Raw genomic sequence first — 252,251 nt, 5'->3', positions numbered from 1 at the left:
TCTCTCTGGCCATTGAGGAACCTCACTGGTGTTTGCTCTCTGAACTTTCCTGCTTCCTGGAGGCCCTGCAGTCACGCTGAGGATGTAAGGAGAAGAGCCTGACGAAGAAGAGCTGGTGGTCTTGAAAGAGCCTGTGCTACCCTGAAGCCACGTTCGTCATGGTTTCCGTCACTAACAAATATGTCTTGATACAGATTACACGGGGCAGTCCATCTGTCCTGCCTCCAGCAGGGGGCGCTTGGGTGGTTCCACATTTTCAGCTGCTACATTGGTGCCAACATCCTTTCTGATCTGGGATGCTATTCCATCAAGTGGCTTCCAGTGAGGAATTCTGAGACCAGAAGGTGTGTGTGGTTCTCCAGTGAGGAGAACATCATGCAGGGGGCACTGGGGGGCAAGCCCAAACCCAACCCTCAACCAGATAGTGCAGCATTCATGCTATGGAGTCCGTGGTAGACTCAGGCCCTCTCCAGCTTTTCTGGGAGGGGCAAAGTAGTCTCCCTCAGCTGTGTGCCTCCAAGGGTCCTGTGGGCTCAACTTTGTGGGGCCAGGCAGGCGTGGAAGGTCCGCCCTGATCCTGCAGAGTGTGATGTCAGGGCACATGGATGCCCTGACACCACAGGCCCCTCATGGGGGGCTTCAGCAGCTCTGCGCAAGGCTCCGAGTTCAGTCACAAATGCTAACTCCACCAGACCTTCTCCATGTCCTTAGAGTGAGGTGGTGAGAAGCTGCCATGAGGGTTTGAGGGGGTGCCTTCAACAGGAAGTGGGTGCTTTGTCCCTGGTGCCTGGACCTTGGGCTACTGGAGCAGAAGACAGGAGGGATGGGGTGAAGTGGAGCCAGGAGGATGGCGCCACCCTGCTCCAGCTCCCAACAGCTGAGAGTTACAGGAATAGGTGTCCAGAGGGCCACAGGGTGCTGCAGGGGTGGGAAGGAAGTGACGTGGTGCCCAGCTGGAGAGAGTGCTGGCTGAACCTCAGAGTCATTGCTCAGGAGAGCTAGAGGGACATGAGGCCTCTGGGGTGCAGCACGCTGGGCCCTGACCTGTCTACACCAAGGCCAGGAGTCTTAGCTGGATTAGGATACAAGCTTGCTAAGGAGCAGGAAGAGAGCAACATCCTTTCACAGGCGTTTTAGAACAGAGCCCCTTACTCAGCACCAGAGGAGAAGTGGAAGGGGGAGCCAGCCCCAAATCTCCCCTAAAACCAATTCCACATTTTAATGGGAAGAAAGAGGAGTGAACACCTTTTCTTGCTTACCAGGCTTAACCCCCCATGGACAGCCCTTAGTACCTGCTGTCCCTTCTGCCTGCAATACTGCCCTTATAGGCCACATGGCCCACTGCCACACTTGCCTTCTTGGCTCAAGAAACATTAACCACTTTTTATATCAGCATAGGTGAGACTATGCTGCTGAAACCAACAGCCTCTGGTTCAGTCAGCTCGGGAAGCTCTAACAAATACCACAGAATGGGTAGTTTAAACAATAGAGATTTATATCACACAGTCCTGGAGGTGAGAACTAAGTGCTGGCTGATTTGTTTTCTGTTAGGGGCTCTCTTAGTGGCTTGCAGGTGGCCGCCTTCTTGCTGTGTCCTCACGTGGCCTTGGAGCGTGTCCAGAGAGAGGGAGAGAGTGCTTTCTGATGTCTCTTCCTAGGACACTCGTCCTATGGGGTCAGAACCACAACGTTAAGACCTCGTTTTACCCTAGTTCAGTTCAGTCGCTCAGTCGTGTCCAACTCTTTGTGACCCCATGAAGCACAACACGCCAGGCCTCCCTGTCCATCCCAACTGCTGGAGTCTACCCAAACCCATGTCCATTGAGTCAGTGATGCCATCCAACCATCTCATCCTCTGTCAGCCCCTTCTCCTCCTGCCCTCAATCTTTCCCAACATCAGGGTCTTTTCAAATAAGTCAGCTCTTCACATCAGGTGGCCAAAGTACTGGAGTTTCAGCTTCAACATCAGTCCTTCCAATGAACACCCAGGACTGACTCCTTTAGGATGGACTGGTTGGATATCCTTGCAGTCCAAGGGACTCTCAAGAGTCTTCTCCAACACCACAGTTCAAAAGCATCAGTTCTTCAGTGCTCAGCTTTCTTTATAGTCCAACTCACATCCATACATGACTACTAGAAAAACCATAGTCTTGACTAGACAGACTTTTGTTGGCAAAGTAATGTCTCTGCTTTTTAATATGCTGTCTAGGTTGGTCATAACTTTCTTTCCAAGGAGTAAGTGTCTTTTAATTTCATGGCTGAAATCACCATCTGCAGTGATTTTGGAGCCCCCAAAAATAAAGTAAGCCACTGTTTCCACTGTTTCCCCATCTATTTGCCATGAAGTGATGGGACAAGATGCCATGATCTTAGTTTTCTGAATGTTGAGCTTTAAGCCAACTTTTTCACTCTCCTCTTTCACTTTCATCAAGAGGCTCTATAGTTCTTCATTTTCTGCCATAAGGGTGATGTCATCTGCATATCTGAGGTTATTGATTTCTCCCGGCAGTCTTGATTCCAGCTTGTGCTTCCTCCAGCCCAGCATTTCTCATGATGTACTCTGCATATAAGTTAAATAAGCAGGGTGACAATATACAGCCTTGACATACTCCTTTTCCTATTTGGAACAAGTTTGTTGTCCCATGTCCAGTTCTAACCATTGCTTCGTGACCTGCATACAGATTTTTCAAGAGGCAGGTCAGGTGGTCTGGTATTCCCATCTCTTGAAGAATTTTCCACAGTTCATTGTGATCCACACAGTCAAAGGCTTTGGCATAGTCAATAAAGCAGAAATAGATGTTTTTCTGGAACTCTCTTGCTTTTTTTGATGATCCAGTGGATGTTGCCAATTTGATCTCTGGTTCCTCTGCTTTTTCTAAATCCAGCTTGAACATCTGGAAGTTCACGGTTCACGTATTGCTGAAACCTGGCTTGGAGAATTTTGAGTATCACTTTACTAGCATGTGAGATGAGTGCAATTATATTGTTTTACCTAAGCACTTCCTTAAAGGCCCACCTCTGACACATAACCACAGTGGGAATTAGGGCTTCAGTATATGAATTGAAGAGAATAAACACTCAGTTCATAACAACCCCCTAAGTCTCAGGGGCTCAAACAGCATCATTTACTCCTTGCTCAGATGTGTGTCCAGTTCAATCAGCAGGGGCTCTGCTCAGCGGAGTTGTCAGGTCCTCACCTAGTGGAGCAGCCCTATCCAACTTCCACCTCCACAATCTCCAGAAACAAGAAGGGACACTGGAGCCTCTTTCACCAGCAGTGGAGGGGACACATCTCACTTCTGTGTAGGACATGTCAACCAGACTGACCTCAGGGCCCAGCAGGGTGACTCTCCGGGGTGAGCAGAAGGAGAGGGAGCAGGTACAGACAAGAGTCCCACCAGGGCTACCATGTCATCCTGCATCAGCTCTTTAACATTTGGTGCTGACGAGATCCACGGTTTTCAGTCGCTGTGACAGCTACTTTATCAGAGAAACGCCAGCCAGCCCTAAAGACTGGAGCAGCACCAGAAGTAGCTGTGAAGAATCAGGCTGTGATGACCCAAGGGAGACTTCATTCCCCATCAGTTGGGGGAAAAAAACAAAACAAAACTGTGCCTCATATTGATTCCTCAACAATTTGGTTAGCTGTGTGTCACATTTATGCACTGCTGGATAGTGAGTCATCCCAAAACTCGGTGGCTGTAAACCGCAGCCGCCAAGTTGTCATCTCTCTTAGTGCTGTGGGTTTTTGCAGACGTGCCTCCCCCACTGCTGCAGTTAGCAGAATCCAGGCCTGAGATCTCCTAGATGTGTTCACTCACTCAGTTTAGTTGACCCTAGTTGTTTGGGACCTCAGTTGGGACTCTGGGTAGAAACACCGCACATAGCCTGAGTATTCTTTAGGGGTGGGGGCTGGGATTCAAGGGTAGTTGTCCCAGAAGTGGGAAGTGGGGGGCTGTTGGTTTCCTATGGCCTGGGCCCAGACTATTGCCAAGCAGTCCTGAGGCAGGAGATAGATGGGCTCCAGGATAGGTATTTATAACTGGCCTCCTATTCACACCTCCTGGGGTGAGAAGAAGTTGAGTTCCGGGTAGAATATTCATAACCAGCCCCCTGTTTACATTTGCTGAAGCAAGAGACAAATGGGCTCCAGGATGACATATTTATCACTGGATTCCTGCCTATATTTTGAGATCTATACCTCAATATAAAAACCAGCACAGGAATAGAGTAAATAACCAGACATTGGGCATTTTTATGGCAGGGATAGTGGGACTAAGCCCTCTTAAAAGATCAGGACATCATATATTTCCCATACTTGGGGCAAGGGAGACATTTCACAAACAGAAAGCCTCCTGGGGGTCAAAAGGAGGGGGCATCACCCCATAATATGTGATGCTAATATGTGGATCACATAAACCACTGGGCTGGAACCCATCTTGGAAAAAAAGTTGCACATATATCTTGGGGAGGGTCCTAGGATTGGTCAGGTGTGGAAAAAGAAACCAGATAATTGGTTAAAGGTAAACAAAACCCGGAAGAACTGTCCTATAGAAATGACTTAACCACCTCTTTTCTGTGCTCCTCCTCACTAACAGGAATGCCCACACACTTTCTCTCTGGGTGTGTGTCTCCGCCTTGCTTCTATTTTAACGAAACAGTTTCTCTACCTGCTCTCTCACTTGTTGTGCTATGTCTCTAAATAAACTTTTTGTCTGCATTTACAGTTCTTGCTTCACTGAGAAATGCAGTTTTCACCGGGGGCAAAGATCCAGGGAAAAATAGCTTCTAGCCTCTGGCCCTTGCTGGTCTGGTGGCTAGGATTCCTGGTTTTCATCCAGACTACCCAGGTTCAATTCTTGGGCGTGGAATTCAGATCTCACTTCGAGCCACCGTTCACTGCTACATGGCCGGGATCATCCTGACATTTAGATATGTTCACACTTCTTGAATTCAGTGCGCCAAGGAACTGTCCCTTCTACCCTTCTACCTCTCTCCATCCCCTTCCCCAGGCCAAAATCCCTGGCCCCACTTTCTCTCAGGCCCCATATCCAATCCTATAGCAGTCCTTTTGCTTCAACCTCAAAATTTAACTGGAACACACCCCATCTCCCTGCCTCCACAACCACTACTCTGGTTCCAGCCTCCTCCTCCTCTCACCTGGACCATTACAGTAGCATCCTCCTGGCCACCCCTTGGTCTGCCTTCCTCCCTTGCCTTCCTGCCAAGCCCCATCATCCGCCCCCAGGGTCAGTTCCCATATAACTACAAGAGGGTTACTTTGCTTTTTAAATTTTTAATTGTGGTAAAAGATGCAGAACATAAAGTTTACCCTCTAAACCATTTTTAAGTGTAAAGTTCAGTAGTGTGACGCACATTCGCATTGTTATGCTGCTGTCAACACCATCCATACCCAGAACTCTTCATCTTCCCAAACAGAAACTCTGTTCCCGTTAAACACCAACTCCCCCTTCGCCTCCCTCAACCCCTGGCACCCACAGTTCTCCTCTATGTCTTTATGAGTTTGACTACTCTAGGGACCCCACATAAGTTTAATCACACATTATTTGTCCTTTTGTGACTAGCTTATTTTGAAGTAGGAGGTAGATGGGTCTCCCGGCTGAGCAGCTGGAGTTTGTAAAGTAGAACAAATTGGAGCTTTGTTTGCCCTAGAAACTCTAGTAAAAGTGTTAGTAGCTCAGTCATGACTGACTCTTTGCAACCCCATGGACTGTAGCCCATCAAGCTCCTTGGTCCATGGAATTCTCTAGGCATGAATACTGGAGTGCATTGGCTTTCCCTTCTCCAGAGGACAAAGCTAATGGCAAGAGCTGGGCTCTGCTAAAGAGATAAGATGACCACATGAGGTCAAGAAAACCTCCCCGAGTGAATGTGCACCGGGAAGATCCTTGGGGGTTAAAAGAGAGGAGGCATTATCCCACAGTTCAGTTCAGTTCAGTCACTCAGTCATGTCCAACTTTTTGCGAGTCCATGAACCACAGCATGCCAGGCCTCCCTGTCCATCACCAACTCCCAGAGTCCACCCAAACCCATGTCCATTGAGTCAGTGATGCCATCCAACCATCTCATCCTCTGTCAGCCCCTTCTCCTCCTGCCCTCAATCTTTCCCAGCATCAGGGTCTTTTCAAATAAGTCAACTCTTCGCATCAGGTGGCCAAAGTACTGGAGTTTCAGCTTCAACATCAGTCCTTCCAATGAACACCCAGGACTGATCTCCTTTAGGATGGACTGGTTGGATCTCCTTGCAGTCCAAGGGACTCTCAAGAGTCTTCTCCAACACCACAGTTCAAAAGCATCAATTCTTCGGCGCTCAGCTTTCTTCACAGTCCAACTCTCACATCCATACATGACCACTGGAAAAACCATAGCCTTGACTAGATGGACCTTTGTTGACAAAGTAATGTCTCTGCCTTTTAATATGCTGTCTAGGTTGGTCATAATTTTCTTTCCAAGGAGTAAGCATCTTTTAATTTCATGGCTGAAGTCACCATCTGCAGTGATTTTGGAGCCCCCCAAAATTAAGTAAGCCACTGTTTCCCTATCTATCTGCCATGAAGTGATAGGATGCCATGATCTTAGTTTTTTGAATGTTGAGCTTTAAGCCAACTTTTTCACTCTCCTCTTTCACTTTCATCAAGAGGCTCTTTAGGTCTTCACTTTCTGCCATAAGGGTGGCGTCACCTGCATATCTGAGGTTATTGATATTTCTCCTGGCAATCTTCATTCCAGCTTGTGCTTCCTCCAGCCCAGCATTTCTCATGATGTACTCCACATATAAGTTGAATAAGCAGGGTGACAATATACAGCCTTGACATACTCCTTTTCCTATTTGGAACAAGTCTGTTCCATGTCCAGTTCTAACTGTTTCTTCCTGACCTGCATACAGGTTTCTCAAGAGGTAGGTCAGGTGGTCTGGCATTCCCATCTGTTGAAGAATTTTCCACAGTTTATTGTGATCCACACAGTCAAAGGCTTTGGCATAGTCAATAAAGCAGAAATAGATGTTTTTCTGGAACTCTCTTGCTTCTTCGATGATCCAGTGGATGTTGGCAATTTGATCTCTGGTTCCTCTGCCTTTTCTAAAACCAGCTTGAACATCTGGAAGTTCATGGTTCACGTATTGCTGAAGACTGGCTTGGAGAATTTTGAGCATTACTTTACTAACATGTGAGATGAGTGCAATAGTATGGTAGTTTGAGCATTCTTTGGCATTGCCTTTATTTGGGATTGGAATGAAAACTGACCTTTTCCAGTCCTGTGGCCACTGCTGAGTTTTCCAAATTTGCTGACATATTGAGTGCAGCACTTTCACAGCATCATCTTTGAGGATTTGAAATAGCTCAACTGGAATTCCATCACCTCCACTAGCTTTGTTCGTAGACCCACTTGACTTCACGTTCCAGGATGTCTGGCTCTAGGTGAGTGATCACACCATGGTGATTATCTGGGTCGTGAAGATCTTTTTTGTACAGTTCTGTGTATTCTTGCCACCTCTTCTTAATATCTTCTGCTTCTGTTAGGTTCATACCATTTATGTCCTTTATTGAGCCCATCTTTGCATGAAATGTTCCCTTGGTATCTCTAATTTTCTTGAACAGATCTCTAGTCTTTCCCATTCTATTGTTTTCCTCTATTTCTTTGCATTTATCACTGAGGAAGGCTTCCTTATCTCTCCTTGCTATTCTGGTCATAGCAAACACCTTCTTCCAACAACACAAAAGAAGACTCTACACATGGACATCACCAGATGGTCAACACCAAAATCAGATTGATTATATTCTTTGCAGCCAAAGATGGAGAAGCTCTACACAGTCTGCAAAAACAAGACCGGGAGCTGACTGTGGCTCAGATCATGAACTCCTTATTGCCAAATTCAGATTTAAATTGAAGAAAGTGGGGAAAACCACTAGACCATTCAGGTATGACCTAAATCAAATCCCTTATGACTATACAGTGGAAGTGAGAAATAGATTTAAGGGACTAGATTTGATAGACAGAGTGCCTGATGAACTATGGACGGAGGTTTGTGACACTGTACAGGAGACAGGAATCAAGGCCCTCTACAGGAAAAAGAAATGCAAAAAGGCAAAATGGCTGTCTGAGGAGGCCTTACAAACAGCTGTGAAAAGAAGAGAAGTGAAAAGCAAAGGAGAAAAGGAAAGATATCCTACAGTAGTAGGTGTTGTGAAACCTCCCTTTAGCCTTTGCGCGAGAATCCATCTTGGCAAAAAGATGTGCGTGCATAACAGGGAGGGTTCTAAGAAAGGTCAGATATGGGAAAAGAGTTGAGATAGTTGGTCAGAGGAGAACAAAGACTAGGAAAGACTGTCCTATATATTGATTTAACCACCTCTAACCACAGCCTTTGACTGTGGATCACAACAAACTGTGGAGAATTCTTCAAAAGATAAGAATACCAGACCACCTTACCTGCCTCCTGAGAAACCTGTATGCAGGTCAAGAGGCAACAGTTAGAACCAGACATGGAACAACGGACTGGTTCAAAACTGGGAAAGGAGTACATCAAGGCAGTATATTGTCACCCTGGCTTATTTAACTTCTATGCAGAGTACATCATGTGAAATGCTGGGCTGGATGAATCACAAGCTGGAATCAAGATTGGTGGGAGAAATAACAATGACCTCAGATATGCAGATGATATCATCCTAATGGCAGAAAGTGAAGAGGAACTAAAGAGCTTCTTGATGAAAGTGAAAGAGGAGAGTGAGAAAGCTGGCTTGAAACTCAACATTCAAAAAACTAGGTCATGGCATCTGGTCCCATCACTTCATGGAAAATAAATGGGGGAAAAATGGAAACAGTAGCAGGTTTTATTTACTTGGGCTTCAAAATTACTGTCGATGGTGACTGCAGTCATGAAATTAAAAGATGCTTGCTTCCTGAAAGAAAAGCTATGACAAACCTAGACAGCATATTAAAAAGCAGAGATATCATTTTGCGGACAAAGGTCCGTATTGATGGTTTAGTTGCTAAGTTGTGTCCACCTCTTGCAATTCCATGAACTGTAGCCCATCAGGCTCCTCTGTCCATGGGATTTTCCAGGCAAGAATATTAGAGTGGGTTACTATTTTCTTCTCCAGGGATCTTCCCTACCCAGGGATTGAACTCGGGTCTCCTGCACTGCAGGCAGATTCTTTATCCACTGAGCTACCAAAGCTATGGTTTTTCTAGTAGCCCTGTTAGAGTTGGACCATGAACCAAGGCTGAGCACTGAAGAATCGATGCTTTTGAACTGTGGTGCTGGAGAAGACTCTTGAGAGTCCCTAGGACAGCAAGGAGATCAAATCAGTCAATCTGAAAGGAAATCAACCCTGAATATTCATTGTAAGGACCGATGCTGAAGCGCCAATATTTTGGCCACCTGATGTGATGAACTGACTCATTGGAAAGACCCTGATGCTGGGAAAGATTGAGGGCAGGAGGAGAAGGGGACAGCAGAGGATGAGATGGTTGGGTGGCATCACTGACTCAATGGACATGAGTTTGAACAAATTCTGGGAGATAGTGAAGGACAGGGAAGCCTGGCATGCTGCAGTCCATGGGGTCTCCAAGAGTTGGATATTACTTAGTAACTCAACAACAATAACAGTTACAATGTTGGTCCCCCTGGCAGCCAACCTCCATCCTTCAGTAACTAGGAGCTTTCCAGAAGTTACCTGAATATAACAATATAAAATATTAAAAAAAAAAAAATCTTAGGAGCAAGAGACACCAAGCAGGACCAACCAAGCAGGACCCTGTGGGGCTCCTGGGCACATTTCTTGCTTAGAAGAAAATAGGCTTCATTCAGCCTCCATGACATTCTCTGCATTCCAAAGGGCAGATTCAAAGCATTGCTAATCAGGGAAGGGAGGGATTGTGGAGATAAGGGAGGACCAGTCAAGAACCAATGATCCTGGTTCCCTCTCAGTGGATATACACAATATGTATGAGCTGCTTTGCAGATACTGAAACCTCCACCAAGTGGGAGATGTTAACTCTATACTGCCCACAAGCACATAGACTTGTGGTTAAACTGGTTAGAACCAGAAGGTTAAGAATGCTGACTTCCAGTTGCGTCACTACCAACCAATCAGAAGAATGTCCATGAACTGATCCTGCTCTCCTCTTTGAACCATTACTGTAAGACTCTCTGTCCCCTCCAGATTGAGGCACACTTTTGAGGGCATTAGCTTGCTGTGGCCCCTTTTGCCTGGCAAAGTAATAAAGCTATTCTTTTCTACTTCACCCAAAACTCTGTTTCTGATATTCAGTTCAGTACCAGGATACAGAGGCTGAATTTTGGCTACACAACCACTTGGGAAATTTCAAAGGTTTTTAGAAACTCTGTGCGGGGAACCAGAATGAAAATCAAATATATATTTCTCATTATAAATTGTAATATCACTCTTAGCATAATGTCTTTAAGGTTCATTTATGCTGTAGCATGTGTCAGAACCTCCTCCTTTTTAGGGCTGGATAGTACTCCCATCTTAGGTATATGCCATATTTGCTTATCTGTTTATCCCTCAATGGACACTTGGGTTGGTTCCACCTTTTGGCTACAGTGAATAACACTGCTTTGAACAGCATTCAAAGTGTGCAAACATCTCTTTGAGATTCTTCATTCAATACTTCTGTGTGTTGTTGTTAAGTCACTAAGCTATGTCCGGCTCTTTGCCACCCCATGAACTGCAGTGTGCTAGTCTCCCCTGTCCTTCACCATCTCCCAGAGTTTGCTCAAACTCATATCTATTGAGTCAGTAGCCATCTCATCCTCTATTGTCCCCTTCTCCTCCTGCTTTCAATCTTTCCCATCATCAGGGTCTTTTCCAATGAGTCGGCTTTTGTGTGTGCAGGGGGTTATTTTTAAAACTTAAAAATCAGAGCAGATCTCCATTCTCCCCACCCTAGCTCATAATTCTCATACTGTCAGCTCTCAGCTAACCTGGCCTGCCTGACCCTATGTGATTGGCCTGTCACCACCTGACCTTCCCCTTCTGCTCAAAACAATCATCATCATTTAGTATCTCTCACAGTTTCAGGTGAGGCTTGGCGGGGTGGCTCTGTCTTGGATCTCTCTCTCTTTTTCTTTCTTTTTTAAAAAAATATTTATTTCACGGTGCCAGGTCTTAGTTGCAGCACATGGGATCTTCCATCTTTGTTGTGGCATTCAAACTTTTAGCTGTGGCATGTGGGATCTAGTTCCCTGACCAGGGATCAAACCTGGGCCCCCAGCATTGGGAGCATGGAGTCAAGACATTGAACCACCAGGGAAGTCCTTCTGGATCTCTCTTGAGGCTGCAGGCCTTCACCTGAAGTCTTAACTGGAGCCAGGAACTTCCTCATGGTGAGGCAGGAGATAGAAGGACTCCAGGTTAGACATTTACAACTGGCCTCCTGTTTGCATTTCATGGGGCATGACGAGGTGGGCTTCAGGCTGGATACGTAAAACTGTTAGCATTTCCTGAGACGAGACAGATGGGCTCCAGTTAAGACATTAACAATCAGCCTCCCGTTCCCCCTCCGAAATGGAAGTAACAATATAAACAGGGTAAATAGCCGGTCTTTGTCTTTTGTAAACCCTTTAAGGTAATAGTCATAGCAAGGAGAAAGAGGAGCAAAATCCTGTTTGAGATCTCTGCTCCCCCTTTTTGAGACAAGGGAGACACTACACATGCACAGAAAGACTCCTTGGGGGTCAAAAGTCAGGGGATAAGGCCAGGCCATAATGAATCTTGCTCCTTCCAGAAGCCTTTGCTTTGAGACCCATCTTGGCTGAGAGGCGTGTGCTCACCCAGGGAGGGTCCCAGTGTAGGTCAGGTAGTTGACCTGAAGGAAGACAAAAACCTGGAAGAACTGACCTATATAAATGACATCTGCCTCTTTACTCTGCTCCTCCTCACTAGGGAGGAGACCCACACCCTCTCTCTCTTTCATCTCTGCCTTGCTTCTATCTTAACCAAACAAACTGTTTCTCTATGTGCTCTCCCACTTGTTTCGCTATGTCTCAAATAATTAACTTTGTACCAACACTTACAGTTTTTGCCTCTGTGATAAAAGTTTTTTTTTTTTTTTTTTTTCCCACCAGGTTCAAAGAGCCAGGGAAAAATAGCTTCTAGCCTCTAGCCCTTGCTGGTCTGATGGCTAGGATTCCTGGTTTTCATTCAGGCTACCTGGGTTCAATTCCCAGGCAGGGAATTAAGATCTTGCTTCACACCACCACTTACTGCTGCCTTGCTGAGAGCAATGGCAAGCTGATGCGGGCTGTTGTCTGGGGTCCCAACACCTCAGCACACTCCTCAGCACTGCTTGCTCATCCTCATGACATGGTAGCTGTCTCCCCTAGAGAGAGTGATCCAAGAGAGAAAGGCAGAAACCACAATCCAGAAACCACAATCCCCCTTCATGATCCAAGCCCCAGAAGTCATCATGATTTCAGCCATGTTTCACCAGTCATAAAGATTGGTCTGATTTGCTGTGGAGGAGACTGCAACAGGAATGTGACCCGGGATGGTGCAAGCAGCTCTTTCACCCCTTTTCCCTTTGTTCATCCCTGCTTTCCTCAGACCTTAACCATGAACATGAGATCGCTAGACAATGTTTAAGCTAGTTTCCTGATTTTTGCTTTACTGGATGTACACCATGTTTTGCCTAACCTGTTGACTCCTTCCCTTAATTAAAAGGAGTAAGAATGAAGATTTATGTATTAATAATTAAAGAATGACTGACTCTCTACCTTATCTTGCCCTTGGTACATTTGCAGGCGGACCATGGGCAAGAGAACATCTAGTTGCAGGGGGACCATGTGAACAAGACAGTATCCAAAGGAAGACCAGAAATCAGCAGATCCTCACTCAATGGAAAAATGACTAAGAATCCGACCTCCTACATTAATGATTAACTGAAATCGTTTCCCCTTTATTCCTTTAAAGATTGTCATGGCTGAGCACGATCTTTGGAGTTGGTCTCCAGACAAGAGTTCACCTTCTCCCCAGATTGTCAGCTCTTCTGAATGAAATACCTTTCCTTTCTATTGACTCTTGGTCCTCAATTATTGACTTTTGAGCAGTGAGCAGGTGACCCTGAGTTCAGTAGCAATAGGAGGGCCACCTTGGAGGCTGGCGGGCTCCCCAGGCAGCCTCTGTCTAGCCTCTTACTCTTCACAACACTCAGCGCCCGCACTCAGATGTCTTTTGTTGCTCTTGGTGGAAGCTCCAGCAGGGCTCCTCTGCTCTCCCAGTGATAGCCTACCTCTTTTTTGGGCTTATCACAGGTGTTTAGGAGACATTTATTAAATAAATCAATGAGTAAATGAATGAATTGTGGCCCATATGCGAATGTGGAGGAGAATGTCCTTGCTCTTCCTCAGTGGTCAGGCCCTTCATGACCCGCCATACTCCTTCGCACGGTCAGCTCTAGCCAGGCAGGCTGCCCCTCGGCCCATGGGCACACTTCATTCCTCTTGCCTCAACCTGTGCGTGCCTCTTCTTTCAACTCATCTTTTTAGGCTCTAAGTGCATTTACAGAGCACCTGTTGTATGTCTGGCACTGTGACCAAGGTAGATGTGGCCCTGTCCTTGGGAACTGACATTCTAGTTGGGAGATGGGTAGCAGAAGGTGCCTGGGGGGCAGAATGGGGAGCCTATGGTGGTGCCCTGTGGTGAAATATTCCATGGCCTGGCCCACTGAAGGTCTGATCAGGAACTTGAATTTGTGCCAGTTGTACGCGTGGAACACAATGTTATTATGAATGAAATTGAGCAGCTCCTTAGGTGTTTCCTGTTTCTCTGATGATAGGAGTATTGACCTCTAGGGTTGATTTCTAGGAGTTCTTTATTAATTAGGGAGATGAGCCTTCTGTGAGCGGCCGATATTTCCCCATTTCTAGTCTGTTTTTTGACTTTGTAGACATGTTGGAGGGAAGGGCAGCCCTGAGATCAGGCGAGTGGCAAGTGCAGACACCATGTGGGGTGAACTCTCCCTGCCTGATTTTAACTTGTATTTACTTTCTGATCAGATAAAGCATACCAGGATTACAAAATTCTAAGACAGCAAAAGTCAGAAGTGAAAGCCACGGCGGTTGGGGGTGAGGGGCAGGGCCAGTGCATCCTGGACATTTAGGGACAGCTGGGGAGCAATGTCAAGTTTGCACCAGTAAGTCCACATAGGGTGATCTGTTTCCGTCTGCATATAAGACCCCCCCAGTGTTCAGCAGATGGAGGAAGGTCCCCAGGAGTCCTGCCCTCCCACCTTGGATGGCCCAACGTCTTACCCAAGTGCTCACATTTTTTTTTGGCTTGTGTCTGAATTCTCTTTATTACTCCGACAGTTCACACTACATGCAGCTATAATTTGTCATTATTCCATATCATACCGTTCTTTATCAATTTACCTTTTTTAGGAGAGGGTCATCAGAAGTTCTACTACACATATCACAGTAACATCGAGCAAAACTTACTTATTAAGCAATGGAAGTTAACATTGGTTGAATGCCTTAACAATGACCAAATCTGCCTGATTTTTTTCCCATGGAAAAACTGTCTTGTTTATTTGATTAAACAAAAATAAAATAAGCTCCAAGTACTCACTTTTGATTTGCATCATGCAGCATCTCAGTGGGGACAATGGGCAAGGAAGGAGACACTGCACCTGACCCCTGACTGGGCAAGGGAGTGCCCAGGGTCCACCCTTTGAGTGTCCACCGGCCACTCACAGGGTGGGATCTACTGCCCTTGCTTGCCTGGAGCACCCATCCCAAGGGGCACAGGATCCATCTGCCAGGGAGTGGAGCCCCCATAGCAAATCCTGCACTTAGGAGACCCTGTCCTTGTTGTACAGGGGCAAGGTCCAGAAATCTGCTGCTCTTGATCTCAGAGGGAGAGCAGTGAGCAGTCCTGAAGAGAGATCTTAGCTCCTTGTCCAGAGATTGAACCTGGCTAACCTGGGTGAAAACCAGGAACCCTAGCAATTTGACCACCAGGGGCTAGAGACTAGAAGCAAAGTGGCCCTGGTTCTTTCCCCTGTTTGAAAGCAAGCATGTTTCAAGGAGACAAAAACTGTAAAAAATAGGTACAAAGTATATTTTTAGAGACACATTACAATGTATGGGAGAGCACACAGTGCAGGAGCCTGCCGGCAAACGAACTGGTCAAGAACGCAATTACCAGAGTACCTGGGAAAAAGAAGACTCAGAAAGAGAAAGATGGGGTTGAGAGGGACGGAGTCCACTTATGTCTGACTCCGACAACTTTATTGAGGAATACCACGCCGATATATACGCTAACAGGAGTTACTAAGAATAGATCGAGGGTTTGCATACGTGCAGAGCTACAGATGTTTTAAATTCCCACACTTAAGATCAGTAAAGCATTAATTACCCTAGCGCCCAACATGATTAAGATCAATAGAACATTAGATAGAAAACAGGCTTCATCAATAGAACATTATCTAGATGGAAAACAGGTTTCGAGCATGATGAGTTTATCAGCACCAGAAAAACAGGCAAAAGGTCACCAGTGTGTTTTTTCCCTGAAGGAGACAAATGCCAGTCTATACTTTTATCAAGTAAGGGGTGGCAGGACAAAGAGAGACCCTTTGTTCTCTCTTAGGGCCGTAAGGGGCCTGTACGTTCAGGCCGGCTCCCTGCAACACAGGAGAACAGTTTAAGTCAGAAGCAGGGCAGAGATACACGAACCCAAAGAGAAAAGGTATGAGTGTCCTCTCCGTGAGTCAGAAATGAGGCAGAGAGAGAGGGTATGGGGATCCTGAAAGAGGAAGAGTGCAGCAAAGAGGTGACGTAAATCACCTACATAGGACAGTCCTTCCGGTCTCTGCATGCATGCTCAGTCGCTTCAGTCGTGTCCAACTCTGCAATCTCATGGACTGTAGCCCGCCAGGCTCCTCTGTCCATGAGATTCTACAGGCAAGAATGCTGGAGTAGTTTGCCACTTCCTTCTTCAAGGGATCTTCCAGACCCAGGGACCGAAGCCATGTCTTTTATGTCTCCTGCATTGGCAGGTGGGTTCTTTACCACTAGCACCACCTGGGAATGTTAATCACTTCATATAGGACAATCCTACCTTTGGCCAATTATCTTGTTCCTTTCTTCACACCTAACTGGGACTTGGATCCTCCCCAAGATGCCTTGTGCAACTTTCTTCTAAGCTGGATCCCACTACAGAGGTTTATGGGTACATGTCCACACTTATAATGGGGTAGAGCCCCTCCCTTTTCAACTCCCAAGAGCCCTTCCTGCACATGTGTAGAAGAGTCTTCCTTGACCTCAGGAGAGGGCACCTTATCTCTCTACTTCAGCGGAGCTCAGCTTTCACCACTAGTTTTGTCCTTGGAATGTCTGGGTGAGAACAACGCTTGAATTTTACTTCACTTGACAAGTACCAGGTGTCCAGCCCAGAGGCCCATCTATCTCCTACCTCATTCTGAGCCTCAGTTTCTGCATCTGTCCCTCGGTGGCAGTGGCATAGAATGCTGGCCACCCAGGAAGGAGCCGAGCCTGGGAGCCCCCCTTCCCCACTGTGTCCCCTGTCCGTCTAGACCCCAGGCTTATGGCACTGACATTACTTCTGAAACTGAGCAGCGTCCTGTGAGGCTCCCAGGTCCACGGAGAGCCTTTTGGTCTGCCACTTTTTGTAGATAAGACTATAGGCTTCTCTGAGTTCCAAAGGGGAGATCTGAACAGTTGTTAATCAGGGAGGAGCACTTGAGACAAGATTAAAGGGACCAGAGAAGCTCATCAAGGTTAGGAGCCCAGACCACCTGAGATCCTTCACACACCCTAATCTTGTCAGCAACTTAACCCTTTGAAACTTTGCAGAAGAAAGAATGCACGACTGTTCCTACCTTGATCCTACTACTATCAAGTATCTCTGCCTGACTATAAGAGCTCTCCCTATCCCCCAAGGAGGGTGGCACAGTTCTTGAGGCACTAGCCTACTGTGTTCCCTCTTTGCAAAGAAATAAAGCCACTCTTTCTTTCTCCTCCATAACTCTGTCTCTGTATTTCTGTTCAGCATGGGTACACAGAGAGTCAAGATTTTTACATCACTCTTAGAAAGGAACGGAGAGAAGTAAATGCTAGGAGCCATTGACTTTTGAAAAACACACAGGACTTTCCTGGTGGTCCAGAGGTTAAGTATCTGCCTGCCAACATAGGGGACACGGGTTCCATCCATGGTTCAAGAAGATTCCACATGCCAAGGGGCAACTAAGTCCATGCTCCACAACTATTGAGCCTGTGCTCCAGAGCCCAAGAGCTGCAAATTCTGAGCCCTAATGCCACAGCTACTGAAGCCTGCAAGCCCTAGAACAGTGCTCTGGCACAAGAGGAGCCACTGCAATGAGAAGCCTGTGTACCGCAACTAGAGAGTAGCCCCTGCTCACCATAATGAGAGAACGCCCTCTTGCAGCCAAAAATAAATAAATAAAAACATACAGTCTTAAAGTTGCCAGTTATGCTTTCTTTACTCAGAGACCTTAGTGAAGACTATAGGCTCTCAGCTCTGAGCAATTGTTCTGTGAATGAATAATGTTGCCTGCCATATCAGTAAACAAAAAGATGCTGTAGCCATCAGTCATTACCACTGCCCCTTACGGTGAGAACTGGGAACTCAGGATGCAGACAAATGAGCTGCCGCTCCCCCAAACCCTCAGCAACTGCAGCCACTCCCATCAATACCCAGTAAGGGGACTCAGAATGGGAAAGAAAAGGATCATGGCCATAGATAGCTATGGTGCATATAAAAGGGATGATTTCAATGAACCCAAACTCGTTCATCTTCCCATACAAAGAAAAGCGATAAATTCATCAACTTGAGATATCTGGTTTTCTTTACTAAACAGTAAACTTTTGATGTTTCAACTATCTGGTCTTCCTTGCAGAACTTCTATATATCCTGGCTCTTCCCTTACCTCTTTGGAGCAGTCCCTCAGAGCTATCTGAAAGGCTACCTCCCAGTATTGAAGTCCTTAGAAAAAGTTTGGCAGATAAAACAGAGCTCAGTTTTCAGTTGACTGTTTCAAAGTTAAGAAGGAACCAGGATACACAGGAATTTTGCTAAAAGAACAAAAAAAATCCACAAAGAAATTTAAAAAACCCATGCAGTTGAACATCGAAAGATTACTAATTACAAAAACAGACACTTCAAGTTAATGATCTTAGTGCTTTACTATCTTTGGGAAGATGCAAGAACGTGGGTTCATTGAAATTATTCCTTACATACACATCCCAACTGTCTGAGGCCAGCATCTTGTTTTTCTCCATCCTAAATCCCCCCCAAAGCGAGTGGTACAGAGGCAAATGGCTTAATAGTGGGTATCATTTACCTTTACTGGGATGGCAGGCAACATTTTTTGTCTGCAGAGTCATGACCCAGAAAGAATGATGCAGAGTAATGTGGGGGTCAGGCCAGTTCCCCTGGTGGGCAGGATGCCCTTCCCTCTGGGAGGACGGCGCCCTAGGACCTGGAGCAGGCCTGGACTTCCTCTATCACCCCCAGGTCATGTTATACAATCTTCCTGTCCAAAGTAGGTGCTGTCCCCCCCAGCTTAGGATAGGCCCTGCCTGGACTGCAAGGAGATCCAACCAGTCAATCCCAAAGGAAACCAGTCCTGAATCGTCATTGGAAGGACTGATGCTGAAGCTGAAACTCCAATACTCTGGCCACCTGATGCGAAGAACTGACTCTAGAAAAGACCCTGATGCTGGGAAAGATTGAAAGCCAGAGGAGAAGGGGCCGACAGAGGATGAGATGGTTGGATGGCGTCACTGATCTGATGGACTGAAGTTTGAGTAAGCTCTGGGAGTTGGTGATGGACAGGGAAGCCTGGCGTGCGGCAGTTCATGGGGTCGCAGAGTCCGACACGACTGAGCGACTGAACTGAACTGAAGCCCTCCAGTAAGCATCCTCCAGTTCCCTCATGGGAGAGGGGAACTCGGTGGTGGCGGGGCGGGGCGCGGTGCGGCGCGGCGCGCAGTAGCACCGCTGACTGTGTTGCGAATCTGGCCGGCCCGCCAGGCCAAGACAGGGCTGGACCAGGGCAGACCCAAGGTGGAGCCAGGCCTGGGAGGAGTGCGTGGGCTACAAACGAAGTTGAGTCAGAGTTGGGGTGAGGCTCGAGTGAGGGGAGGGGCTCAGGACTGCGCAGCGACGTAGCTAGCGCCGAGGGGGCGGAGCTAGAGTGGTGGCGGTGTTTAGAGTCGGGACTTGGCGGTGATTTAGCCCAGAGCAGCGGGGGCGGAGCTCAGTGAGGGGCGGAGCTGAGGGCACCTACTGTGGGCGGGAGAGAGGCGCAAGGCTTTTGGAGGCCCTGTAACTAAAGAGGACCGAGCGAGGGGCGGGGTTCAGCGTTGTGGTCGCGACCTAGTTAACGTCTGCAAGGGTGGGGCTCAGTGAGGGCAGGGTTTAGAGCCCTCGCGTTGACAGAGACTAGGCCCTGGATTCCCGGAAGGGCGGACGCAGTGAGGGGCGGGGCTAAGGGCTCAGCGGCGTCCGTAGCCCACGCGTTAGGAAGCTGGACTGCGGCGAAGGCTGGTGGTTTTAGACCCTGCGGCCGCGCCGCCGACGCCATGGGCGGGGCCTAGCGGGAAGGGGCGGGCTCAGTGAGGGCGGGGTTAGAGCTTAGCAGAGAGGATACCAGGGGCGGGGCCCACCGGGAAAAAGCGGGCCGGAGCGGGAGGCGCTCACCGGGGCCCACGGGCAACGCGCGGACAACCACACGGACTAACAGCGGCAGGGGGACGGATCGGGTCGGCCGAATGCACGGCGTGCCGCCGCCATGACAGGTGAGCGCGGTCCGGGGTCGTGCCTGCCATGCGGGGACAGGCAAGCGGCCACGGTGGCGCGTAGGGTCCTAATGTCCCGATACCACTCCTCGCTGTGACGGCGAGTGACCTTGCCCGTGACTGCGTGCCCTGTCGACAGGACGACGGCAGAGCGGCGCGCGGCCCAGGGCTGTGTTCTTTGGGGGGCGAGGCCAGGCTGGGTCTGGGAGGGTGCTTGGGGGGCGGGGGCTATGGACAAGCTCTGGAGAGTTCTGGTGGGCAAAGCCATGTCAGGCGCTGGAGGCTTCTGAGCGTTAGGGGCCGAGCCTTGGCGTGTTCTGTGCTGTGATGCCAGGTCAAGCCGTGGAAGGTTCTAGTGGACGGGGACCAGGTCTTGGGTGATTCCAGGAGGGCAGAGGCCAACGTATGTCTGCAGGTGGGGAGCTGCTGGGGTGAGGATCTGTGGCCTGGCAGTGGGAGGTGAAAGTAAAATTGGTGGTAAGGAATACTCTTTGGGGTTCTACTGAGCTTCGGAGATATAGAAACTCCTGATAAAAGGCTGTGTCTTCTATTAGGAGTCACCTGAGGAGACTGCCCTTCCTGGGCAGTGTGTGGTTCCTGTGGGACTCTGGTATCTCCCAGGCTGCACCCCTTGTCCAGGGACAGGCCCAAGGGAATCTTGCACACAGACTCTGTCTCCCAAGGCTTTGTGCTCTATCTGGACTGCCCCAGCCCCTCCAGCTTTTTTTTTTTTTTTTGCCCAGAATGCAGTCCCCAGCCCAGCCATCCTCCAAGAGCCTCTCTCGAATGGGGACCCACCCACCACCTTCCTGATCCTGAGCAGAGTGACCCTGCTCTGTGGACCTTTCCCTGTAGGAGAAGCTCCATGAGAGTAATAGGCTGGTGAGAGCACATGACAGTGTAATCAGGGAGTGTGGTGGCTTCCAGAAGCCATACCTTGTATCAGGGAATGCTTCTGAGGTAAAAGTCACCTAGGGTGACCCACAGGGTGTGGGAGGCCCCTGAAGTCCCTGTTCTCTCCCTAGCTGTCACTGGAGTCCCAGCCTAAGTCCCACATACAAGTAAGATTTCATGGGCAGGAACCTGGTGATTTCCAGGACACCAGTGTACCAGCCTAAGTCAGAAGAGACCCCCAGGTACTACTCACTCCCCTGTCGTCTCTCTGAACTGTTTTTATCTGTGGCTGCTATTTCTGAGTAAAGTTGATCCTCTGACCTAGGGTTTCAAATGTGACGGTTTCAAATATGTGGATTTTTTTTGATGCATACATACTACTGCCTGACCTGAGGTTAGCTGAATTCTCAGATGCAAAATTATGGATACGGAGGACTGACTGTAAAGCAATGTGTGGATTTTTGACTCCTCAGGGTCTGTCCCCCAGTCCCCTCACAGTTCAAAGGTCTATTGTACCTACTGTGCATCTGGCCCTGCAACAGGTGCTTCCTACTCAGGCCTGCTGTATGGGGAAATACGGAATATCTCTGTGTGAATGAGAAAACAAAGACTCAGCTTGGGCAGGTGCGCTAGACCACTGGGGCAGTCAGTGGCAGAGCCAGGACTAGACCTTGCCCAGGGCCACAAATCCCCCTTCTCCCTACTGTCTCTGTGTCCTGGGCTTCTAGAGATCTCTTCCCTCAGAGCCATTCACTTTGGGGATGGGGAACTAGGGCCCAGAGAGTACAGACCTGGGAGGCTATAGGTCCCAAGTTCCTGGCTTACTGTCTCCATGCACCAATAGCAACCTGTCTTGTTCTGGGGCCTTTATGAAGGGTCGCAGAGTGAGCGTGTGGAGCCTGATGCAGGGCCCAAACTGACCAAGTATCACTGTAGCAATTACTGTTGCTGCAGAACCAGCCCCTTCCTTGTGGTGTGCTGGGGAGTGGGTCGTCTCAGCTCCATGCCTGAGGCCAGGTTGGACACTGGGACAGGAGGGGATTCTGGGAGATTCAATTTGGGAGGGGAGGTTGAGGCCCAAGCATCTGGACTTCGATGGGGGTGGTGGTGGTTGGGAAACTCAGGAAAGTCGAGAGGAGGACGGTGAGTGTGAGTTAGCCAGGTGGAAACCATAGGAAGAGGTGTTCTTGTCCTTGGGAATCCGAGGCAGAATGATGCAGTTGGGCGTTGGTGTGCAGGGTTGGCTCAGGGGCTGGGAGACCTGGTGAGGGCAAGTGAGGCCAGCTCCCACAGGGCCTCCAGTGCCAGGACAGGCTAACAGGTTGGCCAGCCTAACCATGCTTGTGGTGCCAGGAGGGCAAGTTGATGGGGGAGGGGGACTTCCGTGGTCACACAGTGGATAAGAATCCCCCTGCCAGTGCAGGGGACACAGGTTTGATCTTTGGTCTGGGAGGATTCAACATGCCACAGAGCTTCTAAGCGCGTGCACCACAACTGATGAGGCTGTGCTCCGGAGCCCATGAGCCTCAACTCCTGAGCCCATGTGCCGCAGCCGCTGAAGTCCGCCTGCCCTAGAGCCCGCCCGCTGCACCTACTGAGCCTGTGTGCCTAGAGCCTGTGTTCTGCAACAAGAGAAGCCACTACAATGAAGAGTAGCCCCTGCTTGCCGCAACTAACGAGAGCCTGCATGCAGCAGTGAAGACCCAGCGCCCCCCAAAGAAAAAAGCGACGATGGGGGAGGTAGGGCTTAGCAAAGGTTGCTGGCGAAGGTCTGGTGAGTTTTTATGCCAGCGCATTCCTCTTCCTCCTTCCTTAAAAACTATCTGGGACTGTCACTTGGGACCAGACTGGTTTCCTTTCTTGTGCTTCGTCATGCCTGTGAATGGCCGCCCGGGTGTGGTTTGTGTGCACAGCTCACAAACAGCCACAGGAAGCATGGGGCACGGCAGAGCCCAGAGCTGCGGTCCCCAGGCTATGCCATTATGCCAAGTGACGCACAGCTCCAGGCAGTGGAGGCCCCCCTGGCTGGCAGCCTGCAGGAGGGGAGGAGCCGGTGCAGAAGAGCTGGTCACTGTCCGCTGACAGCCCTTGCCCTGAGGCTTGGACCTCTGTGCATTCGTTCCCACACTCTTAGTGAGTGCTCTGTGTGTGCCAGCCCTATGCACAGGTGCACACGCTGGCAGCACTGGGCAAGACAGCCCACGGCTCGGTCAGGAGCAGACAGGATGCAGCTAAATTGCATGATTATTTAGTAGATTGATCAGAGAGGCAGAAATGGGCCCCAACACTGTGCCTGGGTCCTGAACTCAATCCATCACTCTCCAGCTGATTGAGGTCTTAAGCAGGTACCTTATCTACTTATGGTGCCTCAGTTTCTCCTTCTGAAAATGAGGGTAGTGGTCATGCTCGTGTAGCAGAGCTGATGGAAGAATGATGATGCATAGAGCTCTCAGAATGCCCAAGCATGGGTCCCAGTCCGTGAACTATGGCCAATATTGTTAACTCTTTAATCAGAGAGGCTACAGGTGATGAAGCCTGGTGGCCAGGAGGGTCCTGCCACGTGGTGGTGACAAGTGTCTCTGCATCCCTGTCCATGACTTCTTTACCATGTTGGAGCTGCTGACAAGTCTGTCTTCAAAATATACTTCCAGAGACTGGGAGAATTAAAAGTTAGAAATTCTTATTCTAGGGGAAATAGACCATCCAGGAGGAGGTAGTATCAGGAGAGAGAGATGAGAAGGTAAACGGTCTATTGAGTTGGGCCCATGGAAGAAATCAGGAGGAGGCCCCACGTGTTCCAACTCAATGACCCTATTTTTTAAAAATCAACTTTATTGAGGTACTGTTTACTTATAGATACACTCATTTTTAGGGAAAAATTCTCTTAAGTTTTGACAAACCTATATACTCGTGGAACAACTGGCCCAGGCCAAATCAAGCTAGAATGTTTCTGTCACTCCAGAAAATCCTTCATGCTCCTTTCCAGTGAACACCACCCAATCCAAGAATTCATCTCCTTTCTGTGACTGTTGTTTTCATCTTTAAAATTCAACAGTGGAGGGTTTCCCTGGTTGCTTAGTCGTAAAGAATCTGCCTGTCAATGCAGGAGACATGGGTTTTATCCCAGATCTGGGAAGCTCCCACAAACTGCAGAGCGGCTCGGCCCTTGTGCCACAACTATTGAGCCCGGGAGCTGTAACAGCTGAGCTCCGCGCACCCTAAAGCCCATGCTCTGCAACAGGAGAAGTCATTGCAATGAGAAACGTGTGCGCCACAACTAGAGAGTTGCCCCTGCTTAGCACAACCGGAGGAAAGCCCGCACAGCAGTGAAGATCTAGCACAGCCAAAAATAAAATAGATAAAATTGTAAAAGAAAAAAAATTTCAGCAATGGACTTTCCAAATAGTATTTCTTATTAATTACTAGAATTTATTTTTGGAGCATTTTTAGTTTATAGACAATCGAGCAGATAGCACAGAGGGCTCCCCCCACCCCGTTTCCTCTGTTATTAATATCTTGCATTTGTATGGTTGTTACCTTAATAAGCCAATAGTGATACAGTATTATTAATTTCAGTTGTCACTAACTAAAGTTCATATTAATATGATGGTTCATTCCTTGTGTTGTATACTTGATGAGTTTTGAATAATTCAAGATGTCCTGTATCCACTATTACAGTATCATACAAGAAGTTTTACTGGGTTAAACATCTGTGCTCCATCTATTTATCCCTCCCTCTTCCATAACCCTTGGCAACCACTGATCTTTTTACTGTCTCCATTGTTTTGCATTTTCTAAAATATCATATACTTGGGATCATATAGTTTATAGCCTTTAAATTGGCTTCTTTAACCTTTAACAAAACTCATTTGTTTCCTCAATGTCTTTTTGTAACTTCGTAGGTCTTTTTATCACTGGGTTATATTCCATTGTAACTTATTAAACTGAACCACAGTTTAATATATTATCCACTTACCTTTATATGTATTTTGTTGTTCAGTCGCTAAGTTGTGGCCGACTGTTTGCAAGCTTGCTCAGGCTCCTCTGTCCTCAACTGTCTCCTGGAGTTTGCTCAGATTCATGTCCATTTATATGTATATGTGTGGTAAAATATACAGAACATAAAATTTACCATTTTAACCATTTCATTGGGATTAAATACATCCACAGTGCTGTGAAACTGTGCATTTCAAGAACTTTTTCATCATCACAAAGAGAAACTGTGTACTCATTAAACAATAACTCCACTTTCACCCCTACCTGCAGCTCCTGTTAATCACTATGGTACTTTCTGTCTTTAGAATTTGCTTATTCTAGATAGTTCATATAGTGGAATAATACATTTGTCCTTTTGTATGGGCTTCCCTGGTGGCTCAAATGGTAGAGTCTGCCTGCAATGCAGGAGACCTGGGTTCCATCCCTGGGTCAGGAAGATCCCCTGGAGAAGGAAATGGCAACCCACTCCGATATTCTTGCCTGGAAAATCCCATGGATGGAGGAGCCTTGTGGGTGACAGTTCATGGGGTCGCAAAGAGTCAGACACAACTGAGCAACTAACATAACACTTCACTTCACTTATCCTTTTGTGTCTAATTTATTTCACTTAGCATGTTGTTTTCATGGTTCAACCATGTTTTTGAACCCATGTATTAGAATTCCGTTCCTTCTTATGGTTGTATAGTATTTTGTTGTATGTATACCAAATTTTTCTATCTGTTCATCTGTCTGTGGACACGGGTTGTTTTTACCTTTTGGCTTTGTGAATAAATGCTACTCTGAACTTAACGTGCACATATCTGTTTGAGTCTCTGTTTTGAGTTCTTTTCAGTGTATACCCAGAAATGGAATTGCGGATGTATTTGATTAACTATTTGAGGAACAGCCATAATGTTTTCCATTGTAGCTGCACCATTTTACCTGCCCACCAGGAGTGCATGAGAGTTCCAGTTTCTCCTCATCCTCATATTCATGTTCCCTCTGTCCATATGAGTATGCCAGAGAAGGCAATGGCACCCCACTCCAGTACTCTTGCCTGGAAAATCCCATGGACGGAGGAGCCTGGTAGGCTGCAGTCCATGGGGTCGCTAAGAGTCGGACATGGCTGAGCGACTTCACTTTCATTTTTCATTTTCATGCATTGGAGAAGAAAATGGCAACCCACTCCAGTATTCTTGCCTGGAGAATCCCAGGGACGGAGGAGCCTGGTGGGCTGCCGTCTATGGGGTCACACAGAGTTTGACATGACGTAAGTGACTTAGCAGTAGCAGTAGCGAGTATGAAATGGTATCTCATTGTATTTTGACTTGCTTTTCGCTAATGACTGGTGATGTTGAGCATCTTTTCATGTACTTAGCAGTCATTTGTCCGCCTTTGGAGAAATACCTGTTCAGGTATTTTGCTCATCATTGTATTGGTTATTTTGTAGGATTTTTTGTTGTTGTTGAGTTGTAGGAGTTCTTTTTATATTCTCTGTCTTTCTATATATATTAATCCCTAATCAGATATATGCTTTGCAAATATTTTCTCCCATTCTATGGATTGTCTTTTCACTCTTTTTTTAACTCAAAATAGGGTTAATTTCTGGACTTTCTAGTCTATTACGTTGGTCTATATGTCAGTACCACAGTTTTGATTCCTGTAGCTTTGTAGTAAATTTTGAAATGAGAAAGTGTGAATCATCCACTTTGTTCTTTTTTCAGGATTGTTTTGACTGTACGAGTCCCTTGACATCCCATATGAATTTTAAGATTAAAAAAAGACAAAGATTTATTGCAGTTTAGATAGGGGTTACATTGAATTCCTGGATCACTTTGGGTAATATTGTCATCTTCACAATATTAAGTCTTCCAACCGGTGGACATGGACTGTCTTTCCATTTATTTGTATCTTTTAGCATTTCTTTGAGTAGTGTTTTGTAGATCAGTGTACAAGTCTTCCATCTCCTTGGTTAAATTTATTTCTAAGTGTTTTATTCCTTTTTTAAGAGTTCAACTTTTTATTGAATGTGTTACTGAAGAGGTTTAGTCAAAAAGACCAAAGCCCATGTCATCATTAGACTTTTCAGATTCTTATTTCTTTGCCTCTGCTTTCTTCTCCTCAGCTAGGGCAGCAGTGGGGAAGAGGATGGGACCTACTGCCGGTGCAGCGCCAGCTGCTCGGAGCAGATCCACCAGCCACCCATGTGGCAGATGAGGCTCCTGATATTGACACTGGCCAAAGCCTTTGCAAACAAGCCTGGCCAGAAAGAGTCAACATTTATACAGGCTGCTTTAAGGAGGGCACTGATTTTGTTGTTGTTGTTGGCTGCACTGGGTCTTCATGGCTGCATTCGGGCTTTCTCGATATGATGTTGTTTAGTTGCTAAGTCATGTCCAACTCTTTTCGACCTCATGGACTGTAGCATGCCAAGCTCCCCTGTCCTCCATTCTCTCCCAGAGATTGCTCAAATTCACGTGCATTGAGTCAATGATGCTCTCTAACCATCTCATCCTCTGCCAGCCCCTTCTCCTTTGCCTTCAATCTTTCCCAGCATCAGTACCTTTTCCAAGGATCAGCTCTTTGCGTCAGGTGGGCAAAGTATTGAAACTTCAGCGTCAGTCCTTCCAATGAACTTTCAGGGTTTATTTCCTTTAGGATTGACTGGTTTGATCTCCTTGCAGTCCAAGGAACTCTCAAGAGTCTTCTCCAGTACCAAATTCGAAAGCATCAGGTCAACACTCAGCCTTCTTTATGGTCCAATTCTCACATCCATACGTGACTCCTGGGAAAACCATAGCTTTGACTAGGCGGACCTTTGTTGGCAAATGATGTCTCTGCTTTTTAATATGCTATCTAGGTTTCTCACAGCTTTTCTTCCAGGGAGCAAGCATTTTTAAATTTCATGGCTGCAGTCACCATCCATGGTGATTTTAGAGCCCAAGAAAATTAAATCTGTCACTGCTTCCCCTTCTGTTTGCTGTGAAGTGATGGACCAGGATACCATGGTCTTAGTTTTTTGAATGTTGAGTTTCAAGCCAGCTTTTTCACTCTCCTCTTTCACCCTCATCAAGAGGCTCTTTAGTTCCTCTTCACTGTCTGCCACTAGTGTGGTATTATCTTCATATCTGAGGTTGTTGATATTTCTCCAGCCAACCTTGATTCCAGCTTGTGATTCATCCAGCCCAGCATTTTACATGATGTACTCTGCATTTAAGGTAAATAATTTTTTAAGTTAAATAAGGGAGACAATATACAGCCTTGTCGCACTCCTTTCCCAGTTGTAAACCAGTCAGTTGTTCCATGTCCTGTTTTAATTGTTGCTTTTTAACCCACATACAGGTTTCTCAGGAGACAGATAAAGTGGTCTGATATTCCCATTTCTTTTACGAATTTTCCACAGTGTGTTGTGATCCACACAGTCAAATACTTTGGGATAGTCAATGAAGCAGAAGTAGATGTTTTTTCTGGAATTCCCTTGCTTTCTCTGTGAGCCAGTGAATGTTGACAATTTGATCTCTGATTCCTCTGTTTTTTTCTAAACCCAGCTTGTACATCTGGAAGTTCTCCGTTCACATACTGCTGAAGCCTAGCTTTAAGGATTTTGAGCATAACCATGCTAGCATGTGAAATGAGCGCAGTAGTACAGTAGATTACATGTTCTTTGGCCTTGCTCTTCTTTCGGACTGAATTGAAAACTGACCTTTTCCAGTTCCATGGTCACTGCTGAGTTTTCCAAATTTGCTGACATATTGAATGTAGCACTTTAGAATCCTTTAAGATTTGAAATAACTCAGCTGGACTTCTGTCACCTCCACTAGCTTTGTTTGTAGTAATGCTTCTTTTTTTTTTTTTACAACGTTTCCTCTGACAGGTTACAAGACAGACACCCAGTTTGCCTGAGTTTTAGAAGGTTATTTCCTTTGCTCCACTTGAATGACCAATAAAGACATAAGTCCAATTGGCAAAGTGAAAGGGGGTGTGTAGTAATGCTTCTTAAGGCCCACTTGACTTCACACTCCACAATGTCTGGCTCTACATGAGTGACCATACCATCCTGATTATCTGGGTCATTAAAACCTTTTTTGTATAGTTCTTCTGTGTATTCTTGCCACTTCTTAATCTCTTCTGCTTCTCTTAGGTCCTTATACCGTTCCTGTCCCTTATGTCCATCTTTGCATGAAATGCTCCCTTGATATCTCCAGTTTTCTTGAAGAAATCTCTAGTCTTCCCATTCTATTTGTTTTCCTCTATTACTTTGCACTGTTCATTTAAGAAGGCCTTCTTATCTCTCCTTGCTGTTCTCCGGAACCCTGCATTCAGTTGGGTACATCTTTTCCTTTTTCCCTTGCATTTCGCTTCTCTTCTTTCCTCAGCTATCTGTAAGGTCTCCTCAGACAACCACTTTGCCTTCTTGCGTTTCTTTTCTCGATACATATTTTCTCAACGCTTTTATTTCTGACACTTTCGGTTACCAAATGTGTGTGGGGTTTTTCTCTGTCAAGCAGTTTTCCAGTTCTCTGGTGGACACCAACTGGGGGTCCTATAAATTTAACTTAGTTCTTACACCATCTGTCTGGAGAGTGTCAGATCCCACAGGTTCACTTTAGGCTCAGTCCCACAAGATTGCCCCTACTTGAAATGCCAGTCGCTAGTCCAGGCTACCCCCTGTGCTTCTAACTGATGGCTATAAATCAGAGTTCCCCTGACTGTCATTTGCTAGAGCAGTTCACAGAACTCAGGAAAATACTTCCTGTTCACAGTTTGTTACACAGGATATTTCAAGGATACAAGTGAACATCCAGGTGGAAGAAATGCATAGGGCAAAACATGTGAGAAGGGGCATGGAGCTTCCATGCTCCTCCCAGGCACCTCCATGTGTTTAGTAACTGGGAGGTGCTCCAAACCCCACTTTGGTAGGGGGGAAGGTTATGGAGGCTTCCTTAGGTGGCTTCTCTGGTGTCTCAGCTGGCAAAGAATCTGCCTTTAATGCGGGAGACCTGGGTTCAATCCCTGGGTTGGAAAGATCCCCTGGAGAAGGGAAAGGCTACCCACTCCAGTATCCTGGCCTAGAAAATTCTATGGACTGCATAGTCCATGGGGTTGCAAAGAGTCGGACATGACTGAGTGAATATATATTTCTTACTGTAAATCACAGTATCACAAATCTGTTCTGTCAATCTGTGTCTTTTGATTAGAGAGTTTAATCGATTTACATTTAATTACTGACAAGGGACCACTTGTTTCTACCTGTTTGCTGTTTGTTTTCTGTATGTCTTGTAGCTTTTTTGTCCTTCATTTCTTCCATTACTTCCTTTTGTGTTGATTTCTGTAGTAACACATTTTGATGTTCTTTTGTGTATATTCAATGGACATTTTCTTTGTGGTTACCATGGGGGTTATGTTTAATATGGTAAAGTTACAGCTATCTAATTTCAATTGATGTCAGCTTAACTTCAGTCACATACAGAGACTCCTCCTATACGGCTCTGCCTGCCCATGCACCAACCCCCCATCCCCTGGGTCCCCCAGGAAGCAGGACAAGCTGCCTCACATGGGCAAGGTGGTGCACTTGTTCAGGTAGCTAGGGCCGCAGGGACTTGGGACCTTTCCTCAGAGATTCTTTGCCATCTGCCCACCAACTTCTCCCCATCCACTCCCTGCCTTTAAAGGCTTGTCATTCTAAGGGACATTCTTAATGGGAAAGATAGTGTAACAGTGATGTTTGAATGATGATTCGGAAAGAAAAAAACAAAAGGAAAAGCATTTCCCAGCCTCCTGGGTAGCAGGCATGTTGGTCTGCTGTTTGTGGCAGCTTCCCAAGGCCTTGCGGATACTGTGTCTGGTGTCTATGCCAGCTCAAAGTGGCCAGGCCACTCTAAACCCTGAGCTCCTGTCTGTCTATCTCCTGTCCCCATGACAACAGTGGCTGTAGGAGCTTTGGAGTTGGGCCTTCTCTGTGCTGCTGTGTCCTTCCTCAGGCCTGGCTATTTCCAGAGAGCACTGGGGGACTCCACAGACAGCAGACTCTTCACCCTTCTGAGTTTTTTTGTGATAAGCTCTCAGGCATAGAAGAGAGGAGGAGCCAGACGCTCTGCTCTGCTTTTGAGTACTCTGTACCTTTATCACTGCACCCACCCACCCCACTGTTTTGCAAGGGGATTGGCATGACATGGGGGAATCCTGGGCTGTGCATGAGTCGGGATGTCAGCAGTTGTCCAGATGCTTACAGCTGGTACACCTCTTTTTTTTTTTTTTTTTTAGCTGGTACACCTCTTGGTGGGCACGGGGTCTTCCTGTGGAGCTCCTGCCATGGCTGTGTCACGGTGTGTGGGACTCGACACTCCCTCCTTGGGCTGTGCTGGCTCATGTCCTTCTCTGTTCTCTGCTTCTGTTTCAGAGCAAACCTACTGTGATCGCCTAGTGCAGGACACTCCTTTCCTCACTGGCCTCGGACGCCTGAGCGAGCAGCAGGTGGACAGGATTATCCTCCAGCTAAACCGCTACTATCCCCAGATCCTCAGCAACAAGGACGCAGAAAAGGTGCCAAGGAACCTGAGGCTGCTCTCCCATTCCTTCCTCTCTGGGCTGGGAGAAGGGGGGCGGTGGGGCGGGACAGCTTGGAGGTGAAAACCTATCTCCTTGGGGTGACCTTGGGCCTAGAACATCAGCTTTTTGAGCTTTAGTCTCTTTAGATGTCATCAGAACTTCTAGCCCCTTTCAGAAATGCTGGAGGATCACAGGGGATGTGTGACAACATGAGACAGACCTGGGAGGGGGAACAGGGGAGTACCAGGGTGGGAGAGGAGCAGGGATACCAGATTCACTCTACCGAGTGCTGTAGAACTCTTCACTCAGCATCTTCCAAAAGTTCAAAATGGGCAATCATTTTGGGTGTGATCTGGCCCGTCCTGTTCGGGGACATTGGATGAGGGTGGGTGCTCCTTGTGCACCCCACCCACCTCTCTGGCTCCCTTGTAGCACTGGGGGTTGGTGCCAGAGACTGGGGCCCTGGGGCACATGACCTGCCTCCCAGATGGGTGACAGAGCGAGCCCTTCTCCTCTTGGGGCACCCGTGCAGGGCTCTCTGGAGGGCTGAGGCCTCTCCAGGGGACAGAGCTAGAATCCACCCCGCACCCTGCTACTGGCTCAGATGCTTGTTGAGTTATAAAAGTACAGTAAGTTAAAAAGTAGGGGCTCAAATTTCTGTCTTGTAATTAAAAGTCTAATATGCATTCATTATTTTTAAAAAAACTTGAAAAGCTTCAGATGTTTACATGAGAAAAAGGAGACTCCTGCACACACACCCGCACGGTTCCTTTCCTCGGAGATACCGGTGGTTTCTGCTGCACGCCTGCCTTTGCTTTGCAGTTTCTGTACTTGTGGTTCAACGCTAGTTCCTTGTAGAGTGGTCCATCACCACCAGGTGGCAGCACCCGCCATCGCCTCCACGTTCTGGGGGTCAGTGCAAGTACCCTGTCCACTGACCTTTACAGCCACCTATGTTTCAGTCAGCCACATCGAAAAAGCCACCTCTTTTTTCTGCTTAACCCTTGATATTTTGTAAAACTTGAATCACATTCCTGTAGACTATGAACTACTAGAAGTTATCATTTATGCCATTACCTTGAAGGTTTCCTATAATGATCATACTGTGTGTGTTTATTATTTCCTTTTTCACACGTGGGAAAACCAAGTTAGCAAGCTGCTAAGTTTCCACACTTATGGACATTATGGTGGCATAATGTCACCACCATCTTTCTTGGTGACCTGTCTAGGCCTCCAATGGGAGTGCAAGGATTAGTGGCCGTGTAGCACAATCTTGGGCACTGCATGGGAGTGGTTGAGTCTTTGGTAGCAATTGCTACCTCCCCATGGGTGTTCCAGCCACCAAGGCGGAATCACAGCCATTGAGGAGGTTGGGGCTGGGGCTGAGTCCAGGGTCCTCCAGCCTGATCTCGTCTTGTGCCCCTTCCTCCTCCAGTTCCGGAACCCCAAGGTGTCTCTGCGAGTGCGTCTCTGCGACCTCTTGGGCCACCTGCAGCGGAGCGGTGAGCGGGATTGCCAGGAGTTCTACCGGGCCCTGTATATCCACGCCCAGCCACTGCACAGCTGTTTGCCTAGCCGGCACGCCCTGCGTAAGTGCGTGTCCCAGCTCTCTGGCCTTGGCATCTCCTTGCTCAGCCCTTCGCCAGAGACAACCGTCTGGTTGTGTCTTATGTGACCCTCAGAGAGCATAGAGAGAGTATTTCAGACAACACAGATCTCTCTGTCTCCAAGCTCCCTGTCTGTCTCTCCATGTCTCTCTGTGTGTCCATCTCCATCTCTCTGTCTTCCTTTTGCTTCTGCTGTTTCTTACACGAAAGTATCTGGTGCATGTAGTCCTCCCCGTTCCTCTATAATCGAATGAACCTGGGAATCCTTACCCTTCTGATCAGAATTAGCTCACAGCTGTAGGCTACACCAGCCTTGAATGAACTGCCTCCCACGACAGAGGTTGTATATACTTTCACCCAGGTAGATCCTCAGGGTGTGGGTGTTTCTGTACAACAGTCTCTGGCACATATGGCTGGTCCAGGACAAGGTGTTTTGGTCTAGAAGTGCCAGCCCATGGCCCAGGAAGCCTTAGAGGGATCCTCTGAGCTGCCAGGATGGGTACAGGGAAGCCACGGGTACGGATGGCATCTCAGCCTTGAAGCCTCTGCACCCAGGTCCCCAGGGTGAGTGGCTACTGTCCCTCAATCCTCACATGAAAGGCTGGAGGCCGTGAGGGGAGAGGTGGCTCCCCTCAGGCCACTCAGCTGGACTGGGGGCCCCAAGGACAGGCAGGCAGGACTGGGCCCTGAGCTGCGGCATGGAACGGTCCTATCACCCCAGCTGTCAGGACCACACAGCCCTGCCTGAAGTCAGGGACCTTCCAGGGTGCCCTCAGGGTTATCAAGGAGCTGGTTGATTGGGGACCCCCAGAGAGGTCTGGGGAAAGAGAAAGAGCGCCCTGCCCTCACTCAGCATCATCAGACTTTGCACAGGCAGGTGTTTGCACTGTTGGGTGCCTTGTGGTTGCCAGGGAACAGTGAAATCCCCATCCCATGGTCCTCAAGTTCCCATAAGTGGACAAAAGGAGAAGAGCCCCAAACTGTGCAGGGGTCCTTTCCTGGTGCTGACTGCCCGCCTCCCCCCCCGACCCGCCCCGGCTCCCCATCCCCGGCCCCAGACACAGCTTGGAGGACTCAGCCTCCGCACAACCCAGGGGGCCTGGGTGGTCTGCAGGGAGGGGCCGTGGTGGCCTCCTTGGTTTCTCGATGGCAGGCGACCACCTTACTCTCCAGCCCCACTATGACTAACCATGCCCTGTGATTTTGTTTCCAGAGAACTCAGATTGCACAGAGCTAGACTCGGGCACCGCAAGCCGTGAGCTCAGTGACAGGGGTAACCGCCTCCCACATCCCTTTTCTCTGTCCCCTGACCCAGGGCTCCACCTCTGTCTCGGGGGCTTCTCATTCCAAGTTGGGTTCCGTTCCTGACTGCCCATTGGACAGACCCCCTCAGGGTGCTCGCTAGGGGCATCCCTGCCTGGCTGACCCCAGCACAGGGTGTGAGCCTGTCCTCGAGGCCTCCGGACCCCTCCCCGCCCTTCAGGGCTCGTGGAGCTGCTCACGTGCATTTCTCCCCAGGACCTGTGGCTTTCCTGACCTGCCTCGGCCTGGCCGCAGGCCTGGCGCTCCTCATCTACTGCTGCCCTCCAGGTGGGTGCTGCCTGGCCAGCCCTCGGCCAGCCCTCTCCACATCCTGGGGCTGAGCCCTGCCAGATGGACGGAGGCCCACACCTGAGGCCCCTCCTTGTGACCCAGTGTGGCATGCCTGCCGTCGCTTTCCTGCCTTGCTGACCTTGTCCAGGTCCTGGGTGGGAGCAGCACCAGACAGACCCTCTTGGCATGGGAACCCCACATCACTCAGGTGTGGGCTGGTGATGCTGCGAGGATGAGAAGGTACCTTCTTGAGGAGTTCTGAGACCCCCTTGTCTTCCAGACCCCAAGGTGCTGCCAGGGGCCCGGCGTGTCTTGGGCTTCTCCCCTGTCATCATTGACAGGCACGTCAGCCGCTTCCTGCTGGCCTTTCTCACAGATGACCTGGGGGGCCTCTGACTGACCTCAGCCCGGCCCACCTGCGTGATTGCTCTCCAGGGGCTTGCTTCATTCCTAAGTGTTTATTTCTTGCTATTTATAATTTCTGTAATAAGCACTTTACTTTCATTGTACAGAGGTGTTCAACAATATTAAATGTTTGAGTCTCATCTCTTCTCCCAGGAGTGTTTTCTAGATGATTCCAATTCAAGAAATGACAGCGTCTGTAGCTAGGGTTGATCTTGTGGGTTCTTCACTTCCTGAGTCCAACCCAAGACCCAGGTCCTGCTGAGGCCGCCTTCCCGGACTCCTCGGGGCCTGGGTCTCACCCCTGCACGTGGACTACCCACCCCAGGTGTCCCCGGCCGTCCCCAGTGCGCACTTCCAGATACAGCCCTGCACGTGTCGTGTTCCCTCCTTCTGTGGCCTTCTTCCACTGCTGCTCTGCAGAACTCCCTACCTTGAACCCTTCTTGCCATCTCCTACCTGGAGCACTGTTGGTCCCCATACCTGCCCCCGCCCATCTCCGCTCTGTCCCAGTCCTCAGCCCCAGGTCTGGAGGATGGACAGGCAGGCCCTCTGGACTGCTCTGTTACCCTTCCTCGGCTCACAGGGCCACCAGGGCCAAAGGCAGAGCACCAAACCCTCTTGGATGTGTACACTCGCCCTTCTGTGTCCACAGGGACATTTCTATGACAAGATCCTGAGCCTGAGGCCAGGAGGTGAGATAGACGGTTGCAAGCTCCCTGGCTGAGGGGACAGGCCTTTGTCCCCAAGGCAATTACAGGGCTCGGCTCAGAACAAGGAGCCTGCGTGTGGCCAAACCCCAGGCCGTTAGGGGAGGGCCATGGAGGGGCACCAGCCAAATGCCTTGTGATGCTCTAGTGCTTGCATGTGTTACTGTGACTCCTCCCACAGCCCCAGAACGTGGGGGCTGCTGCCCTTGCTTTCCTGACGAAGAAGCTGAGACTGAAAGGGGAGGTCACTGAGCCAAGAAAGGAGGACCCGGCACTTGAGGGGCTCGACCACCATCTTCATTCCCTTCCTATGACATGTCCCAGGGAGATACCCCCCATCAGCCCTCTTGTCTCTGTCTAGTCACCAGAGCCAACACCCAGTTCCTGGGCCCTGTGAGGCTCCTCAGACCCCACTGTCCGGGAGATGGAGCCCCTCCCTCCTGGGGAAGCAGTGATCTTGACTTTGGGGGTCAGGGACACATATATGGTCAGAGCCTAGACAGGAACACAAAATCTTATCCCTGATCCCAGGTGGAGAGGAGGTTGAGAGACAAAAAGAGAGTCCACAGAAACTTCTCGGACTGTTAGAGATGAAAAGTGTAATCGTGCCATTTGAAGTCTTGGCCTCTGGCTCCTCACGCCCTCCCCTAACGGCCTGGGGGAGCCCCTTGTTGGCCACACATAGCCCCTTGTTCTCAGAGCCGAGCCCTGTAATTGCCTTGGGGAGATGGGCCTGTCTCCTCAGCCAGGGAGCTTGCACCCATCTGTCTCACCTCCTGGCCTCAGGCTCAGGATCTTGTCGTGGAAATGTCCCTGTGGACACAGAAGGGTGAGTGTACACATCCAAGAGGGCTTGGTGCTCTGCCCTGGGCCCTGGCAGTCCCCACCGCATGGCCCCTGTCCGCTGTGGGGCCCTGTCAGCGCCCTCATGGCCAGTGAGGGAGCCGAAGCTCAGCGCCCAGGACCACACGGCACCCGAGTGCCCTCGCCACGTGCGCGCGCACACGTGCACACAGACGTGAGAGGTGTGCGCAGTGCTCAGAGACACAGGTGCGCGTGCACAAGGCCTGGCCCCTGATGGGTTCCTCTCCCCGCTGCCTCCCTCTGTCATCTCCTTCCCCTCCAGCCTCTTTCTGGGGAAACAAGTATGTCAGCCCAAGAATCATCACGTGCTTGCATTTCCCTCCGGGGGTTTCCAGAGGTACAGCCGGCTGACGCCAGGAATGATGCTGCCGCTGGGCAGGCCCTCAAGAGGGGTTCCACGCCCACATCCCCCCCATCTCTCACAGCATGTGGGAGGGAAGCAAGACGGGAAGCAGAGGAATTAGCATCACAATGTGGTCTCTGGCCCTCGTTCAGTCAGCCTGTGGGTTCATTCACTCATTTGTATGCCCAGTCATTAAAGTGAGGGCCAGGGCCTGGGAGAGCCTGGCAGAGGAGCCCTCCCGCCCGCCCTGAAGCCCCGGACAGCACAGCTTACCGCTAGCTCATCCGTCTCTGCCCTGCCGGTCCTGGGGGGGTGGCTCCAGACTCTTGAGCCTTAGTTGACCCATCTATTCAAAGAGACAGGACCCCTCCTTGAGCATGGATATCCTGAGCTGGATAGTCTTGCTCTCTGACAGACGTGCTTGGGTAAAAGTGATATGTGCCCAGTGAAAGTGACAGGTAGAACTGGGTAAAGGGCACCGCTGGGTGAAGGCACTGGATGCCTGACCGTAGGTGATCGAGACATCCAGGTAAACGTCAATGAGGCCACTGTGTGTGGGGTGCAGGCAAAGCAGACACCAGACAAGCCAGTGCCTTGATCTCAGTCTTCCAGTCTCCTGAAATAAATGTTACTTATATACCCCCCTGATATATATCCTTTGTGATTAGCAGTCCTGAACTATTAAGTAGAAACACCTTTGAGGGGACATCCCAGAAACAGGCTGTGGAAGGGAAGGTCCTGGTGCTTAAGTACTTACCCGTGAGGCCCTGTGGCAGGGAAGCTCCTGGTACTTAAGTACTTACCCGTGAGGCCCTGTGGCAGGGAAGGTCCTGGCACTTAAGTACTTACCCGTGAGGCCCTGTGGCAGGGAAGGTCCTGGCACTTAAGTACTTACCCGTGAGGCCCTGTGGCAGGGAAGCTCCTGGTACTTAAGTACTTACCCGTGAGGCCCTGTGGCAGGGCTCCATCCCCTGAATGAGGGGCAGTCGGTGCTGCTCCCGGGTCTCAGGTGAGCTGGTGAGCTGCGGTAGTCCAGGGCACCGATTCCCTTGGCTCAAACTGGGCCACATCTTGCGAATGCTGACTTTCTCCTTTCAGCAATGACCCACCCAAGGCCTTGCCCTGGTGGTCCAAAGCAGCCCCCCGAGTTCAGGCTGTTCTTGAACCCCCTCTGTGGATCCCAGCCTCAATGGCCCCTCCTCCAACTGTGCCTGGACCTGGTGCCCACAGCCGAAGTCTGTGACAACAGCCCAGACACCAGCCAGGCCCCTCTCCATCTGCTTGCCCCTGGCTTGTGGCTGCCATACCATGACCACACTCCTAGGCTGGGACTGGGGGAGGTGGAACCATGGAGCATCCATGTCTAGGCACCGCGCCACTCCCCGTGAGGGCCCCCTGCCAACTACCTGCTCAGTCAGTAACCATGACCTGGAATGAATTAAGTCCATCAAGGTGTGAAAGAGGCCAAGGGTCACAGTCTTACTTGCTGGCCCCCTGGGACAGGCCCTTACCTTCTGTCCCCTGTCCCTACCTCCATAGCTCAACAACTGGAACTGCTCATGATCCATACCCACCCACCTTTGCACATGCTGTTCCCTCATCTGGAAGACTACTCACCACTCCCCCCACCTACTCAACCTTCAGATCTTTGGTAAAATGCCACCTCAACTGGGAAAGTCCCCCCAAACTCTGGTAAGAAGAGTAGTTCCTCATCTCCCACAGTACCTCAGCTACCTCAGTGCTGGGATGACTGTCCCATCTCCAGTCTGCCTGGGTGGGGAAGAGCTCCCAGGTGTTGGGAGGGGAGTGAGGGAGGATGTGAGGAGGGTGGGAGGGAAAGAAGTGACAGGGTCCTTCAGGAGGAGTGTGTCTGTGAAGGAGGTGTGTATGTGAAGAGCAGAGGTCCTGTGATTGAGGCAGTTAGGGTCCTAGATGCTCTCAGGGATATGGTTTCAGGCCCAGTGAAATAACAGGCTGTTGCCTGTGGAGCCGGAAATGCAACTGCAATTTGCACAATGCAGGGTTCCCCTCTGGGAGAAGGCACAAGATCTGGACAGGGGTGCTGACACTGCTGGAATCTGGGGTTGTTATTTTCAACCCGCCAGGTCAGCGCTCTGAGGACTATCTCAGAGTGCCCACACCACACACCAAAACCTCTGCGCAAACCCCAGACCTGACCAAGTTGCAGGTCAGGTCCTTGCTGGATGGGGCCTGGGGCCCCAATCTTGTAGACTGTGTGGGGGTTTGGGAGCATGGAGCAGGTGCTCTTCCTCAGCACTGGCTCAGTGGTAGCTGGCACCTCAATTCTTATCCCACTTGGAGGCAGGACTGAAGCCCCATATCCCCTCAGAGGGCATTGAGGCCTAAGGCAGGGTCTGGGCGGGGGGCACTGCTGCCATGGGGCATCTTCCCTGGGCCACACACAGACCCAGAAGCTTAGTTAAATTCGTTTCCGCTGAAATAAATACTCGAGAGAGAGAAGAAAAATGTTAGAACATTCTGCTCTTGGATTCTTAAAAGTAATGCAGTGAGAAAAGAGGAATTAAATTCCATTAAAGGCAGGTGGGAGAAAAGGTGCCTGAGAGAGAGGGAAGTGGGTAGGTGGGTGTGGCAGGTGTGGCAGGAAGGAACCACTCTATCCTGCAGCGGAAGTCCACCTTCTCACTCCCCTGGCCCCATCCCATCCCATCCTGGCCCACCTTCTCAGAGCTCCCTGCCTCACCCTGTCCTTCCTTCTCTCAGATCAAGTGGGCCTGGGCCTTGAAGGGTGGACATTGGGGGTGGAGAGTCAGGGGAGGAGAACCCCAAGGTGACCTGGGGATGACTCATCTATCCCTACCCCTATCTGTCATCTATCTATCATCTATCTGTCTGTCTTCCATCCATCTGTCCATCAATCTATAATCTTTTTGCCATCCATTCGTCATCTCTCTATATTGTACAGCAAGGAAGTTAAGCACAAAATCCTCCCAGCTCACTCAGTCGCCCCAATTCCTAGCTCTTCGTGACTTCCCCCTCCCCCGCACTGACCATCCTACAGTCCTTTAAGGCCAGCCCCAGCTCACGTGGCCTTGCGGCTCATGCACCACAGGCTTGTCCTTCCACAGGGCTCCCTCCTGGTCCTGGGTCCTGGAGCATCAGCCTTGAGAGCTCCCCCACTCTTGACTTCCCCGCGTGTGTCCCTCTGTGGAGTCTCCCAACTTGGCACATACATGTCCTTGCTTCTTACTCCTTGAGCCCCTTACTTACTCTCAGGGTCTCTGCTGTCCCCTGGGATGGCAGAGTGGGGGCCCCAGAAGGGGCGGCTGCACAGCAGGGCTTGGCTCTGACCGGCTCTCTGGGCCCCGTGTTTTTTTTTTTTTTGTCTATCCCTTGGCCACTGTAACACATGTGCAGAGCTTGGAACTTAAGGAGTGGATCTATTGTAGACATATACTAAGTACCTAGACTAAGTATGCCAGACACAGTGCTGAGCACAGGCTTTGAGTCGTTGCATCAAGTGGAAGGGCAGAGCAGATCAAATAGAAGTACAAGTGCGATTAGGGGTCCACCTCCTTCCCCAGCTCAGGCAGAGCTCCCTGAGCCTTCAGGCAGATGGTGAGCAGGACCCTCCTTCTCAGGCAACAGCCCCGATCATGGGCCAGATGATGTGGGGGTAGTCAGGGCTCAGATGAGGGCCCCAGAGGGACACTGTGGGCAGTGATGCAACCAATGACATCAAAGGCCGAGCAAACCCAAATGGCCCACTGTGACAGTGACCAGGAGCAGTGGTCAGGAGGGCCAGTGGGGAAGACTCAGGGCACAGCCCTGACCCTAGAGAACTGCAGCACAAGCCAAGGCCCTGAGACCCGAGTACATCCACAGTGAGGGTCGGGGGCGGGTCTGTTGACATGAGCCTGGGTGCTGGTGGGTGGGGAGATCAGGGGCTGTCAGGGGTACCTGTGGGGGAGCAGCTGGGGCAGAGGCTGTCAGGGGCTGAAAGCACATACCCACCCTCTGTCATGCGCTGTCCCCAATGCCCCTAGTGCCTGTAGAGGCCAGCCTGATTTGGTGACCTAGGACCCATCCAGCCACCTGGGGCTTACCCTCTCTGGTCAGGTCTGGGCAAATTTCCTGTCCTGACCAAAGGAGGAACTCAGCCATCTGCTGGCCATGTCCATGGTCCACACAGGCTGGCATCCCCCTGGTGTGGCTGTCAGGCAGCCCACACCACAGGCCACACTGCTTCAGGCTACCCCAGGGCTATGGTTCTGGGTAGCCTTCACTTGTGCAGAGCCCTGAACGGGGCTGGACCTGGGGGCACAGGCCCAGATACCACCCTGGATCCACCACGAGGGCCAGGTAGTGGGGCAGGTTCACAGCCAGGAGACTGACCCCTGCTGCTTCCTGGCAACGAGACAGCCGAAGTGCTCATGGTGACCAGCCGCAGAGGTTGGCCTCTCTGCCGCTTGGTCCCAGAGCTGTGCATCTGCCCTCCTCTGACCAGGTTGGCCCCAGGCTCATCGGCTCCTCTGGGAACATGTGTCCACCCACTGCCCACCTGCTGGTCTTGCTTCTTCAGGGATCTCATCCCATGTGTGAATCACCTTTAGTAGCCCTCTTTACGGGACATTCAGACACTCAGCAGAGCAGAGAGCTGGCTCTGGGGCCCCAGCTCTGCAGTCCCCAGCACTTCCAATCTTGCTTCCCTGTCCCTTTTCCCTGAGTTATTCATTTTAAAGCAAAGCTCAGATTAGATCATCTCACCCATAAGCACTCTTGTTTATCAATCACTCTGTGCTCATCTTTCAGCCCCACAGAAGACTCTGGGGTCATCTGAATGTCTGTTGGAGCTGCCCCAGGCTCAGAGTGGGGAGGGCAAGAGAAGTGATGGGGAAGGGGCCTTGGGAGCTCCTGGGGGCTGCATCCCCTCCCCGGGCTCCAGTTGCCTGGAGGGAGTTCTCAGGTATCCCACGGGGAGAGGCCCAGGCGAGGGCATTGCTGACTCGAGATGAGGGAATGGGGCCAGCAAGGGTCAGAAAGGAGAGGACAAGGGGGCTGAGAGTGAGGGCTCGGTGGTCACAGGGTGGACGGAGGGAGCTGGGGGTCCCAGCCAGGTGAGAGGTGGCTCCGTGAGCCCCCAGATACAGCACCTGGCCCTCAGTGGTGTCTCTGCAGGGTCGAGGCTGGCTTGGCATCAGCCCCACTCTCCTTGATCCAGTACTCTGGGTATAGAAGGGAGCTAGTTGGGCATGTAAACTGCAGGAAACGTGGGAGTGCTAGCACTCTTCACGAGGCTCTGGTCAGGGGTCATTGAGCTGACTGCCCCAAGGACATGCATGTGGGGGTGATGTCTGGAGATGCCAACAAAGGCTGCTCCTCCCATAGACCACAGGCTTGGAGGCAGGGAGAGAGGAGGGCTGTATAGGCTGGGGGTCTGAGGGGCACAGTGCAGCACCCAGGCCTGGGTGGCAGGGAGGGTGGTGCTGGGAGCCACACGAGGAGAAGAATCAGCTTTATTGGTTACTTATACATAGAAAAGTGGGGGCTCAGATCCCCAAGAAGGGGCTAAAGCCCTGCCCAGTTACTGCTGGTGGAAGGTGTGAGGTCTGGGTCAGTGGCCACGGTGGGGGACCCACAGGGTCACTGATGGTCTATAGTCCTGGGTCAGGAAGTGCAGAGATCACAGGTCACCCAGGGTGGGCAGCGCACAAGGCCAGGATGCTGCTGCACTGGCAGAGGGCAGGCATCGCCTCGTCTCTCTGGAAATGTCCCAAGATGGGGCCAGCCCCTTGATCCCTATCCTTGGGCCTGCTGCATGTCCACGCCAACGATGACCCTTGTTGAGGGCTCACCAGTTCCATCTTCTGGGCCTGGCCACTCCATGCTCCAGGAGGAGGAGCAGCTGAGGACGGGGCAGGCCCTGTGTGGCCAGAGTGGCCTGAGCACACGTGGCTTATTTGGATGCAGTCCAGCCAGGCCAGCCTGGGCTCTGGCGGTTTAGGGGAATCCCGTGCACAGGATGATGGGCCTCAAGGGCGAGGCACCTCCTGTGTCTAGGCAGCTGTGGCCAGGCACGATCCAGGGGCACCTGCAGAGAAGAGAGAGGAGAGGCATGGAGTCACCAAGGCCAGAGGAGCCTCCAGCTCTGTTCTGGTGACCCTGCCTCAGCGCGGTGTCTGCTAACCAGCCCATAAATGTCAGGGCTACTCTGACTCCAGAGTCAGCCCAATCCTGACCTGGGAGAGCCACAGTGTCCCCCCGTGGGACGCTGTCAGGGTTTAAAAGCCTGGCTCGGCACGCTCTGACAGGGCACCCTGAGAGCAGGGGCTGGTGGGTGGACATGTGCCGTGGGGACCTTGGGGCCTCCTCACTAGGCTGATGCTTGGGGAGACTCAAGACTGTGTTTGGGGCACACAGCAGGTGATTAATAAATGGCCCAGTTGTCATCCGATGAGTGAGGGAGCAGGCTGGCATCCAGAGGATTCCACGAGGGACAGACTGAATAACAATCTGGGGCCAGCAGCTGGGCAGTGAATCGATGCCAGGTGGGGCCAATAGTGATGGCGGGGGCAGGTGGAAGCCAGATACTCACAACAGGGCCACACAAAGGCCCTGCTCCCAGCAACCTGCTTCATCATCCACTTGGTCAATCTGGAAGGTTTCCTCCTATGTCCCTGACACACAGGTGTTTGCTGTGTAGAGACAGTCTCCTGTCCACTCTGCTGTGGAGGGTCTGTCTGTGGCACCCGCCTCGCCTCTGTGGCAGGCCTGAGGACTGCTGGGTCCAGGGCCCTGTGGACCTGTGTTGTGCGACCCTGGCCAGGACATGTGCCAGACCTGCCAGCCTTCTGTATCTGCCCTCGTGACAATCCGGGTTGCCTGCATCTGAGCCCCCACAACCTCCCTATAAAAGGGGCTTGTTGAGTGTGTTACGAGGCTCACTTGACTTCCTTGTGGCTTCTGCTCCCAAGTGGGGTCACCTTGGGCAGGCACTGGGTCTCTCTGAGCAAGGACAGTGGGCTGAGTATGGTGTAGGGGTGCACATGCCCGGGGCACCCACCCTGCAAGGTCTGGGCAAGGACAGATGCAGTCACGGGAGGTCTGCACAAAAGACCCTGAGTTTCCCACGCTGAGTCAGCAGCCCAGTGGGGTGAGCGGGTGGAATAGACCCTGCTGCGGATGGCCCTGCCAGCTCACCTGAGCCCCTACTGCCGGGGCGCCATGTCCATGGTGGGCTTCTGGACACCAAAGGCAGTGATGAAGATGTTGACCACGACGATGATGAAGACCAGACCAGTGGCCAGGTTGTTGAGGAAGTCCAGCTTGGCATGCTTGGCAGGGTTGTTGAGGTCATACCTAACTGTGAGAGGAGCAGGCACTGCCCAGGGCTGTGAGATATCATGGGGCCCTCTTCTACGCCCCCCCAACCCCAGAGAGAGACATGCCTGCTTTAAAACTGCCAAAAATGGGGCCTGGCTCAGGCAGTCTGGTATCTCTGGCTTGACTGCTGCAGCCCCGCTTGCTCTGTGAAAAGAAACTCAGAGGGGCCTGGCACCTCACCACGAAGTGGAAGGTGTGGAGGCCGGAGGCCCAGGCTTGGATTCTAAGGCACAATGTACTGCACACACATAGGCAAGCACCATTGTGAGCACTGGCGTGTGATAATGAAGCCGTTCCCACACGTACCCAAGGCTGTCCTTACACTCACTTTCTAGGCAAGGAAACAGAGGCCCAAGAGGTCACGTAACCTGCCTGAGGTCACACAGCCAGGCGGAGGCAGAGGGGAGCTCAAATTTTTGCTGCTTCTACACCTGACCCTCACCTGGGGGGCAGGACCATCACCCGATCCCTATGGACCACCTAAGGACTAGCGGGTACATAGTAGGTGCCCAATACACGTCAACAGCATGGTTATGATGTTTTCCTGTGTCCTCAGCTTGGCTGAGTGGAAGGATAGGGACATGAAGGGCCCTCTGGGGGCCACAGTGGGAGCTATTAATACATTTTGGACCACCTGGCTTAGTGAGGCAGGCTGGGGCTCCCGTGCGGCTCGTGAGGGCCTGCAAAACGTTCAGCCGGGTAAGTGACCCATCCCAGAGTGTGTGCAGGCAGAATCAGCTGACTGTAGGAGAGGGGTACCCCAGGGCCCTCCCACGGCTGCAGCCCCCTGCCCAGGCACGCACCGAGGAAGATGAGCAGCACGCCCACGCCAATCTGCAGCACGAGGGAGATGGAGATGAGGACCACCAGGGGGATGAAGAAGGCGAAGCCAGTGCCCTGCTCAATGACGGCCTTCAGCTGGGAGGCGTTGGCCATCAGCAGTGCGATGTCCAGCATGCTCTCGGCTGCGCTCTTCTTGTTGGCATAATGGTTCATGTTGATGGGGCGGTTCCTGCCCCAGCGGCTAGGCTGCAGGGAGCAGGGTGGTCAGGCCAGGCTCTGCAGCAGGGGGCTGCAGGCCCGGGCCCACCCTGGTGTCCCCTACTTTGAGCCTGGTCTCCTTCCTAGGTACTGGCAAGAAGGTGGGGGTAGATCAGGTCAGCAGATGAGGCTCGAAAGGGATGTGCTGCTTAACAGAACAATAGGCCCAGAGAAGAAGACTGTACAGCCCTGCAAGACCCACCCTAGGAATCAAGTCCTGGAAGAGAAAGGAAAGAAAACACAACCTCAGCGCACTCTGGTTTTAGACGGGAAAATGCTGCCAACCATCTGCCTGCCGTGGGTGGGGCCGCCTGGCAGCCTCCCCTGCGTGCCCCTGCCCGCCCTTCCCTTCAGGAGGTGACTGGTGCCAGGGCGGGAAGTGACGTGATAGCAGCTGGATCTCAGATTTCCACACACTCGCCCACATGTGAAATAAGCCTTCCTGGGATGGCTGATCCACCGAGGCCATCTCCCAGCTGTGCGGGCACACAGCAGGTGCTCAAGAGATGCCTCAGTATTCTAATCTACAGCTAAACTTAGCTTCTTCCTTACTTTTTTATTAAAAACAATTTTAAACCACTTTACTGAGTGAGATGTGAGTGACACGAACAACCTGAGGAGTTTGCAGCTAAGTATGCACCATGACACCATCACCACACCCAGGCCCCCACACATCGACCCCTCCAGAGTCTCCTCCTGCCCCGTTATTACTAGTATTTGTGATAAGAAACGTGAGATCACCCTTAGAGTGTCCTACTGGTCATGACGTGTGGCTCTCTAGAGCTTCTCCCGCCTTCATGTTTGTATTGATAAAATGCGAACATGAGTTCGGATACCTCCTCCCTCACTTTCCGCCTGAGAACATCCCGAGTCCTCAAGGCCAGGCCCCTGTCACTCCCAAGTGCCCTCCATGCCTCAAGGTCCCACCCCGAGCTGACTTTCTCTGCAGGCTAGGTTCTCTCCAGGGGCAGGAGCAGGGAGGGGAGTTAGGCAGGAGAAGGCTGGCCTCAGAAGCTGGAGGCCAGGCCACACAGACCGCTCCCCAAAGGGACTGGAGTTTGCCTCTGGGACAGCTGTTTCACTTGAAGGCAACTCTAAGCTGCCAGGCCTCCTCTTGGTAGCCAGCCCATCTGCCCTCTTCAAGCTGCCCCTGGCCAGGCCCCTCCCCAACCTCCCAGAACTAACCTGTACCCCTCAGCCTTGGCCCCTTGTCCACAGGCCTCCCTGAGCCTAGGCCTCCTGGGGCCATTCAGGAGATCTTATTTCTAGACTCATGAAAGATGCAGGGATGGGGGGTGGGGGTTCTGGGGAGGGCAAACCTCTACTTTCTGTAGTTAGAGAAAGCATGGAGATTACAGAACTATACATATCATGGAAATTACAGAAATACAGAAGTAAAACTACTTTTACATTATATCTTCTTTCTTAAATTGGAATATAACTGCTTTACAATTTTGTGTTAGCTTCTGCTCCAACAAAGTGAACAGCTGTATGTATACATACATCCCCTCCCTCTTGAACCTTCCTCCCAACCTCCCCATCCAGCCCTCTAGGTCATCACTACATTGTATCTTTTAGAGTTTAAATTTAATCTAGAAAAACAGGCCCAGGAGGGAGAGCATGGGAACAGAGACTCCCGCGTCCTGTGTTCCCTCAATGCCAGTTGTTCTTAAGCAGCAAATCCCCCTGGTTTAAAATTCTAGACCCAAGAGCTCGCTGGGAAAACCTTCTCTGTCCAACCCAGTGCCCTGGCCCTGCTCTCTGGGGAAGTCCATGTACAGCCTCTTTCTTTCTTCAAGTGGGGTCTCTCCTTTGCCTCCATACCAGGCCTACAACTGCACTCACAGCTGGGTGGGCCGCCCGCCTAGGCCAAGAATACCCAGGGCACATCACTCCTCCCCAGGGTCTGTGCCCCACCTCAAAAGCACCCAGGCTATCTCCCAGCTCTGCTCTTGAGAAGTGGCCCAGCTGGCCATGCTCCATCATGTATGTGCTCCACTGGGTGCAGGCATCCTGGAGGCCCTGGCCTGCTGGCCATGTGCCCATAAGTTTCATAAACCAGGAACACCAAAACATCTTCCCTTGAGGCCCCAGGGTGGCCTAGGCTCAGAGAAAAAGCCAGGTGCAGGTCTTCCAAGGAGCTTCCACCTTCTGGGGGCAGGGGAGCTATACATAAACAAATACACACATTCATGAGCATATACACGCCGTACACATGCATCTATACACACACATAGAGAAGCACAATATATATAAGCATGTACGTACACACTAACATGTATACATGCTACACATGTACACACATGTAGATATATGTACACATACATGTACACACATACACACAATGCACATGTGTGTGCGCATTAACAAACACACACGCGGCTAACTGTGGAGGCTTCTGGGCAGGAGGGAGAATTCCTCTTTCACTTGAACTCTCTTGAGCTGTATAAATATTTCACGCCTATGCAACCACACACGCATTCAAATACACAATGACGCCAGCAGCAGCAGAGCCCCACTGCCCTGCACGTTGGGTGCCCAGGGCACAGCCCGTCATCCTATTCACCCTTCAGCTCGGTGCTTTCCTCCTGGGAGTCCCTGTCTTCACAATCGCTTACCAGGGGTAAACTGAGGCTGTACGGGGAGGAAATGTGTCCAAAGTCAATAGGAAGTGAGGGCTGCACTGGGATTTGATCCCAGGTCCCAGGACTCAGAAGCTCTGAGAGCTGACACCACGGTCTCCTCCGGCCCTGCAGAGGGGGCTGGGGTCAGGGTCACCTGTGAGGCTGAGTGCTCAGAAGTCCCCAGCCCCCGCTGTGGTTGAGCACCCTAGGTGTGCAACAGGGCCATGGAGCAAACGTGCCAGGAGGTTCTGGGGGGTCTGGTCACTGTCTCAGGGCCCCTGGGAGCAAGTAAGGGCCTCAACCCATATGCCCTTCCTGGCCAGGACATTTCCTGCCCACAGAGCCATATGCTTCCTATTCAACCCATGCAGTGATAAGGAGCACTGGCCAGAGGCTGCAGGCCAGACGGCTGGTGGGGAGGGGGCTCTGGACAAGCCCTAGCTGACTACAGGCTTGCAGTGTAGCCTCGACAACATGTTCCCTTCACTGGGCCTCAGTTTTCCCATCTGTACACCCCCGGCCACAGTCTGGGAAGTTCTACCACCCACCAAGTATACTAACAGTAAGAAAGAGCACTGTTCTCCCATTCTACAGAGTGGAAGACTAAAGTTCAAGGGGGCTTACTCAGGGCCACCATGAGGGAGGGGCAGATAAGAATTTGAATCCAGCTTGTCCACCTTGAAGCTAAGGGCCATCCATGACACGGCACAGCCTCATGTCCACACTGGGGAGGGGGCCCGGGGAGCTTTATGTGGTAGGGCCTTGGGTGGGGGGTGGATTTCAGGGTTGATTCACTTTCCTCATGTCTGTCCTTGGTATCCCAGGCTTTCTGGGGAGGGGCTTTGAGCTGTGGGGAGAGCTCTGGGCCCGAGAGGTGACCACTGTACAGATGAATCCCAGGGAAGGTGCTATCCTGAGGAGGTCACCCAAGCTGGGGGGAAGTCAGAGCCCATCCTGCACAGGTGTGGAGCTTCACCTCCCCACCACCCAGCTGCCAGGAGTCACACTTGGGACCCTCCCACTGAGACCTCTGCCCATGACTTGGGCAGTGCAGGGAACAAACGCCCAGTTTAATGTGTCCCTGGGACCAAGAGGAATTCGCTGAAACCCCAGTGGCATCTCAGAAGCTGAGTGAGCTTAGGGTTGCCAATTTTTTTCTTTTTTCTAAAAGTCAGGAAGGAGCCTGCAGGGAAGGAGCTGGTTTTGGCAGGGGTGCCCCCAAGGCTGGCCCCTCGAGCCCACTTTCTGTGGACAGAGTGCCTCACCCCAGTCATTTGTATACAGGCAGCTCACAGGGACCCAGGCCACCTGGCCCAGGGTCACTGCACTGAGCAACCTCAGCTTGGACAGGGAGGCAAGTTGGAACAGAAGCGAGATTCAAAACAGGTCTGCGGTACTCAGAGTACCCAGTTTCAACACAGTGCATCCTCCAGTTCACCCTGGGCTTGGAGAGGCTGCCCATGGCCTCCAGCTGGGCCCACGAGGTCTGGCCCATCCTCAGCCTCTGTACACCCTCTGCTTCCTTGGGAGATGAGGGCAGGCCAGGGCCATGGCTGACTGAACCTCTGCACGACCTCAAGGTTTGGGTTATGGACTTCCTCCAATCCTGCCTGCCCCCAATTCTGCCACTGACTCCAAATCCCAGGTACAAGCACAGAACAAGATTCCCACATGGGAATTCCTGCACCCCTTCCCAGAGCCCAATTTCACATCTAAAGAATGAGAGACCAAGGCCCCCAAAATCTATGAGGCTCATCAGCTGCTCTGGGAAGAGGTGGGATGTGGATGTGGGCCTTCCCTTTATCTTCTCCACATCCTGCCACACCACAGACCAGCAGAGTGACAGGTCTGTGCTGTTTGCTCAGCTATAAGATGGGCAGGCGGGCATATGACGGGGAATGAATGAAACACTCAGAAGCCCAGTGGCTGGTTAGAACACAGCTGGTGCAGGGCAGGACTGGATGTTCTTCTTCCTTGCCACCCAGCCTCACCGCCTTGAAAGGCTGCCTCCCAAGTGAACTGTAACCATTTGTAATTAATTCTATGGTGAAAGTCCATAACAAGGAAGAGTGAGGACTAGCCCCAGAAACTGCAGGAGCTGAGTGAAGCCCAGCTCAGATGCTGGCCATTGCAGCCACTCCTGCATAGGGCCACTCCCCTTGGGCTCCGTGGGCAACAGTGGAAGTGGGGGCTCTGGAGTCCTCACTTCTGGGCTGGGACCTGAGAACCCACCAAGTAGGATCTGCTGGGGCTGAGTATGATCTGTCTGACCCATCAGTGTGGGGCAGAAGCTGCTACTGTGTCCACTGCCTGGGCTCAGCGTGAAGGCACCCACCCCAGGTCACACTAGCTCACTCCTGCACTGTCCCCACACCATCTGTGCCCAGCCAGCCTCGGGAGGTCTCTTGCTCCATGTCTGAGTTCCTGACAGGAAGTTTCCCAGGGTTGGGGTGGGTGGTCCTCGCAGCAGTTGAGCGGCGTTGGGCAGTCCTGCTTCCTGTGGGTTCACCACTGACCAGGAGTGACCGCGCGGCCACGTCAGGGTTGCCTTTTGGAACATGGCCAAGACCCCGCCAGCCTCGGGATCTGCCAGGAGAGCAGAAATGAGAAAAAGAGCAAACTTGGAACTTCCCTGGTGATCCCGTGATTAAGACTCCACAAGTCCAAGGCAGGGGGCACAGGCTCAATCCCTGATCAGGGAACTAAAATTCCACATGCCAGCTCAGCAAGGCCAAAAAAAGAGTTTAAGAGAAAAAGAGCAAACCTCTCCCAGCAGCTGAGGCTATGCAAGCAACCCTCCCTCCCAGGACTTGGTTTCCAAGCCCAAATGTTGCCCTACGAGCCTCACTGCACCCTGTCCTGCCACCGCCTTGCTGCGTCCTCAGCTGGATATAGCCCCAGAGTCTGCTGCAGTGTCCCAGGCAGCTGCCCCCTCAGATAAACCCTGGGCATGGCCACATTTATTTTCACAATATAACTAATGCTTCTTATTTCTTCTGCTGCCATCCAAAAGTGAGTTAATTGACTAAAGACACCAACTCACTCCAGCAGGGGCCCTGAGCAGACTGGCCTTGCATGGAGGCCATAGCACGTGGAGGGGGACATCTGTGGAGCTCCCTCACTGCCCTGGCCTGACAGCTCATCTGCCCTTGGATTATACATACAACTCTCCTCTGAGTCCAGTCACCCTGGGACGTGAGTGATTCTTCCCCACTCTACAGAAGAGGAAGCTGAGGTTCAGAGAGAGTCCGTACTTGCCCAAGGCCATGCAGCAGGGCATCTTGAGACCGATGGGGGCTCTGGGCTTGGGCTCCCAGTCAGTCTTCCTGCAGCCAGGGGCACGCTGAGGACATCGTGGTGACTCAGCCCACACATCCTGTCTGGGGGCTCTTGCTCAAGTGGGGACATATCTGAAGATCCTGGGATTTTCCTCTTCCCAGCAAGCCTTTCTACCCCTCCTCAAGCAGGACCTTGGGACTCAGATTCAGGCAGGGGCCACTGGGAGGGGAGGCTGTGGAAGAGCCAGGTGAGGTGCAGGGGGAGGGCCGTGCCTATGGCAGGATGGGGGGAGAGCGGACTGCACCTGGGAGAAGGTGCTGCCCTTCCTAAACCCTGCCGGGATGTCATCTTTGAAAGAGGATCTAGTTTGGCAGGCAGGAATGTGAATACTATGTGTCCAGTTTCCCCCAGCACTTCACACATTAGCCCATTTAGTCCTCACCACAAGCCTCTGAGGGCTTCCCTGGTGGCTCAGACAGTAAAGGATCTGCCTGCAGGGCAAGAGATGCAGGTTCAGTCCTTGGGTCGGGAAGATCCCCTGGAGAAGGGAATGGTCACCCACTCCAGTATGCTTGCCTGGAGTATCCCATGGACAGAGAAGCCTGACAGGCTACAGTCCAAGGGGTCACAAAGAGTCAGACACGACTGAGTGACTAACACTTTTACTTTCTTTCATAACCCTCTGTTGGAGGTGCTGCTCTCATCCCCTTTCACAAATAAGAAACTGAGACACACGTGATGTGCCTAAGAGCACAGTGAGGCAGGTCCTGAGGGTGGGAAGCGGAAGGCAGAGGCTGGAGAGAGAGCAGTGTTGGGTGGGCCTGGACCCCGGATTGGATAAGCAGAGCAGCTGTCAGTCCTGACTTTCTCTCCCAGAGCCTCCTTGCCTGTGACTGGAGCCCCCTGGAAGAATGTGTCCCCTCTCACATGAGTGTCCAGAGCCTCCATGGCCTCCGCAGCTGGCAAGGTCTGACCTCCTATACCCAACCCCGATGTACTTGGTGGTCCAGCCGCTGGGCCCTTCTCCCACTGTTCCCCCTGCCTGGGATGCCCTTCCACACATACTCACACCCCAGGGCTGAGTGCCAATGTCCCCATTGGTCAGGAAGTCTTCCCACCCACCTGTGCGTTCAGCACTCTGCCCATGGCTTCTCCGTGAGGACTGGTCTCCGCTCTCAGACTGAGTGGAACAGGGCTGAGGCTCCCGCAACTAGTCCCAAAGCCAATGGCAGTGACCCCTGAGCACAGGGATCCCTGCCTGCTGAGGGCCTGTTCCCCAGGCCAGGGCCTTGCTTGCCTCACATGTTTGCCCTCCACCCCCTTAACATGGCCTGTTACTATAACATCGCCTAGGACTGGTCACCCACACCTGAGCAGGGTCAGTCTTGGCCTTAGTCTGGTGTCCATGACTGAGAGGTCTCTGTCCCTGCCCCCATCCCCAGGGGGTCAGAAACTGAAAGAATGGCCAATGTCAACAAGTTACCAAAGGGTGGTGCTCAGGGCTGCGCCACAAACACAGGCCCTGGGGAAGTGCTGGTCCTGGGCAAGGCCGGTTACCAACCGCTACTCTGGCCCTGCTCCAACAGTGGGACGGGACCCCAGGGTGGGAGGGTACTGGATCTAAATGGGACCACTGCCAGGGCCTGTCCCCATGCTCACAGCGCTCCAAGGCCAGCAGGACGGACTGAGGCACAAGAACCCGCGGGGGGAGAGAGGGGAGGAGGCCACAGCGGCCCCAAGTTCCCCATCAGGGCATGCACAAGACTGTGCGGTCGCTGTGGACACCGTAAGTGACGTAACTGTCTGCCCGCTGCTGGCCTGGAGCCCAGAGGCCGGGATCCGTTCTGCGCCTACTCCCGGCACGCAGCGAACCGGAGCAGAGGCAGAGCTGGAGCGCTGTGTGCGAGCCTGGAAGGCAGGGGCCCGCGGAAAGCGGAGTGAAGGTGGCGCCCAGGCCCCACGGCTGCGCAGCTCCGTGTGGGCGCTACCTGCCCCGGGCCACCTACGGCAGCCTGCCAACCGCCTGCGCCCCAGCCCAACCTTCCAGAGTGGCTTGAGCCCCGGGTCATCCCTGGGCTCCCCGCCACCACGCTGGCAAGGGGGCGAGACGCAGGGGGCATGGCGACCACCCCGACCCTCACTGCGGACGCGGCGCGCAGCGGGTCGGCGCCCGTAGGTGCCTGGGAACCGCGGGCGCAGGGCTCAGAGAGGGCGGGCGTCGGCCAAGGTCGCACAGCGGCATGGAGGGAGGGGATGCTTACCGAGGCGTCTGGGGATCCGGGCGAGCTCGGGCGCAGGTCGCCGTTGAGCTCGTACTCTTCGGGGCGCGAGTCCATGGTGAGGCACTGGGTCAGCTTTGCTCCGGGTCTCAGCGTGGCCCGCGCCCCAGCCGCGCACACAGACCCCGCTGCGGGTCCGCCCACGGCCCGCCCCCTCGAGCTCGGCGCTCATAGTCGCCCTCAGACTCCGCCTACGGCCCGCCTTCCTCCGGCCCGCCTTCCTCCGGCCCGGCGCACGCAGCCGCCCTCAGACTCCGCCCCCAACCCCCTGGCGGAAGCCGGGGGGCGGGGCTTAGGCCACTCGGGACTTGCCCCGTGTGGACCGCTATGGCAGGGGGAACCCGCGCTGAGTTTCCGTTCTGTTAGGTCCCCGACTTCTCGTGTTCGTGGTAACACACGTCGCCTTCTGTGTTCCTGTCGTGGACACTTGTAATCCATAAAACGAGGGCAAGAACCGGCCTTTCCCTGGCCGCTTCGCTAACCGCCATGAAGGCTAGCGGGTGCTGCCGCGGGTGTGGTTTTGTGTTTCCCCGGATGACGCTCATCCCGGGGGCCCCGGTGCAGCTCTCGCCAACACGTCGCTCGCCCCGCACACGAAACCTGCGAGTCGCCTGGGTGTCACATCCTCTGAACTTTGGCCTTCTCTAGGAAAAGGGGACGTGAAGGCCTCCCACGCACTCAGAAGGGGGCAGAGAGCAGATCTTTGTGCCTGCCGCCGTTCATGGAGCAGCCTCTGTGTCTTCAGGCAGGGCCCCTTGTTTGGGGTGGCACCTTGTCTGTGCCGGTGCCAGCCGCTAGGGGTGGCAAAAGCATGTTGGTTCCTCCAGCCCTTGACTCTTTCAGTCCTTGTTTCCTGGGACGCAGGCCTCTCCCAGAAGCCAGGCGGGTGCAAAGAGGCCAAGCATTATCTCCCTGGCCTGGTAGGCGAAGGTCTGGGTCTCTGTGTTCTGCCCTGACCCTGACCTGGCTCCCAGGACCAACAGCTTTTTACTCCTCCCAGTTGCACTGCCCACCTCCACCCCCATTCCCGCCCCCACCTTCTGCCTTCTCTCATAGTGTCTGCTAAATTCTGTTAGCACAAGGCACTTGACCAAGGCCATGTGGGCGTGACCTTTCCCCTCCTGTTAAACCAGAGATCCGAGAGAGTAAGCAGCAGTGCCCAAGGTCGGGAGATAGTTACACTGGCCTAGAGCTCATTCATTCATCCTGTAACCAAAGTGCCTGCTTTATGCTAGGCGCTGTTCTAGGTGTTGTGGCCTGGAACAGGGTTATGGGGCAGATGGGAGGTGATAGGGGATAGCCTTGCGAAGCAGGGGTTACCCTCTCACTTGACATGGGAGGAAACTGAGGCATATCTGGGAAGAGACCGAGGAGGGCCATGCTCAGAACTGGGGGGATTGCGTGGATCTGTAAGCAGTGGACTTGTTGCTCTCTTGGCTGGTCTAGCCAGTGAGAAATGAAATAGGTCCTGCTGTGTCAGTAAACAAGGATGCCACGGTCATAAGTGATTGCAGCCCTCCAATGTGAGCTAGTGAGCCCTAAAGGAATTCAGGAAAGCAAAGAATACCTGCTATCTAGCAGCCAGCAGACTACAGCCATTTCCTATGGTGAGCCCTGAAGAAAGGAAGTTCAAGATGTGAAAACACACATAGCTCAGGTGCATGTGAAAGGAATGATTTCAGTGAGCACAGACTCTTGCGTCTTCCTATAAATAGAAAAAGGCTGATTTCCTTAACTTGGGATGTCTCATTTTCTTTAAATAACAATAATCTTCTGATGATCAGACTACCTGCCCTTTGTTGCAAAACTTGGCTCCTCCCCTCACCTCCTGGAACCAGTTCTCTCAGGGTTACTTGAGATGCTGTCTCCTGGGCTAGAAGTGCTAAAAATTTCCACTGAATAAATATAACTCTCAACTTTTAGGCTGTGAGTATTTTTTCAGTCAACACCAGCCAGCAGGTGGGCATCCATGAGCACTGTAACCTAGTGCCTGCCTCACCTGTGATTGCCCTCCACACCAAGACCTCCTTGTTTCCCCCTGCCTAATGCCTTACCCTTGCTGCTGCTGCTGCTGCTAAGTCGCTTCAGTCGTGTCCGACTCTGTGTGACCCCATAGACGGCAGCCCACCAGGCTCCGCCATCCCTGGAATTCTCCAAGCAAGAACACTGGAGTGGGTTGCCATTGCCTTCTCCAGTGCATGAAAGTGAAAAGTGAAAGTGAAGTCGCTCAGCCGTGTCCGACTCTTTGAGACCCCGTGGACTGCAGCCTACCAGGCTCCTCCGTCCATGGGATTTTCCAGGCAAGAATACTGGAGTGGGTTGCCATTGCCTTCTCTGACCCTTGCTGCTAGAAGTGGCTTTTTTTTTTTTAAACAATCATCTTTTTAAAAATTGGTTGATTGATTTAATTATTTTGACTGTGCTGGGTCTTAGTTGTTTCATGCAGGGTTTCTCTAGTTGCACCAAGTGAGAGCTACTCTAGTTGTGGTTCACAGGTTTCTCATTGCAATAGCTTTGTTACTGAGTCCAAGCTCACTCTGCCCACTGCATGTTAGGCCAATGAATCCAAGAGATAAGGTGTTGTTGAGACAAGGAATATGACTTTATTCTTATTCAGAAAGCTGGGAGACAGAGAAGATGGCAGACTAACGCCTCAAAATAACCATCTTGTTAGGATGCCAGGTTCTTTTATGAACCAGAGGTAGGGGGAGGTGAGGAAACAAAGTAAAAAGTCCACTTAATCTTGCAAGTATCTCCTAGAACAGCAAGCCTCAGGCAGAGTGATGTGTTAATTTCGTCCTTCTTGCCATCTACACAAGAACAGTGTTCTGAACAAAGGCACTTTAGTTTAATAGTCAGGCAGAGGGGTAGGATTCTCTGAGGCAGGCCATTATGTGTAATTATAATAATAAAAGCAACAGAAAGCAAGTCAAAGAAACCATTTCAACATGGAGTCAGAATTGACTTCTCCCTGCTCATTAGTTGTGGTGTGTGGGCTTAGCTGCCCCGTGGCATGTGCAGTCCTCCCAGGGGACAATGGAATCCTTGTCCCCTGCATTGGCAGTCATATTTCCAACCACTGGACCACCAGGGGAATCCCTAGAAGGAGTTTTGAAAGTGAAGCTGAAAGCATGGAAAATGCAAGTCACCTTGGAGATTTATCAGAAAAGGGAAACTTCCTCTAAATCTTGCTTCAGGCCTTCCTCCTGACATGCTGGCACGTCCACATCATTTGTGGTGATGGACAGGCTGGGGGCCGTGGGATGCCCACAGCCCTGGCTAAACCCAGCTGGATATTTTCTGACTGTACGATGTGACTGTATGATTTCCTCCTCTGTTCAGTGAGCTGTTTGGGCTTGATTCCTCAGGGCTCTGGCCATGGTGGGACCCTGGGGTCTAGGGTCTGTATGGGCTAGGCTGCCTGGGAACTTGTCCTGACCACAGCCCTAAAGTCCTGCAGCCACAGCTCAAACCCACAGGCCTCCATTTTGTGCAGGTGTGGGCAGGCCCTGCCCACTTGCAGCGCTGCTAAGGGCCCAGTGCATCTTAACGGGGCCTCAGTTCTGTCCACTCACAGCCCTCTGGTGAAGAAGGAACTGCTGTTGTCCCACTACTTCATAGCTGAGAAAACTGAGGTTCACAGAGAGGGCTATTGCCTCAGTCCTGGTTGACAAGGCCAACATGAGCGGGGACACAGCAGTGCCTGGGGCTCTGGTCAGACCCAGGCATGGTGACAAGTAGCAATTACTGTTATTCTCACATGACCCAAGTGTAACTAAACACAAGCAGCTGGAAATCCCTGCTGCAGCAGCAGCCTGGCTCCTGGAGAGGCTTGGGAGAGGGCAGCCAGGAGAGAGGGCCCTGAGGGTGCAGGGGAGGCTCCAGGTGCAGGGCTGGGGCAGGTGGGGGAGGTGGGAGGAGCGTGCTTGAGAGGGCTCTGTTCCTGCCTGTTTACTGGATGAGAGAGTTTCGGTGGGTGTCCCCAGGATCTCTTACGTGGGCCCCGTGGCAGCTCTGTGCTGAGGTTCATTATTCCCTCTCTCCAAAAGGAGGAAGCTAGGAGAGATCAGGGTTGAATAAATAATTGGGCATTTAGACTTGGGTTTGTAACCATGCTCCGTACTGACCACCAGAGACCCAGGCAGGCACTTCACCTTCCCTGAGTAGAGCTGATGGGGGCATGGTCAGTCCTTGGCAGGGTCTCATCCTCCAGATATGCTTGTCCTCAGGGAGGGACTTTCCCCAGTCTGCTTTGTCATCCTCAGCTGCCTGTGCTGTTTACCAGACTGTTCCCGGGACAGACCGAAAGGGGCGGTCCATACTTGGATGTCCTCACATCTACCTGGTTTCAGATTCTCTTGCTGGAGAGATCAGCATGGGTTCCAAGGTTGGTTCCCAGATTCTGACTGTGAGGCTTGGGTCCATGGGGAAGTGACCACTGGGGAATGTCCCAAGAGAGAAGGTGGGCTTGGGAGGGACAGGGCCAGTCGCTCTTCCACAGCAGAGACACACAGGAGAGGGGCTCATGTGGAGGCAATACACACGTGTAGACACACACGTCGCGTGATGTTTAGTTCACCTGCCCATTCTGATCTGTGTCACTGGAGGTGCATTTCCTGTCTGTAAAATGGGGATGCTCTGAAGATGCAGTGACCCAGCCCGGGTGAAGCCCAGACCAGCTCCCAGTAATGGGGATGATGACGGTCTTGACCTCACCCCCCTCCTCATGCTGCCCCCTTGAGAAGGTGCTGAAATCCTGCTGGCCAGTGATAGTCAAGAGCCACATCACCCAGAATAGGCCCCAGAGTCGAGTGGCTCTTAGGGTGGTGGCTTCACGCTCTGGGTGAGACAGAGACCAGATGCCCGGGCGGCTTCACTCCTCATCAGGAGGGATGGGGGTCTCATGTCTAGAAGGACCCGGGCCCCACTCCACCCAACACAGCACTTGGAGGAGGATGAATATTGCCTGCATCCCTGAATTACTGCGGGGAGAGCATGGCTGTGTCAGCTGGGATCTGGGAAGATGTGCATTCAGATAGATCAGGTGAATGGGAACCTTCACAAATGGCTGAATCCCTGGCCTCTTTCCATCTCTGAGGGGCAAGGAGACAGGGAGGGCATTTCCATGTACAGAGAGAGAGGAGTTTGGAAAGGTGCTGTGGCACGCATGAGGTGCCCCAGGCTCAGCGAGGCAGGCCTGTGCTCAATCCTGCTCTGGGAGGCTGGCTTTGCAACTGAAGCTCCTGGCTCTGCCAGGGCCCAGGCCAGCCCACACATGCCCACTACCAGGGAAAGCAGGAGGAGGGGGACCAGCTGGAGGTCAGCCTGGGGCAACTGGTGCTCCCTGGGAGCTGCTGGCCTGACTGCCTGCTACCCACTCGAGGGGAGCCTTGTCATGGCTATGGGGTAGGCCTAGGATTCTGCATTCCTATCAAGCACTTCCAGGCAGTACACTTCCCACCCGTTCGGTGCTCAGAGCCAGGCGGCAGGGCAGGGCTGCCACCCCATTTCCAGAAGGACAGAGGAGGGAGGCCAGGCATGTGAGGAGGTTCTGTGTTATCACCCTCATTTTAAGGACGGGGTGGCACTGGGCAAGGTCATGCATGGTAATGGACTAGGCAGCGTGAAATGTGCACCCAGGTGGGCATACGCACCACCTCACTCAGTCCTCCAGCAAGACGTGACATGCCTAAGGTCACACAGTTAGGCCCTCACCACCCAACCAAAGTGGGTTTCTCCCACGAGGGTGTCGCTGAGTTATGCTCATCGTATTCTGGAATATCACCAACAGGACAGTGCCTGGATGTTCTGTAGCCTTCACCAGAGTGTGAGAGGCAGGTTGGGTGACTTGGAGGCGCCCACCCAGTACCGTGGAGAGACAGCAGTGAGACGCAGCTTCCTCCATGGAGACTTGATCCGCCCATTTGTCCTGCCGTCTGTGTATTGGTCTCTCCCCAGTCCTGAGGGGGCTGACTCCGCTTGCCATCTATAGGAGTCTATGCCCAGCCGAGTCCTCATTCCCACAGCAGGTCAAAGGGGCAGGGATAATGGCCATCCCTGCTATTGTTTCTTCCCTTCTCTTTCAGTCACAGATGCCTGAGTTTTAGCTCAGCCAATGTTTTCCCAGAATACGGGTCTCTCCTGCACTTCTGAACTTCTCCTGCATTGAGGTATGGCTGTGTGGCTACATTCTGGCATTGGAAGAGGTGTGCAACATTAGGAAAGGGACGGAGGAATACCATTTCTTTCTTTTTTTTTTTTATTACTTCTACCTTCCTATTGGCTGAAATATGGATGTAATGACTGGAGCTCCAGTAGCTCTATTGGACCATAAGACTGGGAATGGGAGTCTCACACAGCAGAGCCAAAGGTAGAAGGAGCCTATGTCCCCTTGGAGCCCATGTCCCCTTGGAGCCCAGGCCTTCCCTAGCCTGCCCACCTCAATACTTCTTAAGTGTAAACAAACAAACAAACAAACAAAAAACTATCTTGTTTTAAGATACTGGAATTTTTTTCCCCCTGATACAGCTGACCTTAATCCTAGTTTTTATTTGTGTTATATTTTTCATTAATAAATAAGTTTTCCCCCCCCCCTTTAAACACAGGACATAAAACAGATTAAAACACTCACCCCTCCCCACAGTCCTATTTTGAAAAAGTAAATCAGGTTATATCCCTGACCAGATGAAGTCCCTCTGAATTCTTATGAAAATCCTCACTCCTGGGACCTATATAGCCAACACCCTTGCATCCTCCCCTCTCCTCACCCTCCTCATTGCCCTCTCTTTGTTCCTTGGACTCATCGCTGTGTCAGGACTTTGCATTCCCCATATTCCCCACCTGAAGATCCTGTTCCCAGGTCTCCACGTGTCCAGCTTCTTCATGACATCGGATTGTACTCCATCGGTTTGTTTACCATCTGTCTGCAGTAGCCTTGGCCTCCCTCAGCTTGTGCCCTGGATCAGCCCCTGAAAGCCCCATGCTTGTTTGTGTGTTAACTGTCTCCTCCCCCGACCAGACACAAAGCCCCAGGTGCTGCTGACACTCAGCCCACGCCTAGTGGCTGCTCCGGGCATGCCCTGGCCATGCCTACTTTGTCCAGGCTTCGGGAGTCCCTCAGCCTAGCCAGCTCAGCCCAGCCTGTGCTTTGCAAACCACTAATGATGGGGCTCCATATTCTTGGCTCTGACAGTGACCGCTGACTCAAACCATTAAGCTACTGGGCCACAGGTGAGTGTGGGAGTGAGGACAGGTGTCTGGAGCACTGGTGGGTTAGGTGGCTTGTGGTTTGGTCTAGTCTAGGTACCCCACTTCCTGTTCCGAAGGTTGATTGCTAGCCTTGCCCTGTCCAGGGAACCAGCTGGCCAGAAAGCCCAAACCCAGGCCATGACGAGGTCCTATGGACTGATGATGGCTCCTCCATGGTAAACTGGATCTCAAAGCTGCACACCATGTGCTGAGAGAAAAGTTGCTGAGGGACCGATGGGGCCTGTGTACATCCAGCCTGAAGACCACCCTGCCAATTCCTGCCTTCTCCTGCCAGGGTCAGTGTCCTCTTTATCCAAGCCTGGTGGCTGCCTCCTCTAGAAAACCCCAAGATGCCCCCGAGGGCATGCTTTCACACCCCCAGGTCTCTCCCACCGCCTTCCAAGACTCCTACCCATATTGAGGGTCTCAAGGCTCAGGCTGGGGCTGTCTCCTTTAGCACCCACAACTTCCCACAGGTTGTGGACAAGTGGAGACACCGCCACCAAGAGGTCAAGGGTAGAACTAGCAAACATTGCTGAGGGATGCTGGTCTGGGGCTTTGGTGCGAACTATCTCACTATGCACCCATTCAGCCTGCTTAAAAACTAAGGCTCCCAGAGCTGAGGTTTGAACCCAGGTCTCCTGAGCTCACCCCACCTGCCCCAGATGGGGACTGGGAGTTTCATGAAAACAGAGGTGAGTCTCACAGGAGCACTCAGCTGCCCCAGGCCCTTTCCTCTCTTCCCTGGAGAAGCGAGGCCCACCTCAGATTCTGGGCTGACCCATGGCTTCACTTTCCTTAGGGGTGCTGCTGCTGAGTTGCTTCAGTCGTGTCCGACTCTTTGCGACCCCATGGGTGGCAGCCCACCAGGCTCCCCTGTCCCTGGGATTCTCCAGGCAAGAATACTGGAGTGGGTTGCCATTTCCTTCTCCAGTGCATGAAAGTGAAAAGTGAAAGTGAAGTCGCTCAGTCGTGTCCGACTCTTAGCAACCCCATGGACTGCAGCCCACCAGGCTCCTCCGTCCATGGGATTTTCCAGGCAAGAGTACTGGAGTGGGTTGCCATTGCCTTCTCCGACTTTCCTTAGGGAGACCCCTGAAAATACCCTAGGAGCCACAGCAGGGTGGGGAATTTGAGCCTCCTGCTCTGAGGTGGGGAGGGGACAGTGGCCCCTGTGTCTGTGGACATCATGTGGTGCCATCCCCATAGGTGTCCTTGTTCTGACCCTGGTTGGACCAGCATCAGAACTGCCAAGGGACGCTGCTCGCTACCCACTCCCTGCATTTCTACCCAGGTCCTGGGGAAGCTGGTGTGGCTGCTCTGGGGACCCCACTCTGAGCCCCAGGGTGGGAATTTGAGTCAAGAGGATTTGAGGGTGCAGAGGGGAGGAGACCCCACTGCTGAGCACCAGCCTTGGCTCTGGCGCCTTTGCTCAGATGCTGCCCCCAATCACCCCTCAGCACACAGGGCATGTTTCTCCTTCTATGGAAAAGCTAAGACTCCTCAGGGTAACATGTTAGAAATGCCTGTACTGCAAAGGCACCATTTTACTTCACTTGCATAAATCCATGAAGGAAAGAGTCCTAAGGAGGGATCCTGCTCAGATTCCAGGGTCAGCCGGCACAGTCTTCATGTTGGCTGGATTCTTGATGCTCTGGCATCAGTCATTTCTCACAGTTGATGAGCAAATTCGGTCCAACAGATGGCAAGGTTGCCTTCATCTTGGTAAAGCCTATGCAGTCAAAAAGCAAGGGTTTCAGAGGACTTTGTTTGCTAAGAATAACTGCGGGGCAGCCAGGTGAGGGAGCAAGATGGTTTCACTTTAACTTGCCCTTTGCCCTCTGGCTGCTGCCTGCCCGCTGTAACGCCTGGGCTGTGCTTCTCCGTCGGACAGTGTTGGTCTCCACAGCCTCTTCTTTGAAGCTGCTTGTGAATTCCATTTGCTTGGCTAGCCTCTGGTTCTTTCCTTGCTTCCAGCCTAGGCTGGTTGGAAGAATTTGGAAGCTGAGATATTCCATTCACTTCCACAGCTGCCACCTCCCATCTAAGGGAGAGGGTATGAAGGTTTGGGGGGTGAATTGGCCTGCCCAGGAAAGGACCCTTGTCCCTTCAGGAGCAGGCTGGAGGCAGGTGTATCCTCCTGGTCCAACATGGAGTGGGATGGGGGCTGGGTAAACCCAGGGGCTGGTTCTGGGGTTACCATTGCTCGGGAGTCCAAACCACCAGACCATTGAGGCCTCCAGCTCCATATTCAAGGCATGCACAAGAGCCAGGCCCTGCAGGACCCTTTGTGGTCACTGGCCTCTTCTTGGGGCTGGCTGCCCATCTAGCCCATGGGTGTTGCCTGCACTGTGCAGAGGCTGAAATTTCCAGGGTGTCTCCCCCAAATGCCCTTCTCCTGTTGCTGGCTCTTCTGGTGTCCCAGCTGGCAGGACTTTTGCTGGGCAGAGGCCAGGGCAGGGTGCAACCAGCTCTCACTAAAGACATCTCGTAAGTTGATGGAAACCCATCTAGCACAAAGGGGCATTTACTGCACTGGATGGTATGTCTCCATCTGAATGCAGGGAGGACAGAAATAGCCTTTCACGGAGTGCCAGCAGGGCTGGGCTCTCCCGCTCTGAGGGTGTCAGTTTTCCAGCTCTTTCTCCAAGCTATGCAGCTTGTCCCTTTTTCATGTGAGTTACTCACCCTGTCCTGGACAGAGGACTCGCTGATCCCTCTCTTGCTAAAACTGTTAGAGAGAGAGGGAAAAAGGGGGAGAGAGTGAGGGGGGAGAGAGAGACTGGAAACATGAAAAAACAGGCTGAGTTTCTGCTGAGATGCTGTGTCTCAGTGGTTCTCCATGATGGGGCGTGACATGCATTAATGTCTTACCTGACACCCTCTCGGTAAGATGAGATTGGATGGTATCATGCTTCAGGAAGCAACTCTTGTGTTTCTGAAAATGGCTATCATTTCCATGACAGCTTTGCTTGTGTTTCTCCTTCTGCCTATAATGTTTCTCCAAAAATGCCCACTTAAGCAGCAGTTAAGTCTTATTTGACGCCTATACATAATTTTTTAAAAAAAATTCAGTGTGCTAAAGCCAATGCTAGTAATGTTTTGGAGAGGTTAGGAAGTAGCTCAGCTGCTACTTTATTGCTAAAAAATGCTATCATCTGACACAAGGTTGCCACAAACCTTCAATTTGTGAAAAATGCAGTATCTACAAAGCGCAATAAAGCAAAGCACAATAGGAGAAGTTATGAACTGTAATTTAAATTTCCAGCAGGAAAAAAATAAATAAATAAATTTCCAGCAGGGAAAACACACGATCATGCTATATTATATTCACTTGGTGGGATTTTCAGTCACTGTAAATGTTACTCATGAAGAACATATAGTAACAAAAAGAGTTTTTACAAAGTAACTTCAGAGGAAAGTCAGAATATAAAAATGTGCATTGCAATTATTACTAGTCACTGTGCATATGCAGAAGGCTGGGAGCAGAAACGCAGAGTGGCCTTAAGGAAAGGTTTTCTTTCTAAACATCCCAAAAGCTTGTTTTATACATACGCACATGCACATTTCTTTATATTAAAAACTTAAATAAATAACAACACATATACACCATAAAAATGTATATAAATAATAAAATGTTATACTTAATGAAATATACTATATAAATAATAAATATATATTGAATAAAATATATGATTAGATTAATATAATATTATGTTCATATCAGAAAATTTAGAAAATGAAGGTAAGGGGAAAAAAAGAAATTGATTATGTTACGCAGGAATAGCAGTTTTTCCTATTTTGATGTTGTGTAATCAGTCACAGCCACTGTGAACAGTAAGAGGTGCTGGAGGGGAAGGGTGTAAGTCTTGCTGTCATACCTGTGACTTGGCTAGGGCTCGGCTTCAGCTTCCAGTTTGGTCCAGGTCTGCTCCACATGTCTCCCATTCTCCTGGGACTGCCTGCTACTCAGATGAGAGTCTGAAATTCCCAGATTGGCAGGGAGAGCATGCAAGTCCTCTGAAGGTTTGGAATTGGAATCGGCTACTGATGCTGCTGCCAGAACAAGCCATTTGGCCAAGCCCAAGATCAACATGGTGGGAAAGTGTCCACTCACAATTCAAGGGGAGGTGTGTGGATACATGCCCATCTGTAATCCCAAATTACCCAGATGGGTATCCTTTCCTTCATTTTCTATGCTTTGTATAAAGACATGTTCTTTAGGGGGCTTCCCAGGTGGCGCTAGTCGTCAAGAACCCACTGGCCAATGCGGGGAACATAAAAGATGAGGGTTCTATCCCTGGGTTGGGAAGATACCCTGGAGAGGGTCATGGCAACCTACTCCAGTATTCTTGTCCGGAGAATCCCATGGACACAGGAGTCTGGTTCCTAGGCTGTCCATAGGGTCACAAAGAACCGGACACAACTGAAGCGACTTAGCACACACACATGTACTTTAGGACTTCCCTGGTGGTACAGGGAATGGGAATCTGCCTGCCAGTGCAGGGAACACGGGTTCGATCCCTGGTCCAGGAAGATTCCACGTGTCGCATAGCAGCTAGGCCTGTGTGCCACAACTATTGAGCCTGTGCTCTGCAACAAGAGAAGCCACTGCAATCAGAAGCCTGTGCACCGCAAAGAAGAGGAACCTCTCCTTGCCACAACTAGAGAAAGCCCACATGTAGCAATGAAAACCCAGTGCAATAAATAATAAAAGACACATTCTTTACACAGCAGAATCATTCTACCTATGTTTTGTCACTTAATTATAAGTACATCTTTCTATGTCATAAAATCATTCTGCAACATATGACTACCTACAATTCTATTTTCATATCACATTATGCCTTATTCAACATAATGGACATTATGTCCCCTCCCTTTTTTTCTGCTTCTAAAAGCAATACTTCAGTGACTATCCTCTCCTGGTACCTTAGTCTTTGTGTATATCCATGATTTTAAAAAATTGATTTTTTTAATTTGTGTTCTTGGCTCTGCTAGGTTTTGTTGCTGCCTGGGCTTTTCTCTAGTTGTGGGAGCAGGGGCTCCTCTCTAGTTGTGGCGTGTGAGCGTGGCAGTGGCTTCTCTTGTTGCGAAGCATGGGCTCTAGGGTTCAGGGGCTTCGATAGTTGCGGCATGTGGGCTCAGCCATTGCGGCTCCCGGGCCTTGGAGCGCAGGCTCAACAGTTGTGGGCATGCTCCGAGGCATGTGATGTCTTCCTGGATCAGGGATCGAATCCGTGTCTCCTGCATTAGCAGGCAGATTCTTTACCCCTGAGCCACCAGGGAAGCACTATCTATGACATCTTTAAAGAATCAATTTCTAAAGTAGATTTAGGGAGGGAGAGAGCTGACCTCAAGGTGGCCGCAATAATCTTTCCTTTCTTATTCACATCCTTCTATAGCTTCTTCTTACAGTAAATCAAGGCCAGACTATCTGGCCAATAAATTACAGCAGAGGTGATGGTGTGTGACTTCTGTGGCTGAGTCATAGAGGGCACTGTGGCTTCTGCCTTTCTCTCCTGGCTCAGAGCCACTCTGCAGAGTGACTCCTGAATTCTTGACCAACAGAAGCTATTGGAGACATTAACTGATTATTTTTTAAAGCCACGTACTTGTTTTAAAGTGATAGATAGTGTGAGTATTTTGATCGAGAGGCCCAATTCTGCTTTGTTATCGGATAAACCCCAGCATCTTGGTGGCTAACAGAGTATGGTTTATTTCCCACTCCCACACACCTAATGTGGGTAAGGGGACTCCCCTGCTTTTCAACCAAGTGGTACCCAGGGACCCAACATATTTCAGTCTAGTAGCAGATCACTGCCTCTCACATCCAGGTGGTGAGAATTAGTCAGGTGATCACACCCAGATGTATGGGGCCAAGAAAATAATTGAACAACTCTTGATGTTGAAGCTGAAACTCCAATACTTTGGCCACCTGATGTGAAGACCTGACTCATTTGAAAAAACCCTGATGATGGGAAAGATTGAAGGCAGGAGGAGAAGGGGACGACAAAGGATGAGATGGCTGGATGGCATCACCAACTCAATGGGCATGAGTTTGGGTAAACTCTGGGAGTTGGTGATGGACAGGGAGGCCTGGTGTGCTATGGTTCATGGGGTCGCAAAGAGTCGGACACGACTGAGCAACTGAACTGAACTGAACTGAACATTATCTCTGCCAATGAATCAAAAGAAACAAAATGTAGACTCAGAACTAAAGATCTATATATTGAAATCATGATTCACAATAAACAACAAATCCTGAAGGTGCTCAAATTTCCACAGTTGCTACATGACAAACACGTACAAACACAGTGACTCTTCCATACGACAATTTGACAATCTATACCAAGGGGCTTTAGAATATTTATATCCTCTGACCCAAATAGGGATTTCCCTGGTAACTCAGCTGGTAAAGAATCTGCCTGCAATATAGGAGATCCCAGTTCAATTCCTGGGTTGGAAAGATCCCCTGGAGAAGGGAATGGCTACCCACTCCAGTATTCTGGCCTGGAGAATTCCATGGACTGTATAGTCCATGAGGTCATAAAGAGTCGAACATGACTGAACGACTTTCACACTGACCCAAATAATTTTGCTGCTGGGACTCTATTCTAAAAATATGTTGTTTAATATGATAAAAATCATTATGAATAATTCACCTTAACACTATAAGAGGTAATGAAAAAATGTAGGCGACTGAAATGTATGCCAGGGAAACGATAATTTGTCACCCCCTCCATGATAGAATATCACATAACCACTACAAGAGATGCTTGCGGTGCAATTGTCATCGCTGACACTATACTGTTATGGGGAGAGGTTGCAAAATTAAATTATTTCAATGATACAAACACAGTTAGGGAGAAAACACTACATTATTTATAACCTACCTTATTTTATAACCAGAAAGAAGTTGAAAGAAGCAATTTAAAAAGCGTTGCTGGTCTTTCTGATCCCGAGTCAAAGGCACATCTATTGGCTTCACTCTCTCCTTCAGGTGACAGCTTCCCTAAGCTTCCCCAGGAGTGGATGCAGGAGAGGGTGCAGGCCAGGTAGGAGCAGGGACGCTTCAGAGCGTATCAGAATGCTGGTCCTGCATCCCCAGGGTTGGGGCTGGGATAACCCACCTGGGAACCACCCTCTTAGGCCAAAGTGAGAGCCCAGCCTAAGGCCAGGGACATCTCCCTCCTCACTGGCTCCAGAAGTTGGTGGCCTCCACAATGCTGATATCCTTCCATGAGGTCCATGTCCTCCCATTACGTCCATGATGCCCATGATGTCCCTGGCCTCCTTGCTGCCTATAGCTCCCATGGTATCTATGGTGTCTATAGCTCCATGGTATCTATGGCCCCCATGATGTCCATGACCCCCTGTGATGTACAAGGCCTCAGTGACTCTCATGGCCCCTGTAATGTTGATGATGTTCATGATATCCAAGGCCCTATGAGACCCCCAGACCCCCAGTGATACCAAGGGATCCCCCTCAAAGGTGGCCTCTGCTCCCAGCCCACCACTTGCTGAGTGCACTGTCCTTACAGACCTCTCAGGTCAGGCCCTGTGTGAGCTGGCTGGACAGAGGAGTGGGTGCAGAAGTTAGTCACCAGGGTTTGGGCTGGGGAGGGCAGAGGGAACCCAGGGGACCCACTCATCTCAAGGCTGGCCTCAGGCCTTGGTCTTACTTCTCTGAACTGTGCTAGAGCTGTCTCCCCAGGCCTGGGTGCTGAGGAACATCAACCTTTGATCCTGGTGAATGGTGTCCTGGAGGGAGGGGGACTGGTTTGCACACATCGCTCATAACAAGTCAAACTGTGGATACTATTATCCCATTTTATAGATGAGGAAACTGAGGCCCAGAGGATGGCAGAGCTAATGGGTGGAGGAGAGGACTTGAAAGCCTGGAGGTCAGGCCAGAGCTCTCTCACATGATTGCTGTGAGGGGGCAGCTCCCCCCTGGTGCAGGCCAGGGACACAGGATGGGTCACAAGGCTCAGGACTTGGTCACAATAGGGGCCATCACCAAAACTCAGGCTGCAGAGAGTTGCTGTGTCAGGCCCAGGGGCTGCCTCCTAGGGAGGTGCCTGAGAGCTGAAAGAGAGGAGAGGAGGAAGATTGGCAGGCTGTGGTGTGCCCAAAATCCCTTGAGACTCTTGGCCTTGGCTCAGGGCCTGCACGAGAACAAGGCAAATCCAGGCAACTGGAGGATTAAAAGTGCCAGGGAGGACATGAGTCCAATGCTGTGATGTGATGATCAGGAGCAGAGAAAAGCCCAGACCTGTGGGCACTTTGCAAAGTTCTGCACGTGATTGTCCATTTAGTTCTATCTCACAGGTGGGACCTGAGACAGAGGGGATGCTTGACTTAAGGTCACACAGCTGGTACAGCGGGAGGATGGGAGAGCCTTCTAACGTGGAACTCAGCTCTCAATCCATCAGGGTGCAGGAAGGGCACACAGTCACTGCCTCACCTCACTGCCTGCATTTATTGTCAAGGATGCTGAGAAAATGGAGATTTGAAAGTGCAGAGATGGACGGAAGCGAGAGGGAGCCGTAAGAAAGAAAGAGAGAAACATGGGAGTAGGAAGACAGAGAGAACCTGAGAGAAAGGAAGGGAGGAAGGAAAAGGCAGGGAGTGGGGGAAGGTGAGGCCACCTCTTGCCCCCACTGGCTCTTGTGCCTGGTTTGGTTGCCCCTTGAAGTCACTGCCCACCTCCCCCTGACTTGGCTCAGGTGCATGCTGGCTCTGATCTCCAGAGAGGGAGCCGGCCACTTAGTGACTGAGTGGGAAGGGGAGTCTAACGCAGTTATGGCCTGAGTGACTCTTGCAGCTGCTCCTGTGACATTCCTTGGCCTGGGGTCTGCCCTCTCCCCTGTGCCCTTGGATCCTAGTGCCCAGCTCCCGACTGGGGTGGCAGTTCCTCCTTCAATACAGCACATACCATCACTAAGGCCAGCAATGGTGGTGTCGCCCTGGGTCATCCCCTGAGACGGGTACGCCTCTGGCGTGAGGCCCAACTTCACAGCGGTCAGTAGTGGGTCCTAACAGCTGCCCTCCCTCCCTTGGGCTCTGGTTCAGCTGGCTGCTAACCCCTGAGCTGTGGTGAGGGGCAGGAAGCAATTACTGCCACTCGTCTACCTGTGGTATCCACCCTTGGCCCTGTGTATCTAAAAGACAATCGGACTGAGAATTTCAGAAGCTCTTTTCCTGTTTAAAAGCATCAGCCATAATTGCAAATGACAGCATTTATTTTTCTGCCTTTTTTCTTGTGTTGCCCAGCAATTGCTTCTAAAACACATGCTGATTAGAGTGGATTCAGGTAAGCGTTTCCTCCCCTCCACACTGGGCTCCCGACAGCCTAGCCAGGGATGGAAAGAGGCAGCAGGCTGAGAGGGGTTCCAGGAACCATGCAGGCCCGTGGTCATGGGAACACCAAAGTGGGTGAGATGCTCACTCTTCACCTCGAAATTGGGGCATCAGGTGAAACGATTAAGGCAGTGTGAGTTAGTTTTTAGGCAGCATCGCAAATTGTGCCACTAAATGTGTGCCTTCTCTTTTGGTCTGCTGTCTGACAGCAGCCAGAGAACTCCTAGCACTCACCACATCCTCAGAACTCATCCCTGGGAGTGGCTGTCACAGCTGGTTTATAAGTTAAGTTTTGTCTATCCACTAGGAATTTATGGGGTATCAATAATAGACATAGTTTTATCCCTCCCATCAGTAGATCAGACCCAAACAGCTGCTGCCTTGCTCAGAAGCTAGATGTTGTCTGGACAGTAACTCTGCGATGATCTTGGCCTTCTCCCTGGAGTTGTTCCCTCATGGTCACAACCGAACTCCCCACAGCTTCAGGTATCACATCTGTGTGCAGACCAGGGAGAAACAGGGAGAAGACCAACAGCCACAACTGTTCCCCGACCGGAGCAGAAGTTCTGCATTTCTCCAGCAGACTGCCCTTTAAATCTTAGGGTCACCCCTTACTGCAAGGGAGGCTCGGAAATATGCAACAGAACTGGCCCAGTCACCTGTCACCTGGACTGAAGATGCTGTCCCTGGGGCAGAGATTGCCACCCAGTATTCATTCTTTCCCTCTTGATTTTTTAACTGAACCCCCAAATTTTAACTGGATTACCCCCAAATAGATACCACCTCTTCCTGTCTTCTTAACAGCCAGATGAGACTGAGTTCCAAACCATCATCTCAACTCACTGGAGTTTTGTTCACAAGAAAGAAGGGAACCGTGGCTGTTCGGGAGGTGTCAGGGCAGTGAGTCCACTGCCCTCGTGTCTGCTCTGTGGAGTGAAATATCATTTCATAGCTTGCTCCTTGGCTGATTCATCACATGGAGCTGCTTCTCCTCTTCAGACAGAAACTTCTCACCATCTTCAGGCTTTCTCTTCTGCGTGGTTGGGTCTCCCTCTAAGAAGGGGCCCCCTGGGATATGGCATCCTGTGGGATGGACAGGGCTAGACAGGGTGAGACATGTTTTAGATTTTAGCAATGGATCATTACTCACATTGGAGAAGGAAATGGCAACCCACGTCAGTACTCTTGCCTGGGAAATCCCGTGAACGGATGAGCCTAGTGGGCTACAGTCCATGAGGTTGCAGAGTCGGACACGACTGAGTGACTTCACTTTCACTTTCACTTTATTACTCACATACACCAAGAAAGCACCATCTTGGAGGTCCAGACTGATGTGTTTCGAGGACTATACAGGCTGACCATCACGAATATCAAGTCTAGAACACTGCTATCCCCAAGAAAGCTTCCTCAGGCCCCTATGAAGTCAAGCCCTCTCTCTCCACTACAGTGGCTACCCCGTCCTCATCAGCTTTGCCTGTTCTGAATCAACAAATAAATGGATTAATTTATTACGTGTCTGGCTCCTTTCACTCACAAAATGTTTCTGAGATTCATCAGGGCTGTTCATGTATCAGCAGCCCATCCCTCTTCCCTCTTGAGCCCACCCCAATGTGGGGGCACCCAGCATGTTTTCACATTCACCTGCAGACAGTCATCAAGGTGGCCCTTGTTTGCAGCTGTTATGAATGAAACTACTCTTAGTGCAGTGTGTAAGGACTTGTGTAAGCATGTTTTCACTTCTCTTGGCCAAACAGAGAGGAATCTCTTGTGTATATTTATAAAAAACCACCAGACCATTTTCAAAGTGGCTGTACTATTTCTTAACAGCAAAACATGAGTCCCAGTTGCTCCCTGCCTCCCTAACACTGGTTATTTTCTATCTTTTAAATTTTTAGATGTTAAAATGATTGGTGGAGGTACTTCTTCAATGACACTTAGCACACTTTCAGGGGCCCAGCCATTCGTATATCATCTTTTGTGAAGTGTCTGTTAAAGTCTTTGGCACATTTAAAATTTTAGGTTATTCATCTTTTCAGCCTTGATTTTTAAAGGAGTTCTTTACACACTATGACCACATGTGATTTTTTCAAATACAGGTATTTTTTCCAAATCTATGTCTTGTCTATTATTTTCTTAGTCATGTCATTTGATAAGCAGAAGTTTTCAATAAAGTCCAATCTACCAGATTTTATTCAGATAAGTAAATTCAGATAAAACAATTTTATAGTTTTTGATTAGGTATTTTTTTTAGCATCCTGTCCTAGAGGCCCCTTTACCCCCAAGGTCAGCATACCAGTTCATTGCCTCTGAGCTCCAAATACCCTTGGACATTTTTCCTTCCTGGTGAGCAAAATGTCAGGCTCCCCTAGTTCAGAGCACTGGAAGGGTGGAAAGAGGATGGAGCTCTGATACCTGGGGGTCTGAGGTGCGGGATTCAGGATACTTGGTGCCCATGCACCCCAAAAGACATTCCTGTGACCTTGCAGCCCTACCCTGGTGGTTACCTTCCCAAGGCCTCTAGATTCAGATTCCCCACTCTCGGCCTCCAGCTCCTTTTTGATGCCCCGAATTTGCTACGCACCCAGGCCACTGGGCACAGCGCCTGTGCTGTGGTGGTTGCAGACCAGCCTGGCCCACACAGGCCAGCAGATTTCCCTGCCAATGAGTGGGTTCAGGCATGCCTTCTCCATTCGGGTCCAGCTCCCTCCAAGCTGACCTCCTCAAGTGCCCTCCCTCAGCCCTGGGGTTTCCTAGGACTTTCTTTTAGGTCTCATCAGTGCTTACTGATTGGGCCTATTAGACATCCTGTTCAGGTCACTGTGTGGTCCCTACCATCTGATTGGACACAGATTAATATAGTCACAGAGATACTCTCCAAGGTCTGTGATCAATGAGACATGAGATCCATCAGTATAGACACAGGTAATTGCTTTTTAACCACTTAATTATTTTTAAGTTTGCAGTTTAGCAGTGTTAAATGATTTCACCTTGTTGTACAAAAGATCTAGAACTTTTTCATCATTCCAAACAGAAACCATCCCCATTAAACACTAATTCTCCATTCTCTTTCCCCTAGTCCCTGGCACCCCACATTCCACTTTTTGCTTTTATAATTTGATAACTGTAGGTGTTTTATACAAGTGGAATTGTACAGTATGTGTCCTTTTATGACCAGCTTATTTCAGTTAGCACAATGTCCTCAAGGTTCAACTATGTGTCACGTGTCAAAATTTCCTTCTTTTTTAAACTGAATTGTATTACCAGTGTCCAGAGCAGGAAGGACTCTGGACCCAGGCTCAGATTCGGAGCTGGCAGTCCCTGAGTGCAGTGTGGCTGTGGGGGCCTCCCTGGGAGCCCGTCATCAGTCACTCTGCTTCTGGGGCGTCCGTGGAGCACGTCCAATCTGGCCTGCTTCTCCTCTGGCACTCAGAGGACTTTCCTGCCACCCAAACAGCAGATGGTCAGGAAATGAAGACTCACTCCAATATCAACCAGAGGAAAATCTAATTCAATTGGCAAAACATAGAGTCAGAAAAGCATGTGGCTTAACACATGTCATCTTGTTAGGTGGCGTTGGCTTTCAGAGACTAAGGACCCATGACCAACAGCTGGGCCGGGGCTGGGATAGGGCAGTGGAATTTCGTGGTTTTCTCTGTGTCAGCTTCCCTCCCAGGTTCACAGGCCTGGGTTCATTTCTACTCCACTCCCATCGTACATGTGTGACTGGGTTGGATCCTCAACTGGGATACCTGTAATCAGCCAAATGCTAATCAGGTACTTTATATGATGTGCCATTCAGGGCAAGTGCAACTGTGATGACACAAACCCCAAAATATCCGTTACTTAAGCAAGAAAGACACTCTTTCTTCTTACATAGAAGACGCCCTAAGGCAAGCAGGATGGGGCTGGTGGGGCAGTTCCATGCCATCAGAAGCCCAGGTTCCTCCTAATTTCCTGTCCTGCTGTTCTTAATATGTAGTCTCCACCTTGTGGCCCAAGATGGCTGCTTGAATTCCAGCCATTCTGCTTGCATCCAGCTAGCAGGAAGGAGAAAGAGAGAAATGCATCCTGCATTCTAAGGCTTTTTTTTTTTTTTTTTTTTTTGGCCACGCTGTGCAGCTTGCAGGATCTTAGTTCCCTGACCAGCAGTGAGAGCACCGAGTCCTAATTTCTGGACCACCAGGGAACTCTCTAAGACACTTCTTAGAAGTTTCTGCACACTTCCACTCACATCTACGGTCAGAACTTAGCCACGTGGCTATACCTAAATGGAAGGGAAGCAGGGAGATGTACCTCTGTTCCAGGCATCCATGTTCCTAACTGAAAGTTGAGGGTTTCTGTGATAGAGGAAGAGAATGGATGATGGAGAGTACTTAGCCATCTCTGTTACACACATCTAATTCTGATAAGTTCTAATCATTAAGTTTAAATCATTTATATGTATACATTTGTTGTTGTTAAGTAGGCTGATCACACCGTATGAAATTAAAAACAGTGTGTTGAAAACTCTTCCTCTCGCTCCTGCCCCCCTCTTGCTCCTGCACTATTTCTTTACTTTTCTATCAGGTGATGAGGCCTCCTGGCCAGCTCTTGGGGACTTGGATGCTCCATGGGCAATGGCTTCCACTCACAGGAGCAGTGAGAATTCTAACATCTCCCTCCCAGGGTTTCTTTTTTTTTTTTTTCCAGGGTTTCTTCAGCAATCAGGGGGTCCTGGGGTCCTGGCCTGTACTTTCCTATGGCATTAAGTCTGCGTAGTCTGTCCTTGCTGAGTTGGCCAGTGTTCAGCTGGTGTCTGTGTGACGAGGCGTCCTCACTAATGCTTGTTGAGTGAATAAATGAAGGGTCAGCTTGTCCCTGTAGCTCCATCTCCCAGGTGGCGCTAGTGGTAAAGAACACACTTGCAGATGCAGAGGACGCAAGAGATGCTGGTTTGATCCCTGCATCAGGAAGGTCCCCTGGAGGAGGGCATGGCAATTCGCTCCAGAACTCTTGCCTGGAAAATCCCATGGACAGAGGAGCCTGGCAGGTTACAGTCCATCTCAAAGAGTTGAACACGACTGAAGTGACTTAGCATGCAGCAGCTCCATCAGTAACTCCAGACCTTGGGCACTTACTGCACTTACCCAAGCCTCAGCTTCCACCCCTGTTAGAAAGGGAACTGACATCCTCACCTCACAGTGTAGCAGGCAGAGTACAAAGAGAGACGGCCAGGGGTCGGCTGTGTCTGGGATTGGGAAACAGCAATGTTTTCCTCTTTCTTTCTTCCCAGAGAAAGACGGTTGCCTTGAGAACAGATGGTGCTTTGTCAAATGTAACATCGATGTCCCTGGAGCCTGATTGCGCCTCCCTGCCGGAGTTGTGCACCCGGCCTGAATGGCCAAGCACCACCAGGGGGCGCAGCACACCAGAGTCTGAGAAGGGACCTGCTGTCCAGGAGACTGAGCCGAGAGAGAGGGCCCAGGCCTTGGCCTGAGGAGAGTGGGGAGTTTAGTCAAAGATTTTGTTGGGTACAGACACCTTAGGGGGAAAATGGATCAAATTCATCAAAATTAAACACTTTTGGAATCAAAGGACACCATCAAAGTAGTGAAAAGACCATCCACAGAATGGGAGAAAATACTGGCAAGCCACAGATCTCACAAAGATCCAGTATCCAGAATATGTAGAGATGTCATAAAAGTCAACCGCAAAAAGACAAACAACACAATTCAAGAACTGGTAAAGGCCTTGAAAAGACATTTCTCCCAAGAAGATATATAAATGGCCAATAAACACGTAAAAAGATGCTCAACATCACAACTGTTAATCAAAACCACCATGAGGTACCCCCTCACACCCACTGGGGTGGATAGAATAGAAAAACACAGAAATTAAGTGTTGGTGAGGATACAGAGAAATTGGAGCTCTCATACACTGCTAGTGGAAAAGTAAAATGAAATGGCCACTGTGGAAAACAGTTTGGTGGTTCCTCAAACAGTGAACATAGAATTACCTTATGATCCAGCAAGGCCACTTAGGTATATACAAAAACATGTACATGATTGTTCATAATGTACACGTTTGTTCATAATGGTCAAATTGTTCATAATGGTCAAAAAACAGAAATAACTCAAGTGTGCACGATTGGATGATGGATTAAACAAAATGGAGTGTATTCAAACAATGGAATATTAATTGGCTATAGGAGGGTGAAGTGGTGGTACATGCTACAATGTGAATGAACCTTGAAAACATGCTGAGTGCAGGAAGCCAGACACAACAGGTCACATATGTTATGATTCTATTCATATGAAATGTCCTGAATAGGCAGATTCAGAGTCAGACTCATGGCTGTCAGGGTGCGGGGGCCCTGAGTGGCAGCTGATTGCCTGTTGGGTACAGGATCTATTTTTGGTTTTCTTCTTTCCCAAATTTTATTAAAGAAAAAGCAACGGTGGTTGATTTCTAGAACATAGTCAAATTTCAGGGAGTTTTCCATTGAAAATGTAGCATTTGCTTCCATATATATGCCAGTCTGTACTAGGTAGGGGCGATGCTAGAATTCTAATTTTAGATGAACTTTCTAATATTCATCTTCCACCCAGGCTGTAGTCTGTCTTTGGATCAGCAGTAATCATCTGAACTGTCACTATGGCTGCATTAATTCTTGTCTGCAGCTCTCTGAGCTCTTCTATATGCACCAAGTGCAGAATTTGAGCAGCTTCATTAAGAACCTCAGCTCCTGTGTTAAAACCAAGGATACGCTTGTCTTAAGCAGCAGGCAAGCCCTCTTCTGTTGGGTTTGTGTTAGCAACTGCATGCCGTGTCAGGGTTCCTGGACCAAAATGTTAATTGCTTGAAGCACTGCCAGGTAATCACCATGGGTTGACTCTGAAAGGTAGCCTGGGCCAGGACACCAGCCCTAAAATTAGGATTATTTATGTCCAAATTGATCACGGTCTCTGCATTTTTAGTTGTGTTGTCAGTATTTTTTGCATTATCAGTTACCAAGTAGTTGTATTTTTCAGCATTATCTCCATATTCAAGTGTAACAGCTAAACCAAGGATCCAGTCAAGTGCTTCTTGTCCATCTAGACTCTTGAAAGAACAGTGAACATCTCTGAGATACTTTTCAAAGAACTTGGGCTGGTCACTGTCGTGGATTACCTCTGTCTTCAGTCTTACAGTGTCTGATTTTCTGGTCTTCAAGGCAAAAATCAAGTTTCTAAATTTTGTTTTTTCTGTTCAGTTGAAGAGGTAGGTTGTGGCAGAGAAAGGCCATCATGCTTCCTGCTTCAGCTGGGAGGGCCAGGTCTTCTTTTGTGATGATGAGAACATTCTGGATTTAGTGATGATGATTGCTTAAGTCTGTGAATGTGCTAACAACCCCTGAATTGTACAGTTTAAAAGGGGGATTTTTATGGCATGCAAATTATGTCTCAATTAAAAAAAAAAAGGTTTTCTTGGTCAGAGTGAAATGTAGTGGCTGAGTATTGGTCGTGTCTGTGCAGCTCTGGCCTCTCCCATCCTGCCCCCTGGGGGCAGGGGAGGCAGGCAACCCGGGGGGAGGGGGGCAGTTTCCAGACAATTTCAGCTTCCTGTCAAATTCATATCCTCATTCATTTCACCCTGTGATTCTGTGATTCTTTCTCTAGGGCACAGTTGGAAGATGTGACGGAAAACTGCAGTGTGGCAGACAGAAGCACAGCTGGGGACCAGGTTGTACGGGTGGGGTGGGGATATTCACTGTCCCTGGGGCCCTGCGTGGCTGTCCCAGGGCAGTTACAGCCCGGGAGCTTCAGGTCTGTGGTCCGTCTGGGCATCTTGAAGGCCATGTGCTCCCATCCTGGAGAGATGTCTGCAGAGCTGGCTGACACCCCTCAGGTCCTGGGGAGGGGCTTCCTGTACCAGCTGGGGGCTGGACCAGACGATGTTGAGTTTCTGTGTTATTCACAACATGCATACGTTTAAAAAAGAGCTCCAAAGTTACAAACAGTACCTCAGAGTAGACGAATTTGTTTAACTAACAAATAAACACTGTTTTACAATTGGCTTCCCTATTTACTCAGATGGTAAAGAATCTGTCTCCTGTGCAGGAGACCCCGGTTCATTCCCTGGGTTGGGAAGATCCCCTGGAGAAGAGGATGATGACCCACTCCAGTATTCTTGCCTGGAAAATCCCATGGACAGAGGAGCCTGTGGGCTACAGTCCATGGGGTCACAGAGAGTCGGACATGACTGAGCGACTTTTCACTTTCAGCTACTATCAGCTGTGAAGGAACCGCTGAAAGGCATCCTTGTCATGACTTCAGAATTTTGCCTAGTTGCCTGTGATGACATCTTACCTCTGGTACCTGCGGTGAGGTTAGGGTGAAATCAGACAGAGGCAGCACCTCCCCACCCTGAGAAACCCAGGTCAGCAGAGTGTTCATCACGAGCTGACCGTGAGTGCGTGCTGAACATCATGGTGTGCTTCTAAAAGTGCAGAGCCAAGAAAAGTGCCAGAATAGCGTAGGGTCTGGGAGCTCCAGGTGTTGCGGATGCAGGACAAGCTATCTTCGCCTCTATTATTATGGTCTCCATCCTGCAGGTCAACAAGGAGATCTCAGAGAGTTCAGCAGATCTGTCCAGGGTTTCCCAGCTGACCATATGGGGGCAACTTTCTAGTTTATCCTTAGCAGATTGTGATCCTGTCTTTTTGCCCATTCATCTTTCCTCCCTTCCCGCCCTCCTTTCTTCCACCTTCTCCCTTCCCTCCTTCTCTGTGTCCCTACCTTCTTCCCTCCTTCCCTTATTTCCATCCTCCAATCTTTTGAGCAGAGACTCCCGCGTTCATTCTCTCATCTGCCTGTCCTCCTCTCCTTGCAAGTGAGGAAAGCAAGGCTGGAGAGTGGCATCACCACCTGTTTAAGGCCACTGAACCTCCTGGCTGCCTCCACCTGTGTCTGCAGGGCCTCACGCCATTTGTGTTAAATCCTTGGGCAAGAAGGTGAGGGTGTGAGGCTGCAGGCTCGGTCCTCCCAGGGAAACTACTGACCCTGTCCTCGGGCCCCCGTGAATGAATGCTGGTGCTTTATGAACAGAGGTACCCGTGCAGCCCTGGGTCATGCTGGCCCTTCCCGAGGTGCCACTCTGAGAACACCCTGGACTCCAGTTAGCACTGCCCACCCACCCTTGCTCCATGTGGTATGGGGGGCACTGGCCTCTACCGCCAGAGTCAGGCATGGGCTGCAAGCAGGTGTGGGGACCCCAGGGTCAGGGGTCTGGCTGGCAGGGACCAGGCACGCACTAATGGATCAGCCTCCACCCCAGCCGTGGCACAGGCAAAGTGGGCCCTGGGAACGGAGATGCTGATCCAGCCCAGCATCATCTGGAGAAGGATGGAGAGCTCAGGGCATGCGCCCTCAGCTGCCTAGAGCTGCAGTGACCACTCTTCCTGTGCCTGGGCCTAGGCTGCCCACTGGAAGCACTGCAGATGTCTGCTCTGTCACCCTGACAGTGACCTTGTTGGTTGGCAGATAGGAAACTGAGGCCCAGGGAATGAGCTTATTGCAGCTCCCCCCAGCCTAAGCATCTCTCCCTCAGGCTGGTGTGGCCTAGGGTGGCCAAGGGTCTGGACTTGAGTCCAAGACACACTTCTGATGGCCACCATAGAGGCCTTCATCTTGAGGCTAAAGGCCTTGCTCCATACGGAGCCCAGAGGAGTGAGATGGGTCAGTTAGCACAGACTCATCTCCAACTAGCTCAGGCCCTGCTGGGGCGAGGGGGCTGCCAGAACCTGAGGAGCAGGGGCTCTGGGCTGTGATCTGAGTGCCTGTTGCAGAGAAGCAGATGCTCCGATGGTGGCCCCACATCAGGCAGGGCTGTGGGCCCCTCAGGGACCTCAACCCTCTGAGGAGGGGAATTCTGAGCCTAGGGTTGACAGAGGAGATGGAACTAGTCACCCAGAAGCTGAGCGAAGGTGGTCTGGAGGTCAGCAGGGCAGGGAGACATCAGCCTCTATGAGGACAGTTTGAAGGAAAGAAAGCAGGTTTGAACCCATGGGCAGAGGCTGAGCTCACAACTGACGGAAGACATGGAAATTAAATCCTCGGGGAGATACAGCATTTCTCCTAATGCAAAAGTCAATTAATGTGCTCTGTGGGCAAGCCTACAACACTGGTGGGAGTGTAAATTGGTTCAACCTCTCCTGAGAACAGCTTGCCAAAATCTGTCACAATTACGAACGCATGAACTTCTGACCGAGCAGCTGGTTCAGGGCTGGCCAAGCAGGTGAGTGCATGGTACAAGCTGTGGGTCAGCCATGACTGCCATTTGAAAATACTAGAAAAGCATTAAAACAAAAAATGGAATTCACTCAGATAGAAATACAAGTGAAAGTGAAAGTCGCTCAGCTGTGTCCGACTCTTTGCGACCCCATGGACTATAGAGTCCAAGGAATTCTCCAGGCCAGAATACTAGAGTGGGTAGCTGTTCCCTTCTCCAGGGGACCTTCCCAACCTGGGGATCAAACCCAGGTCTCCCACACTGCAGCCGGATTCTTCACCAGCTGAGTCACCAGGGAAGCCCAGATAGAAATAGCCACTGCTGACATCTGGTGTATTTTCTTTGAGATTATTCCTTTACTGGCTGTTTTTAACAATTGTTCTTTGAGCTTCCAGAATACATCAAGCTTTCTTGTGCCAGGAATCCAGTGTGGAGTGTATCAGTCCACATTGCTGCAGTAACAAATTATCACAAACTCCTTGGTTTAGGATAACGAAGGGTTACCCAGGCCTCCCCCTGGAACCTTGTCATTTCCAATCTTTTAGTATGTATAGTAACTCTGAGATAAACTACTCTAGGTCTGAAATCTTTGCTTTCCTCAGGGTAGATGCCAAAAGTGAATCAAAGTAAGAAATAAGTGTGAGGCTTTTCCAAGCTGCTTTCCTGAAAGGCTGGGACTGACGACTTGCTCACAGCTTGCCTGTCTGCTCCTCTCTGCCAGCACCGGGCCTTATTATTAAACCAGGACTGCTAATCTCCACATGAAGATGCCAGTTTGTTTTACTTGCCTTCTGACAGTTCCTGGTGAGAGAAAACTGTGATTCTATACATTCTGAAACTTTCTGTGCTTGTTGGCATGACTTTCATCCTCTTTTCTTTGGGGAATTTGGCTTTTTTCGGCTAATACTGAACCCGTATTGACTCGTGAATTTTTGTATATTAATGATAACTCTCCTTGCCCTTTATATCTGCTGTGAATCGTTTTCCTCAAGAGAATGGCTGCCTTTAGGTCTTGTTTCTTAATATTTAAAAATTTGGTCAATTTTATCTTTCCTTTTAAAATCTCTGATTTCTCCTCCCTGCCCTGCCCCCTTTTGCTCTTGTGTCTGGAAGGCCCTTCCACAACCCCAATACACACATGCAAACACACACATCTAATAAATGATCACTTAAAGCCCCCTCCAGCAAGAGACAGGGCCTCTTTTGACCCTGGAGGCCTGGTTCTATAGCCTGATCACCGCGTTCTCTTGGGCAGCTCCCTTTTCCTCTTTGAACCTTGGTGTCTCCTCCTGTTAAAAGCCCTACTTTGCCCTTGCTGGTGTCTGTGTTGGCCTCTGCCCCTCAGCTTCAGAACCAAGGCACCCTGCCCCCACCCCTCCCACCACTCACATCCTCACAGACAGACCAGAACCGTGTCAAGCCCCACGCAGCACACCATACCCCACCTCCTTACCCCATGGCATCTAGGGCTTGGCTCCTGCCTGGATGTCCCTGGGATGCTCATGTAGACATCGCCCCAGGGCCGGAGGCTGCCTGCGGTATCCTACTAATGCCAGTTATATTTCAGGTCTTTATTCAAAGTGGAGTATGATTCTGGTTGTTGGTGCCCAGTTATCTTGTAAAATGGCAATTCTGTCTCTAAGACCAATAAGTGTTGGAGTCACTGCTGTGGTTTATTGATCAGTGACTTCATTCCTGGATGTGTAGTTCACATGAAATCTTCTAGAAAAACATGTTGCAGCTCAATGGCCTCAGAGGTTGTGACCCATTCCCTTGGCACATGTGGAGGAGCCAAGATGGCAGAGGAGTAGGACGGGGAGACCACTTTCTCTCCTACAAATTCATCAAAAGAATAACTGAACGCAGAGCAAACTTCACAAAACTACTTCTGATCGCTAGCTGAGGTCATCAGGCGCCCAGAAAAGCAGCCCATTGTCTTCAAAAGGAGGTAGGACAAAATATAAAAGATAAACAGTGAGACAAAAGAGCTAAGGACGGAGATCCGTCCTGGGAAGGGAGTCTTAATACAGGACGTTTCCAGACACCGGGAAACCCTCGCACTGGCGGGCCTGGGGGAAGTCTTTGAATCTCGGAGGGCAACCTGACTGGGAGGGAAACAATAAATAAAACCCACAGATTACGAGCCTAAAAGCAACTCCCAGCAGAAAAGTATCCCAGACACCCGCATCCGCCACCAGCAAGTGGGGGCGGCAAGGAGAGGAGCGGCCGGCATTGCTTGGGGTAGGGTCCGGGCCTGAGTGCCCTGAGGACAATCGGAGGGAGCTTTTGTGAGTTGCCTTGGCAGGTGTGTGCCGAGTGTTGAGCCTAGGAGGGTGGCATTAATATTTAATGAGCACCTACTGTGTGCCAGGTTGTTTAGGACCCTCCCATTCACCCTTGCATGGTTTGATGAGGTGAGCCATTCAGCAGATGAGCAAATTGAAGCCACAAGTATAAGAAGAATGCATGGAGCTCCCTGGGGGTTGGTGTAGACATTCAAAGAGGAGCCATGCCTCCTTCCCCAAGGTCAAGGTCAGGGTGTAAGTGGGATGCTTCCTACTTATTTTGGAACAAGCCCTCTTCCCATATCCAGTCTTTGGACCTATGGGGGACATGTGCCAAGTCTGGCACATCAGAACATCCCAGCCCCATCCCCAGGTGTGGGTCAGGGATGAACACGTGACCTCTCAGCTAAGACATCCATCTCCAAGGCTTTTCCTAGAAGCTGTGGAGGGAAACGCTGGGAATGTCAATTTGGACCTACTGGTGGGCATGGGTGCCTCCTCCAGAAAGAGTCAGACTGTACATGAAGCCAACAGAGAAGGAAGCATAGCTGAAAGACAGGCAGTGCCTCCTCTTATGATGTGGTCATTTTCCAAAGTGTGCACTAGGCCTGGCCACCAGTGAATCCATCTGGGCAGCAGGATGAAGCAGAGGCAGTGGACAGTATGCAAGGCTGGCATGAGCCATCAGGACTAGAATTCGGGGCCTCACTGCGATGAGACCTCTCTAGAGGGCTCGACAGATGTTTGGTGATGATATATTATATCACCCAGACACCTCTTCATTCTGAATGAACAGGCATTCCCAGGGGCAGGTATTGAAATTTGAACTGGGTCTGCTGGAAAACCCCAAGTCAAGCAGGCCAAGTTTCCAGCCAGTGGAAAAAGCCTCTTCTGCATCACATGGAGAAGTATGTGGCTCCCCTGAGAGCTCCTGGGGGCTGACGGAGTCCACTGAATGTAAAAAGGAAACTCTGGGTGAATGAGACCCCTGTGAACCATGGTGGCACAGCCCACCTTGGCCACTGGTCAGAACCTGTCCTAGACGGCGGCCTGGCTCTGGTCTGAGGACTCCAGCCAAGGCCTTGTGGCACCTGGCTCTCTATGCTCTTTCTCTCTGCTCTGTCCACACGAGCCCACATGTCTGCCCTCCCTCCTTGCTAGGTCTGTGGTCCTAAGCAAAAGACATCAAACCTCCACATCCCCCTGGGGAAGTGGGGGTTCAATGGCTCTCTTGAATCATGGGCCATTTCTTTCCCCATGTCAGGTCCCACCAGCAAGGAGACAGATGGCAGGGTAGGAGGTGGTCAATGTCCAGGATGGCCACCATGTTTCAGGCCCACTGACCTTCTAGAACCTCTGGGGATTCATTTAGTGATTCTGTCACAACCCCAGGAACTGGGCGCCTGTGACTAACGAGGAAACTGGAGTTCAGAGACATTCATTAATGAATTGAAGTTCATGGCCAACAGATGGTGCCAGGATCTGAATCAGATCCAGGCTTCCAGACCCTTGCTGAATCAGTGCACCACCTTTTCCAAAGACATTGGCCACACATTAAGTGAAGCTGCCTCTTGTCCAAAGTGCAGAAAAACACACAAAAGCAAAACCACCTACTGCTGACATTTTGATATGTTCTCTTCTGGTTTTTCTCGAGTGCATTGTCACTTCAAATTATCTCTAATCACTTCCTGTCTCATTATAAAACTCCAAGAGCATTTAAATGGCTTCGTCATATTTGATTATGTCGGAATAACACAGTTTACTGAGCCATTTTCCAATGGCTGAAAATTTACATTATTCCTAATGCTAATTATAAACAACCCTTCAGTGAACATCTTTATGTGCCACTATCTGCATAGCTGGTCACTTCATTTGTATAAATTCCCCAAAAGGGAATTACTGACTTAAAGGGTATAAACATTTGCTTCCATTCTTGCTCCAACTATGAATTGCTTTCCAGGAAGCTTGTGCTAGCCTGCTCAGTGGATCCATTTGGGCAACAGGATAAGAGAGGCAGTGGGGCCATGGTAAGCAAGGGCTGGCATGAGCCATCAGGACTAATAGAACACAGCCCAGAATTTGGGGTCTTAACTGGGATTTGGTATCTCTAGAGGGCAGTAGGAAGAAGGCGATGGCACCCCACTCCAATACTCTTGCCTGGAAAATCCCATGGACGGAGGAGTCTGGTAGGCTGCAGTCCACAGGGTCATGAAGAGTCAGACATGACTGAGCGACCTCATTTTCACTTTTCACATTTATTCATTGGAGAAGGAAATGGTAACCCACTCCAGTGTTCTTGCCTGGAGAATCCCAGGGACTGGGGAGCCTGGTGGGCTGCCGTCTATGGGGTCGCACAGAGTTGGACACGACTGAAGTGACTTAGCAGCAGCAGCAGCAGAGGGCAGTAGATAGATGTGGCTGGGGTCAAGCTAGAATTGAGGGAGGGTCAGCTCAGTCGGTAAAGAATCTGACTGCAATGCAGGAGACCAGAATTTGATCCTGGGTCAGGAAGGTCCCCTGGACAAGGAAATGGTAATCCATTCCAGTATTCTCGCCTGGAAAATCCCAGGGACAGTGGAGCCTGACAGGCTCCAGTCCATGGGGTTGCACGTGTTGGACATGACTTAGTGACTAAACCACCACCTTTCACTCCTCAGCCTGCCCGTTAAGACAGATCCCTCAAGAGTTGAGAGCTGAGGAGAGAGCTGAGGCCGAGACTGGGCGGAGCATCCATTCAATCCTAGGGCTTAGATACCAGGTGTTGGCAGGCTGATTGAGCACACTGGGGACTCTGCTCCCACTGAAACCCAGACAGCCGTGCATACTCTGAGTATGGACAGAAGGAAGCTGTGGAGCTTGGACAGGTGGCCACCTCAGGGGATGCTCAGCCTCGGGGATCGGGAGTGTGGGAGGGGGCTCTTCTGTGCTCTGGCTGCTCCCTAGGAAGGGAATAGAGCCAGGTGACTGGCTCTGGGGACCAAAAGAAGTCTGATGGAGAGCAATGTATACTCCCTGTTCAGTGGATGGGGACAGGAGCTCCTTCCAATCTGCTGCTGCGAGCAGTTCCTCTGACAGTGCCTTCCTGAAGCCACTGGAGGCTGGGAGAGACGGAGCACAGACTCCCAGCCCCCGTACTGTATGGGGTGGAGCTGGAGGTGGGATGGGTCATGGGCGTGTGACAGAAGAGCCAGCAGAGTTAGAGCTCCAGGGGCCGCATGAACAGAGGTGTTAAGAGACGGTGTGAGAGAGCTGGCATGATGAGGCATGTACCAGCTTGCCGAAGACCAGCCCCTCGAACGAGCAAAGGTCAATGGGCAGGGACTGGCCACAAAGTTCTGAAAAGGCTAGAAGGCAGCAGTTGCAGGCTGAGAGGCAGCTCACAGTGAGGTGTGAGCTGGTTCACCTCCAGGTCTACTGCCTGCAGTCGACAAACTGAGGCAAGACTCTGCCTCTCTAGTGCTTCCGATCTGATAACAGGGCCCTCTCGGACAGTGTGGGGCAAGACAAGAGAATTCCTGCAAACTAAGCTCAGCACTGGGGATCATCATCATTATCATTATTTCAGCAGCATGACTTACTTTAGGCCCCACCACCCACTGGGTTCAGTTACTCAACCCTATTTTCGATGGCTATCAGGTACTCAGGCTATGGCAGAAAGTGAAGAGGAACTAAAGAGCCTCTTGATGAGGGTGAAAAAGAAGAGTGAAAAAGCTGGCTTAAAACTCAACATTCAAAAAATGAAGATCGTTTCATCCGGTCCCATCACTTCATGGCAAACAGATGGGGAAAAATGGAAACAGTGACAGACTTTATTTCCTTGGGCTCCAAAATTCCTGTGGATGGTGAATGAAGCCATGAGATTAGAAGATGCTTGCTTCTTGGAAGGAAAGCCATGGCAAACCTAGGGAATGTATAAAAAGCAAAGACATCATTTTGCCGACAAAGGTTCATATAGTCAAAGCCACGGTTTTTCCAGTAGTCAAGTACAGATGTGAGAGTTGGACCATAAAGAACACTGAACACAGGAGAACTGATGTTTTCAAACTGTGGTGCCGGAGAAGAAACTCTTGAGAGACCCTTGGGGCTTAAACCAGTCTATCCTAAAGGAAAGCAACCCTGAATATTCATTGGAAGGACTGAAGCTGAAACTCTAATACTTTGACCACCTGATGTGAAGAACTGACTCCTTAGAAAAGACCTGGATGCTGGGGAAGATTGACAGCAAAAGAGTAGAGGTCATCAACGAGGTACCATTACATGCCAGTCAGGATGGCTGCTATCCAAAAGTCTACAAGCAATAAATGCTGGAGAGGGTGTGGAGAAAAGGGAACCCTCTTACACTGTTGGTGGGAATGCAAACTAGTACAGCCACTATGGAGAACAGTGTGGAGATTCCTTAAAAAACTGGAAATAGAACTGCCATATGACCCAGCAATCCCACTCCTGGGTATACACACCAAGGAAACCAGATCTGAAAGAGACACATGCACCCCAATGTTCATCGCAGCACTGTTTATAATTGCCAGAACATGGAAACAACCTAGATGCCTGTCAGCAGACGAATGGATAAGAAAGCTGTGGTACATATACACCATGGAATATTACTCAGCCATTAAAAAGAATAGATTTGAATCAGTTCTAATGAGATGGATAAAACTGGAGTCCATTATATAGAGTGAAGTAAACCAAAAAAGTATACTAAAAGTAAGCCAAAAAAGTAAGCCAATACAGTATACTAACGCATATATATGGAATTTAGAAAGATGGTAATAACCCTATATGCAAGACAGAAAAAGAGACACAGATGTATAGAACAGACTTTTGGACTCTATGGGAGAAGGCGAGAGTGGGATGATCTGAGAGAACAGCATTGAAACATGTATATTATCACGTGTGAAACAGATCACCAGTCCAGGTTGGATGCATGAGACAAATGCTCGGGGCTGGTGCACTGGGATGACCCAGAGGGATGGGATGGGGAGGGAGGTGGGAGGGGGGTTCAGGATGGGGAACACATGTAAATCCATGGCTGATCATATCAATGTATGGCAAAAACCACTACAATATTGTAAAGCAATTAGCCTCCAACTAATAAAAATAAATGGAAAAAAAAAAAGAGTAGAGGTCAGCAGAGGATGAGATGGTTGGATGACATCACTGACTCAATGGACATGAGATTGAGCAAACTCGGGGAGATAGTGAAGGACAGGGAAGTCTGGCACACTGCAGTTCCTGGGGTCGCAAAAAGCCAAACATGACTTAGCGACTGAACAACAACAGTGTTACTTGAGACCCCTGGTTCAAATTCCTGGGGCTTTAGGAGAGATGAAAACATGGAAAATAGCCTGTGTTTTCTTCTGCCCATTTCCATATTTCATGATCCATGCAGGTCTCTAGAGCCATGCAGACCTTCTCTTTACAAACCGAAGTCAGTCCTGCTCTGAGACACTAGAAGAGGGCTCATTCAGTGGGTCTCAGGTGGGGGACCCAAGCATCATCCCTTTTGTGCGGCCAGGAGTTGTGCACACTCTGTTTACTTCCATCAAAGACTGAGAATGAAGGGCAGGCTGTGACCAAGGATGATGGTTAGGGTGAATGCACTGCCTCAGCTCCGGAATTTACCACAACTCCTGCCGAGGCTGAAGGCTGGTCTGAAGGTGTGCAGGGTCTGTGCCCACCTAGTAATTCCCCACTGAGACTGATCTGCACTCCCACAGCTCAGGCCACTGAATGGGTAGGAATGATCATTGAATGGTCTTAGCTGTTCTTCTTCAGACTCTTAACCATAAAATGGAAATAAACTGTTTCTAAAAGTTGAATCCAAAAAAAAAAAAAAAAGTGCCTGGGGTCAGGAACTAAGCTGTGCAGTTTGGGAATGGTCCCTGAGGGGAGACTGAGGGTTGACAACATCTCCCACACCTGGAGGCAGGCTCACTTCACAGCAGGGTCATGGGGAGAGGATTTCAAACACTTGCACAGTCAGGATATCTGAAGGCTAAAGCCGTGTTCTTTGGACTGAACCAACAAGGATGTATATATAACGTAGCATCTGGTATGAGCCAAGCTGAGTAAAGTTAAATAACTTTAAGTAACTCACTGCATAGGGGAAAAAAGTTTGAATCGTTATTCAGTTATTTGATGCAAGCCTGCTGAGCATCTCCTGAGTGGACAGCTGCACATGGAAAGATGTGCCTGCTACGGGTGGTGCAGTGGAAGTCATACTTGTTGTTATTCAGCTCCCAAGTCGTGTCCGACTCTCTGTGACCCCATGAACTGTAGTACACCAGGCTTCCCTGTGTACTTCCCTTCCCTTCTGGGAGTTAATGCTGGACAGGGAAGCCTGGAGGGCTGCAGTCCATGGGTCGCAAAGAGTTGGACATGACTGAGCGACTGAACTGAACTGAACTGAGGCTTCCCTGTCTTTCACTAGCTCCCCGAGTTTGCTCAAACTTATGTCCACTGAGTCAGTGATGCCATCTAACTATCTCATCCTCTGTCATCCCCTTCTCCTTCTGCCCTCAATCTTTCCCAGCATCAGGGTCTTTTCTAATGAGCTGGCTCTTTGCATCAGGTGGCCAAAGTATTGGAGCTTCAGCTACAGCATCAGTCCTTCCAATGAATATTCAGGGTTGATATCTTTTAGGATTGACTGGTTTGATCTCTTTGCAGTCCAAAGGACTCTCAAGAGTCTTCTCCAACTCCACAATTTGAAAGCATCAATTCTTCAGCGCTCAGCCTTCTTTATGGTCTAACTCTCACATCCATACATGACTATTGAAAAACCTCAAGGCTCCTGGGCAGTGGATTGGCCCCTGGGTGGCCAGTGGCAACAACGAGGCTGGGAGCAAAAAAAAAAAAAAAAAAAAATCTGCTTCATTGACAACACTAAAGCTTTTGACTGTGTGGATCACAACAAACTGTGGAAAATTTTTAAAGAGGTGGGAATACCCGACCACCTTATCTTCCTCCTGAGAAACCTGTATGCAGAACAAGAAGCAAGAGTTAGTACTGGAGGTGGAACAATGGATTGGTTCAAAATTGGGAAAGGAGTGTGGCAAGGCTGTATATTGTCACCCTGCTTATTTAATTTACATGCAGAGTACATCATACAAAATCCTGGGCTGGATGAATCACAAGCTGGAATCAAGATTGCTGGGAGAAATATCAACAACCTCAGATATGCAGATGGTACCACTTTAATGGCAGAAAGTAAAGAGGAACTCAAAATCCTCTTAATGAAGGTGAAAGAGGAGAGTGAAAAAGTCACACTTGGGTAACAACTTAAAAACCTCAAAGGGTTTTTATTTCTACTTTTTCTATCTCATAAAATTTTAATGAGCACATGTTCTTATTCTCTACAACAGAATAGTTTTAAAATTAATTAATTATATTTTTGGTTGCGCTGGGTCTTCATTGCTACCTGCAGGCTTTGAACGCTCACTCTTTAGTTGCAGTGAGTATGATGAACCTTCCCAGGCCAGGGATCGAACCTATGTCCCCTGCACTGGCAGGCAGATTCTTATCCACTGTTCCACCACAGAAGTCCTCTACAACAGAATATTATTTGACCACAGAAAGGAGTGACGTACTGATATATGCTGCAACACGGATGAAGTGAAACATTATGCTGAATGGAAGAAGCCAGTCACAAGGAACTGTCGTATGATTCCATTTCTATGTGATGGTGCAGTTATTTAGTTGCTAAGTCATGTCTGACTTTTTTGCGGCCCCATGGACTGTAGCCCATCAGGCTCCTCTGTCCATGGGATCTTCCAGGCAAGAACACTGCAGTGGGTTGCCATTTCTGTCTCCAAGGGATCTCCTGATCCAGGGATGGAACTTGTGTCTCTGGCAATTAGCAGACAGATTCTTTACTACTTGAGCCACCAGGAAAGCTCATATGCGATGTTATGAATTAGCAAATCTATAGAGATAGGAAGTAGATCACTGCTAGCCGGGGACTGAGAGAGGGGTAATGTGGAGTGACTGCTAATGGGCATGGGTTTCTTTTGGAGGTGATAAAAATGTTCTGTAATTAGACAGTGGTGATGGCCACACAACTCTGTGAACATAGTAAAAATCACTGACTTATACACTCTAAAAGAGTGAATTTCATGGTAACTAACTTATATCCCAATAAAGTTGTTATTTAAAAAATCAACATATATTTTCTAGTTTGGGAGTAAAAGAAATGTTATATCATCTTACTATAAAAGAAGAAAATGATGCATATAGACTTGCTTGGCCCCCACTGGATGGGAAGACTTCTCCAAGGAACCAGAGCCCCGGAGCCCCAGGCGCCCCATCATTTGCCCTCAGTCACAGGAGGCTCCAGGGCCTCGAAGCCCAAGCTGGGGAGTCCCATATGCCCTGACTCCATCTGCCTGTCCCAGCACCCTTCCTTCAGTCCCTGAGAAGTCTGCCCTTCCTCCATCCCCCCAACTCTGCTCTCCTGGCACAGTCCCCCCATTTGCCCCATCGCCTTATGGGATCTGGCTCTCCACTATTTCACCTGTGCCTGGGGTGGACCCCACATAGTCATCAAGTGAGGGACCACCTCCCCATGCAGTAGGCTGTGGGGGGCACTCAGGGAAGCGACCTGGCTGCACTGGGTCTGACCACTGGACTGACCCCAGGCTGTCTGAGCCCACTTAAAGGCAGGCCCACCCTCAAAAGTACCTCTTGACTGGGCTCCCTGGGGGCAAAGTCAGACCCTGACCTTCCTACCAGTGGGCTGTGCTGGGAACTGGTTGGAGCAGAGGCAGAGGGTAGGCCTTGTCTCCATTCCCCCCTACTTCTGTAAGCATTGTTGAACACCAGCTGTGTACTAACCATTATGTTCATCTCATGGATGAGCAAACTGCAACCTGTCCACTAGCTGCTTAGCTGTGTACTCATGGGTCACGGGTCAGCAGAGAGAGTGAGCTCCCTGTCACAAGAGTCAGGCAAGCAGGGCTGCCCCAACTACCCTTAAGGGCGCAGAGAGCAAGCACAGAGCACTCGGTCAGGGACAGGTTCTCTTCGATCCCCCAGCGTCTAGGTTGCCCCTTCGATGTGCGGGGATTCTTGCTGCCATATTATGTACATCTGCCAGGTGTGGGTGGGCAGCGGTATGCCAGTGATGACATGAATTGCCTGTCATCTCCTCCATCACCGGGCAGGCATGATGCCCACATGCCACCAGCATGTCCTAGGGAGCACGGAGGAAGCCAGACTGGCTTGCATGCGTCTGTCTGGAATATGCTTAGCTTCATTCCTTGATAGGCCTAGGCTCGTCCGTCATGGACAGGCTTGAAACGGATAGGCTTGTAACTCAGGATGTCTTCCAGGACTGATTGAATCTTAATGAAATCGGCAGCCTTTCCAAAAGGCGGACAAACTAGGATGGTCAAGCCGTTTCTGCGGGTAACAGATCTTTCGCGGCCAGCAGTCCGGTGGGGCATTCCAAAGATCCTCAGAGGCCAGCAGTGCCCTCTGGAGGGGGAACAAGAGGGCCGCAGCGGGCCTGCGCGGCCCCGGGGGTTGGCCTGCAGGTGGCCGCGCGCACCCGAGGACAGGTGGGCGTGCCAGGCCCCGCCCCGCCGCGCCGGCCGGGGGCGGGCAGCCGAATGCCCCGCCCTCCTCGCGCGCCGGGTCGGATCCCGTGCCGAGGCGCAGCCGCGCGGAGCCGGAGCAGCACGCGGGAGCGCGGCCCCGGAGCGGGCCGGCCAGAGGGAGTAGCGTCGCGACCTGGTGCCGAGGGTGACCCGGGCCTGGAGCGCGGACCCTGGCCCTGAGAGCTACCCAGACCGAGCGCGGATCCCGGCCCTAAGAGCGGCCTCGCCCGCCCCTGCTGCCGGGCCGCGGGCATGGACGGCGCCCGTTCGCCCTGTGAGTGCAGAGCCCCCCGCCCGCTGCCTTTGTGTGCGCGCCGCGTCGCCGCAGCCCCCTCCCCGCGCGCCCCTCCTGCGCCCCGGGCCGCGTCCTTTGTGGAGCCGCCGCCTGGCCAGTACCTCCTTCTTCCCCAATCTCCTTCACCCCTCCCCAGCCCAGGGTTGAGCAGGGCACGGCGCCCCCACTCCCCCAGCCCGGGCCTCCCGGTCCCATCTTCACCATCTCCACCTCCCAGGGACATCCCAATAGGCCCCTTTCCCCGGGTTGGGCGGGGCACAGGTGTGCTCTCCTCGGCCTCCCGGTCCCCTCTGCAGCCTCCCCCGATCCCCCCCTGAGACAGCCCTTCAGGGCTCCTCCGCGGCCCAGGCCTGAGCAGGGCACGGCCCCCTCCCACCCAACCCAGCCTCCGGGTCGGGTCTGCAGCCACTCCCCACGGACAGCTCGGCAGGTCTCCCCGCGGCCAGGGAGGGCAGGGTGCGGACTCCCGGGCGGTGCTGTTTCATCCCGCGGCCCGGGCAGGTGCGGCGAGGCCCGCACTCACACGGTCCTGTGTGTCCTTGCCCGCAGAGATGGACGACGATGGCGGCCGCCGAAACGCCGCGGGCGCACTGATGGAGGCCGGGCGCGGTGCGGGGCCGGCGGGGATGGCGGAGCCGGCGGCGGTGCCGCGGGTGCGGGCGGCGCGGCCGGGGCCCCAGCGCTTCCTGCGGCGCAGCGTGGTGGAGTCTGATCAGGAGGAGCCGCCGGGCCTGGAGGCTGCCGAGGCGCCGGGCGCGCAGCCCCCGCAGCCGCTGCAGCGCAGGGTGCTGCTGCTCTGCAAGACGCGCCGCCTCATCGCCGAGCGCGCCCGAGGTCGCCCGGCCGCCCCAGCGCCTGCCGCGCCTGCTGCGCCGCCGAGCAACCTTGCCGACCCCGGCCTGGAGCCGGCGGGAGCGCAGGAACCCGGCCCGGACCCCTCGCCCGCTCCCGTGCCCGCCCCCGACGGCGGTCCCCGTGAGGAGGTAGCGGCCACGAGGAAGGAGGACGCGGGGGCTCCCGAGGCCAGGCCGGAGCTCGGGCGCGCACGCCGGGAGGAGCCCGAGGAGGAGGAAGATGATGAGGACGACCTGAAGGCGGTGGCCACCTCCCTGGATGGCCGGTTCCTCAAGTTTGACATTGAGCTTGGCCGCGGCTCCTTCAAGACGGTCTATAAGGGGCTGGATACGGAGACCTGGGTGGAGGTAGCCTGGTGCGAGCTGCAGGTGAGGGATGCGCTGGCCGCAGGTGGGTGGTGGGTGAGTGCAGTTCCGGCATGGCGCCGTGCCTGGCTTAAGCCAACCCTGGCGGCCGCCGTCTGTCTGTCACCCTCTGTGTGGGTGGGTGATTGTGCTGGCGGTCTGTGCGGGGAAGGTTTGGGTGATGGAGGTCGGACCTCCCAGTGTGTGGTGTGTGAGTGTGGCACGATGTGAGCCCATGATGGAGAGTGGGCGCTTGGAGGGCGTGTCTAACACACCCGTGTCTAATAACACCGTGTGTGGTGGTGCTGCTCTTCTGGGCTGGGCTGACACAGGCGGGGGCTTGGCTAACTTGGTGTGGGTGCTTCGGAGCCCTGGGTCCAGGTGGTCACAGGGTGGTTTGGGGGACTCTCGGCTGCTCTTAAATGAACGGCTTCCTGTATCTTGCAGAGTGTAGATGCCCTAGTTGCGGATATCTGAGGGGCTTCCTTTGACCTGGGGTCTGTTTACAGTGAGCCCTGGGGGACAAAACCTGGAGCTGTTGTCACTAGTTAGTTCACGTAATGGATGTGTGAGAAGTCCTAAAGTCAAGTCATGCAAAATGCAGGTGGGGTTTGGTTTGGTTTGGTTTGGTTTTGGTTTTTGTGGATGTAAAGGCTCTGGACATGCATTTTTCATAACCTTGCCCTCCCGCTGGCTGTGTCAGCCCCAGCCCTAGAAGATTATATAAATGGTAATTCAAGCTGCCCTGGGCCAGTCCTGGAAGCTCGGGCCGCGCCTGTCACAGTGGGTGTTTATGGGCCCTCCCTTGTTTGGGGGAACAGCTGTCAGGCACTGGGCTGGCCTATGTGGGAGCTGGCCGTGCGGTGTAAGCCTACCTCAGCACCCTGTAAAGTTATAATAGCTGGGCCTGCCAGTCCTGACGCAGGCTGCCTGCCACACTGCAGGCAGCTTTCTTTTTGGCTCAGAAATGGGATTTGGTTGCTTTGTCCTCTGGGCCCCTGCAGGGTGGCCTGTGTGTGTGTGTGTATGTGTGAGCTGGCTAATGTGTCCAGTGTCCACCTGTCCTCAGCCTTTCTCCTGACACAAAGAGCTCTGGAGATACCCCTCCCCACAGCTCCTCGGTTCTTCTGTGGAAACACAGATTTTTCATGGTGAAGCCAGTGGTGTCCTATTGAGACCCTCAGGAGGGACCGAGAGCTCCTCTCCCTCATGGCTGCAGATTCTGGGCCCTGCTGAGGGCTAGCCTCAGTGGTCTGTGGTCTGGTGTGCTGGGATGGCACAGTCATGAGCTGGGCATCACTGCTGTGTGTGAACACACAGAAGAGAGGGGACCCAGAAAGGGAAGATGGGAGAGGAAAAAGGATTCCTGATTCTAGGGTGCAGTCATGTGCCTTCCCTCCCTCCCCTCTTACTCTTGCCAAGTGGCCTGGTGTGGTGCTCCAAGCACCCACTGGTGCTCTGCCATGGAATGCCTCTGCAGGGTAGAGGACAGGAGTGGGGGTGCTGCAGCAGGCAGGAGCTGAGTTAGACCTCAGCAGCAAAGCCCAGCTGATCTGGTTGAGGCGCTGCAGGCTCATGTGACCCTTGGAGGAGGTTGTTCATTCCCATTCCCTTTAAGGCAAGGCAAGCTGTTCTGCCTCTGGGTCCCTGAGCAGAGTGGCACCAGAGTGTAGCTATCCAGGGGGCCTTTCCTCCTGTCCTCTTGGTGGGAGTGGGAAGGTGGGAGATTTGGCTTCTACTCTGTCTGGTTTTGCTTCTTCTACAGTAATTATTGGGGGCCCCATGCCAGCCAGAAACCTGTTTCTGTATCTCCCCTAACATGAGGGCTGATGGTGCAGCATTTGGGTTCAGCCACCTTCTGCTGGGCGGGTCTGAAAGGGTTTTACACCAAATGGGGCTGGGACCCAGCTTAGGGCAGCAGCCAGGCGTCTGCTGTGTGTATTCTCCTCTTTACTAAACAGGAGGCTGCTGTCTCCCCCATTTGGCTGTCAAGCTCACACCAAGGTCACCTGTGAGGATCCAGATGATAGAAGGGATGGCAGCATCTTGGGAAGAGGCCACCAGCTGTCCTTAGGAGAGGAGAGAAGGGTGGAGGGCAGGGTGCCGAGTCAGTCCTCTTAGATCACCAAGCACCGGGGAGGGTGACAAGTGGCCTGCTGGCTTTGTGTGTGGGGAAGGGGCTTCTGAGTGCACAGGGTGGAGATGTTCATCTTCCACCCAGCACCCAGAATTCCCCGGCATCAGGGCTCCCAGTGGAGGGTGGGTTGCTGGGAGCATTGCCTTCAGTGCGGGGAGCTTTGCAGGATTCCTCCTGCTCTCCAATCCTCCCTTCCCCAGTCCCCATAGGCTCCTCAGCAGGCAGCCTTGGAATGCCCTGAAAATCAACCCTCAAAAGTCTGTTTCCTCCTCTCAACCTTGGGGTCGTGGGAGATGTTGGCACCTGGCTGCCTCCCCCAGAACTGAGACAGTGTCACCCGTTTGCTTTTTCCAGGGTTCCCTGCCAAGGGAAGGAAAGGCTACATTTTTGGACCTAATAAGTCTGGCTTGGAGGATGTAGGATCCCCATGACTTCCAGTTTCCTTCTAGAATTTAGTTCTGAAAGAGCTTTGCGGAAAGAGCAACGTGTGTTCACGTCACAGTGAAGGGCAGCGATGTGTTTCACCTCCTGAATTCTCCAGACGTTCAGAGCTCATACTGATTTCAGGGGGGAAGCCATTTTAAAGTATTACCTCCCCTTCTGTTTTATTTTGAATGAATGTGTATTTCTGGCACTAAGACATGTTACAGTGGCAACAGGGACCTAGCACCACTGACTTTAACTCACGTTTCCCACGACTGTGTGGCCAGCTCTGGCCCCTCCCAGACCCCATCCTGTCAGACGGTGCATGGGATAGCTGGAGCTTCTGGTTGACTCTGGGTTGCCATGGAAGGATAGGTGTGGATCCCTGACATGGTCCCGGGTGACCCAGGCACCCTCTTTCACCTGCTGATGCCTCCGAGCCATGGGTGGGGCCTTGGAGCAGAGAAAATGCAGCCACCCCAGATTCCGGCCAGTGTCCAGAAGCCTCGTGGGAGATGGCCTGTTGGCCTTTCTTGGACCACCTGCTTAAGCATCTTCCTCAAGAACTTGGAAGGAACCTTGGTTTTTGGCCCCCTCGGTCAGTGCTGCCCTCTCCCGTCCAGGCCCCTGCATCCAAGGGAGACAGGTCTCAGGTGCTATGTGCTCCCTCCTCCCCATGGAAAGCTGCTGTTACAGGGTTGGGCCCTGCCTCCGGGGGATTCCACCTGGAGCTAATGTTTCCTGCATTTGTGTCCTGGCCTGTGCCCAGTGCGGGAGACATTTTGCCTCATGGAGGTGTCAGCTCTTGACCTTTCTGGAGTACTTGCAGGGCCTTTGAGGGCCATGAGAGTCCTAAAGAGATACCACGGGGCCTGAGTCCCCATCAGCCAGGGACGGGTGCCTGGGTCCCTCAGGTGTCATCATGAAGCTGTCCTGCTGGTTGGTACTGCCCAGAGGTGACTGCACTCCCATGGGGTGGTGATGGCCTGGACTCCAGGCCCGGGAGTTGTGAGGACCACAGGACCTACTGACATCTCCTTCCTGTGGCCGTGGAGGATTCATGTGTTCCCAACCCACCCACTCCAGCCAGACCTCTGTCCCATTCACCTCCCTGCGCCCTGGATGTGGATGATGCCTCTAGGGGTCTGCTGGGTGCAGCCATTTGAGCGTGCTGTTCCCCTTACTGTCCTCAGAGGGTGACCAGGTCTTCCTGCCATTGGTGTGGCCTGGCACCTCTCCCGTGGCTGGACTGGGTGCTGACCTCACACACTGACCGTACAAGCGTACCATCGTCTTTTGTGGACAGACCTGGCATGTGCCCTGCCGTGCTGGGCAAGCTCAGGCCTGGGATTGAGAGGTGTCCCCTGTGGCCTCCATAGGAGACTCAGGTGCTGCCTCACCTGCTTTCAGAGGAGCCACAAGCAGCCGGATCCGGCGGACATGGGGAGTCAAGGGGATGTGCAGAGGAGATGGCGCTTGCTTGCTGTAGTGGGATGCTTGTGTGCTGTGGTTAGTCCCTCAGTTGTGGCTGACACCTTGTGACCCCATGGACTGTAAGGATCCTCTGTCCATGGGGGTTCTCCAGGCAAAAATACTGGGAAGCCATGCCCTTCTCTAGGTAATCTTCCCAGCCCAGGGATTGAACCCAGGTTTCCCTCACTGCAGGCAGATTCTTTACTGTCTGAGCCACCAGGAATGCTTAGAAAGGGCTCAGCTCAATTTGGTTGGCGGTCACTGTGCTTTTTAAATTCTTATTAAAAAAGAAATCTTTTAAGAGCTTAGTTTTGTTGCGGGAGGTGTAACTTGAAAGCAGCTGGGTGTCGGCCCTGAATTTGCTTTCTCAAAGGACGTCCCATGTACCACCTTGACCGCAGTTCTGGTCTGGTTGGTGAGAAGGGTGGGTGCCAGCTGCCTGAGAAGCCTGAGGAATGCACTGGGGAGGGGCCCACCAGTGCTGAAGTGTCCACATCCAGAACCCAGAGGGGCCTCCCCTGTCCCCAGGCTTTGTTGGGGGTGTGGTCAGAGTGTGGTCAGCAGTGATGGACCAGCAGCCTGAGCTGTGGGTCACCACTGTGGGCACAGGGGGCACTGTGGCTCATTCCCTGTTGGAAGAAGGTGCTTCTCTGGCCAAGTGTGTGTGTCCCAGGGTATTCTCAGGGCTCTGGCGTGTACCAGGCTGAGCGTTTCAGGCCTGAATTGCCCAATGACTTGGAGCCCAGGGGAGGGTCCTCAGACTGTCTAACTTGAGTGGAGGGGTAGTGGGCATTTCTCCACCCCCTGTGCCATTTCAGGTGGTAGCTGGGGTGTAGGTCTGAGGTGGGTGAAGCTTTGCTGATGGACTGTTAGCTGGAACAGGATGGTGGCAAGAGGAAGAATTGCTGAGAGGAGGGCAGGGAGTGGATGTTCAAGAGCGTTCCCAATGCTGGGTCTTGTGTTTGGGCTCAGCAGTGCAGGGTGGTGTGGCTTATTGGTTCAGCTGGCATTTTTTGAGCACGTGAACTGGTTCCAGCCCTGGGATATTACAGTGAACAGAAGCATCTTGGTGGGAGAGCCAGGTTATTTCAGAGGAGGGGGTGTTTGCGAGAAGCTTGCAGGAGGCAAGAGAGTGAGTCTGTGGAGAGACTGTCCTGCAGCCCTGGGCGGGCTGGCCTTGTTGGGTGCCTGCCACTCACCTTTCAGAATGGCTGACTCTAGCAGCCCTCTGCCTGGCTGTAGGCATCTTTTGGGGCTGGTGGCCTGGGTTGGAGCTGGATGATGCATAAGGTGACACCACAGAGCTCCAGGTCACCACTTTGAAGCAGGAGAACTTGACCCGGTCCTGCAGGGGTTTGGGCCATGGACTTGGATCTCCTTTGTGGTCTGCCTTGGCTGAGCAGTGAGATGGGTGCTGGCATCTGCCTGAGGTGGTGGGAAGGCAAGGTATACTGTGTGGTGTGTGAACCTACTCCGGGAGCAAGGTATCCTGCTGCATTTGGATCCCAGCCCCGCAGCTTCCTAGCAGGGAAGAGGGCACCTGCCTTTGTGAACCTTGGTTTGCCTCTTTGTGCAATGAGGGTGGTGCTAGCCAACCCTCCCGGCAAGAATACTGGAGCGGGTTGCCATTTCCTTCTTCAGGGGATCTTCCCGACCCAGGGATCGAACCCAGGTCTCCCGCATTGTAGGCAGATGCTTTACCGTCTGAGCTACCTTTGGCCCCACGCATGCTGGTCTGAACAGTTTTAAGAAGCTGAGCTTGATGTGGAGAGCAAGCTGTATCTGGAGGAGCAGGGAGGCCTGCCTGAGGCTGGAGGGCTGGTGCCTCTGCCTGAACACCTGGCTGCCTTATCATCTGAGCTGCAGATAAGGAGAGGGTGTGAACGGAGCAGCTGCAACCTCCCAGAAGCAGATTAGGATCTGCTTCTGGGCACAGACAGTCCAGGAGCTGTGTTTTGGGTGGAGAGGCTCCCTTGGTGAGGATGCAGAAGCCCAGTCTGTCTGAAGTTGGCAGCCTGAGTCAGCAGTGGGTTTTCCTCCTTCAAATAGTTTTCAAATCCAGATCTGCTCCTGAGAGACTTAAATTCTTAGATTTTCTGGAATACTTGATCACTGCCTTCAATTTATGTCAGCCTTCTCTAAGTAAATGTTAACGTTTTTAAAAAAGAATTGAATAAAAGAGGCAGTGTGGTATGGAGAAATAGATCACTGAAACAGAATAGAGAGCCCAGAAACAAATCCAAATAAATACATGACCTGACCTTCGATAAAGGAGCAAAGGCAACACAATGGAGAAAAATGGTCATTTCAACAAACAGTACTGGAACAACTGGACACCCACATGCAAAAAAAGGAATTTGGACTCAGACTCTATACCTTTCAAAAAAGTTAACTCACAATGGCTCATAGACTTAAATATAAAAACAGAACTATAAATCTCCTGGAAGATCACATAGAAGAAAACATAGGTGACATTGAGTTTGGCAATTACTTTTTAGATATAACACCAAAGATATGATCTGTGAGGGAAAAACTTTCTAAGTTCAACTTCATTAAAATGAAGAACTTCTGCTCTGCAGAGGCTTATAAGTGAATGAAAATACAAAATGCAGACTAGGAGGAAATCTTTGCCAAATGCATATCTGATAAAGGGCTGTTACCCGGAACCGGGGAGTCTTGCTTTGCAGGCAGATTCTTTACCATCTGAGCTACCAGGGAAGCCCCAGAATACACTGAGAACTCTTAACAATAAGAAATCAGACAACCAGATTAAAAAATGGGCCAGCTATCTTTTTTTGTGGGTCAGAGAAGGTGAACACAGACCCACGTTTTCCTCCTTGTTTCTGACTTTGGCTTCTAGAACAGAGGAAAGCTCCTGGAGGGAAAAGTAGGATAAAGACCTTAACAAACATCTCATCAAAGGAGGTATACTGATGGCAAATAACTATATGAACAGATACATCATATTTCACTGGGGGAAATGCAAATTAAAACAATGAGATGCCACTAAACAACTATTAGGATGGCCAAAATACAGAACACTGGCATCACCGAGTGGAACTAGTGGTAAAGAACCTGCCTGCCAATGCAGGAGATGTAAGAGACATGGGTTCAGTCCTTGGGTTGAGAAGACTGCCTGGAGGAGGGCATGGCAGCCCACTCCAGTATTCTTGCCTGGAGAATCCCATGGACAGAGGAGCCTGTGAGCTACAGTCCGTAGACTTAAGTGTCTTAGCACACGCATGCACGACATCACCAAATGCTAACAAGGATGTGGAGCAGGTGGAACACTCATTCATTGCTGGTGAGAATGCAAAATAGTACTGCCACATACTCTTACCATACGATTCAGCAACGATGCTCCTTGGTATTTACCCAAATAAGTTAAAAATTTATGTCTGCATTAAAACCAGCATGCAAATGTTTATAGCAGCTTTGTTCATAATTGCCAAAACTTGGAAGCAACCAGGATAGCTTTCAGTAGTTGAACAGATAAATTATAGTACATGCAGATAATGGAATATTATTCAGTGGTAAAAAGAAAGGAACTATCAAACAATGTAAAGATATGGAGGAATCTTTTTTTTTTAACCTATTTATTTTAATTGGAGGCTAATTACTCTACAATGTTGTGGTGGTTTTTGCCATACATTGACATGAATCAGCCACCGGTGTACACGTGTCCCCCATCCTGAACCCCCTTCCACCTCCCTCCCCATCCCATCCCTCTGGGCTGTCTCAACGCACCGGCTCTGAGCGCCTTGTTTCATGCATCAAACTTGGACTGGTCACCTGTTTCACATATGGTAATATACATGTTTCAATGCTATTCTCTCAAATCGACAGGGAGGAATCTTAAATGCATGTTAGTAAGTGGAACGATGTCAATTTGCAAAGACTGCATACTATACAATTCCAATTACATGGCCTTTTGGATAAGGCAAAGCTGTGGAGACAGTTAAAAAATCAGTGATTGCCAGGAGTTGGTGGGGAGGGAGTGATGAATAGGTAGAGTATGGAGGATTTTTAGGGCAGTGGGACTATTCTGTGTGATACTATAATGACGGATGTGTTAGTTGCTCAGTCATGTCCAACTCTTTGTGACCCCATGGACTATAGCCCACCAGGTTCCTCTGTCTATGGAATTCTGCAGGCTAGAATACTCGAGTGGGTTGCCATTTCCTTCTCCAGGGGATCTTCCCACCCCAGGGATTGAACCCAGGTCTCCTGCATTGCAGGCAGATTCTTTACTGCCTGAGCCGTCAGGGAAGCCCATAATGATGGATACATGTCATAATTTGTCCAGACCCATAGAATGAGCAGCACCAAGAGAGAACTGAAATATAAAGTATGGACTTTAGTTAACAATAATTTATCAATATTGACATAGCACTTATAACAAAGTACCACACCAAAGCAAGGTGTTAGTAATAGACAATACCGTGCAGGTATGAGGGAGTACAGGGGAACTCTGTTTTCTGCTCAGTCTTTTTTTAAACTGAGAACGTCTTAAAAAAATAGTTTATTAATTAAAAAACAAAGCAAAGCAGTGTAACAGCTACATTAAAGAAGTCTGCGGAAATGAAAAAACTCATAATTAAGTGATTATAATTATTATTTTTGCCTATTACCTTCAAGTTCTTGTTTCCCCATATATGGCTTTTATAAATACCATTATAGTCTCTAGGTGTCATTGCTTTTAAAGTTTATCTTTATGTTTCTCGAGTGTTTCTTAATCCTGTATATTGGTTTGCAAGGAGAGTCTGTGGTTTAGGGTCCATTCCTGTCTTTGTGCTTCCTGTTCTGGTCCTCTTGGAGGGGTTTTCCAGAAAGCCCGGCTCAGCTGTGCTCTGAAGGTGGGGAGCAGGCTGCAGCCTGGGCAGAGTGTCCCTGACCATGGCAAGGTGGTCTTGAATTGTGGGGCTCCCTAAGCATCTGCTTCCAGGAGCTTCTGTGCTCCCGGAGTGATCCTTATGCCTTCTGCACAAGTCAGGAGGGTCTAGACAGTGGACCCCCTCATGCCCCACCTCCCTGGGGACCAGGGATGGCCAGCTCCTGAGCTGGGATATTTCCCAGGTGCTCAGGAGTGGGGTCTTTTTGGTGGCTTTAGGAATTAAAGATGGCATGGCATGAACCCTGGCCAGGCACATGGGCAGAGGCGGCTGTGGAGGAAAGAGGGGTGCCAGATGAGGCCTGGTGGCCCCGAATTCTGGTGGTTTGCACAGAGCTGTCCTCACTTGGCTTTAGCGGGTGGGGGAGGGTGGGGTTCCCTGGCAGTAAGGTTTAGGCCTGACTATCAGCTGGCCATGAGCAGGATGTGGGCACAAAGGTAGGGAGGAAGCTGTGGTGTGGGGAGGACTTGAAATGGATGTGTAGACCCGTATGTGAGTTTATTAGATTCTCGGAGCCACTTTGAGAGGTCTTGGGACTCTGTTTTCGCAGATAAGGAGACTCAGGGGCGGTGTCACACTTCTAAGCTCACGCTGAGGGGCAGCAGCTGGTGGCATACTTCGGCCTCTCCCCGGGATTGTCATTTTCCATGTGTGTTCAGGGGCTTCCCTGGAAGCTCAGCTGGTAAAGAATCCACCTGCAATGCAGGAGACCCTGGTTCGATTCTTGGGTTGGGAAAATCCTCTGGAGAAGGGATAGCTACACTCTTCAGCATTCTTGGGCTTCCCTGGTGGCTCAGATGATAAAGCATCCGCCTGCAGTGCGGGAGACCTGGGTTCCATCCCTGGGTTGGGAAGATCCCCTGGAGGAGGGTGTGGCAACTCACTCCAGTATTCTTGCCTGGAGAATCTCCATGGACAGAGGGGCCTGGCAGGTTACAGTCCATGGGTTAGCAAAGAGTCGGACACGACTGAGCAGCTCCGCCTAGCATAGTGTGTGTTCAGAAGGTTGCTGGGGAAAGGGAGGTGTTACTAAATAGGCGTGGGGAATGCTGGGTCAAGAATGAATTGCTGTTGTGGGACTTCTCAGAGCCTTTAAAATACTCACTGTGTTTTAAGCTCTCAATGGGGCATGGGAGGCCTTGCACCCCTGCTACCTTTTCTTGGCTCTTTGAACATCTCGTGGGACTAGGATGGGCTCTGGGGAGCGTCCTGTTGGCTGACTGTTGGTCGAGGTGCGTATGTTCCCGTGGCATGTCTTGGCTCCATTTCAAACACCATTGGAGTTCCCATCTCACTCACTGGTGGTGCTGTTGGCCGCACTTGGATCTAAACATGGAAAGCTGGCCTTGCCCTTGAGACTTCCTACCTGTCTCAGGCCAGAAGCTGCCCTGGAAGGACCTGTCCTCCTTCTGATGTCCACCCCCACCACTCCCAGCTCCCAGGCCTCCTTTCCTGACTGTTTCTGTGCTTTCTCAGGAGTGGATAAACTGGGAAAAGTCTTAGCTATAAGCTAAGTGTGGCGAAGCAATGCAGACCTTTGATAATTCCCTGAATCTGAAATCTGGGGATGGACAGTCCAGGGCCTTAGAGACTCAGCAGTGTCAGCAGGGTACTTTCCTCAGCCTTGTTGAATTTGTCCCCTGTCTCATTGTCTCATGGTGGCAGAAAAGCTGCCATGGTTCCAGGTATCACAGCCATATTTGAAGACAGGAAGCAAGTACGTGGTTAGGTGGCAGTTAGGTAAGATGTCCATATTTTAATCCATAAAGGGAAATATTTGCCAGTAAGCTTCTTTGGTTTTTCTGGTTTACAGTGAGATAGTGTGGTCTCCCTTTGTTGTAAGGGCGTCTGGGAAAGGCTTGATGGTGTAGACGGGTCATGATTTGTTTCCTGGGATGGGGCACAGTGGGTTTTGTTGGTAGAAAGGTGTGGCAGGCAGTGGGCAGGTGCAGAGGGGTGCTTTCCTGTGTCTGTCTAGGTTTCTTTGGTTTCCTTGGTTTCCTCCCAGGGTCTGATTGGTGCTCGTGTTTGATGAGGCCCTCCTCCACCTGGGCCTGTCTTCTGGACAGAACAACCCACATACTCTTTTAGGTGCCTCCAGGGGCTGCTATGCCATACTCCTCCCACCTCTCACTGCCCGGAGTCTGTGGCTGGGATCTGGTGACCTGGGAGCTCTCTACGTGCTTCTTTCCTTTTTCTCTGAGCTTTACATTTCCCCACAAACTTTTTATTTTGAAAAACTTGGGCAGAAGAGTTGAAGTTATTAGTTGTTAACATTTTGGCATGTTAGCTTTGTACCTCTGCGCGTGTTTTATTTTGGCCCATATACACTTGCCCTGAAAACTTCAGCATGTGGCTCCTTACAGGAGTGAGGATATTTTCCTACAAAAGCACAGTTCAGTGTCCCACTCAGGTCTAACTCGGATGCTGTCAGCCACACATCTGATGTGGACTGTGCCTTCCTAATAGTTTTCCTGTTTGGATCCAGCATGCAGTCAAGAGTCACGCACTGCATCTGGTTGTTTTGTTAGTTTTCATCTAGAACGGTCCTCCCCCGCAGCAAGCTGGCACTGGGCCGCTCCGGTGTGTCGGGGTTGCGAGGATGGAGGGGGTTGTGGACAATGGATGGGGAAGCCACTGTGAGCTTTTAGGGGAACATTTCCAGCCACCTGATTTCTAGGAGGGTGATGGACATGACCATGCTGAAACCTAAAAAAGGAAAAACTGCCTCAAATGTCTTTCCTCTGACGTAGCAGTTTTTACTTTGGTACGTGCCCTTTTTGTCTCTTTTTTATGTTCTTGGGTATTTTGCAAAGTCATAATTGTAGCATTTGTACTAATGTGTGTGGTGATGGTGAATCACCGCATGCCTGCAGTTTCTACCTCCTTGAGGTTTGGTGAGAGCCCACCACAGGGATGAGTGGGTCTGCCAGTCTCCCTCTTCCCTCAGGGGTAAGTTCATGGTGGGCTCACCCCCTGCCCGGCCCACAGCTGGGCCCAGGGTTTTGCATGCCCCTCCCATCTCCAGATTGGGGCCAGACCTGTCAGGGTGCCTCCCCCTGCGCCGTGGGGGATGCAGCGTCTCTGCCCAGGTGCTGCTGTGGTCTCTGGGGCGCCCCACAAGGAGCTGGCTGTTGGGCTGTGTCTCAAGCCAGGAAGTTCTCTTGCTGCTCTGGCCAGCAGCAATCCACTGGCACCTGCCCCAACAAGTTCTGAGGCATTTCTTCTCTTTAATTAAAAGTTTCAAGTGGGAGAATAAATTTGGCTTTTTTGGAAGAAGCGTTGTAAGCTTGAAGGGTGGAGTAACGAGGACCAGGGGCAGGGCAGTGGTGAAGTCACCAGGTATATTCCTGGGTGTGATGAGGGCCCATGTGTGTTTGCATTTTAGAAATACTCTTATCATCCTGAAGTGTTTTGTGGCAATAGAAGTAATTGACTTAAGGGGACTGCAGGGTCATTTGATTAGCAGCAGTGCCAGGGTCCTCTGCCACTGTTGAAAGCCTCCCACACCGCCCCCCCCCCCCCCCCCCCCGCCATCCTCTCAGGTCTTTGAGACCATCCTGTGTTTCCAGTTGGAAGCAGATTCCCAAAGGTGTAGGTCTTGATGGCCCCAGCCACAGGCAGAGTGGGCTGGTTCTAGGGGACCCTGTGGAACAGTCTAGATGTCTGCACTGTCTCGGGCCCTGTGGACGCAGGTAGCACCCTGCCTCTCCCTGGCTGTGCACTGGACCTGTGACATATGAGAGTGATCTGCTGTAACGTTTGCTGGGGGATGGTTGGTCGGGCTCCTGATGTCTTGGGTGGGTCCTGGTTTTATCATGGGGTGATGGTGAGCGCTGAGACTCCTCTGTCAGCACAGGTGTGCTGTGAGTGATTTGGAGCCCCTCAGAGGGGGCTGGTTCCAGGGGATGGTAGAGAGTGTGAGGCAGGGGTGTCCCCAGGCACTGGGGACCCTGACTGTGAGTGGGCTTCTTGGCCAGTGGACCCACGTTCCCTATCTATACTGACTCCCGGGGTTTGGGGCCCAGCCTCAGGAGGGCTTGCCTGCCTCTGCCCATCTTGCTTAGTTGCCTTTGCAAGTTTGAGGTTAACATCCCCTGGACAGTACCCCTGGGGTACCTACAGAACTAGTGTGGGTTTTTAGGGCCCTTGGGTGGTCTGCCCTGGCTGGGATCTGGTTGTCGTGGCTGCAGGCCTGGCTCAGCCCGAGGGAGGTATGCACATGTGACTGCGTTTACTGTTTGTGAAAAGAAGGTTAAAAGGGGAACTGGGAAGTGAATAAACTCAGAGGAAGAGGACAGGGTGAGTTTAGGGAAAATGGTAAAACATGTTAAAAAAAAAAAACTATCAGAAATAAAATGAAACAACAGCAGATGAAAATAAACAGTGAAAGTTTTTAAAAAGAAAGGGATACACGATGCTGTTTGAAAGTAGAGGAAAACAAAAGGCTGAATGATGGAGGGGCATACGTTTATTCTCGTGGAAATAAAACTGCTGGAGCCCACATAGCCGGTCGGTGTGTTGTGAACCCCACCTGGCAGAGTAGACGCTTCCCCGTAGCCCTGGCCCCAGGGCCCCTTGCCCGGCTGCTGTCTTCCGGATCGCCTGCCTGCCCTAACATTTCCTGCACGTAGATCACACAGTGTGTGTTCAGCCTTTTGTCTGCTGCCCGTGCACGTGTCAGTAAGCCTTTGGGACTCAGCTCTGGCTGCACCAATCACAGTCAGTCTCTTTTCTGCTGTGTAGGTGTCCTCAGTCTGTGGACACACTCGGGTGGTTTCCAGTCTGGACTGTAATGGATTGGAGGGAGGCCGCAGAGGTGGAGGTGGGGGTCAGGGGCTGCCCTGTCCTTGTCCTCAGCAGCATGAGGCCCCTGCTTGCCCGGACTGTGGTAGATGCCCACTCATGCCCTTGCTCATGACTTCCTGGGAGTCCTGAGTCTGGAGAGCCCTTCTGTATTTCTTGCAGTGGGGTCAGCGTGGAGGCAGCCTGCCCTGGCCTCTGGGTCCAGACGGCAAGGACCCAGACCCCTGGTGGGCACGCTTGCTCCAGTTGGAGAGAGCAGCTGCCTGGCAGGAAACCCCACCCCTCTCGCCGCCCCGCCTTCTCACCTGCAGCTCCCCGTGTCCTGGGAAGCGTGGTGTTTGGCTCACGGCTGGCCTGCCTGAGATGTCCGTCAGCCTCTGTAAATATTTGATGACGGCGATGATAAAAAACAAAGCCCTGCTCTGTTCCTGGAGGGGAGCAAGACGGTGACTCTGGAACGTTCCGGCCCTGCTGACTGCTTCCTGGAGAGGTTTATAGATGCATATTTTGAGGCAGGCCCTTTGTGTCCTCAGTCTGGCAAGGCGGAGCGGAGGCAGTGTAGCCAACTTTCCACCTGGAGCCTGGCTGCGCCTCTCGTGAGTGCTGCTGGCCAGGCCGGGGCTCACAGTGGGATCTTGCCCTTCAGATGTGACCTGGGACAAATCCCTGGCCACAGGTCCTGGGGAGGAGCTCAGAGAAGCCAGGGGGACTCGGGTTTGTCATAGGCACCGGACCTTATAGCAGAGAGGTTAGTGGCTGGCCAGTACTGTTGGGCCCTGATGGGCTTAGCTGGAGTGTCACAGGTATATCACATACCTGCCTCCGTGGTCCTGCCCCGTGGTCCTGCCCCCATGGTCCTGTCCCCATAGCTCTGCCCCTGTGGTCCTGCTCCCACAGTCCTTCCCCTGTGACCTGGATGTGGCAGCAGCAGCGCCTGACTCTGGCTTCCCCATCACTGTCTGTTGCTTGTGCAGGCTGTGAGTGTGCTGAAGATGCCCCGTCAGGCCGTGCTGGCCTCCGTGTGCCAAACTAATAATATCGGTCGCCTTGGGTCTGTGTGCCCGAGTAGAGGCCTCCCTGTCCCGCGGGCGCTTCCGTGGGAATGACAGACCCTTTGAGGCAGCCTTGCTGAGGGGGAGCAGGCCTCCAGGGCTCTGGAGTCAGGGCCACGGCCCTAGCAGACAGCGAAGGCCCTCTCTGTGGGTGGGGCAGGAACTGCTAGTGGGCCTCTGTGCTCCCAGGGGTGGGGGCGGGTGTTCCAGATGGGTGTTTATGGCTGATGGCCTTTCAACGAAGGGTTTCTGCTGTGTTTTCTCTTTGGAAGAAGGAAGATATTATGGGCAGGGTGGGGGTAGGTATAGTTTGGTGGAGGTTGAATTAACGAGGGTTTCAAAGGACCTTGTCTCTGAGTATAATTATTAATGGTCATGATAAGAGCTATGGCAATTTCCTGAAAGCTCGCCGAGGACCTGTGTTAACGTGTGTGTTGATGTTTCTTACTGAGTCCCGGTTGCTGCCCCAGGAGGCTGGTTTATCCTCTGAGGCCCAGGAAGGCTGTGCTTGCTGAAGCTGTTCCTCCACCGGGCTGCCTTTGCCTGGGATTCCTGTCGGCCACTCAGAGTACTCTCAGTCCTGCTGCGGGGGCGAGGCTGGAGCCCCTGCTGCCCGGACCTGGAAGGGCAGTTCCTGGGGGCTGTGGGAAGGGGGCCAGCCAGTCTGACCCAAGCCGGGGTACAGGGCACTGTCGTGAGCCTTGAGCACGCTTTGCTGAACCTGGTTTGTGCCGTGAAGCTGGAGTGAGGGCCCCCGGGCCTGATGGGCTGGGTGTGGCCAGAGGAAGGTGTGGAGGCCAGGAGGGGGCACAGGTCTTGGCAGCGTGGCAGGTGGCCCCATGTGGGCAGTGAGAGATGGGATGTAGATGAAAGAGGTCCCACGTGGGGCTTCCTTCTTCATCTAGAGAGGGAAAAGATGAATTAAAAAGATGGCATTACCCCCGAGTGTCAGTTGTGAGACGGGGTGATGACTGGCTTGGGGAGAGATGTGTCTGGTGTGAGTGCTGTAGACAAGGGGCTCCGGTTAAGGAAACTCACTGGTGGTCTTCACCTGGTCAGTGGGCATGAGGGGCTGTTGCAGGCTTTTGCAGGGGTGATATGAAAACAGGGTTCAGGGACAAGGGCTTGACAGTTGCATGTGAGATGGTGGGAGCAGTAGAGGCACCGGGTGGCTGTGGCCACTTCCTGCGGATCTGTCCATGCAGGCAGCCTGCTGACTCATCACTGTTGGGGGCGGCAGAAAAAATGAAGGCTCCACCTGTGGCATGTGATGAGCTGCCTGTGGCCCCAGGAAGGGGTGGCTTCGCTCTCTGGGGAGGCATGTGCAGCCAGCCCGTGGGTTCTGAGGGGTCTATCCTAAAAGCTCCTGCCTGGGGCCTGGCTCTGGGCTGATGGCCCATGTACCCCCTCTACCTGTCACAGAGCTGCATATGTCCTGTGGCCAGAGAGTCGAGTGGACCTTACCTGCCAGATGGGACCTGCCAGGGCTGGGGTCTCCATGGCAGGGACAGGGAGTGCAGGAGAGGACACGGCCAGCTGTCCTGTGGCCATTCCCTTGACTCCCTCCTGGAGGGCTGTCCTGCTGCTCCCTACAGGCCAAGAGTAGATTCAGCCTGTAGGAGGCAAAGGAGTCAGTGAATAGTAGGAATCAAGGCTCTCTGGGGACATATGTTGGACTTGTGCTCAAATCAGAAAAGTGTTTGCATTTGTGGGAGATCCTGTTTTCCTCCCTCCATTCTGGTACAAATATTATTGTTTAGTGACCTCCCTCCCCAAAGTCTATATTTGCAGATCAGCTTTACCCATGACGGGAGGCATGAGGGCCAGGGTTGGCCAGATGCCTCCTTCCAGCTGACCAGCCCTTCTCTCCTGCCCCCTGCGGGCACTCTCTGTAGCCCACCATCTTTTTGCGATCTCATCTCTGTACTCCCCTCTCCCAAAAGCCCCCCTCCCCCATCTCTGTCCCCACCCCCTGCTTAACATGAGCTCTGTATCCATAGCAACAGTTGCTGCTGTGGAAGCCACTGCCTGCCTCCTCATCCCATGGGGAGGTATTTTTGGCACTGCAGAGAGATATTTATTTTATTTTTGGTTTGACTTTTCCTCTCTGAGTGAGCACTACACAGACAGAGCTGGGGGCAGTGTTCAAGGAGGCCTTTGCGCTGGGAGGGGCGCCGGGCTCAAGAGCCACCTTGTGTAGACACGGGCCCTTCCCCAGGGGATCCTGTAGACCCCATCAGAGATGATGGCTCCTTTCAGCAACCTCTGGGGACGTAGATCACGGGGTCACAGATTGTACTAGGGGTTTGGGGCAGTGACTCTGGACAGCAGGAGAAACCAGCGGGGTAAGCCTGGACTTGAGGAGTGGTCTGACTGAAGCCCCAAGGCCTTGGGCCTGAGCCGGTAGTCACAATAATAGCTCACTGGGAGCATGCAGGGCATTGGCCTTTTGGGCACCAGCCAGCCTAGCGCTGGCCCTGGAGCCTAACACTCTAAGTTCCTGTGATGCTGCCTGGGCTCCATTTTACAGGCTGGGGATACTGATGCCACCAGGGTGGTCTTCAGCACCTTGGCTAGACATCTCCTTCTGAGACATCTTCCTGTCCCCCCAAGGCTCACGGATGGCAAAATATCTGGGCTCAGCTTCTTCCCCTAGTGTGTGAAAGTGAAAGTCACTCGGTCGTGTCTGACTCTTTGTGACCCCATAGACTATATAGTCCGTGGAATTCTCCAGGCCAGAATATTGGAATGGGTAGCCGTTCCCTTCTCCAGGGAACCTTCCCAACACAGGAATCGAATCCAGGTCTCCCGCATTGCAGGCAGATTCTTTACCAATGGAGCTATCAGGGAAGCCCCTAGTGTGTGGGCCCCCCTAATTTCTTTGGGGGTTGGGACTGTAACCTTCTTTTGCTCTAGTCTTGGCCGCTGTGAGTAGAGGTGACCCTCACATATGGCACCTGCCCTGACACAGCTTTGCTCCTTACTGGGAGTGCCACTGGGCTGCCTGGGAGACCCCAGGGGCATGGGATCTGCCCTGTCTGGCCCAGGCACACCCTGGCATGTGGCTGGGGGCCGTGGATTCCCAATGTCCTTGACTGAGACATCAGGGGGGTTGGTGGCCAGATGGATGATGATGGAGTGGACAGGTCTTCCCATGAGCCAGTGCTGGGATTGATGTGTGCTGGGTTTGTCCTGGAGGGACTATCACTGAGGGTGGTCCACAATGCATCTGCTGCCATTGGTGGGGAGCTGTGGCCCCTCGGGGAGGGAGTCCAGTCCCCTCTCGAGGGTTTCCTTGTTGAGGAGGTGGCTGGGTGTGCTGCACCCTAGAGTGACTAAGAGCTGTTCCCTGATCCTCCACGTGGGCATGATGGCAGCTTGCAGGGGGCCGTGGCATTGCTCATGATGCCCATGCCTGGCCAGGTTTCCTGCAAGGGTCATGACAGGGCATCCAAATCAGAGTCAAGGGCACTGGTGCTGACTGAGGGCCAGGCAACCCAGTGGTTATTTTTGATATACGTCAGAAAATAGACTAATAAACCTCATTCCACCCCAAATTATTATCAGGAGGTTCCTATACTTTATCTTCTCAATCTCTCAGTTTTGGATAAGCTCCCAAGTACAGACCTGAGGGGTTAGACCTGCCCAGATCTCTGGAAGGGCCTTAGTTACCATCACTGACAGGCAATACCTGCCAGTTCCCCCCTAACCCCTGCAGAGGGTTGCATTTCCCATTGATCAATACACAGTAAGTGCTCAGTGCACACACGGGAGGATTGGACTGGTCCATCTGCCCCCCAGAGGAGACGGAGCTCAACAGGAAGAAGCATTCAGGGTTTGTGGGTTTTATAGAATCAGGAATTCTGTCTCCAATGAGTGTGTTTGGTGCAAACCCAAAGCCGTTTATAGAACAGATGCCAAAGGGAGCACTTGAAATAAACGCCATGGTAACCTCACCCTGGGGAGGAAAATAGCCTTGCAGCAAGCATTGCTGCTGCCCAGAACATGATCCGGGGATGTAACTGGCGAGTGTGTTTTGTGTTTAGTTTCATGAAGTTTAGCAGATTGCAGAGAATGGGGGAAACAGAAGGAAGGAAGAGAAAAGTTCCTGTGCCCTCCTCCCAGAGCTCAGCCCCCCACTCTCACTGGTCATTTTGTTCTCACCGTGTGAATTTTATTAAGTCCCCGCATGGTGCTTTTCACCCTTGGCTGTCTCACCACTTTCCTTGGTAGTTGGGGATTATAACTGCCCCGTAGACCACATGATCTGAGTCACTGCCGCCAGGCCTGTCCTGGGATGTCCGGTTATTTCTCAAAATTATAAATAACCATCCAGTGAAGAATTCCAGGCACACACACACACAGAGGCATTGTGGTTTTGGATGGTTTCCCTGTGGAGGCGCACGAGGCTGAGAGTCCCAGGTGGGTTCTGCAGGACTCACAGGCCTTGGATGCACTTTTGGGCTGCAGTGCCTGCTGGACTATGTGAGCAACTGCAAATGAAGTTTAAGTGTTAGCAGTATCTGTCACCCTCTTATGTTGTATTCTCTGAGAAATGTTGTAAATTCAGTAGAGGAAGTAGCTTTGTGTAGGGAAGAGACGCCTGACTCCTGTCTGCGGGCCGAGGGTAGGGACGTGCCCCCGCCTGTGTCCTTCTGTGTGTGTGCGTTCACACACGTGCAGCTGGGCTGCGCTCAGCACTTCCCCGGCGGCTCAGACGGTGGGTTGGGGGGCGTTGCTGAGGAGGAGCAGCTCAGAGGAGACAGCTGTGCCCGGCAGAGGGAACAAATGCTGCGTTGCTGGGAGCTGGGTGTCTGTCCGTGTGGCCTCTGGCAGTCTGAGGGTGCTGTGAGCATTGGGAGTCACCATTGCCCAGTGGCCTTGCACGTTGCGCGTTCCCCGCTCCCCCAGCTGCCCCCGGCTCCCTCCTGGGTCAAGGGTTGGAAGGGGGATGGCTGCAAAGAGTTACGAGATGACGGTGACCCTGGCAGAGGAGGCCGCAAGTGAGTGAGCTGACTGCGTCCCGTGGTTTACCTTGGCCGAGTATCTACACCTGTGTTAGGCGTGTCCTGTGCAGCCAGACCACACAAGCAGGTTCCCCGTGTCAGTAGCTGGGAAGCTGATGGGGCTGGCTCGTGTGGGCCACACAGTGCCCGAGCCCTGGCCCTGTCCTCGGGAGTCATGGGTACCTCGAGGCACAGCCGGGGGGAGCCCACACGGGCCTGAGGAGTGGTGTGCTGAAGGCCACTGAAGAACACTGACACTTTGCCCATGCCCTGGTCTCTGGAGGGAAGGGGAGTTGTGTTGTGGGAATGATGGGTTGGGTAGAGTCAGGGCTCTGACCACGTCGCAGGCTGGGCCAGGTGGCCGACGTGCTGATTGCTCCCGGCACTGTCCCTTATGGAGAGTGGCATTCCAGCGTCTCCCGGCCGTCTCTCTACATTGTGATGCCCCTGCCTGTGGATTTGAGGACAGCTGGGGGTGTGGGCAAGGTAGAGCTGTTTATGGTCACAGGGCCAGGGTTAGAAGACTCTGGAGTGAGTCTGGCTGGGATGGGGGGGGTGCAGGTGCCACATGGTCCTGGGGTCTGTGCCGATGGCTGTGGTCCCTGCCGCAGTGTGGGTGCTGCCTGGGGCAGGCCGTCTGGCAATGGGTGTGAGAGGGACTTGGTTATCTGCAGAGAGGCCCAGGGGAGGGGGAGCTGAAGGGTGAGCTGCAGGAACTCACCCTGTGCTTTGCTTTGCATTGGTCCTGGGTTCTTTCAAGTCTTCTCATCTGGAGTGATGTGTTCACCCCACTCTGAGGTCTGCCTGTCTTCTGCAGCCATGCTTCACCCGTGTTCATCCATGTTCCCAGGAGCCTGCACACACCTGGAGGGGGTGGGAGCCAGGTCGGCTGAGCATCATGTCCTGACCTGGTGCTTGCTGAGGTGTTGAGCTTCCGTGAACCTCAGCTTCCTCTTCTGTAAAATGGGGCAGCACCGACTTGCATGGCTTCTAGGGCTGAACAGCGAAGGCAGAGGTCTTGTCTTTAGGGTGACCGTAGTGAGCTCAGTCTGTGGCTGTCCAGCAGGGCATGGCTATTGGGAAGTGTTTGCTTGAGGGAGAGAGGTATGGAGGAGGTGGAGGTATTTCTTCACCCATTAGGGTGTTTGTGACAGGAGAGAGACTCCCCGACACTGGTTCTCCCGACCCTGAGTTCTCAGGGTATCAGACCTCAGAGTTTGCTCCTGGCCTCAGGAGTCGTTCCTAACTGTCCAAGGTGAGATATAACAGATGGAGGCAGAGCAGCCCCTGTGAGGTGCCAGGCCTGGCATCTGTAGGTCTCAATCGTGCAATGGGGAGGTGTCTTTACCATCTCCAGGGGAGGAAACCCTCCTGCAGAAGGGAGCCCCACTGAATACTAGCTCTGCTTTGGATTTGGGATGCTTTTCTATCTTGGGAAGATTGTACCATCATCACATGTCACAAAGATGGTTGTCCTTTGTAGGGATGCCCTGGGGAGACCTGGGTTGTATGGCTGCATAACTGAAGAGGGCAGGATGGAGGGTGACAAAGAGCAGGGTAATTGGGGTGGTGTGCTTATTTCACTTGTCATTTCCTTTTACTTTATTTTGTTGTGTTTTTGCAATTTTTGGTCATTATTTCATTACATACTTGTATAGCCACATAGTGGGAATTTTAACAACTGAGGTGTGGTTTCAGGTGTGTCTCCCTTGTTACTGGATGAACCAATGTTAGCTCTCTAGGCTTTGAGCTGTTTAGAGTTTGTACTTAAAAAGTTTCTCAAGCATTATTTCCTAAGTTTTTTAGTAGTCCAACTAGAGATTACAATAATGTATCCTTGATTATTAAAGCACCTTACCTGTCTCCTGAGAAACCTATATGTGGTCAAAAAGCAACAGTTAGAACCATACATGGAGTAACTGACTGATTTCAAATTGGGAAAGGAGTACAACAAGGTTGTATATTGTCACCCTGCTTATTTAGCATCTATGCAGAATATATCATGTGAAATGCTGGACTGGATGAAACATAGGAGGAATCAAGATTGTCAGGAGAAAATATCAACAGTCTCAGATATGCAGATGATACCACCTTAATGGCTGAAAGTGAAAAGAAACTAAAGAGCCTCTGGATGAAGGTGAAAGAGGAGAGTGAAAAAGCTGGCTTGAAACTCAACATTCAAAAAACTAAGATCATGGCATCCAGTCCCATTACTTTATGGCAAATAAAAGGGGAAAAAGTGGCAACATTGACAGACTTTATTTTCTTGTGCTCCAAAATAATTGTGGACAGTGCCTACAGCCATGAAATTAAAAGATACTTGCTCTTTGGAAGGAAAGTTATAACAAACCTAGACAGTGTATTGAAAAGCAGAGACATCACTTTTCCGACAAAGGTCTATGTAATCAAATCTATGGTTTTTCCATAAAGAACAGAAACTGTAAGAACCTAACAGAATCAGAAGAGATTAAGAAGAGGTATCAAGAATATACAGAAGAACCGTATCAAAATGGTCTTAATGACCTGGATAACCACAATGGTGTGGTTATTCACCTAGAGCCAGATATACTGGAGTATGAACTCAAGTGGGCCTTAGGAGGCATCACTACGAACAAAGGTAGTGGAGGTGATGGAATTCCAGCTGAGCTATTTAAAATCCTAAAAGATGATGCTGTAAAGTGCTGCACTCAATATGTCAGCAAATTTGGAAAACTCAGCAGTGGCTGCGGGACTGGAAAAGCTCAGTTTTCATTCCAATCTCAAAGAAGGGCAATGCCAAAGAATGTTCAAAGTACTGCACAGTTGTGCTCATTTCACATGCTAGCAAGATAATGCTCAAAATCCTTCAAGGTAGGCTTCAACAGTATGTGAACCAAGAACTTCCAGATGTAGAATCTGGATTTAGAAAAGGCAGAGAAAGCAGAGATCAAATTGCCAACATCTGTTGGATCATAGAGAAAGCAAGGGAATTCCAGAACATCTACTTCTGGTTCATTGACTATGCTAAAACCTTTGACTATGGATCACAGCAAACTATGGTAGTCTTAAAGAGATAGTAATACCAGACCACCTTACCTGTCTCCTGAGAAACCTGTATGCAGGTCAAGAAGCAACAGTTAGAACTATACAGGGAACAACTGACTGGTTCCAAATTGGGAAAGGAATACATCAAGGCTATATATTGTCACCCTGCTTATTTAACTTCTCATGCAAAATGCCTGGTGGATGAATCACAGGCTAGAATCAAGATTGTCAGGAGAAATATCAACAACCTCAGATATGAAGATGACACCACCCTTATGGCAGAAAGTGAAGAGGAACTAAAGAGCCTCTTGATGAAGGTGAAAGAGGAGAGTGGAAAAGCTGACTTAAAGCTCAGCATTCAAAAAACTAAGATCATGGCATCTAGTCCCATCACTTCAAGGCAAATAGATGGGGAAAAAATGGAAACAGTGATAAACTTTATTTTCTTGGGTGCCAAAATCATTGTGAACAGTGACTACAGCCATGAAATTAAAAGGTGTTTACTTCTTGGAAGAAAAGCTATGGCAAATCTAGACAGCATTAAAAAACAGACATCACTTTGCTGACAAAAGTTGGTATAGTCAAAGCTATGGTTTTTCCAGTAGTCATGTACAGAAATGAGAGTTGGACTATCAAGGCTGAGCACCAAAAGATTGATACTTTTGAACTGTGGTGCTGGAGAAGACTCTTGAGAGTCCCTTGGACAACAAGGAGATAAAACCAGTCAATCCTAAAGGAAATCAACCCTGAATATTCATTGGAAGAACTGTTGCTGGAGCTGAAGCTCCAATACTTTGGCCACCTGATGTGAAGAGCCAACTCATTAGAAAAGACCCTGATGCTGGAAAAGATTGAAGGCAGGAGGAGAACGGGACAACAGAGGATGAGATGGTTGGATGGCATCACTGACGCAATGGACATGAGTTTGAGCAGGCTCTGGGAGGTAGTGGAAGACAGGGAAGCCTGGCATGCTGCAGTCCGTAGGGTTGCAAAGAGTTGAACATGACTTAGTGACGGAACAACAACAATGAACTAGAACTTTGACCGCATCCTGGGCAAGGAAAGCAGGGGTCTTAGAGCATTGCACTGTACCCACCTCTGCCTGCCTTTGTGATATCGTGTCTAAAATTTTCCTGTGTGTTTGTTTTGTAGGAGTTTTAATTGGCCGCAGTGTGGCCTTGGGTGATTTTCCTTATATTTAACCTGATTAAGGTTTATAGTACTTATTGAATCTATGTTGGGATATCTTCTTTCAGTTTTAGAAAACTTTGGGCTGTTATTTTAGACACATTGCTTTTATTCCATTCTTTATGCCCTCTTGTTCCAGAACCCCTTTTATGAAAAAGTTGGGCCTTTTCACTGTGTTCTATGAGTTTTTAAAAATCCTCTTTCCTATATTGTCTATACATTTGTCTCCATGTTTTCAGTCTGTATATTTTGTACCCCCATCTTCTAGTTTTTCGATCCAGTCTTTAGCTGTGTCTAATCTGCTGTTAAACTTGTATATTGAGTTTCCATTTTCATTTCTTAGTTTTAGATTCCATCTGATTTCTATTCCATAGATTTTGGTTCCGATGAAATTATTGGTCTCTCTATCTATTTTCTTGACCATACTAGTCAGGATTTTAATGTCTGTGTCTAATAAGTAATATTTGAGTCCTCCTGGAGTTCATTGTCACTGTCTGGTTTCGGCTGTTGTCATTTTTCTTCCTCTCAATTTTCTATCATTTGGCCTTGTCTCCTAGTCTGTCTGGCCATTTCTGATGGCTGTGTTTAAAACTTATGGAGATATTTGAGGGAGGCTGTGGGTGATTTTGTCTTTCTGTAGAGAAGATTTGCTTTTGTTCCCAGAGGCAGTTAGAATAAGAGGAGATCGTATTAATCGAGTCTGGAATTAAGCTGATTCAAAGTTGAGCTTCAACCTTTGTGAGGGCTGCTCTGTTCCCTTTTATCCGTGTTCCTAGCACTTAGGCCTTCTGGGGACTAGACTGAAGCCTGGGTGTTCACTGAGGCCTCCCTCCCGCAGCAGACCCTTCATCCTGCTGACGCCCTGCCCAGCCCTTCAGTGTCTAGAGCATCAGTAGTAGTGCCGATGCTCCGAGGTAGAGCAGCACGGTCCTGGAGAAATTTATTGTGAACCATATATGTAATACATAGTTTAAAAGCCACTTTCAAAGTATAAAAAGAACAAGTAAAGTTAACATTAATAATACATTTTCCTTAACTTAATATATCAAAAATATCTCTTTTAACATGTATGGTTGACCTTTGAACAATGTGGGTTTGAACTGCATGGGCCCACTTACTATGTGGATCTTTTTTTTTTTCCCCAGTAAATACATGTGACAGTATTATATGATCCATGGTTGGTTCAATCTGTATATGCAGAACCTTGAATATGGAGGGCCAACTGTAAATTTGAATGTGGATTTTCAACTGTGTAGAGGGTCATTGACCATAACCCCCATATTGTTCAAGGATCAGCTTGTCATTAAAATAAGATGATTAACGAGACTTAAAAAATTACTTTAAAAAATGCTATGTCTTAGAAATCTAGCGTGTATCTTACATTTAGATTGCATCTCAGTTTGTACTAGCCGCATGTCAAGTATTCATAGCCACATGTGACTCATAGCTATAGTCTTAGGCCACACAACTCTAGAGGAGAATGTGGCTGAGTCTGAGGTTCCCTTCTCTTCAGAGGAGTCAGACCCAGAGCTTGTTGCCCATTTCACATATATTTGCCCCTTGCCTGCTATCTTGTTTTCACTGAGGCCCCAGGGCTCTTGCTAGCATCTCGAGGAGGAACCAAAGAGTTGGTTCACAGGACTGGGGCAGATGGGAGCCACTGGCCTTTCTTTCACCCCAGAGAGCCCTGAGCCTCTGTCTGTGGTCCTCTGTCTCCTTGATCTCATGCCTTGTCCATCTGTCAGTGCCTCCCTCCACCTTGCATTCTGGTGCATCACCTGACCCAGAGGGACATCCCCAGCTTCCTGATGTGCATCCTAGTATCTTGGTACAGAGGGGACACCACCTCTCCCCCGACCCCGCTTCCCCTCCACGCCCTGCACCCTGGTGCAGTGCCTGGCCCAGAGGGACGCCATGGATGTTCAGGCCTGGGAGCATGTCCACTCAGCAGACACTAACCTGAGGCCATCAATCTGCCACCAGGCCCGTGTGGTCATCTTAGCTCTGTTTGTTAGATTACTTGCACTGCCCAAGGCCTCTGGACAGCAGTGGAGTGAGTCTGGGCCACTTTTTTTGTGGGGTGGGGCTTAGAGGACTTGGCTGGATGGGACCTTCTGCAGTACGAAGCATTGGGCTTTCCTTCCTTTCTGCTTCTGTGAGCAGTCAAAGCTGCAGGTTTAGGTGTTCCTGGGCTTGGAGGTATGTGGGGGAGGGTCTGTTTTCTGGGGGAGTGTCCATAGCATTCAGCAGATTGATACAGAACCATGGACCCTACTGTTACAGTAGGGTGCCCTAGCCACAGGAAGATCCTTTATAGGACATGGGGCCAATGAGGAGGCCCCAAAGGAGTGACCTGTCAGCAGCGTGGCCCTGGCGTTGGGCAGCGTTTGCTGTCCTGTCCCACTTCTCACTCAGGCACTGTCCTTGGTGAGGTACTCACCTCGACTGACCTTTGTCCATGGTGCGTCCACATCTATCTTTAGGTGTCTCTGTGGGGACGTGGCCTGGGCTGGAGCCGGCCCTTCCTAGAAACCAGACACGTGGTGTGGTCAGGTACTGGGGGTGACTGCTCCCGAGCTTCTGCCTGCTGGGCCTTGGGGCCACCTCAGATGACTTCTCCTGCTTGAAGGGTAGAGGGGGAGCCAGGGCAGGAGCAGGGAGTGGCCAGTGGGATTGGCACGGGCCAGGAGCTAGCTCCCGTGCTCACTAACCTCCTATTTGCATTTCACACCACAATGGATGACCCATTGCTCTGGCCCAGCGTACCAGGGTTATTCCATTGCTCTGTTCTCTCTTGTTTGTCTGCTTCCAGGAGAGAACAGACCTGAGTTTGTGGCGCCACCTCCCTAAGACCTCCATCCTTTCCCTTTGTATGGAGAGGAATGAGGTGTGGTGAGACCACAACTGTATAGTTAAGACCCCATGGCTAGGCCAGGGGGGGCGAGCTAGGCCGTGGAGGGCTGACTCCCCACGACTTGCCAGGGAGACCTGCTCAAGGCCGCTGTGATAGGAGGAAGTGTGTCTTGGCTGTGACCATCTGTCATTATCTGGGACTGTCTGCAGGGCGGGTTCAGGTCTGTCTGTGGCCTGTGTGAGGCCTGAGGTCCCATGAAAGGTTTCACGGACTAGAGGGCTTGGGGTTGGATACTGCAAAGGGCCGGGTCCTGCTCAGCGAGCGCCTGCCCTTGAGGATGCCGGTGGGCTCTGTCTCTGATCAGGTGCTATCCGCAACCCCCTCCCTCCTCCCCGCAGCTTCTCTGCTCCCTGAGATGTTCCCCAGCCCCGGTCTGGTCCTCTTCCCCTGTTTGGCTCCTTCTCTCCACCTGTCCTTACCAAATAGTGACAGCTCCTGCCAGTTTCACTGTGGCCCTGTCTGTCCTGTGATGAGGAGGATGGGCCGGCCTGGGGTGGGGTGTAGCCTGCCCATGACCCAGAGCCTCGGGTGGGGCATGGTGCAGAGGCCTCCACCCCAGGAATGCCCAATATAAAGGGCCATCTCAAAACTGACCCACTGTGTTCATGCCCGGAATAAGGGCTTCCTAAAGGGTAGGAAGGGGCCATCTCCTGTACCCACCCCCACAACTGCCAGACCTCACCTCTAGCCCTGCCCAGAGTAAAAAGTGACAGTAGACCCCAGTGAGGGTCTGGGGATGGGCTTGGCACACTTTGCTATGTTTACAGAAATGGAGGCGGGCCTGGTGGGGCTACCAGCTGGTCCTGAAGAACTGGTCTGTGCTGGGCCTGTAACTGCTCCCTCACCCCATCTGCTGGCTGATTAGAACCAGAGGTGAAAGAACTGATGCTGGCTCGGCCTCAGTCGAGTGATAATTAAGATTCACCCATGGAGAATAGGGAGAAGGCAATAACAACCCACTCCAGTACTCTTGCCTGGAGAATCCCATGGACCGAGGAGCCTGGTAGGCTGCAGTCCATGGGGTCGCTAAGAGTCGGACACGACTGAGCGGCTTCACTTTCACTTTTCACTTTCATGCATTGGAGAAGGAAATGGCAGCCCACTCCAGTGCTCTTGCCTGGAGAATCCCAGAGATGGGGGAGCCTGGTGGGCTACCATCTATGGAGTCGCACAGAGTCGGACACGACTGAAGTGAGTTAGCAGCAGCAGCAGCATGGAGAATATGTGAAATGATAGGGAAAAGGCTCCACCCAGCTCAGTAAAAAATGCATGTTCAGTCACATTTGTTATTTGTTTGATCAACTATGCACTGCTGTTTCATAATAATAACTCAGTGCATAAGAAAAGTGTTTGGACCTGAAAGTTATATGACCATAGGAAATAAAAACCCTAAATTCCAATATGCATCATTTTGTGACAGAGAAGTGTGGTCAGGTGATCAATAAAGGCTTTTAGGAAAAACCTGTATTATATTAGGTCTGTGGAGTGAAAGTAAGAATCTGGACTATATTAGAGATGCTTTTACTTGTGTATTTTTATAATACAGCTAGGAGACTATGAAGTTCCATGGGAACCATTTCATAGAGCATTAAAATAATGACACTATTTCCAGTATGCTGCAGATGACGTCCTTTACAGCTCGTTAAACTTGGGACATAGTTGTATCCCAACTCGCATGTGGTGAGGACACCTAGTTTTACACAGTCCTCTGTAGGTGGCAGAAGGAGTGGGGTCTGGTGGGGCTGGCCACTGGTGGCTCTGCCTTTCGTGGGAAGGGCAGTGGCCTGGGTGGCCTTAAAAGAGCAAAGGCCCTTACAGACTCTAATTTTGAGTCATTTGTGTACCTAAACCTCCCTCCACCCTAAAGGAGATAGTATTGTTTATAAAAGCAATGAGAGGCTGGATGGTGATGTTCACATTTCCTTCTCAGCAATTATAAGCTTGTTGGCACCCATGACAGAGAAAGTGTGAGTGTTGGAGTGTCCAGCCCTCCCTGACCTGTCTGTCCACTGAGATTTTACTCTCAGCCTCAGTGCCCAGCGGGATCTTCCTTTTTCTGAGACTCCATGGACCCTTTACGTTGGGTCTGTACTTCCTGAGAAGCGGGGTTTCATCTTATGGTAGCAGTGGGAGGACTTTTCACTTCAGTAATGGTGTCTTTATTTTAGTTCAGTTTAGTTTATCTTGCATTTTTTCAGAAGCAAAGGAAAACTGTATTCTTTGATCAAAGAGTGGAAAGGTGCAAGCTCATGCCCTGGACTACACACTCTTTGATGCCTTTGTTTGGAAATGATTTAGAAAAAAAAGATACCTCCCTTTTTGTGAGTTCGTGTATTTTATTGCTTAGATGCAGCTGAAGAGAGCACTCGAGTTTAAAAGAAGTGAATACAGTAAGTATTAGAGGCAACAGGTCACAGCCCAATGTGTAACAGGTCACAGCCCAATGTGTGTGATGTTACTGTCTGTCCAGGCCTCTCCTTTGCTGCCCAGGTGGAGCGTAGCTCTTGAGAGAGGTCAGGACAGCCCCACCGAGCCACCTGCCTTGGGGCAGAGCCAGCACCTGGATGCTGTCCCTGCAGCCACCAGCCCCTGCGCTGGGTTGTGGACCGCAATCAGCCCACTCCTCTGAGACCTCACACCCTCATATAGGATGCTTCCTCCCGGAATCCCTGCCCTGCCAGTGCCCTGGGTAGGTGGGGGCGGCCTTCTCCCCAGGCCATTGGGGGTGACCTCTGGCTCACAGTGCCTCCAGCTGGCACACCCACATATCCCTTTGCTCTGGTCTTTGGGGCAGTGTAATTGCGTGTTTTTCTGTTGCCTGCCATCCCTGCCGTACCTGAGGTTGTCCACGGCTTTTCCTGCATGCCCAGAGCCTCAGTGACCATCGGTTAACTGAGCGAGGTGCAGGGATCCTCGCCTGAAGTAGGAGTCAGGGACAGAGCAGTGTCCTCTTCTCCACTGACGTCTCCATTCCCTGTGTACCCACTCCTCCCTGGACCCGAGGCCCTATGCCTTCTCTCTGTTTTATGGTGAGAGAGTGGCGAGGAATGGGCAGGCTCTGCAGCAGGTTGAGCCTGGGTCAGATCCTCTAGATGTGGGAAGGCTCTGCCCACCAGTGGTATCTAGGGCCTAGCATGTGCAGAGACTGCAGGGCCAGTGACCCCCACCCTTGGGCCCACTCTGTTCCTGGAGCCCCTGTCCTCAGGTGACTCCTTGTACATGGGACTGTTCTCAACAAAGACCCTCGAGACTTTGTTTTATGACCAGATGGGGTTGAAGAGAGGTCCAGATTGTCAGCCCTAGGACTCTGGCCGTTCTTGACACTCTCCCAGCTGCTCATGTCCCCTCTCTGTATTGTATGTGTGGATCCTGCCTTTCCCCTGGCTGGACTTAATGTGGCCAGGCAGCTCTGCTCCTCATGGGGTTGGTTGGCTTTGCATGGAGAAAGGAGATGGTAGCAGAATCCCCTGAGAACAGCCAGGGTGGCCCTGTGGGTCTGATGATTTCAGCCCTCACTCGTGTGATGCTGGGGGCGGGGGAGCTGGTGACCCCTCGGTGGCTGGGAGGGCCTATTAGATCCAGGGATTTCTTCCTCTGACCACCTTGGCCATCTCTTCTCCCTGCCCCTACTCAGAGGGTGCCATCTGTGACTGGCTGGACCTTTTTCCTATAGGAGAAAAGGGCCGGCATTGTCCCAGAATACATTTATCCTTTATCATCTGGTTGACTTTCACCATCCTTACCCAATAAATTATTTACCAATAATTTACCCACCACCAGGGATCTGGTGGGAGAGAGGCTGGTCTAAGAGACCTCACCTTCTTGATTGGTGGGGGTGAACTGTCCCGTAGCGATACTATGTGACCAGCCAGAGCTCACCTCCTCCTCAGACCTCCAGAACAACCTGACTCTGGCAGGATTTGGGGGCCTCAAAGGGATTATGTGCTTTCTTCCTACCCCGATTTATGACTTGAGCCCCCAGCACATCAGTGAATGAAATCACTCCACAAACAGTGATAATGCATCAGTCGCTGTGGTGGTCCTGCCTCCATGGAGTCACTGAGCTGATGGGGCCAGCCAGCAATGAACAAACTGAAAAAGGACCCCAGCCAGCTCTGAGAGAAGGGACGCTGGGCAGCATACTGCAGGCAGCTCTGGACAGTGCTCTGAGGACATGCCAGCTGACCTTTTAAATTATCGAGCACTGTGTCACCTAGTTAAAAATAGCCTAGTGGCTTAGAACAGAAAATAAGGTCGGCTCCCTCCCACTTCCACACCCAGTCCAGCTCCAAGAGGCGCTGTTGTTAAAGATCTGACTTTTGTGTTACACTTGAGTCTTGAATTTACCATGTTTAGCTGGCATCTGAAAATGAAAACTGTAGCATATGCCGGGCCCTTTCCTCTCCCTCTCAGTGTTGCTAGTTATTTATAACATGAACCTTTTGCTCTGCACTCAAATGAAATCTTTTGCTTTACTGTTGGTTGATGCTGAAATACTGGCAAAAACAATTTTTATTATAAGTAATAATATTATAAGTAATCCTGTGAGTTTGCTTTAGAATAAATGACTAGACCATTAGAAAGTCTGGTAACTGAAATGTAACTGAAATGTCATTGCCCAGATGGCTGCTGGGTCTGGGAGCGGCACAGTGGTGCACGCCGTGTCCTTTCTGGCTTCTGGGCATCGTGCAGCCAAGTAGGCACCCACTGTGGGCCAGTGGGGCTTCGCCAAGTTCCCTTTTGTGTTCTGTGTTTTGCAGAAACACTTCCAGTAGCTGTTTCACCTGGGGTGCTGTGAAGTAACCTTTGGGTTCTCAAATGTCTGAGAATAAGTCTTTGGGCCTCATGGTTTGATGTCCCTTTGGCGGGTGATAGAACTCCAGGTGTGAGTCGGCATTTTGAGGATGCTGCCAGTATTACCAGTGAGACTGGGTGCCTGTCTGGGTGTTCCTTGGGAGGTAGGACTTACTCTCAGTCCTTGGGAATCTGATTTCTTTCTGGAATGAGACTGGAGGTGGGTCGTTTTTCATTGATTCGGTGGCAGCGTTTGCTTTTATTCTAAATAGTTCTCCTTTTAGCTCAGGGAAATGCTATTCTGCTATCGTCCTCTTTCCTGATACCTGTTCTCTCCTCCTAGAACTCCTGTCCTGTGTTGTTAGGACTTCCAGCTGGTTCTTTTGTGTCTCTCGATGTTTTTCTTCTCTTTATCTATTTGGCTTTCTAATGCTTTCATTTTACTTTTTACATTTGAAAAATTGCAGTATAACTTACATATAATGAAACACAGATCTCAAGTGTATACATGATGAGCTTTGACATATGCGTGGGAAGGTGTAACCTTTGTCTTCAGTTACAGTGTAGAATGTTTCTGTCACGCCCTCATCCCCCCGCCCCACTACCCCCCATCCTTCTCTCCCCACCCCCCACCCCCGCCAGGTTCTCAGCTCCTGCATTTCCCCTCACCCAAGAGACAAGCCCTTTTTCTGGTTTCAACCCCGTGTGTGAGTTTTGCCTTCTTTAGAGTTCAGGGGGATAATAGGGGTAGAGCTGGGCTTCCCTGGGGGCTCAGTGGTAAAGAATCTACTTGCCAAAGCAGGAGACGCAGGTTCGATCCCTGGTCCGGGAAGATCCCTGGAAGAAGGAAATGGCAACCCATTCCAGTATTCTTGTGGGGGAAATCTCATGGACAGAGGAGCCTGATGGGCTATAGTTCGTAGGGTTGCAGAGTCGGACATGACTTAGCAACTGAACAGCAACAAAGTTGAAGGGGAGTGGCTGGATCTAGAGCAGGGGTGACCCTGCCAAGGGCTCTCTATCTGAGGCTTGTACCAGCTTGTATTTCCAGCAGCTGTGTGCCCAGAGAGCTCAGCTGCTCTCGGATGCCCAGTGGTTGGAATGATCCATCTTTTTATTTTAGCCCTTCTGGTGGGTGTGAAGTGGTATCTTGTGCTTTTAATTGACATTTTTCTGGTGACTCATGGTGCTTTACACATTTCCAAGTACTTATTGGCCTTTTCTGCATCTTTTGTGACTTTTCTGTTCATGTCTCTATTGTTGAGGTATGGGAGTTTTATCTATATTCTGGATGTAACTCCATGTCAAATGCACCTATTGAGAATATGTTGGTGACTTTCTAAAAGTATCGCTTTTGATGAGCAGAACATGTTTCCATGTTATTGTCTTGGTGAAATGATAACTTTTTTGTATTTACTGTTTCTTTGGGTTACCGAATATCTTATTCTTAAAATACAGAGCTTTAATTTGCAAAAGCTCTTCCTTGATTGTTCCTATTTAAATAAAAGCTGCTCTTATTTATTTGTGTCAGGCTCTTGGATTTTTATGAGGACATGAGCTAGATTTTGGGGGAAGTTGCTTTTGTGCCTGAATGGCTTGTTTTTCTAGACTCAGTCTTGGTGTGTCTCTGCTTTGTTGGTGATTATTCTGTCCAGTCCCACTTGTACCTGGACTGTCTGATGACGGTTTGTTGAGGTGGGCTTGGTGGGCAGGAGAATGCCTAGTGGGTACAGTGCCACTTGGGATAGAATTCCTTAACCAGCTAATCTCATCATGGGGTCTTTCAAAGGACCTGAGAGGTCTTGGGCTGTGTTTTTTTTTCAGCTCTGATTTCTTCATTGAAATGCATCCATTTCTGTCTTCCTAGATCGCCTCAAAAACTTGATGGTTTGTGTTCATTTGTATTTATGTTTCCTTCTGAGAGTTCTCCTGGTGGGAGGGTGAAGGGTGGGCTTTGTAGGCTGATTGGGCTGTGATGGAGGCGACATTGGGGCATATATTCAGGCTTGGGGAGAAGGCTGTCCTGGGGCCTCTAGGGGTAAGATTCACCCATAAGGTGAAGTCGAAAGCGGCAGAACTCTCGGGGTGTTCTGAGTGCTCTCTGGTGGGAATCCATTGGAGGGATTTAAGAAGGGAAGGGCCAGGATCTAGGCTGCAGAGAAGGGGTGAGACAGGTGGACGGGTTGGTGGTGGATTGGGATTGGGGTAATGCTAGAGCAGACGGATCAACGGCAAGGAAGGTGCTTGGTGTGTGGGGATGTGCTGAGGGAGTCCCTGTCTTCCTCCCAAGATGTGACTGGGCATACTTATGGGTGACACCCCAGAGGTGCCTCCCCGTACTGTGATGGTGGGGTTGTAGTTCCCTGTTTAACCTTAAGGTCCCAGCTCAGTGCTCAAGGTGTTCCCAGGCCCCAGGGGGTGTGTCTTCTCTGTCCTCTAGCATTGACGCAGATGTGGCTGGGACTCTGCTATTCTTCTCTGCCTCTCATGTCATTGTTTCCTTGTTTTCTGGTTGTCATCTGTTGTGGTTGTGGACATGTCCTCAAAGTTATGTGTAAATTAGAAGTAAACAGATGCTTCTTTCTTTTAATAATACTCAGTAAGTGGGTGTGGAGGGAGCAAGGTTTCAGAGGGGTTTTTTTTTTCTTTTTTTAATTTCGATATAGTTGCTTTAAAATGTTGTATTAGTTTCTACTGTACGATGAGGTGAACTGACTATATGAATGCATATATTCCCTCCGCCTTGGCCCCCCCGCCCCATCCCACCCATCTAGGTCACCCCCAAACCCCGAACTGAGCTCCCTGCACTATACAGTAGCTTCCCACTAGCAATATACATATCCATCTCAACCTCCCAATTCAACCCACTCCCACTTCCCCTCCACCCCCCAAGTCCACAAAGATTCTCTATTCCTGGCCTGCAGATAGGTTTGTCTGTCCTGTTTTGCTAGATTTCACATATATGTGTTAATATACAGTATTTGTTTTTCTCTTTCCAACATATATCACTCTGTATGGCAGATTCTAGGTCCATCCACATCTCTACAAATGACCCAGTTTTGTTCCTTTTTATGGCTGAGTAGTTTTCCATTGTATATATGTACCACATCGTCTTCTCTTTTTTCCTTGGCCACACCACGGGGAGTGTGGGATTTTAGTTCCCCAAGCAGGGATCGAACCCATGCCCCCTACACTGGAAGCATGGAATCCTAACCACTGGACTACCAGGGAATTCCCCTGGACCACATGTTCTATATCCATTGGTCTGTGATGGATGCTTAAGTTGCTTCCATGTCCTGGCTATTATAAATAGTGCTGCAGTGAACATTGGGGTGCCATGTGCCTTTTTAAATTATGGTTTTCTCAGGGTATATGCCCAGTAGTGGGGTTGCTGAATCATCTGGTAGTTCTATTTTCAGTTTTTTTAAGGAACCTCCATACTGCTCTCCATAGTGGTTGTATCAGTTTACATTTCCACTGCAAGAGGTTTCCCTTTTCTCCATACCCTTTCAAGCATTTATTGTTTGTAGATTTTCGATGAAGGCCATTCTGACAAGTGTGAGGGGACACTGCATTGTGATTTTGACCTGCACGTCTCTAAAAATTAGTGATGCTGACCATCTTTTCATATGCCTCTTGGCCATCTGTATGTTTTCTTTGGAGGAATGTCTGTTTAGGTCTTCCACCAGTTTTTTGATTGGGCTGTTTCTTTATGTCGAGCTGTGTGAGCTATTGGTATATTTTAGAAATTAGTCGCTTGTCAGTTGCTTCATTTACAAAATATTTTCTCCCATTCTGGGGATTGTCTTTTTGTCTTGTTTATGGTTTCCTTTGCTTTGCAAAAGCTTTTAAGTTTAATTAGGTCCTATTCGTCTATTTTTGTTTTTATTTTCATTAGTAAAGGAAGTGAGTCAAAAAGGGTGCTGCTGTGATTTACGTCAAAGAGTGTTCTTCCTGTGTTTTCCTCTAAGAGTTTTATAGTATCTGGGCTTAAGTTTAGGTCTTTTATCTATGTTGAGTTTATTTCTGTGTATGGTGTTAGGGAGTGTTCTAATTTCATCCATTTACATGTAGCTGTCCAGTTTTCCTAGCACCAGTTATTGAAGAGACTGTCTTTTCTTCATTGTGTATTCTTGCCTCTTTTGTCATAGATTAGGTGACCACAGGTGTGTGGGTTTTTCTCTGGGTTTTCTGTCCTGTTTCATTGATCTACATATCTGTTTTTGTGTCAGTATCATACTGTCTTGATGACTGGAGCTGTGTCGTATAGTTTGCAGTCAGGGAGCCTGATTTCTTCAGCTCTGTTTCTCTTAAGATTGCTTTGGCTCTTTGGGGTCTTTTGTATTTCCATATAAATTGTAAATTTTTTTGTTCTAATTCTGTGAAAAATACCATTGGTGATTTGATAGAGATTGCATTGAATCTAATGATTGCTTTGGGTAGTATAGTCATTTTCACAATATTGATTCTTCTAATCCAAGAGCATGGTATATCTCTCCATTTGTTTGTGTCATCTTTGATTTCTTTCATCAGTGTCATATCGATTTCTGAGTACAGGTTTTTACCTCCCTAGGTAGATTTATTCTTAGATATTTTATTCTTTTTGTTGCAGTGGTAAATGGGACTTTCTTTGATATTTCTTTCTCAACTTTTGTCATCAGAGTATAGTAATGCAAGAGGTTTCTGTACATTAATTTTGTATCCTGCAACTTTATCAAATGCATTGATTAGCTAAAGTAGTTTTCTACTGACTTCTTGAGGATTTTCTCTGTATAGTATCATGTCATTTACTTACAGTGTCAGTTTTACGTCTTCTCTTCCAATTTGAATTCCTTTTATTTCTTTTTCTTCATAGCTAGGACTTCCAAAACTATGTTGAATAATAGTGGTGAGAGTGGACATTCTTATTCAGTCTTATTTCTGATGTTAAGAGAAAATGCTTTTAGTTTTTCACCACTGAGAATATTTGCTGTTGGTTTGTGATATATGGCCTTTATTATGTTGAGGTAGGTTCCTGCTCTGTCCATTTTCTGGAGAGATTTTATCATGGATGGATATTGAATTTTGTTACAAGCTTTTTCTGTCTCTATTGAAATGATCATTTGGTTTTTATTCTTTAATTTGTTGATACGGGTTATTGCACTAATTGGTTTATGTGTATTGAAGAACCCTGGGATAAATCCCACTTGATCATAGTGTATGATCCTTTTTTGTGTGTTCTTGGATGCTGTTTTCTAGTATTTTGTTGAAAAGTTTTGCCTCTATGTTCATCAGTGATATTTGTCTGTAATTTTCTTATTTTGTGCTTTTTTTGTATGGTTTTGGTATCAGGGTGATGGTGGCCTTGTAGAATGAGCTTGGGAGTGTTCCTTCCTGTGCAGTTTTTTGAAAGAGTTTGAGAAGGGTGGCTGTTAGATCTTCTCTACATGTTTGATAGAATTTGCTTGTGAATCCATCTGGTCCTGGATTTTGTTTGTCAGAAGATTTTTAATTGGAGTTTCAATTTCATTACTTGTGATTGATCTGTTTAAAACTATCTTCTATTTCTTCTTGATTCAGTCTTGGGAGATCGTACCTTTCTAAGAATTTGCCCATTTATTCCAGGTTGTCTGTTTCATTGGCCTATAGTTGCTTGTATAGTCTCTTATAGAGAAGGAAATGGCAACCCACTCCAGTATTCTTGCCTGCAGAATCCCATGGACAGAGGAGCCTGGCAGGCTACAGTCCATGGAGTCACAAGAGTTGGATACGACTTAGCAACTAAACCACCACCATAATCTCTTATGATCCTTTTGTATTTCTGTGGTATTAGTTGTAATTTCTTCTTTTTCTTTTCTAGTTTTATTGACTTGAATCCTCTCCCTTTTTTTTTCTTGATGAATCTGGCTAACAATTTATCAGTTTTGTTTCTTTTCAAAGAACCAACTTTTAGTGTCATTGATTTTTGCTATTATTTCATTCCTTTCTATTTCATTTATTTCTCTTTGATTTTTATGATTTCTTTCCTTCTACTAACTTTGGGTTTTGTTTGTTCTTTTTTCTCTAGTTGCTTTAGGTATAAGGTTGTTTATTTGTTATTTTTCTTGTTTCTTGAGATAGGATTGAATTACTCTAAACTTTCCTCTTAAAACTCCTTTTGCTGCATCCCGTAGATTTTGGGTTGTTATGTTTTTGTTGTCATTTATTTCTAGGTATTTTTACAATTTTCTCTTTGATTTCTTCAGTGATGTCTTAGTTACTTAGTAGCATATTATTTAGCCTCCATGTGTTTGTGCTTTTTACAGGTTTTTTCCTATAATTGATTTCTAATCTCATAGCATTGTGGTTGGAAAAGGTGCTTAATATGATTTTAACTTTCTTAAATTTACTGAGAGTTGATTTATGACCTAAGATGTGATCTATCCTGAAGAATTTTCTGTGTGCGTTTGAGAAGAATGTGTATTCTGTTTTTTTTGGATGGAATATCCTCTAAGTATCAATTAAGTCTGTCTGGCCTGTTGTATCATTTAAAGTTTGTGTTTCCTAATTTATTTTCTGTCTAGATGATCTGTCCATTAGTATAAGTGGGGTGTTAAATCCCCCCACTATAATTGTATGACTGTTGATTTCTCCTTTTATTGCTGTTAACATTTGCCATATGTTTTGAGGTGCACCTATTTTGGGTGCATAAGTATTTACAGTTGTTATATCTTCTTCTTGGATTGATCCCTTGATCATTGTGAAGTGTTCTGCCTTGTCTCTTGTAATAGTCTTTATTTTATTTTAAAGTCTAGTTTATCTGATTGCTACTCCAGCTTTCTTTTGATACCCATTTGCATAGAATACCTTCTTCCATCCCCTCACTTTCAGTCTGTACGTGTCTCTAGGTCTGAAGTGGGTCACTTGTAGACAGCATGTATACAGGTCTTGTTTTTTTATTCATTTAGCCAGACTTTTGGTTGGAACATTTAATCCATTTACATTTAAGACAATTATTGATATGTATATTCCTATTGCCATTTTCTAATTGTTTTGGGTTTGTTTTTATAGGTCTTTTTCTTCCCTTGTGTTTCCTAGAGAAATTCCTTTAGCATTTGTTGTAAAGCTGGTTTGGAAGTGCTGAATTCTCTTAGCTTTTGCTTGTCTGTAATGCTTTTGATTTTTCCATCAAATCTGAACCAGATCCTTGCTGGCTAGTATAATCTTATTTGTAGGTTTTCCCCTTTCATCAGCCACATATCTTGCCATTCCCTTCTGGCCTACAGAGTTTCTGCTGCCAGATCAGCTGATAACCTTTTGGGGATTCCCTTGTGTGTTATTTTTTGCTGTTCCCTTGCTGCTTTTAATATTTTCTTTGAATTCAATTTTTGTTAGTTTGATTAATATGTGTCTCAGTGTCTTTCTCATTGGGTTTATCTCCTTGAGTAGGGAAGTCTCTGCTTCCTGGACTTGGGTGGCTGTTTCCTTCCTCATGTTAAGGAAGTTTTCGACCAATCTTGTCAAATATTTTCTCAGACCCTTTCTCTTTTCTTCTTCTGAGACCTCTATAATTCAGTGTTGTGTTCAGTGATGTCCCAGAGGTCTATGAGACTGTCCTCATTTCTTCTCATTCCTTTTTCTTTATTCTGCTTCTCAGTAGTTATTTCCAGCATTTGATCTTCCAGCTTACCTATTCATTCTTCTGTCTCAGTTATTTTGCATTGATTCCTTCCAGTGTATTTTTCATTTCAGTTGTTGTGTTGCTCATCACTCTGTATTCTTTAGTTCTCTGGGTCCTTGTTAAACATTTCTTGTATTTTCTTGATCCACGCCTCCATTCTATTTCTGAGATTTTGAATCATCTTTACTATCATTCCTCTGAATTCTTTTTCAGATTGGTTGCCTGTTTCCTCTTCATTTATTTGGTAAGGTTTTTACCTTGCTCCTTCATCTGTAACATATATTTTTTTGTCATCCCATTGTTTTTGGTGGGCAGGGCTGTGTTCCTGTCTTGCTGGTTGTTTGACCTGATTAGTTCAACACTGGAATTTGCCGACAGTTGAGTGGAGCTGTGTGTTGGTGCTGAGATGAGGACCTCTGGGAGACCTCACACTGACGAATTTCCCTGTGACCTGAAGTTCTCTGTTAATTCAGCAGTTTGGACTTGGCACTGCCACCACAGAGAGCTCAGGCCCAACCCCTGGCCTGGGAACTAAGGCCCAATAAGCCTTAAAGTGCAGCAAAAAGGAAAGAAAAGCAAGCAACAAGCAGAAAAGAACAGAACAATACCAAACAATAAAGTAAGATAAAATTAGGAAAGTAAAAATTATAAATTAGAGAAATAACTCTAAAAATTAAACAAGAAGACAAAATAAAATGATAACAGCAAAAAAAAAAAAAAGTAAAAGAAAGAAAATAAAGCAATTTAAAAATTAATTAGAAAAAGAATAAAAATAAAAGATAAAGACATAAAATTAGGACTTCCCTGGTGGTCCAGTGACTAAGACTCTATGCTCCCGTTACAGGGAGCCTGAGTTCAATCCTTGTTTGGGGAACTAGATCCCACATGCCACAACTAAAAATTCCACTTGCAGCAAGGAAAGTCAAAGATCTCGCTCTCATGTGACATAGCTAAGACCCAGCACAGCCAAATAAATAAATAAAAATGAATAGTTATTGAGAAAAAAGATAAAAAATAAACTATTCTCCATGCCTCCTCTTCCAGTGTTCTTCCTTCTACTGTAAGCTACAGCCTACCCCTGCCTCCCCAGTAGACCCTCCAAGACCTCCAGAGAGGTCTCTGGACCTGCTTTGTCAGCCTCATGTGTTCCCCTCACTAGCATCTGTTCCTGAGGCTGGCCCGGAGCACACATGCCATGTAGGCCAGCTGGGGCGTAGGCCTCCACTGGTGTGCCCACAGGGGCTGGCGCAGCCGGGGGAGAGGCCTTGGAGGCGGGTGGCGTCTGGCTTGCCTGCACCTGCATGGCCGGAGGAAGCCCTGTCAGGGGCGGGACTTGGGCTGCCAGTTCTGTGTGGCTGGAAGAGGCCTTCGTGGGTGTGAGGGCTCAGGATTGGGGTCCACACAGCTGGGAGAGGCGCAGGGGCTGGACTCAGGCCCAAGATGCAGGCGTCTGGAAGGGGCCTGGGGTGGTGGGGGGGACTGGGTGGTCTTAGGCCCGAGATCTGTGCAGCTGGAGGGGGCCCCAGTGGGTGGTGGGGCTTTCAGGCCCAGGACCCCCATGGACTCCCCGGGGCTGAGCGGGTGGAGGGGCTGTGTTCCCTTCCGATCCCCAGCCTCCCAAAGGTCCCCCCAGTCCTCGCTGATCCCTTGGTGGTGAGTGGGCTCCTCTGAGTGTGGAAACCTTCCCTCTCCTCCAGACACCCTCAGTGGTGCCAGTCTGGTCCCACCGCCACTCTTCTTCTCTCCCTCCCTCCCACGTCCTACCTGGTTGCTCAGGGGTTCCCCCCGCCCCTTAGGTGTCCAGGGTCCCGCACCAGGGCCTCGTCAGTGCCCTGGTTGTGGACAGATGCAAACGCTGTGTCCTCCTACTCCGCCATCTTGATGCTGCCTCTCAGAGGTGTTTTTAGGGAAGAAGCACATGAGTATCGCCGTGTGGGATTTGGAGGTGTCTCTGATTCCCAGAGACCTTTTTGCTGAGCTTCTTGAGCAGGGAGAAGCTAATTTGAAATCGATGAGATATCAGGGTCTGATGTTCCAGGTGTTGGAGAACCGTGAGTAGTTGTGCTGGCTTTATGAATCACAGGCCTGCCCTGCTCTCTGTGGGGAAAGCGGGGAAGGGCTTGGGACTGGGTCGGATTTCCCTCGACCCCAGATGTCTAGTCCTTTCCTCCTGCTGGGCTGTGTGTTAGGAGCCGAGAGAGCGGCCTGGCAGAGTCCCGGCCCCTGCTCCCTGGAAGGCCGCTGCCTGAGGCTGTGTAGTGGGCCTCTCAGCCCGTGTGTGTTTCTCCCTAGGACCGGAAGCTCACCAAACTAGAGAGGCAGCGGTTCAAGGAGGAGGCCGAGATGCTGAAGGGCCTGCAGCACCCCAACATTGTGCGCTTCTATGACTTCTGGGAGTCCAGTGCCAGGGGGAAGCGGTGCATCGTGCTGGTGACCGAGCTGATGACCTCGGGGACACTGAAGACGTGAGCATGCTACCCACCCTGCCAGTCGGGCCCTTGGGGTGGGCTTGGCCTGGGGCCCAAGAGTTGCAATGGCTGAGGCCCCGGGCCTGCGTCTGTTTGGGGTGGTCCTGGCTGGTGTGGCCAGCAGCCCTTTCTCAGAAGTGCCCCTGTTTGGGGAATAAATGCACAGCCCTCAGCAACTGGGGGCCCCTTCCCCACACGAGCCGTGGGTGAGCCACACCCCCACCTGCAGGTATCTGAAGCGGTTCAAGGTGATGAAGCCCAAGGTTCTACGTAGCTGGTGCCGGCAGATCCTGAAGGGCCTGCTCTTCCTGCATACCAGGACGCCCCCCATCATCCACCGGGACCTCAAGTGTGACAACATCTTTATCACTGGGCCCACAGGGTCTGTGAAGATTGGCGACTTGGGCCTGGCCACCCTCAAGAGAGCATCCTTTGCTAAAAGTGTGATAGGTGAGCCCATCTTGTCTCTTTATGCCCCTGTGCTTCGGGGTACCTCCCCACCCCCCCAGGATCACCACCCTGCAAGTGCTGGCTCTCTGCCTGTGCCCCCGATGCTGGCTGCAACCCTGGATGCCCTGTGTGTGAGTCCCTTAGCTGTGTCCCTTGGGTGCTGAGGCTCACTGGCACCCAAGGGCCTGTGGACACTAAGGGTACTTGGGTGCGGGAGAGAGATCTGGAGGATAGAAGAATGTGGGGACTTTGTGGTCAGTGAGTCTGGAGCTGCCTTCAGTGGACTGAGGGTGGGGAGGGTGCCCCAGACCCCAAGACCCACAGAGGGAATCTTTGGGGTAGTTTGGGGCATGGAGTGAGCACGAGGGGCATGGGGGCTGAGGGATTTCATGTGGATGGCAGTTTGCTGGCTATTACTGCCTCTGCATTTCTTATCCTCCTCAGAGAAGCTCCTCTGTGGCTGTGGCTGTCGTGAAGACATGGTCTGCAGTTCATGCCAGCCCCATGTGGGGTCGGCTTTGGTCCTGCACACAGCAGGCAGTGTGTGTCCACCAGAGCTGGGGGGAGCCCTTCCTGGGTTTTGCAAATAATGTACTTGAAGGGGCTGTGGGACAGCCATTTGTTGGGTTCAGGATGTCTGGAAAGTGCCAGTGAGCTGCAGGGTCAGGTGGCTATAGGGTATGGCTCTGGAAGCTTGGATCAGGTAAGATTGGGAGAGGCTCTCCTCCATGCCATGATGTGATGGCTTCTTCCCACACAGCAAGATGAGAGGTGATTAGGGCTTGGCAAGTTCATGGTTTTGTGGTATGGTTGGAGACAGAACTTGACCTGTTTGTGGAAAATGGAAGTGCTGGGAATCTGGAAACTTCTCTGGCAGGCTAGTGGTTTTGGGATGTGACAACATCTAGGACAAGGTAGCCACCAGGTGTCCTGTCAATGTGAGGCCTCTGGCTGAATGGGGGAGCTGAGTGGTGATGCAAGGGTTGACTAAGGCCTCAGTTCCGTATCTATGAAATGGGTGTAGCAGGTAAGGGCCTGGCTGGGGGACCTAGGGGTTTGGGGGGTACACCACCAAGCCTCTGAGCTGCCAGAGGTGTCCAGGCAGGCTTTGCAGATTTGGCCTTGGAAGTCAGGGCTTCTCTGACAGCTCTTTTTCCTCTTGGAAATGGACTTTCCAGTTGCTGAGTGATGTGATGGGGTGAGATGAAGCTTGCATGTTTCTGGAGGCACAGTGAGCCCCACACAGTGTCTGGCTCCACGGGGCTCCCTGATCACCCCACCTCTTGCTCAGCTGGAGCCCTCAAAGCTCCACGCTTTTGTAAATGGAGGCTGGTCAGCACATCTAAACAGGTGGTTTAGACAGGGCAGCAGGGCCCTGTCCCCAGCAAGGGGCCTCAGCTGAGCTGGGGTGTGTGGTCAGGTGAAGGATCCCCCAGGCCTGTGAATGAGGCTTTTCCCTCCGTGCTCTGTCCAGGGTACAGGGGGGCAGTTGATACTGTGGACCCATTCGAGGTGCAGCCGTCAGAGAGGTTTAGTGCAGATAAGACGCGGTTTGAGATATCTGGTGGTGGCGGCCTCCCAGAGGCTCCCCATGACCCTTGTGGGGTTTGTCCCTGAGGGCCACTTGGATCTGATGCCGTCATGGTGTGCTGTCACTGTGTTTCTGCTGGCCGGGCCCTGAGTGGGTGGAGGTGAAGTGGGCGCAGTCCTTCCTGCGGGTGTTCACAGCCGTGGAGGCTGGAACTTGGGGGATGCAGAGCTGTGGGGCTCAGGAGGTGCGCCCAGAGGTCCCCGGACACATGTGTGTTTGGGTGCTAGCACACACACATTCTTCTTAACATTTAGATGTAAACAGCTTTGTTGTAAGGAAAGAGAAAAAAGTTCGGTGTCTGTGGCCCTAGCACAGGTGCAACATTGGCATCTCCCACCATCCCACCTTGGAGCTGGGCCCCCCACACACCCACTGTCCACTCTACTCCCACAGAGTCAGGACATCTTGGGTCCTTGGGGTATTTCTTGCAAAGCAGCATTTCTGGTTCCCAAGGGTCTCAGAAGAGACTGAGCTGATTGATCAGGAGTCCTGAACAGGTAAGTTGGGTCCTCTCTGAGCTGGCTTTGCTCCCAGCTGCTTGCCAGCAGCCCTGAGGCTCCTCTCTCTTATCCTTGTAGATGGACATGGCCAAATGCCAAAATTTTCAGTATTATCGTATGGTTCAAAAACCCAAAAGGATGAAAATTGACAGTGCAAGATCCCTTGAACTCCAGTTCTCTCTCCATTCATCATTATTTCTGATAGAATCTTCCATAATTCTTTATGCGTATGTGTAACTCAACTCAACATAGATTCTTGTGTTTTCCATTTTTTACCCAAACTGTTAACTCTTTTTTTGTAAATATATAATACATCTTAAGTTGAAATTATGGGTAAAGGAGAAAAAATTAAAATCACCCTTAATCTACCTGCATGCAAGATACCCCCAAACCTCATGCTTTTTAACACACTAGTTTGTACTGTTTTATATCTGCTTTTAAAAAAAAAACTGGAACGTTTGGAGAATCTTCCAAGGTCAACAAAGATGGAGAAGTTGAAATTAAAAGCAGTCTTATTGAAATTGATGGCCCTATTTCTTTGCATTCAGCTTGACAGATGCTCAGTTGGACTTTTTTAATTTTTTAATAAGAAGTCTGTGATTTTTTTTTTTATAAAGTCTGTGATTTTTAAAGCAAATATTTGTCACAGAAAAATTAAAAACACCAGACTAAAGGAAAAAGCCATAACCCCACCTTCTAGATGAGTCATTTTGGTCTGTGCTTGTTGTTTTATATGGGATGGTCAGCATGCATGTACAATCATATGTTTTGCTTATTTTACTCAGCCTATGTGAGTCTATCATGTCCTTAAAAATTCAGAGTAAGCTTTGTTTTAAAATCTCTTGTGCTTAGAATGGATGGGCAGTTCTCACCATAACACGTTGCTGGTACCTGCCAGATGATTGGCGCCTGCCCAGCTGTCCCCAGGCAGCCATCTTTAGTGAAGGGGATCACTGTCAGGGATGCTCTGCCTATCTAGGGACATGGGGGCCTTTCTGGGCTTTTACAATTTATGTAGCTCTGTGGTGACCCCAAGTTTTTGTCTGCTCTGGGTTATCCGGACCTGTAGCCAGGAGGGATATGCTCAGATTTCTGCCTCCTCAAAGAGAGGCACCTCCATTATTTCTGGCACAGACCCTGTCTCCTGGGAAGTAATGGTCTCCCAGCTCTGTGATCAGGGGATGGCGCTATAAACTGATCCACTCTAGAATTGGGAGGGTATGACGCAGGGGCAGATTTGGGGGGAACTTCCATCAGTAAAGCAGAATCCTGTTTGAATCCTGGATTCTAGAACCAATGGCGGGGAGCATGGGGGCAGGGCCCGTCCTGGCTTGTGGATGGGGGAGGAGGTGCGGGACTCTGATGAGAGGCCCAGGGGGCTCCGGGGCCCAGCAACCACTGACCCTGCGTCTTCTGCTCCTGGGTGCAGGTACCCCCGAGTTCATGGCACCAGAGATGTACGAGGAGCACTATGATGAGTCCGTGGACGTGTACGCCTTCGGGATGTGCATGTTGGAGATGGCCACCTCGGAGTACCCCTATGCGGAGTGCCAGAATGCTGCCCAGATCTACAGGAAGGTCACCTGTGTGAGTCCCCCGGCCACTGTGACGGGCTGGCTGTGTGTCCCACTTTGAGCTCTGTGTCACAGGAGCTGTGTGAAGAAGGGAAGGAAGCCATTTTACAGATGGAGAATCAGAGGACTAGTAGGGGGTCTCCTAGCTTCCTTGGGGTAGCAGCAGTTGTAACGTGGGCTGTGGGTGGGCCCTGGAGCCTTCACTGGGGCCTCAGGCAGCGCTGCGGGGCTGGAGCACCAAAGGGGCCTCTCCAGGAGGCCCAGGCCACCGGTCCATAGAGACCCTCCTCTGTGCCACCTGGAGGCTGCTGGCTTTCCTGTCTTCTGGCATATCCCTAGACTTTGATCAGATGGTTTCAGCTCTGAAAACAGCATCCCTTCCTCCCTCTGTGGCCGTCCTGCTGGGTGGGGAATGCAGCAGGAGCACCCATCCCAGGGCGGCTGGGGCTGTCTGTGCCTTTTCTGGGTTTTGGTGCCTGACTGTCCATCTGTACCTGCAGGCACCAGGCCCCGCCACCTGAGTGCTGGCTGCCTCTCCCCAATGCCAGCGCCCACCTCCCTGCAGCCTCCTCACTTCTGCAGAAGCGTGAGGCGCCACGGCTCTTGGAACCCCAGAGCACCTGCCCTTATCCCGCCCTCTACTTTGAGCCCTCCCCACAGGTCACAGCTTGTTACTGTCCTTTGAGTCTTCATTTTCAGTTATCTATCAGTCATTTTTCTAACTCTAAGCACCTCCTCTGTGCAGCTGAGGGTGCAAGGTAGAAAGAGAGAATCCTTGGTTAGTGGCACTAGTGGGTGTGGGTCAGATACCCGCAGAGGTGTGCAGCTCCCCAGAGGTGCTGACCAGAGAGGTGCCCCATCGGCCATGGGCAGTGGTCCTCCAGGGGGACAGGGAGGGACTCAAGGGAGGTTAGGGCTTCTTTGCCAGGCCTTGGTGGAGCGCTGGGGCCCAGGGTGCAGGTGGAGCTGCTGCTGACCGTGGTCCTGGTTGCGTGTATGGATGGGGTGGTGGTCCCTCTGATGGGCTTGGGGAGACAGGGACTGAGTCTCCTGGGCACATACTCCTTAGCCACCTGGGTTCTTTCAGCAGCACCTCTGCCCCCCATTTAGGCCCTGGGAAACAGGACACTGGTCAGGGTCCCAAGGCTCCTACGTGGACCCGTGTTGGTTTGAGTAAAGCAAGGCCCTACCTACCCTGCCTCCTTGAGGAGATGTGATGAAAGGTGCCTTCCCTGATCCTTGGTGTTTCCTCTGTTTGCCGTGACACCCTCATGCTCTGGGTCCCCTGGGCCCTCCCACCACACTCACACACTGGTCCAGCCTCCAGCATCTGCTCCAGTCCTTGGAGGGTCTTGGTTCCCTTTCTTCTCAGCTGCCCCAACTCTGTGCTTCTGAGCCCAGGGATATGAACCCCTTCAAAACAACACCTTGTTCTGGCACATTCTGCCACTGCCTTCCAGAGATTTAAATGATGGTCTATGTGCACACTTACCTGGGTTTATAGCTTCTCAGACCACTGGTTCCCTCCCCTGTTAGTACTATGGCCTTTCTTTCTGGCATAATTAAATTTCTTTTTCTGTTGGCTTCAGTGGAGTAACACGGGGGTCTCATGTTCAAGGAGGACTTCTTGCCCACTTTTAAAGCCAAGGGCTATGTCTGTTACTGCACAAACTCCCCTGCATGTCAGACCCAGCATGACCCATTGGTTATGGCCAGATGTCCTAGGCAGGAGTTTGCTGGGTACTTTGGGGCCTCACGTGCACTCCCAGGGTGCACTTCTCCTCTCCCCCATCCCTCTCTGTGGGAAAATGTATGCTTAAAAAAAAAGCCAGGACGAAATCTTTGAAGACAGTCTTTTTGAAGGAGGAAGAACATGATGGTTGAGCCCTCACTGTGTTCCAAATCTTCAAAAGCCAGGATCCCCTCCACCCAAACGTCTCCCTGGGCAGATTGCAAATAAGCCCTGCCTTCCAGCCCCTGCTTCTCCTGAAATCCCATCTGCTTGTGGGATCGGAATCCTGCTCCCCCCATGCCTCTGGCTGGTACCCGCTGGCCTTCTGGTCCGCTTTAGTACTCGGCCACCTCCTGCTCCTGCTGCCTGAAAGTCATCTGATCTGGCCGCCGGCTGTGGACCTTCATCGTGCAGATGCTTGCTTGCAACCCCTTCCAGCCACCAGGCCTTGGAAGTCAGCCCTGCCTGTGACCACAGTGTGGCCAGAGTCTCTGGTGGCCCTTGGCCAGCAATAGTGACCACACAGTGACTTCTGCATCCTCCGGGGAGGTATGGCAAGAAAGGCCAGCTCTTTAGGGTTCCCTGTCCAGCCTCTGAGACCCTCTGGGCTGCTGGCATGGGAGGTCCTGCCTGGCTGGTGTGTGTCCTTGGGTAGGTGTGCCTTCCCCCACCCCCACCTCCTCTGTGCAGTAAGAGTGCAAATGCTCCCTTGTGCGGAGCTGGATTAGGCAGAGCGAGCATCCTTCACGTCTGTTCTGAGTCTCCCCTGAGTCTTTCTCGTCCTCAGACCTCACTACTTCCAGTAACCCTTCAGCGGGGCCTTAGAATGAAACGATGCCCCTGTCCCCCACCCCCAAACAAGCCTCTTGCACTTCCCGTTTTCTCTTCTACTGGGGTGAGTGTGAAGTGAGCAAGAAACAGACCCCAATTCGATGTCAGGTGACTCTGCTCATGTCGTCTTCAGGGCATCAAGCCAGCCAGCTTTGAGAAAGTGCACGATCCTGAAATCAAGGAGATTATTGGGGAGTGTATCTGCAAAAACAAGGAGGAAAGGTGAGTTCCCAGGCAGCGCTGGATCTGGGCTGTTGCTCTGCCTGAAATCACATCCCAAGAGAAGGCGAGGGTTGGGAGACAGGCCACTTCAGGCCACAGACGTACTGGGTCCCAACAAGCCCACTGGGCAGTTGGAGGGCAGCCCCCTGCCTGACTTCTGCTGCCTGGAACACGCACCCTGGCTTTGGGTGCTGTCCTAGAGTCCCCATCCCCTTTACTGGCTGCTTTCTCGCCCACCCAGCCTGGAGTGTGGGGGCTACTGGGACCTCATCCTGCCCTTGTTGCTTTTTTTCTGTGTTGTCCCTGGCAAGCCTATCCATCCCCCCAGTCTGGAGGACACCCCCATGCCAGGGTTCCCGTCGAGCCTCATCCTGCCCCTCTCTCTCAACTCCAGGCTGTGTCTTTCATGCACCTGTTGTCTGACCCATTTCAAAGTCCCACATTCAAGTCAGAGCCCTCCAGATGCCCCCGGACCAGCTCCCTCCTCAGATCAAGGCCCTGCCTTCCTCAGCTGGTCAGCCAGGAAGCTGGGTGTGTGTTCTGAGCCTTCCTCCATCCTTCCTTCTTTCCTCCCCCCTCTCTCTTTCCTCTTTCCCTCCCTCTCCCTCCTCGCTGCTCCTTCTTCCCTCTGTCTCTCCTTTCTTTCCTCCCTCCTTACTCTCTCTCTTACCCACTCCTTCTTACCTTCCTTCCTTCCCTCCCGTTAACCCTCCATCCCTCCTCCCTTCCTCCTTTCTCCCATCTCCCTCTCACCGCTTCCCCCTCCCCTGCCCCTTTATCCTGCCCATTTCCCACCTTCCCCATTCCTCCACGTCTCCCCTTAATACCTCTTCCTCATGGCAACCCACTCCAGTATTCTTGCCTGGAGAATCCTGTGGACAGAGGAGCCTGGATGGCTGCTGTCCTTAGGGTCGCACAGAGTCAGACATGACTAAAGCGACTTAGCATGCATGCATGCATTGGAGAAGGAAATGGCAACCCACTCCAATATTCTTGCCTGGAGAATCCCAGGGACGGGGGAGCCTGGTGGGCTGCCGTCTATGGGGTCACACAGAGTCGGACATGACTGAAGCAACTTAGCCGCAGCAGCAGCACCCCCTCATATTCCGTCTCTGCTCTTGCACAGCCAGCCCATGCCCCTTCCCCATGTTACTGCGCCCAACATTGACCACTGTCCTTTCTGTTATTTTTCATGTAGGGGCCTGTCCTGATCTTTCAGGCCTGTCCTGATCTCCTGAGTCTTCTCTTTTGCCCCCTGCACGTTATCATGTTTTGTTTCTTAAAGAGAAAATACTAAAAAAGTGGGAACTATAGCTCACATCAGAAAAGTACAGAAACCACCTCCCAGATCAGGGCAGAGCCCCCAGGGGCTGTGACCTCTGCCCCCCTAGGGGCCCTGGCTTCTGGGCTTCCCCAGGGTCCCCACAGGCATTTGTCAGCCTGTGTGAGGGTTGCTCACCCCTCCCTCCCCTTTTCATGCACAGTGGCTCTCCAGGTGGCATGGTTCCACCGCCTGTGGGATGTGTTGCCCTCAGTAGAATTGGTGATGGGCCACTGGAACTCAGAGCCCACGGTGACCACAGACAGGAAGCTGGGAGAGAGCCAGGCCCTGGACAGCACCGGGACCTGTTTCTGCCAGAGATCAGAAATTAGGCAAGCATTTAGGGATGTGGATTTGGGCAGCAGAGTGGTTAGCAGGGCAACACGCCACACCACACCCCCCCCATTCCCGTCCTTGGGAGCCTCCAAAATTATCCCTGCTTCTTGGAGGTCAGGGTCCCTCGGGTGGTGAGCTGGGGAGGATGGGGCTTGCCTTGTCCAGGTCCAGTTCAGTTTTACCTGGATCCACGGTATCTTATGACAGCTGAGAGCTCCCCAGCATCTCAGCAGGCTTTGTCTGGACAGTGCAGAGCCTGATTTAAAAATTCTTTTCTGAATTACCCAAATCTCTTAATAATGGAGATTTTTTTTTTTATAATGAGAGAGGAAAAAAAGGTCTTAATAGTATGTAGTTAGATGTGTTCAAGTAGCAGGTTTTTCCTCTTCCCCTGAGATTTAGGGAATGCAGATGTACTGTTTTGTGCTGCCCTCGGGGACAGAAATGCCCAGTGAGTGATATGATCAGAGGACTTTCCGGCCAGGGGGTGTTGCTGGGCAGGTACAGGACCCTTTCAGCTGGTGTGCCCCTGCCCCACCTGACAGCTGCCTCCTTCCCAGGTATGAGATCAAGGACCTGCTCAGCCACGCCTTCTTCGCGGAGGACACAGGTGTGAGGGTGGAGCTGGCCGAGGAGGACCATGGCAGGAAGTCCACCATCGCGCTGCGGCTCTGGGTTGAGGACCCTAAGAAACTGAAGGGCAAGCCCAAGGACAACGGGGCCATAGAGTTCACCTTTGACCTGGAGAGGGAGACGCCAGATGATGTGGCACAGGAAATGGTAATGTGTGCTTGTTCCTTGGCAAATCTGGGTGCGTGCCTTGCACGTGTGTGGTTTCCAAACATTAGAAGGAAGTCAGAAGAGGAGCATGGCCCCTCAGTGGGTGTGCAGTTTTGTGAACTAGGATCCCCATTTGTTGCGTGCAGCCGTGAAGGACAGCATAGGTCAGAATCACAGTGCTTCACAGTAGGACATCACCTTGGAAATGGTGCAGTGAGATGATGTTGTGGACCAGTGCAGAGATGCCCCTGGGGACTTTAGCATATTAGGAAGAGCCCTGTTTTGACCAGATTCTTGCTAACTTTGTGCAGATGTAGGCCTTTGAGTTTTGATCTTTATTTCACTTTGTTTCTGAGGCGCATGGTGGTCTGAAGAGCCTGGCGAGAGCAGGCGTATAGAGATGCTTCATATCACAGGGGGAAAGAAGTATATGTGAGAAATAAATTAGACACTAATTTTTACTAGAAAATCTGAGCAAATGTAAAAATCTACATGCTTATTGCAGTAGAGTGAGTACTTGGCTGCACCTGTCATAACCACAGAAGTGCATGTCCTCTTTTTAAAAAAATAATGTGTCCTTGAAAATAGCACATCTTTCAGAAATGCAGTAAGTCACACAAAGGTATGGCTGATGTTTTCTTTACAAGTGGATTCCCTGAACCCCAGTAGGTTTTTTTTGAATCAATAAAATGTATTTTTTCTTTTTTTTTTTTTTTTAATAAAATGTATTTTTAAAAATTGAAGTATAGTTGATTTACAGTGTTCAGGTGTACAACAAAGTGATTCAATTATATATGTTTATGTATTTTTATGTATATGTGTATATATATTCTTTTTTAGATTCTTTTTAATATAGGTTTTTACAACATATTGAATATACTTTTCTGTGCTATATAATAGGTCCTATTTTTTACCTGTTTTGTATATAGTAGTGTGTATCTGTTAACCCCAAATTCCTAATTTAACCTTCCCCTCTGTTACCCTTTGGTGACTGTAAATTTGTTTTCTGTGTCTGTGAGTCTATTTCTGTTTTGTGAATAAGTTCATTTGTATCCTTTTTTAAGATTCCACATATTAGTGATATTATATGATGTTTATATCTGTCTTTACTTAGTATGGTAATCTCTAGGTCCATCCATGTTGCTGCAGTTGACGTCATTTCATTCTTTTTTTATGGCTGAGTAATATTCCCTGGTAGCTCAGTTGGTAAAGAATCTGCCTGTAGTGCAGGAGACCCCAGTTTGATTCCTGAGTTGGGAAGATCCCCTGGAGAAGGGATAGGCTACCCACTCCAGCATTCTTGGGCTTCCCTTGTGGCTCAGCTGGTAAAGAACCCACCTGCAATGTGGGAGACCTGGGTTTGATCCCTGGGTTGGGATGATCCACTGGAGAAGGGAAAGGCTACCCACTCCAGTATTCTGGCCTGGAGAATTCCATTGACTGTATAGTCCGTGGGGTCACAAAGAGCCGGACATGACTGAGTGGCTTTCACTTTTCCAAAATTCCTTTTATTTAAGGAATGTTCCTTTATATGTACAGTATCATGTCTTCTTTGTTCATTCATCTGTCCATGGACATTTAGGTTGCTTCCATGTCTTGGCTGTTGTAAATAGTGTGCTATGAACACTGGGGTGCATGTATTTTTTTCAAGATTGAGTGTTTGCTTTTTCCAGTTATATGCCTAGGAGTGGGATTGCTGGATCATATTGTAACTCTATTTCTTTTTTTTTTCAATTATTTTTATTAGTTCGAGGCTAATTACTTCGCAAATTGCAGTGGGTTTTGTCATACATTGACATGAATCAGCCATGGAGTTACATGTATTCCCCATCCCGATCCCCCCTCCCACCTCCCAGTAACTATTTCTTAAGCAACCTCCATACTGTTCTCCAAACTGGCTGCATCAATTTACATTCCCCCCAACAGTGTAGGAGGGTTCCCTTTTCTCCACATCCTTGCTGTTATTTGTAGACTTTTGAAGATGACCATTCTGACAAGTGTGAGGGGATACCTCATTGTAGTTTTGATTTGCCCTTCTTGAATAATTAGCAATGTTGAGCATCTTTTCCTGTACCTGTTGGCCATCTGTATGTCTTCTTTGGACAGGTGTCTAGTTAGGTCTTCTGCCCATTTTTTGATTGGGCTTCATATATATATATCAGTTCAGTTCAGTCACTCAGTCATGTCCGACTCTTTGTGACCCCATGGACTGCAGCATGCCAGGCTTCTCTGTCCATCACCAACTCTCAGAGCTTACTCAAACTCACATCCATTGGGTCAGTGATAAATATATATATATATATACATATATATATATATATATATAGAGAGAGAGAGAGAGAGAGAGAGAGCTGTATGAACTGTTTGCATATTTTGGAAATTAATCTGTTTTCAGTTGCATCATTTGCAAATGTTTTACTTCATTCTGTAGGTTATTTTTTTGTTTTGTTTGTAGTTTCTTTTGCTGTGCAAAGACTTTTAAGCTTAGTTAGGTCCTGTTTATTTTTGCTTTTATTTTCATTACTCTAGAAGACAGATCCAAAAACAATATTGCTGCAATTTTTGTCAAAGAGTGTTCTGCCTGTATTTTCCTCTAATTTTATTATATCTAGTCTTACACTGAGGTCTTCAGTCCATTTTGAGTTTATTTTTGTATGTGATGTTAGAGGATGTTCTAATTTCATTTGTTTACATGTAGCTGTCCAGTTTTCCCAGTACCACATATTGTCTTTTCTCCAGTGTATATGCCTGCCTCTTTGAGGGGTAGATTAATTGACCATAAGTGGATGGGTTTATTTGGGGGCTTTCTGTCCTATTCCATTGGTCTGTATTTCTGTTTGCATGCCAGTACCATACTGTTTTGACAATCACAGCTTTGTAGTATAGTCACAAGTCAGGGAGCATGATCTCTCTAACTCTGTTCTTCTTTCTCAAGATTATCTTGGCTATTTGGGGTCTTTTGTTGTTGCATACAAATTGTAAAATTGTTTTGTTCTAGTTCTGTTAATAAGGCCACTGGTAGTTTGCTGGGAAAGGACCCTGATATGACCCTGGAAGGTGGGCTACAAGGTTGGAGGGGAGACTGCCTGCATAGGCTCTTGTGGACAGCATATCTTTGGGACCAGCCTGTGCTGACCACTGGACCATGGAACTCTGGTCAGATGAGGAAGCTGAGGCTGGCCATGCCATGTAAGGTGTGGGAGTCACAAACCAAGGGGACCTCGGGGGACAGGACACATGTCAGGTGAGGGGTCCATGGAGCTTGGTTTAGGTGGTTGCAGCAGGCTGGTACATGACAGGAGTGGGAGGTGCATGGCCACCCAGGACTGTGCCCTGCACTTGACAGCAGCCAGTGCCTCTGCTGGTGTGTGTGGAGGGTATGACGTCCTGCTGATGGCATGGAGCCCATGTCAGGACTCCTTCCCAGCTGCTGGTCACATTCCTGAACTTAGAAACAGACACCTCTGCTATAATCGGATTTAATAGAATTGTTTAGCTCCGTGGCTTCCCAGAGTATCTTTCTATGACCTTGCATAGTGCTGTTGAATTGCTGCGTATTTGCTGAGGGTTGCATTAGGTTAATTACCAGCTTATCTATTTTAGTATAGTAGTTTGTATCTGTTAATCCCTAGACCTCATTTGTCCCTCTCCCTCCCTTTCTCCTTTAGTAACCATAGTTTGTTTTTCATGTCTGTGAATCTATTCTGTTTTATATATATCAATAGATTTATTATTTTTTAGATTCCACTTTAAAAAAGTTAAAAAAAAAAAAAAAGAAAAGAATTACCAGCCTATCAGTCCTATGAATTCAGGACCTTTCTTTTTCCATACTGTGACATTGGTCCATCCATGTTTTCTGCTGAAGTTTAAAGCATAAACATAAGTAGCAGTCAAGGTCGTGTGTAGGCTGGTATCCTGTGAGCTGAGATTCATGAGGGTGAGTTGCATTTGGTGAGCATCCGGGAGGGACCATGGAGATTGGGAGTACCTGGCCTGCAGCTCTAGCTGTCCCAGGGTTAAGAGGATGGGAGGCAGGCCGAGGGCTGGGACAGCCCTGCTTGGAGATGAGGTAGGTCCCTGGGCGGCCTTGAGGGCTTGTGTCTGTCCACGTGCAGGCACCTCAGAAAGCACAGGTGATGAACAGTGTTCTCATTCCCCTGTGAACACTGCATAGCCGCGGTATGAGAATGACAGGCGACACAGATTCACGTGGTGGCATGTCCTGGAGGCAGCTGGGACCCAGACAGCTGGAGCCATCTGTGTCTCAGATACACCAGCTACGTCCTGCAGCTCTGGCTCCATTCTTGGTGTGTTCCAGACACTCTTCAATTATAGGACGGCGGTGCCCAAACGTGGTCTGGACCCCTTCCCAGGACCTGCCTACCTTCCTGAGAGGACTCATCCCTGCTATGGCTCAACATAGAGAACGCCCATGGCCCCCAGGCCCTTGGGTGCATGCCTGTGCCTACAGCGGTGGTCCTGTCTTCACCAAGTCTCTAGCACCTGCCTGGACTCATGGGCAGGAGGTGTCTCTGAGAGTTCACAGCACAGGCCTTGGGCCCAGCTCCTCCCCCTTTCCGCTCCTGTGTTTCCTTTAAAAGCACTTTTTCATGGGCACACCCCCATGCTCTATGGCATCCTTGTAGAGGGCGGCACATCATTGTGTTCAGTTAAGGAATAATACAAACCAGCACATACCCAGCACTCTGTTAAGAATCAGAATGAGCCCAGAGCCCCGGGTGCCTGTGATGAGCTGAAAGTGGCCGCATTTGCACAGTGGGGGCTTCCTCCTGTGTGAATGCCCCGGTTGTTGCTTGTTGCTACTCCTGTCTCCTGGCTGGGCCTTGTAGGTCAGTGCTGGTGCTGCAGCCCTTGGTGAGGGTCTAACTCCCCTCCCTTCCCTTTCCCTCCCCTCCCTTCCCCACACATCTGTAATCACCACACCCAAAACTGGGGTCTGAGGCTCTCCTTCCTGGGGTCCTGATGGGTAGCTGCCTGAGCCTCTCCTGGGCTGTCCCTGGAGACAGCCTGAGTTGGGGAGAATTCCAGAAACCCCAGCCTCCTGGCAGCTCTGCTGGGTGGTCACTTGCTGATAGCTTTAACCCAACACAGTTTTAGGACCTGGTCCCCATTCTGGGCTGCCCTGTTGTTAACGCCTGAGATTAGCGAGTTTTAAGTTTTTGAAGATGATGAGGCTGCTTTCCTGAGGCTGCTGGGGGTGGGAGGAGGCCGATGGGATAGCTTTCTCTTCTCCCTCTATCATCTCTTCTCCCTCTATCATCTTCCAGCAGGCCCTGTGGGGAGCAGGGGAGGCGGGGGGCGCTGGGGGTGAGTAGAGGATGCTGTGAGGTGGCCCAGGTAGATGTGGATCAGAACAAAGATGCCCCCATGGCCGAGAGAAGGGTAAGTTCTTTAGGGACCTGGGCTGGCTTTGATCTGGAAGTGACCCCTTGTGTAGACCCCCCAAGGGTGGGAGGGGAGGCGGCTTGGAGCCTAGCCCAGGATTCTTGTGTCAGTGGTACCAGCCCTTCCACCTTCACAGCTTCCAGCTAACAGGATGCCCCAGTGTGGCCAAATTCTCTCCTGATTGGGAAAAAATAGAAGGAACACTTCGGAGAGGATCACTAGGTGGTGACTGTGAAAATGGAGACGTAAGGAAAAATGGGTCATGGGCAGAAAATAGAAATGGCAGGCAGGCGCGTCTGTGGGATGCCTTCTTCTCAGCGGCCTCTGGTCAGGTTGGCCACGTGGGTAGCACTGAGGGTGGGCGCTGAACCTGCTCGGCCTCTTCAGCGAGTCCCGGCCATGGGCACAGCCCTGGTTGCATCTCCGCCTCCTGGGCTGAGCCTGGTGGGAGCCTCAGGGTGGGCGTCTGCACGGTTCATTCTGTCCAGTGGAGTTGTCTTCTGACAGGAGTCTTTTGAAGTGATCACAAACTTAGAGGAAAGTTGCAAATGCAGGACAGGTCCATTCAAGATGACTCTGGACCCTGAATATATGCGTGTCTGTTTCCCGCAGATGGGGCCTTGCCTCTCAGCTGCCTCAGCTGTGAGAATCCCGAGAGCAGCCCTGCCCTTCCACGGGGCTGGAGCTGTCCAGTGATGCCTTCATGGCAAGAGTGGCTTCATGGGAGAAGGTGATCCACAGGAGGGAAAGAAAGAAAGGGAGAAACAGAGAGACAGGCTGAGAGATGGAGAGGCAGAGGCAGAGAGGGCTGAGAGGCAGAGAGACAAACTGTATGTGCGTGGCAGTCCTCTGTGTAACCTCCTATCAGCAGCAAACCGAGCATTTCTGCCTCCACAGACCAGTTCTGCTTCTCCTGTGTGCATTTGTGGACGTGTCCTTCAAACCATCATGGTATCACTTTATTTTCGTGCTCGGAATGCCCCAGATTCAGCCAGTGGGAGGCCTTGGATGCTGGCTTCCGTGTTGTCCTGCTGTCTGTCATCTTCCCAGCATGTCCTCGATTTCAGGCACAGTGAGATGTCCGACTCCCCCCGCCCTCTCCCTGAAAGCCTGGACCTGCCGTCTCACGGGGAGTCCCTGCACCGTCACGGCAGCCGGGCTCCCGTTGTTGGCTGTCATGGCCCCAGGCCCACTCCGTGGGTGGTTCAGAAGCACGCGCTACACCGTGTATTATGGATGCTCAGATCTGGTGTATTTATGTCTGTTGTACTTTGAAAACTGTGAGTTCACACCATTCCCATCCAGCCCCACAAGGTTTGTTCTTTTGTTTTCTCTCTTTTCACGTGGGGAATCCCACAGTGATGGTGAGGAGCCTGGCTTCTGCTGTCGTGTGGTTTTGCCACAGGTATTCTCAGAGAGCACCATGATGTTTCCTAGAGATTGTTGACTCCTTTACAGATGCTCTCAAATGCTCTGTTGGGTGAATTGGGTTCAGAGTTTTGCTCGGCATGGGTACCCACCTTCTTGGTCTCTTGTTACTAAATGTACCTCTTTTCTCCCAGCCTCTGTGGTTTCTCAGAGAATGCCCAGGACGACACTGAGGACAATGTTGGCTAAAGCTCCTTGTACTTGTCCCTAAGCACACAGATGCAGCCAGGACCTCCTTCCTGCCCTTGGCCAGCCTGAGGGAGGGGCTCCGGGAAAGCCCTGGGGCCCAGCCAGTGGGAGTCTGCCCCAGAGTGTGTTCTGGCCCTGCCAGAGGCAGATTGGGATCGCCCTTCCCCTCCCACACCTGGCCTATGGTTACAAGCATCTGCTGTATTGCCACAGACCCAGGAGCTGGATTATTGTAGGTTTAGATGGTCAGTCTCCCTGTGGATCTACAGTCAGTGGTGGGAGGATGTTTACTTCGGGGATGATGAGAGTGTCCATGACAGGGATGAGCTTGGTAAGCTTGGTTATGGGGGTGCGGGACCCTAGCAGGGGACTTGGGGCAGAGACTCCTCAGGCAGGAGGTGGAGTGCAGGTGTCAGGGTCCCCTGGAAGTGGGGATGTGCAGCTGGAGCTGATCCCAGTGATGACATGGCGATTTCCTTTGCAGATTGAGTCAGGATTTTTCCACGAGAGTGACGTGAAGATTGTGGCCAAGTCCATCCGTGACCGTGTGGCATTGATCCAGTGGCGACGAAAGAGGATCTGGCCAGCGCTGCAGCCCCAGGAGCAGCGGGAGCTCGGCAGCCCTGACAAGGCCAGGGGCCCACCCACGCCCCTGCAGGTCCAGGTGACCTACCACTCGCAGGCCGGGCTGCCAGAGTCTGAGGAGCCCGAGGCCGACCAGCACCTCCTCACCCCCGCGCTGCCGGCCAGCGCCACCTCCCTGGCCTGTGAGTGCTGCCTCTCCAGGCGCCCCCTCCCCCTGCACCGCCCCTCCCTCTCACCCACCTGTGGGTATGAATGATTGGTGTGGGCAAGCATTTCTTCAGGGAGGGATTCCCCTGGGAGGCATCCCCATGTGGCAGAGAAATCTGTGACCAGAGGCTCCCTGAAGTCTGGCCTCCCAGGGCAGACTCAGAACTGAGCCAGCGGGGCTGGAGCTGACTCAGTTCAGCTACTTATCCCCTCCGGAGGCTCTCAGCCCAGCCTCACAGGCCACCTGAGGGGCTATCCCTCTGCCCTGGATTCCCTGACCGGTGGAGGCGTCTGAGCCGCACGCCGTGGTTCTGAGGCTGCCAGTGGCTGCAGCCTCCAGTCTTGCTGTGGTCTTGGTTGTGAGTTTTACTGCTTGGATTATCCATCCCCAAGGTTACCTCCCTTCTGGTACTGTACTTGTGACGTTTAGTATGTTTCCCTGGGAATGCTACTGATGGATTGGTGAGAATTACTTTGTACCTGACTTCATCTCAGACCACTGGAAGGGAGAATCCAGTGTCTTCTTGAAGTCTGAGTAGAAATTCTGCCTTTACCCTCAGTATCTTAAAAATTCAGCTGTGAGCCACGGATGGAGGATGTAGCCTTTTCTGTCTGTTCTATGAATAAGCGTGGAGAGTTGAGCTGCCTGCCCAGGCCACGATTTTAGGTGTTTTTGTGTGGAAAGACCAAAATAGTCTGTTTATTTAATAGTTACATCCTTTCTTTATCAGTAGAATAGCTAAATGTTCTTCAAAGTAGGCTGTTTAAATTCAAACCAGCAGCTGGCCATCACTTTAAGACAAGTTGCCAACTGTTTACTTTTCTCCTACATGCTCAAGTTTGCTTTGGATAACAGAATCATTACATCATTACTACACTTTCTGATAAACCAAAAAAATTGATTCACGAGTATAAACTTTTTGTAGGAAAAAGCTTTCTACACCTGGCATACCACTACACACTTTGAGAACGTAATTTTTGGTTGAGCAATTTTTAGGACAGGAACTAAGAAATCTCCTTTTGTTGAACTTTGCAGAGATGCAGTCTGGGACCTAGAATAGGCTTTGCTGTGGTAAGACATCGTGATACAGGCTTGACCTGCTGCATAGACGTGAGTCGACAGAGAGTTTAGAGTGGACGTGTGTCTGCACACGGATCCGCTTCCTGACTGACTAAGTGTGAGGAGTGTGCTTCATGTCACAGCCATAGTTCTCAAAAACATTTTTACCCATTTATTGTATTGGGTTGGCCTCAAGGTTTGCTTGGGTTTTTCCAGGACACTGTGCAGAAAAGCCCAAATGAAGTTTATGGCCAACCCAATAATTTCTTTAAAGTAGATAATATAGTCACATTGTATAAAATTCAGAAACTCCAAGAGGATATACAGCAAAAGCCAGTTAATTTTCTTCCCTGGAGGTCGCTGATGTTAAATGTCCTTTAACTTTCACTTCCAGAGATTACACCTTCCAGACATCATCTGGACACAGGTACATGTACACACAGGCACCGTGTCTCCCTGTGAGCCACAGTCCAGCGTCCTGCACATGCTCTTCTGCACCTTGCCGTGGGTCAGAGCAGAAAGCCTGTGCTCAGCCATCCCTCTGGCCGCAGTGCCTGTAGCCGGCTGGACCACGCTGGCTTCAAAAAGATAAACTAGTTGGGACAGCAAGCAGCACACATGTCAGTGTAGAGGACCTGGTCTTAGGTGACAAGATGGGCACACGGACTTTCATATATTAGCAGGCGCAGCGAGTCTCAGATAACCTCCCGCTATGCGTTCTGTAAGCTACCCACCACAGTCCCAATCAAGCTCGAGCCAGCATCAGTGACCGTGAGAACACAAGTTTTCAATAGCTTAAAAATTATTTTTTAAGTAATTTTTGTTATACAAATAAACACATTCACTTAAAAATGTAAAATGTCACTTATAGGGTTAAAATCACTCTACTTGGAATTGGTCTCGCTCTCCCTCATGCACTTACTCCGTCTCTATCTCTCCTGAGCCCACACTCTCCATTTCTCATGTGCACATACATGGTCTGTTTCTGTGTGTCTCTCTCTAAGTAACAGTGACAACTAGCCACCTCATCAGAAATCAGAGCCACTTGTTTAACTGGTTTTTCACAATCAAACCTCACCATTCATAAGTCTTCCTGGGTCAAAATAAGTTCTACTCAGCTCTTGGGAAAAATTATTTTATTGCAAAGCCAACAAGAGTCCTCTTGTCGTTTATTTGTTTAAAGTGAAAACTGAAAGTTTAAATCCACACTGAAAGGTGTCCTGTAGAACTAGCTTGGTGTTCATGGATGGCGAATCCTAATGTTTAGGTAGCTTTTGGAATCTGGAGGCAGTAAAACAAAAACGCCACTTCAAACAGGTTTTTGCTCTCCGTTCTTGCCTGGCACAACCATACAGGTGCCCGGTCCTCCCAGGTGTGTCTTGGTGAGACCAGCCGGTGGGCCATGGCGGTCCTGTCTGTGTCACCTTGTACAGGCAGCTCCTTCCACCTAGGCTGGGTTTGACAGGCCAGCCTAGGCTTACCTTGGGTGAAGCTGGTCTCTTGGGAGGCTGTCTTGAGGCTGCAGAGCCTTTGGGTCCTCCTCTGATAGCCTCCCTGTGGGGCAGAGGCCTTGTCAGTCCCATTTTGAAGCCACTTTAGACCCGAGCCTGTGAAGTGAGGGATTAGATTTGGACCTAAGTCTTCCTAATTCAGGCTCTTTGCTGTGGTGAATGGAGGTGGTCAGGGCCCTCTCCCACTATAAAACACAGCTGGTAATTATGTCCTCCACATGACTGCAGCTTTTCCTAACTTGGACGTTCGATTTTCTACCTTTGAAGAGCTGAAAGTGCCCACTTTCAGGGCCAGGGCAGGTGCCAGGTGAGGTCCCCATCTGTAAGCTGGTGGAGGCGGCCACCCTGCCTACAGAGGATGGTGTGAGTTGCCCACCTGGGATCCATGATAGTCCATGGTGATCACCAACAGGTGTCAGGCAGTATGGGGTATGGGCTCCCAGGGCCGTTTCCGGGTGGTGCAATTATAGCCTCTGTATAGGTGATTGTTTGAAATGATGCACATTTATTATGTTTGTGATCTGGAAATGCAATCAAGTCTTGTTTTACAGAAGAAAATACATGGACAAGCTGTCCCACGTTTGCATTCCCTGGGACTTGTGTGACGTGCTGTGGGGGTGATGTTTGGAGGTGCCTGCTTTGAGCCGTGCTTTTTTCCTCCCTCCCCAGCGGACAGCACGTTCGACAGTGGCCAGGGCTCCACGGTGTATTCAGACTCGCAGAGTAGCCAGCAGAGTGTTGTGCTGGGGTCGCTGGCAGATGGAGCGCCACCCCCTTCCCAGTGTGTGTGCAGCCCCCCTGTGAGCGTGAGTGATGGGCCCGTCCTGCCACATAGCCTGCCCTCCCTGGGGGCCTACCAGCAGCCTGCCACGGTGAGTCAGCCCGCCCCTCCTGGCCATTGTTCCTGTACACAGGGCCGAGAGTCTGTGGTGGTCCATTCAGTCTGTGCTGGCCTGTTGTCAGTTCGGAACCATGCAAAAGTGGGCCTGCAGGAGGTCCATCCTTGCTGGTAACTGCAGGGCTGTAGGCTGGAGCAGCCTGTGATGTACCCTGAAAGACCTGCTAGATGAGAAAATCCTGAAAGCAGAGCCCAGTGACACCGGTACGTATAAAGCTGTGATAAAGCTGCGATAAAGCTGGTGAGGTCCTGCCCTATGTGCTGGGCCTGAAAAGTAACTTCTGACTGTTGCAAAGGCGATGGAAAAGCATCATTTGTAGCCCTGAAATCTTTGATTTTGTCTCAGTGTCCAGCTTCACTGAGGGAGTGTTAAGTATCTCCTGGTATTTCTCCTCTGCTTAATACAGCCATTATAAGTTAGAGGTATGGAAACAACCAAATCATAGGAAATGTTTTCAGTGATGTTTCAGAAGTGGGATTGAAAGGGCCTCATGCTTCTGCCTGTGGAAAAATCTGTAAGATACGGAAGGCCTAAGGCTGTTAGATGAGATGGAAATTGCTAGATGAGGGAGTCACATTCATTTATTGTTTTATTTTGATTTTTTTTCTAATGCCAAAGAAAGCAGAACAATTGCTTATCTCCCAGTCCCCAGTCAGTCCCAGAGAAGTTGCCCTTGAGCCGGGCTGCGGAGAGGGGTCCAGAGGGAGATTTAGATGCTCCTCAGGCCCAGAAGCGGTCAAGGCTGTGCCTCTGCCCGAGGAGCCTCTCCTGCCTGGTCCTCGGTTACCGCGGAGCCCAGACGTGCTCTCACTTCCTCCCTTTCGCGTGTCCTTTCGATCATGTGCTCTCACACTGTGGCCGCCTTTTGGGGCTCCCTGAGTGCCAGGTGCCAGCCTTTCCAGCCACCTCTGTCTCTCTTCCCTCCCCTCCTGTCTGCTCAGGCTCAGAAAAGTCCCCTTGGAAAGACAGCTGAAGCGTTTGGCTCTGCTCACTGGAGCCCAAGATTCATTTGCAATTCGCATTTTGCAATTTGACTCGTTTCACACAATTAAGTGAAATACGATTTTACAGCAGGAAGAGTTCCCTGCTCAGAGCAGCGGTTCTTGGCTTTAGGTCGCCCATGCCGGGGCTGAGCCAGACCCTTCCACAGGCCCTCATCCCCTCTAGGGTAGGTCACACAGTGTGTTCTCCAGCCAGGCCCCTGCAGTGCTGCGCGTGTCCTAGGTTTGGCTCATAGGCCAGGATGCCCTAGCATAGGAAAGTCGGGGGCCAGGCCGGGAAGCACCTGACATTGGCTGGGGTGCTCTCTCCCATCTCTAGCCGATTTATGCAGAAACACCTTGGACAGAAGGGGTCCCCAGGGTGCACCGAGGGTTCCTGGGGAGTGTTGCCATGGTATTGTGCCCCTAGGACCCAGGGAAGGAAGGGCACAGCCGGTGGAGTCAGGAATACAAGCTGCTCCTCCTCTGAGGCTTCCTGGCTGCCTGAGCGCCTGACTCCCACTGGGCCAGGGACTGCGGCTCCAGGAACATGTGCGCGGGTGACTCATTCTGCCCTGTGGCTTCAAGTAAATGCAAAGGAGAGATTCCATCCTACCCCACGCTGCTTTTCATACAGCATTTACTGTGAAAGATGAAGTGAGTGATAATGGTTTTGGAAATGATGGTCACCTGTTTCATCTAGAAAACCTCAAGTGGGAGAAGCTTCTGATGTCAGTGTGTTCTCAGCTTCAGAAGTCATCTCTGTGTTTTTTTCCATGGCTCTCACCTGCTCGCACCCCTAGTATTTTGAAGTAAATCCTAGACAGAAAGATGTTTTGCCCCCAAGATATTTCTGTCTATATCTCTGCAGGATCAAGACTCTGAAAACAAAACCCAGTACCATTATTGTGCCTAAAAGGGAACAAGTTAGCAGCATCAAGCATCCAGTGCTCATATTTCTGACTCTTTCCCATTCTGTGCCTATGCTTTGCCTAGTGTTGAAGGCTTACATCTGTGGCCTCGTTTCTCTCCTGATGGCGAGTCATGGGAGACTTGCAGCTCTGCAGAGCACCCTTCTCTCGGGCTGTGTCCTGCTTTTTATCCCCATGTTTCCCTATTCTGTTTGTGAATATATCTGCATGTACACCTTTTATTCAGCTCTATAAATGAGAGATGTGTGCATTTTAATCTTTCCCTCAATTAATGCCATCACAAGCATTTTCCAAGGTTCCACAAATCTCTTGGTTGCATGATACTCTGTGGAACTGAAGTTCTAGCACATTCCCTGGTTGGGAGGTGTCGAGGCCATCACATCTTGCTTCTGCTGGATCCTGTTCCTAGGAAAGTGTCCCTGGCAGGATGGCAGACGTAGGGAATGAGAGGTGGGTCCCTGAAGATGGTGAGTTGTGCCTGATGGCGGTCCTTACGGCAGCTGCTGAGTGTGGCTGTGTGCTCTTTGCAGCCTGGCCTGTCGGTGGGCTCTGTCCCACCCCCCGCCCGCCCTCCGCTCCCACAGCAGCCTTTCCCGGAGCCGGCCATGAGCTTCACCCCTGTACTGCCGCCGCCCAGTACCCCTGTGCCGACCGGCCCAGGCCAGCCAACAGCGCCTGCCCACCAGGTGAGTGCTGGCTGCCCTCCTTATGGGTGCCGTGGGTGTCTGGGTCTCCCCTGGCCCTGCCCGTCCATCTCGGCTGGCCTGAGCCCAGGGCCTGTGAACCTCCTGGCAGGTCCAGGCCCGCTGTGCTCCTTCTCTGCAGTTCCCCAGGGCCTGGGGTGTAGACAGAAGTGGGGATGGGGCTCTTGTGTCTGTGGAGTTCAGGGTTACACGGCATTTGGAAGGCCCCCATTGCACAGAACGGTCCTCTCAGATCTGTGTGTCCTGGGCTCCAGGCTGGGTGTTTGAATGTGTGTCACTGTGGGTATGTGTGAATGTGTGTTGTGTCTAAGTATATATTCCAGGAGGACACTGGTCTAAGAGAAGCCCCTCTCTCTCTTTCTAGCCTCCTCTCCTGGCCCAGCCGGTACCCTTGCCGCAGGTCCTGGCCTCACAACCTGTGGGCCCTCTGCAGCCAGCGCCCTCCCACCTGCCTCCGTACCTGGCTCCAACCTCCCAGGTGGTGGCCCCTGCTCAGCTGAAGCCTCTCCAGATGCCTCCGGCGCCCCTGCAGCCACTTGCTCAGATCCCCCCACAGGTACCTCTCTGTCCCCTGCCCTCCAGCCTGGCCTGCTCCCCCAGCCTGACTGGCCAGTCCTTGTCCTCCGGGCATGTGGGTGCCTCAAGAGAGAAACACTCCCTGGTGACAGGATGGCTGGGCTGGCGTGTTCTGCCTTTGATTTCTGCCCCAGATGCCTCCAAGATTGGGAAAGGTTTAGTCCAGTGTTAGGCCAGCAGAGCCAGGATGGAGCTGTGAGCACAAAGCTTTGGTCACTGTTCTCCATGGAGCTACCTGAGACTGTGCGGGCCATGGATTCTTGGGGGTCCAGTAGACAGCTGAGCAGCTTGCCCACTGGAGAGATTGGGCGTCTTTGGGAGAGCATCATGTGACCAGTATCATGTGATAGCATGTGGTTGATACTTGGGTGCTCTTGCTCAGGCTAACATTTTTGGTGGTCATGCATGTTTCTAGTGAATCTTGACCACAGGATGGCTTTCATTTCATGGGTCCCATTGTTGTATGTTGGCAGGGCTAGGATGGGAAGCGCTTCTTTGTAGGGAGGATATGAGTGTTCCTATGATTTATAGGCACCCCCCAGAAGGTTCTTTCACTATTGCCTGTCACCTGCCTTGTCCTCATCACGCCTACATTGGAGTCACTTTTAGCATCTACTTAATCCAATACCTTGCTCCCAGTGGTTGTGGCGTTTAGTAGCTTTTCAAATACACAGAGGTTAATTTGCATGTTTTCTATCTTATAATTGCACAAAGGTACATGTTGTGTGATGCTCATGTGTCTATAACCAGAAAGGCTTTATTTTAGAGCTGTCAGAGAATCTGCTGAAATGTTTCAAGTGCTAAATCCACGAGGTGTCTCCAGGATAAGAGACCAGACACGGAAGGTTCTGGAGCTCTGCTGTTGCGACATGCCGCTCTCTCCCAGGCTGCATGGCACAGGGGCATTTAGCCAGCAAGGAGAGGCTGGAAGATTTGCTTTTTTTTTTGAGATAACTTGTCAAAGAATTTGGTCTCATTGTGAATTTACACAGATTGGAGAGAATCAGCCAAAGTAATTTCAGGTATTTGGAGCCAGTCTGGTAGCTCAGACAGTCCTGGTACTTCTGAATGAGAACATGCCAAAGTTGGGTATCTGATGGTCACTATTATGACCCCCAGTATCCTTGCAGTAACCAAGGAGAGTGGTCCAGCCTGAGACTTTCTGAGGTGGTGCTAACTGGGGGCTATCTTGAAGGTCGTGTCTATATCCCACACTCTTCTAAGGCCTCCTACCTTTCCTTCTGTTTGAGTGTCGTATATACTTGGTCTCTTTTAAATTGGGTTTATGCTTTGGTTCCCTTCCACAGCAGCTACATGAAAAGTGCCTTGGGGGCAGAAGCCGGGGGTGATGGGGACCCTGTCACCCATTGCAGTGTGCTGCCGGCAGGGCCCAGTCCTAATGTGCTTGTTCTCTTGCAGATGCCTCCACTTCCTGTTGTCCCCCCCATCGCTCCACTGGCCACAGTCGACAGCCTCCCCACAGCCCTTCCTGACCTGCCAGCCACCAGCGGGCCCACCGTGCCTCCCCCCTCTCAGTATTTCTCTCCAGCTGTCATCTTGCCAAGCCTCCCACTCAATGCCACCACCGCTCCCCTGCCTGCGTCGCCAGCTCTGCCCCTGCAGACAGTCAAGCTGCCCCACCCCGCTGGGGCACCGCTGGCCGTGCCGTGCCGGACCATCGTGCCAAACGTGGCGGCCACTGCCACCGCCATCCCTCTGCTGGCTGTGGCCCCGCAGGGCGTGGCCGCCCTGTCCATTCACCCCACTGTGGCCCAACTCCCGGCGCAGCCCGTGTACCCGGCGGCCTTTCCGCAGATGGTGCCCAGCGACGTCCCGCCTTCTCCCCTCCACGCAGCGCAGACTGTGCGGGCTGCCGCTCCCCAGCCGGCACCCCCCGTGCTGCCACAGCCCCACCAGCCAAGTGTTGCCCGCCTTCCAGAGCAGGCTGCTCCGGCTGCCAGTGCTGGGAGCCAGGTAACCCACCTGCTGGCCAGGGCCCACCCGTCAGGTGCTGGGAGACCTCTTAGCACATAAGGGGCTCACAGATCTCTGCTCCTTCTCAGGACCTTCACTCGGGTGGCAGAGTGGGAATGGTCAAGCAGGCAGCGCTGTCTCATGACTGCAGCGTCTCATCCAGCGTGGGGAATGTCTAATGCTTCCTCTCACTTCCCAGCATGTGTTAGGAGCCTTGGGGACTGGGGTGACTAAAAGCCTCGCTGTTGGTTCCTTCCCAGGTGTTGGAGGAGCTGTCTGGAGAGGGGGGCGGGGGGCAGAGGGTCCCTGGCCATGCTGGGCATTGTGGCATCTGCCTTCACGTGGATAGAGTTGGCAGTCTTGGTGCAGCCGTGTCAGCCCCTCCGTGGGTGCTGAAGAGGCTCACACTGCCTATCTTGTCACCTGCCGAAGGGTAGTAGGTGGACAACCCCCATCTCTGCCGTCAGCAAACGAGGAAAATGGGGTTCTGTTGGGGTCTGTTGGTGATGCTGGGCAGTGTTGGGTATACATGGGCTACTGGTTCTAAAGTAGTCATGGCAGACAAGGATGATTCTCAGAGTCAGGTGAGGGCCATGGGCAGCTTGTTGGGCTGCCGGTGAAGGGACATGCCCCTTGCTGGCTGGGAGGACCTCCCTGTGGCTCCCACAGCTGCACATTCCATGCGCGTTTTGTAGCTCTAAGCCTGTTAGCCAGCCTCCTGTGAGGGGAGGAGGTGGACTAGGGCCCTCACCTTAGGGGCAGGGCTCTCACCTGGACATCCTCTTACCTAGGGAGCCTCTTACTTAGGGATCCTCCCACTTGGCCCCACCTTGGCTCTAGGCCTCAATGGCCATGTGCCAGTGGGCATGTCCTTTGCCTTTTAAGCTCAGGCTCCTGCCCTTTTGATTTTGTCGTGAAGCTTCATACTGAAAGTGTGCTATGGGGCCAGGTGTCCTCCTAACTCATTTTGCACTGAGTCCATTCTAGAATGTGGCACTGTCATAAGTATGCATGGATTCTCCTGGATGTTTGTCCCTGATTTTGAGAAGGGGTTTGTACTCAGAGAAGGAAAGGGTGATTTTCATTGCCCAGTAGGCTGGTGCTTGTTTCAAAACCAGTGTGAGGAGGTCATTGTCAGTCCAGTGCCCTGACTGAGCGACCACCTCCCTGATCTCTTACTTAGAGTAACACTGACTCAGGCCTCAGGGTCATTTGGGGGATGCCAAGGGCTGAGCGGAGGCCTGGGGGTGTGTGGTATCATTGCTGGGCCTGTGTCTTGTGCCCTGTGCTGGCCTGGCACACTGCTGGCACTGGGTCGTCTGCTTAGCCAGCGGCTGGAGAAGGTGTGGGTGCTTAGAGGTCACTGCCCAGGCCTGGTGGCCTCCCTGCGGTCTTGCTGACAGAGGGTCTGGGGTTTACTGATAAGCTAGGCTGGCGGCCCAGAGGCTTTCCTGTGCCAAGGGGACACTCCCCTGGAGGCTGGGGCATCTGTCCAGGAGAGAAAGTTCCACGGCTAGGCTGTGGCTTTCACATCTCACCCCACATGCCATGTGTCTGATCAGTCTCATACTTGTAGGCCCTGTAGCAGGTCATTCCCATTCCCAACCTCAACCCCAAACCGGGACCCTTTCAGTCTGTGGCTCTTCTTCAACCTGTCTTAGCCTCTCCCCCGAAAGCCTTTGAAGAAGAAACAGGAGGGAATCTGGCGCAGTTCCTAAGTCATCCCATGGAAGGCTGAGGTCTGCAGCCCCTCTTGCTCATGGCTGGGGATTGAAACACAGGCTTTGACCTGACAGGCGGCTGGGGTGGAGTAGCATGGTGATCTGGCCCTGCAGGCTGGTGGCAGGGAGCCCAGAGTGGTGCTAAGTGTGTGCTGCACTCCCAGCTTCTCAGCCTGACACAGCATGGATGAAGTGTGGTTTTAGGTTTGGCTTTATACACACGGGGACATGAGAGTGTCTTGTTCTTGGTTTTGCTAAATCTGCATACACGCATGCTGTGATTTGCCTGTGGGATGTGGGTGGGTGGGGCAGTTCGTCCTCATCACCTGCTCACCCCCTTGGGTGATGGAAGCGCCTGCTTTGGTCCAGGACCCTCAGGGGAGGCGATGGCCCACACCCCAATCGCATCCCTGTCCCCTGTGTCCTCAGATCCTGCTTGGCCACCCGCCTACATACGCTGTGGACGTCAGCACCCAGGTCGCCACAGTGCCCGCGCCTGCCGCCGTTCTCTCCCCACCTCTGCCGGAAGTGCTGCTGCCTCCTGCCCCCGAGCTCCTGCCTCAGCTCCCCGGCTCTCTGGCCCCAGTGATGGCGGCTCCTCAGAGCGTGCCTGTCCAGACCACCGCGCTCCTGCCGCCTGCTAACCTGCCGCTGCCCAGTGGGCCTGGGATCCCTGGTCCCTGCCCGACTGTTCAGCTGACGGTGGAGCCAGCCCCGGAGGTGTGTGGCCCTCCCCTTGAGGCTCAGCCCCCAGTCCGTCACCCTGATTCCTGACCCCAGCATCACTGCAGCCCTCCTGTGCCGTGACCTTGCGGCTCAGCCCTAGAAGTCGGGAATAACCTCAGGAAGGTGGAAGTGTGTGTCCGGGGACAGCCGCAGGTGCTGTTCTTCTCCCTCTGCTGTCCCTGGATGGATGTCACATTTTCCTTAATCACACATCCAGCTGGAGACCCTGATTTTTACACATGGATGCAGAGTGCTTTTCTTGGAGGCAATGGGAAGAACCAGTGATAATTCTTCCTGGGCCATGTGCTCCCTCGTAGGGATGATCAAAGTGGGTTAGCATGTTTGGAAAGGAGGTGGCCCCAGCTTTTAGGAATCTGCTTGGCTCTAAGTGTTAAACATAAAATCCCTCACTCCTGCCAGCCTGCACGTGATTTGCTCCCTGCAGTCAGAAGGGAGTGGGTGGCGGGCTGGGTGGTGATGGTGGGGAGACGGCAGACTGCACGCGGCTGTGTCGCGGGGGAATGAATGTGACCTGGCCTCCTTTCCGTGGTTTTATTTCAGGAGCAAGCCTCGCAGGACAAGCAGCCCAGCCTCCCTCAGAGCTGTGAGAGGTAATGGCACACTTTGCCCTCGTATGTCAGAGCTTCTAACAACGTCGCCCATTTCCAAGCCTGACCTGGGGGAGCCTCAGGGAGCTTCTCTGGGGGGTTTGTCAGTACTTGTTGTTGTTTGGTAGTCAGATACTCCCAGCTGTATTCTGGGTCCTGGTGCTGGTTTGCAGTGCTGAGGGCAGGGAGAGGCTATGAATGGAGAGTCACCAGATCCGGGGACTGTGGAAGGCCGGGAGAGCAGGGCAGAGTCCGGCCCTCATCCCAGGTCTCCCAGCACCTCGGGCGTGGACAGTGTTGCATTTAGGGAGGGAGCTGGTTACAGGAAGTGATCTTGTGTCCCACCCTCCTGGTAATGCCAGCACCAAGCTCAGTGCCCTGCAAACTCCTCAGATGCCACAGTAGCTCTCCACCTTGTTGACATGTTCCCATTGCTGTTCAACAGATGGGGGAACCAAGGCACGGGGGTGGGTTATGTCTTAATCCTGACCTATACTGTGAGCCGATTAAGTGTGATCTGCAGGTCAGGAGCTGAGAAGACTTAGGTCCTGGGTCAGAAAGGTCATATGCTCCGTATGACCCCAGCACTGTCCAGGACAGATATTATAGGGTGAGGAGAGGCAGTGGGCTCAGGGTCCCTCTGTTGTGCATGGCCAGCTTTAGACCCTCTGGGTTTTCCACCTCGTACACCCAGACAGTAAAGCTTCTGTTGGTTTTCTGGGAAGCCGCTTCCCACGTGAGGCAGGCTGGGTTCCCCTGAGTGCTGTAACAGTCTTGGTTGTCATGTAGCTTTGGAGGCTCTGACGTCCCTTCTGGAAGAGAGATGAGTGATAGCTGTGAAGGTGCGTTTGGTGGGGGAAAGCTGGAAGGCAAGGTCGCCCGGAAACATCACCGCAGGTCCACGCGTGTGCGCTCCCGCCAGGAGAGGGCCAGCCGGCCCCGACTGACCATCCTGAATGTGAGTAGCCAGGCAGAGCAGGCCGGCGAGACAGGGCAGGCGGCAGGCTGGGCGCGGTGTCCTCCTTGGTCTCACTGCCCGCGTGTCCCTTAGGTGTGCAACACGGGTGACAAGATGGTGGAGTGCCAGCTGGAGACACACAACCACAAGATGGTGACGTTCAAGTTTGACCTGGATGGGGACGCGCCTGACGAGATCGCCACCTACATGGTGAGGCTAGGTGTCGTGCCTGGGCACGTGAGCCCACAGCCCTGCCCCTGGGACTGTGAGGCTGTCTCCTTGCGTCAGGGGGCACATGCATGCCAGCCCCATGGAGGGGAGTACTGGTTGCTAGCCTTGCTTGTCCTCCCGCCTCTGCCAGTGGCTGCCTCTTGGAGATAGCACTGGCCCATCACTTGGAGGCCTGCTGTGGCTTCTTGCTGAACTGTGTAGCCCTAATGTTGGCTCAGTGGCCGTGTCTCCCCTCTTGGTGTTAGTCCCAGTGTAGAAACCAAATAAATCCATCCGTGAAGACGCTATGCGGCCAGTGGCCTGAGGCACAGCCCCAGCAGCAGGGCCGATGTGTTGTTGCAGGTAGAGCACGACTTCATCCTGCAGGCCGAGCGGGAGACATTCATTGAGCAGATGAAGGATGTCATGGACAAGGCAGAGGACATGCTCAGTGAGGACACGGATGTGGACCGTGCCTCCGACCCTGGGGTGAGCCCGCCACACCTCAGCACCTGTGGCCTGGGTGCTGGGGAGGTAAGTCCCCGTTACGAGGTCCTGGGAGGGTCCGGGCCTACTTAGACCCCAGCTCCAGGCTCTGTGAGTGCAGCGCTGTGATGTGGCCAGCTAGAGGAACCTGTATGCCTGGCAGTGTCGGGTGAGGTGGCCGGGAGGGGAGGCGCCTTCTGTCCAGTTAGAAATGTCCGAGCTCTTGAGGCCCCTCGGATGATTTGAGACAGTGTTGTGCTCTGAAGAAAGTTCTTGTTCCATGCAGTCAGCTGAGTTCTGATCCTTTACCTCCTTCAGGAGAATCGCCAATCCCAAGCAAACGCCCCGGTGTACCAGCAAAATGGTATGTCTCCCTTCATGGCTGTCCCTGCCAGTCAGACATGCATTTGGAGGAGTCATGTCTGCCACTGTCCTTTCTCTGCTTCCAGTAGGCATTTGATAAGGGCCCCCCACTGAGCATATTGCAAGGGGTTTTGGCCATCACACTGGGGGGGTGCTGGAGTGTGTGGTGAGCATGTCCCCATCTGGGGACAGCTGCCCTGTCTGAAGAGCCGTGTCCGGTCTGGGTGGGGACTGAGTGTGGTGTGGACTCACTGCCCTGCTGGTCCCCCAGCCAGCATTACCACTTCACTGATGTACTTCAGGTGACCTTGGAAAGAAGCCCGTGCTGGGGGGACGTGTGAGAGCTTCTAATGCCAGTGAGGGGCCCCTGAGCAGGCTGCACATCCTCCCCACTGGTGTGAGATGAGTTCCTCAAATCCCCCTTTGACAGGTCTGATATTGGCGGGGAGGGGTCACCTACTCACTCTCACCAGCTGTTTTTGTCCTCCCTCTTAGTCCTGCACACTGGGAAGAGGTGGTTTATCATCTGTCCGGTGGCCGAGCACCCAGCAGTAGAGGCCCCCGAATCTTCACCCCCACTTCCTCTGAGCTCCCTGCAGCCAGACACCAGCCAAGGTATGAGCAGCCAGAACTCCCAGCCCTTCCTACTTGATAATTCTGTCTGTCTCCTGTGTATTGCTCCACATCATCTCATGGTCCTCAGTCTGACTTTACTTGTGCTCATGTTTTGCCAGCATGTGCTGTGTGCCAAGCAAAGTGCAAGAGCCCCACCCTGCACTGTTGCCCCAAAGCCCAGAGCAGTCTGGGGGGCTGTGTCCTTGTCTGTATCTCTGTCCCAGTTGTCCACCAAATAAGTGAAGTCAAGGTGGCTTGGGCCTGTCAGTTACCTTCACAGTGCAGGCGAGGCACATGGGTTGCATAGGTATATGCTAAAAAGTCTCTGCCCTTGCCCTTTCCTACCAGTATTTTTGCAGGAAAAATTCTCAAGGAAAGTCAGAAAATATTTTGATATGAACAAGAATGAAAAAAACATATTAAAATGTGTGAGATGCAGCTGAAACAGTAATTAAAGGGAAATTTGTAACACTAAATGTTTAGAGGAAGAAAGAGGTCTCAAATCAATAACCCAAGTTTTCACCTTGAGAAGTTAGGAAAAACTAGAAAATCCAAAGCAAACAGAAGGAAAGAAAGAAAGGTAAGAGCAGAAGTCAGTGACATTTGAGACGAAAACAGTAGAAAAAACAATGAAACCAAAAACTAATTCTTTGAAGAAAATAAAAATGTTTGGTCTCTTGTAAGACTAACAAAGAAAAAGACAAAATACCACTATCAGGAAAAAAGGGAGACATCACTATAGACCCTGCATAAAGAGGTGCTGATCGTGGAATCATAGTCATGGACTATTTTGAACAAACCTACACACATTTATTTGACAACTTCGCTGAAACAGACTAACTCTATGAAAGCCACAAACTACTAAAACTCATCCAAGATGGACTAGATACCCTGAATACTCCTATACCTATTAACAAGATTGAATTTGCATCAAAAATATCTCCAGATAGTTTCACCGTTGAATTCTATGAAACATTTTAAAAAGGAAATAACACCAATTCTACAGAGATTCATCCAGAAAATTGAAGTGAAAGGAATACTTTTCAAATCGTTTTATGAAGCCAGCATTGCCCTTATATCAAAACTATATAAAGGCAGTACCACACACACACACAAAAAGAGTGACAGACTCTTTTGTCTATTTTATCTGCTCTCCTAATCTTTCAAGGATATAGAAGGGAAAAAAAAAAAAACTCAGTGAAATGTTAAAAAGTCAAATCTTGCAATATAAAAAGAAGAATATGCTGTAACAAAGCAGAGTATATCCTAGGAAGGCAATATTCAAGAATCAACTAATTCACCATATTAATGTCAAAGGGACTCTTATTTCCTTACAAAGGGAAAAGTACATGATCATATCAGTTGATACAGAGAAAGTATTTGACAAAATACAACACCCATTCATGATAAAAATGCTCAGCAAGCTAGGGATAAAGGGAAAATCCTCAACTCGATAAAGGGCATCTACAGAAAACTGACAGCTAACATCATGTTTAGTGATGAAAAGCGAAATGTGTTTTCCCAAAGATGGGGGTCAAGGCATAGATGTTTAATCTCTCTTTCTATTCAACGTCACACTAGAAGTATTAGATTCCAGATAAACAAGAAACAGAAATAAAAAGCATGTGGATTGAGGACTTCACTGGTAGTCCAGTGGTTGGAAATCCATGTGCCAGTGCAGGGGACACGGGTTCAATCCCTGTTCTGGGAAGATTCCACATGCCACCAGGCTTCTAGGCCCATGCACCACAACTGCTGAAACCCAGGTGGCCTAGAGCCCATGCTCTGCAACAAGGGAAACCACTGCAATGAGAAGCCCATGCCCTGCAAAAACAGAGTAGCCTCCACTCGCATAACTAGAGAAAACCCGTGTGCAGCAATAAATCTGGCTCTGCTGGCATCGCCAAAAAAAATGTTTAAAGTCGTGAGGAGTGAAAAGGAAGAAATAAAACTGTCTCTGCAGCTAGTATGATTTTATGTGGAAAAAAAATCACAGTCATTCTAAACAGAAACAACTCTGAGAACCAATGAGAGAGTTTAGCAAGATCATAGGATATGTAGTCAACAACAAAAATAACTGTGTTTCTATATGCTGACAGTGAACAATTGAAAATAATATTTTGAAAGAATACTATTTACAGTAGCTAAAAAAAGATACATAGTTCTAAATTTAACAAAACATATACAGAATCTGTATAGTGAAAACTATAAAGTAATGATGAAATGGATTAGAGATGATCCAAATAAATGGAGAAGCATACTGTGTTTATGAATTAGAAGATTCAGCAGTAAAAATGTTGATTTTTTTTTAAAATTTTTTATTTTATTTATTTATTTTTTTTTATTAGTTGGAGGCTAATTACTTCACAACATTTCAGTGGGTTTTGTCATACATTGATATGAAGTCAGCCATAGATTTACACGTATTCCCCATCCCGATCCCCCCTCCCACCTCCCTCTCCACCCAGTTCCTCTGGGTCTTCCCAGTGCACCAGGCCCGAGCACTTGTCTCATGCATCCCACCTGGGCTGGTGATCTGTTTCACCATAGATAAGTATAGATGCTGTTCTTTTGAAACATCCCACCCTCACCTTCTCCCACAGAGTTCAAAAGTCTGTTCTGTATTTCTGTGTCTCTTTTTCTGTTTTGCATATAGGGTTATCGTTACCATCTTTCTAGATTCCATATATATGTGTTGGTATGCTGTAATGTTCTTTATCTTTCTGGCTTACTTCACTCTGTATAATGGGCTCCAGTTTCATCCATCTCATTAGAACTGATTCAAATGTATTCTTTTTAATGGCTGAGTAATATTCCATGGTGTATATGTACCACAGCTTCCTTATCGATTCGTCTGCTGATGGGCATCTAGGTTGCTTCCATGTCCTGGCTATTATAAACAGTGCTGCGATGAACATTGGGGTGCACGTGTCTCTTTCAGATCTGGTTTCCTCGGTGTGTATGCCCAGAAGTGGGAAATTAAAAATTTTTAAAAATTAAAGAATTTTTAAAGAATTCAGCAGTTCTTCCCAAAGTGTTACATAGATCTAACAGAATGCCAATAAAAACTCAAATGGTAAATGTTGTAGATACAGACAGGCTGACTCTAAAATTTATATGGAAGTACAAAGGTATAGCTAAAGCAGTTTTGAAAAAGGCAGATGAAGTTGGAAGCATCATACTACTCAATATTAAGACATTATAATGTTACAGTAACCTAGAAAGTATAGTATCGACAAAAGAATTGATGCATAGATCAATGAAAAAGAATATAAAGCCCAGAAATATATGCATAGAAATATAGTCATTCGATTTTTTGACAAGGATGCAAAAGCAATTCTATGTAGAAAAGATAGTCTTTTCAACAAATAGGGTTAAACTAATTGCTCATCCACATGCACTAATTGAACTTTGACCTATGCCTGACATCTTTATGCAAAAATTAACTCAAAATTCACTGTATATCCAAGCATAAAATATAAAACTGTATTATAATTTTTGGAGAAGAACTTTTGTGACCTGTGCCAAGGGAGTCTTTAGATCTAAACACCAAAAGCATAACTCATAAAAGAAGAATGGATAAATCAGACATCATCAAAGTAAATTCTTTTGTGCTGTGAAAACCGCTGTTAAGAGAATGAAAAGACGATCTACAGACTGGGAGAAAATAATTGCAAGTTACATATTCAGCTTAGTATTTGTTCCCAAAATATATAAAGTACTCTCAAAACTCCTAAGAAAACAGCTCAACTGAAAAATGGACAATGGACTGGAGCAGACACTTCCTAAAGAGAATATGAGGATGACAGTTAAGCACATTTAAAAAAAATAAATCTCATTGACTACCAGGGAAATGCAAATAAAAGCCATAGTGAAGGATCATCACACACTTGTGAGAATGGCTAAGCTAACAGTACTTAGTTTTGTGTGGATATGGACCAACTGGATCTCTCATGTTAGTGGGAATGCAAAATGGTACAGCTATTCTGGAGAATATTTAGTTGGATATTTTAAAAATCAAAGATATACTCAGTATCTGACACAACAGTTGCACTACTCAGGGAGAAATAAAAACTCATGTTTACTAAATACTTATATATAAATGGTTATAGCAGTTCATTTGCATAATTGCCCAAACTGGAAACAACCCAAATATCCTGCAGTGGGTGATTGGAAAAACAGACTATGGTGCTTTGAGAAAGAAACAAACAATTGACATATGCAACAGCATGAGTGAACCCCAAAGGCATACTGAGTGAAGGAAATCTGTCTCAAAAAGCTGCATACTGGATAATCCTATTTTTAATGACATTCTCAAAAAAACTATAGATACCAGATCAGTGTTTCCAAGGAGTGAGAGATGGGGGAGAATGTGAGTATAAAGGGGTAATAACACAAGGAAGTTTTTTAGGGGTGATTGAATTGCTATGCATTACGGTAGTAATTATATGGATATATGTATGCTAAAGTTCTCAGAATTCTGCAGCTAAGGAAGTCCATTTTACTGTATGATAATTTAAAAAGTGAAAAAAAATTTACATATGTTGAAAGAAAGTATGTAACCTGGCAGATAATGAGGCAAGATAGCATGAAAGAAAGACACCAACGAGAACAGACAATAAAAGAGATCCTCAGACTTTTGCTTGAGGTCACGATGGATAATAGGCACTGGATTTATTTTCCCTTAAAACAACTGAAAAAGCACGCAAAATATACGAAACTATGTTTTTTAAAGACTTTGAACATAAAAGAGTGAATGAGATTGATTCCTACAAGACTGAAAAAACTCTATGATCATTTCAGCTGACTGCACTGAGAAAGTTTTCACAATCCCAGAGCAGGGAGGGAGGGACCCAGGTAAAGCTCAGCAGATTTCCCATAATGAGGAGACTGACCTGAGAGTCTTGGGAAGTCCAGGGGCAAGAGTTCGTGGGCAGAGTTTTGGAGAGGAGAGAGCACAAAGAGCAAAGTCTCTGGATTGACAGAGGATTCTCTTTGGTTATTTTGCAGAGTACTGTGTGTGAGGAAACTAGCCAATGCCAGGAAATGAACCACTGCAAAGTATTACAGGGACTATATATAAAGGGACTACTATAACTTGGAGAAGGAAATGGCAACCCACTCCAGTATTCTTGCCTGGAGAATCCCATGGACAGAGGAGCCTGGTAGGCTACAGTCCACGGGGTCGCAAAGAGTCGGACACGACTGAGCGACTTCACTTTCACTTTTTCTTTTTACTATAACTCATAGTATGGGAATGTCTGTTCCTACGAAGGACTTATAATTCAAAGGCCATTGAGTAGAGGACTGACAAGGGCCTTGCCTCCGTCATGGAGAATAATTAGCCCTAAATTAAAATTCGTTCTTGTCCTGCTGAACAATCTTAAGAGCAAGATATCAAAAGATCAAGCCAGAGTAGCTTAACTTCATCCCATAGCAGAATGTTATTAGGAATACAAACTCATACAGCACCCAAGAAGGCAAATTTTACATTGTCTGATATCCAACTGAAATTATCAAGCAGAACAATTTGAGAAAAATTCCTCATTCTAATGAACCCATAGCTGACAAAGCTGTTAGAATTAGCAGACAACCACATTAATACAGTTAATTACAGCTGTATTCCATATGTCCAAAAAACTATAGGAAAGAGATATACTTTATCATATTGATAAAGTAGTAAACAGTCCATAAGATTATCTAAATAAATGCAGAAAAGGAATTTCACAAAATTCAACAACTACAAGTATCCTCTGCAAACTCTCCATGAACAATATAGAGTTAAATCTGATAAGATATCTGTAAGACTGTTCAGTAAGAACTGCAAAACAAAGTGGATGGAAGCTAAAGACCTAAAGAAGTACCCTATTCTCAAGTCAGAAGACACAATATTATTACAGTTTTAATTCTCTCTCACTTGATCAATAGATTTTATGCAGCTGCCACCAGAATCCCAGAAGTTTTTTTCTAACAGTTGAAAAGCTGTGAAAATGTAAAAGTCATTGGAATTTGGAAGTAAGAGAAATAGATTGCAGTGCTAACACTAGCTGATTTCAAGAATTATTATAAAATCATAGTGATCAAGATAGTGCGGTGTTGGTGGTAGTGTTATTTGGTCACTTGAGTCATGTCCGGTTCTTTGCAACCACATGGACGGTAGCACGTCAGGCTTCTCTGTCCTCCACTGTCTCTCAGAGTTTGCACAAATTCATGTCCATCGAGTCAGTGATGCTGTTTCACCATCTTATCCTCTCCCACCTCCTTCTCGTTTTTCCTTAAATCTTTCCCAGCATCACGGACTTTTCTATTGAGTCAACTCTTTGCATCAGGTGGCCAAAGTATTGGAGCTTCAGCATAGTCCTTCCAATGAATATTCAGGTTGATTTCCTTTAGGATTGACTGGTTTGATCTCCTTGCTGTCCAAGGGATTTTCAAGAGTCTTCTCCAGCACCACAATTCAAAAGCATCCGTTCTTTGGTTCTCAGTCTTCTTTATGGTCCAACTCTCACGTCCATACATGACTACTAGAAAAAAACCATAGCTTGGACTTACGTGGACCTTTGTCAGCAAAATGATATCTCTACTTTTTAATATGCTGTCTAGGTTTTTCATAGCTTTCCTTCCAAGGAGAAAGCATCTTTTAATTTCATGGCTGCAGTCACTGTTGGCAGTGATTTTGGACCCCAAGAAAATTAAGTTGGCATGAAGTGATGGGACCAGATGCCATGATCTTAGTTTTTTGAATGTTGAGTTTCAAGCCAGCTTTTTTGCTCTCCTCTTTCACCCTCATCAAGAGGCTCTTTAGTTCCTCTTTGCCTTCTTCCATTAGAGTGGTACCATCTGCTTATCTGAGATTGTTGGTATTTCTCCTGGCAGTGTTGATTCCAGCTTATGATTCATCCAGCCAGGCATTTCACATGATGTACATGCAAAATGATGTACATGCGCATGATGTACTCTGCATACAAGTTAAATAAGCAGGGTGACAATATGCCAGCCTTGTTGTACTCCTTTCCTAATTTTGAACCAGTCATGTTAGTTCTGTGTTCAGTTCTAACTGTTGTTTCTTGACCTGCATACAGGTTTCTCAGGAGACAGGTTAGGTGGTCTGGTATTTCCATTTCTTTTAAGAATTTTCCACAGTTTGTTCCAGTCCACACAGTCAGAGGCTTTAACATAGTCAGTGAAGCAGAAATAGATATTATTTTTCTGGAACTCCCTTGCTTTCTCTATGATCCAGCGAATGTTGGCAACTTGATCTCTGGTTCCTCTGCCTTTTTTAAACCCAGCTTATACATCTGAAAGTTCTGGGTTTACATACTGCTAAAGCCTAGCTTGAAGGATTTTGAGCATAACCTTGCTATCATGTGAAATGAGGGCAATTGTACAGCAGTTTCAGCATTCTTTGGCATTGCCCTTCTTAGGCATTAAGATGAAAACTGACCTTTTCCAGTCCTGTGGTTACTGCTGACTTTTCCAAACTTGCTGATATGCTGAGTGCAGCACTTTAACTGCATCATCTTTTAAGATTTTAAATATCTCCACCAGCTTTGTTTGTAGCGATGCTTCTGAAGGCCCACTTGACTTCACACTCCAGAATGTCAGCTCTAGGTGAGTGACCACATCATTGTGGTTATCTGGTTCTTTAAGAGCTTTTTCTTATAGTTCTTCTGTGTATTCTTGCCACCTCTTCTTTATCTCTTGCGCTTCTGTTAGGTCCTTAACTTTTCTGTCCTTTTATTGTGCCCATCCTTACATGAAATATTCCCTTGATATCTCCAATTTTCTTGAAGAGATCTCTGGTCTTCCCCATTCTATTGTTTTCCTCTATTTCTTTGCATTGTTCATTTATGAAGAGGAGAGTTCTTATATCTCCTTTTTATTCTCTGAAACTCTGCATTCAGTTGGGTATATCTTTCCCTTTCTCCTTTGCCTTTTGCTTCTCTTCTTTCTTCAGCTATTTGTAAGCCTCCATAGACAACCACTTAATCTTCTTATTCTTTGGGATGGTTTGGGTCACTGCCTCATTTACAGTGTTACTAACTTCCATCCATAGTTATTCAGGCACTCTGTCTACCAGATCTAATCCCGTGAATCTACTCATCACCTCCAGAGTATAATCATAAGGGATTTGATTTAGGTCATACCTGAATGGCCTAAATGGTTTTCCCTACTTTCTACAATTTAAGCCTGAATTTTGCAATAAGGAGCTAATGATCTGAGCCATAGTCAGCTCTAGGTCTTGTTTTTGCTGACTGTATAGAGCTTCTCCATCTTTGACTGCAAAGAACATAATCAGCCTGATTTCAGTATTGACCATCTGGTGATGTCCATGTAAAATAAAGAGTCTTGTGTTGTTGGAAGAGGGTGTTTGCTATGACCAATGCATTCTCTTGGCAAAACTCTGTTAGCCTTTGCCCTGCTTTATTTTGTACTCCACCACCAAACTTGCCTGTTACTCTAGGTATCTCTTGACTTCCTACTTTTGCATTCCAGTCCTCTATGATGAAAAAGACATCTTTTTTTGGTGTTAGTTCTAAAAGGTCTTGTGGGTCTTCATAGAACTTTACAACTTCAGCTTCTTCAGCATTAGTGGTTGGGACATAGACTTTGATTACCCTGGTGTTGAGTGGTTTGCCTTGGAAAGGAACTGAGATCTTTCTGTCATTTTTGAGGTTGCACTCAAGTACTGCAGTTTGGACTCTTCTGTTGGCTATGAGGGCTATGAGGGCTTCCATTTCTTCTAAGGAATTCTTTTTCACAGTAGTAGATATAATGGTCATCTAAATTAAATTCGCCTATTTTCATCCATTTTAGTTCACTGGTTCCTAAGATGTCAATGTTCACTCTTGCCATCTCCTGCTTGACCACATCCAGTTTACTGTAATTCATGGACCTAACATTCCAGGTTCCTTTGCAGTATTGTTCTCTGCAGCATCAGACTTTGCTTTAACTACCAGATGTGTCCACAACTGGACATCATTTCTGCTTTGGCCCAGGCACTTCATTCTTTCTGGAGCTTGCCCTTCACTCTTCCCCAGTAGCATATTGGACACCTTCCAACCTGGGGGTTGCTCATCTCCTGGTGTCATATCTTTTTGCCTTTTCCTACTGTCTGTGTGGTTCTCCGTGCAAGAAACCACTCCAGGTTACTAGAGTGGGTTGCCATTTCCTTTTCCAGTGTACTGCACTTTTTCCAGAAGTCTTCACTATGACCCACTCATCTTAGATGGCCGTATACAGCATGGCTCATAGCTTCCTTGAGTTACTCAAGCCCCTTCTCCATGACAAGACTGTAAACCATGAAGGGGTGGTGTTGGAGTAATTACAGGTAAACAGAATAAAGAGAATTCAGAAATAGACACAAACACAGAGAGACACTTAATTTTTTTATAAACATATAAAGGACATTCAATGAAGAAAGAACAGGTTTTTCCAGTCTTGGAATAACTGATCATTCATATGTCAAAAATGAATATTAATCTATACTTAACACCATATACAAAAACCAACTCAAAATGCAATGTAACCCTAAATGTAAAACTGAAAACTGTGAAACTTATGGTAGGAAACACAGGAGAACGTTTGTGTGACTTTGGGTTAGGAAATACTGGTATCCTCAAGGTGCTAAGGAAAGTAAACATAAACCTTGAATCTCTACATGGTGGTTAGCATGCTACATAAATTAAGGTGAGATAAAAAAGAAAAGGATTTAATACCTGCATATTGCAAATATAAGAGGGGATATTTTTAGGCTAAACCACAGTGATGCCAGATGGAAGGTCAGAAATACAGGAAGGAATAAAAGTAATGGAATTCTAAAACATGGACAAGTCAAAAGGAATGTTAGCTGTTTAAAAACATAATGTCTTCTGAGATTTGAAATATATTTGTTGTGCTAAAATATGTGAAAGTAAGGGCGTATTTATCAGGGGAAGGGGATTGTACTCAAAGAGCTCCTGCATTCTTGCATTGTTAGAGAAGGGAGCCAAAATCAAGAATGTATATTGTAGTCTATAGAATCCTCTTTTGAGAATTGTAAAGTAGTAGATAACTTTCATACTCATGGGGGAGGGGTAGAGTAGGGAAGAATTTTTTAAAAACAAAAGGCAAGGAAGAAGAGAAAAAGCAGCATTGAACATGCTGAAAATATAGGAAATCATTTGGAAGATGATAGTCTTAACCCTAGTAGATGAGTAATTAAATGTAAATGAAATAAATATCAAATGTTGTCAAATGTGAAAAAAAGAGAACAAACAAATAACAAACTAAGATGTAAAACTACAAGTGGTGATGAGTAAAGAAATGAAAAAAGAGCATGCTAATACCTGAAGAAGGCTAGAGGAGATTGTATTTTTTTCTCTTTTGTGGAGTGGGCAGAGCCATGGGGCATGTAGGATCTTACTTCCCTAAGTTGCTTTACTCATGTCTGACTCTCTGTGATCCTGTGGGCTATAGCCTGCCAGGCTCCTCTGTCCATGGGGATTCTCCAGCCAAGAATACTGGAGTGGGTTGCCATGCCCTACTCCAAGGGATCGTCCTGACCCAGGGATTGAAGCCACTGTCTCCTCCAGCTCCTGAACTGCAGGCAGATTCTTTACCCCTGAGCCACCAGGGAAGCCCCTTAGTTCTCTGACCAAGGATCAAACCTGTGCCCCTTGCAGTGGAAGTGCAGAGTCTTAATCACTGGACTGCCAGGGAGGTCCCATAGAGTAGATCTTTTATATCAGACAAATAGACAAAAAAGTAATGATGAAAGATTCAGTTCTCCTGGAAGATCAAATAACTGTATAATTGCATGTCTTCAATAACACAACCTCAAAATATATAAAGCAAAAATTAATAGAAATAAATGAAAAAAATCATCATGAGAGTTTTAACTTTTAGAATGAGAAGACACAAATCAATTCAGAATATAAAGGATTTCAACAGTAGAATTAGCAGTTTTGTGTTTTTTTTTTTTTGAATTAGCAGTTTTGTTTTATATGTAGGACACCCAACAGCTGAAGAATGCAAATTTTTTCAAGTACACAAAGAATATTTTAAAATTAGCCATATACAGGACACAAAGCTAATTTCAAACTTAAAAGGATTGAAGTCATTCAATGCATGTTCTTTAACTACAATTGGCAGTAAGCTAGAATTTGAAAACAAGAAGATACCTAAAGTTTCACAATTTGACAGTTAGGAAATGCATTTATCTCATGAAGCAACAAAAAAATTATGATGTAAGTTGTGAAAATATTCTGAATAATAATGATATGAAAATCATGCAAATGAAACATTAATCACCACAATGTGTGGGATGCAGCTAAATCTATACTTTGCAGAAATTTTGCAGTCTCAAATGCACATTGAGAAAAGATTAGAAACAATCCAAATATATCCACTGTAAAAAGAAAAGAGAAAGTTGAATGCAGTTAAAAGGAAGAAATAAAACAAAAACATGAATTAATGAAATATAAAATAAATATACAATAGAGTATCAGTTCAGTTCAGTCGCTCAATCGTGTCCAACTCTTTGTGACCCCATGAACTGCAGCACTCCAGGCCTCCCTGTCCATCACCAACTCCCCAAGCCTACCCAAACCCTCGTCCGTTGAGTCGGTGATGCCATCCAGCCCTCTCATCCTCTGTCGTCCCCTTCTCCTCCTGCCCTCAATCTTTCCCAGCATCAGGGTCTTTTAAAATGAGTCAACTCTTTGCATGAGGTGGCCAAAGTGTTGGAGTTTCAGCTTCAACATCAGTCCTTCCAATGAACACCCAGGACCAATCTCCTTTAGGATGGACTGGTTGGATCTCCTTGCAGTCCAAGGGACTCTCAAGAGGCTTCTCCAACACCAGAGTTCAAAAGCATCAATTTTTCGGCACTCAGCTTTCTTTATAGTCCAACTCTCACATCCATACATGACCACTGGAAAAACCATAGCCTTGACTAGACGGACCTTTGTTGGCAAAGTAATGTCTCTGCTTTTTAATATACTGCCTAGGTTGGTCATAATTTTCCTTCCAAGGAGTAAGTGTCTTTTAATTTCATGGCTGCAATCACCTTCTGCAGTGATTTTGGAGCCCAGAAAAATAAAGTCAGCCACTGTTTCCACTGTTTCCCCATCTTATTTGCTATGAAGTGATGGGACCAGATGCCGTGATCTTAGTTTTCTGAATGTTGAGCTTTAAGCCAGCTTTTTCACTCTCCTCTTTCACTTTCATCAAGAGGCTCTTAGTTCTTCACTTTCTGCCATAAGGGTGGTGTCATCTGCATATCTGAGGTTATTGATATTTCTCCCAGCAATCTTGATTCCAGCTTGTGCTTCTTCTAGCCCAGCGCTTCTCATGATGTACTCTGCATATAAGTTAAATAGGCAGGGTGACAATATACAGCCTTGACATACTCCTTTTCCTATTTGGAACCAGTCTGTTGTTCCATGCTCAGTTCTAACTGTTGCTTCCTGACCTGCATACAGGTTTCTCAAGAGGCAGGTCAGGTGGTCTGGTATTCCCGTCTCTTGAAGAATTTTCCACAGTTTGTTGTGATCCACACAGTCAAAGGCTTTGGTGTGGTCAATAAAGCAGAAATAGATGTTTTTCTGGAACTCTCTTGCTTTTTTGATGAGCCAACAGATGTTGGCAATTTGATCTCTGGTTCCTCTGCCTTTTCTAAAACCAGCTTGAACATCTGGAAGTTCACGGTTCACATATTGCTGAAGCCTGGCTTGGAGAAGTTTAAGCATCACTTTACTAGTGTATGAGATGAGTGCAACTGTGCGGTAGTTTGAGCATTCTTTGGCATTGTCTTTCTTAGGGATTGGAATGAAAACTGACCTTTTGCAGTCCTGTGGCCACTGCTGAGTTTTCCAAATTTGCTGGCATATTGAGTGCAGCACTTTCACAGCATCATCGTTCAGGATTTGAAATAGCTCAACTGGAATACCATCACCTCCGCTAGCTTTGTCCGTATATAGAGTATCAACAAAGCTTAAAGTTGTTTCTTTGATTTGGCAAATAAAACTGGTGAGCCGCTGGTAAGACTGACTAGGAAAGAGAAGGCACAGTCAATATCAGGAATGAAAAAGGGACATTGCTACAATCTGGCAAACTTATGTCCTGGAGAAATACAACTTACCACACTTCTTACTAACATAAGAAATAAAATCTGGAAAGTGCCATAAATGTTAAAAAGTTGAATAATTAAAAACCTCACATTTATATTTTGTGACCAGAAGATTGCTGGAACAACTCCAGTGTATAGTCTTCCAGATTCAAGTATAGACAGGAGAGTTATCACTTTTCAGAAGGATTCAGAAGTTCTGAGCCTAACTCCACTATGCAGAACTAAAGTAGTCATGTGACCAGGTGGCTGGAATGCACAGACCAACCTGTTCCCAAGTTACATGCACATCCCTGGACTTGAAAGTAAGGAAGGCTGTTCCCTGGAGGAAATTTAAGAGTACAGCTGCATGAGGGAAGGGATGAATGCTCTATGTCAAACCAGAAACTTTTCATGATAGTGAGAATGGTGGACTCACTCACATATTGGAAAAGAGGTAATAATTGTTGAGAAGAAAGGAAAAGGACAAAAGGTTCTTGTGAGGTGTGGAAAACTCTGCCCAGATTAAAAAATCAGATTGAAATAGACCCTCAGAGGATAATGGGGATAGAGTGATGTCATCTAGATTACAGAGCAGGAGATATCAGCATCCGTCCTCACATAAAAACAACAGCTGGACATCAATTCATAAACGGAAGTGGCTGTGGGATGGCTCAGAAATCCAGTTAAGAACCTGTGTTAACACAGTGGAGCAGAAAGGAAGAATTAATGAACAGAAAGGATTAGGGGGAATCAGCTTAGATGAGATGGCAAGGAACAAAGAAGATCGAGGTATCTGTATCAGCTACACAACTTGTGCCATCATGGTCCCCAGCGGCCAGCTCTGTGAAGGACTCCAGTGGCCTTTGCAGCTAAGGACCTCTACAGCCCCCATGACAGCTGCAACTTCCCCACGGCTTTCACAGCAGAGGAACCTGTAGTGAGAGCAGGCATGGGCCCCAGTTGCCTACTCCACAGAGGACGTTGGGTGCTTTCACCATGGAGTTAACCAACAGCCGTCACCACCACAAGACACCCTAGGGAGAGAGATGCCGCTGCACCTTATTCTTCCCTCCCCAGAAGGAGCTGCTGGTCTGCTGCCCTGGGGCCAGGACTGCCAGCTGCCTCCCTCAACCCTGTGCAGACCCCAGACCCCGGAACCCTGGCTGTTGTGGTGGCACCCATGCTTCAGGTCCCAGCTCCATGGCAGCTGCACACTCATGCACCTGAGATGCTGGGGCCACCCCCGTTGTGAACGAGTCAGCACACCAGAACCCGGAGCCATCGTCCCCCTGTGAGTGCCTGCACTCCAGACCTCTGCTGTGTTTTTGTGCCATCGATACTATACATCAGACACCTGTGTTACCGCTGCCAGGAGAGTGTGCGCAGGCTGGATCCAGTGCCAAGAGGTGGCCCAACAGCGATAACATCCCCATGGGGAAAAAGGGATCAGAAGGTGCCCACAAACTCACCATTGTAGACCCCAGCAGTCCCACAGCCTCTGTTGCTGCCTGCAGTTGAGGACTCGCACCATCCTTGCCAATACTGGCCTCAGCTGGCGAGCTGCACAGAGCTACAGTGCTGGGCCTGCCCTGTACCTGCAGTCAACGTACCCCATCCAACCAGCTTCCCTGTACCCACTGGCAGGTAAGGGTCTTCTCCACAAAAATCAGTTTGTAAGGTCTAGAAGAGATGAGTGATCCATCAAGTACACAGATATTAACACAGAGTTACAAGAAACATGGAAAAAATCAAGGAAACATGACACCACCAAAAGGAGCAGAATAATTTTCCAGTAACAGGCCACAAAGAATTGGAGATCTATGAATTGCCATAGAATTCAGACGTAATTGTTTTAAAGAAACTTGGTGAGCTATAAGAGAACACATGTAGACAACAAAATCATGAAAACAATACCCCAAAATGAGAAGTTTAACAGAGAAATAGAAATGGTAAGAAGAACCAAACAGAAATTCTGGAGCTGAAGAAATATAATGAATGAGGTTTAAAAAAATGCAATAGAGATCAAGTCTGCAATACAGACTTGATCAAGCAGAAGACAGAATCTGTGAACTTGAAGATGAGTCATTTGAAGTTATCGAGTCACAGAAGAAAAGAGAATGAAAAATAGTGAAGAGAGCCTATGTGAATTATGGGGCTCCATCCAGTAACTAATATTTTCATTGTGGACATCCCCAGAGAAGAGAGAGAGAGAAAGGGTAGAAAACTTATTTTAAGAAATTTCCAGGAGGGAGGTTCAGGGGAGAGGGGACATATGTATACCTATGGCTGGATCATGTCGATGTATGGCAGAGACCAACATAATACTGTAAGGTAATTTCCTTCAATTAAAAATAACTTAAAAAAAATTCTCAAATCTAGGACAAGATCATGAACATCTGTGTCCATGAATCTCTTAAGTCCCTATAGTAGATTTAACCCAAAGAAGATTTTCCCAAGATAGATTATAATAAAGCTATCAAAAATCAAAGACAAAGAATTTTGAAAGCAGCAATTGGGAGAAAAAACCTTGTTTTATATGGGGGGGAAAAAAAAACTCGTAGCAGATTTCTCAGAAGAAACCTTGTAAGGCAGGAAAAGGTGGAATGATATATTCAAAATTCTGGAAGAAAAAAGCTGATGACTGAGAATACTACTTTAACAGGCAAAGCTGTCATTCAGAAATGAAGGAGAAATAGACTTTTCCCAAACATACAAAAGTTGAGGGAGTTCATCACCACTGTACTTGCCTCATGAAAACACATTGAAGTATAAAATTCAGTGGTAAAAGTATATAGACTGTTATATTTTTATTTTAAGCCTCATGGTAGTCACAAAGTAAATACCTATACATAAAAGATAAAGAAAATACAGCATACCACTATAGAAAAATCATCAGATCACAAAGGAAGAAAGAGAGGAAGGAAGGAACTGTGAAATAGAAAGCAAGAAGATGGCAGTTAGTGAGTCCATATTTATCAATAACTACTTTAAATGAAAATGAATTAATGTCTCTAATCAAAATATAGAGTTGTTGTTCAATTGCTAAATCATGTCCTATTCTTTGGGACCCCATGGAATGCAGCATGCTAGGCTTCCCTGTCCTTCACAATCTCCCGGAGTTTACTCAAACTCACGTCCATTTAATCGGTGATGCCATCCAACCGTCTCATCCTGTGTTTCCCACTTCTCCTGCCCTCAATCTTTCCCAGCATCAAGATCTTTTCCAATGAATTGGCTCTTTGCATCAGGTGGCCAAAGTACAGAGTGGCTGAGTGAATTGAAAAACAAGACAAAACTATATGTTGTCTGCAGGAGATTCACTTCAACTTTAGTGGCATATATATCCTGAAGGTAAAGGATAGAAACTTATATTACAGGCTGATGGAAACCAAAAGAGAGCAGGGGCAGTTATATTTATATCAGACAAAATGGCTGTGAGTCAAAATCTGTACCAAGAGACAATGAAAGTCATTCTATAATGATAAAGGAATCAGTTTATCAAAAGGATATAGCAATTGTAATTATGTATGTACTCAAGATGTGAGCACCTACATATATGAAGCAAATATTAACAGATCTGCAGACAGAAATAGATGTCTATGCACAAATAGTGGGGGACTTAAACTACTTCACTTTTAATAATGGATAGACCTTCCAGACGGAAAATCCATGAGAAAATACAGAACAAAAGGACCATAGAACAAATGAACCTTAATAGACATAAGCAGAACATTCTACTCAACACCCACAGAGTACACATTCTTCTCAAGTGCACATGAAACATTCTCCAAGATAGATCATTTGTTAGATTACAAAACAAGTCTTAACAAATTTAAGAAGACTAAAATCACATCAGGTATTTTTCCAACCACAATGTCATGAAACTAGAAATCAACAGGAGGAAAGCTGGAAAATGTAAAAATACATGGAAATTAAGCAACACATTTCTGAATAACAAATGGGTCAAAGAGGAAATTAAAAAGGAAATAAAAATATCTTGATATAAATGAAAATGGCAACACAGTGTGCCAAAACTTACCTAGTTCAGCAAAAGCAATTTTAAGAGGAAATTTATGGTAACAAAAACTTTCATTGAAAGACAAGAAAGATCTCAAACTGTTTAACTTCAGACCTCAAGGAACTAGTGAAAGGATGAACTTGGCCCAAAGTTAGCAGAATGAAGAAAACAACAAAATTCAGAGTAGAAATAGAGACTCAAAAAAAAAAAAAAATAGAAAAGATCAACAAAACTAAGAGCTAGTTCTTTGAAAAGTTAAAGTCAGCAAACCTTTAGCTAGGCTAAGAAAATGAAATCTGAATTGAAAGGGGAGATGTTGCATTTAATAATAATACAGAAATGAAAAGAATTATGAGAGAATACCATGAATAAGTACATACAAAAATATTGAATAACCTAGAAAAATGGATAAATTCCTAGAAACACACAGACTATCAAGACTGAATCATTAAGAAATAGAAAATCTGAATGGACCTGTAACTAATGAAGAAACTAAATCCGTAATCAAAAATCTCCCAACAAAGAAAAGTCCAGGACTGGAAAACTTCACTGGTTAATTCTGTTAAACATTTAAAGAAGAATTAGCTCCAGTCTTTCTTAAACTCTTCCAAAAAAAAATTGAAAAGGAGGTAACACTTCTGACTCATTTTGCTAGGCCAGCTTTACCCTGATTCCAAAGCTAGCCAAGGATACTATAAGAAAACAGAGTTACAGCCCAGTATCCTTGATGGATCTATATGACATTTATATACAAAAACTCTCAACTAAATACTACCAAACTGAATCAAGAGCACATTAAAAGAATTATACACTACAGTCATGTGGGATTTATTCCTGAGGTGCAAGGATGGCTGAACATAAGTAAATCAATAAATGTGATACAACACATTAGCAGAATGAAGTAGAAAATGTTATGATAATGGCAATAGATGAAGAAAAAAGGCATTTGGAAAAATTTAAATGATGAAAATCTCTCAACAAATGAAGTGTAAAAGGAATGTACTTCAACATAATGAAAGCTGTATATAATCAGCCCACAGCTAACATCATACTCAACCATGAAAAGCTAAAGCTTTTCCTCTTAGTTTAAAAACAAGACAGGATTCACACTCTCATTACTTCTATTCAGCATCACCCTGGAAGTCCTAGCCAGAGCAGTTAGTCAAGAAGAAGAAATAGAGGGCATCCAAATCAGGAAGAAGTAAAACTGTGTCTATTTGCAGATAACATAATCTAATATATAGAAAACCTTAAAGATTCCATCAAAGAACTGTTAGAACTAATAAACAAACCCAGTGAAGTTGCAGAATACAAAATCAACATGCAGAAATAAATTTTATTTCTATAAATGAATCTGAAAGATAAACTAAGAAAGCAGTCCCAATTACAATAGCATCATACTCAGAAATAAATTTTACCAGATGAAAGCCATGTGGGCTAAAAACTATGAGACATTGATGAAAGAGACTGAAATAAATGGAATCATATCTTATGTTCTTTGATTGAATTCAATGTCTATCCAAACTTGTCTACAGATTCAATGCAGTCCCCATCAAAATTCCAGTGTCATTTTTCACAGAAATAGAAAAATTCTAGAATTCATATGGAATCACAAAAAAAGCCAAATAGCCAAAGCAGTTTTGAGAAAGAACAAAGTATATTATTTCATGATTTCAAACTATATCGTAAAGCTATGGTAATCAAAACAGCATATGGTATTAACATAAAAATAGACATAGACCAGCAGAACAGAGAGCCCAGAATACACTCAAGCATATACGGTCAACTAATCTATGAAAAGGGCACCACACATGTACACAGTTGAGGGAAAGGTTAGTTTCTCCAATAAATGGTTCTGAGAAAACTGGACATCCAAATGGAGAAAAATGAAATTGGACATCTGTCTCACACCGCCCACAAAAATCAACTTAAAATAGATTAAAGACTGAAACTTAAGGCCTGAAACCTTAAGAATAGAACGGCCATATGTTCCAGCAGTCCAACTTCTGGGCATTCATCCAAAGGAACTGAAATCACTGTCTCAAAGAGACATCCGCATCTCCGTGTTCATGCACCATTATTCATAGTAGCCAAGATACGGAAACAACCTTAATTGTCACTAGTTGAATGGATAATGAAAACATGGTGTGTTCAGCCATAAAAAGAAGGAAATCCTGCCATTTGTGACAGCATGGGTGAAATCACAGTCATTATGCTAGGTAAAAGAAGTCAAGCAGAGAAAGACAAATACTCCTTGATTTCAGTTGTATGTGGAATTTGGGAGGGAAAAAGTTGAGCTCATAGAACCAATGACTGGAATGGTGGTTTGCCAGGGGCACACATTAAAGAAAGCATATGATCGTCTCAATAGATGGAAGAAAACATTTGATAACAGTCAACATCTATTAATGACTTTAAATAATAGGGACATAAATAGAAAAGTGTATTTGTTTAATCTGACAAAGGATATCTATTTTAAAAACAACAGCAACTATTCTTAATGGTGATATGCTGCTTTGTTTTTTGTTTTTCTTGTGAGATGGAGAGCAATATAAAGATACTCATTATCAATACTTATTTTCAGTATCCTACTGGAGGTCCTCACTAGCCCAATGTAGAGTAGGACATTTTAAATGAGTTCCCTGACCCAATTCCAACTTGGTATGTGTGCGTAGGCTTCTCCACACCAGCGAGCAATTCTTAGATGCCACCAAGGTGTCTGAGAATTCAGCTCAATTCTGACACTTTCTACCTGGAGATAGAATCAGATTCCAGAAGTAAAGGGTTCAGTTCCACTGGACCACCCTCCATAATAGATGCCAGTCACAAGCCCAGGTTGTTATCTGTGTATCTAACCAACTTGCTAGAAACTGGAGTTTCCAACAGATATCCTCAAACTTAGGATGTCAGTTGCAAGTTGAGGTTGTTTCTTGTACTTCTGACTGACTGGCTATAAATCAGAGTTTCCCATGACCCCTTAATTTGTTTGAATTGCTCACAGAACTCAGAGAAACATGTTTTTACTGGATCACCGATTTATTATAAAAGGATGTTAAAGTATATCAATCAGCAGCCAGACGAAGTGATATATAAGGCAAGGCACTGGGAAAGGGTATGGAGCTTCTGTGTCTTTTCCAGGCTCATCGCTCTCTCCAGTCTCCATGTGTTCAACCTGGAAGCTCTCTGAACCTTGTCCTGTAGAGGTTTTATGGGGCTTCATTCAGTTCAGTTCAGTCACTCAGTCGTGTCCGACTCTTTGCGACCCCATGGACTGCAGCACGTCAGGCCTCCCTGTCCATTACTAACTCCCAGAGTTTACTGAAACTCATGTCCATCGAGTTGGTGATTCCATCCAACCATCTCATCTTCTGTCACCCCCTTGTCCTCCTGCCTTCAATCTTTCCCAGCATCAGGGTCTTTTCCAATGAGTTAGTTCTTTGCATCAGGTGGCCAGAATATTGGAGTTTCAGCTTCAGCATCAGTCCTTCCAATGAACACCCAGGACTGATCTCCTTTAGGATGGACTGGCTGGATCTCCTTGCAGTCCAAGGGACTCTAAAGAGTCTTCTCCAACACCACAGTTCAAAAGCATTAATTCTTCGGCGCTCAGCTTTCTTCACAGTCCAACTCTCACATCCATACATGACCACTGGAAAAACCATAGCCTTGACTAGACGGACCTTTGTTGGCAAAGTAATGTCTCTGCTTTTTAATATGCTATCTAGGTTGGTCATAACTTTCCTTCCAAGGAGTAAACGTCTTTTAATTTCATGGCTGCAATCACCATCTGCAGTGATTCTGGAGCTCAGAAAAATAAAGGCAGCCACTGTCTCCCCATCTATTTGCCATGAAGTGATGGGACCAGATGCCATGATCTTAGTTTTCTGAATGTTGAGCTTTAAGCCAACCTTTTCACTCTCCTCTTTCACTTTCATCAAGAGGCTCTTTAGTGCTTCTTCACTTTCTGCCATAAGGGTGGTGTCATCTGCATATCTGAGGTTATTGATGTTTCTCCCAGCAATCTTGATTCCAGCTTGTGCTTCCTCCAGCCCAGCATTTCCATGATGTGCTCTGCATATAAGTTAAATAAGCCTTGACGTACCCCTTTTCCTATTTGGAACCAGTTTGTTGTTCCATGTCCAGTTCTAACTGTTGTTTCCTGACCCGCATACAGGTTTCTCAAGAGGCAGGTCAGGTGGTCTGGTATTCCCATCTCTTTCAGAATTTTCCACAGTTTGTTGTGATCCACACAGTCAAAGGCTTTGGCATAGTCAATAAAGCAGAAATAGATGTTTTTTTGGAACTCTCTTTCTTTCTCAATGATCCAGTGGATGTTGGCAATTTGATCTCTGGTTCCTCTGCCTTTTCTAAAACCAGCTTGAACATCTGGAAGTTCACGGTTCACATATTGCTGAAGCCTGGCTTGGAGAATTTTGAGCATTACTTTACTAGCATGTGAGATGAGTGCAATTGTGCAATAGTTTGAGCATTCTTTGGGATTGCCTTTCTTAGGGATTGGATTGAAAACTGACGTTTTTCAGTCCTGTGGCCACTGCTGAGTTTTCCAAATTTGCTGGCATATTGAGTGCAGCACTTTCACAGCATCATCTTTCAGGATTTGGAATAGCTCAACTGGAATTCCATCACCTCCACTACTTTTGTTCATAGTGATGCTTTCTAAGGCCCACTTGACTTCACATTCCAGGATGTTTGGCTGTAGGTGAGTGGTCACACCATTGTGATTATCTGGGTTGTGAAGATCTTTTTTTGTACATGAGGCTTCATTACATAGGCACAATTGACTAAATCATTGGCCATTGAGGATTAATTCAACCACCAGCCTCTTGACCAGGGGCTGGGACTGAAAGTTCTAACCCTCTGATCACATGGTTGGTTCTCTTGGCACCCAGTCCCCACCCTTGGGTGGGACCCAAAAGTCATCTTCCCTGAAGCATTTTCAGGAACTGAGGGCAAGGGACCAAATATTATACTCATAATGTATAATTAATGCTCTTAGTGCTCAGGAGATTCCAAGGATTTTGGGAATCTGTGAGCCAGGATGTATGGATGAACACCAAATACATGTTTTTCCTATAAATCACAAATATTGCAGACATGAAGCAGGAAAGGAGGGTGAGAGGAAACAGAAAGGGGAAGAGAAAAAAGCGGGAAAGGATAAAAGAGAGGAAGAAAAGCAAAAAGACTGAAGAAGGCCAGGCCCTGCTTTACACAGTGAAATCTGCATTTCTACACATGAGACCCAGCATCACTCTCTTTTGTACCTTCCAGGTGATTCCAGTCTGCAGTCATCTTTAAGAACCATGCCCTGTCCAGTTTTTGTAAATATTTAAAGAAGTGTCACAGTGCTGGCACAATAGCTTAATTTTTCATTTGAAGTAAATACCTTTTTCTCAAAACAAGGTTTTCCAAAGCAAATTTTTGCTTGTTTGAGTTTGTACCAGCTAAAAGTAGGCTTCCTTTTTTTTTTTTTTCCAGAAGTGAAATCAGGGATCATTTATTCAGCTGCTTTTAAAGACACGTCATCACTGTTTTCCCAGGCCTGTGGCAAAAACTAATGTCTTCTTTTTTTCCGGTAACTTCATAATTCCGTGTTCCCAAAACTTTTTATCTTTTTGAGCAAGAATTCTTTTAGGTGTCTTTTACAGTCTTCCAGGGAGTTGGAATTTTTCCATTAAGAAAATTTGTAAAACTGAAATAAACAAAAATCCGGTGCAATGTCTGGCCAGTACAGCAGATGAATCAGAACTCCCCAGCCAAGCTGCAGCAGTTTTTGCCTGGTCATCAAAGAAGCATTCAGTCTTGTGTTATACTAATGGAAGATGATGCATTTTCTGTTGACTGATTTCAGACGCTTTTCATCAAGTCCTGCTTTCAGTTGGTCTAATTGGGAGCAGTACTGGTTGGAACTAATTGTTTGGTTTTCCTGAAGGAGCTCGTAAATAGAGGACTCCCTTCCAGTCCTACCGTATACACAACATCACCTTCTTTGGATGAAGACTGGCCTTCGGTGTGGTTGGTGGTGTTGGTTCATTTCCCTTGCCCCACAATCTCTCCCATTCTATATTGTTGTACAGGTCCACTTTTCATCACCCTTCACAATTCGTTTTTAAAGTGGAATGTTTTTCTTGCAGTTCAATAGAGGATTGCATGTGGACTTATGGTCAAGAGGGTTTTTTTTTTTTTTTTTTTGGCTTCACTTATGTGGAACCCAAATATCAAAGCTATTAACATAACCAAGCTGGTGCAGATGATTTTCATTGCTTGATTTGGATAGTTTGAGTGTGTCGGCCATCTCCCATGTGGTATAACATTGATCTCAGTTAATGTCTCAATTTGATCGTGATCAATTTCAGCTGGTCTATCCAACCACAGAGCATGGTCTGGTATTGGTTTCCATGATAGTTTATCATGGGATATTGAATATAGTTCCCTGTACTATATAGTAGGACCTTGTTGTTTATCCATTCTATATATAATAGTTTGCATCTGCTAATCTCAAACTCTCAATCCACCCTCCTGCAGTCCCCTTACTCTTTGGCAGCCACAAGTCTGTTATCTATGTCTGTGAGTTCATTTCTGATTTGTAGATGAATTCATTTGTTTTATATTTTATTTTTTAAGTTATTTATTTGTTTATTTTTGGTTGTGCTGAGTTTTGTTGCTGAGCATGAGCTTTAGTTGCAGAAGTAGGGGCTACTCTTTGATGTAGGTGTGTGGGCTTCAGCAGTTGCGGCACGTGGGCTCTAGAGTGTGGGGGCATGTAGGATCTTCCCAGACCAGGGATCGAACCTGTGTCCCCTGGATTGGCAGGTAGATTCTCAACCACTGGACCAACAGGGAAGCCCCTGTGTTATATTTCAGATTCTACATATAAGTGATATAATATGGTATTTGTCTTTCTGTTTCTAACTTAAACTTCACTTAGTATGATAATCTCTAGTTCTATCTGTGTTGCTGCAAATGGCATTACTTTGTTGTTTTTATGGCTAAGTAGTATTCGTATATATTGGAGAAGGAAATGGCAACCCACTCCAGTATTCTTGCCTGGAGAATCCCAGGGACGGGGGAGCCTGGTGGGCTGCTGTCTATGGGGTCACACAGTCAGACACGACTGATGTGATTTAGCAGCAGCAGCAGCAGTATTCGTGTGAGTGTATATATATATATACACACACACATATATATCACATCTTCTTTACCTATTTATCTGTTGAAGGACATCTAAGTTGTTTCCTTGTATCAGTGATTATGAATGGTGCTGCTATGAACATAGGGGTGCATGTATCTTTTTGAATTATAGTTTTTTTCCAGATACATGCTGGATCATATGGCAACTCTATTTTTAGCTTTTTGAGGAACCTCCATACATGTTGTCTGTAGTGGCTGCACCAACTTACATTCTCACCAACAGTGTAGGAGGGTTCTTTCCTTTATGTCCTCTCCAACGTTTATTATTTGTAGACTTTTCAAGGATGGCTATTCTGACTGGTATGAGGTGGTACCTCATTATAGTTTTGATTTCCATTTCTCTAATAATTAGTGATGTTGACCATCTTTTTATATGCCTGTTGTTGGCCTATAATTTTTTTCTTTTGTAAATGTATTTTTCTGAGTATCAGGGTAATGGTGGCCTCTTAGAATGAATTTGGGGATCCTTCCTCCTCTTCAGTTTTGGGGATAGTATAGTTTGGGAAGGCTAGGTATTAGCTCTTCTTTATATAATAGAATTTTGTATGAGAAATCATCGGTCTGGTTCTGGACTTCTGTTTGCTGGGAGTATTTTGATGGCAAATTCAGTTTCACTACTACTGACCTGTCTATTACAATTGTCTATTTATTTCTGATTCAGTCTTAGAAGATTGTGTGTTTCTAGGGTTTTTACCCATTTATTCTAGGCTGTCCAATTTGTTGCTGTATGATTTTTTTTGTATCTCTTTGATATTGGTTTTATTATTTCTTCTTTCATTTCTTGAGTCCTCTCTTTTTCTCTTAATGAGCCTGGATAAAGACATCAATTTTATGCTAAAAATAAAGAAAGCAAAAAACGCTGGGTCTTGTTTTCATTGATTATTGCTGCGGTGGTTTTTTGGTTTTTTTTTTTTTTGGTCTCTATTTTATTCATTTCTTCTCTGATCTTTATTGTTTCTTTTCTTCTGCTGACTTTGGGCTTTGTTATTTGATTACTTTAGACAGTAACTGACGTTGTTTATTTGAGATTTTTCTTCCTTTTTGAGGTAGGCCTTTATTGCTTCCCTCTTAGAACTTCCCTTTTCTGTGTCACATGGATTTTGGAAAGTTGTGCTTTTATTTTCATTTCTCCAAATGTTTTCTGATAACCTCTTTGATTTCTTCATTGACCCGTTGTTTTTATAATATCATACTATTTAGTCTCTGTGTTTTTGTTTTTTTCTTTTCCCCATTTTTCTTCCTGTAATAAGTCCCAAAAGTGGAAAGTGAAAAAGCAAAAGTGTTAGTTGCTTAGTCATGTTTGACTCTTTGCAACCAGATGGACTATAGCCTGCCAGGCTCCTCTCTCCATATAATTCTCCAGGCAAGAATACTGGAGTGGGTAGCCAGTCCCTCTCCAAGGGATTTTCCCAACCCAGGGATCAAACCCAGGTCTCCTGCATTGCAGGCAGATTCTTTACTCTCTAAGCCACCAGGAAGCCCAAAAGTTATACTATTATTGTCAGAAAAAATGCTTGATGTAATTTCTGTCCTCTAAAGTTGTCGAGACTTGTTTTGGGGCCTAGCATGTGATCTGTCCTGGAGAATGTTCCACATGCACTTGAAGGGAATGTATATTCTGCTGTTTTTAGATGGCATGTCTTACAGGTATATAATAAGTCCAACTGGTCTAATGTTAAGATCACTGTTTCCTTATTGGTTTTCTGTCTGTATGATTTCTCCCTTGATATAAGTGAAGTGTTATAATCTTCTATTCTTATTCTATTGTCATTTTTTCCTTTTTCTGACCATTAATATTTACTTTCCATATTTAGGTGCACCTACATTTGTTTTTGTTAAGTTGCTAAGTTGTGTCTGACTCTTTGTGACCCCATGGAGTGTAGGCTCCTCTGTCTTCCACCATCTCCCAGAGTTTGTTCAAATTCATGTCCATCGAGTTGGTGATGCTATCTAACAATTCTGTCTTCTGCCACCCCCTTCTTTTGTCTTCAGCCTCAGGATCTTTTCCAATGAGTCAGCTCTTTGCATGAGGTGGCCAAAGTATTGGAGCTTCAGTAACAGTCCTTCCAATGAATATTCAGGGATGATTTCCTTTAGGATTGACTGGTTTGATCTCCCTGCTGTCCAAGGGACTCTCAGCAGTCTTCTCCAGCACCACAGTTTGAAAGTTTCAATTCTTCACACTTAGTCTTTTTTTATGGTCACTTCAGTACATGACTATTGGGAAAACCATAGCTTTGACTATATGGACATTTGTTGGCAAAGTGATGTCTCTGCTTTTAATATGCTATCTAGGTTTGTTGTAACTTTTCTTCGAAGGAGCAAGCATCTTTTAACCTCATGGCTTGTAGTCACTGTCCACAGTGATTTTGGAGCCCAAGAAAATATAATCTGCCACTGTTTCCATTTTTCCCCTTCTATTTGCCATGAAGTAATGGAACTAAATGGGACCTGGTATGTTACCTTTCTAAGTGTTGGCTTTTAAGCCAGCTTTTTCACTCTCCTCTTTCACCCTCATCAAGAGGCTCTTTAGTTCCTCTTCACTTTCTGCCATTAGAGTTGTGTCATCTGCATATCTGAGGTTGTTGATATTCCTCCCATCAATCTTGATTCAGTTTTTGTGATTCATCCAGCCTGACATTTCACATGGTGACAATATATTCCTTTCCCAATTTTGAACCAGTCAGTTGTTCCATGTTCAGTTCTAACTGTTGCTTCTTGACTTGTATACAGTTTTCTCAGGAGACTGGTAAGTTGGTCTGGTAGTCCTGTCTCTTTAGGAATTTTCCACAGTTTGTTGTGAGCCACACAGTCAAAGGCTTTAGTGTAGTCAATATTAGGTGCATATATATTAATGAATGTTATATTCTTTTCTTGTATTGATCACTTTATCAGTATATAATGGCCTTCTTTGTCTTTTTTATAAACTTTTTCCTAAAGGCTATTTTGTAAGATATAAGTATTGCTACCAGCTTTCTTGTCATTTTCATTTCCGTGAAATATCTCCTTCCATCCCCTCACTTTTAGTCTGTGTATCTTTAACTCTAAAGAGAGTCTCTTGAACATAAATGGGTCTTGTTTTTTTATCCAGTCATCTTCTCTATGTCTTTTGATCGGAACATTTAGTCCATTGACATTTAAAGTGATTATATATAGGTATGTACATATTGCTATTCTGTTACTTGTTTTCTGGGTTATTTTTTTCATTCTGTGTTCTTTTCATCTTCTTTTAGTTTCTTTCCTTGTGGTTTGATTGTTTTGCTTAGTGGTATGCTTGTGTTACTTTCTCCCTATTTTTATGTGTCTACTGTAGGATTCTGATTTGTGGTTGCCATGGGGTTCCTATATGTTGACCTAAATATCTATTTATTTTAATCTGATCGTTTAAGTCATTTAAGTTCAAGCACATTCTAAAAAATCTCCATTATTTTACTCATCTCCCCCACATATTTTGGGTGTTTTGGGTTTTTTTTGTTTTTTTTGGCTGTGCCATGCAGCATGCAGGATCTTATTTCCCTGAACCAGGGATTGAACCTGTGCCCCCTGCAGTGAAAGCATGGAATCTTAACCACTGGACCACAAGTGGAGTCACCACATTTTGTTTTTTTATGTCATATTTTACATCTTCATGTATATCCCTTAACTGTTTATTGTAGTGATAGTCGACTTTCTAATTTTTGTCTTTTAATCTTATACTAACTTATATAAGCATTTGATCCACAGTCTTTGCTGTATATACTGTGTATTCTCCTTTACTGGATTTTCCCTTCCTATAAATTCTTTCATTTTGTTGTACCCCTTTTTTTCCACTTGGAGAAGACTATCTAAGACTTCCTTTAAAGTTGGGTTAAGTATTGTGAACTTTTAGTTTTTCCTTATCTGAGAAGTTCTTTAGCTGTCTTTTAATTCTGAATGCTAATCTTGTTGGGTAGATTTTCCTAGGTTTTAGATTTTTCCTTTTTAGCACTATGGGTATGTCATGGCATTCCCTTGTGGCTATAAAGTTTCTGCAAAAAAATCAGCTGATGGACTTATGGGTATTTCTTTATATGTTACTCTTTGTTTTTCTCTTGCTGCCTTCAGATTCTCTCTTTGTCTTTAACATTTACCATTTTAATTATGATAGGTCTTGGTGTATATGTCTCTTTCAGCTTGGGACACTCTATGTTTACTGTACATGGATATCTATTTTTCTTCAGGTTCAGGGAGTTTTCAGGCATAGTTTCATCAAATACATTTTTTTACCCTTTTCTCCTTGGAACCTCAATAATGCAAATGCTAGTATGCTTGATATTGTCCTGCTGCTGCTGCTAAGTTGCTTCAGTCCTGTCCAACTCTGTGCAACCCCATAGACGGCAGCCCACCAGGCTCCCCCGCCCCTGGGATTCTCCAGTCCAGAACACTGGAGTGGGTTGCCATTTCCTTCTCCAATGCATGAAAGTGAAAATGAAAGTGAAGTCACTCAGTCATGTCCGACCGTTAGTGACCCAATGGACTGCAGCCTACCAGGCTCCTCTGTCCATGGGATTTTCCAGGCAAGAGTACCGGAGTGGGTTGCCATTGCCTTCTCCTGATATTGTCCTAGAGGTCCCTTAACTTGTTCTCGTTTTTTAATATTCTTTTTCTGTTCTGATTGGGTGATTTCCATTATTCTGTCTTCCAGCTCTCTTAGGCATTCTTCTGTATAACTTAGTCTGCTGTTAAATCTTTCTGGTGTTTCTTCATTTGAGTTGTTGTATTTTATGACTTTATTTTTTATATTTTCTACTTCTTTGTTAAAATTTTCTCTGTGTTCATCTATTATCTTCCTTAGTTCATTAAGCATTCTTTTACTAATGCTTTGAACTCTTTCTGGTAAATTATTTATCTCTGTTTTATTAGTTATTTTTTTAGGGTTTTTTTCTCCTTTTTTCATATGAAAGAAAGCCCTCTGTCTTCTCATTTTGCTTAACATCTATTTTCTCTATGAAATTAGGTGAAACAGTTACCTGTCTTGGTGTTGAAGAGTTGTACTTATATGGGAACATCTCTGTTCGGTCTGTCTTTGCCCAGTGGCTTTGGTGGGAGAGCTGGATCTGAAGTAAGCAGGGTCATATCTTTTGCCAGAGTGTGCGAGCTGGTGTCACCTTGATGGCATGTAGGATTGGAGATGGAGAAGTTAGAGGCAGAGCCAGGTGGGATCTGGGGCTTCTTGTATGCTCATTGGTCATCACAGCCCTATCAAGGGTGGGGTCTGGTCCCAAAGTCTAGAGCAGAATCCCTGAGGGTGGAGTTCAAGCTGCCTTCTTTCCCTCTGAGTGTGTGCTCCCCACTCTCCTGACAATGAAATGTTTGCTCCAGTGGAGATCTGTGCTAGAGCAAGAGGATCTGAGTGGTACCTGGTATAGGCCAGTGTGTGCTTGTATTGCACCTGCACACCCGTCAGAGCTCCAGTCCGTCCTGATCCGCCGCCTCTGTGAGCCCCAGTGATGACTGTCCCACCCCACCCCCGACCAGATGCAGGGCTGGGTCAGAGCCGGCTCTGTCTCCCGCAGATGCAGATGTCCTCCACCATAGCAGCCTTTGACCTAGTGGGAAGCCGTGCTGAAGCTCCTGGTGCGGGAGTGGATGCTCAGTGTGGTCTAGGGCATGCCTTGGATCAGTTGCAGGAAACTGACCAGAGTCCCAGGCACTTTCAATCTGCTTCCTCTGTGTTTACTTCCTCTAGGAGTAAACAGAGTATTCACACTCTTCATGAGCGAATTCTAGGTTTCTTACAGCCCTCCTGTTAGTCCCACTGGTTTTCAAATCAACCGATACAGCCCTCCTGTTAGTCCCACTGGTTTTCAAATCAACCGAGGGGACTCATCTTCTTGGTGTCAGACCCCAGGGATGGGATATCTAGCGTGTGGTTCATACCACTCACTCCTCAGGGAGGATCTCCAAGCCCATGCAATCCCCCTTTACCTCTGTGTCCCCTGCTAGGGGCATCAGTTCTGACCTGATCACTTCCTACCCGACTCAGTGTGGATCTTTACAGCCTTGATTGTACAAAAGGCTTCCTGCCAGTCTTCAGTTTGATTTTAGTGAGAGTTGTTCCACCTGTGATGTATTTTTGACGTGTTTGCAGAGGGTGGTGAACACGTTGTCCTTCTACTCCTTCATCTTGATCTCCTCTCAAGCTGGTCCAAGCTTCTGATCTTACCAAAGCATGGTGTCTGGCTCATCAGAAGTTACTGTCCTCTCCAGGGCAGGGGAATGTGTATTGCTTGCTACTTAAGACTTTATAATTTCATTTTACAGTTTTGTGGAATGGGCCAGTGCAGGGGTCATAAGAGCCATGTTTTTATGGAGCTTGCCTGGCACATGGGGCCATGGAAAGACAGTCGACAGACAGGGATAGATTATGCCTGATGGCTAAGTGCTACAGAAAAATCAGAAGGAAGGTGGGATGTGCTAGTGTGGCTGAATGGAACACTTCTGGAACACAACCTGAGGTGGTGGGAAGCAGGATCGCAGGAAGATGTGTGCAAGGAGTCTCACGCTGGAGCTAGCACATGCATGAAGTTGGCATGTTGGAGAAAAGGAGAAGAGGACTTGTGTATTCAGCACTACCAGCCCAAAGAAGGCATCTTTTTGGCTAGCAAAGTGCCAGGTGAATAGGACCAGAATAGGTTAGTATAAAGGCATTTTTCCTATTTCTTCTAGATTCAGCACCCTCTAAAGACCAGCTAGCCTCCAAGGAGAAACCCAGCTTCTCAACTGATCTGCAGCTTCTGAGCCAAGCAGGCCCCAGGGACCTTCCTGGTGGTGCACCAGCCCCTTTGGTGCCATCATCCCCTCCCGTGACTGCTGTGTCCCAAGACATGGCCCCATCTGCCAGTCCTAAACTGGAGCCAGCAACGGGGCCTGCCATGCAGGCAGGGGGACCAGGAACCCCTCAGGGGCCGGCCAGTGAGCATAAAACTCCCTGGCCACTAATGGAGACTCTTGATGCTCAGCTTGCTGCACAGTCCCCTGGCATGGGCCGAGGGCCTTGTGCCCCACCTTTGGAGGCCCCCCTTCACCCCATGGGTCTGGGGGATCCTTCCTTAGCCAGAGAGCCCATCACCAAGGGGGAGCCCCTGTCGGCTTTGGCCCCCACATCTGGTGCCCCTGGTGGGGCCCCTCAGCCCACTGTGAGCCAGCCCCTTCCCCCACTACCCACTGTGGTGGGAGCGATCAGTCTGGCCACTCCCCAGCTCCCCAGTCCCCCGCTGGCACCCACCGCCCCCCCTCAGCCGCCTTCAGCCTTGGAGTCCGATGGAGAAGGGCCGCCCCCAAGGGTGGGCTTTGTGGACAGCACCATCAAGAGCCTGGACGAGAAGCTGAGGACTCTGCTCTACCAGGAGCACGTACCAACCTCCTCAGCCTCGGCTGGGACCCCTGTGGAGGCAGGTGACCGAGACTTCACCCTGGAACCCACAAGAGGGGATGAGCCCCGTCCAGAGGCCTCTGGGGGCAGTCTGGCCCTGCTGCCCCAGCCTGCGGTGAGTACTGCCCGAGGCACTTTCTCCAGGCAATTCATGTCTGACCCACCCACGTGTGTTTTGCTCCAGCTGCCTAGGGAGGAGTCCATCCTTCGGACTGGAGGAGAGGATTTGCAGTTTTGCTATAGAGATGTTAGCAAGTATGGCTCACAGCTCTTTCTTTCTGTTTCTTTCTTCAGTTGGAAAAGTCAGAAATGGCCCCTGGATTAGAGGTCACACTGGAGCAATCCGTTTCCTTGTCAGTGACAGGTAACAAGCCGTAGGTGCTACCAGCCTTCCTTCCTTTGAAACATTCTGCTTCTCTACCCTTCATCCCCACAGCATCTTGGGTGGGACCCAGATGTGGCAGAAGCAGTTCTAGCACAAACCATGTGTTCACACTCCCAAGAAGAGAAAGCCCTCTGTGGAAATGGGTGAAAGCCCTATTGACTGGGTATTGGGATCTTAACAGGGCCTGTCTGGCTCCCCAGTGCTCTCAGTATATTCTGGTGGATACCCCTAGCTCCTATTTCTGTCGGAGGTTGTAAGATGACTGTGGTTATTGTGGACAGAATGCAGGGCTGGGGCTGGGGAGTTCCAACAGGTCTGTGGAAGCTGCCAGCCTAGAGCCATCCGTGAAGTTTTGAAACAGGATTTCTTCTGTGGTTCCTGAGTATTGTGCATCTCTGCAGGAAGTCTTGCTGTAGTTCTCATTTCATTACCTGAACACATATGTTTTAGCACAAGGGAGTTGGTCTGATCTAAGGTGTTGGTTCCTTCTCGGCCTGGAATTTCTTGGGAGATGGGCAAGATAAGGATCCAGCTGACCTTGTAATGGGACCTTGGGTGTGTATCAGTGGCAAGAACAGTCCTCCCAGATCGCAGAACAAGGGGAGTGGACCATTGGATTCTGTGGCTGGACCCCAGGACACTGCATTGTTACAGATGCCACACTTTAGAGGGGTGGGGCTTCTGGGATTGGGGTCAGAGGCCGTAACATATGATGTTTACCTGGGGAAGATAAGGATCATGGGATGAAGCAGGAGTGGGCTGGGCAAGGGAGAAGTGAGAGATTGTACCTGAGTGCCCTCTCTATCTTGTTCTGCCTTCTTTCTGTGAGTTGTGTACCATGGGCAGCCGCCTTCTGCAGCATCAGTGCCTTCAAGTGCCCAGAGTGTGGAACTGACAGGGAAGCTCTAAGAGACAGATTCTAGTTTGGAAAAGGTCAATTTTTCTGGTGGTCAGAGCTGATCAGAAATAGAGTGCAATTGGTAATGAGCCTTCTGTCCCCAGAGGTGTGTAAAGCAAGATTGTATGATCTTCACCACAATCATGTAGGGAGGAGTGTTGTGTATTGCCTAGGGTTGGGGTTGCATGACAGATGAATCTGGGTCTTCTCAGGAATCTGTGTGGGGGCACCCCCCAGCCTGGCTGGAGACTCTTTCAGCCCCTGTCATGCCTCCCCCAACCTCCTGCCCACTGCAGCATGTCAGTTCAGCTCAGGCTAACACACAGCTCTGGGTTTTTTTTTTGCTATGTGCAGGTCTCAACTCAGGCCAGGCTTCCACACATCAACTCCTTCTGCTTCTGTTGTTTACTCTTCATAGCAACCCGGCAAGGCTGGTCAGATGTATCATCCGTAGATGGGGAAATGAGACAGTCTCAGATGACAGGGACCTTCCATAGACTTTGGAGCAGCAGGAATAGGAGTCAGCCTTATTGTTCTGATCTTCCTGGACCTCCTAAGACCCTTTTATCATCAGAACTTGTCAGGGAGAGAGAAGGTGATGCTGTCAGGTGAGACAGGGTACATCAGGGGTATAGAGAGGACAGGTGAGACAGGTGATAGTCGTCAGGTATGTGGAAGGCCTGGCTGTGCCTGAGGGTCTGGAGCAGGGGTCTTCAGGGGTCTGAGTAGTATTGGGCTGATGTCTCCCCCCTTTTCTGGATCACAGAGCATCTCCTGTGAAGTGATGGGGTTAGGATGTCAGTAGTTTTTGTTTTCCAGCTGCACACACCGCTTCTCACAGCCCCTCCCTTTCTCTTCTGGATGGCTGCTTTTGGGTCACTCCTGCCTTTGTTCTCTGCACCAGCCTGAGTAATGGTTTTAACGTTCCTACAGCTGAATCATCTTTGAGCCACACGCTTGGCCGTGAGGGAGGACAGGTGGCCTCAGTTTCGCTCAGAGCACCCAGTGCCCCCCAGGTAAGATGTTTTCTCCAGTGAGATGCTCAGTGGGTTGGCGGGCTTGCTCTCTAATGGTGTTTGCGTGGAATCTTTTCCTTTCCACTGTTTCCCAAGGATGTCCCTGCTTCTGCCATCCCTGCCCATCTGGAGCCCACAGACCGGACCAGCAGGGTCCCTGGGGAAACCTTGGCCGAGTCCATGCAGAGCTGCCCGGGGACGTTGATTGAGGGTGGCCAGGACAGCCAGCCCCAGCCACACAGCACTCTGGTATCAGGATCCCCTCCGAAGTGGCCAGGGCAGCAGGATGGCAGCTCGCCAGCCAAAACCGTGGGCCGGTTCTCAGTGGTCAGCACCCAGGATGAGTGGACTCTGGCCTCCCCCAATAGCCTGCGGTACTCAGCCCCACCTGATGTTTACCTGGACGAGGCTCCCTGCAGCCCAGACATGAAGCTGGCTGTGCGACGGGCGCAGACGGCCTCCTCCATCGAGGTCGGCATGGAAGAGCCAATGTCCAGTGACTCTGGGGACGAGTCCCCTCGCAGGAGGCCTTCTGTGCAGAAGCATGCCTCCCTGCCCAGCAGCAGTGGTGGTGTGGCCAGTGACTTTGTGAAGAAGGCCGCTGCCTTCCTGCACAGGTCCTCTCGGGCTGGCTCCCCAGGCCTGGAGACGCCCAGCAGGATGGGCGTGAAGGTCCCCACCATCAGCGTGACCTCCTTCCACTCCCAGTCATCCTACATCAGCAGTGACAACGACTCAGAGATTGAGGACGCTGACATCAGGAAAGAGCTGCAGAGTCTTCGAGAGAAGTAGGTCCTGTGGAGCAGGTCAGGTCTGGGCTGTGGTGTCAGGGGAAGTGTCCAGCAGCTGAAGTCCACGTCCTGCCGTGTGCACTTTGAGCTGCTTGGGCTGGGTGACAGGGCAGAGGCAGTGTCCCTGCCGTCGGATCTGGTCCCTGGTCTCTGGGGCCCACACCTCCCCTCCACCTTCAGTCTCACACATAGGCCTTGATCACACTTGCTCTCTCCCCCTGCAAGTTTACCTGCTCCTGCTGTGGTCAGGGTCACTGAGATACAGCTAAGCCATGAAGTCTCCTTCAGGACAAGAGGGCCCCACACTTGAGTTACTAAGGTCGGGAGAGGCTGGGATCCTTGGGAAGGAGTGGCTATGGGTTCTTGGAGTGGGCCCAGAAATGGAGACATGGGCAGGAGAAGCCCATGCTCTCTCCTACTCTTGGCTATGCAGAGAGGGCCCCAGCCTTAGCTGCATGCTCCCTGAAGAAGGCCAACCGGGACCACCCAGCCCTTTCCTAGACTTTTCTGGAAACTGCCCTTGCCCACAGCCAGTGATTCCACCCAAGTCTTAACAGCAGCTTCCCACCCATGTGACCAGGCATCTTGGCTCTATTCTCAGGAATAGTGTTTCTTGTCGGGTCAGCCTTAGCTGGAAGCTCTACTGGGCACAGCTGGGGCCCCAGGACCCTGGCTAATAACATATTTTCTGTAGACTTGCTTGTACAGGCTTCCTCTCCTCTAAGAGGCCTCTTGTGCTGTGTTCCCTCACTTGGAGGAAGTAACACTTATTTGCCTGATAAGCTAAGGCAGCCTTCCAATTCTGAGCCCTGATTACTTGTTTCCTCGCCCATGTTTATAAGTAGGGTTTGTATTGTAAACATAAATGTGTGAAGTTGTTCATATACTCCCCCTGTCCTCCCCACCCCCCCAAAAACAACCAGCAATGTTACAAGTCTGGATATATCGGAAAACTTGAATGCCTTAGGCTGGTCTTCATGCAGTTTTGTTGGGTGAGCTGATGCCAGAGGTCTCAGTGATACTCCCATTTGGCTTAGGTGTAAACAGAAGGTGACGCTTAAATGCCCTTATGTCCCCTGCACACAGCCTGTCTGCCCAGCCTCCCCTGCAGGCTCTACTCCTCACACCCGTCCTACCAGTCCCGGGCTCTCCTGGAGGGGCCTCATGTTGGAAATGACCAGAATGCCCACCTGGCTTCCCTCTTCCTTTCCCTCCTACAGGCATCTGAAGGAGATCTCAGAGCTACAGAGTCAGCAGAAGCAGGAGATCGAGGCCCTGTACCGCCGCCTAGGCAAGCCGCTACCCCCCAACTTAGGCCTCTTCCACACAGCCCCACCCATCGGCCGCCGGAGAAAGACCAGCAAGAGCAAGCTGAAGGCGGGGAAGTTGCTGAGCCCCCTGGTGCAGCAGCTCAAGGTCGTGGCCTCCAGCACAGGTTGGCCCAGGGCCCTCCTAGCCACCCTCAGACGTGGGAGCTGGGCAGATGGGAGGCAGGCACTAGGCCTCGGAAGAGCGCTTCTTGAATCTCCTTTCATTGGAGCAAGGAAGCGTCTTCTGGCCCGAGAGAGCCAAGGCCTCCACCTCTCCTGTCAAGAGGGAAGAACTGGAGTCCCAGCTGCCTGGGCTGGGGTCTGCTTCCTCTGATCCCGTCTCTCAGATGTATGTCAGCCCCCGACAGTGGGGGTTGAGCAGCTGCCTTGGGGGAGGGAGAGGATGATAGCGACCCTCCCCACCCCCCAGCCTTTAACCATAATGCCCAGGCACTAAGAGTACACACCCCAAGCCCCCCACACTCTGGGGTGGGGACCCAGTGAGCTGAAAGCCCCAAATGCACCAGGTGGGAAGCCAGCGGTGAGCTGACCTTAAGCCTTCCCTCTCCAGGTAACCTGCAGGATACATACCCAAGAATTTCTAGGATTACCCAAAATTACATGAATTCCATATCAATTCCTAAAGCTAACACGAGGCTTCGGAGAGTGAGGAAATCCACAGGTCCCCTTTGAGCCCACGTGTACATCTGCGGATGGGCCGTGGTCCTTTCACAGCGTTTGCACAACGTAGGTTAGCACCAGTGGAAACAGTGGTCATTTTCTTCGATCTTCCTGACAACTGCACATGGGTGATCCAGCAATGTACCCATTGCCTGTAGGGACTCAGCTTCCCCAAGGTCACCCAGCAAAGAGCAGAGAGGATAGACGTGGCCTGAGCTGGCTGGTCTGTCCTGTGGTGCCTCATCGTGCCTGTCACCCCTTCTCCCCCCAACCCAGGTCACTTGTCAGACTGCAGCAGAGCCCCTCCTGCTAAGGACCCTGCCCAAGCTGGGGCAGGGCCCACAGCAGCTTCAGACCCATGTGGGAAGGCAGTTCAGACTCAGCAGCCTTGCTCCGTGCGGGCCTCCCTGTCTGCAGACATCTGCTCCGGCTTGGCCAGTGATGGAGGCGGAGCGCATGGCCCAGGTGATTCCCAGCTCGCCCGTCTCCGAGCATGTGCTAGCCTCATAGGGCCCGTGTGGCGTAGAGGGGACATGAGCTGCGGCCAAGGCTGCCGACAGCCTCTTAAGGAAAAAAAAAAAAAACCGTTAGATGTAGATTTTGAACGAGAAAAGTGGATGGCCTGCCCATCATCAAGTCTTGCTGTAAGCGGCTCAGAGGGAGGTGCGCTTTGCAAGAGCCGGCCTGGGGAAGGCGCCAGGACCACTGAGAGGTCAGATGTGGCATCTGCTGTGTGCTCTGCGCCGGTTCCCAGGCACTGGCCCACCCCCGCCCTACCCCACTCCCCACTAAACATGGGTCCTTCCGTCAGGAGGGCCAGTTGGGGGGACGAGGGCACAGCTCTCTCTTGAGCTGGGAGATTGGCCTTGAGGAGGAAATGCTCGTCACCGCTGCCGTGGATGCAGCAGCTGCGCGATGAGGTGCTCCACCCCCACCATCTCTCTCCAGAGAAGTCTTGGTGACCGCTGCTGGTGCCCACCCCCACCCTGCCCCGCACGCTCTCCTGGGGGCCGCTTCTCTTCCGCTCCAACATTGCCTCCTTTCCATTATGTGATCAGTGGCTGTGGTCCTCTGGGCTGGGCTAGGTGGAGCCGTGGATGCTAAGTGAAGAGGCTGATATGGCTGGTGGTGTGTAGGAGGAATCCCAGAGACTGTACTTGATGCCTGTCTCTCTGTTTTCTTCCCTCTATATTCATTTGCAGGCTGGACGGTTTACCACCCAACGTCTGAGAGAGTGACCTATAAGTCTAGTAGCAAACCTCGCGCTCGATTCCTCAGTGGACCCGTGTCTGTGTCCATCTGTCTGTATTTGTTCTTTTGTATTTTATCACCTCCTGGCCCTTGGTTTCTCCCCTGCCCCTCCCTGTCTTCATTATCTTCCATACATTTTGTAGGACACCTTACCCCACCCCCATTGAAATCATGTACTTAATATAAAAAAAATGGAACCCCGTCCATGCCCACCCTTCTGGCCCCAGAAAGCGCCAGTGCATGCTCTTGGCTGGCTCATGCCTGGACACCAAAAGCATGTGCAGTGGTTTGCCCACTCCCAGCCTCCGGCGCTCTGCCCCAGGCCCCAAGGTGCTCTGCATTTCTTTTGTCACTTGTTTTGTTTAGTGTTTTTTGTTTTTTTTGTTTTTTCTTTTTTTACGTTGGACGTAGTTTTATTTCTGTTGCAATCGTGGCAGATTTACACGTCCGCTGTCCCCAGTTCCAGCGACAACAAAAAAGACAACCCCGGCCTTCTCTAGACGCATGGTGTGTTTCACACGTGTCTGGACTCTGAAGACATGCATGTAGCGAGCCGAGACAGTTCTAGAAGGTCACTGGAGGGTGTAACTTCTGTACAAGGGCCGTATCACAACATCCAGTACTGTTCACCCACTGCCCCGCTCCCTGCATGTGGAAATGCTGAGAGAAGGTGCTCCAGCTAGGATGCCCCAGCCCCCGCTCCATTCTCGTCACGTCAGGAATCTCTGACCCAAGCCTCCTGCTGTGCCTCTCTGTGGGGGCCCAGCCCCTCCTGCTCTTCTCTCTAGCTGGAGCACTTTACTTGGTGTATTTCCCTCTCATCTCACCAACCTCAGAGATGAAGTCAATTATTCAGTTCCCCAAAGCTCTGCTAAATCAAAACTCAAGTCCCAGTCATCATCTGCCTCCCTGGAACACACTGCTAGTACCCAGGGACTCCATGTCCAGGAATGGCGCGTCTGCTCAGGCTGTCCAAAATCGTTTTCCTCCCTCAGATCAATTGGCCAATGATTCAGAAGCTGTGAGGTTTTCTGGTTTTTGTTTTTCAACAGAATTATTAAGTTTTTTACCCATTGGATTGTACATGCTGGTTTAGGGCCTCTGGCTTTTGCTGGTACAATAAAGATACATTGTGCTTGTTGGGATCTGAGGCCACATCCATGGCAGGCATCCATCAGAGTTCAGTGTCCATCCCCATCAGAGTGACTCTGGCACCCTCCCCGGGAGGGACAGGTCAGAGGCATAGGACTGTGTAGAAATGCTCAGGAACTGCCCAGTGCTCCTCGACCGCTAACAGCAACCCCTACCCCAGCCCGCCCCCCCCATTTCTGCTCAGGTGTCTTGGGTCTGCAGGCTAGTTGCCAAGTTGGGTAAGGGGCTGGGAGGCCTGCATGCATCCTGGCTCCCTGCTCACCTCGCGCATCACCCACTAGTCCTCTTTCTTCTGCCCGTGTGTGCCCGGCCTCGCCTGGGAAGCTGTGGCGAGGGCATCTGCACCTCTAGGCATCTCTAGGCATCTCCTAGTCGGACAAGTGTGTATATCACTGCTGTGAGGGTGGCCGGCCAGGCGTGGGAAGCAGATTGGAGCAGGGCATTTGGGGTAAAAGTGTGAGTGAAGAGTACCATGTAGCCCCTGAGATCATTGCCAGGCTACCTTTCTACTCAGGTGGTTCTACTTTTTTTTTAAGGGTTTTCATTTATATCATTATTAATTATTGTTTCAAGATAAAAATTATTTGAGGCTCAGTAGGGACAAAGGGTTTATGTTTTCCTTCTGTGCTTGTGTGTGTGGCTAGGAAGAAAGGAATGTGTATGGCACGGCTTGGTGGCAAACAGGGAGCTGGCCTACATAGATTGATTTTAGGTGGTGGTACAGGCTGGCCCATAAGGCTTTATTTCCTCTAATGCTATGAATCCAGTAATGCTGCCTGTTTTCACATAGTGGCCCTTTTAGGCATACCATGGCTAAGCTCGGAGAAGGCAATGGCACCCCACTCCAGTACTCTTTCCTGGAAAATCCCATGGATGGAGGAGCCTGGTAGGCTGCAGTTCATGGGGTCGCTAAGAGTCGGACATGACTGAGCAACTTCACTTTCACTTTTCACTTTCATGCATTGGAGAAGGAAATGGCAACCCACTCCAGTGTTCCTGCCTGGAGAATCCCAGGGATGGGGGAGCCTATGGGGTCGCACAGAGTTGGACATGACTGAAGCGACTCAGCAGCAGCAGCATGGCTGAGCTCCTAGTCTTTGGGCCACAACATGGCCCCCACATGCTCTGAGGTTGCAGGTCAGGAGGGTGTACTGTGGGTTCCTGCCCTGGACCTGCTCACTGAAGCCTCCAGCTGAGCCATGTGAAGCTTGAGCCTGTGCCCCTGCCCCTGCCCCTCTAACGGGGTGAGATACCCGAGGACTCCCCAGCCTGTCCCACGGGTGCTGGTATTTGCTGAGCCCGGCAGGGGGTTCTCTTGGACCTGTAGTCTGCCGGTTTCTGGGTGACCCCGGAGCTTTGTGCTCTGAGAGGAGACGGAGCACATGCCTCAGTGAGAGACCAGAGGGAAATGTTTAGGGCTGGCTTCAGCACCTGAAGCCTGAGAGGCAGGGGAACTTCGGGTTGGCTGCAAGGGCAGAGGGAGCTTGAGCTTGGGAGCTGAGGGCCATGGCTCTAGGGTTGCGGGGGCAACTGGTCCAGCCCAGAGCTGGAGGTAAAGCCAAGAGAAGGTTTTCAGTTTGTACAGGAGACAGGACTCTAGGAAAATAAAACCTGTGTTAAGCTTTGAAGTACACAAAGAAGGTCCCAGCTTCCATGAAGCTTGGAGAAGCTAAGAGGGGCTGGAGATGGGTGGGGGCACCTGGGGTGGAGCTGCAGGCAACTTGTGGAGGTGAGGCGGTAACTCGAGGTGGTGAAGCAGCCATGCTCAGGATGGAGAGCCAGGGGAGGGTGAAGCCTGGGTGCTGCCGTAGGGTGGGCACCAGAACAGGCCAGCCCCCAGAGCCGTATGCTGGCTGGCACTCAGGGAAGGGCAGACTTGGGAGTGAGGCTCTGGGCACAGATCCCTCCTTGGAGCCAGTGGAGGGTTCAAGGAAGCCTGGAGTCAGGGGTGTGAGGTCATGTTCAGAAAGTGGTTGTGTCCTGTTGGTCAGAAGCTGTGGTCAGACCCATTGATCTTCCCTGCGCCCCCCCCCCCCCCCCCGCCACCACTCTTCATCGGAACAGAGACTGGCGCAGGCCAAGCCTTTCTTTGTGCACGTGGAACGGTGGGGTCTGCCCTCTGTTTTTCTCACATGTCCATCAGCAGCAGGCCGGGTGTCGTCCATGCTGTAGCAGGTTTGTCTCTGGGACCGCTAGGTGCCACAGTGCAGCCCCCCAGGTTCTTCCCTCACCTGGGACTATTCTCAACCCTCCCTCTGGGGACTCACGAAGCCCCAGCCTACACTACGGGCACTCAGGATGAACTGTCCTAAGGGTAGGCCCTGTGCCAGTTGGGGAATGACGTTCAGGGTGGAGTCACGCTAGGGTAGAGCCGAGACACATCCTTCCTCCCTGGTCCTGCTTCCCAGAGAAGTTTCAGCTCCGTTCTCGGATCTAGGTGGCTTGATACAGAGACACCCAGGATGTTTTGTCTCTATGTCCCATTTGTCTTCTCTGCCAGAAGAGAGCACCTGATGTCAGGTGCAAGGCTGACCGGCGGAGTTGCTCCTCTTGCCATGGGGGAAGCAGGGAGGCCCCTGGCTGGTCCGCACTGAGGCTGTTGTCCCCAGGTCCTCGTGAGCTTTGTTACTATATGAACCTTGATAAACTGCAGGTGTGATAGTGGCTGCAGGGCCTGGCCCAGGCAGATGTGATAGTGGCTGCCCTGGCCCACCTCTTGAGCTGTTTGCCTGCATCATGTATCCTGAGATTTGAGGTGTTATTCTGGCAGTCCAAGGGTCTAAACAATATCGATCGGGTGCGTGACAGGGCTGGCCATCCATACCAGGAGCCGCCTCTGTTTCTATGCCAAAGTGAATATAGGGGCAAGTGGGGTGGGGGGCCTCGTTGCATGCAGGCCTGGGCAATGCCTGAGACTCCTGGCCTGGCTATGGGGGGTCCTGCAGACACGAGCTGCACCAGGACAAGATGTTAGGTCATCCAGTGTGTTGCTCCTTTGCAGTCTGGGAAGAACAGTTTTCTCAGTAGCTGGGAGAGGCTGCCAAGCCCCAGATCCCTAGCATCTGCCCGTGTGGAAGCTTCTCGGAGTATTTCTGGGGTTGCTAAACTGGCTTTTGCTAAGCCTTGGCTAAGGATGGAAGTGCTATGGGGAGGACTCTCTCTTCATGGGAAACCAGGGGGTGGGGCTGGTTAAAACCATTATTCCCCAAGTGCACCTGATGTCGGCTTCCTATGGGCCTGTGTGGGTCCCATGTAGGTATCCTGTGGGCTGCAAGTGGGCCCCTGGTGTGTCCCATGTGGGCCCTTTGTGAGTTCTGTGCAGGCCTGCTGCCCTTGCATTGCTCCCTTGTAGCTTATGTTCCTTGTAGCTGCCTTGTTCCTTCCTGCTCTGTAGGCAGGAACTCGATGTGTATACTAGTGTGGTGTGGGTTGAGCAGGGCTGGGTAGAGGCTTGTTCATCAGGCGCTGTCTGCATGGTGTGTGTTTAGAGCAGGACTCAGGCCAGGGAACAGACACAGGGGAAGAGATTCAAGGGGCTACTTGAGGATGGGCAGGGCTCTGGTGTGAGTATGGACTGGTTAGCCACATGAGGCCTGCTCAGCTGTGGTTTTGTAGAGCCAGACAGTGTGACCTGTGTGGAGGGATCCAAATCTGGTTTGTTTGTGTTAAAGACCCACCCCAAGGGCTGGGAGCTGACCAGGCTCTGGCCACCTCAGGGCCCGTGTTCAGCCAGGGCATGGAAGGCCAGGAGCTATGCTCCATCCCTCATGCTGTGTCCAGTGAGGGTGTGGGTTGGTATCGCTTTCTGGCTCTGAGCACGGTGTCCTGGTGTCAGGCTTTGACCCTGCCTGGGTAACCAGAAAGATCGATCCGGAGCCCTGATTTCAGGCTGACCACAGGCAGAGACTCCCTCTAGCAGGCAGCTTCTATGGCTGGCTGGCGTGTTCTCTTTCCCATGAGGGTGACAGGAGATAGCTCTGAATGCGGAGCTCTAGCAACACTAGGAGCTGCCAGGCAGGCACAGAGCAGCCTCTCGAAAGAACCTGTTACGGTTAAACTGCAGGGAGCTGGCAGAGTACTTAGTCCCAGGTCCCAGGGTCGTCTATAGGGGACTGCTGTGGTCCAGAGGACAGTACGACCCCAGGATCTCGACTAGGAAATCTGTGTTCACTTGTCATAAACGGTCACAGAGCCCAGAACCCGCCTCCCTTTGTACCTTGGAACCCCTAAAGGGCTCTGTGCGTCCACCTCAGGATGCAGACCAGTAAAAACTTTTCAAAGTTCCCACTGAGAATCAGTCTGGATTGTGCCTGCCTGGCCCAATTCCATTTTATTCTCTTTACAGACCCCAACTGAATAGCACCTCCCTTTTTACCAAGTCAGCCTCAGCGAACACAATAGGATGAACCAAGATAAGTGCAGCTCAGTGTGAGCTAGGTTTCTGAGCCAATGTGTACAGCTTTTCCCCAATAAGCCTTTGCCCCTGTCCCCAAATACAGTAAACAGGGTCTGGCCTTCCGTAGTGAGGGAGCTGGGAATGGTGCTGTGGTGGGCACTCTCTTGGGAGAATGGGGGTGTGTAGGGAATCGTGCTCCAGGGGAGGGGCCGTGGGCAGGAGCACAAACAGACCCTCCATGCTAGCGTGGCCTTGCTGAGTGACCTTGGGAGCATCTGAGCCATCCTTGCCCATCCCATCTTTGCCTGCTCGGCTGCCTGGAATGCCACACGGTAAGCTGGGTGTGGCAGCCCCTTTCAACCAGCTCATCTGCCCTCCAGGTGGGCACTAATTGTCAATGCCAAACACTAAAGTTACTGTCCATCTGTCTTAGCACAGGCAGCCTCTGGGAGCACGGGGTCTGGGAGCTCTTAGTGATGGTGCAGTAAGGGGGCCTCTCACCTTGCCCCATAGGGTGAGATAGGGATAGGGAATACCCAACGAGGCAGCTGTGTTACCAAGAATGAGGATCAGCTTCCCTCCCACCTCTGTAGACAGGGCTCCTCATATTTCTGTCTCAACACTCACCACTGGCCTGTTCAGGGCAGCCCAAGATCCCGGATTGGCCTCAAATCTGCAAAACAATGTATCTTTTTGCACTTGGAAAACTGCCCATGAGCCTAACACCAGGCAGGGCCACGCTGTGCTCCACTGAGAGTTCTCCTGGCTGACTTTTACTGGGCATCCTGCCTCAACCAGCAGGACTCCCCAAAACCTTACATTTGAAAGCCAAGCAGTGTGCTTTGCTTTTTTTTTTTTTTTTAATTGTTTTTTTTTTTTTCTTTTGCTATCTCTCTTTCTCTCTCTTTTTTTTTTTTTTTTTTTTTGGAATATGCTTCTAGAGACACACACACTTCTACCTGAAGCTTGGGGCTTGGCCCTGCACCTCCGCCCCTCGGCGAAGCTCGTGTGAACCTCCACACTGACGTGGGGGCCTCCCAGTTAGCCCAGGAGGCTGGTCCCTTCTCTCTGAACTGCTGGCCTTTGCTCCTCCTCGCACACTGATGACCTTTGCTTAGAGTGTGGTGGCTTGTCCCCCTCGTGTGCTGTCCCGCCTAACCCTGTGGTCTTGTGTCGTTTCTTCTTCCCTTGCAGGGTCTGCCTTGAAGCGTCTCTGTCTAGGCAAAGAGCACAGCAGTCGTAATTATCGGGTTTTTTACCCCTTGTCCGCTTCCATCGCATGGGCTTTATTGTGGCTAATGTGCATCAGGGTTTCCGCGGCTGGACCGGGAGCCGAGGGCCCAGCGGGCAGGCGGGTGTGGACCCGCTCCGTGCCCACCCTCCGTGGGTGCTGCTGGGCCTCCACCTGGCGAGATAGCCGCCCTCAGGCACCCTTTCAAGCCTCCGTGGCTCCTAGAGTTTGTGCATTCTCGCCAGTTCACACCTAACTGGCTTTCCTTCTCCGAAACGTCCATGTATTACCCATCATTAATTGGCTCCTTTTCCAAAACCGTAGGAATGAGTATTTCCTTCAAGTGCTAAAGATGAGTGCCCCTACAGAGGAGAGATGCCGGGACAAAATGGGTATCAGTTTACCTGGGCCGCCCACTGCTCTCATCTCATGCCTCTTTTTTTTTTAATTTTTAAAATTTTTCTGTTTTTCTTTTTGGGCTGAAATGTTCATGTAGAAATAGCAACGTGTGTAAAATCTCATCACTAATGTTTAACTGTTTGTGTCTGTGCTTTTTCATTGCTAGCCTCTAAAGTAAACTATGTTTTGCAATGACTTGTTTGAAGAGATGGTCATTGGGTTATTTATTTAGTGCAGAAAATTAAAAAATTGGCTTATCCAAAATTGCCAACCAGAAATTATGTACTGGATGAGGAAAGGGACATAATTTTTGAAAGTTTGAAAGTCCTATTTTGGTCCTTAAAAAAGACCTTTGAGTAAAGTGGCCAAGTGTGCTCACCGTTGTCCAGCTTCACCTAAGCCACAGCCCCAGGCCTTCGTTGGGCATCTGGGCCTCCCAGTTCCTTTTTCTACAAGCATCAGCCTCTTAGTTGGCACCAAGGCTCTGGGTGTTTGTACCCCTTATTTTTATTACATGCTCTGCTAAGGAGAGGCATGGTTTCTGTGTCTTAAATTCCAGATCCCCAAATCATTATCGTTCACAGAAACAGCAGTCCAACCTATTGCAAGCGTCTTCCCTTTGTTGGAAGGATATTGGTAGCTGCTACGCACTCTGCCCGAAGTATTGTTGAGTCTCCCCTGGATACTCATGTTAGAACTTCGAGTGCAGAAGCCGGAGGACTTTGCCCCTAGTCTGGGTCCAGCTATACCGGCAGTTTTCTGAACTCCCACACACGGAAGTCTGGTGGTCCTGGGCAGTGTGGGCACAGAGTGGATACTGTGTAAAGCTGCCAGCAGTTGGGATCCTGACCCCTGACTGTTGAGATGGGTAATGGCTGCCTGGCAAAGCCTTGTAGCCTGAGATCACTCCACTGTGTCTAAAACTGCATGGACCCCCAAATGCAGACCATCTCCTGAAGCAAGGTGTTGCCTGGCTTAAGCGAGACCATTGTTGAAATGACTGCAGCCGGCCAGTGGTGCTGGCGGGCGGTGTCACCAACCTGGCCTGTGTGTGCTCCCCAGGGTCCTCCACCAGCAGCCTGGTCCCGGGCCCTGAGCCGGGCCCCCAACCTGCCCTGCACATCCAGGCGCAGGTGAACAACAGCAACAACAAGAAAGGCACCTTCACGGACGACCTGCACAAGCTGGTGGACGAGTGGACAAGCAAGACGGTCGGGGCCACACAGCTAAAGCCGTCACTCAACCAGTTGAAGCAGACGCAGAAATTGCATGACATGGAGGCCACAGCAGGCTGGCCTCTGGCCTCTGGCGAGGCGCGGGCTGTAAGTGGGGCATGGTGAGGGGGTGAAAGGGGATGGATTTGCCCAGAGTCGAGGGGACGGAATGGGAGTGAAGCCATGACTCCAGATCTCAGCAGAGCAGTAGGCCCTGACCTGGTGCTGGGCAGTGTCTCGGTGGGACTGGCCAGCAGCTAGCAGATGTGGCCTTGTCCTGCTGGCCCCACCTTCACTGTCTTCCATCAGAACCCAAGCTGGCAAAGTGGGCATGGTCTGCATGACATACCCAGGGGATACCTCTTGTTGCGTTTTAGCTCAGGTGTGCCCAGAACACGTGGGGCAGAAGTGAGGAGCTGCTGTCTTTGGTTCTGTTGTATGATTGTTCCTGGATCAGGACTGCTGACTTCAAAACCTACTTTGAAGGAGTATTCCCTCTTTTTTAGTCTCCTGGGGGAGTTTGTGCAAGATTATGTTATTTCTCCCTGAAATGTTTAGCAAAGTTTACTGGTGAAGCCATCTGGGCCAGGAGGTTTTATTTTATTCTGGGTTTTTTTTTTTTTTAAACTTTTTATTTTATATTGGAATGTGGTCAACTAATAATGTGGTCTTGGTTTCAAAGGTACAGCAAAGTGTTCCAGTTATACATACACATGTGTCTGTTCTTTTTTCAATGTTTTTTCCCATTTAGGTTGTTTCCTAATACTGAACAAAGTTCCCTGTGCTATACAGTAGGTCCTTGTTGGTTATCCATTTTTTGGTGGGGGAGGGGGCTGCACTGAGTCTTCACTGTGGCCCGTGGCCTCTTTGTTGCACACAGACTTTCTCTAGTTGTGCGTGGGGGCTTCTCTCTAGTTGTGGTGTGTGGGGTTCTGTTGATTGGCGCACAGACTCCCTAGTTGTGGCATGCAGGCTCTAGAGTGTGTGAGCTCAGGAGTTGCAATGTGCAGGCTTAGTGGCCCTGCAGCAAGCATGTGGGATCTTCCCCAACCAGGGGTGGAACTCGCATCCCCTGCAGTAGAAGGTGGATTGTTAACCACTGGACCACCAGGGAAGTCCCTGTCCATTTTAAATATAGCAGTATGTACGTCAGTCCCAAACTCCCTAGCTGTTCCTGCGCCCATCCTTCCCCACAGTAACTATAAGTTCGTTCAAGTCTGTGAGTCTGTTTCTGTTTTGTAAATAAGTTCATTTGTATCATTTTTTTCAAGACTTTGCATAAAGTAGTGATATTTTACAATATTTGTCTTGCTTGGTCTGACTTACTTCATTCAGTATGACAGTCTTTAAGACCATCCATGTTACTCCAAAAGGCATTATTCATTCTTTTTAATGGCTAAGTAATGTTTCACTGTATATGTGTACCACATCTTTATCTGTTCATCCGTCCATGGGCCAGTAGGTTGCTTCCATGTCTTGCCTATTGTAAACAGTGCTACAATGAACATTGGTGTGCATGTATCCTTTTGGGCCATGTTTTTGTCCCCATACATGCCCAGGAGAGGGATTATAGGATCATATGGTAACTCTGTTTTTAGTTTTTTGAGAAGCCTCCATACTGTTCTCTACAGTGGCTGTGAAGTGAAGTGAAAGTCGCTCAGTCATGTCCGACTCTTTCTGACCCCATGGACTATACAGTCCATGGAATTCTCTAGGCCAGAATACTGGAGTGGGTGGCCTTTCCCTTCTCCAGGGGATCTTCCCAACCCAGGGATCAAAACCCAGGTCTCCCGCATTGCAGTCAGATTCTTTACCAGCTGAGCCACAAGGGAAGCCCACGGTGGCTGTACCGATTTACATTTCTACCAACATTCTCTTCACACTCTCTCCAGCATTTATTGTCTGTACATTTTTTGATGATGGCCTTTTATTTTATTTTTTTGAGTGTGGGAAGGTTCAAAAGTTTCAAATGTACAAAAGATTGAAAATTCTTCAGTGAACTCTCAGGTACCTCTTCCTGTGAGCTGTGATTGACATTTTGCTGGTATGTATTTGTCACATATCCCTCCATCCCTTGAGGGTAAGGTTTCCATTATGAATTTAATTTCCTTTACAGTTTTAGTACCATTTAGGTTTTCTATTCTTTCTGTTAAATTCTGCTTTTCTAACAATCGGTACATCTCTAAATTTATCTGTTTTCCAATTAATTGATATAAAGTTGTTTGTAATATCTTCTCTTCACAGTTCGCAGGATTTCCAGTGATGTCTTGTTTTTCATTCCTGATAATGGTGATTTCTCTCAGTTTATAAATTTTATTAACCTTTTCAAAGTGCACATCACTTTGGTGATAATTCTTTATTGTATGTTTCATTAGTTTCTTTTATTATTTCTTTTATCTTTGGGTTACTTTTTTCTAGAAAGTTTCTTGAGATATGTAGTGCATTGATTTTGAGCCTTTCTTCTTTTAATATAGGTATTCAGGCTATAAAATTCCTTCTACTGGTATTAGCTGCATTCCAAAGATTTCTATATATAGCATTTTCTTTAGCCTTCTGTTCAAATATTTTATAGTTTCCATGGTGATTTGAGGTACTATATTAATTAATTGAGGTAATATAGTTATTAGTGTCTTCTCAGGTGGTAAAGAATCCGCCTGCCAAGCAGGAGACTCAGGTTCAATCCCTGGGTCGGGAAGATCACCTGGAGAAGGGAATGGAAACCCACTCCAGTATTCTTGCCTGGGAAATCCCATGGACAGTGGAGTCCAGCATGCTACAGTCCATGGGCTTGCAAAGAGTTGGACACAACTGAGCAATATAGTTATTAATCTTTTTGTTAGTGTTTTGTTTGTTTGTTTGTTTAGCCTAAATGCACTGTGATAAGAGAACAACTTTTGTGTGTTTTCAGTTCTTTAAAACTTGCTGGGACTGATTTTTGACCCAAGTTGTGAGTCTTGGTCACTGCTTCACAGGTGCTTGAGGTCATCGCCTTTCGTTCTGTCTCGTATCCACACTCCCCGTCTGAACTTCCTCTCTTCCTCTTCTGTAGCACCCTCCTGACACTGCACCTCCATTAAACTCCTCAAATCTCTGCTCCATTATTCTGGAACAGAATTGAGAGCTCATAACCGGGCCCCAAGGCCCTGCAGGGTCTGCACCCAGGCCTCGGGCAGGCTAGTCTCTACTTTTCTGTTCAGACTCCACCACATCAGCTCTCTTATCTGTGCTGGGCCAGGTCCTCTTGGTCAGCTCTGCTGATGGTGTTGTTCAGATATCTGCGATTCTTAATAAGGTTTTGGTTTTTTTCTTAACTATTCACAACTGTCCATTTCTAGAACTTTTTTGTTATCCCAGATAGAAACTACACAATAAGAAACAACTATCCAGCCCCTCTTTCTGGTAACTGGTTATCCAGCCACTGGTAACCGCTATTCTACTGTCAGTCTCTGTGAATTTGACTTCTTTTCTTACCTCATGTAAGAGGAATCATACAATATTTTCCCTTTTGTCACTAACCTATTTCACTTAGTATAATGCTTTCCAGGTTCAGTTATTTTAAAAATTGTGGTCAAATACGCATAACATAAAATTTAACATCTTAACCTTTTAAAAATATATACAGTTCAGTGGTATTAATTATATTTATATTGTCCAACCATCATATGTCTACATACATATGTAGACCACCATATCTACACATATCTACATACATATGTAGACCACCATATGTCTACAAAATTTTTTCATTTTGTAGAACTGAAACTTTACACTCAATGAAAAATATTTGCCTATATATGCCCCCTTTAGCCCCAGCCCTTTTCAACTATCATTCTGTCTATGAATGTGACTTCTTTAGGTACCTAATATTAGTAGAATCATATAGTATTTGTCTTTTTGTAAACTGGTTTATTTCACTTAGCATAATGTCTTCAAATTTCATCCATGTTGTAGCATAAGTGAGCATTTTTTAACACTGAGTGATAGTCCATTGTATGTATATGCCACGATTTTTTTTATCCATTCATCCATTGATGGACACTTGGGGTGCTTCTATCTTTTAACTGTTGTGAATAATGCTACTGTGAACATGGGTATATAGATATTTCTTTGAGTCTTTGCTTTCAGTTCTTTGGGATTCCAGAAGTGGAATCGCTAAATCATATGGTATTTATAGTTTTAACTTTTTGAGGAATCACCAAACTACTTTCCAGAGCAGCTGCACTATTTTACATTCCCACCAACAATACATAAGGATTCCACTTTCTCCACATCCTTGCTAACACTTTTTAAAATTTTTCTGATTTTTTAAAAATAGTAGTCATCTTGATAGGTATGAAGTGGTATCTTCTAGTTTTGTTTTGCATTTCCCTAATAATAGGTTATGTTGGGCATCTTTTCAGGTGCTTATCGTCCATTTGTAGGTCTTCTTTGATTCAAGTCTTTTGCCCATTTTTAAACTATAAACAAAAGAAATTTATTTTCACAGTCCTGAGTGCTGGATGTCTGACATGAACGTATCAGCATGCTAGGGTGAGGGCCTTCCAGGTTGCAGACTTCTTATTGTATCCACCATTGTATGGTGGAAAGAGCTTTTGAATTGAGTGTTTTTGTTGTTGTTGAGTTGGAAGAGTTCTCTATATATTCTGGATAGATATTAATCTCTTTTCAGATAATATGATTTGTAAAAATCATCTTCTATTCCTTGGGTTGCCTTTTTGCTCTGTTGATAATGTCTTTTGATACGTAAACATTTTTAATTTTCATGAAGTCCAGTTTACCTATTTTTTCTTTTTATTGCCTGTGACTTTGGTATCATATCCGGTAAATCATTGCCAAATCCAATATTATAAAGCTTTCTCTCCATGTTTCCTTCTAAGAGGTCTCTAAAGATGCTAAGAGTTTAAATATCTGTAGCTCTTATGTTTAGAGCTTTTAATCCATTTTGAGTTAATTTTTATATGTAGTGTTTGGTAAGGGACTAGCTTTATTCTTTTGCGTGTTGATATCTTGTTTGTACCAGCAGTATTTGTTTAAAAAAAAAAAAAGTGTTCTCTTCCCATTGAATGCTCTTGGCACTCTTGTTGGAAATCAATTGGCCAGATATGCAAAGGTTTATTTCTGGATTTTCTATTCTATTCCACTTGTCTACAGTCTATCCTCTTACTAACGTTACAATGTTTTGATTTCTGTGGCTTTGCAGTAAGTTCTGAAGTCAAAAAGTCAGAGTCTTCCAATTTTGATCTTTTTCAAAATTGTTTTGGTTATTGGAATCCCTTAAAAATCCAAATAAGTTTTAGGATGAGTTTTTATATTTCTTGAAAAAATGCTATTGAGATGTTGATAGTGATTCATTGAATCTGTTTAGATTCATTTTGGGTTGTATTGACATAGTAACAATATTGTCTTCAAATCCATAAATACAGGATGTCTTCCCATTTATTTAAGTTTGCTTTAATTTCTTTTGACAGTATTTTGCAGTTTTCAGTGTATAAGTCTTTCAACTCCTTAGTTTAATTTTTCCCAATTATTTTATTCTCTATGTTTAAATGTAATTGTTTTCTTAATTTCCTTTTCAAATTATTCATTGCTAGTGAATACAAATACAACTGACTGTGGTGTGTTGATTTTGTACCCTGCAACTTTGCTAAATTCATAAATTCTAGCAGTGTGTGTGTGTGTGTTCTTTAGGGCTATCTGCATATAACAATGTGTTATCTCCGAACAGAGGTAATTTCACTTCTTTCTTTCCAGTTTGAATGCCTTTTATTTCCTTTTCTTGCCTAATTTCTCTGGCTAGAACTTCAAGTACTATATTGAATAGAAATGGCAAAAGTGGCCATCTTTGTCTTTATCTTAGAGGAAAAGCTTTCTGATTTTTCACATCATAATGATATTTCACATCATTATGATGTTAACAATGGGTTTTTCATATATGACCTTCATCATACTGAGAATATTCTGTGTTATTTCTAGTATGTTGAGTGCTTTTGTCATGAAAGAGTGTTAGATTTTGGCAAGTGGTTTTTTGCATTAAGATGATCATAGTTTTTCAAACTTTCATTCTATTAATGGTATATTATGTTGATTGATTTTCATATATTAAATGATCCTTGCATTCCTCAGATAAATTGCACCTGGTCACGGTTTATACTCCTTCTTATATACTATTGAATGCAGTTTGCTACTTTCTGCATCAGTATTTATCAAAGGTATTAGGTTGTAATTTTTTTATTGTGATATCTTTATCTGGCCTCGATAGCAGGGTGATGCTGGCTACATATAATGATTTAGGAAGTGTTCCCACCTCTTCAGCTTTTTGGAAGAGTTTGAGAAGTATTGGTATTAATTCTTTAAATAGTACAGCTTACCAGGGAAGTCATCTTATCCTGGGGCTTTTCTTTGTTGAGAATTTCTTTTTTTCTTTATTCTTTTTCTTTTTTTTCATTTATTTTTATTAGTTGGAGGCTAATTACTTTACAATATTGTAGTGGGTTTTGTCATACATTGACATGAATCTTTTTTCTTAATAATTCAATCTCAATACTTCTTATAGGTCTATTCAGATTTTCCTGTTTCCTCTTGAGTCTGTTTTGAAAGTTTATCTGTTTCTAGGAATTTGTATACTTCATCTGAGTTATCCAGTTTGGTGGCTAAAAACTTTGCCAAATTTTTATCTTTTTAAAGCACCAAGTTTTGATTTCATTGATTTTTCTTTATTGTTTTTCTTTTCTGTATTTTGTGTATGTATCTTATTTGTAATCTTTATTATGGTATACATTTAAGTTGTTGACTTAAGATCTTTCTTTTTTAATGTAGACTTTTACAGTTCCAAATTTCCCTCTGGACATTATTGTGTTTTCCTTTTAATTTGTTCTAAGGTGATTAGATATGATAGACAGAGTACCTGAAGAGCTATGGACAGAGGTTCATGACATTGTACAGGACACAGGAATCAAACTATACCCAAGAAAAAGAAATGCAAAAGGGCAAAAATACTTGTCTGAGGAGGCCTTACAGATAGTTGTGAAAAGAAGAGAAGCTAAAGGCAAAAGAGAAAAGGAAAGATACACCCATCTGAATGCAGAGTTCCAAAGAATAGCAAGGAGAGATAAGAAAGCCTTCCTCAGTGATCAATGCAAAGAAATCGAGGAAAACAATAGAATGGGAAAGACTAGCGATCTCTTCAGGAAAATTAGACATACCAAGGGAACATTTCATCAAAGATGGAGCACAATAAAGGACAGAAATGGTATGGACCTAACAGAAGCAGAAGATATTAAAAGGTGGCAAGAATTCCCAGAATAACTGTACAAAAAAGATCTTCACAACCCAGATAATCTCGATGGTGTGATCACTCACCTAGAGCCAGACATCCTGGAATATGAAGTCAAGTGGGCCTTAGGAAGCATCACTACGAACAAAGCTAGTGGAGGAGATGGAATTCCAGTTGCGCTATTTCAAATCCTGAAAGATGATGCTGTGAAAGTGCTGCACTCAATATGCCAGCAAATTTGGAAAACTCAGCAGTGGCCACAGGACTGGAACAGGTCAGTTTTCATTCCAATCCCTAAGAAGGGCAATGCCAAAGAATACTCAAAGTACCACACAATTGCACTCATCTCACACGCTAGCAAAGTAATGCTCAAAATTCTCCAAGACAGGCTTCAACAGTACATGAACCATGAACTTCCAGATGTTCAAGCTAGAAAAGGCAGAGGAACCAGAGATCAAAGTGCCAACATCCATTAGATCATAGAAAAAGCAAGGAAATTCTAGAAAAACACCTACTTCTGTTTTACTGACCATGCTAAAGCCCTTGACTGTGTGGATCACAACAAACTGGAAAATTCTTAAGAGATGGGAATACCAGACCATGTGACCTGCCTCCTGAGAAATCTGTATGCAGGTCAAGAAGCGACAGTTAGAACCGGACGTGGAACAACGGACTGGTTCCAAATAGGAAAAGGAGTACGTCAAGGCTGTATATTGTCATCCTGCTTATTTAACCTATATGCAGAGTACATCATTCGAATGCCGGACTGGATGAAGCACAAGCTGGAATCACAAGATGAAAGCACAAGATTGCTGGGAGAAATATCAATAACCTCAGATACACAGATGACACCAGCCTTATGACAGAAAGTGAAGAGGAACAAAAGAGCCTCTTGATGAAAATGAAAGAGGAGAGTGAAAAAGTTGGCTTAAAACTCAGCATTCAAAAAACTAAGATCATGGCATCCAGTCCTGTCATGTCATGGCAAATAGATGGTGAAACAATGGAAACAGTGACAGACTTTATTTTCCTGGGCTCCAAAATCACTGCAGATGATGACTGCAGCCATGAAATTAAAAGACACTTGCTCTTTGGAAGAAAAACTATGACAAACCTAGACAGCATATTAAAAGCAGAGACATTACTTTGCTGACAAAGGTCCTTATATTCAAAGCTATGGTTTTTCCAGTAGTCATGTTATGGATGTGAGAGTTGGACTATAAAGAAAGCTGAGTGCCAGAGAATTGATGCTTTTGAACTGTGGTGTTGGAGAACACTCTTGAGAGTCCCTTGGACTGCAAGGAGATCAAACCAGTCCATTCTAAAGGAAATCAGTCCTGAATATTTATTGGAAGGGCTGAAGTTGAAACTCCAATACGTTGGCCATCTGATGCGAAGAACTGACTCATTTGAAAAGACCCTGATGCTGGGAAAGACTGAAGGCAGGAGAAGGGGACAACAGAGTGTGAGATGGTTGGATGGCATCACTGACTTAATGGACATGAGTTTGAGCACACTCTGGGAGTTGGTGATGGACAGGGAGGCCTGGCTTGCTGCAGTCCATGGGGTTGCCAAGAGTCAGACCCAACTGAGTGGCTGAACTGAAGGTGTTTTCTGGTTTTGCTTGTGATAATGTCTTTGACTATTTGGTTGTTTGAGTTTGTCATCTACTTTCTATGTATGTATGTATGTATGTATGTGTGTGTGTGTGTGTGTGTATGCCAGTCATCTAGTTTATTAATTTCACCCATTGTGTTAGAAAGTATACTTTGTATGATTTATATCTTTCAGAATTGTTTTGTGGCCTAGTTCAGTTCAGTCGCTCCTGTGGAGCTCTTGCAGTCAAGCCCTGCTGGCCTTCAAAGCCAGTGCTTTTGGGGCTCCTACCTCTGATATCAGAGCCTCAGGCTGGGGAACCTGACTTGGGGCTCAGAGCTCTAACTCATGTGGGAGAACTTCTGCGATGTGCTTAATCTCCAGTTTGTGGATAGTCCACCTAGTGTGTATGGGATTTGATTATATTGCAAATACACCCTTCCTACCATCTTGTTTTTGTTTATTCTTTATATCCTTTGATGTAGAATATCTTTTTTGGCAGCTTTCAATCTTTTTTATTGATGGCTCCTCAGCAGTTTTGTGTGTGTGTGTGTGCTCCTGAGATGGGGTGAGCCCATGCTTTTCCTGCTGCACCATCTTGGATGAGCTCTCAGGAGTTTTATTTCACATTATTTTACATTCTTTTAAAAAATTTTCTTTAATTGTATAGTTGATTTAAACTATTTTTACTAGTTTCAAATGTACAGCATCGTGATTCAATATTTTTATAGATGTATATCATTAAAATTATTATAAAATGTTGGCTATATTCCCTGTGCTGTATAATATATCTTTGTGGCTTATTTATTTTATACATATTGGTTTATACCTCTTAATCTCCGGCCACTGTCTTGTCCCCTCTCCCTCCAGCTTCCCACTGGTAGCCACTAATTTATTTTCTGCATATCTGTGAATCTGTATCTGTTTTGTTATGTTCATTTTTTTTAAGATTCCACATATATCTGATCAGATACAGTATTTGTCTTTCTCTCTCTGACTTATTTCACTAAGCACAATACTCTCCAGCTTCATCTGTATTGATGCAAATGGCAAAATTTCATTCTTTTGGCTGAGTAATATTCCATTATATATATAAACCACATATCTTTATCCATTCATCTGTTTCTCAGGTTGTTTCCATATTTTGACTGTTGTGCATAATGCTGCTGTGAACATGCATTGAGGTACATGTATCTTTTAAATTAGTGTTTTCATTTTCTGTTGATTCATACCCAAGAATGGAATTGCTGGATCATATAGTGATTCTAGTTTCAGTTTTTTGAAGAACCTCTATAATGTTTTCCATAGTGGCTCCACCAATTTGCATTCCTATCAACAGTGTACTAGGGTACCCTTTTATCAATATCTTTGCCAATGTTTGTTATTGGTGATCTTTTTGGTTACAGCTATGGGGAAACAGTGGAAACAGTGTCGGACTTTATTTTGGGGGGCTCCAAAATCACTGCAGATGGTGATTGCAGCCATGAAATTAAAAGATGCTTACTCCTTGGAAGGAAAGTTATGACAAACCTAGATAGCATATTAAAAAGCAGAGACATTACTTTGCCAACAAAGGTCCATCTAGTCAAGGCTGTGGTTTTTCCAGTGGTCATGTATGGATGTGAGAGTTGGACTGTGAAGAAAGCTGAGCGCCGAAAAATTGATGCTTTTGAACTGTGGTGCTGGAGAAGACCCTTGAGAGTCCCTTGGACTGCAAGGAGATCCAACAAGTCCATCCTAAAGGAGATCAGTCCTGGGTGTTCATTGGAAGGACTGATGCTGAAGCTGAAACTCCAGTACTTTGGCCACCTCATGTGAAGAGTTGACTCACTGGAAAAGACCCTGATGCTGGGAGGGATTGGGGGCAGAAGGAGAAGGGGATGACAGAGGATGAGATGGCTGGATGGCATCACCGACTCAATGGACATGAGTTTGAGTAAACTCCGGGAGTTTGTGATGGACAGGGAGGCCTGGTGTGCTGTGATTCACGGGGTTTCAGAGTCGGACATGACTGAGCAACTGAACTGAACTGATTCTGATAAGTGTAAGGTGATACCTTATTGTGGTGTTCACTTACATTTCTCTGATTACCAGTGTTTAAAAGCTTTTCATGTGCCTTGGTCATCTGTATGTTTTCTTTGAAAAATATCTATTCAAGTCCTCTGCCTATTTTTTTAATAAGGTGTTTTGTTTATATTGAGTATATGAGCTGTTTATTTATTTTGGATATTAACCCCTTATCAGTCATATAATTTGCAAATATTTTCTCACTTTCAATAGGTTCTCTTTTCTTTTGGTCAAAGGTTTCTTTACCTGTGCAACAGCTTTTAAGTTTAATTAATTCCCACTCGTTTACTTTATTTTTGTTTCCTTTGCCTTAGTTTTGTAGTCTTTAGATTATAGACCTTTTGCCTCCTTGGTTAAGTGTATTCCTGGGTATTGTATTCTCTTTGATGCAGTTTTAAATGGGATTGTTTTATTGCTTTGTCTTTCTGATAGTTGATTATTAGTGTTTAGAAAAGCAGTAGGTTTCTGTTTGTCAATCTTATATCCTACAACTTTATTGGATTCATTTATTAGTTCTTAGTTTTTTGTTAGGACTTTAGAATTTTCTATATATAATATGTCATCTGCAAATAGTGACATTTTTACTTTTTCCTTTCCAATTTGGATACCTTTTATTTCTTTTTCTTATCTGATTGCTGTGGCTAGGACTGCCAGTACTATGTTGGAAGTGGCAAAAGTGGGCATCCTCATCTTGTTCCTGATTTTAGAGGAAACAGCTGAGTATGTTAGCTGTCAGCGTGTCATAAATGGCTTTTATTATGTTGAAATATGTTTTTTTCTGTATCAGCTTTGATGTGAGTCCTTATCATGAATGGAAGTTGGATTTTGTCAAACGTTTTTCCTGTGTCTGTTGAAATGATCATGTGATTTTTATCCTTACTTTTGTTAATGTGGTGTATCACACTGATTGACTTGTGGGTTTTGAGCTATCTTTGCATCTGTGGAATAAATCACACTTGATTATGGTATATGGTCATTTTTATATCTTGTTGAATTTGGTTTGCTAATATTTCTGAGGGTATTTGTGTCTGTATTCATCAGAGATATTGAAGTAATTTTATTTTTGGGGTAATGTCTTTTTCTAAATTTTATCAGGGTAATAATAGCCTCGTAGAATGAATTTGGGAGTGTTCCCTCCTCCTCATTTGTTGGAATTGTTTGTGATGCTAGGTATTAGCTCTTCTTATTATAGTTGGTAGAATTTCCCTGGGAAGCCATCTGTTCCTGGACTTTTGTTTGCTGGGAGTTTTTTTTTGAACACTAATTCAGTTTCTTATTGATCTGTTCAGTTTGTTTATTTCTTTCTGATTCAGTCTTTGAATACTTTGTGTTTCTCAGATTTTTATCCATTCCTTCTAGGTTGTTCACTTTGTTGGCATATAACTGTCTATAGTATTCTGTGACAGTATTGTGTTTCACTGATATTGATTGTAATCTTCTGTTTCCTAAATACTTTGCTTATTTGAATTCTCTTTTTTTTCTTAATGAGCCTAGCTAAAAGCTTATCAATCTTGTTTATCCTTTAAAAAAATCAGCTCTTGCTTCCATTGATGTTTTCTATTTTTTGTCTCTATTTTATTCATTTCCTCTTTGATCTATTATTTTTCAATAAAGATCAGTAAAAATATTATTTTAAAATAATGCCTGAATTATTTCTTTACTTGTGCTGACTTGAGCTTTGTTCTTTTTCTAATTCATTTAGGTGGAAGATAGCTTGATTTTTCTTGTATGCTCAGATATGTGTGTATCATTATAATCTCCCCTATTACATCTACTTTTGCTGCATCACATCAGTGGTACAAAGGTGTGTTTTTGTTTTTATTTCTCTCTTTTTTTCTGATTTCCTCTTTGATTTCTTCACTGACCCATTGTTTCTTTTAAAGACATGTTATTTAAGCTCCATGTGTTTGTGTTTTTTCTTTCGGTAACTGGTTTCTAGTTTCATACTGTTGTGGTTGGAAAAAAAAAGCATGATGTAATTTCAGTGTTCTTATATTTATTGACACTTGTTTTGTGGCCTAGTCTACGATCTATCCTGGAGCACATTTCCGTGTGAACTTGAAAAGAATGTACATTCTGCTGTTTTGGGATGGAATGTCCTATATATTTATCTATTATGTACATCTGGTCTAGTGTGTCATTTAAGACCACTATTTCCTTATTGATTTTCCATCTGTTTGAATCTGTTCCTTGATGTGAGTGGAGTGTTAAACTCTCCTACTATTTTTCTATTATTGTCAGTTTCTTGTTTTTATGTCTGTTAATATTTGTTTTCCATAAATTTAGTTGCACCTATATGGGATGCGTATATATTAATGAATGTTATATTCTTTTTTTAATTGATCACTATATCATTATATAATGCCCTTCGTTTTCTTTTTTATGGACTTTCCTTTAAAGTCTTATTTGTAAGATGTAAGTATTGATACCAGCTTTCTTGTCATTTTCATTTGCATGAAAAATAGTCTGCATGTCTTTTGAAAAACTTATTTATTTTAACTTATTTTTTGCCTATGCTGTGTCTTCATTGCTCCTTGCAGGCTTTCTCTAGTTGTGGTGAGCAGGGTCTACTCTCTAGTTGCAGTGCACAGGCTTTTCATTGCAGTGACTTCTTTCATTGCAGAGCTGAATCTCTAGACTTAGTCTTCAGTAGTTGTAGGCATGTTGGCTCAGTAGTTGTGGCACATGGGCTTAGTAGCCCCACAGCATGTAGAATCTTCCTAGGCCAGGGATTAAACCCAACACCCCTGCACTGAAAGCTGGATTCTTAATAACTAGACTACCAGGGAAATCCTAGTGTGTGTGTCTTTAAAAGAGAGTCTCTTGCACACAAATGGGTCCAGTTATCTGCTCTGTCTTTTGATTGAAACATTTAAAGTGATTATATACAGGTGTGCATTTAACTGCTATTTTGTTACTTGTTTTCTGGTTATTTTTGTCATTCTATATCCTTTTCTTCTTCCTTTAGTTTCTTCCCTTTGATTTGATTATTTTCTTTAGTGATATGCTTGTGTTACTTTCTCCCTATTTTTTGTGTATCCATTGTAGTATTTTGATTTGTGGTTACCATGAGGTTCATATATGTTGACCTATATATCTGTTTTTTTTTTAACTGGTAGCCATTCTAAAGGACATTTTACTAGCCTCCCCTATGTTTTGTGTTTTTGATGTCATATTTTACATCTTCATGTATATACATTAACTTTATTGTAGTTATACTGGATTTTCTAACTTTTATCTTTTAATCTTTGTACTAGCTTATGTTGAGTGATTGACCCACAGCCTTTTCTGTATATTTGTGTTTACTTGTGGGGTTTTTCCTTTTCTATAAATTCTTACTGGCATCACCGACTCATGGACATGAGTTTGAGCAAACTCCAGGAGTTGGTGATGGACAGGGAAGCCTGGCATGCTGCAATCCATGGGGTCTCAAAGAGTCAGACATCAGTCACTACTGAGTGATCAAACCGAACTGAACTGGTAAATTCTTACATCTTGTTGTACCCCTTTCTTTTCCACATGGGGAAAAGAATTTAAGACTACTTTTAGGATTGGTTTAATATTGACAAACTCCTTTAGTTTTTCTTTATTTGAGAAGTTTTTTATTTCCCTTTCAACTCTGAATGATAGTCTTACTGGAAATAATCCTAGTTGTAGGTTTTTCCCTTTTACCACTCTGAGTATGTCATGCCATTCCCTTTTGGCCTGCAAACTTTCTGCAGAAAAATCAGCTGATAGACATGGTTATTCCTTTGTCTGTGACTTTATGTGACTTTTTCTCTGGCTACCTTTAATTTTTCTCTTTAATTTAACTTTTCCCATTTTAACTATGATACATCTTGGTCTATATCTCTCAGTTCATCTTGTTTGGAATACTCTGAATACCTGAATATCTGTTTCCTTCTTCAGGTTCAGGAAATTTTCAGCCATAATTTCATTAAATACATTTTCAACCCTCTTCACTCTCTCTCTTCTCTTCTGGAACCTCTATAATGTGAATGTTAGCATACTTGATGTTGTCTCAGAGGTTCCTTAAACTGTTCTCATATTTTAAAAATTTGTTTATTTTTTTTACCATTCTGGTTGGGTGATTTCCATTATTCTGTCTTCCAGATCACTTATGCATTCTTCTCTATTACTTAGAGAAGTAATTATTTCTTTCTAGTATGTTTTTCATTTTAGTTATTTCATTCTTCAATTCCGACTGGTTTTTGTACTTTCTAGTTCCTTGTTAAAATTCTGTGTTCATCTGTTCTTTTCCCTAGTTTGTTTAACATTCTTATTTCCAGTGCTTTGAACTCATTATCTGGTAAATTCTCTCTGTTCTCATTGGTGGTTTTTTCATTCTTCTTTCATTTGAAAGACATTGCTTTGTTTTCTCACTTTGCTTAGCATTTTCTCTTGCCGTGAAATTAGGTGAAACTGTTACCTATCCTGATCTTGATGTATTGTACTTAATGTGGAAGCATCTCTATGCCGTCTGCCTGTGCTCAGTAGTTTTGATGTGAGAGCTGGATCTGATGTGAACATGGGTCATGTCTCCCCCCCGGGTGTGCTGTCTGGTATCACCTGGTGGGTGATGGGGCTGGAGGTGGAGGGACTAGAGCCATAGCCAAGTGTGAGCCGAAGCTTCTTCTATGCTGACTGGTCATCACTACCTATCAGGGGTGGGGACTTGTCCCCAGGTGCTGAAGCAGGAGTGGTATTCAAGCTGGTTGCTTTCCCTGTAAGTATGCACTCTACCCTCTCCTAGAAATGGCACTTTTGCCCCAGGAAGCACAGTGCCAGAGAAGAAAGGGCTGCAGTGGGCACCAGGTGTGGGGCAGGGTGTACACTGGGACAGTCCCAGCAGGCTAGTCAGCTCCAATCAGCTCCTGATCTGCTGCCTCTGAGTACCAGCAGTGGCTGTACTTGCCCCATTTATATGCAGGGTTAGGTCTGAGGCAGCTCCTCCCCCAGCTACACACGCTCCTTAGCAATGGTAGCTTTCAACCTGGTGGGAAATCTCCAGAGGTAGAGGGGCTGGGCACATGCTAGGCGGTTTCATGAAACTCTCCAGAATGCCATCCTACACTTCATTCCTGGGAGTAAGCAAACTTGGGTCTAGGTTTCTAGGTTTCTCACCCTCCTCGAAGTCCAATGATTTTTCAGACCACTGAAGAAGACTTATATCCTTCTGGAACTCCTCTACTGTAAATGTCAGCATGTTGGGCCCCAGGGCTGAAGTACCAAATATGTAGGTCAAATCACCACCAGGAGAGATCTAGCGACCACCACATATCACCCTTCTCTTCTGTGGGCCCAGAGCTCAGCCTGATAGCTCTTTTTCCTTCTTACGTGACTCATATGGCTCTTTCTTTTACAGCTTTTATTTTAGAAAAATTTTTCTTTCCATTTCCAGTTTATTTTCAGAGAAAGTTGCTCCATGTATTAGATGTATTTTTGATGCGTTCCTGGGGGAAGGTGAGGTTGGCATTGAAAGGTTGTTGCTGAACGATAAGACACGGGATTCTTGGCCTCCGGAGGAGACGAATTCAATCCAGGGCCAGAGACGAGGCTGGATCTCTCAGAGCTTTTGTGTAATAAAGTTTTATTAAAGTATAAAGGAGACAGAGAAAGCTTCTGACTTAGGCATCAGAAGGGGGCAAAAGAGTATCCCCCTCCTTGTCTTTAGCTGTATGTTATATAGTCACTCACAGTCTGTTAAAGAAAAGAAAGGAATGTCATAAAATTTAAAATGGCACCAGATAATTCATCCCTGGCCAAAAAACGATTGACTTGAATCTTGTAGAAGGGCAGAATACCAACAAATAGTTTCGTTTACGTAGATTAGGGGAACAATACCTGAGTAAGTAGGTTGGGCCATTTGGCGGAACCAACTTGAAGATAGAGTCTGGGGTACATTAACATAGCTTAAGACAACATTTCCATAAGAAAAAGAAATGTATTGGTTAACTCAAGGTTTGTGAGTAGTTAGTTTCAGGTGAAACCAGGTGTCATGGCAACACAGCATTTTAAAAGAAACCTCCTTTTAAATTTGTACAGAGAAGAAAAAATACCTGGTTTTTTTCCTCCTGCCGCTTAAGAGAGATAAAAATGTCTGGCACTTGCAGCCTCTTTCCTCCATTTGGAGACCCCTGGCCTTCCTGCTGTTACCCTCTCAGCATCATCTTCCTACTCTGCCATCCTGATCTCCTCTCCTCCATCCTTTACTTTCAGCGTCTTTGTGTTTTTTGTATCTAAAGTGAGTATTTGTAGACAGCATATAGATCACTTGTGCTTTTTTATCCAGTCTGCCAATCTTTTATTTGGAGATTTCAATCCACTTACATTAAAAGTAATTATGGATAATAAAGGGTTTCTACTGTTTTTTTTTTCTGTATGTCTTACAGTTTTTTATTCCTCAATTACTTCATTATTGCCTTTTAAAAATTTTTAGGTTTTTTTTTTTGTAGTGTGTTGTTTTGATTCCTCCCCTTTTTAACTTTTCTGTATATATTTTTATTTTCTTATTGATTATCTTAGTGTTTACAATTAAATCTTAACCTTATAACAGCTTTATTTGAATGATTCCACCTTGTTTCCATAGTGTGAGAACACTACTTCTGTTTGTCTCCATCCCTTCTCCTTTGTGTTTTTTGCATAGATTGCATCTTTATACATTGTGCACCCATTCACATGGATTTATAATTGTTATATAATGCATTTACCTTTTAAATCATATAAGGGCAAAATAAAACCAAAATTACAATAGTATTGGCTTACATATTTAGCTATATAGTTGCTTCATTTATTTCTTCTCATGACTTTTGAGTTACTATTTTCCTTTCATTCCAACCTGAAATGAAAGTTTTTCATTTAGCGTTTCTTGTGAAGCAAATCTTTTTTTTTTTTTTTTTTTTAAGCAAATCTTTTAGTAACAACCTGCCTTTGTTTTTGCTTATCCAGAAGTCTTAATTTCTCTTTCAACCTGCTCAGTGTAGAATCTTGGTTGACAATCTTTTCTTTCTGTACTTCAAGTATTTTTTCCTGTGTTTACTTTTCTCTTCTTGATAGGCTCTGTACACTTATCTTCTTCTTTTTTTTTTTCTTTTTGTTTCTTAGAATTGACTATTTCAATTATATGGTCTCAAATTTGCTGATTCTTTTTCTGCCTCCTCAGATCTGCTTTTGAGCTCCTCTAGTGGAATTTTAATTTCAGTTATTATCCTTTTTAGCTCTAATATTTCAGCTCTGATATTTTATAACTTCTTTTACTTCATTGATATTTTCATGTTCATTCATCATTGTCCTGATTTCCTTTTTGTCCATGTTTCCTTTAATTCTTTGAACATATTTAAAACAGTTGATTTAAAGTCTTTATTTTGTAAGTACAGTGTCTAGACTTCTTCAGGGACAGTTTCTATTAATGAGTTTTCCCCTTTGTATGGATCATACTTTCCATTTTCCGTGTGTAAATATTTGTGATTTCTTGGTGAAAACTGGACATCCAAATATTATAAGTGATAACTCTGGAAAACAAGAGTACTGCCTTCCCCAGCATTTGCTGGTTTTATTTGCTGAAGGCTTAGCTAGTAGTCTTTTTTTTTTCCAAATTGTATTCTATTATATATTATTTCAAGATATCAGGGATAATTCTGTGTTACACAGTAAATTCTTGATGCTTATCTTTTTATGTATAGTTTGTATCTGTTAATACTTCTTATTTGTGCTCCAAGAATTTCTTGATTTTTCTAGGTCTTTAATAGTTCCATCTGCATTTTAGAAACAGCCTGTTTATATCTACAAAGTAGCCTTATTGGATTTTTATTCTGATTGTATTAAGTCTGTTGATCATCTGGGTAAGATTTGACACGTTAACAGTAGCAAGTCTATTATAAACATGACATTTCTTTGTTTATGTCTAATTTTCTCTCAGTGAAGTTTTGTAGTTTTCAGTGTAAAGTTGTTACACGTCTTTCATTAAATTTAACCTGAGATAGTTGATATTTTGGAATGTGATTATAAATTTTATTGCTTTAAAATATCCTTTTACAGATTATGTTGGTGGTAAATATTGTAGTAAATAACTGTAAATATGGTTATTGTTTGTACCTTGTATTCTGCAATCTCGCTAAATCTACTTCGTTCTAGAAATTGATTTGTCTGCTCTTTTTGGTTTTCTCCATACACGGTCTTGTCGTCTGCAAATAAGGATGGTTTTCCTTTTTCTTTTCAGTCTGTGTTCCTTATTCCTTTTCTTTTATTGGCTGGAACTTTCCCATACAGTGTTGGCTAGAGGCAAGGGGGGCAAGGGGAAATACATTTGGCATTTGGCCATTGGCAGCTGTGGGTTCTACAGAAGCCCTTCTAGATGGAGGAGGGACCCTCCAGCTTCAGCCTCAGTGCTTTCTGTGAGGGAGTGTGGGACTTCTCAGATACTCCCCCTGCATCTGTGGGGAGCATCACATGGAATTCTCCTTTGGTGTGTAACTGTGGTGAGTTGCAGTGATTTTTGCTGGGACAACATCATTGCATTTGTGGGGCAAAACCTCACTTGGCTCTGATGTTTTATCTCTTTTTTTTATAGTTGCTTGGTTGTGTCTGCCAACATTTTGTCTAGAGAGTTTGAAGGCTGTTGGTCCGTCATCTCTTTTCTTGCAGTAGCTTCATCAGGTTTCTGCGTCATGGCCATGTTGGTCTCACTAACCATTACAGCTCATTTCCCTGTCCTCGTGGTGCTTCTCTTCTGGGGCTGTACCCGAGCTGCAGGGAGCCGAGGAGCCGCCCTGCCCCCGACTCCAGATCTCTGGGCGCCCAGCTGTCCTGGACCTCCCATAATGGCCCTGACTAGTCAAGCAGGAGGTCTTTGGGTAGGGGGGTGTGGTTCCCTCACTGTGACTCAGGGTTTAGGTCCGGCTGGGTCTGCTTTGAAGCCCACTCTGGCTGGTGGACATTCACGGCCTGTGGCTGCCTTCTTGCCCCACACTTTCACTCTGATGTCAGCCATTAAAAGGTGCCCCAGGGCAGGTCCTGAGACCACCCTCTCCTGAGGATGGGGGAACTGCAGGGACCCCCAAGGCCCCTGAGTGATGCCAGCTGATTGAAGCCATGTTTCTTGTCTTATAGATGAACACATCTCGAACAGCAATGGGGATGCCATGTCTGGCCCCGGTACCCAGCGCTGTACCCACCGTGGTCATTCCTGGAGCTGCCTCAGCCCTTCCTGTGCCCATGCCAGGTACTGCCCTCTCCTGCCTCCCAGCCCCACCTTTGGGCCAGTATGGAAGCCTGATCCCAGCTCCAGTGTCCTGGGGTCCCTGGGCAGCCCAGGCAGGCAGCCGGAGCCCCAGCAGGGGGCCAAGCCTGGGGGCAGCAGATGCGCCAGCCCTCCCTGTGTTCTTCCGGCCAACTGTGGTCAGCATGCCCGGCCCCAGGCTGCAGATCATGTAGCTCTCTGTCTCACTACTTGCCAGTGGAAGACACTGAACAGCCTGGAGGAGTCGGGTTGTGGTTTGGCCTCCGAGTCCTGCCCTGCCTGCTCATGGGTGCCCAGCCAGGGAGCTGGCACATGGGCAGCAATCCTCGCTTCCTTTATTGCTGCAGACCTTGTTTCCTCTTAGGTTCCCGTGGTCAACACTTGCTGTCTTTGCACTCACTTCCTGTACTTGAATCGATGGTTAGAACATTGTAATAACCCTGCAGAAGTACAGTGCCTTGAATTCCAGCTTTTCCATTCCCGATGGAAAGAGGTGTTTTAAAAAAACCGTGTATCAGAAAAGGTGTATTTCATTTATAGTTGGTTTGTGCTTTGATATCTCTATTTCCCATTTTAAGTTGCAGAGATATGAATGGTTTACAAATCTGAAGCAAAAGTCTGATCTTTTCTGTTGTACCTGCTTTAAAAAAATTGAACTAGTGACCTTGAATATTGAAGAGTTGCAAATGCTAGAGTAACTCTGCTTTGTACTCATAAAATGAGATCTCTCCAGCGGTATGGTCACAGATAGCAAACAGATGGACAAATTCCCTCAACTGCAGTGCCGTGGGCACTGCCAGCAAACTTCCCAGGGGTGCATGGTAATTGGGGCAGTGCATTGCTAATGGTAGTTGATCTCTTAGTCAGGAATGTTCGCATCTATGTTTGGCTACGTGGAACCTGCTGTAAAGTGCTGGGTGAGCAGACATGATCCAAAGCCTGCAGGGCTGCTGCGAGTGTGGGAGAGGTAAAGGTGTGTGTCTGGAGGTGCCGAAGCACAGGCAGGCCACCTGCTCTGCAGACAGAGTGTGGCCCCTTCTGCTCAGGGGGCCCACCAACCTCCCCTCCCAGCCTGCCTTCCTTTTCTGTTCTTTGCACAGAGGCCTGTGGCCACCTGGGTGGGCCTGGCTTTCCCATGTGCTCACAGGCTACTCCGCCCACCTCTGGCCTCCAGACTGTTCTCCAGGCACCAAGCCATCATGCTGGGGGGTAGGAGTGTTCCTCTCCTGGAAATTTCAGTGGTATCCTCATCTCAGACAGGCACCAAACAGCCCAGGGTGGGAGCTGAAGGCCCCACTCCCCACTGGCCAAGATGTTTCCCATTTCCCACTGGGAGGCAGCTGGTTGGGCTGCCCAGTTGTGAATTGTATAGTTCTGCTGTACTTTGGGACTTCACTAGGACTGGCTGAATTCTTTTGGTTTAAATGTATCATTCCATCAATTCAGTTAGAATTGAATTTTCTAGGTGATTATGCAGAATCTTCTGCCAGGGCATGACGCTATAGTAAGAGATTTCTGTTCTCTGTAATGTGCCCCTGGGTCCTTGGGTTGAGAATCCTGTGCGCCGGGTTCCTGCGGGTGGTGGAAACTGCCCTCTTCCCGCTCCCCTGCTGTACCAGACATGCGGTTTGGAGTCCTGGCCTGTAACAGGAATGGTCAGTGGCACAGGCTCTCCAAGAGATTGTATATTTGAAGGAGAAAAATAAACATTTTTGCTTGAAAACAGTGTGGAGCCACATCTTTTTCTTAACTTCTGGCCACATAGAAGCTGAACCAGCCAGTCTCATAGGGAGCATTGGGTGGGCAGCCCTGGCAGGCAGCACTGCTCTGGCCTGGCACAGCTTCACTCTCAGCAACACGCCTGCTGTCAGCACCTCGCCCAGGAGGGGCCGGGGGGCTGAGTGGCAGGTGCTGTCTTCCTGGCAGGATCTGGTGTGACTGACGCTGAGCCGACCTAACTCGGAGGATGAGAGTGGGGTGTTGGGCAGGGCTCGTAGGCCAGCTCTGCGGCTCGGGGCCTAGGTTGGCCTGTTCACTCGGCTTTCAGACTCAGAATCTGAACTGCATTTGGATGTACAGTGGCCTCTGCCTATGGAGGGTATGAGTCTCATGGCCAACCGAAAGGTGTCTCTGACCCCTGTCCATGTTGTCTAACAGAAAGCCAGGTTTGTGTGACTCGCTCTGGACAGAGCTGGGTGGGGGGCCCTGGGCCACCTGCTCTCAGGTCACCTGAGGGGCTCTGCTGTCCCGCAGGTGCAGGTTGGGGGAGGCCCCCTGCGGGGCTCAGCACGTTCTCCTGGCTCGCCGGCCCTGATGCTCGGCCGGCGGTGCCCCTGCATGGCTGCTGCACGCACTCAAGCTGGGGGTGGTGGTTCCTCCCACTGCACCCAGCTGGGGTCACGGCCCTGACCTGTTTGTCCTGTTTCCACCAAGGTGCAGTCAGGCGTTGTGCTCCGGCCACCCGCAGTGCTCCACCTCAGCACTGGCTCTGGGCAGAGGCCGGGGCGGCTTGGGGTGCTGTTCTGCTTGCTATGCCCAAGGAGCCAGGGGTCCCTCCCTCTCCCGAGCAACAGTTGTGCGGACCCTGGGAGACCCTGCCTGGTTTGGGCGGTTGCTCAGTATGGAAGGTGGCCAGGTGGCAGAGGCAGCCAGGAGTGTTATCTGTGTAGTGCCTGGGTCGTGGTCAGGCAGCCCGGCCCTCCAAGGAGTGTGACCGCTCTGGTGTCACTATTCCAACGTCCAGGGCCTCACATGGTCACGGCAGGCCTATAATGAGCTGTGGCGGTTTTGTTTTCTAGATTCTGAAAGTGAGAAGCCCGACTGAGCCCAGGCAGGCCGACCCAGACCCAGACGCCAGGCCCCGTGTCATCTCACGCAGAGAAGGCGAGCCCACGCCTCGCGTCCGGTTCACCATGTTTTGTAATCACTTTCTAAGCATTTTTTATTCACAATTGGAAACACAAATGTAAGCAAGAATAAAAAAATATTTTGGGGGAAACGGGACTTTGGTTTTTCAAACTCTCCTTTCTGGTGGTCCCCAGACAGGCAGGTAACCTGCAATGGTGGTAAGTGTATGAGGGTGTTGGAGAAACTCCTGGGATCGCACAGCTGGACGGGTCTGGGGGTAAGTACCCTTAGCTAAGGGGCTCTTGAATATAGGGATGGACACTTTCTATGGTGCTTAATAGTGCCCAGGGTAGCTCAAGGTCCTTGTGTCCAGACAGCAGCTAGGATGGATCAGATGTGTGATAAAGACCCAGCTCTCAGAGAAGCAGTTGAGGTTGTGGATTGCAGGCATCCTGGCCCCAATTTTCAGGCATTCTCCTCCTTCACACCCAGGACAGCCCCATTCTGTGCAGAGCCCTGGAGGCTGAACAGTGATGCCCATCTCCAGTGATGGCTCCTTGGCCCATCCAGGCTTGGGCCTTTGCGCACACAGCTCCATTCATTATGCTGCCCCTCAGGCTTCCTTACTCTGTGTCACTTGAAGACTCATGATCATACATCCCCCAGGCACAGGACAGGCATCCACGTGACTTGAAATGACCCTTCCTTCAGATTTCACATACACCACTGGGAGGGGCCAGGCCCAGGTCTGAAACCCCTGGCTTCAGTAGGTGGTAGGATCGGCCCAGTGGCCCTTGCAGGGCTGCACCACCACCCTGGTAGGGTGTCCGAAGCACGGTGTGAAAGCCAGGAAACCGGCTAGTGGCTTCACAGAGTAGCGTGCAGTAGTAAAGTGGCAGCCTGGCCAGCTGCAAAGGGGTTTGGGACCAGGGGTTGGGTGTAGAATTCCGGCGGTCCCATTCACTGGGATGAGAAAATTGTATCTTGGTTTTCATTAATCTCTGAGTGCAATTTAGTGTTTCCTCCAGTGAAGAGTGTGGAGTTGGAGCAGCAGCACCCTGGAGCCCACAGATGCTTTGTATAACATTGTAGTTGTCAGGGTGTCCCCAAGTGTCATGTATGGTTGTCACACAGATTGCCAGCTCCTTAGACTTAATACCTGTCCAACTGGCTGACAAAAGCAGCAGGCTTCCTGCCTCCCCACAGCTTCCCAGAGGCTGTGCAGGTGAAGTCTTTGGACATACACAGCGGCTGCCCACTTCATCCGTTGTCAGCTCTTGGTGTTGCTTCCCAGGCCAAGTGGACATGTGCCAGTGTGTGCTCTCTGTGATGAAGCAGAGTAGGCAAACGTTTTACCACGTGTAACAACATTGTGTATTGTCATGGTGTTCATTTTGTCACTGTCCGTTTGTGGCTTTTGTTACTTAGGTTTTCTATCGATGGCAATAATGCACAGTTTACTTTTTCAGATAGCAAATTTATTTAAATCATTCCTTTTAAGCGAGTATGAGCTAATGGTAAAAATTGGTCATAAGATAATAGTAATCAAAGGTAAAAATAGCACATGAGCGAATGATAAAAATTGCAAGGGCCGATGGCTGAAGTGTGGAAACCCAGCATGGGCTCACAGGTTCATATCCAATAGCCCTTGGATGTGAACAGCTATGAGGGCCCAAGCTTCCTCCAGAATTCGAGTAGGCAGCTGTCAGATTTCTTTATTAGGGGGTATGTTTCTGGTTGGGCAAAGGGGAGAGGCTGGGTTGGAACAGACTGAATACCTGTTCACACTACAGCATCATTGAGCACTTCCCATAGCACATCTTGGGAGCAGAAGCCAGTGGCTACCTTACCTCCTGTGACTCCCATGTAGCAGAGTCAACCTCACCCCGACTACAGGGGCAGCCAGGTCCTCCCTGAAAATGGGGATGGCCCTCTGGAAGCAGCTCAATTGTATTCATCAGCACAGGCAGAGGGACAGGCAGGTGATGTTGATAATCAAGCCACTATACCAGGGGGTGGATTCTGCATATTGTTGTCCTGGGGATTCTGCACTCAACAGCTTCATCTACTGCTTAGAAATGCTCAGTGGCTCTCTGGAGCCTCCAGGAAAACTGTAGTCCCAGATAAAACCCTGGAAAACAGATAAAACTGCAAAGAGAGCAATAGACAAATTCACAATCACAGTCAGCTATTTCAATAAATGACACAACAATTAGACAGAAAGCCATTGTAATAGAGGTGACTCCGTTTTTGAGGTCTGAGTTCTAACAGCTTTTAAGCATCACCTCCCCTCTCCACTCCATATCTGGGCATGCTGATAAGCTAAACCCTAGTGCCCCATCCCTTGGCATCGTGGGAAATTCATGCTATAAGCGGAAGCCTCATCCTGACTCTACTCCCTAATAACCATAAAAACCCCAAGCAAGTCTCCCTTCCCTGCCAGTCTTCTTTGCCTGCTCACCCAATCTGTTTTGGATCTTAACACCTCATAATGTGAGTAACAAGCCTGTTTATCCTCTTTTGATGTGAGTGTGTGTTTGTGCACATGTGTATGTGTGTGTGTCTCAATATCCAACCAAAATTTGGCTGGAGGTCCCTCCTGTTTCTGTGAAGTGACCACAGCAATCACTGAGAACGTATAAAACTTGAACAACACTCTCAACCATCAGTCTTGATTAACATTTCTAAAACTCCACCTGCCACAGAGCACACATTCTTTTTATGTGTATATTGTCTGTATACCAAGAGAAGGCAGATTCAGGGTCATAAAAATGAGTGACAATAAATTCTAAAGGATTCAAGACATATAAATGACATTTATGGAATTAAATTAGAAATTAGGAACAGATCTCGGGAAAATATCCAGAGATGTTTGGAAATGAGGTAACATACTTCTAAATAACCTATGGGTTAAAAGGAGATCAAATGAGAAATTAGAAAACAAACAATAAAAATGAAAACATCAAAATTGATGGTATATTGCAAAAACAATACTTAGGAAATTGATAGCACTAAGCCTATATTAGAAGAGAAGGTCAAATTAATGCCTTCATCTTCTACCCTAAGAAATTAGCAGAGGAAGAAATTAAGTCCAAAGTAAACACAATTAGTGGAATAATAAAAATCAGTAAATAGAAAACAGGAAAAACAACAGAGAATATCAATGTAACCGAAAGACAATATATGAGAAACTCAATAAAACTGAAAAATCTATGCAAAAGTCTGTTGCATTCCTATACACCACCAACAAAAGATCAGACAGATAAGAAACAATCTCATTCACCATTGTATCTAAAAGAATAAAATATCTAGGAATCAACCTACCTAAGGAGGCAAAAGACCTGGTCTCAGAAACCTACAAGATACCAATGAAAAAAATGAGATCACACAAACAGATGGAGAGATATACTATGTTCTTGGATTGAAAAAAATCAACATTATGAAAATGACTTGGGCTTCCCTGGTAGCTCAGATGGTAAAAAAAAAAAAAACCTGCTTACAATGCAGGAATCCAGATTAAATCCCTGGGTCAGGAAGATCTCCTGGAGAAGTGAATGGCTACCCACTCCAGTATTTTTTTTTTTTTTTTAACAATTTGTATGGAAACCTGAAAGACCTCAAATACCTAAAGTAATCCTGAGAAAGAAAAGCAGAGCTAGAGGAATTAGGGTCCCTGACTTCAGACTATACTGCAAAGCTACTGGTGTAAAACCAGAAATATAGATCAATGGAACAGAACAGCCCAGAGACAAACCCACACACCTGTGGTCGCCTAATCTATGATAAAGGAGGAAGAATATACAATGAAGAAAAGACAGTCTCTTCAAGAAGTGGTGCTGGGAAAACTAGACAGCTACGTGTAAATGAATGAAATTAGAACACAACACCATACACAGAAATAAAAGAGATTGAGGACTTAAATGAAAGCTGGATGCTGTAAAGCTTAAAGAGGAAAACATAGGGAGAACACTCTGACATGAATTGGAGCACCATTTTGGATCCACCTCTTAGATTAATGGAAATAAAAACAAAAGTAAACAAATGGGACCTAATTAAACTTAAATGCTTTTGCACAGGAAAGGAAACCATAAACAAAAAGACAACCCACAGAATCAGAGAAAATATTTGAAGACAAAGTGACAAGGGATTAATTTTCAAAATATACAAACAGCTTCTGCAGCTCAATATCAAAAACAACCCAATCCAAAAATGGTGGAAGATCTATATACAGCCATTTCTCCAAAGAAGACATAGAGATGGTAAACAGACATACAGCTTCTTTGGTGGTTCAGTGGTAAAGAATCTGCCTGCCAATGCAGGAGATACAGGTTCGATACCTGTGTTGAGAGATTCACCAAGAAGCAAATGGCAACACACTCCAATATTCTCCCCTGGGAAATCCCATGGACAGACGAGCCTGGCCAGCTACAGTCCATGGGGTCGCAAAAGTCAGACCTGACTGAGCAACTAAATAACAAAAGCAAACGGACACAAATGGAAAAGATGCTCAACAGCGCTCATTATTAGAGAAATACAAATCAAAACTGCAATGAGGTATCACCTCATACCAGTCAGAATGGCCATCATCAAAAAGTCTACAAACAATAAATGCTGGAGAGGGTGTGGAGAAAAGGGAACTCTCTTACACTGTTGGTGGGCATGCAAATTTGTACAGTATGGTATTGGCAGAAAAACAGACCAATGGAACAAGATAAAAAGCCCAGAGATAAACCCACACACCTGTGGGCACCTTATTTTTGACAAAGGAGGCCAGAATATACAACAAAGAAAAGACAGTGTCTTCAGTAAGTGGTGCTGGGAAAACTGGACAGCTACATTTAAAAGGATGAAATTAGAACACTGTAATACCATACACAAAAATAAACTCAAAGTGAATTAAAGATTTAAATGTAAGGCCAGAAACTATAAAACTCTTAGAGTAAAATATACACAGAACACTATGACCATACATCACAGCAAAATCCTCTTTGACCCACCTCTAGAGTAAGCCACACTGCATTAGGTGTAGGGTTAGGTTGCTTATTTGTGATTTTTCTTGTTTCTTGAGGTAAGACTGTATTAATATAAACTTCCCTCTCAGAAAGGCTTTTGCTGCTTCCATAGGTTCTGAGTCATGGTGATTTCACTGTCATTTGTCTCTCAGTATGTTTTTTAACATCCTCTCTGATTTCTTCAGTGATTCATTGGTTATTTAATATCATTTAATCTCCAGGTGTTTGTGCTTTTTTCAGTTTTTTCCCTGTAATTAATTGACTTCTAATCTCATAGTATTGTGGTCAGAAAAGATGCTTGATATAATTTCAGTTTTCTTAAAATTACTGAGGCTTGATTTGTGCTTTATAAACAATTTTGCATATTCTTTTCCAATTTGGATTCCTTTTATTTCTTTTTGTTTTCTAGTTGCTGTGGCTGGGACTTCCAATACTATGCTGAATAATAGTGGCAAGAGTGGACCTTTGTTGGCAAAGTAATGTCTTGGCTTTTTAGTACACTGTCTAGGTTTGTCATAGCTTTTCTTCCAAGGAGCAAGTGTCTTTTAATTTCATGGCTGCAGTCACCATCTGCAGTGATTTTGAAGCCCAAGAAAATAAACTCTGTCACTGTTTCCATTGTTTCCCCATCTATTTGCCATGAAGTGATGGGACCAGATGCTATAATCTTAATTTTTTGAATGTTGAGTTTTAAGCCAGCTTCAAGTAAATCTAACTCTTTGCAAATTACATACTATACATAGAAAAATCCTAAAGATGCTACCAGAAACTGACTACAGCTCTTCGATGAATTTGGCAAAGTTACAGGATACAAAATATATATACACAGAACTCTCTTGGATTCCTATGTGCTAACAATGAAAAAGCAGAGAAAGAAATCAAGGAAACAGTCCCATTAACCATCATTTATTCTTTTTGATCTTAGCGGAAATGCTTCCAGTTTTTCACCTTTGAGAATGATATTGTTGTTGGTCAGTCACTCAGTCATGTCCGACTCTTTGCGCTCCGTGGACTGTAGCACACCAAGCTTCCCTGTCTTTCAAAAACTATCTTCCAGAGGTTGCTCAAATTCATGTCCACTGAGTCAGTGATGCAATCTAACCATCTTGTTCTCTGTCATCCCCTTCTCCTCCTGCCTTCAGTCTTTCCATCAGGGTCTTTTCCAATGAATTGGCTCTTTTCATCAGGTGGCCAAAGTATTGTAGAGTAATTATCCTCCAATTAAAAATAACATAAAAATTTTTAAATACTGTCCTTTAATTACAATCCTATAACAAACTTCAATACAAACTATGTAGCATCAGTTAGGGAATAAAAAGAAGAATGTGCTGTGTGACTCACGAAACTCAAACCTGGGCTCTGGGAGGTGGGAGGGAGGGTCATATGTATACCTGTGAGAGGGGACATATGCATACCTGTGGCTAATTCATGCTGATGTATGGCATAAACCAACACTTTCCTTCTACTAACTTTGGGTTGATTTCCTTTAGGATTGACTGGTTTGATCTTGCAGTCCAAGGGACTCTCAAGAGTCTTCTCCAACACCACAGTTCAAAAGCATCAGTTCTTTGGCACTCAGCCTTCTTTTTGGTCCAACTCTCACATCCACCCATGACTACTGGAAAAACCAAGCTTGCACCTATACAGAATACTATACCAAAATCTCATGGGAAGTACAAACCAAAAAACTATAGTAGAAACACACAAGTAAAAGCAACCCAAAAAAAAAAAAAAAAAAGCAACCCAAACACACCACTAAAGATAGTCATCAAATCATAAGAGAATAGAAGAAAAGGAGAAAGAAAACAAAAAACAAAAAAAGAAAAAACAAAACCAAATCCAAAACAATTAAGAAAATGGCAATAAGAACATACATATTGATAATTACCTTAAATGTAAATGGATTAAATGCTTCAACCAAAAGGCATAAACTGACTGAATGGATACAAAAGAGAGATCTATATATATGCTGTGTACAAGAGACCCGATTCAGACCAGGGACACATACAGACTGAAAGTGAAGGGATGGAAAAATATATTCCATGCAAATATAATCAAAAGAATGCTGGAGTAGCAATATACTTATCAGACAAAATAAACTTTGAAATAAAGACTGTTACAAGAGACAAGGAAGGACACTACACAGTGATCAAAAGATCAATCCAAGAAGATATAACAATTATAAATAAATATGCACCTAACGTGGGAGCACCTCAGTGTACAAGGCATATACTAACAGCCATAAAAGGGGTGATCAACAGTAACGCAATAATAGTGGGTGATGTTAACACCCCACTTACACCAATGGATAGATCATCCAGACAGAAAATTAATAAGGAAACACAAGCCTTGAATGACATACACCAGAGAGACTTAATAGATACTTACAGGTCACACCATCCAAAAACAGCAGAACACACTTTCTATGCAAGTGCACACAGAACAGTCAGTCTATTCAATAAGTGGTGCTGGGAAAACTAGACAGCTACATGTAAATGAATAAAATTTGAACATTCCCGAATGCCATACAGAAAAATAAACTCAAAATGTATTAAATACCTGAATGTAAAGCCAGATACTGTGAAAGTCTTAGAGAAAAATAAAGGCAGAACACTCTTTGACATAAGTTGCAGCAAGTTCTTTTTGGATCCATCTCTTAGAGTGATTAAAATAAAATTAACTAGTGGGAAATTAAAAGCTTTCCCATTAGAAAGGAAATCATAAACAAAATGAAAAAAAGCCCTCAGAATGAGAGAAAATGTTTGCAAATGAAGAAACTGAGAAGGGATTAATCTCATATATAAATATATAAAACAGTTCATGCAGCTCAATATCAAAAAAACAAACATCCCAATCAAAAAATGGGCAGGTCTAAATAGACATTTTTCCAAAGAAGACATACAGATGGCAAAAAAGCACCTGAAAAGATGGTCAACATCAGTAATTATTAGAGAAATGCAAATTAAAACTACAATGAGGTATCACCTCACACCAGTCAGAATGGCCATAATCAAAAAATCCACAAAGAACAGATGATGGAGAGGGTGCAGAGAAAAAGGGAATCCTCCTACACTGTTGGTGGGAATGTAAATTGGTAGAGCCACTATGGAGAACAATATGAAGGTTCCTTAAAGAAGACTAAAAACACAGCTACCATATGATCTAGTGAAGACCATAATTTGAAAAGATACACTCACTACAATGTTCAGGGCAGCACTATTTACAAAAGCCAGTACATGTAAGCAACATAAATGTCCATCAACAGAGGAATGGGTAGAGAAGATATGGTACATATATATAATGGAATATTACTCAGCTATTAAAAAGTGCAAAATAGTGCCATTTGCAGCAACATGGATGGGTCTAGAGATTGTCATACTGAGTGAAGTAAGTCAGAGAAAAACAGTTATCATATGGTATCACTTATATGTGGAATCTAAGAAAATGGGCTTCCCTAGTGGCTCAGATGGTAAAGAATTTGCCTGCCTTGCAGGAGATCCAGTCTCTATCCCTGGGTTAGGAAGATCCCCTGGAGAAGGGAAGGGCAACCCACTCCAGTATTCTTGCCTGGAGAATCCCATGGACAGAGGAGCCTTGTGGGCTACAGTCCATGGGGTCAGGAAGAGCTGGACATGACTGAGAAACTTTCACTTTGCTTCAAAAAATTGGTACAAATGTACTTATTTACAAAACAGAAATAGAGTCACAGATGTAGAAACCAAACTTATGGTTACCAAGGGGAAAAGGGGAAGGAGAGAGAAATTAGGAGACAGGGAAGCCTGGCATGCTGCAGTCCATGGGGTGGCAAAGAGTCAGACATGATTTAGTGACTGGACAACAAAAACAACATGCACACGACTGTATATAAAAGATAACTAGTAAGAACCTACTTAGTATAGCAAAGGGAACTCTACTCAATACTTTGTAATGACGTCTATGGGAAAAGAATATAAAGAAGAGTCATAAATGTATCAGTTCAGTTCAGTTCAGTTCCCTCAGTTGTGTCCCACTGTTTGCGACCCCACGGACTACAGCACACAGGGCTCCCTGTCCATCACCAACTCCCAATGTTTACTAAAACTCAGGTCCATTGAGTCAGTGATGCCATCCAACCATCTCATCCTCTGTCGTCCCTTTCTCCTCTAGCCTTCAAGCTTTCCCAGCAACAGGGTCTTTTCAAATGAGTCAGTTCTTTGCATCAGGTGGCCAAAGTATTGGAGTTTCAGCTCCAAGATCAGTCCTCCCAATGAATATTAAGGACTGATTGCCCTTAGGATAGAGTGGTTGGATCTCTTTGCTGTCCAAGGGACTCTCAAGAGTCTTCTCCAACACCACAGTTCAAAAGCATCAATTCATCAGCACTCAGCTTTCTTCATAGGCCAAATCTCACATCCATACATGACTACTAGATAAACTATAGCCTTGACTAGACGGACCTTTGTTGGCAAAGTAATGTCTCTGCTTTTCAATATGCTGTCTAGGTTGGTCATAATTTAGTATATTGATTAACTAGCTGGAAAATTTATGAAATCATACTTCACATCATAAACCATGGTAGATTCAAAAGTTATTAAAGAATTAAATATAAATGAAACTGAGGAAGCAACAAAGGAAAATATAGTTAAGATTTGATCTCGACCGGTGTGGAAAAGAACTGGTTTTGGAAAAAGCATGGAATATACTTTTTAAGCATAAAAGCAAAGAAGAAACAATAAAGGAAAACACTGATCTATTGAAAATTAAAGAAGTCTCTACATTAAAAAAAAGTTCTGGAGGACAGAGCCAAGAGGGCAACAGAAAGTCCAGTGCCTCCCCACACCTAGGATACTCACCAGATGCTAGTGGGGGACCTCCAGCAGACAAACTGTCAGGAGGAGCCCTGGGGGTGACCAGCTGCTGAGTAGGGGGGAGTGGGGGAAGGTGGAAGCCAGGGGACCAGTGCAACTGAGGGGCTGCTGGGGGTGGGGGCGGCGAGTGGTTTGGGTGCTGGGGAGTGGTGTGCCTGCTTGATGGGGGAGAGGGAGGGGTACTAGGGATCAGAGGATCCATTAGGGGAAGCCCCTGAGGTTCCCCTTACACTTGACTCCAGGGAGCCTACTGGGGCCCTGAGGCATGGCCTTCACCCTCTGGGAACCCCTCTGCCTTCTGGGGCCCTCTCTACCCTCCCAGCCGAGCCCTCTGTCCTCCAGGACACCGTCTGCTCTTCATGGATCCCTCTGCCTGGGTGGGTCCTGTGGGCACGGGCGGGGAGCCAAGCCAACAGGAGAGGCTACTTTTGGGGTTTGAGGGGTAGGAACTGCCTGGTGTTCCACCACTCATTCAGCAAACCCCCCCCCACCCAGGAATCCCTTGAGGCCCCTGGCTGAGCCCTCTGCCTTCTGGGCCCCCTTGGTCCTCAAGGGCCTTCTTGTCCTTGGGGCTCACTCTGCCAGGGTGGGTCCTGTGGACATGAGAAGGGCGGGGGAGGATCCTGGGGGAGGGGCTCTGCAGGGTTGCACAGCAGGGAACTTCCTGGTGTTTCCATGTCCACTTGGCCCTGGGGAGTCTCTTGAGGCCCCAGGTCTAGCCCTCCACCCTTTGGGGCCCCCCCCTCTGCTCTCTGGGATCCCCTCCACTCTCCAGGGCCACCCTCTGCCCTCCAGCTTCCTCCTCCCCCTAGGGCTCCATCTTCTGGGGTCCCTCTCACCTTTCTGTGGACCCCCATCCACACTCTGGACAGGACCTCTACCCTCCAGGGGTCCCCTCTGCCCCCCAGGACCCTCTCCTCCCTCAGGGGCTCCCTCCTCCCTCCAGGCTGAGATTTCCACCATCCAGGGGCCCCCACCACCTTCTAGGGTCCCCCTCTGCTTTCCAGTTTCCTTCTCCCTCCAAGGCCCCCATCCTTTGGGGCCCCCCTCTATCCTCCCACACCCTCCTCCTTTAGGGGCTCCCTCCATCCTCCAGGGCACCTCCATCTTTTGGGGACCCACTTCCACCCTCTAGAGTCCCTTTTGTCTTTCAGTCCTGGGTGTCCATTGGAAGAACTGATGTTGAAGCTGAAACTCCAATCTTTGGCCACCTGATGCAAAGAACTGACTCATTTGAAAAGACCCTGATGCTAGGAAAGATCCAGGCTGGAGGAAAAGGGGACGACAGAGGATGAGATGGTTGGATGGAATCACTGACTCGATGGACATGAGTTTGAGTAAACATCGGGAGTTGGTGATGGACAGGGAGGCCTGGCGTGCTGCAGTCCATAGGGTCACAAAGAGTTGGACACGACTGAGTGACAGAATTGTAACTGTAAGGAAGCCCAGAGAGTCCCATACAGGATACCCCAAAGAGAAATTCACCAAGACATGTATTAATCAAGCTAACTAAAACGAAACACAAATAATAAATATTAAAGGCAGCAAGGGAAAAGCAAAAAATTATGTACAAAAGAATCCCCATAATGCTAACAGCTGATTTTTCAGCAAGGACTCTGCAGGCCAGAAGGGAGTGGCAGAATATACTTAAAGTGATAGAAGGAAAAAAGTCTACAAACAAGATTACTCTATTCAGCAAAGGTCTTATTCAGATTCAAAGAAGAAATCAGAAACTTTACAGACAAGCAAAAGTTGAGAGAATTCAGTACCACCAAACCAGCTTTACAACAAATGCTAAAGGAACTTCTCTAGATACGAAACACAAGAGAAAGAAGAGGCCTAGCAAAAACAAACTCAAAACAATAAATGGTAATGGGCTCACACATATCAATAATTGACTTAAATATAAATGGACTAGATGCTCCAATCAAAGACACAGAATGGATGAATGGATACAAAAACAAGACCTGTACATTTCTTTCCTTCTACTAACTTTGAATTTTGTTTGTTCTTTCTCTAGTTCTTTTAGGTGTAAGGTTAGGTTGCTTATTTGAGATTTTCCCTGTTTCCTGAGATAAGTTGTATCACTGTTAACTTCTCCCCTGGAATTGCTTTAGCTGCATGTCATAGGTTTTGGATTGTTGAGGTTTTTTGAATTTATCTCTAGGTATTTCTTAAAATTTCCATTTGATTTCTTCAGTGATCCGCTGGTTGTGTAGTAGCATATTGTTTAGCCTCTACGTGTTTGTGTTTTTTGCAGTTTTTTCCTTGTAGCTGATATCTAATCTCATAGTGTGGTTGGAAAAGATGCTTGATATGATTTTAATTTTTAAAAATTTCCTAAGTCTTCTTCTGTGGCCTAGAATGTGATCTATCCTGGAGAATATTCCATGTGCACTTGAAAAAACTGTGTATTCTGCTGCTTTCTGATGGAATGCTCTATAAGTATTAATTAGTCCATTTGGTCTAACATGTCATTTAAGGTCAGACCATATCTTCTTTATCCATTCATTTGTTGAGATGGACACTTTCATTGTTCCCATATCTTGGCAATTTTAAATAATGCTGCTATGAACATTGGGATGCATGCTTCTTTTTTAATTAGTATTTTCATTTTTTTCATATATTTACCCAGGAGTGGAGCTGCTGTGTCATATTGTAATTCTATTTTTAGTTTTTTGAGAAACCTCCATACAGTTTTCCACAGTGGCTACACCAATTTACATTGCTACCAACAGTGTACAAGGATTCCCTTTTCTCCACATTCTCACTAATATTTGTTATTTTTGGTTTTTTTTATGTTATCCATTCTGACAAGTGTGAGGTGATATCTCATCATGGGTTTGATTTTCATTTCTCTGATGATTAACTATGTTGAATGTCTTTTCATGTGCCTGTTAACCATCTGCATTTCTTCTTTGGAAAAATGTCTATTTAGGTCTTCTGCTCATTTTTAAATCAAGGTGTTTTGTCAGTCTCACTGTTTGTAAACATTTTCTCTCATTCAGTAGGTTGTCTTTTCATTTTGTCAATGGTTTCCTTTGTTGTACAAATACTTTTAAGTTTAATTAGGTCCTATTTGTTTATTCTTGTTTTTATTTCCCTTTCTTTAGGTGGCAGATCAAAAAATTATTGCTATAATCTATGTCACTGAGTGTTCTGCCTATGTTTTCTTCTAAGAGTTTCATGGTTTCCAGTCTTATATTTAGGTCTTTAATCCATTTTGATTTAATTTTTGTATATAGTGTTAGAACTGCCAGTGTATTCTGTTGCAAGCTCTTTAGGATTTAGCTACTAGTTTGCTATTCTAGTTGCCTCTGCTGCATGCTCTCTTTCTCCAAAAATAACCCTTACTGTTGATGTTTCATTTCCTGTTTTCTTTATAGTTGTAGATTTAATATATTTTTATTGCTTTACTGTTTGTCTAGTTTTAGGGAGGTCCCAGGAGGTGAGGTGAAGTAGATTGTTACTCTATCATCTAAAATTGAAAGCACTCCATCATAGATTTTGTATGTAACCTGCTTTTGAACTTGGGTTAGAAAAAAGTAATAATGTTACTAAGCAGGACCCTTTGGGGCCTTTCCAGGGACATTCCCCCCAACATGTCCCCTACCTATCTCTTGTTTATAAAAAAACTTTAGCATCCTAGGCCTTCCTCAAATTCCAAAGAGAAAATTTAATCAGAGAAGTGAGAAAATGCAGAAACAAAGAGGAAAAGTGAAGTAAGACAAAATAAGAATTGTTTAGTCATAAAATATTAAGTCAAGGATATTAAGTTTCTCTTCAAGGATTATAAATAATATCGTGAGCCACATCCTTGAGTTGTTTTGCAGGTTCTAAAACCCCCACCTGGTGGAAAAAGTTAAGTGCTTACCACCACCAAGTAGACCCAGGCCAGTTCAAACCAGAAGGTTCATGATGTTGACTCCAGAAACATCACCAATCAGTCAGAGAACTGAGCACAAGCTGATCACACATCCTGGGACTCTCCCTCACAGTGTATTTAAAATTCTTCCCTGAAAGCCATTAGGGAGTTCAGGTCTTTTGAGCCTGATCTGCCTGTTCTTGCTTGCCACACAAGGGAACCTTGCAAAAAATGCTGTACTTTCCTTAACCACAAACTGCTGTCCGTAGATTATTTTTAATGCATATGGATGAGCAGATCCAAGTTTGGTTGAGTAATAATAACTGTAGCATTCCTTTCTAAAGCTACGTCTACCTGAGAGTGAAAATTTCTCACTTGTGTATGACTATGCAACACCATGGACTGTAGCACACCAGGTTCCTCATTCCATGGGATTCTCCAGGCAAGAATACTGGAGTGGGTAGCCATTCCCTTCTCCAGGGGATCTTCCCAACCAAGGGATCGAATTGGGTTACTGGAGCTATGGGACGGGTCTATTATCTTAGTGAGATTCAATCTCTGACAGGAGGAAGGGGAGGTGTGGGTTGAAATACTTTGAGAAATACTTTGATATTTCTCTCCTCTTCCTTTCTTACCTTTGCTCATTGAATCATTATGGTGAGACACACTCTCACCATAAACTCCACTCATGGCACAGTGCCTTACAATCAGAAGGGATGCCTGAGGAATAAAGGATGTGGACCACACATGGAACACCTCAGTTTTTACCACCTGAGTGATGACCCCTCAAATCACCTAGCTCTGGGAATCAACAGGGTTTGCATTCATAAGTCCCACAGGACCATGAAAAACAAAGAAGTATTTTTAATTGATGTGTAATTGATATAGAACATTATATTAGTTTCAGGTTTAAGGAAGCAATTTTTAAATGAGTGAGTGAGCATTCCTTTGCACTTACAGCTTCAAGCTCACCACAGAGGTAGCAAACAAAAATACCCATCTCCCAGTTTCTCACTGGAAGGGAATAGGCAGCATATTTTTCCAGTTGCTGCCTAAGGGTTTCGCTTCTAATCTGCCTGCATGTGACTGACTGGGATACTCTCAGGAGCCTGAAAGAACAGATGGGCACAGCTATCCTCATCTATTCCTGACTCATTCCAACAGTAATACCAAGTCTCTTGCTTATGAATGAAAAAAGCTTTTCCACACATCTAGCACCCCAATTATTATGACTGCCTCCTGAGGGACTGGCTCCCAAATCATTGATCTCTGTGAGCTAACAGGGCTCAGCATTCGTGAGTCCCAGAGGGCCACAGAAAACCAAAGAAATGTTTCTATGTGGGCACGCTAGCACTCCAGTGACTATTTCCTCTGACTCAACAGAGTGAGTAAGCAAAAACCTCAGTTTCTGGTTCCTTACTACTTTATTAATGTCCCAATTTCCCCAACTCCTGCCTGAAGATTGGACATCCAATCAACTTATATCCAGGAGCTGAATGGGGCAGGCAATTACTAGTCCTCCAAGAGCCTGAACAGGAATATGGGCATTTCCAACACCTTTGAGACAATGATGAGTCTTGGCCCATTTTAATCTATTGGAAGTTGGTTTCGACAATCACAAACATTTGAGAGACAAACAGGAACAAGGTTCATCTCCTACACAAAGCCAATTTCTCAAGATTGGGGTAAGTGGTTGTTTCATTTAATGTAAATAAATCAATATAGAAGTTAAGAAAAATGAAAACAGAGGGAAATGTTACAAACAAAATAACAAGAAAAATCTTTAAAAATCAAGCTTAATGAAGATTAGCTATTTATCTGAAGGAGAGTTTAAAATAATAGTCATAAAGATACTCACCAAGGTAAGGAGAGCAATGCATGAACAAAATGAGAATTTCAACACATAGAAAATATAACCAGAAATCATAGAACTAAACAACAATAAATAAATTGAAAATTTCAACAGAGGGTTCAACACCAGACTAGATGAACCTGAAGAAAGGATCAATGAACTTAAAGAGAAGTCGGTGGGAATCATCTATCAGAGGAGCAAAAAGAAAAAAGAATGTAAACCAGAGAAGATAGCATAAGGGACTTTGAGAATACCATCAAATGGACCAATACATGTGTTAGAAGTGTGCTAGAAGGAGAAAGGGAAAAATAAAGAGATAGGAAACTTATTTAAAGAAATAAAGGC

At 48.1% G+C, this 252,251-nt stretch overlaps 3 protein-coding genes, 1 non-coding gene and 1 pseudogene across 14 annotated transcripts; 2 read left to right on the top strand and 3 right to left on the bottom strand.

Moving 5' to 3' along the window:
* Positions 1-19,536: 19,536 nt before the first annotated feature.
* CARD19 (caspase recruitment domain family member 19) lies at positions 19,537-34,988 on the top strand. 2 transcript variants are annotated; one of them, XM_043927813.1, is made up of 6 exons: positions 19,539-19,825; positions 31,095-31,237; positions 32,679-32,832; positions 34,064-34,123; positions 34,369-34,440; positions 34,724-34,988. In XM_043927813.1, the coding sequence occupies exons 1-6, from the start codon at positions 19,819-19,821 to the stop codon at positions 34,837-34,839; spliced, it is 552 nt and encodes a 183-aa protein (XP_043783748.1). In that variant the 5' UTR covers positions 19,539-19,818; the 3' UTR covers positions 34,840-34,988. The 2 variants fall into 2 exon arrangements, with proteins under 2 accessions (XP_043783749.1, XP_043783748.1); XM_043927814.1 differs by lacking the exon at positions 34,064-34,123 and having other exon boundaries at positions 19,537-19,825.
* On the bottom strand, positions 28,551-28,677 carry LOC122673107. The gene has a single exon (XR_006334597.1). It is a non-coding gene; the product is annotated as a small nucleolar RNA SNORA27 (small nucleolar RNA).
* A 7,252-nt stretch (positions 34,989-42,240) lies between the features above and the next one.
* On the bottom strand, positions 42,241-53,564 carry NINJ1 (ninjurin 1). Of its 5 annotated transcripts, XM_043927906.1 has the most exons (5): positions 53,330-53,564; positions 45,368-45,382; positions 44,928-45,153; positions 43,942-44,100; positions 42,241-42,832 (listed from the first exon to the last, which is right to left on the bottom strand). In XM_043927906.1, the coding sequence occupies exons 1-5, from the start codon at positions 53,402-53,404 to the stop codon at positions 42,798-42,800; spliced, it is 510 nt and encodes a 169-aa protein (XP_043783841.1). In that variant the 5' UTR covers positions 53,405-53,564; the 3' UTR covers positions 42,241-42,797. The 5 variants fall into 5 exon arrangements, with proteins under 5 accessions (XP_043783841.1, XP_043783842.1, XP_043783846.1 ...); XM_043927907.1 differs by lacking the exon at positions 45,368-45,382 and having other exon boundaries at positions 53,330-53,549; XM_043927911.1 differs by lacking the exon at positions 45,368-45,382 and having other exon boundaries at positions 44,928-45,255; positions 53,330-53,483.
* A 22,969-nt stretch (positions 53,565-76,533) lies between these two features.
* Positions 76,534-91,279, bottom strand: LOC122710035 (annotated as a pseudogene).
* Positions 91,280-92,164: 885 nt separating this feature from the next.
* On the top strand, positions 92,165-236,486 carry WNK2 (WNK lysine deficient protein kinase 2). 6 transcript variants are annotated; one of them, XM_043927672.1, is made up of 30 exons: positions 92,166-92,364; positions 92,935-93,608; positions 135,225-135,397; positions 135,630-135,850; positions 139,371-139,528; positions 142,212-142,300; positions 144,518-144,737; positions 152,245-152,527; positions 155,793-155,995; positions 158,465-158,620; positions 159,003-159,194; positions 160,634-161,188; positions 163,339-163,629; positions 164,197-164,246; positions 165,033-165,201; positions 165,295-165,411; positions 165,775-165,945; positions 166,216-166,261; positions 166,756-166,875; positions 197,880-198,700; positions 198,880-198,949; positions 200,802-200,884; positions 200,981-201,672; positions 202,896-203,110; positions 203,943-204,131; positions 204,869-204,967; positions 211,660-211,704; positions 213,158-213,417; positions 233,354-233,465; positions 236,282-236,486. In XM_043927672.1, the coding sequence occupies exons 2-30, from the start codon at positions 92,937-92,939 to the stop codon at positions 236,305-236,307; spliced, it is 6,498 nt and encodes a 2,165-aa protein (XP_043783607.1). In that variant the 5' UTR covers positions 92,166-92,364; positions 92,935-92,936; the 3' UTR covers positions 236,308-236,486. The 6 variants fall into 6 exon arrangements, with proteins under 6 accessions (XP_043783611.1, XP_043783612.1, XP_043783607.1 ...); XM_043927674.1 differs by lacking the exon at positions 204,869-204,967; XM_043927673.1 differs by lacking the exon at positions 211,660-211,704.
* Positions 236,487-252,251: the final 15,765 nt, after the last annotated feature.

Source organism: Cervus elaphus, chromosome 16, assembly GCF_910594005.1.
Source record: "Cervus elaphus chromosome 16, mCerEla1.1, whole genome shotgun sequence".
Classification (NCBI taxonomy): domain Eukaryota; kingdom Metazoa; phylum Chordata; class Mammalia; order Artiodactyla; family Cervidae; genus Cervus; species Cervus elaphus.
Note: the sequence above shows the minus strand (reverse complement) of the source record. Positions and strands in the feature narration are given on the sequence as shown.

What these genes read in the sequence shown, in the direction of transcription:
- CARD19 (XM_043927813.1), top strand. An exon ending in GCCTAGCCGGCACGCCCTGC is followed by an intron (nt 32,833 to 34,063) that starts GTAAGTGCGTGT and finishes TTTTGTTTCCAG; the next exon opens with AGAACTCAGATTGCACAGAG. An exon ending in CATCTACTGCTGCCCTCCAG is followed by an intron (nt 34,441 to 34,723) that starts GTGGGTGCTGCC and finishes CTTGTCTTCCAG; the next exon opens with ACCCCAAGGTGCTGCCAGGG.
- NINJ1 (XM_043927906.1), bottom strand. Translation starts at nt 53,404, where the DNA reads ATGGACTCGCGCCCCGAAGAGTACGAGCTCAACGGCGACCTGCGCCCG. An exon ending in CGTGCTGCTCATCTTCCTCG is followed by an intron (nt 44,101 to 44,927) that starts GTGCGTGCCTGG and finishes TCTCACAGTTAG; the next exon opens with GTATGACCTCAACAACCCTG. An exon ending in CCCCGGCAGTAGGGGCTCAG is followed by an intron (nt 42,833 to 43,941) that starts GTGAGCTGGCAG and finishes TCTTCTCTGCAG; the next exon opens with GTGCCCCTGGATCGTGCCTG.
- WNK2 (XM_043927672.1), top strand. Translation starts at nt 92,937, where the DNA reads ATGGACGACGATGGCGGCCGCCGAAACGCCGCGGGCGCACTGATGGAG. An exon ending in ATGATGTGGCACAGGAAATG is followed by an intron (nt 144,738 to 152,244) that starts GTAATGTGTGCT and finishes TTTCCTTTGCAG; the next exon opens with ATTGAGTCAGGATTTTTCCA. An exon ending in CTGCAGAGTCTTCGAGAGAA is followed by an intron (nt 201,673 to 202,895) that starts GTAGGTCCTGTG and finishes TCCCTCCTACAG; the next exon opens with GCATCTGAAGGAGATCTCAG.